The following is a 288,358-nucleotide window of genomic DNA, read 5'->3' as shown; positions in this document are numbered from 1 at the left end:
CTCAAAAATGCACTTTGTTTTAGTCCACATTTTTTTAATCATTACGTAACAAGTGATGGATCCTCTGGTATAACTTAAAAATATGGTAAGCCATGTTACCAGTTAATAGAGCAGTTATGGCAAAAGGTTTCTTATTCTAGAGCACAGAGAACTGTTCTGGAGTATCCGTAATGTTTTAAACATGTTCTTCCTTGTCCTTAACTCAAAATAAACATTTATCCAAGTCCTTACATAGCAGAACGTCTGGACCACAGAGAAGCCTAGAAAAGACTATATCAGAAGATGATGCTAGGATACTGTGTATCTGTAAACTTCACACCACAGCAATAAAAATGTGTACTTCAGCCTTGCTTTTCAACTATGATTCATGTCTGAATAAAAAGCCTGTGAAAAAGAGCATGCCTTCACAGACTCTTGAAAAAAATCACAACACTTAAAAATTCCATATAAGAAACCCAAAAGGTTCTTCTGTAGTTCACAGGAGCTATGAGGAAGTTCAGGATGGGTATGCTTATTTGTATAAGCAAGTAATTAAAATTATTTACCTAAGAGATACTCCTTACCGCATACAGTCTGGCGGTTTCACAGTATCACCACATTACATTATGTAATGAGGAATTTTATTAGTATTATTTGGCTATGGTTTTCTCTGCAGAAAGTGGTAAAAGACTCATTTTGGGAGCACGGTGGAAGACATCAAAGTATCAGTGTAAATCAGATTCCAAGATGAATGACTGACATTCCACTCATTTTCCAAGTGGGGAAACTGAGGGAAAAGACAGATGATTTGGTTTGCTCTTGGACATAAAAGTCAGCAGCATGCCATTAATAGATTCTGATCTGAAGTATTAAATAGCTGTTTTTCTCATTAGCTGGGTTTCTTTCTTACATATCTCTGCACAAAGCAACAGAGCTAGGTAGCTTGTGGTATACAAGCAGATTTCAAATCACTGAAATTTGGGCACTTTAAATAATCCTACACTCAAAATACCATTACATTCCTTCAAAATACCCAAGCTGCAACAATCAAACACATTTCCAAGTACTAGAATACAGCTGACCTAATTTAAGAGACACTGAGATGACAATGGTAAAAATTGACTTTATGACTTCTGCTGGTAAAACCAAAACCACCATGGAAAAAAAACGAGCTAGTGAGTCTTTCTTTCACTGTCTGTTCCTGTTTACCCCCCCAAAAAAAGGGTTAACTGTGTGAAGATAAGTGCAGAAATAATAGAATGGCAGCCACTGAGAGACATCTACGTGACATACTATTGTAGTAGCTATTATGTTGTAGGAAAGCACAGCACTACTTGCTTGTCTGCATACACACAGAAACCAATCAGCAGTGAGGAAAAGAAAACATAGGTAAAACATTATGTCACAAAAAATGGTGTCTCCACCACTTCACCAGCTGATTTAAACTCAGAGCTTCTCACCCTCAACTGAATAAAATGTCCAGTTTTGCTCAGTTACTAGTCAGACAAGGTCTTACTGAAGCCAATGGATTTATTTCTTGTGTAAAGACTGAATAAAGGCATCAACATTACAAAGAGAAATTCAAACACTTCATTGGTACTTTAACCCAAAGGACTGCATTAAGAAGTAGCATTTATACATTGATTTTTCACAGTATCATTTTAATCTCTCTTGCATTCAATAGAACTAGTAAGCTTGCTGAATGAAGCTAGTGTTATTGTCTGATAATCATCTTAAAATGTTCTTAATAGCACCAAATCAAATATAGTCAAAATACATTATCTTTAGCCATGCTCAGCCCTTTGCTAGGTAGAAAAACATGACCCAGAAAAGGCATTATGGTGTCCTTAAGAAATATAATCTAAGAGCCTTCTACAGCCCATCCTTCTCTTGAAGGCTTTATAAGCAATGTAACTCATAGCATAACAGACCATACCACTTTTCACACATCTGTAGTCCAGCTTGAGAGCTTAGCCCATAAAGGGGAAAATACACTGGAAGTACATCTCCCAAGCAGAGGAAAATTTTCCTAATCATACTTTTTTAAATTTAATAAAAGAAGTTAAATGTTTACTTAAAGAGCTGACAATTCTTGTGAAAGTGAAGTTTACCTGAAAGTTTAATTTTTACGAAAATAAAAAATATAAGCAGAAATGGAGTTTTACTGGAAATATTTATCCCTGTTTGTTTACTCCTATGTACCAGCTCCACTAAAGATGGGTTTTGAATGGTCTGTGCATTACTTTCCCATGGATGTCACTAAGCCTGCTTTAGGACAAAAAAAAAGCCCACAACCACACCAAAAAACAAAACAAAACAAACCTACAATCCTTATCCAACTGTTGAAAAAAAATAAATTAATCCACCTTTCTTGGATGAAGTTGTTTATGTCCGGACAAGAGACACATACCAAGCTCCATGATCATTATGTATTCTTATCAAGTAAAGAATGCCAGCTACCATCACACTAGAAAGCAGAGGACTGTATTAGTGTGAAGTGACAAGATCATATGGGTCTTCCTCTTCTAAATTCTCCTTCAGTTATGCTTTTAACTAAAGTGAAAATCAACTCAGAATCAAAGAAAATGAGAAAGAGAAACACCTTTGAGGCCCTGATTCATACACAAACTGGAAATTAAATAGGACCATGAAAGAGTAAGACTTTAGAAGTCATCACTAACTGATAAGCGATTGACATAAGATCCATGCAGTTCCTGTCATAAAACATAATCTCAAAATGAAGCTGCACTGAGAAATCTAGAAAGGAGATTGACCAGTGGGAATAATCCTTTCAGGAAATTAACATGCAAGAGCTTGGGAAAACTACAAAAGCCATTCAGAAGGAAAGTTGTTTTAAATTGCATATATCTCTTTCGATAGCTGGATAGAAGTTTTGGGTATACATACGGTATGTTTCACAGACTCACAAATAAACTACAAAAATAGTGTTACTACCTTTCTAAGTCTAGAAAGCATGTAAAATTATTTCTAAAATGCACACTTCCCTGTGTTCCCCAAAATCTATGTTTTAATTTAAAAACAAATCACAGTGAATGTTACTAGTGTCTTTCCATTTTGATAGGAGCTGACACAGAGAACCAGAGAGGCAATGGCATCTTTAAGATGTCAGTTTTACAGGAACTTTGTGTTTGGCTAGCCACAGAGTTTTCAAAGTTTATCCCTCCTTTTATTCAGAAATAAGCGTCAATTTTTGAAGCATAGCTTTGCATATACTTTGCTAAAGGTTGAGAAATACTGACCAGTATGTCCTAAAAAAACCCCAAATACAAACAAACAAACCCAAAACAAAACAAACAAACAAACAACCCCCCCACACACACACACAAAAACCACAAAAAAAAACCCTGACGCAGAAATCCATGAAGATGACACGTAAAGAAAAGGTCTCAAGATTAGTGACATAATCATAACACATCAGAATTAGAAGTCAGTTGAATCAACTTTATATATTTGGCCCAGATCATCAGACTGCAAATGAATTTTTCCAGTACTGTTAGGCACATATCAGAGTTTTACAATTTCCTATTCACTGGCACGGATAATCTCCAGGAAGCTTCTGACGAACACATGCTTATTCCAGAAGCTGCAGCAGTTAAATAACAAGCTAAGACAGCTGGGTTCAATTTAGGTTGTGGATTACTCATTCACTCAAAAAGATAACCACTGTTAGGCCGATGAAAGCTAGCATTGCTGCTATTACTGAACCCAGCTGCTACGTCCGGCTCTTTTCTATTTAGGACAGTAAGGATGTATTTCTAAAAGGCTACTTTTTTCCAGAACAAAAAAAAAAAAAAAAAAAAGACACAAATTTAACTTCTAAACAATGACAATTCTTTCCCATAAATAATTACTATTCTTAAGACCCCAGATTCTTATAAATTAAAGAGATTAAAAGCACAGGAATTTGACATTTTCAACTTTTTAAATAACATTTTGCATACATCTCCTGTATTTTACCTTGTGACTGATTTGCCATTTTCTGCCTTAAATCTCTGCACACAGAGGAAAGACTTTTGGAAGGGACTATTGTTATAGATAATGGTGTATTTCTTCCTAATTTAGCTCATAAATGCATTATAGTAGGAAATAGCATGGTTACTTCAGGGTGGGTATAGAATCTCAATCTACATTTAATTTTCCAGCTGTCTCAACTTCTATCTACCCCTTTACTGTCAGAAATTTCAGTTAGATATACACTGACTTGCACAAAGGCACTCAAAGATTCTCTGCTGTATTTTCCATGGGCTATTTAAAGAAATCTTTATTCAAAGTACAAATTCTAGAGTTTGATATGATATGATTCCATATAGGCTAAAAATCAAAATCTCTATCTAGCTTTTAGTACAAAGTAATCACTTGCCAATTTCTGATTTTAGTAATTTTGTTTGTTTGTTTTTCCAGCTGAATATAGTAAACAGGATACCAGATTCTGCTGAAATACTTAAGACAGGTTATGGTGAAATATGTTCATCAATTATTCACATTTAGCTCCAAGTGTTTCCCACGTGCCTAGCATATAACTTCACTAGACATTTTAATTTATCGAGAAGCTATTTCATCCTATCAAAGGCAACTCCCAGGAACTCTTGACAAGGCAAAGAGAGGGAAATGATACTGTTTGCAATACTGTTGCAAGAGTATCCAACTGTTTTATCGCAGTTTGATTTATGCAGAATGTATTAACAATTTTGGAGTGACTGACTAGAACTGTTCCATGGCTAAAGTACCAGTTCCACACAAATACGGGGCACCTGCCCCCTAGTATATTTTTGACTGAGACCTGAATCATGCTTGTAAAATTTCCTTGCATGAGCAAAGCCTAATGGCATCTTTCCTTATTTTTTGTGACACTTTCAGCTTCTTCTTTAAGAGTTTTCACATCTTCATTACTTACTCGTCTTTTATTTCTTCAGGCAATCATGATAGTTACTTTTGGAATATCTTACCTGTAAACCATGTTATGTCTCTGCTTGCAGACTGATGACTTGTATTCAAAGCATCAATTAGTAGGTCAATATCTTAAGAATCAGAGTGCCATCAGCCCATTCATGACAAGTTACAATAACACTTCAGTGCAACTGTGACTTGCAAAGTTTCTGTATATTCAGAAATTGAAACAGATAATCTTTCCGGTATTAACTGGTTTCTGGGACTGAATCTGAGAATCAGTTAAATTACAGTATGATAATGATTTTTTTACCATACATTCTTATTTTTCATGGTTAAGTTCTAATGGCATTTCTCTAGAAACACAATGTGTTTAACAGCATCTGCATAACAGAAGCTTCTCAACACAGCGACATCCTCTTTCATACAGAAACATATTCATGACATAAATAAGCAGCTAAATTCACACCAGTGCAAGCTCACAGGTAAGCATTAAAAGATAAGTAATCCACATGCATTTAAATACTGTGCTTTCCCAATGCACATTAGTATTACAGCCATCAGAAGTTCATCTGTCAAAACATGATGAAAAGAATTTCTACAAGACCTGAACGCTTTTGAAACCTTATTAACCAGTAGTTACAGGAAGGCCATGGCTCCATCCTTGCTTACGACTGCAATGGAAATAATCCTGGGAGAAAGTAACGTTTGCTGTACACTGGTAAATTGCTGACTACTGGTTAACTGGTTGTATTAAAGTAATATAATCTCAGATTCCTTGATCTTTCACAATATTCACACTGGTATTACAATCCATCTCTGAAGCACCATTTTCTGGTAGATTGGGAACCAAGAGAAATGACTCAAGGGAATAGCAAGAGCTCACAGATTCAAAGGGACATTGTCAAGGCTGATAATCTCAAACATAATTCCTCGCTTTGTACTGTCATTACAGTACTCCTATGTCATAAGACACTGCAATTGTGAGAAGTGTACTTCAGGAACACAGTGTTTTGCAAGTAGGTCTAAATCATAACCCAGAGAATACCAAGTTGGAGAAAAAAATATACAGAAAAAAAAGTTTCCATATACAATCTTCTTGCAGAAAAAATGTCTTTAAACAGCCTCCAAGCAGCATAGTATCCCCCAGTAAGAATCTTTCAATTCCTATTGTCCTCATTCTCTCAATTAAGAGCAAAATTATTGTAAGCAGCCTTTAAACACTTTAAAGACATACTGAAGTTGCCTCAAAAAAACAGTGCTTCATAAAGGAAATAAGATACATGAATTGCAGAAGAGATACAACATTCACAAATACCTGCAGCGCTACCTGATTTAAGGTCACTATCATTAAAATGACTTTTAAAACACCAGATAGCAGTGCTCATAAAGCATAAAGGAAAAAGTTCAAAAATCCTTTCAGTTTTAAATTTTAATGATGATCTTTAAGTCAAACATCCAAGAATTCAGGGGTCTTTATTACTGGAATATCATGCCAGCTTTTGGTAACAACAATGCTCTTAAATATTTTTAAATTATAATAGAAATTATTAATATTTATTATTTAAGCAAACAGAACTGGAGGCATTTCAGGCAAAATCCAGGTCTCATCAAGAATCATGAAAATTTAGAAATGGTAGAACACTGACAACAATTATTTCACGATATCACCGTGGTAACTAAATTCGAGACAGTGGAAATTTTCCATGTATGCAGCACTGTAAAAAAACAAATAAATAAATAAATAATGGGAAAAAAAGGACTTTATTCTAGATGCCTTGGCTTCTTAGGACTTGTCCTTAACATCTTTTATAAAAGATCATATGAAGTGGAAGAGCCGTTTCTAAATAAACGGATAAATACAGGCCACAACAATACTGCCACAGCACAAGCCCAGCACAGCCAGCTCAAGACCAGCTGAGTCCCCAGACTGTGTTTGTGGGACATTACGCAACCTACGGATAAGCCATATACAGCTTACCATACCCCGTGACTAAATACAGTCTTACTTCCTATCAGGCAGATCGAGAGAATAAAAGTAGCTTGTACCTCTTTATGAGCTGGCAACAAACCAGTTCAGGAGGGTAGGGGGCAAGACTGTCAGACAAGGGCTCATAAGCCGTAATGTCCCTGATCGTGCAACCTCCGGCAGGCGACCTGCTGCCCGTGCCTCCTGGGACACTGCAACAGGGGCATTATCTAAGCCCTGTAATGCTCTTACATCAACTAGAGAAGGCCAGGCACGGGGTAAAACGCAGCTCCCTTGTCCCCTCTCCTCCCTCAGAGCTTATAATTGATGGTCACTGAAATTTGTTAAGTGAGTGCCTAACTCGATGCCGTGCTGAAGGCACTAAGCATCTCCCAGCTCCCCGCCCAGGTCTCAGGGTCCGACCCCGACAGCTCCCACAGCGCAGTGTTCTCCATGGGGGGATGCAGCACTGCTCCCCAACAATCGGCCCCCGGCCCCAAGCCACCCCACATGACACCAAACACAGGCAAAAGGGGTGCTCACAGTGCAACACACAAGACATAAACTGCACAGGCACAGGCATTACAGGCATCAAAGGTGCCATATTTGAAATTCTCCTAACAACTGCTGAAACTCTTCTGCTGATGTACTGTTCCACACTCTAAAAATAGACAGATGCAAACAACTAATGCAGTTATTTGAAGAATGAGCTACAAGAGTTCAGACTAGTTCCTTTAAGTCCTAGCAGGAGAGAATGTGTTAATTAATGCTACTGACACAGCCTCAACAGCATATTTGACTATTTAGAGATGAAGACAGTGACAAACCCTCTACAGCAAAGACATGTTCCAAGTACAGCTCATTGGGAATTGAATGAATTGTGTCTCTCAGAAAAACAATGGAGAATTTTTTTTGCTGTCACTGTCCTAGGGTTTATCCCTTTTTGAGGCAACCACCCATAAAAAGCGTACAACTTTTTTTGAAGGGATGGACAGAATGATTCAGCTCTGATCCACTAATGACAGCTCCTTCCTATCCTCTAACCCTGCAGCATGTAAACCGGCCATAACCCCAGACAGGGAGCCCTCTGGATCCAAGATTAACCTGAACCATCCTGTACTTTTAGTCATGGATATTCCTCATTTAGCACCCAACAGTCAGCCACAATAGCAATCACCATTTAAGCGGGAGCCAGAGCCAAGGTCTCTGGCTGAGACTACAATTCTTCCTCTGTTTATATGCATATAAAAATTAATTGCTTACTTTACACTAAAAAAGGGAAGTTTTCATCTCTAGAGGTAGGCTTGAATGTGAAGTTCATTCATTTATAGCCAGAAGTGCAGACAGGCAAAGTATTGCAGAGATCTTTTTCCTTGGTGAATCCTTGCAGAAACCAGTGTTTATCTGACTGCAAAGTCACAAGTGCTTCTGCTTCCAAGCTATTAATAGTGAGAAAGTGAAGGAACAGCAAGCATAAGAAATTGTAACTGTGTTCTCTGTACCTTAAAAATGCAATGTCCAAACAGCAAAGTGTTAGTAACTTTTTATTCCTTTGCAAGAGCGTCAGGTTTAAATGGAAAATAAAATTGAACACACTTACACTGATGATATTACAGTTTCCCTCAGGGCAATCTCAATTCACATCACTATTCAAAGCACTAACCAGTCTTTTAGTCAGCACAGAGAATACACAAAATATTAGGACACATTTTTTAATGTAATAAAATGCCAGTTAAATAACTTTGTCCCTAAGCCATCTTCCAGCTACCAGTGGATATTCAGATTCCCACAGCGTGTGTCTGTGCCACCAGGCTCTCACGTCACAATAGCATGAGACGCCTGAGGAAGTTGGTAACAAAATAAAAAATGCCTTCATTTCTAACCAGTCTATGCTCAGACTAAGACTGATCTCGCCATCACTGAAGACAACTCTAATGTTCCCTACCACTTTCAATTACAGAAGGGATCCAGGCCTACGTGACAGTAAAAAAGCCTTTTCCATTTCCTGGCTCTTGTGACAAGCAAGAAGTCAACTGATGATTCCAGATTATTCTGTTCTAAGAATGTACTGCAATGACAGTGGACGTATTGCTGATGTCTTGAACAAAGACTTTGCAGCCTGAGAGCTCTAAGTCTTTCAGAATCACAGCCCAAGCTTAACTCTGAATTAGCCTAAGCTACCATACATGATCATACTGAGCTGAGTGAACATCTTTCTAGGGGCTACGTACAAAAACCTGTTTGGTACCTTCCACAGTCTGTATGAATACAGGACTTCCACAAATAAGAAATTCTCACGCTGTCTCCTACCACTTCAACCCATCCACAGTCTAAAATTCATTTCAGCAGCATAAGACTCCTGGTTATGAATTTTTTATAGGCTCTAATGACAACTTATCTCTGTCAAAGAGATTTAGCAGAATCTAGAATGATAGGGGCACTCTTACCACTGAGATCACCCAACTTGCCTTTAACATCCCCGCAGACTTTCAGCAAAGAAATCCTGGGATAAGTGTCCAAGGCATCACTGCTTCCAGCTCACCCATAAGCCATCTGCCACGAGGTGGCAAGGCAGAGAACAGGCTGTTGTGAGTCCTTCAATTCCCTTTGAACTACTGTCAACAGTCTGCACTGATAACTAAGTGAAGAAGGATGGTATATATAACATAAACACTCAGAACAGCCTCTTCCCTTTTCTATTACATCAGAGTTTTACCTCTTTCCTAGTGAAAGATGATGCTAAAAGCTAAACCACACTGCTGATAGTAGAAGTGTGCCAGGCTTTTGGTCTGCCTATGACAATGCTATTCCCAGCTTCCACATCTCCCTGTGGTTGCCTTCCCAACAAGAAAAAAACTAAGGACAAATAATTAAGCAAATTTCTGTTTCATTTTTTTCCCCCTTCTAGTCTGCCAAAGTAAAAATTGATAAAAATTAAACCCACAAGTACTTGGCTGAAGCTCTAGATTTCCCCACTGAAACAAGTGTTTGTCATCATTGAAAATACAGATAATTTTGTTCACCTAGTAGGCAACCGATGGTGCTATTTTTAAAAAAGAAATCGCTTCATGGAAAAAAATAGAAAATAAACCTTTTACCTCCTGCTGAAAATGGTGGCTATTTTCCACCAGCTCAACAGTACAAATTGGCTAAGTTCTTTTTTTTGTTGTTAAAAGTAAACTATTCCTCTGTGTACTTGTGTACTTGAGAAACTTAGATGATTCCATCAAAAACGAAAATGAACTCTACAGAAGGTACTAGAATAAGATTAAAGGACCAAACAGTGAATGCTGCATTGACAGAAGGAATTCAATTTCCTATTAAATTTCATTGGACTTCACCACCATGGCAAGAATTAATCTTAAATGATAAAACTACTATTACACACTATTACGATGGCCAGCTTATTTCAACAGGGGTACTATTACATGTTAGAGAAAAGCAGATGTTATAGATAATGCTGTGTGAATGCTCTGTATTTTCGTGTATGCTTGTGTGTTTATATGCCATAAAACAAGATACATGAACAGTAGTATTGGATTTGTGTCCAACCAGCCTATTGCAACATGATTATGCTAAGGTGGACTTCTCAAAAAATCTGACCTTCTTTTATTCTCTTAGCATGTGTTAATTGCTGCAAATTAGTGATTTCTTCAATGCCTCTTCAAGACCAACATCAGGAGAGTTCAAAGGAAAGACAGACACAGAAATACATTATCTCCTTCAGTCTTCCTCCTGCAGTGGACATTTAAAATATTTCTGAATGGAAAAGGGATGTAACCCAAGTAGTGTTCTGCTAGAAGAAAGGTAGAAGTAGACTACAGTCCAGCTTCTTCACAGACAGCTTTTTCTTAGGCTGAAATAAAGCAAAAGCATGAACTGAGAGTAAGTACAGCTTCCCTTTAAGAAGAGGTCACAGGGGAGCAATATGCTCTGGGCCACCAACACATAACACTCTATGCTGGAAATCACAGACTTGACTGAAAGTGCTCCCAGCCGAAAAAGGCATCACTATTCCAAAACGTCACTGATCTCTGTGCAAGTAAGCACAAAGGAAAGAACAGTGGAAGACTCAATTTTCAAATCAGCGGTGTTCTGGGGAAGCCTAGAAAGAATGTGACCTTGTAATGTCCCCCAGACAGGCTCCATTAATATAATGATGCAAATTTCAGGTGAGTACTGGCTTTTCAGCTGAATATCTTCTGTGATTCCTGAATTGCCAAAGCTCAAAATAAATATATTTATGTAGTCTCATCCATAAAGCCAACAAATCAATGCACTTACTTTTACTGTCTCATTTGAAAACTCTCTTGAGTAGTGGAGTAATCTTTTTTTTATTTTCCTCTACCTATGGACTGCAATAAATCAGCACTTATTTAATCCTTATTTCACTGTTAGTTCATCTACCTGGCATAGCAAGTACCTAAATCTGAAGCACACATACTGAGATTTGGGTATTTTGAATATGACCGAAATGTCAAATGGACCTTCCTATATAAAGTCAAATTACAAAGTTATTATTTTATTGATGCTGTTGAACTTCCAAAATACCCTGGAAATCATTTCCCTTTCTGTCTTAATCAGATAGATTATTCCTACAAAACACAATTATCTTGAATCTTCCATACAGATCCACTTTCTTTAGATTCCTTACGTAGGCCTCCACATAGTCTAGGGGGGACAAAAGCAGAGAAAAAGATAATAAGCTTAAAAGTCTTGAACAATGAATAATCCCTTTGACAGTGCTGGATTCTGCAGAGGTTAGTGCTCAAAAGCACTTTAAAATTATTTAGTAAATAAAGCTGAATTTGTGCTTGCTGCCGACTGAACGCATGCAGTACAACAGCTACCATGACTTAGCGGTGCTGTGGCACTTTGATAGTGAGCATCACTGAATGTGTCATAGCCTGAAATGTGTCAGAACTTAAACCATCGTCACATCACAAAGATGCTCTCATCGCACAAAACAAGACTGAAAGACCAACTGACATTGGTATAATTTGGACTATACAGTCAAAAGTATTTGTATGTTACCATACATGAGTCCTTTCCATACTAATTGTTTACCATCATTTCCTAAAGTTACTTGTGCGAACATGAAGGGGATTACTGTGGTGTGTCAGCATATCCAGAAAGACTGCATCACCATCTGGAAATGCATCAGCATTTTTCACCCCTCAAACCAACTCTAAAAATGTGTATTTAACCCCAGCATTTATGTTTTGAATGCTTGTGTTTCTCCCCTTTAGACAGCTTGTAATGGAAACTGAAATTTTCAAGGGGTCTTTTTTTCTGTTCCTATGGAAAAGCCATTATTTATATGAAAGGACTTACTCTACATCCCTTTTTTTTAGGAAAATTAAATCCCTAGTTCTCATATTTGCATAACTAGAGAGCTTCCACATGAGGTCCTGAGAAGGACAACAAATACTATTATATTTGTTTTTAAATGTCAGTGAAGCTGCATCTACCAATTTCAGTCACTAGTCCTCATTGTTGTGCTCATCCTCAACCTGCTTTTGTCTCCTGAATAGTGTTTTCCAGACTGAAGCCTTCTACTATTTTTTCCCCAACATAATTCTGCTACCACTTGCATCCCTGGTGCTAAGGGGTCCCTCACTTAGCCGTCTGAATCAAAATTGACTTTGCTGACTGAAGCAGCATCAGCACTTCAGGGACAGGCCCAGAGGATGTGGTCCTCTCTGCTACGATGTAAGGAGGGACTGAAATCCTCACGAGGTAAGCTCCCTTGCTTTTACAAAGCTATACCCTACTTGCTCACAACTAGGCTGTGGTTTGCAGTGTCACTAGGTGTCCTTCTTGCTTTCAGAGCCTTTCACTTCTAAATAACCTATTCTACTCTACAAAACTGAAGCCGCTTAAGAAAGAGCAGCAGACAATCAATAAAACCCTGGCTTAAAAGATGCTTGCAAATGCAAACTGAAACTTCTGTGCCCCAATCAAATGCTTGGAAGGGCTTTCTGTCTACATTCTCTACATCCCACAGATGAATGTTGCAGCCTACCAACACTTGACAAAAATTTTGTGAAAATGTGTAGTTCTCTGCAAAAATTGCTCCATTCTGTAGCTGGTGTTAAAGCATTACTCCTGTATCACATGTTTACACATGTCCACAGGACAAATCAGCCAGTGGCCTCACCAGCAAAAAGAAGAAACATTGGATTTGGAACTTATTGGTGAGGATCGGGGGGGGAAATCAGTGAGAGAGGAGTGTCCTGCAAGTTACAAAGCCACATGTATCTACTTATAATTCATTTAGTCATATAGAGAATAGTTATCCCCAAGCACATATCTGTGCTTTAAATACATCATAAGCCTAATTGAGCTTTAACTGTTGTTCAATTATTGTTTTCTAGGGAAAGAAGATGTCATAACGCTCTCAGTTTGGCTTACCTCTTACCACAGAATCACAGACAGCTGTTCCTACTACCACCACACTAGCTGGCATCATCACTGGATATATTATTTCATATCTTCAATAAACGTTTAAAGTATTTCTGTTTTGAATATTCTTCAACACATCAGAAGTAGTTCAAGGAAGAACCTCTTACTTGAGAATCGAAGTTCAAAGAAAATCACTGGGCAGAACCTGAAGTGGAAAAATAATCCATTTTCTTTCCCAAAATATGCAGAACAAAATTCTCTAATATACTCCAATAAAGTAATAATAAACACTAGGATTTTAAGAGCTGAAAAATTTCCATGCATCTTCTGTAGTTGGAAGGAATTAAGCTACAGAAATTACCTATACGAAAATGTTTGATATGTTATGTATAAATACCTACCTCACAAGCTCCTGTTTTCCTCAACGTATCAAAAATCTGTCTTCCTAGCCTTAAATCAAAACCTTAAGCCTAGATGAAGAATTTGAAAGCCTAACTGAGTAGTTCAGGAAGCAGGGTATTTTCATCGCCTGCACAGTGCCTGAAGACCAGATCCTGCGTCCTTTAAGAATCTGGAGATCTGAGTCGATCTCCAAGACATACATAGACACTGTAACCCCAAGCAACCTTCTGCGGCTTGGTCTATCCCTCAGGCTAGCCAAAACTCATCATTTCTTTGGGCTCTTTGACCGGCGTGAGTGACACTACATGACCACCCTCCTGTCCCTCCTTTTCAACACCCACCGCTTAAGGCAGATCTACACAGCATACAACTGATACAACTAAGTGTTGACTTCCAACCTCCACGCTTCTGCCAAAAGAAACCATTTGCACAGAAGCAGCAAAGCAATTATTTTTCTTCTATAGTTTGTTTTAGTTGTACGGGCTTCACAGTGGCTTTAATCACAATGGTATTGTTAATACAGCAATCAGATGTACTTCCCAAGGTCATATACTAATAATATTTCCATATTAGTACAGTGATTCCTGTTTAGCTAGAGCGTTCCTTTCCCGCTGCCACCAAACAACACCCTAGAAGCAGTCTCTCTGACATGCAGAGATCATTCTGTTAAATTCATCTGGACTTGACTCCCTCTACTCAGTACAGAACAGAGTTGCAATCCTGCAGTTTTTATAAAACTACTCCACTGGCGTCAAGATATCACCCAGCACAGGTGAGTCATCTCTGCAGTTTTATATTTGGGAAAACAATTCACAAAGTAGAACCGGAGGAGGTGAGATTTAAAGCAAACTTTATAGAGGAATCAAGAATAATTTTCTTGACAGTTTCAAACACTGGTTAAAGAAGTTTCATGCTCTGCTATTGTGAACATAAATAGTTAAAAATATATTATGCAATAGAGAGGATATGTAGTACTTAATTAAAGCATCCATTGTGCATTATTTTAATACTGTCTCTCACAGTATCTTTCTGGACAAAATGTCCAGCACACAGCTAGACAAATCCATAATATGTCGGGTGAGCAACTGGCTGATGGGTTGGGCTCAAAGAGTTATAGTAAATGGGGTCACATCAGGCTGGCGGACAGTCACCAGTGGGATTCCCCAGGGCTCAATTTTAGGGCCAGTGCTCTTTAATGTTTTTATAGATTATTTGGACACAGTAATCGAATGCACATTAAGTAAGTTTGATGATGATACTAAATTAGGAGGAGCTGTGAACTCTCTCGAGGGCAGAGAGGTCTTACAGAGAGATCTGGATAGAGAAGAGAGCTGGGTGATCACCAACCATATGAAATTTAACAAGACCAAGGGCAAGATTCTGCATCTGGGTCAGAGTAATCATGGTTATACATACAAACTGCAGACAAGAGGCTAGAGAGCAGCCCTTCGGAAAGAGATCTGGGGGGCTTGGGCTGATGGCAAATTGAATATGTGTTAACAGTGTGCCCTGCCAGCCAAAAGGGTCAACTGTGTCCTGAGGTACACCAAGCACAGCATAGCTGGCTGGTCACGAGAGGTGACTGTCCCACTCTACACCGCACTGGTGCGGCCCCACCTCAAGTACTGTGCTCCAGAACTTGGAGGCCAATGATTAATTGCAAATGTCTGCTTCATGGACTTCTAAAGTAAGCATTTGGCCCCTGCACTTGTTGGAGGTTTTGGAAACATCCAAAGCTTCAAATCAAATACAATACAAAACCAGTCCAGAAGTACTTTTTTTAAGACTTATGCTTTTAATCCATCCTCTCATGAGCCCATCTCATGATTTTCAAATGTTCACAGCTGACTATGCTATATATCAAAATAGTACTGCTTGTCTCATTAAACCACCATAATTTGCAACTTGGATATGCAACATAAAACATTAATCACCACTTCAGAAGCCACTTTCATCCCTTAATTTGTAACAGGATAATGCTCTGCCTTACGACTGCTTGTGAATGTCTTTTCTGCTAGTATCCACATTTTGCCCTTTTGTTTGTGTTTGCAGCAGACATATAAAACAGAAGCATCATTTTCAGATATTTTGCACTGGTCAGATGGTAGCAGTAGCTTGTCATTTTCTTTGACCTTCCACTTCATCCTAAAATCTGTTCAAAGAGGTGCCTCAGATTACCAGAGGTAGGATGTATAACGTGAAAAAAATGGAGACATACACAAAAGCACGTATCTCCTTTGTCTGAGTATAATCTGCACATCCTAATGGCTGGAAGTGCTTGATACATAATCATACACAGATCTGTGAATAGGGGATGCTTTGCAGTAATTTCACTGCTAGTTCCACAAGGACAAGTAAAGCAGAGGAACATGAAATGAAAAAGGCTTGCATGTCTACGGGGAGACTCTAATTGGATTCAAGAATTTTAAATCCACCTCCAAATGCAGAGAAGCAGAGAGTGACTCACAGGCCTTTCCACAGAGCATGCGGAGGTGAAATTAGCAGGGAAGATGAGGGTTATGTGGGCAGAAGAACTGCTACAAAAACAAACACATTTGTAGTGTAAAAAAGTAAATATAAGTAATGTATTTATATGGCTCCTAAGAGCTTCATAGTTCCTGAGAGAGGACCAGGCCCAGAACGGAGGATGAGTAATTGCCACATACAGCATCAACCCGAAAACAGCAAACTGCCAAGGCATCTGAAAATAGGCAAAGCTGGGTTAGTCTCCGTGGCACAGCTACTTTTCATGATGTCACTGAAGCAATAGAGCTGTAAAACTCTGCATACCAAGTTAGTGTTGTATACGCTTAGGAAGTGTCTGGGAAAGTGTATAAAGGAAGTGTCTGTCACACTCTGATTTTGTCTGGTTTTGTCCTCACAGCAGCAGGACATAAGAAGAGGACTGGGTGCATATGTAGAATGCCACTGGGATACACCTATCCTTAAAGTTATTTGCAGCATCAGCTATAGCAGTCTGAGGGCAAAACAATCTCTGGGTTGTTTCCTAGACACATGCTCTCCTGGACCTCTGCTGTGTGCAGGTCCCTCCACTGAAAAAATACAACGCAGGTTATTCAGGTTGAGGTCCACTGTTTAGACAATTCTTTGCAAGTGATTAGTTCATATTAAAGAACCAAGATCACTTGCAATGCTGCTCAGCAATGCCATTAACTCTTATGTGCAGAAAAGCATAATAACCCTGGACAACACAAGTAAGCAGAAGGAACAGAGCTCTCATGAAAGCTATTTGCATAAGTACAGATAAGTATCCCTTCTGCAGCATGACAGTAAAGTACATCACAAAGCTGACATCTGATTTAGAAGATTTAAAGAAAAAAAATAAATCTATCCACTTTACATGAATGCATTCTGTAATAAAAAGGGCTTTCTGAAAACTTCAAAGATCCACACAGCCTTGAAAATTTTGACATCCACATGCCTCTACCAAGCAAGACTAAAGAATCACAATGACACTATAGAACCAGAAAGACATATAATAAGATATATATAGTAAACAGTGTATTTGCTGCAGTTATTCCTATACACTGTATCATCTTATTACAAGAATACAGACGTCCCATCACATAAAGAAAAGGAATTAGAGCATTGTTAATGTTTTTTTTTCACCCCTTTCATCAATATGTTCAGGCTTCAATGCACACTGAGCTCTGGGAGTCAATGTCATCACAAGCAAATACAGACTAAACTAAACACAAGATACCTAACTGATCCACAGAAAGTATTAGATATCCATGTATTTTATTAGCGTGACCATATCACTCTATTCTCGTGTCTCAATGAAAACACAAAAGCCACACAATTAAAATCTGTCATATCTGCACAGCTATGAAAGATAACAGAACAGGAAAACAGCACAGCTCTAACACTATTCAGGGAATTGGCAGTAGGAGTGCCTCTTAATCCTTTTGGGGAAGTGTAGCAAACTATTATTGGGTTTTAATTTTTTTTTTCCCTTTAACTTCTTCTGTAGTGTTGAATGCTGATGGTGTGTTAAAAAAAAAGAAAAAGCAATGATTGTTTTTTCTCCTGAATTTTAGGTTTTTTTGTTTGTTCTCAAAATTATTTGTAGGGTAACACTTAGACCTTGGAAGCATTAGAAGTTCTGACATTAAAATCATTTGATCTTCTTCATATTTGTAACTCAATTCATGATCAAAAAAGAAAAGGCTCCCAAAAATTGCATCCCAAAAACAACACAATACTAATTTTACGCAAACTGCTCTCTCACCAGTAATCTTTCAAACCTTTTGAAACCCACAACTCCAGCTCAAAGATAAGGAACAATATACTTGTGATCAGGGACAATGGTAAAAATTGCATAGACTGGCACTGCTTCACTTAAGTATAAGCAATAGGACTTCTGCGCTTGAACTGCTACAGCCAGCACAGACATAGAAGAAATATTCCATAGTCTTCCCGCAACTCCATTTCTGTGAGTGGTCACAGTCCTCATGATAGCGCAGGGCAAGATGGGCACAAAAGGGTACATACCAAGGAATGATGTCTTCCTTTCACTGTAGCAAAGTCTGTAAATCACAGCCTGACTACATGGGGCTTCTCCAAGCCCCACAGCTGGCAGACACACCCAGGGGTGCTCTGAGGCATCTCCCACTTTTTCACGAAGAACAAACTTTTGCATGCTAGCTGACATGTAGCTTTTGCATGGATAAAATAGAAGACACCCTAAAGTGCTCTTTTTCTCTGTTTTTAAACCTAAAAGTTACTTTTGTACATCTCAGGGCCAAGTCTGCTCCACCTGGATGTCTAGCAAGTTAAGAAAGTCCACACAGAAAAGCAAATTCAGGGAGTGCCCCTGTGGAAAAACCTTTAACTTCCATGTCTCAGGCAAATCTATGATTAAATAGGAGGTACACAAATCTGTTTAAAGAGAGAATGGATCTCACCATATACATCAACAAAACCATAAATTCCTTCATGGATTAAAGTATTACTCATGAGAAGCGGTGTTTATAGCAATTTGTCAAGCTTTTCTGAGACCTTTGGGAAAGCATAGCCAGACTGCCCAAATTTTAAAACGGTGATGAATTACAATCAACTCATCCTCAATACAGAAAATTTACCACTCCAAATAAACTCTCTTCATCTAAATCTTCAACTCTACAAAGAAATTAAATATAAGGATTTAAAATAACATAAATGTACAGGATGTCCCCATCTTTCTCCTACCACACACAAACAAATTAGCTGCAGTGCAAATGAAGGATGGGAAGTGTTCTGGTTTGAGGTAAGGGGCTAAGGAGGAGTTGCGCCAATCCCCGACGCGGAATGGTCGAGGTTCTGGAAAAGGGCCCCAGGGATTGCGTAGTCCACCTGCAGTCGGAGTGCACCAGGTTGCTTTGGTGGGGGAGAGCATCTGCAGTTTGTTTCAGTGGCCAGTCAGGCCCAAACCACAACAGGAAGATAATTAAAACTTATGCCATATGTGTCTGATGAAGTGCGTTGCTTGACTGGAAGTATCTGGAAAGATTAAGCCTCCAGAGGCCAGGAGCCATCATGCTCTTGACTCTTTAGAGGGCTGCAGAGTTCTGGGACTTTCTATACTCACCTAAGATGTGCCAGTTCTTACAAGGAGCTTTCCCTATTGAGCATATATTCAGCCCTTCTGAATACTCGATCAATCACAAAATCTCAGCTGGCATCTCATGGAGAAATAGTAGGCCTATCTCTTGCTGAAAAGTGTAGTTGTAAAACAACATATTTCAAAGCACTGACAAGACAGGTATGGCAGCACCATTAGTCACCAGCACTCTCCACTTGGGCAATTTAGCAAGTCAGGAATTACACAGCACACCTGCAGCAAGACCAGCATAAGGCAAGACCATACTCCATTCTACTCACTGGACTCTGGTTACATGAGAGCAAAGGCTCCCATCAAAGATAAACAAGGAGATATGTAACAGCAATAAAAACCAGCATAAGTAGACATTTGCCTTCAGGGCCACATTTACAATAGCCATCCTTCTTGGCATACCAAGAGATCAAGAACTCACAGAGTTTCCTTGCTAGTTTGCAATTTTTTTTTCAGTGTCACGGGGAGAGAAATTCACAGCAAAGCTTGCACTGCCAGTGGGGATCCCTTAGTTACTAGGAATATCTATGGTCCAGCTTTTATCTGGGTGCACAGAAAAGGAGTGGCAAAGGATCCTTTACTTATGCCAACTAAGGCAGATATCAGAGCACACAACAGAGTACAGAAGTGGTTCCTCACCAGCCTCCTGGGTTTCACAGAATCCTAGAATGATAAGGGTTGGAAGGGACCTCTGGAGATCATCTACTCCAACCCCCCTGCCAAAGCAAGTCCACCTACAGCTGGTTGCACAGGATGGCATCCGGGCGGGTTTTGAATGTCTCCAGAGACAGAGACTCCACCACATCCCTGGGCAGTTCCAGTGCTCTGCCACCCCCAAAGTAAAGAAGTTCCTCTTCATGTTTCAATGGAATTTCCTACGTTCAAGTTTGTGCCTGTTACCTCTTGCCCTGTCACTGGGCACCACTGAAAAAAGACCGGCCCCATCCTCCTGGCACCCATCTTTTAAGTATTTATAAGCATTGATCAGATCCCCCCTCAGCCTTCTCTTCCATAGACTAAAAAGACCCAAGTCCCTCAGCCTTTCCTCATAAGAGGGATGTTCTAGTCCCCAAATCATGTTTGTAGCCCTTTGCTGTACCCCCGCCAGCAGTTCCCTGTCCTTCTTGAACTGGGGAGCCCAGAACTGGACACAGTACTCTAGATGGGGCCTCACCAGGGCAGAGTAGATTTTGCATGATCCAAGCCTCGAAGATCTGAACATCAGTGCTGCAGTGTGGCACCCAGTACCTCAGCTTTGCTGAGGAGCATACTCCTCAAAGGCAAAACAACAGTGTTATCCAGAGCATCAGAGACCACAGTGAGGCACGCTGCTTTTCAGGAGTCAATGGCCACTTAGTATTTCATGGCTCTGTAACAGTCCCCATGTAGGTCTGTGCCTCAGAAGACACAATCCAGTTCTTTAAAATGCGCTCAAGGTAAAGAAACCCGCTCTGCCACATCTGTTCACTATTACGCCGTTTCTTAAAATACAGCCCTCGCTGTCCATAAATTTCTATGATTTCTTTTCCCTGTGGATGATGTTACTTTTCTTCTTTTACCTACCTACATCCTTGCTTGCAAAGGAAGTTAGTAGTAGTCAAGCAATTTACTAAATTTAAAACTCAAGTCAACCCATCAGCTGAACCGAGAGCTTTTCAGAGCTGTGTGAAAACAAGACTTTAAATATTCACATGACATAGAAAAGCCCTCCTGGACTTGAATTATTTCCTGCAGTTTTCACATGAATTTGGCTTGTGAATGTATTTTAAGTAGTGCAAATAAATTGAAAAGATAAATGTTTAGCAACTACGAAGTACTTTTTCCAGATTCCAAGTGCACTAGCATTTCAGTGCAAATCAGGAGTTAACTTATTAAAATAAATCTCATGGTTATCTCCACTTATTCCACTATGATTTAGACTGCAGAGCAGTCTTGTAGCATGTGAATTGGATTCCTTTTGAATAAAACTGAAGCAGAAATTTCTCTCCAAGAGCTCATCTGACGTGCTACAAACGCAGCAGCCATTCAGTCCACAGAATCAGACTACGGTTGGTCCAAAATCAAACTATAAATAAATCATAAACCTCCACTGGGGGACACTGCATCCTCCGCAGAGACTGTTTTGTTGTGCGGATATATGGCTTTTGCACTGTGCAACTTTCCAACATAGATGTAGCCTCAGAAATTCAGATTAGCTGAAAGAGCTCAACCTGGAAGAACACAAGAGGGAGGGGCAGAAGCATACACCCGTCAAAGATCTGGCACACATTTTAAACTGGAACAGCTCCCAAAGGAGGTAAATTGCAAGGAGACAAAATGGCTCAGAAGAATTATTGTCAGGTCTTTGCAATGGCTGTGATCTGTCTCCTGCTATGTGTTGTTTTATAATTATATGGTTATAAGAAAATATTAGCTTTTACCCTTAAAAGAACAGAAAATTTAAAACCTGAAGTCAACACAATTCAGAAAAGAAGAAAAAGGAGACGGCATTATTAGTTTTTAAAACAGCTTGATCTGTAATGTTTTCTTAATGTTTAGGATAATATGCTGCAAAAACACTTGATTTAATTTAAAAAAAAAAAAAGGTTTGTTATTCATTTGCAACAAGTCTCAGAAGAACACAAAATTCTGCAAATTTTTTTTGAAGTCTTGGTTATGCATTGCTTGCTTGTAAGACCTTTGATATTGCAATAATACATTCTGGTCTTGTGAAAAGATTTATCTACCTTTTAAATATTATGTTTAAGAATTAAGAGCCATAGTTCACTGTTTTATAATGTAAAGTATGTCACACTAATGACAGACAGCACCCTGGGTGTTTAGGAATAAATAAGGTATCAGAACAAACACCTACCTTTCCAGCCTTCAGACCAAACACATTATTTCACTAGAGCCAAGGAGTCACAATCACAGTCACAATGAACTAATTTCTTAAGTCACAGATCCTTGGTGACATTGAGATGGCACAGAGGAAACTAGGTCCACAAACCCTCCCAGAAATTCCTCAGATGTCAAAGGATGGCACAGAAAAAGAGGGAAAAGTTGCCTTTTCCTTCCTCCTTGTCATTTTGTGGCAGAGATGTGGGAAGAGAAACGGTTGCAAAAGAGCACAGTGCAGAGTCTTCCCTCTTGGCACAGGCTGGAGAGGGTTGTGGCAGGAAACAAAGTTGCTGCAACTATGCTTTGATCCCTTTTTTTCTTCTCCCCGCCCCATCCCTGGGCTTTTTTGTCAGGGAGGTAGGTTTATCTATGATAGGATAGGACTGAGTCCCTATATCTTTCCCTCAAGGCTTCCCCATAGCTGAGCATAGGGCATCCAGAAATGGCTGTTACTTCCTTCTTCAATGTACAGAAGGCGGCAAGCAAAATGTACCTGCAGGGCAAGCAAAAATGGGGCAACAACATTTCAAAGGATTCTCAGCTCTCACCTGGGAATACTAAGGAGCAAGCTGGCATTAGCTCATCCATACTTATTCGCGCTACTGAGTTTCAACATTGCACATCTAAAATGTATAACCACAAACCCAGTCACTCTGAGGAGCAACAGCGGAGACTGTAAGACACAAAAAGGTCACCCCAACCTGCTGCTGACTTCTGACAGTGATACACTCACAGTGTGCTGTCCTACCATGACTACTTGAATGATGTTGCATTAGAGAATAGAAAAAAAAAAAAAAAAACACAACCAAAAAACAATAAAAGAGTCATAATCTTCCCCATATGCTTTTCTGTTAAGCCCTCAGTGTAGTGCTAATAAAATTCCCAAAACACAGCATGCAAAGTCAACACCTGGTCCCACTCTTCCCTCTTGCTGGCTCTCACTCCTTCACATGCTCTCAAAAGCCCTAAGATTCAAGCATGTTTCACCTCTAGCTCAGCTGTCCACAGAACTGGTTACTCATACTCCTGATCTGGTCTTCATTCTTTAACAAAAAGTTCACTTGATACCCATGGCTTCTCCTCCAGCTGCTTAATTTACCTTCCCAAATTTAATTTTATTGCAAGAAAATATTTTACAAAGGATTGAAAGAAATATCAGCAGGAAATCAGGAAAAAAAAGTCTACAGCAGTGAATCTGTTTAAGTTCTTGTAGATGAAGACGTTTCCCTGGACACAAGTGTAGTTAATCTGCAAACACAAATGAAAAAAATATGGAACTAGAATATTCTGTTTTATTGCAGCTTCATTAAATTTTCAAATCTCTCTTGCTAAAATGTGCTGTGCAAGGAGAGAAAAGGTCCTTCACAGAATGCCAGCGAACAAGATATAACAGCACCATGTCTGCATGTCTCTGGAGTACTTTCCAAATCTGCTTGGGAAGACTGCCTGCTTTTTATAAAAGTTGCTAGAAATCCCATATAGCTGATTTTAATGTATGATTTGGAAAGTGGTCTTGTTCTCAAGATGAGAGTAGTAAACCAGCAATTACCTTACCAGAGCCAAAATTACAGCAACAGAAATGAGAGTTAAGCCATCCCTTGGACATCACTGAATTTTCTCCTATAGTCTGGCAGGTATTTTCAAATTTAAGTCCATCCACATTCTATTTGTTTTTATCTCAGGAACTTATTTTATTCTTAAAATGGATTGTGCAGTGATACCAGTAGGCCCCAGTCAGAAACTCAACCCAAGCATGCTCAGCTGCTGTCTTGGACAATATATCCTGGATGTGCATCAAGAAACACAACAGCCAAAAGCCCAACTCCTGGAGCTGAGGCTTTCTAGACCTTAAGCACCACAAATACACATATGCCCAGACGTTAACATTGATATGGGGAAGGAAGATATATAAGCTAAGCACTAAGGAGCAGACCAGAGGACAGCTCCTTTTCTAAAGATATACTAAAACTCTTACCTGCACCGGTACTTTCTCATATTAAAGTAACAGTCTTCCCCCTACACCAGAGTTATGGAGAAGGAAGACAAACTGTGACAATCTTGCCTACAGTCATGAAAAGCCATACATCTGTATAGCTAGTAAATCTTTCACCGCATTTTGCCTTTGCAACCTAGCCAGGTGCTTTCAGTCACTGATACCACCTCAGGCCCCAGCACAGATGTCACGGCACTGCAGAGAGCCCCAGGAATACGCTAGCACAGAGCTCAGCCTCTGACCAGGACAGTTTTGAGCTTCACTGGACCGTTTGAATAAGTCAACAATTTGAAGCAGGCACCTTGCTGATCAAAACGTAGCAGAACCTTTGGCAGTCAGTCCTGGGGAAACTTTTCCTGTGCAAAACATAAAGACTCTGCCAGCCAGCTCAGGACAGCAAACTCTCCCCAGGGGAAGGAACAAGCACCCGAGTCATGGAGACCTTATTTTCCAGTGACTGTCCAGCAGTTTCGTTAAAAGGCTATTCCCAAATCAGAGCAGTGGACGTGTATTTCCTTTTCCTTATTCTTTCTCCCCAGGAGACAGGAAATCTGCAACAGATGGGGTCGTCATCTTAGAAGCAATGTTGGCTTTTCTCCTCTTCAGTTGCATTTTATTCCATTTATACTGACGGACACCATTAAATCTGCACTGACCTCTTTGACCCACTGGTGTTATTTAGGTTGTATGTGTTTTGGGAATACTGGTCATCCTTTCTTCCTGGGCTGGAACAATACACAGTATCGCAGCATCCAGATCAGGAACTGAGGATCCTGGATACAGTAGGTTAACGAAGCAGGAAATAGCAAGTACTAACTTCATTCATCAATGCCTGCCATTTCTTCTGCCTCTACTCAAGAGTTATCCATACATACTAGAGCACAGTGTTTGCCTCTGCTCAGTTTTCCAGGATTCCTGTTGAGGACCTCCCCACTCTTTCATCCTCAGTACCTTTTGGGTATCTTATTCCCACCCATATTTACAGTTTAATAAAAGCCACAATACTCCCCAGAGAACACTGAAAGCTCTACAGTTTATTTCAAGCCTTACAGTTTTTTTTCGTTATCAAAATGCAGGCATTCTGAAATCCAGACCTTTGAGGAGGGATGTGATGTCTGTGAAAATTATAGGTCCCAAATCACCCCAAGCAAAATTATTTTGAATTACAACAATGGAAGACAAAGAAAAGAAATTATGTATCTTTTGATATCAGGTATTTGTGGCTTTTACATTAGTAAAATAATCCCATTCCTACCATGCAAAGCTTAACTTTTGCTACCGTGTGCCCTTTTTGTAGCAGTTTACGTAGGTGAAACAAAACAGACAAAACTGAGAGAAGAAAATGTATTTTTCTGCATAAAAAAAGTTAAAGATCTACATTATTTATCTAAGCTTGCTTCTGCTTTCAGCAATTAAGTCTTCTTCACCTCCAGAAATTCACATTTTACCTGTCTAGACTTCAGACAGGCCAGATGTATGGCATATTATGCCTACCGCCTGCAACAGTCATATCCACTTCTGACAGTGGTGGATTTGCCTCATATATGGCAAGATGCATTTAAGCGCTTTTGCGGAAAAGGAAGGCGATTTCCCTGCCAGCCTCAGAGCAATATTGTCATATTTTAAAAACCAAATCTAGACCATGAAAAAACAGATGTACCGTAAGATCCAGCCATCCTTCCTGAAAGACAAACTTCCATTTGTTAACACTAGTGGAAAGTTCCTTGGATGATGGAGTCTAATCAGTAAACCATGTGCATGCTTGGTTATTCTGCAGGTCAAGGCACACTTCCACATTCAAATGTTTTGGTTGCTAAAAATATTTGCATGTTGTTGAACCTTCCTCATGCATCAGCTCTGTTTAAAGTTCTCATTTCCTTACACAACAGTAGAAAGTAAAATCAAATTCCATCCATTCCTGGCCAATGCAAGAAATGGGATGAAGCAACCAACAGAAAACTAGGATCTGCTCCTAAGTACCGAAACCTCCTCACCTGGGGAGGAAGAACACCAGGCACCGATATAGGTTAGGGGTGGATCTTCTGGAAAGCACTACTGAGGAGAAGGATCTGGGGGTCCTGGTGGATAGCAAACTTTCCATGAGCCAGCAATGTGCCCTTTTTGCCAAGAGGGCCATTGGAATCCTGGGCTGCATAGGGAAGAGTGTGGCCAGTAGGTTGACGGAGATCATTCTCCCCCTCTACTCTGCACTGGTGAGGCCACAACTGGAATATTGTGTCCAGTTCTGGGCTCCCCAGTTCAAGAGAGACAGGGAACTACTGGAGAGAGTCCAACATAGGGCAACTAAGATGATTAAGGGATTAGAGCACCTCCCTTATGAGGAAAGGCTGAGAGAGCTGGGACTCTTTAGCCTGGAGAAGAGAAGGCTGAGGGGAGACCTTATCTATGTTTACAAATACCTAAAGGGTGGGTTGAAGGATGATGGAGCCGGACTCTTTTCAGTGGTTTCCAGTGATAGGACGAAGGGCAACGGGCGCAAGCTGGAACATAGGAAGTTCCACTCAAATATGAGGAAAAACTTCTTTACGGTGAGGGTGACAGAGCACTGGAACAGGTTGCCCAGGGAGGTTGTGGAGTCCCCTTCTCTGGAGATTTTCAAGACCCACCTGGATGCAGTCCTGAGTAACGTGCTCTGGGCAATCCTGCTTTGGCAGGGGAGTTGGACTAGATGATCTCTAGAGGTCCCTTCCAACTCTGACAATTCTGTGATTCCGTGATTTCACGTCAACTGCAGCAAGACCTAGGTTTAACTAATTCTTTTTCAATACCAAAGATAGCATTCCTAGAGAAACACAAATTCAACTGGTAAATTGGTTAGAAAAATACACTAACTGGTCATCTCTAATGCCTTGGCCAGTTCTGTGCGAACACTCTCATTCGAATGGAAGGATGGGTCTTACTCTGCTGTCCTCAGATCCCCTCCCAAATAAAATCAATTAAGTTGAAACACGCTTCAACTGGCAGAAAGAAATCCATATAAGCTATACTTGTAAAATTGCAGCACTTCAAATTCAGTCCTTAGATTACGATGCCATAACTTTCCAAGACAGACAAGCTCTAAGTGACTCATCTGGAAAGACAAACACTATTTTTGACATTTATACCTTATGAATTATTAACTCATTTGCTGCATCTAGATTGATTTTGCTTGAAAAGGAATTTTTGGCATACACCTTGAAGACTGAAAATTGTACAGACTGGAAAAGAACTCAGCAAAAATATTTAATTGGCTAAGAAAAAAAGGAAGTCCTGTTAGTCTACTGAAGGTCATAAAGGATGAAATCAAGAACAATTTTCAGGAGAATTCTCTCACTAGGGAAAAAAACCTAAACCTTCATCTCTTTTGGAACATGTGCTGTTATCACCCTCTTTTGTTGTGGTGGCACTCCTGCCCACAGAAGCAGAACAGATGTGATGCCCAGTGCTCGAGGATACTTTAAAATGGAAAATAAATTGTGTCCTCAGTGTTACTGCACAACACTAACGGAATTTCTAACACAATGGTGAAAAAATAAAAAAAGCCCTATTTCAAAATGTTTACATAAATCGTTTTCACATTTAAAGACCTTTGGCAGCCAATAAGGACTGGAATTAAGGCAATAAAAAATACATAAATAAATAAAAACCAAAAATTATTTAAAAAAAATCAAACTGAAATCCGCAAAAACATGAAGAAGGCAGAAGAGAATGTAAACATTTTAAAAGTGTAAAGTGTTTTTCTGCCACCAGATAGGGGAAAAAAGGTGGGGGGAACTCAACATTTTTCTGTTTTAGAACTTCTGCTTACAAAGGACTCAGCATAGTTTGACAAAGTGATAACAAACCTAACGGACATATGACCAACACACAGCCCAATGGAAATTACATCAATATGATACCTGATGTTTTGCTGACAATAAACCTAGCTAGTGGCACCTATTTATTTTGAAATAGATGTGGATTCACTTCACCAGGCCTCCTCTGGTGACAGGCCGGTTAGTCGAACCAGTGGTTGAATTTCTTGTTGTTTCAGGAGGCCCTCTGGCATCACACCAAGCCCTCTTTACAGGCTGCCACTAGCAAGGCTACACAGCTGCTGCCTCAGCAACACCTTTGCTGGGATCAGATACCACTCCTTCTTTGGTGAGAGAATGGTGATGGGGAAAGAAGGTGAGAGCAAACTGCTGCCCCTCAATATGACCCATGCAATGCTGCAACAACTACTTCAGCCCAATTTAGTCTACCTAATAGGAAACTTTTTTTAAACATTATTTAGTTATACAGATATGTTCTTCATCATGGGCAGAAGAGCATGATCAGTATTATGTCAATTACAACTACATATCCACGGATCATTCTGTCCAGGTCTCCCACAATGGTTTCCATCCACAGACAAGTTGAAATTATGCTGAACTTCAAATGGCCTCTTCTTATTTTTTATTTTCTCCCATGCAGGTCTATAGAGCCTCCATAAAGGGAAAGCTTGTGAAACATGTTAGCACGGTAAATACGAATTTCCATCTTTTTTCTCCACTTCAGGAGAAAAAAAATAAGTTATTTTAAATCTTATCACTTCTGTGACAGGTTGGATGGATTCCTGTGACGTGCTATAACCTCAGGTTTAAAAAAAGCTACTATTTTGTCTCCAAGATTAAGTGCAGGATTAGATAAGCACTGAAGGCTAGGTAATTCTGCTGTGGCAAAGATCATCACCGTAATACCATGTTGTAGCTCAGTTTTCTTTCATCTCACACCTTCATGTATTTAAGAGAGGATCAGCACCACCATTGTCCGTCAAGGACCACTAAGCGAGAAGAAAATGAGGAGCAGAATCACTTACAGAAGTTACCAGAATGCAGCACAAAGCAAGACTTTTTCGTTTCAGGAGAGAAGGATGTTTCATCTGCCCCTGGGAGTACCACAGAATTAACTGAGAAGAGAGCCATGGGCCTGCTTCATCAGCACACTTCCCACCAAATGCCATCTATTCACAATGTCTCTTCAGATGTACTCACAGAATGGCAACAGCTCCTTGTGGCCTGCAAAGCAAAATTTCTACTCCTTCCCCCCTGTTGAGCTTTTAAAAGTCAAAGACTTCACTGGCACGTTACTAGGTCATGACAGTCAGTGTTCAAGCTCCTCGACCCTTCATACTCCACAACAAATGTATAAGAGCACCCCAGCACCTCCCTTACACTTGGACTTGACAGCTGCACAAAACCACAGAATCTTCTGCGCAGCAACCTCTGCAAAATCTGTTTTGGTTAAACCTGTTTACGCTGTTTCAGCACTTTTATGAAGCATTCTATCGATCAGTACGCTAATCACGTGGGCACATTTAAATCTTAAAGACATGAATGACCAAAAGCAGCCAGTTCTTCCTTGCTGTGTTTAATACTCCCAGTGAAGATGAAAGTCAAGATATAAAACAAAAATCTGAAGCAGGCTGTATTTTGAGCACAGCATCCACAGATATTCTTTGCCTCCACAGATCACCGGGGTAAAAATTGCAGATGGGTGTCAATCAGTGCTCCAGCTTTATATATACATACATACATACATATGTAAAAATGGAAACGGCATATATCAGGTGGAAAGATACTGCAGTGACAGATGCTTGAGAAATCCCACCCAAAAACCGGGCCATTATCTTTTTTGGACATAAAGCTGCAGTTCTTTCAATTAGATTTAGAAACAGGGTTAGAAACTGGAGCAGGCTGTTTAAGCCATCAACAATTCAGAAGGGTTACACAGTCTCCAACTAAAGATTAAGGTCAATTTTTCACCCTTTCAATTATGTAATATCAATAAAAGGACACATGGGAATGGTGCCAAATGTGAATGCTGTATCTGGCAATCAAGCTAGAGTGCACAAACAGAAGGAATTTCCCTACCTGCTGTGGAAATAATCCCCTCCACAGCTAAGTATTTTTTTCTAAAAATAGTCTTTATTCCCAGATCACAAATTTGCTCCCTTTCCTTAATCTCAAAATGTTCCACTCTACACAGACAGAAACCAACAGACTGATGGTGGTACATGGCTCTTGAAGAGATGTTTCTGGGAGCCAGTTTGGCCACAATCCTCAGAGCCACACCACCTTGCAAATGGCTTTTTCCTCTTTCCTCCACCTGCTCACAAGCTTCCACACCAGCTCACAAGTTTCCACAACACTGGAGGAGGTTTTAAGTCCAACACAAGCAACACCCAGTATAGCAGCCACACTAGGAAAAATACATCGCTGTCCAGCTTCACAGACCAGCTCACATACATATCTTTACATACATGGGAACTGACCATAATTTAGTATGTAAGGCTGAGAGGAACATGGAAGGAGATAGGCAGATCCAGTGTGAGCCCAGCTTCAACCACAGTCAGCTGGAAAAGACAGCTGAGGCGCTTTCACTGGAAAAGCCTAGTAGGCAGCACACACAAGTCCCATTCAGCACTGTGGGGCAGTCAGAAAATATTATGAATATGGAGCTTAATGGGGATTTAGGAAAATACTGATATTCTCTATCAGTATGAAAGGAACGCTAACAATTGGTTAGCTGCAGTTTCAGAGTTAGCAAGTGTAGAGAACACGTTGTGTATAAAGCAGGATTGCCTCACCCATTCCAGTGAAAACTATTTTACCTACTTCTGACCAAGGAATTTAAAAAATATTCAGCTAGATGAATCACAACACAAAAATCATTTGAAAAGGAGATTAATTTCCAGAATACTCACATTCCAAACAATTTCAATGGAACTGTTCACAAGTTTATGATGATGTACACACTCAGAAAGGTTTGCTGGATCCATGCTAATAGGCAGACACTCTTCCAGAACACTTTCAAAACAGATTGCCAATGCTTTCCAACTCTGCCTCAACTCTAATGTGCTCTTTTTTGCAAATGAACCTATGTAAACAGATTTGAATCAATGCAGAAACCCTATGAAGCCCACATGGTGTTGTGCTATGTGGGTAATCGCATAGGAGGTAATCATAATATAGGTAATCGTAATATAAATAGTAGGTAATCGCGGAAGTCTCATTTGCTTCTTATTAAACACTAACAACAATCACACAACGTGCACTTCACAGGCTGCTCTGTTAAAGAAGGAAGCATGGTACTTTCCACCTAAAAGTCAGGGCATGTAACAAGCTACTGACAACCATGAGTGGAGTGGAAGTTGTTTCTTCAGCTATTTCTTTCAGTAATAAATCTCTGTATAACTGGTGTATATACTGTATAAACTGGTGACTTCTGTCTTGGTGTTAGGACAAACTAAATCGTGTTGTATCAGAAAAGCAGAATATAGTGACAGAAAATAAATCGTATTACATGTCTTTTGGTCCAAATCACCACATTCAGACTGCTATTTAAATGTCAGTCACATTTATTCAGTGATTCCCAGGGGAACATCAGGTGTGGTCATTCCCTCCATTTTTTGTTCATTTCTCTCCCTATGAAATTATTACTTTCTGAAAGCTTAGTTTTGACTGTGCCTTACAAGAGCCATATTATGCAATGAATGCAGCCATGTGGAAACAAAGCTCACGCTATTTTAAAACAACCCTGTTCAAATGTCCCAAACTGTCAAATCTGTATCACCCAAAATTATTCTGGTGGTGGTTAAGCTACACAAACCTGCAGGAAGCAATAGTCTCTCGATCACACCGAGATAGCAGAGGATAGCAGAGGAGTTTGCATGCCTAAATAAAAAGGGACCATTTGGTGGCACAGCACTTAGTTGCCCATTTCTGGAAAAACACTCTTTGGCGCAATCTTCTTAGCTCCAGGATGTCGGACAGATTTGCAGTAGCACATTTAACATTCAAATGGGGTTACTTCTCCTTCCTAGATGCTCTGTGGGTAATAGCAGTAAATGAATAATCTAACCTGCTCCATACTCGTCAATCTAACATCTTGTAATTCTGCACGAATGTCATGACTTCCAGACTCACCCTCCTTTTCCTAACTCAGGAATACTTCTCCTAAACTTTATGATGCTGCATAGAGGTGCAAACATTAATTTTTTTCTGAAAGGCAAAAAGGGTGAACACTCCATTCATTCTAGAAGGAGCAAAGTTTCCTCCTGCTTTTCAGTAACTCACTGCTGTTGCAGTTGGTGCGTGGAATTTGACAGGCATTAGGTTCTTCAGCATGGCTTCCAGTAAAAAACAGAATGGCAGTATTTCATGCAGGTTAGTTTGACATTTTACAAGTCAAAAAACGAGGAATGAAAACAACATGATTACATTGTATAAAACAATCCAGACATGGAAGTCACATAATTTGAAATTGTGCACTACATAAAGCAGACGACTTCTGGATGAAAGAAAAAAAATGTTATAACATTTTAAATTGTGCCACAAATCTTTATACTTCTAACTGGAACTCCATTTTGTATTAATAATATTGTATGGTTGTAATCATAAATTCTCTGTGTATAAGAGGTACTAATGTTAAAACAAGCAGAACAGCATTAAAGATTGAAAGAAACTAAATCAGAGACTTCAAGACTTGACAATGCTAAACTGGGTTAAAGGACACAGAAGCCTGAGAAATAACTTGAAATTGTTCCTGGTATGATTTAGGTATGACAGCACATCATACAAGTTATTACATGAATAAGAACCAAAGGAATAATTCAGAATTTTTAAAACTTCCAATTCACTTGGTCCTATATGGGAAGCTTCTTTCATACTGGCAATGTCAATCCATATTTCACCTGGGGATTAATCCCTAGTCAAAAGAATTACTCCCTAGAGTAAGGTCAGCACGACTAAGTCCTGGATTTCTCACTCATACTGAAAACAAGCCAATAAACAGATCAGTCTTGCAACCTACTTGTGAGTCATTCTCATACATGAATGTGCCTTCGTGGCCTGCATACAATCTGTGAAAGTCACGGCTGGGCCCAAAACTCCCTGGGTCATCTGATGTCAGGCTGCTAAATCTGGCACCAGAAACTTAGTATTTTGGTTCCAGCCAGCTAAAACTTTTCCTTCCTTCTAAATGACAGTATTGCTGACAGTGTGAGAGTGTCATCTGAAGGACAGAACAGCATGCACAGGCCTTTCACACCGTGCTCCCTCCAAAAAGATGTTTACCTCTGCTGCTGTGGAGGCATACTCATTAACTTACAATAACAGAGAAGCGAGACTTCTATTATTAAACAGTGAACTTCAGCTTTCCTGCTTCTTAAATGTGGATACGACACAGACACTGTAATTCTTATTTTCAGTACCAGAACTCGGTGCAGCAATGATGATTCCTGGGCACTGTAGATAGCAGAGAGAGAAATAACCAAGTAGCAGCAGCAGCAGCAAGTAGGCGGTGCAGGATGGGCTCCGGCACCCTTAACTGCCCCTTGCCACATCTGTCATGAGTACAGCTGGGCTCTTGTGAAGCTTATTTTACCGATGATGCAGCACAACCTGGTATGAAAGGTGAGACACAATGTCACCCGATGCCTGCATGGGCCCATGCGGGACTTGACGTATCTCATTGCATTCAGAGTCGTAACGAGTACTGGCGCAACTGCAAGGCACCGAGAATCAGAATTTGAGCCGATTCTTGTATTAGGGATCATTCTTTCAGGAACACTTCCCCACAGTGCAATAAGAGACAAGGTGAAAGAGATGGGATGGATGAGGAAGGGAAAAAAACACAGGCGTTGAAAAGCAGAACGGCTGCCGTACCTTGCGTGCCTGCACCTACAGACTGCTTACAGTGACCAGGACTGTTACCTGAAGACGCCTGCAATGGCGATTAGTAGCAAATAAACCAGGGATTTTGTATTTAGTTGCAAACAAACAAATAAACAAACAAACAAAAAAGGCACGTTACACTGGTCCTGGTCTCAAATCTCTAAATCCAAAGAAATTCCCCTGACTTCTATGAAACCATTTTCGATTTATCCCCAGAGCACGCCGAGTCAGAACCTGATTCAGAAATTGTACCCTCACGGACTGCAACACACAGATTTTGTATTACGAAACAACTTGAAGCCTGGTGAAACATCCACCCTGACCTTCCCGCAGTATCACACCATGCCTAAAGCAACAGGACCAACCCTTCATTATGCAGGTTTCAGCTGTACTCGGGAGCCAGAAAACAAACCAAAAAAAAAAAAACCAAAACAAACCAAACCAAAACAACAACAACAAAAAAAAAAGGTCATATTTATTGCCGATTTACAAAGTCAGGCTAAGCAAACACCCACGGAAACACGGTGCGCAGCCCTCGGTGAAGAAGGTCCGAGTCCCACGGAGGATATTTGCCCAAGCGGCCCCCTCCGTGCCCACGCTCTTGCCGCGGGGGCAGCCCAGGACCCGCTCCCGCACCCCGGGAGCCCCTGCCCGCCTGCCGCAGCGCGGCCGGAGCCGCGGGTGGGGGGGGGAGATGCGGACAGACGGCAAGCCCTGGCCCTACCCACGCGCGCACCGTGCAGCCCATGCAGTACCGCAAACCCGGGGACACCCGTGCAGGGCCACCCACAGCTGTGCACATTCACGCACGTTCGCGCAAGCCTGAGAAGCACTCGTGCATCGCGCACAGCCGTGGATCGTGAACACCCGCGTGGACACTCACACATCACGCACAACACCCGTGGGAGCCCACCTCCCACCACCACCCCCCCTTGCACGCCGGTGCACAAGGATGAAAACCCACGCACAACACACGCCCGCGCAGCACACGCGGGCATACCCACGCAGCCCGCGGCACTACGCGCACCCCTGCGTGCCCAGGCGCGGGGGGAACACAGTCCCGCACCGCGCAACCGGGCGTGGGCCCCGCGCACGCACGCACGCGCAGACACACACACACACACACACACACACTGACACACACACCCCCTCGCCGCGCGGGTGATGCAGGGGGCGGTGGTGGTACCTGGGTGGCTTTGTGGAACTGCTTCTTCAACCCGGCCACCGACATGGCGAGGGCGGCGCGCTGCAGCCGAGCGGAGCCGAGCCGAGCCGAGCGGAGCCGAGGGAAGCCGCCGAGCGATATGCGGTGGGTCCCGCCGCCTGCCCGCGCCTCTCGCGCTGCCCGCACCCGCGCGCCCGGCAGAGGCTGTCAGGCGACGGCGGCGGCCAGTTGCGGGGGCGCCGTGACGTCAGGGGGGGACGCGCCGCCTCCCCCTGCGCCCCGGCCTGGCCCACCGCCTCCCCCGCCCCTGCCGGGCCCACCTCCCCCGCGCGTGCACCCTAACGGTCGGCCAGCGTCCCAACGGTCGGTCGCCCCAGACCCCGGAGTGCGCGATCCTGCTGTAGCGCCCCCCCCGCCGACCCGGGTGTCCATCCCCGCTCCCCCGCGGCCCACGGCCGTGGGGTTCCCCGGCCTCCCCGCGCTCCCTGCGCGGAGCTCGGCCTCGCCCCATCAGCAAGGAGCGGGGCGCCTGTCCCCGCAGGACATAATCCGCCGAAACGAGCCCGAAGGGAAGGAATTAGCGGAGCGGGAAGGAGGAAAGCAGTCGCAGAGGGAATATCAACGTGGCCCAGGTACCTGAAGACACGTTTGTCGCCGTACTGGCTTCTTTGGGCCTAATTTACCTCAGAGCACAGACGGAAGTCAAACCCTGGCTAATTGGGATCCCCTCAACAGGTGCTTATTTGTTCACCCATCACAGTGTCACTGATGCGTACAGAAGCAAATCTAAAGCTTGCCCTTTCTAACCTGCTGGTGTGACTGTTGGCTTGAAGGTTAAAGCCTAGAACCCAGCTAAAAGTCGTGTGCTTTAGCAGTTCAGTGTCATAAACACGAGCAGAACAGTAATTAACAGTTATTAGGCTCTGCCAGCAAAAGACCAAACAACGTGAGCAATGTGATCCAAACATAATTATCCTTCTCTGCAGGCTGGACCAGTCATTGCATATGTGCACTGCAAATTAGCACAACCAAGATGCAGTCGCACAAAGCTCTTATCGGTTGAAGGAAGCCATGCTATGTTGACTTTCTAATTCCATCACAACAAACAGAAGCTAGTTAAACAGGAAGGCATAATTTTCAGAAGTACCTAAATCTGTTTCTAAACTCTGTGTGGCCTCGCCGTGGTGCACCACACAGGCTTGGTGCACCTATCCAAGCTGTGCTGCCACGCTCTTCAGACCCACACGTCTCAGCTCTGTGAGGTATGGAGGAAGCAACTTGACCACATACCTGGCCATCCTGAAGCAGAGCAATGCCTCCAGATCACCAAGTTTTCCGAACTACAGTTCTTGGAAGCGACTTGCAATGAGGGAAAGGATCTTCGATGTGAGTCACGTCAGTGGTCCCGGAAGAATTACCAGTATTACCAAAGTCATTCATCGTGAAGAATGGCAAACCAAGACTGTCCCTCTGCTCACGGTAGAGTGGGGAGATTATAACAGCCTTGTCCTGAGCACAAAAGGAAGCACCACTTTCTGGCCCAGTCCCAAGTCCACATAGAAATGCTTCCATCCCCTTTAGTATTAATATTATTTTAAAGGATGAAAAATGAGACCATATGGAGATTCCAGGCAAGGAGTGCGAGTTTCTTGTGCTAGCCATTGTGCTTTTGACAGAAAACTCCCATTATACTGTACCTAGTACTTGGGAAAGGGCTATAAAGTCTGCAAACACAGAGAGAGCTGGAGAGTAGACCTATGAAAATTATAAATGTTTAAATTTTAATTAATTATATAAAATGAAGTATATCTTTCTATGTTACTAAATAACTGGAATGGTTAAATTTCAGGATCTGGCATTTGCTGGCTGTTTCAGAAGAGTACATTGCTGTCTGCTACAAATTCTATGTGAAAATTGTATGAATAAAAGAATAAATAAGACACAACACAGGCATAGAAAAGTCCACCAAATTCTGTTTCTAGGTGATCGGCTCGTGATACAAGGCCTCATTTTCAAGGGTATTATGCTCCTGCAGCTCCCACTGCATGTTGATGGAAATTACAAGCATGCTGCCTGGCTATAAATCAGCCCAAATAGTAGCAGAATGCCCTGACTCACCTTATATTATGGGCTGTGCATACTTGTAGTCTCACAGCTGAATCTAATCCTTTCACTTGTGCACACACTTTTTTTTTTCCTAGAACATCTATATTCCTGGAAGCAGGAAGTCTTATCTTTATTAAAACACAATTTATGTGTCTCGGTGTCAATGAACTTAAAACTACTTTGAGTAAATTAAATAGTGACACTCGTCGGCCAAAGAGAACTTAATTTAGCGTCTGCTCTTCAGTATATCATGTCATTTGTGGCTTCTTCTGGAGCAATCTATGTGACTAACTCTTTGAAATCAGCTTCAGTGAGATGACTTCTGTTTTTAATTAACTGTAGTGAACAATAACAAATGATGTTTCCCTATAATGTATCACATTTCATTTTAAAGTATTTATGAGATCTGTGTGTATATATTTGTATCTCTATATATTCCAACTCCAAATCCAATTTTAAGATGAATAAATAAGATGAATAAATGTAATAGGCTAAGCACTTCTTTCTATTCCATATGATAAAATAAAATTCTAACAATAAAAAAATAAATTAAGAAAATGTCGTTGTTGCATATCTAAGTAATAACTAAATGCAGTAAGTGCTTTTGTAGGTGCAACCCTGATCCTGTCTTTCATCGACACTGTTACAACCTTAGGTTGTTAATCACTATCATTCTTGCATAACACATAGTTGATTCTGCAAATTTAGAACTGCATGCTACTTCTAGCAATATTTGTTTGCGTTATCTGATGATTTTAAGAGCAAAAATCTTTGCTTACTTAAACCTGTCATGCAAGTACAATAGGGAGTAATACATAGGAAATAACCCGTCTGTCACAGAAAGAATTGCATTTTTGACTACTAAAGAGTTGTAGTGTGACCTTGTAAATACTCATAGTCTGGTAAAGATTATACAAGAAATGCTTTTATCAACCTACATGATAATACCATTCCAAGGAATTCAGAAGAACAAGATTCTTCTCTTTTCTGCCAGTTGACCAGTTGTGAGCTCTTTGGTTTTTTTAAAGAAGGTGAAGAAGAAAACAGGCCTAAAAAAACCCAAACAGAAAAAAAAAAAGCCCAACAAAAAAAATATCTTGTACTTCATGTTCAAAGGAGCAACTATTTTGAGGTAGTTCATATGTTAAGTTCCTGATTCCAGATATCTGCTTTTCAGAACCTCTGACAAGAAAACATTGTCAGAGTTACTGGGACAGAACATTTCTGAAAACCCTACCATGGCTTTCTCTTTTTGAAAATGTAAGTCATCTGACCTGTGTTACTCAGCAAAACATGGTGTGAAAATCTTTTATGGCTATCTAGGTTGTAAATAAATTCCTTATGAATGTCATTGTAGAAATTTGCAGCTCACTACAGTGTTAAGCCTAATGGCAGAACAAATTTTCCATTAATTTTTTGCAACATTAGAATGTTGGCTATAATCAATATCTTCTTTAACACACAGTCGAAGCCTTGTTCCCATTCACTTTGCACCTGATCTCAGTCTTATGTTTCTGTTACTTCACTTGGGCATAGAGAAACTAAACATGCCCAATTTTTCCTCAAAATCCTCCTTTCATTCTTTTACAGGGATGTTTCGCTCCTATTGCCTGGCCAACCTTAGATCAATTCTCAAGTTCACCCTCATATTTTCCTCCAAGGAACTTACATCTGTTTACAGACAGAGAGTAAAGGGGCAACTCACCTAGATCATTTGGAGTGATTTGGAGGTTGGTCTACTGTCCATGGTCAGGAGATGAAGATGCATAGCAGAGCTCCAGATGACTTCAGCCTCTACAGATACAGCTAGGGTCTTTGCAAACAGGTAGAGGTAGAAATATTGGAACCTTCCAGCAGTGGCATGAGACAGAATAGCCCCCCACACTGCCATAACTCCTTTCATAAGTATTTAAAGGTTGCATTTAAAGGTGCAACTCTGCTGCACATAACTGAGCCCTGAAGCCAGTGAGAACAGAATCTGCAGCAGCATGCACTAACTCATAGTGGAGACTTTTAGTCAAAAGGAAGATCGGCACCATTGTCTCCAGAGTTTGCTTTCTAAATCTCACATCCAAATTCTGAGCAAGTTAAATATCTCTTTTAGAAACTATATGTTGCTACTATGCAAGGTAGTACTGCTATTCTCATTCTGAAAGTTATTTTGTGAAATAAGTGGAAAAATTCATTTCAGTAGATCCTGAAGAATTTGATCCATACAGTTTTTTGATACAAGTTCCTTTTTAGAATTTTCTTTTCCTTAAAAGTCAGTTAGCAAATATTTCAACACAGAAGGATGTAAAGCATAATGAAATCCCTTGGTAAGTTGCCTACCAAAATAAAATAAAAAGCTAAAAATACAAATAAAACATTAGGAAAAAGTACTTGAGCCAGAGAAGTCAAAAAACTGATTCCAGAGAAGATGGTGTGGCTGCATACTCTAGGCCCTTGTGGAATGTGCAGCAGAAGCAAATTATTCTGTTCAGCACTTAGATAATAAAAGCACATTGAAAAACCAAAGGTCAATGTAATCAAACAAGAAAGAAACCATCAGGCATTATGAATACAAGTTTTTCAAAGTATGTAACACAGAAATACCAAAATTTACTTAGAGTGTTCACTCATATTTCACTGGGAATATTTATAAAGTTACTTATACACACACACACATATATATACTTATATATATTTCACTTGGATATTTATGAAGTTACTTATGGTGCTCTGTCACTGATTTTACACCAAATCTTTGTTGATATTATCATCACAATGCTTGCGCAAGACAGAAAGATATAAACCAACTTTACAAATGGAAATTCAAGGCTTTGGGGAAGGCTTAGTCAATCACCCACAATTGCTCAGGAACAGTGTAGCTCAGTCAGAAATTAGGCCAGAAACTAAAATTTATGTATCAGAATCCTCATCTGAGACCTAATCTGAGCTACTCTGCTGCAGGTCAGCTAGCAAAGATGGGTGAATTCAAGGAATGTAAATCAGCAAGCACCGAATAATGATATGAACATTAAGACAATGCTTAATTTAAAAAAGGTGAAACATCATGGCCGTACAAGTGTGAGTCATAAAGGAAACAGACAAAAAAAATCTGTCATTGCATTATCTCTTAAAAAAATTATAATTCCTCCATTGTTTAGGAAATATCTTGGCAGCTTCTGAAGGTAAGAAGGTACACAAGACACAAGCTGTAAGTTCCAAGAAAGGGAAGGTGGAAACATCTAGCAAAGAAAGAAGCAGGACAGCAAAACATCCATAACCCCCACATTCTTGTTTGAATTACAGGAGCCATTTCATTTCACTTCACACAAACCAGTAAAATTAAGCAGGATTAACAGCATTGTTCCTAGCAATTGTTATTGTTCTTCCAAACACAGTAGTTTACAAATTAAATCCTTGAATTTTTATGTTTGTTTCAAGCATATCACAGAATCATAGAATGGTTAGAGTTGGAAGGAACCTTAAAGATGATCTTGTTCCAACCCCCCTTCCATGGGCAGGGACACCTCCTACCAGAGCAGGTTGCTCAAAGCCCCATCCAGCCTGGTCTTGAACACTTCCAGGGATGGGGCATCCACAACTTCTCTGGGCAACATGTTCCAGTGTCTCACCACCCTCACAGTAAAGAATTTCTTCCTGATAACTAATCTAAATCTCCCCTTTTTCAGTTTAAAAACATTACCCCTTGTCCTGTAGCTCCTCTTCCTGACAGTCCCTCTCCAGCTCTCCTGTAGGCTCCGTTCAGATACTGGAAGGCTGCAATAAGGTCTGTCCGGAGCCTTCTCTTCTCCAGGCTGAACAACTCCAACTCTCTCAGCCTGTCTTCATAGTAGAGGTGCTCCAGCCCTCTGATCATCTTCGTGGCCCTCCGCTAGACCCGTTCCGATGGGTCCATGTCTTTCCTGTGTTGAGGACTCCAAAGCTGGACACAGTACTCCAAGTGGGGTCTTACAAGAGCAGAGTAGAGGGGTAGAATTGCCTCCCGCGACCTGCTGGCCACACGTCTCTTGATTACATGGATTATCCAGGTTCAGTCATGACAGGTTTACCTTCCAAATCACCCATCTCCAGTCTCATGGATTTACAACTTCAGTTTTCTTTCTTGATAGATGATTGGCAGATAAGGTTTCCTATAAAGTCCAGGAGTTCTTCCTTATAAAAGTGCACAAAGCTTAATTGGACAAAGTACCAACACTCGGGTAGTATACTTCCTCAACATGCGTTTATTAAAGCACTGCAGGTTTTTTGCCACCATGCTTAACAGAAAACAAGGTCTGTCATCTTTCCATATTACCTAGTTAGCAAGAAATTTTTGTTTGCCTCAGCTGTTGAGAGCCTGTCCTGACAGTACGTTTTTGATGAGACTGTTGCTGAGCACTGTCCTGTCTGTTCCCAAAGACAGTTATGTAGTTCCCTTCCACGTTGAAGGAGGTCTGTTCTTAATACTGCTGTTCTGCACGTATGTCTTGCCTTGTTCATTTTAATTCCATATTTGAAAAACGCAGGCCAATGCAATCATGAATCTTGTCATTGTGGTTTACCACCAGTGGTAAACTAGTAAGTTCCTGTGGGATACTCCACTGGTTATGAAGAGATAACAGGGATTGGTTCTCTTAAGGCTTCAAGTTGCGTTTAACTTCAGCTTTGCCAGTAATTAAATAAGTAGTTAGATCCTTCATTACCTGGGTGCTGGCTAGTCTGGATAATAAATAGATCTTTAAAATATGCAAATAAAATTAATTTTCAGCCACCTTCACTTTTTTTTTACTAGGAGTTTTTATCTATGTTTTGCAGCGGCAGCCAGCTCATCATAACAACTAAGGAATATCAGAAAAATGCCTGCAGACTAGAGATAGGCCTTTGGCCAGTAGAGCTAGCACCAGATTTTACCTGGGGCGGCTAGCAGCACAGAATAACCTAGCTCAATTTCAGAGACGCTGGAGCATCTTACACTGCTGGTCTGCTTACATACTTGCCGCAATCTCTAGATATTGGTGTCTTAGTAGGCCAGAAGTCCTGAGGGTGGATTTTGGATGCCTTCAGGTTCCTTGTTGTGCAGACAAGGGGCATGCACACACATGCATGTATTTGTGTGTGTGCAGTAGAATAAGAAACGTGCCCTAGGTGTGCAGCTAGCTTAGGATTTTGAATTGAAAATTTAATCAGCAGAAGGGTCAGGCTTAATTGCTCATATTCTGTCACTTGCCTATTTGCAGCAGACTACCAGCTACTAAACTGCACAGATGTCAGCTTGGCCACATCCCCAAATCCCAGAGGGCAAAGCACAGCAAAAAGGTAAGCATCATTGGTTCTTGATGAAATTAATGTGTACTCCTTGCGATCTCCGTGTTGCTGAGCCGTCCCTCGCAGTACTGTATCAGAAAGACTGTCAGAAATAAAGCACTGCAACAAGCATAGTCTTATTTCAGATGACAATCTAATGTATGCATAGTGATTTATTTCATCTGTTTGGTTCACTACAGCTTATGTTACATATAGATAAATAATGTTCAGGTAGAGACTGTGCAGTGAGAACTCATCACAATTGTTTGGATGGATTAATATATATACACATTTTGCAGAATTCTTTCTCAGATTTTCATTTCTGTGCTATAATTCCAGTTGTGCCTAAGTGACCATTTTATATTTGCTTTTATTTGTAGTCCACTGGAGATGGTTTAAAGTATTTTAAACTTTAGAAACTTTTAGCCTGTTATCTTTGTGTCATTGTGATGCACATGCAGCTTATACAAACTGATGTAGACCTTCTAAAGAAGCTTTGGGCTCTTGAGACTATAGGTCCTAAGAATCAATGACTGGCCAGTTTTTCCAGACTTTCTGCTCACCTTTCAAATTTCTTTTCTTTTGTGGAAGCATAGGTTGGTTAATAGAGGACAAAACATTCGAGACAGGTGGGAGAGAATTACAGATATTAGATGCAATTGGGGAAACCTCCAACGTACTCTTTTTTTTATGGACATTATTAAGGTGAAAATATCTTCACAGATTCAAATTACCAATGCAGTCAGCATGAAACAACCAAAGTTTCATAGGAAATTATACTGGAATATGAGTTTTAAAGAACAAACAGCTCTTCCAGCTCTGCAGCAATAACTGAACCAGAGAATTCTCGTTCAGTGATGTGCCATTAACTCTTAACCTCCGTCAGAACAAAATGCACAATCTCTTGCCCACATATCTGTGTTTCACAGTATTATCGCAAATCTGTCTGAGGTTTTGGGCACTGACAGATCCTTCTGTACTGCTGAATGTCTGATAATAACTGTAATCAGAAAGCATTAAAATCATATTGTGTCCAATTGTTCATATTGTTTTCCACAGGTCCAGAGGCTATCCTTTCTGTGCCTATTTGATATACTGAGAATAATTCTCTGCTACCCTTGACACAGATTAGTAATAAAGTTCACAGATGTTATGACCTATTCCCAGAGGTCCTTAATGCAAGAATGATGTTAAGACATTAATGCAAGCATATGGTTCCACAAGCTTGAAAATTAACATTAGTTTGATGTAATTGCAGAAATATTGTTTCTGAGATTTTTGTCTGGATCAAATAGGCCAGATGAGGGACAACAGAAGCAGCAAAAGAGTGACTGGTATACTCAAAGGCTTCAGCAGAAACATGATAGTCCTGGAACAGCTTGACTTTAACCTGCTGCTTTGGATATTTAGTAGTGTGAATGAAACACCCAGATCGCTCTCCCTCCTTTCCAAGCTTTTTTTGGTTGTTTGTTTGTTCGTTTTTTTCCTGCTTTTTTTTAAAATTTCTTTCCACTAGGTAGGTAAGGATTACCAGTTCCAGTAAAAACCTTTCAGTAATTATCATCTAAGAATGCTATATACTGTACCATGTAACAGATCCCAACTAAGTACTGAACCAGGGACCTCAATCACAAACACATGTGCCTTGAGTTCTCTAGCCTTGATATTTAAGCTGGAAAGGAAGAGGCCTCTGCTATGCAGCCTACATCATGCCCCCATTAACAGTCACTTGGTTTGGTACTGTAAAAACACCCATCTTAATATGAGCCTAGGATGCGCCAGATTCTCAGTCCTGTGTTACCCTCCCCTTAGTGAACAAACTCACACAGATCACTGGGTAAGAGGAGGAGAGCACCCAAACCAGAGCTTGGCATCACCCACACAGCTTTCACTTTATAGATTCCTTTCTGTTAATTAAGTAACGAGTACACTTCTCTCAGCTACCAAGATGATTAATATTCCCTCTTTTCCCTGCACAAGAGGAGCTTCCAGAATTCTAGTAGAGGAGGTTTTGTCCCATTTATATGATCGAAGTCAAGTTATAACAGAGTTTATACAGAAAGTGAAGAATTGACCACCAATGCATCTCCAGTGGCTACAGTGAAGTCATACTATGAATGAAATTGGCTTATATAATTGATTAGGAATCACAGTTTGGACTAACCTCAAGGCTTAAACTGGAGAGAAAAAGAAAAAGGAATATGTTTTGCTGCTTCTACAAAAGCAAGATAGATAATAAACTAGTCCCCCACCTCGACTGACTACAAAAACCAAGAAACAGTTCTGGTCTTATGCTGTAGAAACAAAGATTACTTCTCTCTTCCCTACAGTGTCTGATCCTTTACTGCAGGGCTTCTCAGGCATTTTTCCCAAAAATGCAACAGGGTAACTCACAAAAATGTCATGGGATTATCAAGGTGTACTTTCCCATAACCTTTTCTATACCTGCATGAGGGAATCAACGCAACCTGAGCAGGCAGGGTGCAAGAGGCGGAACACCTCTTCTGATCTTGCACTGCATTGTAGAGGAGACAGAGCCTCATAGAAGCAGACAGCAGACTCCTGCTTTTTTAGAAAGGCTCCAGTATTTAGACTTCATTAACTCCAGAAGTGCAATAATGTAGACAGCAGTGCAAGTGTTCAGTATTCCATAAAAATAAATGTAAATGCCCCATGAGAGGTGGGAGCAGAAAGTCAATGGGAAAAGAGTGAATCTTGAGCACTGTGTAAACTTCCAAACCCATCCTTTACTGAGCAACCTAAAGAGGTCATGACTGTTGCCTAGCCTATGTTTTATAATATAACATCATCTCTGGGATTCTGTGATATATGGTCTGTTTGAAGCACTGGCTAGCTCATTTCATTCCTTCCTGTCTGGATTCCTGTCTCAGAGCAGCCCCGAGGAGAAGAACTTGGGGGTATGGGTGGATGAGAAGCTCAACATGGACTGGCAGTGTGCGCTGGCAGCCCAGAAAGCCGACAGCATCCTGGGCTGCATCAAAAGAATCATAGAATGATTCAGGTTGGAAGGAACCTTAAAAATCATCAAGTTCCAACTGCCCTGCCATAGGCAGGGACACCTCCTACCAGAGCAGGTTGCTCAAAGCCCCATCCAGCCTGGTCTTGAACACTTCCAGGGATGGGGCATCCACAACTTCTCTGGGCAACATGTTCCAGTGTCTCACCACCCTCACAGTAAAGAATTTCTTCCTAATCTAGATCTCTCCTCTTTTGGTTTAAAACCATTATCCCTTGTCCTATCACTCTACTTCCTGATAAAAGAGTCCCAGCCCATCTTTCCTGTAGGCCCCCTTCAGGTACTAGAAGGCTGCTATAAGGTCTTCTGGGAGCCTTCTCTTCTCCAGGCTGAACAACTCCAACTCTCTCGGCCTGTCTTCATAGGAGAGGTGCTGCAGCTCTTTGATCATCTTCACGGCCCTCCTCTGGAACGACTCCAACAGGCCCATGTCCTTCTTAAGCTGGGGGCCCTAGAGCTGAATGAACGCAATACTCCAGGTGGAGTTTCACAAGGGTGGAGTAGAGGGGAGAATCACCTCCCTCAACCTGCTGGCCACACTTTTGGTGCAGCCCAGGATGCTGTTGGCTTTCTGGGCTGTGAGCACACATTGCTCATATTGACATATTGACTTCTAGAGCAGAAGTTACCTGATTTATCTGTCTTATTTCAGATGACATGAATTGCCTTCCAGATAAGCCTTTTCTCTCAATGGACTCTGAAAGATAACTAGATGAACAGCATACATGTAGACTTTTTACAAAGCAGATGTCTAAACTTAGGTGGCAATAACATTGCTAGGGACAGAGGAGAGGAGAAGATGGTATAGGTGGAGGGGGAAAAGTACATTTGTTTATTGTATTAAAACTACAAAGGATACACAGAAGACATTACAATGGTACAGATGTAAACAGAGATGATTTCACTTATTGCTAACTGGAGGTTGTATGATTAAACTGGTTGCTGACACTCACATATGAGACAATGTTAGAGTCTCAAAATAGAGAATTCAGACAGGGTTTCACAACACAATGCAATTCCTTCCTTAGAGAGACTGCAAACTACTATGAAGAGATTATTTAATTCATTACAGAAATAATCATAAAACCTTATAATGATGGAAGGGGAAAGGAGGGACTGAAGAGCTAATCAGAGAAATTATTAGAGACAGAAGCTTTTTAATTTATGCTGCCTATTTTATAGTATTTGGGGAAACCTTGTAATCTGAAAGTTCTTCCTGGTTTTTTATTATTTTTTTTTTAAGTTTGTAGCTATTTCAGATACTCTTCAGTCTAATTTACCATTTGAAGACTGCAGCTACTTTTTAAAAAACTCACTTGTTTGGTTTTTTTTTTAAACATATAAATGACTATATTTCCGGTCCAATAGCAAGTTTAAAGAGGCAAGTCTTGAACTGAAGGCTGCTTACATCATAACAGGAAAAAAAGTTCTTGAGATAAGAAATCAATAACTTAAAAATGTATGGTACCTTTGAAAGCAAAAATCTCTTTCTAATCATGCCTTTTCCTCATGGCTTGAAAGAAATGTCATTTGTGGGTTTGTACTCAGTGCAACGTGTCTGTGCTCTTTGTCAGTGATTCCACATTCACTACTGATCAGTAAATTTGGCTTTTATAAATAGCACTGATTTATAGTGAAATTATTCTACACTGCCAAAACAATACCTCAAAATCAATAAAAACTATGCTGTTATAAATATTCAACATTTGAAATAATGTTTTTGCTGGAGAGTGTTTCACTTTCTAAGGGAAATATTAGGTGGGAGGGAGGAAAAAAGATCAGAAGCTGATGGGCGGATGAACTAATAAAAAGATCTGGTTAACATGTTAGCAAAGGGATAGTGTCTCCCCTCCCAGTTAAGCAAACGTAGGTATGCTTTGCTGAAGTCCCAGTGAGACTTCCATAAGAGAAAGACACTATATGCAAACAGCGATAGTGAGCTGTATTTAATGGAGTATGCATGATATTTTTTTGAAATGCACACAAAGCATATTTTATAGTAGGTTGTTAGACCAGAGGATATAGTTGGGAAAATCAGGCAGGGTTTTGGTACATTTAGAAGCCTCATTGACTGTACAGAAGACTTCTTTTTCCAAGTATGCCAGTCTGGATGTCTAATAAAAGGGAGTGCCTCTTTCTGCATACTTGAGGAACCTCCTAAAAGATGGTTTTAAAAGATGGTTTTAAACTTTCAGGGGTGCAGTCCTTGCTCAGAACATTAAATAAAACAGAATACCAACATTCTTCCCTGAACTCTGTTTCTGTTACTTCTTGGTCTATGCTTCTTAAGTTAAATGTCCATTTTAAAAGGAAAACTCATTTTAAGAATCCTTATTTTTGTGCACACTTTCCTTCGCAAACTAAATTTTAAGCCTATTGATAAAGTCAGGTCTGCTGTAAAGGAGATGGAAGCAGTGGAGAAACAGTGTCTTCCTCCAAGATTGCATTTGGTTAAAATAAAAAAAAAAAGAAAAAAAGAAAAGAAAAAAGAAAAAAAAAGAGGAAGATTTTGCCATTAACCAATCCAAGCATTAAAAACTACTTAAGTTTCTTCTTCTGAAGAACAATGACTTGCCTTAGGTCTTCTCTGAAGAGAAATGCTTTAGATGCTCCTTTCCATCTATTGTTTCATCTTTCAGACCCCATTAGTGTCTCAAGAACTGCTCAAAGTACTGCTCTGCGCTTGCCTCTTCCATAATGCTTTAAAATTGGAAACTGACCTTGGATCATGGGTCATGTAGCACAGTGCTGTCATCAGGCCATTCCTACTAATGTCATTTTAAATACTCTATCAACATACAAGATAAAATAGGCCAGCTGCTCCCAAATATTGATGGAATGCCAAGAGTCCAACCTGATAGTCGGAAACAAACAATAGAAGGAAGCACTTACTACTTTCCCATTCAACATCCAAGACTTCAAGCAGTGCCAAACTATAAATATCTTCAGCTCAAGCTGCTTAAGGTCAGCAGATTAGCATTAACTGCAAACAATCGTTACTGCATTAAACTCTCACATCATCACAATTAGTGGACCTGCTTAGAAAGCAAAAAAGTATAGAGTAACTGCCACTGAGGAATTAAATCCTTCAACTCTATATTGTGATACTTTGCTCAAAGAATATTAGACTAAAATTTTTGCAGCTTTGTTCTTGCAGCTCTTAACAGGTTCTTATTTTAGATCACTTCCAAAATCTCAGCATCATGCTTTCTGGAGTTATTCATAGACTGTGGGGAAGGGCCAAGCACAATTGTTATTCTAATGAGTACTTACAAAAAGCCCCAAATCCAAATCTTCAATTCCTATTCAGTGTGATTTCTCCATTATGTTGCTTTTAAAATTACATTTATCATGTGTTTAGATAGTTCCAGTTACACCACTATAGAAAGTGTAGTATATCAGAAAAAGTACCCAACTTCTATTAATCATCCAAAGAGCAGTCTTTCACATAAATTTTCAAAGCAGTCATTGACAAACTCACAGCCATGAGAGCTGTCTTTCACTGTATGTTTCCTCCTGACCCTCATTCACTAAACAATTTTCTTACTGTCTTTTTCTTTTTCTTGTTTCATAATCATTCTTTCCCTGCATATTTTATCTTTTGGGTGCCGTGTTATACTTTTATCATGATTCTTCTTGACAGCTCTTGAGAGCTTTTTGCTCTCCAATTCACATCAGATTTGACTGCATCTGTATGCCATCTTTGTCCTTTGATCTTCCCGTTTCTTTTCCTTCAATCACAAGGATCTGGTAGGAAGTTACCTGCATCTGGTGGGAGGAGACCATTCTTACTCATGACGGAGAGAAAGAAAACTAGAAAAATTAATGTCCAAATCTTCACACAAACTTGCTTAAAAATAATGGTCTGTGCTTATGTGTTCCTGTGCTGGTTTTGGTGGGGTTAGAGTTAATTTTCTTCATAGTAGCTAGTATAGGGCTATGTTTTGGATTTGTGCTGAAAACAGTGCTGATAATACAGGGATGTTTTCATTATTGCTGAGCAGTGCTTACAGAGTCAAGCCCTTTTCTGCTCCTCACATCTCCCCACCAGAGAGGAGGCTGGGGTGCACAAGAAGCTGGGAGGGGACACAGCTGGGACAGCCAAGCCCAACTGACCAGAGGGATATCCCATAACATATGACTTCATGCTCAGCATATAAAGCTGGAAGAAGAAGAAGGAAGCAAGGAGGGTATTCGGAGTTATGGCATTTTGTCTTCCCACGTAACCATTAGGTGTGATGAAGCCCTGTTTTCCTGGAGATGGCTGAACCCCTGCCTGCTGATGGGAAGCAGTGAATGAATTCCTTGTTTTGCTTTGCTTACATGTGAGGCTTTGGCTTTACCCATTAAACTGTCTTTATCTCAACCCACAAGTTTTCACACTTTTACCCTTCTGATTCTCTCCTCCATCCCACTGGGAGGGGTGTGGGTGTGAGCGAGCAGCTGCATGGAGCTTAACTGCTGGCTGGGGTTAAACCCTGGCAGTTCCTTCAGAGGTAAAGCTGGGGGATTAGTGACTCCAAATACATTATCATCTTAAAGAAGTTGATTACTGTTGTGTCTGGTCTCATTCTGATTCTCATTCAACCCAGGAGTAAGATTTTGTGTGTATACTTCTATCAGATAATTGTTAGCAACATATTTTTAACTGGAAATATAAAAGCCACTGTATGGAGAGGTCTCAGATAGAAATTTACACATTGCCTTACTTAGTAGATGAAAGGAAGATTAGTGAGAGATTTTTGATTACTGCAAAATGATTCCTCAAATACAAGAAATAGCATATCGTGTGTGCAAAAGTGACAGTCATTTCCAAAGGGAAGGCAGAATTATAGGATGATTTACAAAGCTGTCTCCTCTTTGATGAGTGCAGTGATCTTAATCTGAATGAAGTTTCTAAAGAGAAAATTGAGCACAAAAGAAGAATAGTTTGCCCAACTTTGAATCCATTATGATCTAGTTACCAGTGGATAAGTTCCTATGCTTTTCAGCTGGAAATAAAGAAAAAGAAAGAAGACCTTTGGATTTGCCTAATAAAACAAATATATGAAACATTGTTTACATTTATTTCTACTCCCTGTATCTTTACAAACTTTGTAGCAGTGTCCTGTGTTTAGACTTCAAATTTAAAACACCTGGTTTGAGTTAAGAGCAATTTCAACATCACTAGCTAACCTCAAGGCACTCTCTTTTACAATCTTTACAATGGGGGCTCTGACTGTTCATACAGACCCTGACACTCTAGTATCTTTCTCCAAGAAAAAAAAGACCAACACCAAACAACAAACTGGTGTGCTGTTATTTAGGTGTTTTGAGAACTGGTCTGAAAGGAAGAAAAGCTTTTCAGACACAATTTTCATTTACCATCGTACAGTAAAACATGTTGAAACTCTGTGTCATAAAGTAGCTGGGAACATTGCTGTAACAAGTTTGTTTGTTTGTTTTTTAAATGAGACTGGGCTCTCACTATTTTAATGCCTACAATGCCATTAGTATTTACTGAAACTGGGCTTTGTGTGCTGCTTAATCCAAAGTTTCCTGGAGCCAAGTATTTTTCTATTCAATTTAAGACTAACTTGTTCCTTTGTGACTATTTCTGTCAGTATTTAGGACCTCATAGGGCATTTCTACAGGAGGGTAAATTTGCAGGAGGCACCTGAAATCTCCATGGTGCACTTGCTAAGCTGTTTCTCTTACACTGCTGTGAGGTGACCTTCCAAATCTGCAGTGTAGGCATATCCACAAGGTCGGAATCAGAGTTGAAACCATCTGTATACCCAAAGGTGAAACTGAGGGCTATGTTCATAAAGCTCAGTATTTTAACAGTGCAGCTGTCCTGCTTGCCCATACTACTTTGTCCATAGTATATAAAAGCTATATAGTTTTCTACAGGTTCCAATCAATTCTGCTTTTGGGATCTTCTCCAGCCTTAGCACTCTAAAGATGCTTAATGAATTGAAAGATATGTTTAGCAGGCATCAACCAACAAGGATTACTTTGATTTCTGACTTCCTCAAAGTGAAATCTTTATTCTATTTAAATCAAAGGGAGATCTTACATCTGATGCCAAAAGAATTTGACCCGTACCTTCATTCTTGCCACATAGGAGAACCTGAATTTAGAAACTCAGTATTACATCTGCTTCTGGACAGGACACCTTGTTATACAAGGGCTGTTGCAGGTGAACACAAAGTAAGTAGATCTCCCATAGGAAGACATGAGGATAAAGTTCCTGCCACTTCTTCCTCCTCCTTAAGCTTATGTTTTTTTCTGCCCCACCCCCCGCTTCCCTCCTCCTCCACAATGACTGGCTGGATTTCTGCATCTCTACAACAAGCTGGGTCAGGAAACTGACACAGCTGAAAAGTAAGCAAAGTAAAGGAAAAAAGGTTCAGTTTGCGCTTACCTACATAGCTGCTAGCACTACCCCAAAGGACATGCAGCCAAAGCGGGGAGTGATGGAGAGATCATCGCTTTTAATGGTAGCTAGCTTTTCTCTTGGCTTAGGGTGACTGTCAAACTAGAACCTGAGCAACGACTGGTCACCACCTAGAGAGGAAAGAAACCCTAATGGGGAAGATGCAGCAGTTAAAAGCCCCACTATAGCTTAAAGTCTGTGCAGATGGCTACAGAATTTGGGTCTGTAGAGAAAAGCACTGGAAAAGTTTAAATAAAAGTTCACTTTGCAAGCAGAAAAGAAGACAGTAGTTGTTTTTGAAGTACGTGGTAAATTACTTGCCTTTTAGTTAAGCTGTGCAATGGCAACTGAATTCTATGAAACCAGGGACAATGGCACTCCAAACAAAACTGAAATGTAAGAAAGTAGTTCTATTTTAAACAAAGAGCAAAAAGATCATGCGGCTAACCTCATTTAAAAAAAATAAAATAGTCTTATGATTTTGAAGGGCTGAACACCTACTGAGAGAGCAGATCAGGAGCAGATTCTGGGACAAGAAGCTCAGAGACGTCATGAAGGTTGGGCGGGGAGGGGGGAACACCATGAATTCCTGACAGAATAATAAGACTTTGTCAAGGACAGGAAGTCAGAGTCTGTAATGAAGATAAGTGAGGGTTCACAGCACTCTGTTACTGAGCATCCAATACTACAAGAAACAGTATCTGAGGAAGACAGGCATTACAGTTTATTCCCAGTAGGCAGCTGAGCACCACACAGCAGCTTGCTCACTGCCCTCTGGTGGGATGGGGGAAGAGAATCAGAAAGGTAAAATTGCAAAAACTCGTGGGTTGAGATAAAGATGGTGTAATGGGTAAAGCCAAAGCCGTGCAAATAGGCAAAGCAAAACAAGGAATTTACCCACTGCCTTCCGTCGGCAGGCAGGGGTTCAGCCGTCCTCAGGAAAGCAGGGCTCCATCACACCTAGCGGTTACGTGGGAGGACAAAATGCCATGATTCTGAATGTCGCCTGCTTCCTTCTTCTTCCCCCAGCTTTATATTGCTCAGCACGACATCATATGATGTGGGATATCCCTTTGGGGTCAGCTGTCCTGGCTGTGTCCCCTCCCAAACTCTGTGCACCCTCAGCCCATGGGTCAGGAGGACAGCTTGAGAAACAGAGAAGGCCTTCATGCTGTGCAAGCACTGCTCAGCAATAGCTAAAATGCTGGTGTGTTATCAACACTCTTTTAGTCACAAATCTGAAACACAGCACCATATAAGCTGCTGTGAAGTAAAATTAACTCTATTTCAGCCAAAACAAGTACAAAAGGGTTAGATGGGTAAAAGTCACATACAATAAGAAAAAGTAGAGATGTAGAATCATAGAATCACAGAATGGTTAGAGCTGGAAGGGACCTTAAAGATCATCTAGTTCCAACCCCCCCTGCCATGGGCAGGGACACCTCCTTTGAGCAGGTTGCTCAAAGCTCCGTCCAGCCTGGCCTTAAACACTTCCAAGGATGGGGCATCCACAACTTCCCTGGGCAACCTGTTCCAGTGCCTCACCACCCTCACAGTAAAGAATTTCTTCCTAATATCTCATCTAAATCTCCCCTCTTCCAATTTAAAACCATTACCCCTTGTCCTGTCATTACATTTCCTGACAAAGAGTCCCTCTCCGGCTCTCCTGTAGGCTCCCTTCCGATATTGGAAGGCTGCTATGAGGTCTCCCTGGAGCCTTCTCTTCTCCAGGCTGAACAACCCTGGCTTTCTCAGCCTGTCTTCATAGGGGAGGTGCTCCATCCCTCTGATCATCACATATATATGGTCAAGTCAATTCTTAATATACAAGAAGTATATATATACGCAGTCCTGAGTAGCATTCTCTAAGCAATCCTGCTTCAGCAGGGGAGTTGGACTAGATGATCTATATGGTCCCTTCCAACTCTAAAAAAATTCAGCGAAATTCAGTGAAGAAAAGCAACCAAGAAATAAAATTCAGAAGTTTATAAACATCAGCAAAGTACATTCACGGTACAAAGATGACATCAGCCATGAGCTCAGATAAGTTCTTCTGGGAATAGAATAAGGCTGGACAATTGTGGCACTTATGCATCAGACACTGGAGGCAAAAACAGTGACAGAACAAAGCAGAAAGTATGCTAGAGGAGGTGAATAAGATTCAGAGTGATAAGCTTATCCTGATCTAGCAATACTATCAGAATTTAAAGAAATTAATTCTGTTCTATGCACTTTACCCTTCAGCTACCACTAGTATCAAAACCACAGTCTAAATCAACCTCATTCATGGGTTAACCAACCAACAAGATATCCTAGACTGCTACTCTTTGGTCATAAATTGTTGCCTGAATTCAAAGATCTAGTGTTATCCCATTCCCAGAGTGAACTTCATCATTTATCCTGTGACTTGAGTTTGATTAGGAATCAATACCTGAAGTATAGTCCTCTTCTTCATTAAAAACTATCAATTATTCCTGATTGTCTGCTTGGTTTTATGGTGGGTTATAAAAAATTAATATAAATATTAATAATTAATAATTAATAAGCTGAGCAGAATAATTATGGCAAATAATTTTCTCTAAGAAAATGTCTTTTCATAAATGACACCTGATATTTTTTCATAAGCAGAATTAGGACATATAGCTGGCTAAAGCCTAGAACATCTAACACCTAGAATATATTTAATATCAAGTTTAACTCACAGCAGTTATCAAATGGATTATATTTTTTCTTCTGCTTTAAGGTGGTTGCTATGGCAAATGAAGGCTACAAAAAGATGAGCTCATTAGGAAGAGTCAAGGGCAACAAGGGAGAACATACACATGTATATTTCATTAAGCCAATAAAAATGATATATAAACCACTGGAATGTCAGAAGCAATTTACTGCTACTCAGGGTTGAACTCTACTGAAAATTTCATGAGCATCGATCAGGATTATTTTGTGGGACCATCTATAGACATGTTACAATTGATTTATTTTCCTCTCTCTATTTTGATAGACTGCTGTGTAACCCCTGTAAAGTAAGTGCCATTGGATATTTCACAAGAAGGGAGGCTTGTTTTCCTATCCGCTCACACGTCCTCTTAGACCAAGTCATTGATTGCTTGGGTGCATCAGCAACTGATGAAAAGGTGAGACACTTTTCATTCACTTGTGGAAAGTCACTGTATTTTTAGCAGTGTTTTAGGATTTGTGACTCCAACCTACAGCCGTAACAAGAGGCATATTCTTTGTGGTCTGTGTAACATTTCACACATTATCAACAAATATTATGCAGTAAAGAAACACACGCAAGAACGAGTCACTACCCTTTTTCAGTCAACAGGTTTCAGAGGAATAGATCTTAGAAGTGAATAGCCACTATTTGTGCCTGTCACAAAACCTTCTTAAAAATTGGGAGGGAATAAGGAGTGAAGGAGTGAGTCACTGATGTAAGATTTTATTACTGGATAATGTAAAAGTTGTGTTAGAATCATGATCGGTTTGCATCTCAGTTTATGAATGAATAAAATATGTTTTAAAACCATAGCCTATATTAGCGTGCTTTTTTTTTTTCTTGGAAGTGTTTGTAAGAGACATAATCTAACAGTTAAAGAGTGCTTCTCAGGTCATCTCCTTGTTGCAGAGTTTTCCCATCCTTATCAGAGTATCTGCACAGGCTTCCAGTTCTTTGAGTACAGACGTAAAACAGAATCACTAGTCATTTCGGTTTAGGTATCTGAAGTACAACCTACCTGCACAGGACACTGTGGCACAGGAGCAGGTCAGGAGAAGTAAAACGTAGCAAAAGTAGTGTGGGTGCACATCTCAGCTAAAAGAAACGTGAACTCCACAGGCTGTCATATCTGATTACTAACTGTGGTCTACATGGTGCGGCACTGGAAAACAGAGTTGTTTATTATGCCTGACTTGGACTATGACTGATTCATTCTGTATCTCTGGATAGACACAGTAGACTTGTCCCCAGATTTCAGTGTCTTAGCTGTAAAGTATTATTTATGTACGGTAACACTAGATAGCTCATATCTGTGTGTTGGCTTTTATTACTGAGTTTGAATATTAATTACCAGCCAGATGCTGCTGCTACTTTGGTTCCAGATGCTGCCATGTGCCAGTCTCCATCATACAGCTCTGTAGATAAAAACTTACGGATCTCAATAGTTTGTGGACAAAGGTACTTCTCAGATTGAGGGTGTCAGAATTACGCTTTGATTAGCTTATACCTGCAACACCGAACATCCTCCACTTCAAAGTCATAACTAAGAAGGTGTTTTCAAGGCCACTGGAAAGCTGTTAAAGAATAAACTTTGCATATACAGGAAGCTAGGAGACTTCACTCAGGTAATGACTGCAACAAAAATTATAATATTAAAATTATTACTAGGCTATGTTTACTGTTCAAGAAAAGTGATTTTGTGAAGAAACTGAGCAGTCTCTGGTACTTCATCTATCTCTGGCTAGATACAGGATCATATTCCAAGCTACTGCAAGGATCAAAATTAATAGCATACATTCAAGAACAAGAGCAGAAAAAGTCATTATGGTTTGGAAAAGAACAATGAATCAAGGAAAATACTACTTCAGAAAAAAAGAAAAACAAACAAAAAACCAGTCATATGAAGGAATTAGACCACCTCTTGCAAATAGTCTCTGTGTCATAGCGAACAAGTGACTTGACAAGGTCTTAGACATGTTCAGAACAGGAGGGATCCAGCCATTTCATTGCTCTGCTAAACACAAGACATGCCAAGACCCAGATAGCTCTAAAAGTAACAGAAATGCAAAACGTTAAATACAGGAAAGACAACTTCTTCAAAATCACAACAAAATGGATTGAGACTTTCCTTCTGTAGAATACACAGCAGATGCAGATATGAGAAGGCAGGAAGGAGGCTTTGCCACTCCTCTGGTGCTTGCATTGCATCATCGTTCTTCGTTCTTATCACATCACAGTCAGCACCGATTCAAGAGGCTGTTGAATACCCAGGGGACTTGTAGTGTGCTTAAAATTCAGTACATGCTCAGTTCCCCTCCTCATCTGTGTTACACCACTGCAAAATCTGCATAACGATGAATACTGAAATCTCCCTTTTAAATAGAGGGCATATATTCACCTCTCAACCGACTGCATAATGTCAGTCAGTAGGTAAGCCAGGGTCATATGAAACCAGACAGAAAGTTAGTCTGCATGGTATCAGGATGGAGTTTGTACTCTGCCTTGAGTCTCAAGGCAGATTCTGAAGTCTCAGTCTAAATTATTAAATCGTCACTATGCCAAGTGTCTGCTGAGTTTCCGTCATAATGCCAGGATTAATTGTGAATCAGACTTCACAGATGACTTGTAAATCCTCTTTGCATAGCACCTTAAATACGGATGCTATTCTGGGGGAGGTTAATACCAGGAAAACCCCTTATCCAGTTAATTCCATGCAAAAAGAAGCCTTGTAATGGAACTTAGCCACTTCCTGTACCCTACTTGGCTTCATAGCATGTACTTCAGTGCCATCCAGTGTTAGACATAAGGTCATTTAGCTAAAAAAAGTAATCTCTGCCACTTTAATACTTCAGGTCCTGATTTACCTCTCCAAGTCTCCAGTACATATGTCCAATATCCACCCACTTACTAAAATCTTTTAGAATCTTTTAAAATCTTTTAGAAAAATTCAATTTTTAATTCAACTACAGAATTTCAAATGCTAAGCATAGAAAAGGAAGACAATCACAGTTATCTGAGAAATTCTGTGTCCTGAAAAAATAAAAGATCCCTTGAATCCTTTTTGTTTTAGTGCCAGTTCAGATCAATTGAAAACAATGTGCTCCCTGTTCATTCATTGTTTGGAGGGAAGGTCTATATTATCTGGAGAACATCGCAGTTTTAGTCTTAAAAGACTGAGAACTTATCACGTAACCACTTCCTCCCATAAGAAGCCCCCTAAAGTCTTCCTCTGAGGGAGAGTATTTTATTGACAGAATGTTTTAAAAAAATTATCACTGCTAGTCTGTTAGTCTCCGAACTAACAGACAGAAGAGACCGTGGCATTTCATTTCATTTTGCTGTCTCTAAAAGATGATGATCTTCAGTTAGTGCTAAGCTGATGCACTAGATTTTTTTTTAATGAGCTCTAGTAGTTCAGACATGCTTCAGAGGCATTCTTATCTAGCATGCATTACTTCTAAAATAATATATGAAGACAACAACAACTAGATCAATGACATGAACATTGATTAACGTCACAGCCATGTGATCCTACCTGTGAAGGCTTGGACAGCCGGTTCAGGACCAGAGCAGGAGTAAAGAAAGAGAAAAGAATCAGAGCTAGGAGAGGAGAAACGCAAGGGAGCCTGATGGGCTGACGTGGGAATTGAACTGTGTTCTGTGGAAAGAGGGCTGTCAGAACCATGAGGCTCCTCCATGAGCCTTCACTCAGCACCCCCAGCCCCTCAGTTCAGAAGCCCACCTGAGCCTGGGCTCGTGCACCAGTCCTGTGCTGAGCTGTGCTGTAGGAGTGCCCATCTCCAGTCCTGTCTCCTGCTGCCGCTGAATTGTTTGGCTTTCCTGGACGGACCTTGGACATGAGTCATCGCTTCACTTTGCCTGATGACCGCAGGCCTATCACTCAACTGGTGGCTGTCAGCACCCTGCTCTCACAGCTGTCTGGCTTGCACTATGGGAACCACAGTGCTCATGTCTTGGACTGGGTGCTGGACAAGACTGGGCTTCTGGAGTAAGCACATGGCAGGGCGCAGGGAAGTCAGTGGGGTGGAGCCCTAGCTCACAGTATCTTTGGGTTTTCAGAGCATTAAGCTGGTCTGTTCTGTCTGAAGGAGATCACAGATCCCTGGGTCTAGCTCCTGTTTTGCTTGTGCCAGCTAGTAGCCTCACTTGCTTTTTGGTGCTGGGAAAACATGCATGACAATAAGAGAAATTGACAAGAGAAATTCCTGGCTTGAGCGAGATGCTCAAGGGTAGGCTGTATGGAGAACACAGCAATGTACTCCTAAATCAGTAAATTTCTTATGTATATGATATTCTGGTAGTACAAACAGTTTTCATTTTTAATGTATTATTTTTCTTCAGAAGTTAAAAATTTAATTTTGAAAAACAAGTGCAAAATCAGCAGCTTCACTACATGAATACCTGAAATTAAATTTAATAGAGATATTAAGTTATATAAATAAGAATTTAACTAACCATTCACCCTAGCTTTTCTATAAGGTCAATATTATTCTCCCATTTACACTTGTAAAAGGTACACTGTAGAGAAAATTTGTATTTTTAGAGTAAAATCATTGCATTTTCAATTGACACCTGTTAACCCTGATTTTCACATTGGTAAGCTATAGGTAGAGCTCCTGTTGACTACAGTTATTTCTGAGGTGTGGTCATAAACAGAAGAAAAAAGACCCTGGCCATACTTCCAGTATGAGGGTTGATTCCTTGAAATAACCAGTTCAACACGAGTTCCTAATGCAAAGTTGTACCTAAGAGGGTAAATGTGATCCTTGCATATTTAACTAAAGAAAGATCAAATAGAACAGGAAAATAGCACTATCTTTTGAATAATAATCATGTAGCGAGACCATTACTTGGCACATATTTTAAACAGTTTTCCTGCAGTATGAGCAACGAGTAAAGATGTAGCAAAGATGCATTGCAATGCTTGTGGTCCACTCATGCCTCTCCTCCCCACATGCACACCACGACTTAAAGTTCTGTCAAAGCTCACAGCCTTGATTACCTGTGTGGGGGCATTTGTTTGATAGTTATAAATGCCAGGCTTTGAAACTGAATCCAGACAATTTCAATGGGAAATCTTGAGTTGTGAGAGTTATTGATCGTAGGGTGATCATAGGGTTACTGTACTGGATTCTCCAACACATCAATTCTTCAGCTCAGGTTGAGTACCTTTCTAAATACAAATTGTAACATTTTATGCTGCAAGTTCTATTTTGCTCAACATCAACCATAAAGGAAATCTGACCGTCATCCTTCAAAATCTAGGATTGGTTGAATTTCAGATAATGATGTGCCATTCCTCTATCAAGGGAGTAACCTTCTTTCAGGATGATGTCAAATCTGTGCTCTGCAACAGGTTCTATAGGTTGGCGTCACTTGAATCTCCTCTCTAAAGCATCTGATATAGATATCAAATAAGCTGTTAGTTTGGTAAGGTAATTCTTTCACAAAGACATGAGCCTTAAATTTCCTCAGCCAGTTAAATATGCTGTAAAATAGTCCTCATAGAAAGCTGCACTTTTGTACAGCTGACCAAGATGCAAATACTAATCCACTTATCTCAGAACGGCTGTTATCTCAACCTACAAAAATCATGACATCAAGCCAATATCCTCAACAAGCCAGAGCTTTTGCTTATCCAGCTCCAGACCTGTTCAGAGACATTCCTTTCACATACTACTTTCATATCCAGTGTTAATCATGCCAAGCAACCCAACGGTGATGCATAAACTGTGTACAATGGCACAAAACTACTGAAATTAGCTCCCTTTCCTTGTTCTGATATTCAGCTCATAATTTAGCTAAATATTAGTTCAGTTAAGGTGAAACAGAAAAGGCAATCAGCCTAGCTGAAGGAATGACAGCCAGAATTAAAATATAGACCTTCCTGACCCCGTAGCCTCACTGCATTCCTGAAGATAACAACAAAAACTTAAGATATCTAGCAACACAACTGCATTGATTGCTAAATATGTGATTACAGCAGAAGTCAGGGAGTGTTCTTAGCTCTCTCAACCATTCATTACACCACAAGAAATTTCAAATAATTATACCTTGGGAATTCTCAATTCTTAAATCAGGAAATCTCAAAAATAGGCAGTTGTTTTATCTATGAGAATAGCGCATAATGAAACATAGCAAAGCATGGAAGTAAATGAACTGAGTTCAAGGACTTGTAGACCTAGAATAGTATTGTATTCTACTGGATGTAATGTATCTTACTTCAAGGAACTACAGAGAAAAAATAAGGGTGTAAATAGTTTTCTTCTTCTTTTCCAAGAATACAAAGAGTGAGACACTGCATGATGGCTACATGAACACTTTGACATGTTCTTGATTTTGCCCTGAACTACTCTTTGTTGTGAACGTCAAGTCATACCATATAACTACACTTACCAGCTGGAGTCTCATTCAGAATACCTAGCCTTAAAAATTGGACTCCAGAAGATAAACAGATTATCCAGACGAGGAAGTGCTGAGGTACATGGGGCTATACACGCAGTGCTCTCTCTAATGGAGAATCCTCAGGACAGAAGCAGATGGATCTCATTTGTAATAAGAGATCTAGATTTTGGAAAACTCATGTCTTTTGATTCCTATCAAGGTAAATGAGGATTTGTGTGGGTTAAACAGATGGCACTACAGAAACACAGTGTGAGAAGATATTATTGACAGATGCTGTCTTTAATTTTGACATTTTAGAGTACATAATGAAGATTTTTGAAAGGGTTAGAATATTCAAACAACTTGGAAGCTCTGCAGAAGTCTGAAGATTTCATATTTGTATATGTACATACACATATGCATAAGCATGTACACACACATATATGTGCACATATCTCTATTAAAAACTTGTTACATTTTAGGGACTTATCCCTGTGACACTGTACATAGTGGTTGTAAATAGACAATATATTTCACATGTTGAGATATCAGCTACTGCTGCCCGAGTGACAGGTCTGTCTGACACAGTATTTCAGAGCTTGCAGGGATCAAAGGATGACCCCACACAGGCTGCCGTCAGAAGCCAGTCCTGAACCCATTTTTTGTGAAAGTTTGCCATCTAGAGGCCACATCAGGAAGCACCAGGACATAAAACTGCTGCCTTAATGAAGGAAAAACAAATTAAGTGCATTTTCTGGATGTTTGTAGGTATAGTTAGTTCAAAACAGCACTGTATTTAAAATCTTTTATGTTTAGCTTTTTTGGCAATATTAACTTGACGGTGTCGAGCTGATACTTCTCCAGTAGATTTGTTACATGCATGTGCAATCTGAGCCTGGTTCCAGTGAAAAGGGTTTTTTAAAATATTCCTAAAACATAATCAAGGTAAGTACTTTTAATCCTTTTACAGTAAGAAAGATTGTTTCAGAAGCCCCCTCCTCTTCCACTGGTGCAGCAAAGATTAAATAAGCAGTAAAAACAAATATGTTCATTGCAGAGACAGAATTCAAACATTTGTGATGAGGTAAAAATTTGTTTTCTTTAGAATGTTAGCCTTTTTATTCTCCATATAAAAATATCTCAAACAAGATTAAATTTTTTTTCATTTCGATCAGTATTGACTGATACTTCAATTTTTTTATATCAAATTAGAAAAGTTGAATGGAAATACCTTTAAAATACATTTAAAAGATTAAGAAACCTCTTCAATGATATTTGGCAGCCTTTCCAGCAAAGTTTGCAGAAAGACTAGCAGTGCTATAATTCCAGGAGCACCTGTCAAGTGGTTACAGTTCTTTTATTTCTTCCTCTTCATCAGAAAATCTAATTTATGGTTTGGGGTTTTTTTTCCCCACTTTTTCTCATTAGGGTGCTTAGGTTCCATTTTCACCCCCCCAAAAATATACGAAAAATCTGTGTCCTTCTAAAATGCAGGAAATTGTACCTACCACCATGTAAAATGTAAGAAGGAAGAAAATCTTTACCAGAGTACGCCTGATAATTTTAGGAGAGTAATGAGGTATTCAGCAGAGACATTGGTTCATCTGAAGTGATAACCACCCTCCTCCCATCCTGGCCTAGTCACTCCAGAGGCTTTTATAGGGACAAACTGATACATGACAATGCATGTACTCTTTGTCTGGAAACACTTTTGTTGGTACCCTGTTCAGTACAACGTACAAAGAGGAACAGACTACTTACTGTTGAATTTTGTAAGTGGAAGATGACTGGCGTTTCATGATCTTTAAAGACTGGGGAGGTGACTGCTTCCTCTACTGGTTTGCTACTGCAGCCCATGTCTTGCTGCAACGGGTGCTGTGGCATCGCCTACAGGCAGGTGTTGGAGGTTCAAGGCCAGAGCTGGAGCTGTTTCACTGGTGCCCAGGCTCTGCCTTTCCCGCAGGGAAGCCCCCCCCTGAAGCACAACAAGGAAGACACCAAGCTCCCAGGCTCTAGGCTGAGCCTATACCCAAGTGGGCTGATCCAGCATTTTCATTGCACAATGGAGACAGCAAATTATAATCTGAGCATTGCTCCCCCTGCTTGATGCTCTTGGAAGCTGGAAGCTGGCTTGTAAGGTAAAGGACACACCACTGACCCAAGAAAGTGATAAGTGCAAAGGAAGAAATTTTTACCAAACACACCAGAATCCAAGGGGAGACATCCCTAGTCTGCGTGCTCCTATGTTCAAAATGTTTTCTTTGTGTAATTCAGAGAGGCCAAAGTAAAATGATACTAGTGCTGGGGATGGGGTTTTAAATAAACATTTCTTAAAATGCACAATTTAAGTTAATCCTCTCTGCATCAGAAGGAACAAAATGGTGTAGGAAATAAAGCATAGTGAGGGATTTCTTCTGCCTCTCTCCACACGTTTGCATTAAGAGAGACAGCACTAGCCAGAAACAGGCTGCTTGAGGGACTGAAGAAACAGACCTGGCAACCGTTCATTTTGCATTTTTGCTGGTTCACAAGGTTTGTGTGCACCAGCTTCTCTGAGCAGAATGGTAGGAATAGTAGAAACAGACCATATTTTGTAATTCTAAATTTAGAAACCAAAAAGGCAACGCTACAGCAGCCATGATTTATTTTGAGAATGCATTTCAGTCAGCTACTGGATTAGCAAACAAGCTAGCAAGCACTAAGACCTGTGACCAAAAAAAGTAGCCATCTCTCCACGGCAATTCTCTGAGGACTGCTTGCTAGAGCAGACCAAAGACCGCCACTTCTCTCAAAATCCTGAAGTAGCGGTTGGCGATGCAATGCCATGCAGACTTAACCACGTGCTTCCTCGGTATAAACTTGAGACCTTTCTTTTTAAGTTTGTCTAGTGGTAAGGCTTCCAGGTTAACACGCAGGCAGGAGGGACGGAGCATCCACTTACAAGTGCACTGGGCACAGCTGGCAGATGTTGGTGGCAGCTGCAGGCAACCTGTGTGGGAGCAGGTCTGGCACTGCCCTAAGCCCCTAGTTACTTGCTTGCTTTCTCAATACCTGAATCAGTAATTAAAAGCTTTTTAACTGCCAAAAAATTAATTTGATGGAAATTTCTTTACATGAAGCTGGTTTATTGCCCCTGACAACAAGATAGGTCAAAAGCCCTTTAAGTGATCTTTTCTGAAGGCTTTTTGCTGGACTGAATGAGGAAGTCTCTTTCTTCATTGGAAAGCTATGTTCCCATGTAGCTGGCTTGTTGCTCACTTGATCAAGGCTGTGTGCTGCTGCCATCAGTGACTCACTCACTTTCCCAGAGTGAGCTGTCATCTGCCTCTTCCACGGAGCACAAGTGCTGATAGCAGCTCTGCAAGCTCCCTCATTAGCAAGTGAACATTTACCTGAAGGAGCTTAAGTCTCATCACAGAAATGGCAGACAACTGCAGAAGACTCGGATGAAGGGAAAGAGATGTATCTGTACTGTTGTATGTCCTGCAGAAATTGTTTTGGTAGAGTCCAAATATGATGGTTTGGCCAAGTAAGCTTATCAGGCTTATTGACCCTAATAATTTTCAAAAGGCGGCAAAAATTAATCCCCCCTCAAGGCCTAGGCCAAAGAGATTTATGGAGAATTAACTTTCTTTGTAGAGCATTGTTGGGTCTCTTGTGACATGATGCACAAGTTACGAGAAAAAGGTACTAGTTTGGTAAATTGTCTCAAAAGGTTGTTTGGTTTCCATGTGAATTACCTGGTGTTCCTGGCTCTTTCACTAAGACAAAAGATCAGCAAGCACTAAGATCAGCACCATGATCAGACTTGCACCAGCAGGTTTTGCAGAGCATGGAAATGAAGACAAAGGGGCTAATCTTCACTGACCTTTAGCCTCATGAAGTTCTTTCCACCGCCCAGCAACAGACATTATGTTGAAATTATTTTCAAATACATTTTGCTGGAATTACTGAAAATCATATGAACATGGTTTCCAGGTATTTTGATGGATTTATCTTCCATAATTTTTATTGGCATTGATTTTATTGGCATTGCAGCCCATGTAAATTTTTAGCTTCAGTAAAACCCAGAGGCAAATAGATCCACAGCTCCATTCCCTTTGCATGGGAGTGGCTTCCTTTTGCTTGCTTTGAGTATGTCACTTGATGGTTTCACATGATGTCCCTTATTTCTTGCCTTGGAAAAGGTGGTGGTCAACCATTCCTAAAGATGTGTTTCTTTTTTCACATGCGGATAGTTCCAGGTCTTAATTTACAGGTGGAGGTGGAATATGTTTGCATGATTTTCAGTAATTTCCATAAAAACCCTCTCAAGCCCCTGTTGTCACCAAGTGTAACTGAAGTTCAGTGACCTCTTCCCTTCCTCATCTTTTTCTTAGAGACACCAAATAGTAAACTCCGTAAATTAAAAGCAGCACACTGACATCCTAGGTAAAGCACTGGACTGATATGCAGAAAACTTTTCTGTTTCATGCTTGTGTTGACTGATCTTAGGCCAAATAGATCTTGCTTCTGATTCCCCACCCAATATGAATAATGATGGTGATATCTGTTGTAAAACAGCTTGATATCCATTGATGAAGAGCCAAATACAAGAGCTAAATGTTACCAGAAACCTGGGTCTTTCATTTGATCAGGTGGGTTGGTCCAGCAGAATACAAACTCTTAAGATCAAAGATGTGAAGAAGCAGTAATTATTTGTTAGTACTGCCAGAGAAATCTTGGTGGAAACAACTGACTAAAACTCTATACCATTTTCCCAAGGAAAGTGAGGGCTTGCAGCTTGGTGTTAGCCGAGAAAGAACTGGGACTACTACTGAAAAAATCCACTGGAAAAAACCTCATTGTGTTTAATTTTTTTAATTCAATTAAATGCATTGTACACAATACATTCCAACTCAGAAGAAAACACAGCTTTTCCCGGGAGTATTACTCTACATTGAATACTTTTTTTCTACAATCATTCGTTTTCTCATTTTTTCCAACATAAAGAAAGCATATCATTTTATGCTTCTTATATCATAAAGCTGGGATTCACAAAAAGGCTAAAAGAAATTAGGTATTCAAAATCTCAATGATATTCCCGGTTCCTTTTAAATCCTACTTCTACTGTTCTGGCTAGTACAAGCAGGAGTTACTTAGCTGCTTTTTTTACTTTCTGAATTGTACAGATGTGTATTGATCGTATCAAAAACATCCTCTCACTACAAAGCCTGCATTGGTGTTCACTGCTAATGCATTTAAAGGAAAATCATTTTTAACTCGGCATTGATTTGCAGCAATTTTTGTCTTCAGGAATCAAACACCACACTCCTTTCTAAATAGGAACGTAATTAATTCCTCTTGTTCAACAATTAATTAGTACACAGTTTCTACTTATGTATTGAACATGCATATTGACAGTTCTTTATGTGAAGAGGAAAGACAGGAGGAAACAGCACACGTATTTTATTCACACTTTGCAAAGATAGGTCTTACCAATATCACACAGTGTGTTTCATGAGAGAACTGTACTCTTCTACCAGTTTCTTCTTCTCATTTAATTTTTCCAGTATGGCATCCATTAAGGGTGATGCAAAAGGAAACTGGAAAAGAAACATAGTAAGAAAAATTATCATTGAACTTTTATTTCCTTCATGTGAAAAACGTTTATTAAATATCTTTAAGCCATTAGATTTCACTTAGTTCTGACAACTACCACGCATACACACATCTGATCTTTAAAGTTCACCTGCCTGGTTAGTGTCTGAAAATTTGCTCTCTATCATAAAAATGATAAAAGAACAGAGTAAAATGAAAAAAGATAAACGCCTTATTGAACAATTCATGCTTTACTGACCATGTTAATGATGCAAACTGCAGTACCAGCATCTCTGTCATTTATCTTCAATCAGCTGATCAATAAAAGGTTACAGTCATCTCTAGGGCAGAAATGGTAGTGTGTGTTCACTACTCTCAAGAGGATGAGACAGAACTACCAGTACAGATCTCAATGCTGTGGCAACTGCCTTAAACTCACAAGTGAAAACTTGTAAATAAAAAAACCCAAAGCAAAACAAAACCCAAAACTCCAAAAGCTTTAATTGGATCGAGCTGCTCCTCAAAAACATGATATAAAAAATTGTATTTACATATTTATAGAGAAAAGTGAAAACCTCTTTTATATCTCCTCCAATATAAAATATGTATTTGCACAGTCAATGTTTTCAGTGATTTGGTATATTTTTCAATTTGATTGCTTTAATGCTTAAAGAGGTTTTCTTCCACAGTCCTGGTTAATCGGGTCACTGTATGCTGGGGAGTACTTTTGGAGGTGGTACAAAACACTAGTTCCAGCTCCACCCAGAGAGTGGTCAGTGCTGCACAGAAGGAGTGCAGAGCAGTTTTCCATCAACCTTTGGAAAGTCTCTGTCAGCTTCACAGAGCTCTGTCAGCTTTCTTGAACTCCTGGTGAGACCTGTGGGTGACCAAGGGGTCAGTCCCACATGAAAAATAACAGGTGACGCTCATATCAGAAGGAGAGAAAATTTTACCTTAATAAGGCCACCAAAAATAAATTAGATAAAATATAGCAGTTGATTGAGCAGGCCAATCACCAGCTTCCTCTGCTTTCCCCAACTGTAGTTCAAAGCAATACTTTTGCATCTAGAACCACTCTCTATTTCCACATTTGAGTGTCATTACTCTGATTCTATTTTTTTCACCTCCCTATTCCATCTTAAAGACAAAACTGTATGGTACTTCCACCAGATAAAGTACTGCCTATTTCCTGGTATATGAAACAAAAATTATAAAACAAACAAAAAAAACCTCAGACGTGAAAGTAAATCTAATACAAATGCAGGTCTAATGTCTGAACTGATATACAGATATCAATCTATATACTGATATTTATTATTACTAACAAGTCAGAAAAAAATAATCTGAAATGGTAGCAAGTAAAATCTTGTTAATAGCAAGCACCTGTCATGAAGTGACTGTAACGGCAATCCTACATGTTCAACAGTCACTTTGTAGTCACAGAAAAAGGATGATAGTATGCCTTATTTCCCTTTTTTAAAGGAAAGGCGGTTTTGAAGGGCTGGTACTTGCTGGCCAGACATGTCTCCATCTGTCACAAATAACTTCTGTCTATGGTAAGAGTTTTCTAGTAGTCATCTACACCTGTCAGCTTTCTCCCATACGCTGTTGTGATGACTTTTTGGGGAATAGAGTGATCCAATTCACTGAGCACAAATCTATTCAGAGAAATAGAAGACATAATTTATTTGAAATTCTGTGACACTTACTTGCTACTGTGCTTTAAAAACACTGACTCCAGCATCCTGTTCACTCTAATTGCTCTCCCTCCTTGTTTAAATATGTTTTTTATGAGAACACTATACCATTAGCTAAGCCTTTAATTTTTCTTGCCTAGCCTGACTACATTCACTTCTGATACATTTTACCTCCTTAATGTTGTGCCTGAGATGAATGGTTTCTTATTGATGTCTCTGGCTCATATCATTCTAGCTACATTTTACTTGCTGCTCTGTACTTTCTGTGCCTTCCATGTCATAGCAAAGTGATCTTTCAAGAACTCTTTCTATTTAAATCATTCATTTAAATCAAGAGCATTTGAAAGTTGAATGTTATGTCATTCTTTCACCATTTGTCGGTTTCAGAGAAAGTGCTGTATGTTTTTATCTGCTTTTCTTTCCATGCAGACACCCAGAACTGGATGATCTCTACAGTCTTCATCTTTAATAGAAGCCTGTCAGATTTACTTTTAATGATGGCTCTGTAACTATCCTGGGAAGCTTCACTCTACATATCTCCCCAGAACTTCACAACCGTTGAAGATGTCTCTACTCCAAACTATTCATCCCAGCTTCCAAACCTGCCATATGCTTGGGGAAAGCTTTGGGAGTTCAGTGAGTGCTAAGTGCACACCTAAGGAGTGAAAGCTTGTTTATACCACTGATGATTATATATTTTCATACAGAATGATACTTCATTCAAATGTTTTCCAGTTATCTGTGCCACAACCAATTTATCTGAACGCTAAGCATGAACAATCATAGCGATCCTAAATCAGTATATTATGTTACACTTTAAGAGAAGCACTACTTAACTGATTTGTATGAATTCAGAAAATTTGAGAGTGCAAACTACTTGTGGATTTAAAGATTTTCGTTTATTTATTTATCTTTACCAGAATTGTAGATTTCTTCTTTGATACTAGAAAGCCATATGAATGAAATGGCGTATTTCTTACACAACTTATGAGATGGATATCTTGCTGTATGAGTAACTGTAAGGTAATAAGATCCTAAAGAGTCAGGAATGCTGATAGTTATTTCTGTTTCCCTCACTTCTTCTGGAGATTATATATATATATATATATATATATATATATATATATACACATATACATACTTCTTCTGGATATACTTCTTCTGGAGATCGCTTCCGTGAAAAATAAACTAGTAATATTTAGCATCCTTACACCACACGACTGAGTCTCAGTCAGCACAAGTACATAAATATACACTGATCTGCCAGTAAAGACTCATAAGGAATGCAAGGTTATGTTGTTATTCTAATGAGACATAGTGTCTCCATTCACAGATCACAGCGCTACTTGGCCTCTGCTTCACACAGTCTAAAATGTGTTAACATGGAAATAAAAGTATTTAATTTCTGGAATACACAAATTAGTGGTTACACCTATTTTATATATCCCCATATGGATCAGTATAATACATTTGCCCAGCAAAACTACCCAAACACACTGCAGAGCTGCCTCAAATTGAATTAAGTGAACCACAAAGAATAACCTGAAACAACCCTGAGAAACTCAGATTATAGCAACCAAAACCTCCTAATTTCACTATAAAGTCAAAGTCAAAGTTTACAAAAAAAAATACACCACCACTTCACTATTGTTCTTTGTCCATTCTGCTTTGTGACTGGCTGTATATACATGATTATATTATATATATATATATATATTTGTGCCTGTCTGTAGTCTCATTACAATCTGTCCTTGTTTTCAGTTCAGGACAATGATGTAATCTGGTTTTGTTTGTATGCATGACACAAAACACAGATTTTTATATCATAATGGCTTGTCAATGCACAGGACTGAGCTCTTATTCTCATAAAGACGAGAAAACAATGGTTACTTTCTGATGGTCTGACACCAATGTTAACGGTGCCCGGGATATGGTTCAGACTGCACTGGTGCTGCTTTTGAAGGTGCAGGTACTTGAAACACCTGGTGATGTTGGCAGTGGTGAGTGTGCGCAGGTGTGTTTGTGCATGGGTGAATAACTATGTGTGCTTGTGAGCAGGGGACAGGCAATGAGTAAAGAGAAGGAGAAGACAGACAGGAGCTGGAGAGAGACTACTGAAAGCAAAGCAGGAGAGCTCCAATCCAAGAAATTTGAAAGGAAACAATCATAGCTGTCAGTGCACATTCCCAGATGATACCAGAGGAAATCTAAATTTAGAAGCCAGTGCAAATCCTAAAAAGGGGTTGGGGAAAATCCCTACTGATGAAGAGTGAATATTCTGTCACAAACACTGTTCTAGGGATGGATTACACACATACCTACAGAGCACCCACAGAACAGAGGGGAAGGTTTTTTTCTGGAAGTTGTTACCATTGAAATATGATTTATAGATTCATAATGAGGTCATGAGAGGAAACATTTTATTAGTCAACTTTGTTTATGTGAGATGTGATATCTTGAGGAGCACATGAGGACGGAGGGAAGGCAAGTGTTACTGTTTATCTAATAAGGGACATGCTAAATCAATGCTGTCATTTGGTTCAATGCCTGGAAGTGTTAGGCAAACGATTTGTATTTTATTAACAAATAGTTCTTGGAGACTTCAGGTCGTAAACTGGATTGGGCTAACATGCTGTATTCAGATACAAAATTATTAATGGATTGTTCAAAGATGTTGTTCCTTACTATCAGTCACAATGAACAAAAACCTTGGGTGGTACGAGAAATCTTGTCTAAGTTATGTGAAAAGAAGTCATCCTCTTAGTTTGTCTATATAAGATTCCTATGATGGGAAAAAGCTAGAGAAGGTTGCTGGTTTGTTTGGTGGTTTTGGGGGGTTTTTTTATGATTATAAAAGAGAGTGCTACTATACTGTGCCAGTTTCAGATAATAAGACATACACACTCAGATGTTAGGGATAAAGTAGGTAGATGCCTCATCAGTTGCCATGCAAGCTGTAAGCACACATACATACTGAGATAACCATACTTGTTCCCTCCTATCCCAAATACCATGAACTGCTAAAAACTCAGTGGACTACAACGCGATACCTCTCCCAGCTTCTTTCTCCCACGCCAATCACTAATGCACAATCAGTCTGATGTCTCTATACGTGACGCAGATACCCCTGTGCAGGTAGCAGATACCTGCATGCGCTCCTGTGAAGCCTCTACACATACAGGTTCTTCATAGGCAAGAGAACCTTTTACCTTAATGTCAGTTATTAAGATGTTTGATTCTTATACTTTAGTGAGAACACTCTAGTCATTGAGTGTTAATGTACAAATACAAATAGACAACTGAAAAAACACTTCCTGGCCATTCAAGACATAGGTTTAGACAATAAGTGACTTCTACTAGCTTGGTAGAATTCAGAACATGACTGTACTTTTTGATTACATGATTCTTATTTACATAATAACGTCCTGATGCAGAGGTGTCTCTATCAAATTGTAAGCTTCTTAGCAGTGATGTAGCTTCTCCACATGTGTTTCTATAGTAGTTGATAAAACAAAGACACAAACTCTGACTGGGGTCTGCGAGCCTCAGGAATGCAAAAATATCTATCACTTAAATATTACAATTCTTGTAAAGCTGACAGAAATTAGACTTTTTCAAGTCATAAGAGTACAGAGAATAAAGGTACAGATGAAGTGTAAAACAGAGGTGTACTACTCTTTTATCATTACACTTTAGGGGAATCTATAAAATGACAGTAAAAAGCAACTAGTGCTTCCCTCAGTTCCCTCCCCCCCAAAATTCTAATGCAGCAGTAAAATGGCGTATGTCAGTAATAAAAATAAAATGTCTATGACATTTTAAATGTTATCATACTGTCACAGTGGAATAAAATTAGCTTGAAGAATGATCTAAAGGGATATGATGCAGTTCATTATGTATAACAGCAACAGCAGCAGTTTCCCAGTGTTCATAAAGGTTTCTCCATTAAATTTACCTCCAGTCAATAATTAGGAGTCCACAAATAAACCTAGGCAATTAAATCAATACTGCTGGGCAATTATGTTCCCAAGTCCTGGCTCAATGGCACAAAAAGGCACTATATCAAACTGCAATATTAAGTGATCTGATGCAATTTTCAACCGAACATTTTCTCAGAATAACAGAACAGGGCAAGCCTGCATCTCTGTTCAAGATGCAAATGGGTACACAGTTTGCCAACCTGTAACGCTAAGTAAGCAGCCTGTAATGAGCAAAGTCTCGACAGAAAGCTTTCATTTTACCGTGAGCTTTAGTTTTCTGATCAGAAATATAACTGATGCCTACTAAAGGAAACCACAGGCAAACCATCTACAAGATATGAATTAAGCATTTTAAAGGGCATAGAGCTCTTCCGTGAGCTGCTCCCAAATACAGAGACCAAAAATCTTAGCAATTTCCATTTGTGTGACTTAGCTTGGGCAGGAATGAAAAGCATAGCTGGCTGCTCCCAAAAAATACTAATCCCCTTGCAGTTCTAAAGACGGTCAGCTTACCAAGAATTGCTTTTACTCTCAGAGCTCCTCCTGAGGAACCCCACAAGATGGAGCAAAAACCACTGAAAAGCACTATTAACTTGTACACAAACTTGTACAGCTAAGAGCAATGAGCTCCTCTATCCCTAGCTAACATTTGCAATCCTAATACAGTTGGTTACATAGTCAACAAACCCCTCACTCTCCATGCTCTGTTTTTTCCTGTCGGTCTATATCAGGCAAAGAGAAGTGATAAAATTCTGCTTAGGATTTTTTAATGATTTACCAAAGAATGACAAAAAAAAAAAGAATAAGAATTCTTCATCATATTCCATGAGTCCGATTCCTATTTTGAGTCCATAATATGGATGGAACCTTGAAATTTATAAATTTTTTAAAATACTTAAAATAAAGGCAATTTAGTGAATAAAAATATTTGTGCTTTTACTGCAGAGTTCCATGTAACACTATGAGGTTAAATTTAAATGCCAGTATTTCTGACAGAGCCAGTAAAAGCAAACAGATATTTCCAAATCCTCCACTGCAGCAATTAAGCAGCCTTAATGGTAGTAAGTTCTGATAATGAAGGAGGGAAGAAAGAGGGAAAAACTGTCATTCCTTAAAAATCTGGCCATAGGACACAATCTAGACGCAAAAGCTATTAATGATAAAATATGTAAATCTGAATGTGAGTGTTCCCTTGAAATAGCTTTCAAAATATTTTCAGTCATTCACATTCTTAACTGAAATGAACTACATCGTTAATGGACCCATGCTAGTGAATATGCATTAGGAACACTGGATTTATAAATCGAATTTTATTTCTTTTCAGACATCAGCTACCCGTCATCTGAATAAAGGAGACAACTAAAATATAATGGAAAAGTTTCAGGAGTCAGTGTATGTTGTCAGTGATGTCCAAACAAAAGCTGACTGTGGCTAGAAAAGCAGGGCTCTCACCTGCCAATAAACTGCCCTTGATCACTTACAAGAGGGGAGCATCCCAGCAGACTCTGTGTGTATTAAAAAAAAGACTTGAAAGAGAAGAAAAAGTATCACACAGGTCACAGCGGCAGTCTCAATGGACCCCTCAGGGATTTCTGCTAGTCTCAGCCTTGTCATCCTCTATGCAGCTCTCCTCTCTGCCCAGAAAATGTCGATAGGAAAATGTTTGAGGGGCCTCTGGTGGAAATTTTTTCATTCTTTCTGCATTGACAGGATGCCAAATCAATATTTACTTCCCACTAACAAGCTGCTCAAGGTCTCAGTAGAAAATATTGTAGAGAATGCGAGAAGACACGATAATAAACAGCTGTCTGGCTATGAGGAAAACATGAATTGACTGGAAACAGGTCCACAGTAAAAGGTCACTGAAACCCATGAACTCCTCAGGTGTCCATATCAACTACTAACTTTAAAGGCACATAATAAAAAATCTCTTTTTCCTAAGAGGTATGAGAGAATGGATCCTTTTCACTCTAGCAAGCATTACACACTGTTTAAATAATTCAATTAACACATTTGCCAAGATCTGTGCTTGTTTTCTCCAGCATTGTTTCAGCTGTTAAGTTAGCGATCACAAATCCTTGGTTAACATATCTTCAATTTTATCCAGTGACTCTTATTTTAAGAGAAATAAAAAGGAAATGCTGCAAAACAAGGATTTTACATTGCCTTATCACAGTATAGTTTGGGACCATCAATAGCAACATAATTAGAAATGCAACCAATTAATTACAACCTAAAAACACTTAGCCACTCAGAACAGAAAGTTGTAATTAATTAAGGGAAGATAAAATTTAGCACCTGTGTTTCAAGAAGTTTCTGTATATACTGCAGCCATTCTTTGTCTTTTTCAAACTCCATTTTTGTCTTTGCTGTTTCCTAAAAATAGAAAAATATAACAGAGACACAATATTTTGACACCACCTGAGAAGAACATAATGAACAATAAAGGAAATGGGTAACTGAATATACATTAAATAAACAGCATGTGGAAGTGGGAACTATGCATGCAAAACTAGTTATCTGAAGCATATCCACCAAGTATGAGGGCTCTGTTAAATTTATAAACCTATCCTTGTTAGTGTATGACCCTAGAAGCATGCACGCATGTTCTTTTCACATGAAAATACAGGTGTACATGTGATCTATGTGTAAATTTTACGAGTTTTAAAGGTCCTGAGTCTACAAACTGATAAACGGATTATATATTTAAAATTTGTGCAGTATAAATTCGTCACCTCTATTTTAAATTTGTTTTCTATTTATAGTTAAGTATGTTTGTGTTTTACACGTATATTCACAAGAGTGATTACAAGAAAAAAACCAGAATGTAGAAATTACTTTGAGAATGAGATAAGCATAGAACAATTCTGTCAAAATGAATCACTCTACAGAGGTGTATAAATGTCAGTAAACAGGGCAGATGTGGGTCCATTTTATTTGTATTCATGTATGTAATCCATATCAGTGCATACATATACAATGCGCCCTCATTTAACCACTGTGAAAACTCTCTTTTGTGAATTCTGTAATATAAAGCTCCAACAAGGCTAAACCTAAGTCATCACCAGAATACTTTTACAACCCCATAATGGTCAACTCCCAGACACTCTTATTAAAGTAAGTGTACAGGCTTTTTTCTGTATTATTTGATCAGGCCAAAATAAAACTGGATAAGAGATCTTATTACTCTGTCTATTTAATAGAGAGTGATTTGATGAAACATTATCAAATATTTCACAGTAAAATGCATGACAATCAACAAAAAAAGGCAATGGATTCCCCCAGAAACCATATGTCTACTAGGAATACCTTTAATAGATACCACAATTCAGGAAAGGAAGCATCAATGGAATCCATCTGGCACAGCAAGACACATTCTAATCTTGTTTTCATTAATGTAGAAGTCTATTTAAAATGTATAATCTGCCAAATAGTCTCACAAAAGGAAACTACTAGGGATTTTCAAATAATGTCTCTACATCTCCATGTTCAAAACAGTATACTTATATTTTATTATTCATGCCCGAAGTCTTGCCACCTTATGAGTCTCTAACCTGACCTTTTTATTTAAATCCAACTGTTCTCTTCTTTGTGTGCTGGATGCTGCACAATGAAATTCCAGTCTTTACCTGGAAATCCTTTTCCTCCGGAACAGAAATATACAGCATCTTCTGATCTAGCCCCTTTTTACTGAAGAGTCCTTAAAATAACTTACCTCATCATCTTCTACTTCTAATATCTCCTCAAGATCAGTTGTTGAAACATTAAGGATAGACGCTGCCAACTGAACAGACTCTTGGGAAAGACCCTTTTTGCATGCTCTCACTTCTTCCATTTTTTTTGCCTGTTTGATTTTTGTTCTCAGCTCTCGCACGCTTTGCTGTAACTCTCTGGTTAAAGCCTGGAAGACGCAAGCAAAACAATACTCCGTCGCAATTTTTCTTAAAGTGCAAACACTATGGAAAAAACATTATCATTTAGACTAAGCTCCTTTACGTGGGAATTATCTTCATTCTGTGTTATTGGTTCAATAGGATATGTGCTGTAATATTAAGTAACACGGTGTTTAGAACTCAAAATATGAATTAATACATTAAACCAGAAAATGTTCTTAAATACAGGTACAAATTTTATTTATTTTTATGACCTTAGAAAAATAACTGTATTCAAATACCATCAGTAGTAAGACAAAGCATGTTCCACAGAATCAATTAAAAATCCTTTCCTGATCCAGTCCACCAGAAATGTTCTTGAAATAACAACAGAAGTGTCAGGGTTTACTGTGGTCAGATATCTTTTTAAAGCTTATTCATACCTCACTACCTGAAGAAACACCAGTATGCCTCTTCATTCAAATCTTGAAATAAAGACAGGGTAATTCAAAACTGTCCTAGCCAGCTACCGATTATTCCCAATGTAATTTCTACAACCTAAACCCTCACAGTAGCAGTTATCCATTGTTGATAAGCAGCACACCCTTGGGGCACACAAGTCCACCCTATTATTATTCAAGGGTTGCATAGGAAAGGTTATATTCTCTGTGCAGCTGGTCCATAGAGAAGGCCTGCCTAGGCCAGGCAGTTTCTTTGCAAGGGTGCTCTTAGAAGGTAGTAGATGTTTCAAACAGATACCAGCCCAGGTGGTGGGAGGAAGATCAGGTGCCAGACCAGAACTACTGCAATTATTCTTTAATCCTGGTTTTGAAAAGGTCTGAAGCAGGGGTGCCAAGAGAAGCCTCAATTTTATATCCCATTTCTGCTGTTGAAGTCTTTTAGTTAGTTTTAAGCAAGAACTAGAGCTTGATAGGATGTCTAATGCTGCTAACACTGCATAAATTAAACTGTCTTTATTATCATTACTACTATTACTAGTGACTAATAAAGACAATAATAATAAAGGACAATTTTTCTATTACCATTTCTGAAATGTGGTATACATTGCTAAGCCAGAAAGACATTCTCAGCCTAAAAAAAAATCCAGAAAAAAACAGAAGAATACTCTTAAAATAAAACTGTTTGAAAGGTTTAAAAAATAGGAAAGTAGACCCGATTTCTGGAGTGGAAAAAAGGGATTACTGGGATTTAGTAAAACTGATGTAAAAACCTAGGAAAAGTAAAACAAAGCAAGATGACTACACAAAAATTTTTATTTGTTAATGGAAAAGAGAAAACCAGGAAGGCTGAGGCCACTCTTCCTTTATTTAAAGCTAGAAAAAAGAAACAGTATGAAATATCCTGCTGAAAAGACTTTGTTGACCTGAATGAAAGCTGACTGGAATCCAAACCTGATTTTGGTTTTTGTTCCTGAACACTACACTAATACTGAGCTTGAATAATACCTTCCACAGCTGAACATGAGCCAAACTGCACAACAAAGAATTGATGGTTCAAGTTCCTACCTCTCCTATTCCTGAAGTTCTCTGGTTCAGTGAAATAACGCTTAGCATTAGTATAAATCATCGGTTGTATAACTGAAGTTATTTTGTTTCAATATTTATGGAACAAAAATGTTTTGTCAAAAGAATAGCAAGACAATTTTATTTCAAAATTGCTGGCTGAGAGACAGCAGCAGTAACTCATTGTCAGAAGATCCTCCTAGTGTATTCAACTTCCATGACTCAAGCAGAACTGTGATTTTCAACACAGACACCCTGGCTCAGTTCAAAATGAGAGAATAAGGTTTTCTTTTGATCGTCATATCTGGGGCTCATCTTATTAAACTATCTCACCAATAGCTGATTAATTCCTGAAAATTCTTTTTCTGCAGAATGCCTTCATCTCATAGAAACTGACTGCAGAATTATGAAGCCTGTTCATTGGCATTTGGGGTAAAGTACTCTACATCCTCTTGTGTATTCAAAATACGGTCATTAGAGAGCACTTGCTGATATATGTCAAAGAAAGCACAACAGATTCATCTGATTCCAAGATTTGTTTGTTTTTCTACCATTTCCCAAATTAACGTTTTTCTGTATTTAGCTAAAATGTAATTATTAAAAACAAAATTACCCTCCCAAAAATTTGGGGAGAAGAGGTATACTGAAATTTGTCCCATTTTCTGATTCAAGTGTGGGTCCCTTCATCCACAGTATTTCCAACAAAATACCTTGCACATAGACCTATCTGCAAGTACAGAGCTGAGAGGAATGAAGAAACTTGAAAGGTTATAGGCAGGGAACTAGGGCAAGAGAGGAGAGAACTCCAATTAGAAAAGCACACAGTATTAAAAAAAAAAAAAAATAGTACCAAAAAGAGCCTGAATAGCAGCAGTTTATGAAAAAGAGAAAAGGGGGGAAAAAGAAAAAGGAAGTTAAAACAAAAATCAAGGAAAGAGAAAATTACAACTAATAGATTTTTATATGCAAGCATACACATTATATATAATCACTGTAGATTACGTATGTAGAGGACTTGCACTTCAATTCCATTTTTTCCCTTAGCAGTTCTAATACACTAAAGTATATGTGAAAAATAAGGCTACTTTATGAACTTTCAAATCGGACTCTCAGAGACCAGCTATTTTCGAACCTGCCTTCTTCACATCATTAAGTTGTAATAATAATGTTTTAATATACATTTTTCACATTTCATTAAAAATGAACCCACCCCCCCCAACTTTATGTTGTTTTTTCTGTTGATATATCCTCATCCATCATATATTAATGTATTCATGTGCTAAAGTGTTTACTTATTAGTGATTTCATTTATATGTCAGTTCATGCTTTACTACAGAAATGTTCAATGTCAAAACCACACAGGTCTTTAATCGAGTTAGGAAGAACCATTTCCAAACTGAAATTGACAAAAAACTAAGAATTAACCAACACAGGTTTTGTTGGTGGGTGTACTGAAGTCCGTATGATATTGTTCTTTGATTAATAAATTGATCTAACACATTCTGGAGCCAAGTGCAGGGTTTTAAACATTTACCACTCTGTAATTCAGAATTGCTTGTTTTTAAACTTAGAAGCACTCAGAGATGATGCAAACTGCCTGCAATGAAATCAATGCAGAATACGACTTCAGTACGATATTGATGTATGATAACAATGCCTTTAATAGTACTAGTAATATTAGGATTTGGTCTTTTCTCTTTGGGTTTTTTTGTTTTTTTTTTTTTTTTTTTTTTGGTGTCAAATCTAGGGGATGTTTTGTTAGTAAAGCCATTTTCCCAACTTAGGTGTTATTGTCAGAGTTATTCCTGTGGGACACACTTAGCTGCTTCCAGCCAACTAGAAGAGGAATCCCTATTTAATTCTTGAAAACACATCTTGTAAGACCAGTGCAATTGCTACTGGTCTGACTAGAAAAAAACCAAAAAGTTTAAAATTCTAACAACATGAGCTTAAAGTACCCAGCTCTTTTTAATCGGTAGCAATCATTGCATTATCTACCAATTCCACATGGTTATATAGTATGTATTATATCTACTGGGTTGCATACAGTTCTAAAATATTTCCCTTATAAGCCTTTTTACTTTATTTACTTTATATTAATTCTTAAAATAATAATTCTTGATTTTGGTCTCAGCATGCAAACAGTGTTTAACATTAGATCCTTTGCCACATTTTAGGTTTATAAAAACAAAGGTCTACTTTCATTTAAAAGGTCATATTTAATTAAACATTCAAAGAAGCTGTGGTGATACACTGACCCTGACAATACACTATTAATAAGGTCTTTACATCCCAAAACGCTCTGACACAAATTAATCAATGGCCCCAAGTAATGTCATATGACCAAGTCAATGCCTAAAATTATTCTTGTAATTACCATGTTAATTTACACACTCTTATTGTTATAGTTTGTAGTATAATAAAACTTAATTATAATATATTGTATTTAAATATATTGTATGTATTTAAATATATTACTGTATTTAAATATAAATATATTGTTCAGCCTGGAGAAGAGAAGGCTCCAGGGAGACCTTATAGCAGCCTTCCAATATCTGAAGGGAGCCTACAGGAGAGCTGGAGAGGGACTCTTTGTCAGGAAATGTAGTGACAGGACAAGGGGTAATGGTTTTAAATTGGAAGAGGGGAGATTTAGGTTAGATATAAGGAGGAAATTCTTTACTGTGAGGGTGGTGAGGCACTGGAACAGGTTGCCCAGGGAAGTTGTGGATGCCCCATCCCTGGAAGTGTTTAAGGCCAGGCTGGATGGGGCTTTGAGCAACCTGCTCAAAGGAGGTGTCCCTGCCCATGGCAGGGGGGGTTGGAACTAGATGATCTTTAAGGTCCCTTCCAACTCTAACCATTCTATGATTTTATGATTCTATGATTCTAAATGGCCCCAAAACAAACCAAAGTCTGATGCTAGCACTACATATAAATAGATTTCAGTCTTGCACCGTTGCAGATCTCGTGGCAGAAGCCATGGCTCACATTAGTTACGGAAAATTTTAAGCTTTACTGTGTTTTGTACAACAGTAATAATGTTGTGCTGAGTCTGGTTGGGCTGGAGCTAACTGTTGTCCAGCTGCTCCTATGGTGCAGTGTTTTGGATTTGTGACTGAACCAGTGTTGATAACACACCAGCTATTGCTGAAAAGTGCTTGCACAGCTACAAGGACTTCTGTTTCCCACCCTACTCCCTTGGTAAGTAGGCTGGGGTGGCAGGGGACACAGCTGGGACAGATGACCTGAATTGACCAAAGGGACATTTCATACCATATAATGTCTTGCTCAACAATAAAAACTGAGGGGGACGGGGGACTGGTCTGGCAGGTAGCCACTGCTCAGAGACTGGCTGGGTGTTGATCTACATCCCTTGGGCTTTTTTTCCCCTTTTTCCTTCACTTATAAAACTGTCCTTGCCTCAACACATGAGTTTTCTTGCTTTTGCTCTTCCCAGTCTCTCCCCAGTCTTGGTGGGGGAAGGGAGTGAGCAAGCACAACTATGTGGTGTTTAGCTGCCGGCCAGGGTCAACCAACCATAAATGTATAGAACAGTATAATATACAGAACAATTCTACAGAACCCAATATTTTGTGTGTAGTTCAACATGAAAGTGTCTTTAGATACAAGTAATGTGTTAGAAATTCACTTGTTTTGCAGACAGGGATGGTGTAAGGATGTCACCCAGAGCATTACACCAAAAATGAAATGGAAAATCTTTGTGAAGATGTTGCAGCTGTCTGTAGAAAACAAGATCTGCATTTCTCAGAACTGAATGCTGAGGTTAAAGAACTTCTCTACTTTTGTGGTAGAACAATTACTGTTGGCCTAAGGTTAGGACAGATCCTAGCACCGTAAAAGGCCGGGAAAGCATTACCACCCCAAATTGCTCACAATCAACAAGACAAAACAGAATGAATGGACAAAGTGAAATAAAGAGATGATGACATGCACTGTTTCAAGCAGCTGAAACAAGCACTCAAGTTTCTTAAGTGAAAGTACCGTATTTGGTTCTTACTGCATCTCTAAAAATGACTTGCAAAATACTTTCAGAAATAACATTTAAACACCTCACAGCATGATTACTGTATGTCAGAGAAAAGATAAACTCTTCTAAAGTAATTTCTTTTCACATATATATATTTATAAATTTAAGTTGCCTCAGCTAGCTCCTTCACTTGAACAAATATACCTTCTAGGCATAAGTTTTTTTCAATCAGAAAAGGGACAAGAGTGTAGACAAGAAATAAAGACAAGACAGACCACTGCAATACATTTGTCTGGCCAAGGGCTATAACATGTAGCATTCTGACCCATGGGAATGAGCCAGCCTCAGGAGGTTAACTTAATTCTTATGATCCCCAGAGATCACATGTGATTTCAGAGACTCCAGCAGATGCCCTGAAAGTAAAAGGTAAAGGTGTAGAGGAGATGTAGACCCGTCCTATCTTCCTCCACCAATTTCCGTATTCAGTACCAACCAACAATGCTATTGCCAAATATTAAAGTAGTAGTAACATTATTTTACCAATGTCACACAGGTCACATCTGTAATGTGGTGCGTTGGTTTTATTTACCTGTCTTCAGTCACAGTTTCTGCTTTATCTCTAAAATTTCTGAATGTATATGTCCAAGCTACGTGCCTAAGCTCTGTACTTGTACATATTTATGGGAATTAACACAGGTTTTTTATTACCTTTTCCACTAAGAATAAAATCAAGCTGTAGAATGCATTAAAACCCAAGCAAAACAGAAAGATACATTCAAGGGAATATCAGAGTGACAAGGTATGTAAAAGCTAGCAAAGCTGCAAATCTTCAAAGGCTAATTCAATATAGAACTGAAAGGGAGAAATATATCTGTTTCTGGATAGGGAGGTATCAGATTGATAGATATTGCTTAAAATAAACAATCTTATGTTGAATGGCACTGAGAATAGTGCTCACAACTTCACAGAGAGCAGTGGAAGATGAAAGCACACATTGCCTGGAAGAAATGCCTCACCTGATGACCTGTAAGAATCGCATTTTACATAAAGACTGAGAAATTGCAGTAGGTACATACAAAATAATGTGATACTGCAGTCACATGTATAACATGATTTTCCACATCCATTAACACAAGCAAATCTGAACACACGAGCACAGCTAAGGATCTAACAGACAAGATCTGAAAAATTAATTGAAGTAATTTAAAATATTACCATCCTCTTCCACCCCTGTGGAAAAAAGCTGTCTCCAGTTTTCAGTCCAACATGCCAGCCCAACCCTGCCTTCTTCATGGCTCTGAGCTACGGATGACAGGCTGCGAACTGGAAAAAGTGAATTCAGTAATAGCCCAAACCCAACTACAGTAAGAACATCTGGAAAAGCGTAGGCAGATTTGCACAGTATTGTTTTTCAACTACTAAAGCTAAATTCACCATGGCTTTCCTGACAAGGTCTTTGAGTCACACAGTATAAAAGGGGCCTCAGGATTTCAGTATTTGAGCACAAAACTCTAGTTACTGGCACTTGAACTGCAGACCCCAAAACCGGTTAAAATGCAGTAAGAAAGAAGAATGTTAAGGTACAACTACAGAAATAATAAATTGTGTTGCCTAAAATTTGATAAACTGATTCTTATCACCAGTAAGATTTGAATTTGTACAACTATGTTTAAGTTGTGTTATTCCTTCTTGCCATTATGAGAACAGAGGGGAGAAAGTCTCACTTGGCTGGCAACTATTTAAATACTGTATTTCTCCACATTTCTCCAAAATACCTTTGCTACCAATCTCATCCTACATTCTCTACCAAAATGCCATTCCTTCTTGATTCAAAACTATTGAAAACAAATGATTTCTTTAGAGCCATTTATTTTCAAGGACAAAATTGAGAATGTTCTTTTGATTGCGTTTTCTTAACCAGCTCCAGGTGCGGAAAACCATATGGAAGAACATTGAAAATACTTCAACACATATTTTTAAGAAAGAAAATTGAATACACTGTGCTATGTCCTAAAAGATAGTTTAGTGTGGTTCAGTTTATTTACAAATTGATAGAAAAGTTACTTAAGTCACAGCCAGTTTTTAATTTTAGATTGTTTTCAAAACAAAACATATTTAAACAAAGATGCAGCAGTGGAGTTATTCTGGCCAATTACAATGTAGTTTATATTTCTGAAGAGAAGTACACAATATACGCTTAAAGAGTACATTTACTTTAGGTAGGATGAAGCCCCATATTGTATCAGCTGGGCACCTCATTTATAGAACATACAACAGATACTTACTGATGTGAGGGACATTTGGTCATATATAATATTACAGCTCTACAGTTATCTAATCTCTCCTGTACATTAAGCTCTAAGACTGTCAAAAACTTAAGTTGTAGACCGAAATGTTTTCTGACTGATACTTTCTTTTTAAGTATCAGCAAATGCTCCATAGTTTTCATTGTACTGTTGCTAAATTTTCACAAAATTACCATGTTTTGTGACCTAGAACAGAGAAAAAATAATAGTTTTCTTTATAGCAGAGAATGAGCTGAAATATGTATAATCAGCATAAGATGACAGGCAGAATATTTCTGTCAAAATATATTGGTTTCTAAAATTATATTTATGCGAAATGGGCAATAATAATAATTTAAAGTCCTATTTACTTCAGCATTTAAGTCCTACCTCATTTACATTAATTTTTTCCCTGCTGTAAATTCTTTGGTTTCAACAGAATTACCTCTGATTTACACAGGTGCTAGGAAAACCAGCATCATTCCTTTAAAACATCATATATTACAGTTATTTACACAGAGTAAAAAAAAAAAAAAAAAAAGAAAAAAAGAAGGCACTGACAGAGATTAGAGCTCCACACACATGTAGTAGGAGATGCCTGGGATCTCAGAGAGTTCATTATCTGAACAGTTAGGGCAGACAAAGTCAGCACAGTTATACTGGACATGGCAAACAAAGAATATTCAGGGCAGACCAAGAAATACTGAGGTGAAGCAACACTCCAAAGGTCACATAGCAGGTCAGTGACCAAGATCTGAAGAGTGCCAAGATTTCCTGAGCCTCAGTTCAGTGTTTGAGCTTATGCTATCTTTCTGCAGAAACACATGCAGAGCATAAAAACTATAAACCAGATGCCCTGCGTAAGACCACTGCACTGCTGAAACAAACTTGTTTGAAAGCTAATTTAACAGGTCAGCTCTGGCATTCCTTCTACTCTTAAAAAAAAAAAAAAGCCATAAATATTATCAAGTGTGACTTCTTAAAATACTCTCACTTGTTTTTTTATGATTCCACCCTTCTAGATCTCTTCCCACCTTTCTGCAGCTTTTTCAGCGTGTCTGTTGGCGAATCCTCTCCACTCCCTCCTGTCTAAATTACTGTGGAGACTTCACAAGGCTCTGTATACGGGTGCTTTCTGTTCTGCCTGCTTGAGCTTGCTTTCTTAGTAATCTGGTCAACATAAATTGAACAATTATTTCTACACAAACTCTTAAATAAATCATTACTGGAGACCATTCTCCTCCTTTCAAAATTTTGCTACTTTTCCTGTCATTTTGCCAAAAAGTTTTGCAACCACTTCAAGCCCAGAGCCTTTACTATATAATTTGTACTCATTAGTCCATCCCCCAAGTCTTCCAGGCATCACTTTCTCCAGTCAACATTGTTTCTTATCTTTTAGACCCTGATCTGCCCATTATCCTTAAACTAGACATCTTTCTAACTATCTCCAAATTATGCACAGGGCTGAGTATCAGCTTTAAAAAGCAGTCTCTCCAAGACATTTAAAGGAATCACAGGTGAATCTATTTCTGTTCAGGGAGTGCACTGCAGAGTCTCCCAAGTAGCTCACAGCTGAGCCTGTTGCAGCCCATTCTCTGAAAAACTTTGATTTTTTTTTTTCCTGAGGCAGAAAAGCAAGCTATTTGCAAGTTGCTGGAAATAGTTTCCCTTTCAGCTCAAGTTTGTTGGATCTATTCACACAGTATTTAAGTATTAGAGAGTCATGGTCTATGAGAATGGTTACCAGGCACTGTAAGAAAACTGAATGTAGCACTAACATCAACAAAATCAGACATACATCTAAACTTTGCAAGAGACATACATGTGCAACTACAGAAACCTGACGTGCCTTGCAAGTTGATTACATAGGTTGAATCATTTAAATCAATTCCTCTAAACTCTTAATACAGAGAGGGATATAAAAAAAAAAAATCAACATAATTTAAGCTACATCTGTTATCATCTTTACCTATTGTAGTCAAAAACCAAAGTGAAGTGCTACCCTTCTAAGCCCACAAAGCAAATAAAAAGAATAAGGAAAAGCTGTTCAAAATATTTCTATTTATTCTTCATTTTTAATAATCAAGATTTTATCCATTAAGACATCTACATTATATGCTGTTCCTGGCATACTGTATGCATCACTAACCACATGCCTTCTGTAAACTATAAGAGTTCAGCCATTCACTTCATTCATTAAAATTCACAGGGCCTATTATTCTGTTTACAGTCTAATAGATATTCACTGTCACTATTCAGGCCTCTGATTCAATTTGCCTAAATCCCAGATGCAGAGTAATCCTGATGGAGATTAGCTTAATTTATCACCAATTTCTTCTCAGAACCAAGAAAGGTTGGTATTTCATAATAAAAGCTGTGCTTCTCCCTTTTTCCTACGGCAGCAGGCATAGTGAAAAAGAAGCAATAAATGCCTGATTTTTTTTAATGGTGAGATTTTTTCACTTACACAATTTTTGCTTTGCATGTAGGACACCTTCTCTTAAAGGTGTGCATTCTGCAGATAGGAACACTGATTCTCATCAGAGTGGAACACATCCCTGTAACCAAATATTATGCTGATTCTGACTGAACACAGATTGGCAGACTCGTCGTTTACTCCATACAACACAAAATAATCACTCTGGGTATACTTTTCTAGGTAAAGTGTTGACAGTTTTGAGTGTAATAAATGAAATATACTTATCTTTTGGCTTTTAAGTGTTCCCAGTGGGGAACATTTTCTAGCAACTTGAAGTCACATTAAAGGTGCCCAATTTCAAATCAAAACTGATATTGCTGATTTACATAAGTGATACTATCTGCTGTTGCTGCAAAATATCGCAATGACCTACTACTAAAGAAACCTTTCTTTGGTCAAGCAACACTTCCAAATTGGCACAGTTCATATACAATCGTGTAAACTTTTCAAAATAAATCAGTTTTCATCTGCATAGCAAACTATAGTTTTATTTCAATAAAAAGTCCATTTTTGCCAATTATAAAATTTTACAATTACCTACTATGCTCAGCATTTTTTGATGAGGAAACAAATGATCATTCAAACGGTATCCCGCATACCATTTGGGTACCCATATAAAAAAGCATGTTTTGCACACCCTGGAAGAACTTGGAGCAGTAGTACTACCAAGGAAGCTGCATCCACAGGGTTTGAGAATACACTCACCAATGGAAACGTCCTTCAAAGAATATTTCTTACTGTCTCACCATAACTGGAGAATTCTGGGAGTCCCCTGCAAGAATTTACTTCTATCCAAAGAACTGACTGTGTAGCTGGAGGTGCAGGCAGAAGCAGTGTACTTGTATTGCTCTCTTGTTGGAAAGGAGCTGATAAAATCCACAGAATATTTCCCAAATATTTGAGACTCCCAACCCTACTACTAATTATCTCCAATTCTTATTTTTATACATATTATTATTATTTTTATTTTGAGCCAAAAAAGCAAATAGGATGTCATCTGCATATGGCCATTCTGAGAAGAACATATTTTCTGGCAATGCCCTACTTTCCCCAACACAAACACATTCCAAGAGAAAAAGACAATGATGGTAAATAACAAGAATTTGCTAAATGACAGTATTTTTTAACATGAAAGTGGTGAGTCATTAATTAGACTTATTCTTTGTAAGAGGAAGAGGTTTCATGGCACATTCTGAATTAGCTTTGCCACTAATGGGCAGACCCAGCATCTCTAGCCTGCCACCATGTAAGCCTGTCCATGCTCTGACCCTCTGTGGTACACAGAAGTTGGTGCTCTGGGTTTTCAAAAGGTTATGTGCATTTTCATAGGCTAGCTCACAATTGACCCATATAATGTTTATGATGACATTTCATAAATGGAAGAGGGAGGAAGTTTCATAGGGGCAGAAATGAGCAGTGGGGGTCGTTCAGAGGTGGAACTTTTTAACAGAACTGTTAACTTATCTTCAACTGCATATTAAACTACAGCTCAAGACAGCCGTGAGAAAATATGCCATGGTAAAATTGATGCCAGGATTCAGGTATTCTGTACAAAGGTAAGCTGGTTATTGGGATATATATATAGGGATATATAAGGTAAGCTGACAGAATGGCAAATGAGTGGCAGAACACCACTCGGCCAAGCAGAGGTGGAATAAGGCCTCTGACATATGTGGCTGCACACAGCTGTATGTCAAACAACAGAGCAAGGGGGAAATGCACCTAGCTTAAGCCCTGCTCTGAGCAGCGGAAATGAGGGCAGATATCTTAAGAGAGTTGACTGTTAGATCCCCAAGTAGATCCACTACGCTTGCCAAGTAAACTGCCATGGGTCTTGATTTTGGCAGTCAATTCTATCAGATGGTTATACTGGAGACCCATCAAGAACAGTGCCAGAACAGACCAGATGTGAACTGTGCTTCAGTGGGTATCCTCTGTGGAGGGCACGCAAGTCCCAAACCACAGAGGCATGATGGAAGTGAGAAATGCACTCAGCTGACTTTGAAGCATTCAGTCACCATCCCCTTTATTACAGCTGCAGTTGTGCCTTATCAAAACTTCAAACATCTTTCTCAAGGTCAGAAAAGCTCTCGTATTTTCATGCTCAGGCAGATGCCATCCTTGCAGATTTACTTATAAAAATGAGTTTTTCTGATGTACAAGTTGAACAGGACAGACGACACTACTGAGTCTTGAGCTTACAAGGGTCTGTAACACCAATATATGGTCAAAGTCTAGGTGAGCTTAAAAAAAAAAAAAGTACAGTAATGCAGGAAAACAGAATTCCTCCAGAATTAGGCAGTATTTTGGACAGTTTCATAGCAAACTAGTATGCTGTACCCTATTTTCAATTCAGTCAAGTAGTCTACTAGCAGTATTTTAACTTTAGCTAGTGGCATGTGTTATCAGAGGTACTACAAACACAATGAAGAGTATTTTGCTCTTGTTGCTGTGCTGCGTGTAACTGGCAAGATCCACCTGAGGATCTAATAGTGCAATGCGTGTTACAGAAAATAGTGAACAATGGTACACTATAGAAATATTTCAAAGAGAATTTATGGTGCTGATGGAAGCTGGATGGGCTGAAAAGATATAACTGTATAAAAGGCATCTAAAATACTCTCAGAGCCACCTTGTCGTTCTTACAGGTAGTTTTTGTTCTTTTGTAATAGAAATGTTTTATTCGGCCCAGCTTACATTATACTTATGGCCTTACTTTCATTATTATTTATCAGTCGTCATAAATGCCATTGACAACTTATTTCAGAATTTGATATCTAAATTTGTGAAAATATTTAATAATCAAGTTTAGCTCTGATTTTTACAGAACTCTAGAAACACTTAGACTTCATGAATTACTTTTTAGATCAACCACACAGGACATTTTAAATCCATTTAACATATTATTGATATTGCATAGCCTACATTTTTTATCTGAACATCTCAGTGTTAGGTCAGGCATCTTAAAAACCAGTTTATTAAAATGAATAATAGCCTTTATCAACTGACTTGTACTGCCTTCAGAAAAGAAATCAGATTTATTCAATGCAACTTATTTTCTATAAAGCCATTCCAGGAAGTATAACTATACTCCTATGCTTTAATACTTAAATAACTGAATTTCGTATCAGGTTTTCATTATCTTAGCTAGAACTTAGGTCAGACTAACTGATCTAAAAATATCTATCCTGGCTGCCTTTTGTGAATATCGACTCAATATTATCATTGTTTTAGACTCATGGCAGTATTATAGTATACTTACACTTACTTCGAACACTTATTCAAAATAAGAATCAGCAAGAGAAAAATTCATTAACCCTAAACCCTATAAAGTTGTAAGCTATAAAAGTTTTCAGTTTAAACATACTACTTCATAGAAATTCTTTAAAATCTCCCATTGGCTGCTAACAGACTGGGGATGTTTCATCATCTTCATATAGCATCAGCTTTCTTCCTTCCAGATACAAGCCAGAAATGTTCATACAAGACTTCTATCCTTACACAGTTACAGAGTTGTTATATCTCATAATGGGTTGTATCCGCCCCGCAATAGCTATCTTATTACTAGCAAATTTAAAATCCTGCCCCTTTACTACTGTTCTTGGCCTTGCTACTCACAGATTTCATCTTGATATCTTTTGCCTCTTCTCCATCCTCTATACTCTATTGCTGCTCCTATTTTCAGATTATTATCTATAATCCATTTTCCACTTCTTTTATATTGCCTTTTCATTTCTAAATATTGTATTATCTTTCTTATCACTGAAATAGATATTTATGAGGAGTTACCCTCTAATTATGGAACTGTGCACTTTTTGCTTACTTAATAAACTGTTACAGCACACAATTTTTATTTCTATTTTCTACTAGCCTGTATCTTCCTCATAACAGCTTTGGAGAAATGAGCTGTTCTGAATTAACCTATTTTAGGTGACCTGTTGGTTCCTATTGAATGTAATTTAGGACTAACATCTGATCTCTATATCACACTCCAACAAAAATAAGTCCAGTAATAACTTACAACATATTGGATACTGCAACTTTTGTTTGCAATTATTTCTTCCAAAATTTTTAGAAACTATTAATAGATTTTACAATCTAGCAATTTTAGTTAGTTGCATAAGTGTTCCAAACTGGGCTCCCCACAGCAATGCAATGCTTTACTGTACGTTACAAATATGTGCCTAACAAGTAATTCATCATATTCTCTAATTTGATCCAGTGGCATACATCAGAATTCTATCAGAAACCTCTCCCTCAGGTTTTGTAACTTAGTATATTGATCTAAATGGATTCAAGATCCTGTGGTTCTGAGTTACCAATAACTCTAAAGGCAAGTAACAGTGTCTGCTGTAAACAGAAAGAGCACCACTCTCTTCTCTGAAGTTCCTCTGTTGTCCTATTAATAGTTGTAGCTACTAATTAGCAACGCTGAAATTCTATAATTGTTGTATGTGAAAAAAAACACTATATAATGTCATGAGAGACATGGAAGGGCTAGAAAAAGTAACTGCATTCGATTGATTAATGACCAGATTACACTTGCACTCAGAAAAACAAGGCAGGCTTGTGAAGTGATTAGAATAGCAGACAAAGATAACAGGGTCATATAAATACGTTAAACAAGTTAAGAAAGAGGCAGTTTAAACTTCACTAAATTTGATCTCTATATAGAAAAACTTATCTGAGTTACTGAAACTTGAGGAAGAACCAAGGTCAGGGGAAAACTGACAGCTACCTGGAAGGAGAGAGTAGAAATGAGACAGACCAGACTTCAAAGGAAGAGGGGGGGGAGGAAGGAATACTGCTACGTCTTATTGCGCCACCTCAATTTTCCTATGCAGGTTATAGTATCAGATCCGTAAGAGGTATTTTAACAGGGTTTACTTGAAATACTACAAAATTCCACTGAAATGCCAAGGATTTTCAACTATATTTTTAATAGTGGTATACTGTGAATAAAATCTGATTTCAGAGAACTTTTTCCCCTAAATATTTAGTATCTAACTAAGCAAAGCAGTCTACTGAGGAATTCCCTGTTCCTCAATATTTGACTTACAGACAGCATCTTTATTTTCAAAAAAATCTTTCTGCAGCAGAACAGTAGTCAGCAAAAATGTTACTTGAAATACACACGCATATTCTTCTATCCAGGGCAGAAACTACACATTTTATTATTTATTAGCTAAATATTATTATTATTTATAGAGAAACTACATATTAACATTCTTTGCACATACAGTACAACCATGAATATTCATGGAAGCTAACAAAGAGAAGCGGTCATCTTAATCAACAATGAAGGAAGTATCACAATAGTTGCTAATAGGTGATTTTCCTCATTACAACTACTTTTGAAAACAGAAGATCTTCTACTTTCTTATGTTCTAATTTTTGACAAACTTGTCATTATGGAAGTATGTAAAGTACTGATAGTACGAACATTTGCTTATCTCGTTTGTCTATAATCGCTACTTCAGTTTATTCAATGAAGTCATTCCAATATTTATAGCATCCAGAAAGGAGACTGAATTACGTCTCTCTCATCAATGACATAGGAGTATTTAATGAAAAAAAAAAAGATAATACATTAGATTAATTCAGACTTTCCCATACTTAGCCAAAAAGAAGCAAGCAGCTGTGGACAGAACACTAATTTCTTCCTCTTTGAGGAAGCTTTCTGTATTAGAAGAAAGCACATTTTCCCCCCCGAAAAATAACAGTTTGTTCAAGAACAGGCGAGATACTCCTGAATCACAGGAGCACAGTGACCAGTTGTATTCCAATTCACCAAGTGTTATGAAACAAGGCAAATAGAAGATAGCCTTTATTTTAGTCACAAACTTAAAAAAATAAAATAACTAATTTTTTAAATAATGGGCACATTTTTTTCATGCAAGTCAATCCTCATTTTCACCTTAGATATTTTAGCTTATAAATTTCTGTGAATTTAGGATTTTAAAGGGCATTCAACATTATTCAGCCTTTTCATAATGAAGTTGATGTGAATTTTGCAACTGAAGTGAACATATGATGGTTTCAGGACAATGCCAGAGGTCTGAAAACTACCATGTAGACTGATATGTTATCTGTTGATGACAAAATGAAGGTAAAATGCACAAGTATTTAAGTTACTAAATTTCAATCCACAGTGGAATGTTATTAATGAAGAGATAACTACATATGCCTTCTTTTTACAGTGCATCAAAATACCACTGCTCCCTACTTCAGGTACTAGACTTGCTCAAACAGATCTAAAAGCAGCTCATCTCTACAGAAATTCAAGAACAGTAGAGAAGTGGATCTGTTTCATGGGTCAGTAAGATATAACCTTATCTGAAAATAGGTATATAGTAGAGACATACTAAATTCAAGATAGATACATACTGAATAGGCATTATAATTCTTAGTTACATAGGGATATTTCAGAAAAATATATAATATTTATATTTCAAATATTAAGTTGCAAAACACAGATTAGTCCATTCTGTAGAACACACTCAAGCAGTATAATGAAGCGATCTCTGTAACCACACAGCATTATTGCATGATGCACTGTAGCACATGGTTACGTATTTAACCAAAATAAGGAAAGGCTATTCTACATACTGCTTGTAAAACTGCTTGCAATTTTGCAATAGAGGGGCTTCCTTATTTAATATTTCTGCAAAAAAAACGCATGTGGAAAATAAGGTAATTCACACTAACCAACAGATATGAATTATTTTCTTAAATGTGTTGGGAAATTTTTTTCTGTAGAATAATTTACCATACAATTAAGCACTTTTTGGTGAGAACAAGTGCACTGGCAGCCATATACAAAAAGACGATAAATAAAAATTACAGAATTCTACATAAATCCAGGAAAGAGGCCAAGAGCCATTGATCCTCCCTGCTTAGACCAGTTCAGAGCTGACACCAGGCCAGTGCAGGAACTTCAAAGATTGTTCCAGAACAGGAAATAGACCGAAGATTAGGCTCCTTTAATCTTTTACATTTTGTTTTCACTCAAGAATACCTTTATTTAGGTGAACACTCAAAATAAAATCAAAACTCAAACCTTCACAAATGTCACGAACTCTTCTACTTTGTCATTGGTGAGCAGCAGCTTCTTCTGTATAGTTTCCAAAGCCTGTCCAGTCTGTTTAGCCAACCCATGTAGCTGCTGAGATGCAGTAGCCTCAAGTTCAGTCATGGCATATTCAGTCGCAATCATTTTGCTCTCTAGATCGTTAAGCTTGAGATCCTGAAATATATCCACAGACAAACAGCAGTGATATGATAAAAGCTGATAGGCAGGTATGGTAGATCACTAATGAACAAACAAACCAACCTCCCACACAACGGTAAACATCACACAACCTTCAACTTGCAACATATAAAATCTAATTGAATGGGAAAAAGTAATTTCATTTTCAGTCATTATGTCCATGATCAGCATCTAAATTTCAGACTGAAGTAAATCAGAGAAACACTTTACTACTATTCTGTTCTTTTTTACCTTTCTGTATTAAGAAAGTCTAAGCTGATGACCTTGCAACTTTTCATTTGAAAGTGAGGTATCCATTTGAAAGTGAAAGTTCCAGGACTGAGCCATCACATATACCTTTTTCTCCAACTCATCTTTAGCCTTTTGATACATCTGCTCATACTGAGACTTCTCCTTTGTAGCTACATTCAGTCTTTGTTTCAATGAGTCAATGGAACTTTTTTTGTTTGAACAGTCTTCAGCCAGTGCCTTTACCTGAAATAATGGAAGGTCAGGAGCCATTGACTATTAAGATACAAAACTTAAAAATGAAAATCAAATCAAAACTAAGCTTACCTATATTGCATAAACATCCCTGTATTATATAAACAATTTGATTAAAGTACCTTGTTCTGAAATTACAGTCTTCAGTAAAACTCCGCTGCTGATCTAGTAGAGATCAGTTTGCACAGTCTTGTTACATAAAGTCTTGAATTGTATTAAGTATAAAGAAAAGCTTTTCATTTGCAGACCTGTTTGTCTATATGTATTTTTTACTGTTATGATGTGTGCAAAAAGGCAGTAACCACAACTTCCATCCATTTCTTCTATCAGAGCTGAAAACACTAACTGAAACTCAGCTGAGAAAATGATAACTGTCTACAAGTTAATAGTCTGTAAAGCCTCTTAGATAATTATTATCATTTTACCACACAATGCAAACACTGATTTTAGGTAAAAAGAAAAAGACCAATGCTCCTAGAAAATAATTCAGCTCTCCTGACAGTATTAATTACAAAGTTTTCCTGACAATATCGAGTAACAGGGAATTTCTTTGATCTTCTGCTGAAGATAATGTAAAATTTATCAAGTTGATTTTCCACATGGAATAATCAAATTAATGTAAGGAATTTGATTCTCTGGAATCTGAGAAATGCAGTGCTTAAAATACTCGAAGAACAGTGTTAAAGTGCATACTTCTATTCTAAATCTTTTGTCTTAAAACAAAAAACAGGGTTTTCTCTCGTTTTACACTTTAGCTCCCTTGCTTACTTATGCTCTCACTCTCTGGCTGCAGATTTCTTAAAAACACCTTATCTTTGGCACGGAGGGTAAGACAGTAGCTCTCTCTAGAGCTGAAAGTGCTATATGACTGCAAGCAGAGATAATACTTGTGATATCCAGCAAGAACCTGCATTCTAGGAAAACAAAAGGAAATTGGTAAATTGTTTATTTTTATTTTGGGGTCATACACTGCATAACCTCAAGGCAATCAAATGTCATAATCTTTTTCTGGTATTAAAGGCTGAAGGGCTATACATTGGTTGGATAATATAGAAAGATGCCAAAACACATACAAGTTCTCCTAGCTTCAGTGCAATTGTCCTAGAATTTTGCAGGAGAAAATAATTTGCTATAGAAATTAAGCTCTACCTAGACAGACAGAATTACATTAAGCTAAGAACTGTGAATCATTCATAACATTGCAGTAGAAAATAGATTAACATATTAAAGCATCTAACTACTATAGCCAGGAGAGGTGCATGGACTTCATTAGCGCATGTCATGTAAAATGACACTTGTTTCAGGTCTACTGTATTTTATGAATTTACAGTGCATTTTCAGGTCTACAGTATTTTATGAATTAAATCTCACTACTTAGAGCATATCCTTGCAACTCAGTGTTCTGAATACTTTAATATTTAATTACACCTCTTATGAACATACATTAAATTATGCTGAATCCATCCAAGCTATCAACATACACTGATTTCATACAAATTATAGTGGAGGGAATTACACCCTTAGATTAACTGTATGTTGTTTGCTTAAAGCAATATATTGATTTAGTATGTATAGTGTGTTGAAATAACTTCTGTAATCCACCAGCTTTTGCTTTTCCTAAAACTATCAATAGCAAGAAAAAAGTACCTTTCTTTCAAGACTTTCCAATGTTTCATTGGAGGTTTTCTCATTTTCTTGATTTGTTTTTAAACGAGATCGTAAGTCTTCTATCAAATGTCTTTTCATACTAAGGTCTCTCTCCAATCGAGAAATCCTAGAAGGGAAGAAGTCACACTGCATGTCACTATTAAAAAATATTGTTAATATGCAACTATTTTAAACACCTAAAAAGTATAAATGCAGTAGACAAACTATCATTCCTGTAGCTTTACAATACTTTTTAAAATAAAAGCTGGTGCAATTCTTGCAATTTACCCTATTCTCAATCATTAAAATCAGTTTCAAGTCTCTTATTAAACAGACCTATCTCTAAATATTCCATTTCTTTGTGATTTGCTTTTTGCTGTGGTTTATGTTCTAAATTATCTGATCTGAAATCATAATAATTCTTCTTAAGCTATTATAAAAAAAGAAAAAAAATGTTGAATACAAAAAATTTAATTAATTAAATTTCTTCGATGTCTGAAGTGGGTATCATTCAAACACTATTTTGTACAAAATTATTTCTAAAAGAAAGTGAAAGGGGAAGTCTCCTTTCATCCAACTGAGTGATATACAGAAATACCTGAAAAATCTCCGTTCCTATAATATGTCAGATAAGATAATAATTCTTAAAAACTGTAAAACCTAGAAATAATATCAGCATTTTTCAGAAACTTCCCAAAAAAAGAAATCTATGTACTACAATATAATCTCTGTTCAATAAGAAAATTATGCTCTATACAATGCCTTCACCATTATGACACAAATATTTTAAATATAAACGTAAGCAAAACCTGAATATGTTCAGACTTCTGGATTTTTTTTTAATGAAAGCAAAATGAATGACGGTAATATGTTCAGGAATAAAAACCACGTATTAAAAAAAACCCAGGAAACCAGTGCATCTTAAAATTTCTTTCATCTCTTCCACATTTATACTATTAATGTTATTTTGGTGATTATATCTTACAGTTTATGAAAAAGCACTATTTTATAGTGCTTTTCTATTTTATAAAGGAAGCATGATAACCAGTAAGTCCATTTTAAATTTAAGTCTTAAAGTGGAAAAATTCAGGTTTATTTTGAATCAGAAAACACACAATGTACAGAATTTAACAATGTTAACAGTTATCTTTTTTTGAAATGAAATAATTTCAAATAAACAAACCGCGTTCTTTCTACAAGTGAAAAAAAATCAGAATGGCTAGAGGAGCTAAACTCTGGGACTGGGAAGAAATTCACAGTTACGCTAACAGGTTATGTTTATATAGTAATATAATTGAGGAACAGTATTATATGAGTTAAAGTAAGTAGAATAAAAATCTCAGTTGCCTACTTCACAACAATACATGTGAATTTCAAAATGAGTAGTAAACCTTAATCAATTCAGATAGAAACAAATACAACTGTCCTTTTGAACTTTTTATGAATGTAAGACTGGATATTTAATCTTGTTTAAGCATCTGAACCTTGACATGTCTCTTAGCCCCTAGGCAAAGAATTACTGTATTTGAAAGACTGTGTTTAACAGTGCTGAGGAATTCATTTAGACCTACATCAAGGATAAAATAGTCTGCTCTAGAGTCCGAGTTTTGATTTAAGGTATTCTTATTGCAGTACAGATACTGTAGCTAGCTAATCACTCATCAGTTTAAAGAAAACGCAATTTTAGCATGTATTGCTCCGGTTTCTAAAAAAAGCCCTGTAGCGGTCTGCAAGACTGCAATAAAAAGAAGAATAAAGCATTCTCTTAAAAATCTATTTATGAATGGTTAATGTTGTAGCAATTACTGAGCAGCCACTGGGTGGCACCAAACACAATGGATAGACGAGTGAACGTACTTGGCTTGCAGTTCCCGAACCCGTTCTTCTTTTTCCTGGACTTCATTTTTTAGCGACTTAATGGTGGTCGACTGCTTACTGATTTCATTATTCGAATTCTATATTGAAACATATTAAAATATAAATAAAGGAGACTGAATAATATGGCATTAAATTTGTTTGAAACAATGGGCTGTGTAAACTTTCACATGTTTTACGAACATTCTTAGAAATTAATTGGTACAAAATGAGCATTCTTACTTTCTAGCAAACCTTAAGCAAAAGTACATTCCTTGGAAAATATTATAAAAATCTGTATTTTTACATTGTTCCAATAATGTATGATTAATAGATGTTCCCCAGGACACCTGCAAGCCCAGCGCGCCTATCAGGACCACATTTTCTCTTGCATAGCATGGTCAGGTGAAAAGGTAACAGAAAAAAAGAGAAATAAAACTGGATCTTCATTTGAACTACATCCTTGAATGATGTAGTTCTACGTCACAAGGGGCCTACATCTGTGAAGCAACAATTTCCAATAATGCTTTTCATCTTCTGCATTTAGAAATACAAGGCAATCTATAGGAGGTGTTGTTTTCGTGTCCCTTGAAACTCAAAGCACAAGACAAAGACATTTCCATTTGGCCACACTAACACAAATGCTACATTTCAGTAACATAAATGTATGATCCTAAGTTTCAGGTATGTGTCATTCCAGTAAGGAGAATTATACAGTTGTTGGCATTTACAGAAGTAAAAAAAAAAAAGCCTCTCCATGCAAACACACACATAACTTACCCAAGATTTACATATAGAACTGAATAACTCTACAGAATAAAAATATGAAATTTAACTAAGTAGCCATCTTGGCAATTTGAGCATATGCATTGAATGCCATTGCTGAAAATGGCAGGTCAAACATATTGCACTTAGAGATTTCAAAACTTCAAAAGGTGTTGCCAAAAGATACATACATGTTAAGCGTATGCAAAACATATGTATGCCTAAATGCACTCAAGATTCATCGCCTGTACTAAAGCTTTTTACTTATTATGTATAAACAATAAGCAAACAGATCAGACATGCTGTGAACAAAGATACTTCAGGAGAATTTCTCTGCTCAGTGCAGACTTGTAACGCCTATTAACATTAATGGGAGTATTGTACATAACTGTGCACCTCAAGGGGAGTATATATTCTTGTGTGCATAGTTAGATGTAAAATATTGTTCTTAATAACTTGTCTAGTCTATTTACTATTATTATAATGTGAGGTATAACCAGAAAATTGTTAAAATGATGTATGCTAGCAGAATATTCCTAAATTTCCTGAGACCTGTTTGTTGAGCTTGAGCTTCATTAGCGTGAAGCACAGCACCCAGTTACATGGTTTATGCACCAGATACAAACTTGAATACTTAGGTGGGCCTCTGCACATGCTCAGAGGCAAAGATACATGCTTATGGTATTTTGCTTCCAAACTCACCACCCACACTGAACACATTTCTTCCTATTGGCAAAGATACAAGGAATCATTACATACAACATAAACAAACACTGCAAAGATAGCTCTGAAAAAAAAACCAAAAACAAAAAGCCAAAAAAATCCCACCAAACCAAAAACTTACAAAAGCAGGTACTTTGAGACTTTGAGCTGTAAGGAATGCTTACAGGAGAATAATTTTGTATCTCCTTTTAAAGGATGCTAGATAGCCTGGAACAATGGTCGACAACTTTTGCCAATTTCTTCTCTAAAAATGACTTGCAGGACTTAATTTTTTGAAAAAATACTAGGTCAAAACAAGGCTAAGAATTTCAGTAACTTAAGTGGCTTTTGAGGCCCTTATAGTCCAAACTCTCACTCAATTCAGCAACCAGTGAATTCACTCTACCTATGTGGATACGGAGTCACAGACTATGTTTACTCTAACGGTAGTTTTGCATACATGGTTTGTTTTTTACATTAAAAATGTAATACATCTTTAAGAAGTAATTAAAAGTCCAATTAGTATTTTTGACATCAGATTTACATATGCTTGCTATATGTTTCCTCTGCTGCAGAAATAAAAACTCTTTGATTTTCAGCAATGTATTTTGTAGTTCACACGTAGCAGAAAAATAAAGTAGGCTTCCAGTATAAGTGTTACTCCTAGAGTATTTTACAAAAAAAAAATAAATCTGCACTTTTTATTTTTCTTACTTTAATAGAGCAATTGACTACTAGGTTTCTGGATAATGAGGACACTCATCTAAAAAAGAACAACCCTAATTAACAGAAATTACCACTTACCAGCAACAGAAGTACATTAGTCAAACCCAAATCTAAAATCAACACTCAAGAAGTGTATAGTTTCAAGATCTCTTTCTCATAATTAAAGTAGATCAAATTATGTGCCTTTTCATGGCTACTCCCTGCTGCCCTCATCTCTTTTTCAATGTGACCTACCTTTACTAATCCTGAATTTAGATGATACGCATCCAGCGTGCTATAGCCAAGATTTGTAATACCATGATCTGTAACACCATGATTACCATCAACAGCTAAGAGGTCTGAGCACTACCCACACCTCATGTGCTAGTGTAGATAATCCATGTACTGAGAGCCAGCGCCAGCTATATCTGGCTTTTCTTCTAGTTGATCCTTCAGCAGTCAGCTTGCTAGTGTGCCACTTCTTCCAGCAGCAAGAAGCTGTAACATTTTGACCTTTTCTCTTTCCACAAATATTAAACACAAAATGATGGAAAAGAATAACTTTAAGACATGCTGTTGCACGTATATTTCCTCCAATGAGAAGCGAGGAAGCATTAATATGTTCGAGCCAGGCCACCTGGTGAGAAAGCTCTCAGATCGACACAGTCCAGCATCTACATCACCCACATATAACAGAATCACTGGAGACTGAAGAATGAAATCATCAACAAATTAGTATTTTCCTACCTGCTAATCTATAAAAATACAAATACAAAAAGAATGATGTCTCTTTGGAGACAAGAACAGTAGTGACATATAGGTAACATAACACTATTACATTATATGAGCAGCCCGATCAGCTCAAATTCTTTGCTCCCCTTTCACAGATAGCTATTGCTTACCTCTTCCTTAAAGGAAGCAAGGAATCAACACAATTCTCATTGAAGTAATTCCACAGCACTTTCCAACAAGATGCATTTAATCATTGTGTGAAAACCCAACAAGCCTCCCTGTCTGGCCTATTTGATCTGCAAAAATTGTTTTAATTGTAACTTCTAATTCTCCTGCTTATGACTGCTTTTCTACTTAACTTCAAAGGTTATCTAACACCTAAGTTGCTAGCCATTGGCTAAGATATATAAATGATATGCATATGTGAGTATACGTGTATCTACTTGACCCAGTTATGAAATACTGTGCAGATGAATTATCCTCAGCACTAGATAATCTGTTCTGTCACCTTTAGTTTGCACTGCAGCTGTTTCATCTCTAAATCACTGTTCTTTGAAGGAGCTGGTGTGGCTTCACTCTTGCCAGCAGTTTGAGACAGATGTTCTCTGAACTTCAATTTTCCTTGTAAATCTTCCTTCTCCTGTTGCCACTTGGCCAGGTTGGAGGTCAACACCTGTTTTACAAGCAGAAGAAACAATCACAGTTGCATCCTAAAAATATTTCTGCTTGATCATGAGAGATGCTTCTCTAGTTCAGAATTCAAGAGGAATGAAACAGTATATGTAGCATCTGTAATTATATTGCATAGCTGTTGGTTGAATTCTCTAGTTCACACAAACATCAAATCTGGTATGAAAGAGAAGTCAACTAACATTAAAAACAAGAAATTTTTATAAAAGGCAAGCTAATTCAATTTTGACTGTACGCTTTTCTGGTTTTACCATGACAAGCAAAAATTACCATAAAAAACTGTAACAGTAGTTACTGTTGAAACTGGTTTACCTAAAGCCTCTCTGGGATTCAGCAATTATTTCTACACAGAGCATGAAGAAATACCAAGATGTCTCAAACACCAATGTGTATTAAAGGTGGTTAAATGTCAAATCTGTTTTAATGGTGACCACTGTAAGCTCACTTGAATTGCTGTGTTGACAACTGCTATAAAACATACACCCTTCTCTTGGCTTTTGTTTTGATATTTGTAGGGCTTGTAGAGGTTAAAGCAAAGTGGACCAGCTGCACTAAATATCTTCTGGTTGGCTGGTCTTTACTCATGTTGTGTTATTTCTTCCCTTTCACATATATGCACCATAGCCAGAGAACCACATATTCCATAACCTTGACTCTAGGGCTGAGGTACTTAAGTGGTAAAAGCCAAGCTGGAGCAGGACAGGATAACAGATGTTAGTTGTTTATTCCACTGGGTAGGTCTTACCACCCTATACTGCAGCCAAAACGCTTCTCATTTAGCAACATAAATGCTAAGTCCAATTAGCAGACGAGGCTTGTTAGGGATTTAGTTCAAATAAATAACATGCAAACAAACTCTCAGTCTTGTTGCACTTGATTGACAACTGACAGGACTTAGTCAATCTTTGTAACTATATTTCACAGTTCTCCTTATAGAGGTAATTTTAAAAATAAAATATTTATTATAATTTAAATAATATTGAATGTTGTTCTGTGAAAAGGGGAACTGAAATAATCTTCGTGCTTGTGGTTAACTTTCACCACCTGAATTCAGCCCAAAGCCACCAATGCCTAACCGCTCCTTAAGAGGGTAACTATAGTGCTATCTTATTATTCCAAAAAAGAATGTAATAGGGTAGTTTAACATAAGGAACAATTACACAAAATGCTACCAAAACCTCACAAAAGGCAAAAAAAAAAATTCCTTTGTGAAGAATCCTGCTAAGAAACTGAAAAGATACTATAGGTAGAAATGACTAAATGTGTGCCAGATTATATGCCAGTACACAAAAAAACACAGGTGAGAGAAAGTTAATGATCTGTTTCAACCATTTTATTAGTTAACTCAAAATAGATTTTATACTGTTTGATGAAAGAAAAAAAAAAACAAAAAACTTTTTACAGATGTGTTTATATGCACGTGCATTTCCATATAGATCATCTGAAGATCCATATATATCCAAATAAAAGAAAACCTACTTATAGTCATGTTTATTCCCATTATGAATGACATGAGAACAGGTGTAGATTTTGCATTAGCTTAAAAAAAATCACGCCTACAAGAAAATGCATTCTGTATTTAAAGTTAAAACTCTAACAGTATTTCACACTTAAGTGCATTTATCAAAGCAAATGGGCAGTTTTCATATGTATCTGAGATAAGTGCTGTTCTTAGTAGAGGGGTTAATTTTTCCATTCTCTTCTGCATCTGCTGTCATTATTGCACAAGAGATAAATAGTGTTAATGTATTTTCTAATTGGCTATTCCTTAATCTGATATATTATTCTCACAATTAATACAGTCTGAGTAAGACAAAATGAAGGTACATGAATAAGTAAAACCAGTAGTAGTACAGAAAGATAGAAGGATTAGGTTAATTTATCCAGTATAGCCAATATTTCTACATGCAGAATCTCATGATTCAGTGTCTCTATAATAAATTATTCATAAAAAGAAAAGCAAAAAAAAAAAAAATCATAGCTAGATCAATATCTCTGATTAAAATTAGAAATGCCCCCATATCTGCCCAAGATAGCTCATGAGTCTCTGAAGTTTCTTAGGCTATTGCTGCTGCCAAAATGCATCTGGTCTAAAATGCCACGATTGCAGTGGCCACATTCCCCAAAATGATAGCAAATACATTGAAAAAGAAAAGGCTTTCATGGGACAGATGCCAAAGACTACAGTGCTACATTGGTTACAGAATTTACTTAAGTGAGGAGGTAGAAGAAAATTACTCAAGTATGAATGTACATAAATTCAGAGACAGCACCAGAACTATGGGGGTGAAGTGAAAGTAGAGTATGATATACAAGACAAACACCCCTCAACTTGCAAAAGCAGACCAAGAAAGACACACAATTGCAATCAGAGTTATCAAGCAGGTTGTCTCTTAACAGCTCTGGAGACAATGTAAATGGTGTTACAGGGTTGATAATCTTATTGCATTATTCTTCTATTTGCAGTATATTGAAAGGGTATGTGAAAATTCTATATAAATCTATGTAGAAAGTGAAAAACACACACATCCCCTCCCTCCCCCTCCCCACCCCGCCCTTTCCCAGCAAGGTATTTAAATCTATAAGATATTCCTTGCATTTACTTACTTAAGAAGCAAGTTCATTACTGTGCTGTCCCTCACCACTCGCTAAGTTTTAGGTGAGGTCTTTTGTTCTTTTGTCTTTTTTAGACACAGGGTTTTTTTGTGTGTGTGCTACCATGCACGCAAATCCTGAGTGACAGAGTAAAAAGGATTTACTCCAGGGGAAGAGGTCACCAGGATGAAAGGTAGAATCTTAAATACCAGCTAGACCAGATGTTGGTAAAGGTAGGCTACCGCTGTTCCTCCACGATGTAGCGGCCTTTGTCTGCTGCACCTCCTCCAGAGTGTTTTGGCTTAACAGATGTTTATAGATTCAATATTTTAACATCCATCTATCTTAATCTCCTTGCTTCTGGTATACTCATGACACTTTTGTTCTGCTGTACACAAAAGCGTAAGTGATGAAATCTAAGTTTCTACGTAGTCAGTGTAAAACTTCCAGTGACTCAGCAAGGCTTTTTACCATAAGCCCTCTGCTCAGAAAGACGGCTCTGTGGAAGCCCCAATGGATTAATGAAAGAAGCTCCTGGAATGGCCTATTGCTCCTTGGCATCACAACAACCCTGTGAAGAGCTTCTAGCTCAGTTCACACAGTTGCCCTCCTACTGCAGCTGGCATGTATGAAAACGACATTTCTGGTGGTGGTGGCTGACATTGCACAGCCACTGCCGTACGTGATCCCATACATTTATATTTGCAGGATTTATTATATAGAATGTGTTTCTTGGCAAAATTATAAAATAGAGTGCCAATCAGGTATTCTTGAAACACTTTGAAAGCAATAACATAACCTTATTTTACTACTTACTTTGTAATCCAATCTAAAGATCCTCAGGTGTTTAAAAAATTATATTTGCTATGAAGCTTCCCATCCTAAAATCCTGGTGTACGAAAACATTACAATGCATAGAGTGTCTGTAAGAAACCTGAAGCCAACATATTGCTTTTTTGTTTTTTCTAAGAAAGCTTGCTATAGTAGGTAATAAAATACATTCGCTATATGCATAGCTCCTCTGCAAAGTTCTACTTTAAAATCTAACATTGCTCATCTGAAGGTTTTAAATAGAATGCTATCTTTTCTCACAGCTTTAGCTTGATCATGAAAAATATACAAGATAAGCGGTACTTGTGGCACACAAACTATGAAAAAACTTTTAAAACATTTGCAGGCACTGAGTTAGGTATTTATGATTTTACACACTCATCAAATGTTATTATAATGATAAACCCATTTACAATATGAGAGGCAAAATTTACAGAGTCAATCCCACTAATCTTGACCCTGTTTTGATCTCTTGAATCAAAACCTATCTCTGCATGATGGGTCACAGAAAAAAAAAAGCTAAAATTAATAAAGATAGTATGTAGATATCTGAAAGTACAAAAAGATATACACCAGACTAAAAAGCTAACTGTGCTGCATACTTAATGTGATCATATAGAGAAAAGGCAAATAACTCCAAGTCCTCAGTGAAAGTTTTTTTCATGCAAGTGCTGTAAGTGTTTGATTACTTAGTATTCCAGACATGAAGACAAAATATGAAACCGAAGTCTTTGGTGACTTAATATCCTATCCTTAAATTGAAACAAAGACCCCCAAAGCAAAAAGAAGTTCCAAAATGTAAAAATTATTTGCCATTTGTTCTTCTGAAAATTTAGTAAAATCCACTGTATCACCAAGTTTTTTTCAGCCAAATGCAGTTATCAGCAGCTGACTGTTTCACAAAATGTCAAGTAAATGAAGGTAATATAGAGGACTTTTTGCCAGTGCTTTAGCTAGTTGTTAGACTTCAGTAGCCTTTAGAGACCATTAAGTACCCTTTGGCTAATTGGCCAATGGTAGATTAATCCTCTTCTTATGCTAGCAGCACTATTTTAACACCCTTTGCACTCTGTCAGTGTAGTATCTGAATGACAAAATAATATTGTGCATGAATAATAAGCAGAAAAGTTAAATTAACATTTCATGTTTCATATGCCATACCTATGTGTCAGGGAAAAAAACCCCTCTTTTAAAGCCACTGACATTCAACTTTTTTAAACAATCTCATGTTGACATCTTACTGAAGTGAATCTTCCTAATTACTGCTAATTGCCTATCAAGAAAAAAAATATCTTTCCTTGAAGTGCAGTTGTCTAGTCTAGATGAACACAGCTCCAATGTGCATAGTAAAGACAGGCATGACACTTGAGGTGTGCTACATTATTATGAGGTCATACTAAATATGGTTTGCAATGAGCAAAGCAGCTTTTAGGGATGTTTAAGGCACTGAAAATGTCAATCTCTCATGAAGTGTTTAAATTGGTTCCCAGCAGAGAAATACAGATATCAGCATGCATATAAGAGGTATATTTCTCAAGTATTTTACTAAAGAAAAAACACAGTTGTCGTATTGATAATGTCACTGTAACACAACTGCAGTTCAGCAGCTTTATAAAAGTAATGTTTACACTGTTATCTACAGAATGGCCTTTTCACACATACAATCTATAAATTCAGCTATCATTGGAGACACAGTTGTAATCACTAATAAAGGCTCTTATCATAGTCTTTGAATGTCTTCTTAATCATGTGCGAGCACTGATCAGAGTAATCATTGTTTAAAAAGGTTTATTTACTGTATACTACTTCATAAACAAATATTTCACTTGTAATTTTAATTCAGCTATTTTATAGCTAATTTATAGCTAAATTTATTCTATAACTTATAGAAGTCTAGTATTACAACATTTGATCTGGGTAAGGCATCTTATGAAATAATAATAGAATAAAATCAATAAAATCAGAACAGATCCATTTTAAGTTTTGTTTTGTTCTGTTGTCTTCTTTTTGCAAAGAATGATAATATCACACAGATCAAGAGCAGAACACATACATCTATTCTACAGAAACACACAAACGCTCATGTATAAATGGACTGCAGTAAGATATCCTGGGCCCGATGCTCCAAGAATTCATCTCTGTGGTAACAGACAAGCCTTAGTACAGAACTGCACATTGTGCAACCAATGATTTTTCAAATAAATTACACAAAATAAGGAAAAACTTAGTAATAATATACGTAACAATTTTTTTATTATGATGAGAATGCTTCTGAAGCATGTCATCTGTACAACACTAACCCCAATTCAAAGATAAGGGGTTTGACCTGTAGCAATTCCATTTGAACTATCACTTTCATCTCATGCCCCTGTTTGAGTAAATATTGCTGTATCCCATGCCTAATTTCTGTACATATTGAGAACACTATCTTGCTTTTGTACTAAAGCAGATGCAGCACTCCATCTGTCCTTGCAAATTTCAGAGGGATATAAGGACTATTAACTATGTATGTAACATTGCTTATATAATAGTTTCATTATGATCAATTATATAATCAGACTATGTGCTTTAATTTTTGTAAAGACTGAGTTTCCAATGCAGAGATGCAAACTGCCAGAATATATAGATATGCAAGATGGCAAGATCTTGCCTATAAGGCCTTAACACTTCCAGATAAAAATTACAGAACTTAAAAAAATTAGTATTTCTGAAAAAGAAAAATATTTAATATTACAGTATATTATACTATATGTCGCACATTTAGTTTAACTTATTTTAAGTATTAGTATCTACACAGATACAACACGGTACATTAAAAAAAGTTTTACTAAATTAAAAATGAAAATATAGCCAGAGACATTTCACAACATTTTATCCCACTTGAAAAGATCTGAATGTTATAGCAAACCAGTTATGAAGATGTGGCTGAAGTCCAAAACCAATATTTCCATGTACCCACCATTGCTATTTAAACAAATACAAGTTGACTTGGGTATTCCAATGCCTAACATGCCCGTGCACGTTAAGTATTACTATAAACAAGGAAAGACTTATACATGATGCATAAAATTTGCCCCAAGATTCCCAAGCCTTTGTACTTACTAGAGAATTTTCAATATAAGGCATGGAATCCACGCAATCTTTTATAGTTAGGTTTTCCTGCAAGAGTTTTTGCAGGGTTACACAGTATTTATCTGATTTTTTCCAAACACGATAGTTGGGGCAAACTCATAAAGCTAGAAATTTGAATTTTTCATCTAGGGTCAGGGATGGTGCTTGCCATATTCCCCCTGCTTAATCTTAACACTTCTAAGCACTGCAAATGAACTACTTGCATGAGAGCCAGTCAGGGAATTTCACAATCCCTACAACTCATTACGAATTTAACAGCAGCAATACTAAGTATTCATATGTTTCAGATAACACATACAAATATGCTGCACTAAAACTCATTGGGGGAAAAAAATAATAATGCTTCCATCTGTTTTCCGTATAGCTCACATAAAATACAGAGAAACCAAAATGAAAATGCTATTTTAAAGACTGTTTTTAAACTTTCTTTTGATTTACCCGCTTATTTCCAAAGCATATAGCTTTATATATTTAAAATTTAAAATTATTTTTTAACGAATATATAAGCAAGAAAGAAACAAACAGCTGAAAGAATGGTGAAATATTAATTTAACCTCTCTTCATTTCCATCTGTTTTAGGGAGTGAACCATTTTCTATTGAAATACTTCTGCATCTCAAATATAAGTGGGCTACTGTGCTTGTAGGGAAAGCTGCTCCATCTCCCATACTCTGGCCTCCTCTTTATATATTGTTTTAATTTGCTTAAATCTCAACTTTTAGACTGTTAGGACCATTTTCTATCAACTTACATAAAACATGTCTAAAAGATACAAAGGTTTCAGGAAGTGATATAAGTATTTTGACATAAAAATTACTAAAAAAATATGTACACCAGAGGTATTCTCAGAAGTTGGTTGCAATATTCAATGATAAAAATTCATAAAGATAGCTCTATATTTAATTTCATACAATTATTTAAACATTGTAACTGCTTCAGCTATCAATAAAAGCTGAAAAAATGTCCTTGGAAGCTTTTTTGATTTTTTTTTTTTTTTTGTAGACAGCTGTGCAAAAGCAAAACATTTTAAGTGTAGGCTGTATTAACAAATTTAATTACTGGAAAAGCTCAATGTTCTCACGGAGCAGGAGAAAAAAACAAATACACAACAAAGAGTTGGGAAAAAAAGGTAAAACCTAGAATTTTTCTAGTCAAATAAAGGTGATACTGTACAAATATTAATGTATTATTTACATTTCTATATAAGAAAATAAAGGTGTATTGCTAGCCACTTCTGAAAGGTATGATGAAGCTGACGACAGACATTGTGGGGAGGACGCAAAGATAGGGATATTTTTCAAAAGCATGAATTACATTTAAAAATTACCACTACCATGCATTGCATATAAATTAAAGTGGTAATTCATCCCTGGATTATTGTAAATGAACCCCTACAGTCTTATCTTTAATTTGTAATTTATGTTATCATTGGAACCCTTGCTAAAATTACAGGCATAAATGAACAGTTTAGGGTAAAGTACTCCTTATATTACATACTAAAAAGCTGAAGAGACCACCACAAGAAAAAGACATGTTTTCAGCTTAATGTATAAAATGAAATATACTTTCCCTTTATCATGATTATCATCAATATTATGGCTCATTTGGGCAATTAATTATTTTCACATACATGAACAGTTTGAGGACAACATTGTAGTTGTGCCTAATCCCTGCAACTCAATGTCCCAACTTGAACCAGACCTATGGCTGCTGCCTCTTAGTACTTCCCTCATTCTCTTCTGCTTGGTTCACTGAAATAAGAGTATAGAGGAAGTCACACATTTCTCTTTGGTGTACATAATACCCTAAAGACCACAGGTCCACCTTTGAATCTATGAACGAACAGAAAACTGCACAGGCAGACCAGTTCAGCCACCAAAGAGTAAATCCTTTTCCAGCGTCTGTGAATCTTGGGAGACAAGCTGCAGCTAGTCATACAGTCTCCGTTGCTGAGAAAGAAGATGAAGCTTTTGCCACATTAGGCAGCCTGGAGCAATGCAAAAATAAACCTGAACATGACAGAAAACATGGGATCAGTCCATGATTATCTCATTAATTGCCAATAAAACTTTAGGAGAGCAAATCAGATGGTGCAAAGCATTAGTAAGTAAGTGTAAAGATTCTTCTACCTCCTCTACCAGTAATTGAGTCCATGAGGTCCAGGCACTTCAGGCAAATAAACATGGCTTCAAAGCCACAAGAACTTTTCCCATAGGGTTACAAGAAGAGTAAGTGTCTGACTTGTGAAGGGATGCCAAAGAATCCTGTGAGCGAGTACTCATTGTCTGCAACAACTGGGGTTTAAGGCATAGAAACATGAGGACAATCCCAAGGAAGGAATGCTGTAGATAACCATTTTTAAAAAGGAATCTCAGGTGTAGTTCCCAGATACCTTTTTTTTTTGTCTTACAAGTATTCCTAATTGTAACACTTTCCTTTTCTGCTGTTGTTGAAGATGCCTTAGTTCTTGGCTCATAGTCCTTTATGCCTAGAAAGACCAAAAAAAATATCAAATGCAGTCTGAATTCTCATGCATCTTCCTTGGTAAAGCGATGAGAATGGCTGTACTCTTCTGGTTTGTACTCTTTGCTACAAATGTGTCTTTTGAAGTTTCTTCCTGTAGTGAAAGGTACTAGCCAGGATAACAGAGCACCAGCATTAGCTTTGAACATACAAGCTTAAACAAGGGATTGTGGGAATGAGAAAGCTGGAGTAACATGCAAGCTCTAACAAAAATGCCAATTCCCTTTGTGCAATAAACTATACAAAGAAATCTCAGTGTGAAATGTGTAAGAAAATAGGGTATAACACAGGAAATGTGTGCTTTGCAGAAAACTTAACAGTGCTGAACTGGCGAAGAAGAAGATTTTCCTTCTGAAATCAAAAGTTCAAAAGAACTCTAGGACCAATTGTGTTTCTTTCTGACACTATTCCCCCACAGACAAGATGTGGGAGCTGTTGTTACTGTCTTGCTTTCTGGTCATTGATACACCTTACTAGAAGCCAAAGAGTAATAAGTTGCATGGAGAAAAAGGAGAATTTGGTGTCCAAGGAGGACCTTGTTTGCAAGGACTAACTGCTAGCTTCATTGTTGGAACTCTTCAGTATTAAGATATTTTTCCTGTGCTAGTTAACTAAAAAAAAGTCCATCTATTTGAGAACGAGGACAAAAAAATTAAGTGCTACAAGAGAAAGACTGGTAATGATGTCAAGAATACATTAAATTTAGCATATGTGCAAAAGAGTATAAGCAGATTATTCTTGAAAATTTTGGTTTAACTACAGAGAGGATTCTCCTGGCAGCCTTCTGCAGTTCTTCAGTGCCCTCAGAGAGAAAATTTGCCTTATATCTAAATCATCTTTCTTGAAAAATTAAATTTATTCTCCTTAAAGGAGATGGAAGCACAAACTTACCGCTAGACCATTTAAATAATCTTTTACACAACAGAAGGTGGTTATTACAATGCTTCAGTCTTTACAATTGATCTATTATTTTATAGATTTCATTAATTACATTATTCAATCTTTTCTCGTTGTTAACATGTTCAAGAATTGTTGAACAATGTTGAAACTGTTGAAATATGTGTATTTTATGTGTGGTGCCTAAAACAATATACAATATTTCAGAGAGTGCCTTGACACTGCTAAGTAGCAAAATAAATGTCGTTTGTGAAATTCTCTTTAAGAAATAATGCCTGACAAGCTGGCAATGGTTGTATTATGAAGAGCAGTAGATTTGACAAGCAGGTGGCCTTCATGCTATGAAATACCATCTTCATGTTCCTGAGAAAGAGACACTGGTATTTGTCCAAACTGTGGACCTCTGCAAAATAAAAAGACATATCCACAAAAAAACCCAAAAAACCAAAAACCAAAAACCCAAACCAACCCACTGCAGTTTTGGCTATTTCCACAACTTGTGAATTTGCATCTCACATATGTCAATCTTGTAAAAGGAGGGATATCATGTAAAAATACATGCATCATGTACGCATTTTAATGTACGAATGTGGGAAAAACATTTTAAAAGTAGAGACTAGGTACATTTCATTGGCCATTCACAAGCGATATTTCATTTAAATCTTGATTTGGTCTTGTGGAAATAATCTTACAGAAATAAAAGAAAATCCTTGTTATACTTAGGGAAAAAAACAAGATAGCCAAACTCAAACCTTTAACTACAATAAAACCTGTTTCTTCTTGCCTTATCTAGTAACTGATTTTTAAATTAAATGATCTAGAGATTTTTCTAAAGATTTTAATGTTTGAAATTGAAAAATGTTGGTAAATAACACAGCAGTTATTTTTTTCCTTCATGGCTGACTTTCAAATTGCTACTGTTATAAGCATTTTAGAAACAGAAAATTAAAATTAATAATTGCAGCTTTTTGTGTTCTTTTTGACTTTGAAACAATTTTTTTTTTAATGAGAAGGTGCAACATACATTTGCTGGTAACAGAGAGTCTATTGCTGAAACAGTACTTATAAAAAGTACCCGGAAAAGTCATATTTGACCCTTTACAAATAGATAAATAGTATATGGAAGCTTTTTTTTTTATTATTTACCTTAGATGTCATTATTTTTAACATGACATGCTTTTAATACTAACCAAAATGCACAGCCTTTTTCAATCATAATTTAAAATGAAACAAAACATGTAAATATGAGTATTTTGGCAGTTTTCTGTGTAGAAACAGTCATGCACCCTTTCTGACCACTATTGCTTACTGAGATCTTAATGACTCATATATTGTCACACATCTCTAAAGGCAAAATGAAGCAAAAAGAGATAAAAAATTCTTTAGAAACTATAAGCGGTTTCCTGGTTGGAACCGTACAGGAACCATAATTTTGTTACAAACAGAACAGAAATTACAAACTTGCAATGTTTAGATCACTTTCTCTGACTTAAAATATTGTTCTCCCAACTGACCTGAAAACCTGAGTAAAACAACAGTACGACTATATTGTACAGTGCGTTCCTAGTGATAATCATACCTTCTTCAACACCTAATACAAAACACGGACATTGCTTTAACAAATACCACTTGGCTGACCTAGAAGACAGGACGAAGGAATAAGAGAGTCACGTCCAATTCCTCATGGACTCTCAGCTTGGATCCCGGTTTTTGCACAGTTTACCTTATGAACATGATCCGAGTGACATTTCACAAATTCCTGGATAAATGTTGCTACACTCTGCCAGCAGAGAGACAGGCTGTGTCACGCACAGATCAATAATAGCACTGTCTTTCATCAGCCTCAAAATCAAAAGTGCTTCATCTGGCAAAAGCCATGGCCCTTGAGGATCCGACATATATAAACTGAATACCCTACACAGGATGTCTACTGCAAAAGCTGCCAGTGTAAAGACAAGCCTAGAGATACACAGTGAGCATATGTAAATAAGAAAACATGTATTAGTGTACATTTAAAGAAGTTTTTAACTCCTTCTTATTTAAGTCTCCTATTCTTATTTAACTCTTCTATTTAACTCTTCCTTCAACTCCTCCTAAGTCCTTCTTATGAAAAGTAAGAATTAATATCATGAAGCGCAGCTGAATGGTAGAAATGAGACTATAAAATTTTACAGTTCCTGACAGAAAAATAAAAACACAGCCAAGACAATCCAATATTCATAATCTTTTGAGGAATTTATTATAAAATGCAAGTACCTTATGAATGGTACACAGTAATATGTATGACAGTGGGCTGCAACAACATGCAGTCTAAGCTATACGCAACGACTTTTTATCAAAATGACATTCGTTGCAACACAGAGCATCAGAAAACTTTTCTCTTCTTCAGCAAAACTACTCAAAGTAGACGTCTGGAGCCTGTAAATCATCAGACCTGTAGTTTCAGGCTGCAATACAGGCTTTCCTAAGGAAACAACAGAAATATATGTTTACTACTCTAGCTCATGGCTATCTTAACTTTATTTTTTAGTGACAAAGCTTGTAAAATTTACCTTCAAGTAAGTGCAGCACCTGTAGTTTTTTAACTGAAATTACTATCAGAATGCCTTTCCTTCATTTGTTTCTCATAGTAAATTTAGTTTTCTTTTTTTTTCTGTTGAAGTTTTTATTGCAAACAATAATTTGAAAACTAAGTATATTTATTCTTTGGAAGGCTATTTATTCTTTCTTCTTACTTCTTTAATAAAGTAACTCAACTTGAGTCCTTTGTCAAAATTTTGACTCCAAAAAGATTGATCTGTCTCTATGCTCCCAATTAAAATGAAAAGCTTTGTCCTTTAAGTATTTCATAACTTCCTCACTAAAAAACTATTTCTTTACACTCAACCCTACAGGTAGACAAAAGAATATGAAAGAAAAACTAAAAAATGGTTATTTATCGTTTTCTTTTCTGAACGTTCCTTACCAAGCCATGCACTACTTAAATGAACGAGCTTTAGTCTTCTTTCAACTCTGCAATCAGCAACTCTAAAGGGTTGTACCAGACCAATGTAATCCTAAATTCTGCGTACTTTACACCACAAAAGCTACTTTTGCTTCTCTTTGCATTTCTTCTGCTAAAGACTAATTCTCTTTAAATGTTCCTGTTGCACACTGTGGAACATTCATTTCCTTTGGGTAACTCCCTTTGTTTCGTTATCCATTTTCCCTGTGCCATGACTCTATACTTGTATGTCTTAAGCGGTGATGGCTTCCTCCTCTGCCTCAGAATTTCTTCCCTTTATAATATAATGTTTGAAAAGCATTATAACACTCCTCCTTGGCTTCAGTTAGACACTTATAAAACATTGGTTTGACTTTTCTTAAATTTATTATCCATGTTTACATCTCTTCTCCACGGCACTATTAAATGCATTCTGGGTTTCATCACAAAAGCAGTGTTGCCCAGCTGTGCTCTATGAAGTACGCACATTTCTTCCATTAGTTCTTCAGATAAATGAACAGCGTTACTGTAGTTGAGAACATATCTCCTTGTTTGCACTTTTCATTAATTCAGCTCACATCATTAAATGTATGCACACTCTTTCTGTCTCTATTATTTTCATACTTCCTATAGAACTGACATTTTTTATTCCCTTCAGAAAGACTCTGCCCACTGATAATCACAAGCAGTTGATTTCTCTCTAATTCTTCCTTTTTAGATTAATTGTCCAATATGACTGCAGTTCTCTCACTCCACTTGGCAATGGTCAATTACAGTCACATAAAAATTACAGACCTCATAACTGGTATGGTTCTATCTTTTTTTAGTTCTGTGTCCTTGAATCTTTTTTTCAATCTTCCTTTGCTAGACTGAAGACTCTAGAAGTAAATTTCTTTTTCTTAGATATTTAAACTTGAGTTACCTTTTAATCTCCTCTCTAAAAACCTCAAATTGTTCTCTGGAATGGTATATTTTCAAATCCTTCTCATAAGTTTTCTTCAATTTTTTTTTACTTCCATAAGTCTCTGTCTTGGATTCTAGGTATTAGAGCTACGTTGAGTATTCTAGGAGCAGTCAAATCATGCCAAGTGAAAGAAAACACATTCTCTCTGCTCCTATTGTATAGCCTCCAGTTTATACATTCAAGAACCGCACTAGTGTTTTTCACAATGGCAATGGAGTTCATGCTCAGCTCATTACCTACTAGGACTCTCATTTTTCTTCAGAGTCCCTGGTTCCCAGGAGACAACCATTCAGCCTCGCTCAACATGAACTTGAGCAATGTATTGGTTTTCATTATGATGAAATGATTTCCTCATTAAAAACACAGTGAGGTCATAATGATCTATACTTTCAATCAGCCTCTGGTGGATGATTGAAAGCTTAGAATAGCTGTCAATGACTGAAGATATCCTCTTGCACTGGCTTGGACTTTTTACATTGCCACTAATTTTTAAAAAATGATTGAAAGATTTTACCTTTAAAACAAACAGCAAAAAGACTGTCATATATTTCATAGTATATCCAAATAGAATAGATGTGTAAGGAGTAAACCATTATCTTGGGGAAAAAAATATTGTTATCATTCATGTGAGGGATCAACTGAAAAATTAATTTCATGGTACGTGAGATTCTGAGCTAGTGAGAATGATTAAGTGGTACTTATATGCACCAATTTAACCTTAAGGCATGAATTGAGACACTGAGTCTACACTGTGTTCCATGTGCCAGTGCTTAGCTCCAATTCAAATACTAAGTAAAACCAATCATGAAGATAATTTTTGGAATTTAATCTCCTATGTACATTTTAATACAAAAAAATCACTGTTGCACAGGGGCACACAACAAAAATGAATGAATGTGCTTATAAGAATTCTAGGTACTTTCAGGTCATAGAACCATTTTTGCAATCCCATGACCTTGTTCTTTCAACTTCTTAGGAAATCCAACTCCTCAAATAAGGAACAAAATTGTCTCTTACCGATTCACCCATTACTTGCATCTACCTTGCTAACCATACTGAGCACCCTCCTCCACCAGTCTTATGTTCCCTAACTTCACAATGCAGGAAATTTATTCAACAGATTAGGATAGGAGCAAAGGGAAGTAAGGTAAAAGGATGCATTAGGAGAGTGTAGGAGATTTAACTCACTTAACATTCACGATATAAAGAAATGTAAAAGTATTTCATCAATTCCCACGACTCTTGAAAACTTTTCATAAGAACATAATCAGGAAAACCTTTACTTAGGCCAGGAATGAGAGATAAAAGAGACTGTTAGGTAAAAATCCACCATGAAACAGTCAATTGCAAACACAGAGAGCGAATTCAAACTTCCAAGGTAGAATATATGGCTGACAGAAACCCAAGGCATCTATTTCTTGCCTTTTAGGAGCATCTATATAGAATGGTACACAGAGGTGTTATTGCATAGTCTATCACAATACTAAGTCATACAATATTAAAAAAAATATGCAGCTACATCCTCTATTGTAATTCCTCCCCTGCGAGTTCAAAACACAAAAGAACCTTTCACCATAGAGAGGTCTATATTCAAGGCTAGAGCAAATAAAACTTCTTTTTACCACCATACCCAGGAGGTCTTGAAATTTCATTTAATTCAGTGGAAATAAGCATATGCATAAAGTAGTTAATAAATCAGTTTAATAGTTAATACTGGTAGTTAATAATAATGAATAATGAATGGACCACTGCAGTGAACAAGCCTAAGAGTACTGATCCAATTGAAACCCAAACTGTTTTTCTATGACAATCAATGAAAAATCAGATTGCCAGAGCTGAAATGTAATCTCTTGTTTACATATGAATAATTATTCTCAAATCAATGGATTTTTTGGGGTGATATCTGAGAGTGAAAATATTATCTGACAAAACCATGTATTATGCACAGAACTTTATGTAGTAGAGAAGGTTTGAGAGTCCAGTCTAGATTTATTTTTAGCTTTAATTAAATAAGATCACACTGAATTCAATGAAGACATTCCTGTGAGCACAAAAGGAAATCCTACCACGACAGTATTTGTTGAGCTTTTCCAGGTCTCAAATAATATCTTATTCAGGAAATTTTTGAGGAAAAAAACCCGCAAACTGAGTTCTACTTTTTATCTAATAATAAGATTCAGCAAGGAAAGTTCTGATCAAATCACAGGGAAAGTGAAGAAAAATAAGCTACATATCATATGAAATACATCAAGTAAAAATTACAGGATGATATCTTCCAGTGTTCACTGTAATATATACAAGTATATTCTTTACCTGTATTATACTGTGAGATACAGATATATTAGATATGCTTATAGATATGTGTACTATCTCTATTTGTCACATTAAAAGAATATGATAATCCTTGTGATACAGGTTCTTTCTTTTAATATAGAAGTAAAGTTTTTTTGGATTTCTACATAATACAACAATATAAATCGTATTGATTGTAAGTATATTTTATGAACTTCATGTACTCTCCATAATTTTTTCTTTATAATGTATTTTTCCAGAATTTACCTATCTCTAAGTTATTTCATTTTGACAGCAATATAATACAACTCTCATAGTTCTAGTACATGCCAACTGTTCTCTTTAATTTATGAATGAGACTCATTTCCTACATGCAATGTACTTCAACTGTTGTTCATCAATAATTCAACAGGTCTATTGTAATTTTTCTTCAGAGATCAATATAAATGTAAAAGGTATTTTGCTTTATTTTTGTTTTGTAATGACAGCACAGTTTCACAATAAATATATTTTACAGTGTAGTTCTGTTAATGGAACTTACTTTAGGATGCTCTAAGTTTTCAATGCAGCAAACTATAAAAATAAATAAAACAATAAAAAATTTTTTTGAGTAGATGCAATTTAAAAAGGCAGTTACTTTCATGTTTAGCATTTGGCAATTCTTCATTTTATTTCCAAGTCAATTTCTCTGACAGAGTAGAAAATAGAAATTTGAGAACTCTTTTATATCAGCAGAAATGCTGAACCAGTAGTAGTTTACCAGAGGAAAAATTATATAGAGATTTCCCCATTTAGTAACCAAAAAGTTTGAACAAACATGTTTAACTATCTGATCGTGTTTCATTCCAGGCAGAATTTTGGACTATAACTCGAAAGAGGTGAATTCTAGTCTCACAGAGTCACAGAGCATTGTCTGCCTCTGTTTCTGGCCTTTATATGGGTGACATCATAGCCTGATTTTCAATTTATTAAGCTCAGCAATGCTCTAATAAAACTAGAATGTATCAGGACCTATTCTTCTCAATATTGTCAATTCAAAGCCTTCAAAAACTACACGTAGGGCCCAGAAATGGAACTTAAATTCCATAAAATTTAAGTTTGAAATAGATTACAGACAATTTTTCCTACATCTTCTTGCTGTTCAGGTCTGGAACACTGTGGTGAGTCAAGGAAGAATGGCTTTTTCTCAAGAATACGTAGATTGGGGGTGCCTTTTGAGTTTTGAATTATCTACTGTGCCCGCAAAGAGGTCTCTTCAAGGCATGCATACACAATGATAACGGCACTATGACCTCAGAAGAAAAAAACCAGAATTTACACTCAATCAAATTTTGAGAAGACATCAGTCTCATACCAGCACATAGTTTAGTCCAATTATTAGATAAACCTCTGCTGTCTTAGATTGTATTTGCAAACTCTGGAAAGGTCAAGCAGTATATCCTGCTTTATCACACTTTTTATCTCTTCTGGTTTACCTTTTCACTCCTGCTGCATTTTAAGAAAAAGTAGAATAGAAATTTGCTGGTAGTTTGATCTTTAAATACTTTTGAGAAACTGTCTTTACTTCTATATGAATATTGTGCCCAAAGATTATAGTTCCTCCAAAGTAACCAAGACTACTCTTATCCAAAGCAGTTAGGAAAGGATTATCTGTATGCTTCTAAAGAAGCAGGGGGAGGAGATCACATTTCTCCTGATGTTTTTGGAAACAGACTTTTCCTAAACACCTTCACAGAATTCTTCAATTGTGTCATTACACTCTGTGCCAACAGTGGATGGTTGCAGAAACTATTTTGCACTGAGTTTGGCAAAAGTGTTAATAGGGTGTATTTAGCCATTTTTTTTTTTTTTTTAAGATAGATACAAGTAAGATGGTCCAGATTTAAGTGTGCACTGTAAGAATGGAAAAGGACATTGCTAAGCAGACAAGAAACAAATTGAATTCTTGTTAGATTACTTTTTATCTAATAAAATATAAGGTCATTACAGCAGCTCTGTTTTTAATTTATTATTTTTTACTATTTCTATATATGAAAGTCAGATTTCCTGCACATACTATTGATGTAGTAACAACTCCTTGCATAGTTTATCTGTAAAAATTACCATTTATACTTAACAAAGTCTTCCAAATTGTAATCCTTCTAGAACTTTTAATAAAATTTTATCATTCAGATATTCTGTAGCTATGATTAGTATTATCTGATGTATGTAATTAAAGATCTTTTCAGGCTATGGGAGGAAAAAAAACCCTACATTTAATTTAGAAAAGATGACACTGAACGTAGAAGCTTTCTTATGAATTTAATAAAAAAAGTCAAAATGCTCTGGAGTATTTCCATGAAAGAGGAGTCAAAAAGATAAAAACAGGACACATGTAAAAGTGTTCTGGGACAAAACAATTGGATGTGTCTATGAGAATGTTTACCTGGACAAAGTTTATGCAGAAAGCCCTCAAAAACTGTCAAAACAATTACACATTTGCTGTAATGAACAAAAGGAAGGAAGTTCCAAAAGCAGTTTTAGCTTACTGCAGGGTAATTATAAATAGCATTCAGTTTCTAATTTCAAGCTTATTCCTAAAATTTACTTTAAGGAAACCATAGACATACAAAAATTGTTGCGTAAATAATAATACATCTTTAATGAGTGAAAAATGCCTTCAAGAAAAACAGAGTCAAAGTGAGACCTTTGCATAAATAATAGTTAAGTCATTATTTAAAATGCATCTAAGTTCATCAATCAGCTGCTTCTTTGTTTCAGTGTAATTGAATAATGCTAAATTAGTTGGCTTACTCAGATTTGGATACCATAAGAGTGAAGCTGTGGTGCTGAATTTGCAGATGTAACTGAATTCTAACCCATTCTCTGACAGACTGGGCAGTAAAAAAGAGTCAAGAGAATATGTAGAGAAAGTCACAAACAAATTTTAAAGAATCAAAAGCCTTCTCTAGCCCTTCACTCTTTTGCTTTTCATGCTCATGCCTTTCTATGTTTGAGATAATCCATTATATAAACAAACTTTTGGCAAGAAAATTGTATTCTAAAAGCACAGTATGAACTCAGAAAAAAAAAATCCCTTAAAAGTCAAAGAAAATTGAAAATCAAATGACTAAAATAAAGTTTGGAGTGACTTTTAAAATGTTATCAGAAAAAAATATCCTAGGGTCAGTTACAGCTAAAATGTGCAGAGGCTTAAAAAAAAATCGTAGTTATAGTCTGCAGGAATGCATGTGAAAAACTTTACTTAAATCTTCACATTATCCTCTCCAAAGGATCTGTCAGTATTTGACTAGTTCATTTGTTCCTACTCTCTGCAATTCAGGTTTCCTGACGAAGTAGATTTACACAGGCACTTTGCAAATGCCTATGGCATTCCATTAAGAAACGCAGCTTTTCTTGTGACATCACCTGAGAAACACTGGAAAATTGATGCGAAAGATCCTACGGTACTTTTCAGCAGTAGACCAGTGAGTAGCTTTGACATGAGTAAGATAAGCACTTAAGCTGTTTATGATTTTAGTTTTTCTTATTCAATATACTTTGAACTTTTGCAACATGAATGACAACTACTGCATCAAACTAATTATAATTACCGTGCTGTATGTAATATATACAATCTGCTTATAAGCAGTCACTTAGTGATATAAATGAGAGGGGAATAAATCTTCGGAAAAAAAAAATCCTGTTTTTTTCCAACAATTATTTTCAGACATTTTTCTAAGAAACTAAGGAAATGCTAAATCACTTCGCTTCTACAGGTCCAGCTGTTATTTCTATACACTGACAGCAAAATCTAACTACTGGACTTCTGTACAGTCGGTCTGGACTCGGTGTTCCTTGTGTGAATCCTTGGAGAATGCAAGCTTTGATTCTCACATATGCAGTCACTTTATAGTCATTTTTTTCAGAAATACGCAAAGAATTGCTTTTGCAGAAACAAAACAGAGCAAGAAATTACTGCAATTACATTACTGCAGAGTTTATAAGGTCAAACAAAAAAAGGACTTGAACCCAGCATTCTGAACCCCTACAAGCAGGCAAATACATTCATACACACGTCTGTGTGGATCTTAAAGAAAAATACATAAAACCATACATGTACATGCATTCTGAAAAGCAACAGATGCCAGACAGTCCTTAGGTTGTATGAACTGTAAAATCGGTATCAAAATAAACATCTGGAACATTTAAATCTTAAATCCAAAGTTGATCTTCTAGCACTAGATTCTAGCACTAGATTCCTTGGGGATTATAATGAAGGACTAACTGCACAAACATCTGCCCTTGTCTACTAATGAATTTATTTTCTTAGTTAAATTCAGGTAACATGGCATCTCTTCCAAGCTATGATGCTAACGAGCACAGTTGCTAGAATGCTATAGTTACTCCAGCATCACAAGTTCACTGTTAATATACAGTAAACTTTATATACGTTCTGAGTATATGAATAGACTGAGAACTTTATGATTACATACGGAAGCTTATTTTCAGATATTAGTAATTTTGACACTCTTGAAGTATTTAAGAGACTCCCTTAATCCAGAGAGAGCCTTAATCTTTTAGTTCTTCATGATTTATTGGCTTGTTTTTTACCTTCTACGTGTGCAAGAAAATTCTAAAATATAAAGTAACGGAAGCATTAAGAAGAAACTATGACCATAGCATTCTTGCTAGTGAAAAAAACATTTTTAAGAAATGTCATTTCCCTTACAATATCTTAAAACTCACTTCAATATACTATTTCTTATAAAAAATACCACCCCACCCCCCCCCCAAATGAGTTCTTTACTACCATTTGATCTGTCTGAATCATGGTTCTCTAAAACATGCATGTACCCTGCAGTGATTGCACAGGTTCTTTACCTCCTTAATTTTCACTTGGCAAGTAGCCCAAGCCTCTGCTTTAAATTTCCCACTTGGTAGCACTAGTATGGCACCTGAAGAGTAATTAGTTGTAAGAAAGGGAATTTGAATTCGTTGCTGAGAAGGAAAATATGCCTAATAAAGATTTTTCCTTGAGTACCTGCAACACCATTTATTTATTTTTGCTTAGGATGCACCATCCTTTAAATAGACCAGTGACCTTTTTTTTTTTTTTTTAAAAGCCTTCCAGAACAACTGAGTGAAAGAAAACTGGTTTGGTTTTAAGACCATGCTATTTTACTCTCAGTCAGTCTTTTACGTTACAGCAGCACTTATCTTGACAGAAATTTGCTCTTTTTTTTTTTTTCTTTAAGTTTCCTGATAATGGCCTTTTTTACTTTATTTCTCACATTGCTCTCCTATGGACACCTAAGGTGTAGTCATCTAGGAAGGCAAACCATGAAGATGTCTGAGCAGGCAGAATATTTTACCTAAATTACATATATAACTCTTTGTGAAGTTTATACTGTCCATGAAACTTTACATTATGATACTGTTTGTGAGATGGGCAGATCTCCATTGGTTCCAATGACTGTGGAAACTCTTTTTGAACAATTCATTACATATATATAGTTATGCAAAATGAGTAACAGAAATGAGGTTTTCCCTCCTCTAGAAATTAGCAGTTCCCCAGCCCTAAGAAAGAGAAAAGTGCTGCTCTTGAAACTGCTTCTGCCTTCTGTGCAAAGATAGAAATACAGAGAAGTTTGAGGGGGAGGGGATTTGATTTCTTTTTTAATGTCTGCCTCCTTCCAGCAAGTCCATCTGTTGTAGCACTATAATTCTGGAAGCAGGATGTGTGTGTGACCAACAGGAGACAATTACTGCAAAAGTGTTTGTTGATTCAGCTCTATAAAGGGCAGACCAATCACTACAGTATGAATAGAAAAGAATTCCAGCTGAGGAGCTGCATATAGATTAACACAAAATACATATATATAAATGAGAATGGGGAAAACCAGAAAGGAGTAATAGTATGGGAAAGGATTAAGTAGGAATGAAGACTGAAGTAGAGAAGAAAGCTGGCATTTTGGGGCTGTTAACCAAATAGTTTGCTAGTCCCTAATTTTCATAAATCTTGCTCTCTAGCTTTCCACCCTCACAGAGAGAGATGGGATTAAATAGATATTGAACTGGGTTTAGCCCACTTTGGAAGAGAGCTCCAGTTGCCTTTAGCACTTCACTCCTGGGGCATGTGAAGACAGTTGGTTTTTCTAAAAATGCCTGTTCTTCACAAAGGAATGGGTGCTAGTTCATGTGGACTGACCAGATTCAGGAAAGTTCTCAGACCTCAGGCTAAAAGTGAAACTTCCCTCACACATTTGAATGCAGGTAACATGTCAGCATGAAGACCACTTCTTTTTCAGGACTAATGAATTGGGTTGATACAACAGTGAATCAGGCCTCCGTATCATTTGTACATAATAACTGATTCAGAATTTCATATAAAGCATGCTAATATATAACATTTCATAATTGCGATCATATCAAATTAAGAGACAAAAATCAATGTTATCAAAATTTCACAGAATTACAATAGAATTAAGCTGAATATTGTAAGACACCATAATGAAAAGTACTTTACCTCTATGGTCAATTTACTAGATTGAAGTCTCTGATCAGCCAAATGTAGCTGAGTTGTTAGTTTCTCATTGGTTTCTTTAAATCCCTTCACAGAAGACACTGCTGTCATTTTTTCATTCTGTAAAACAGCTATTTGCTGCTGCAACGACTTGATTCTTTCTTGCAGTAGAGTAACAGAGCAGCCTGGTTTCTGGACAATATTTCTCCTTTTTGTTCTGTTCACTAAACATAAAATGGCATGTTACTAAACTGAGAGATCATCAAAATAAAATGATTTCTGTTTTTTCTCTGGCCCTTCAAAACACTGTTCTAGCCTCCAAAATATTTCTCAGTAAGTAAACCACTAAACTAATTCAATTAAGCTATAAATGCTCTATGTTGCTCTTTTTCTGAAGTGCCAACACTGCAAGCTCAACAAAGACTTTGAAGTTAAATGTGGCTGATCAGTATTACCAGAAATAAAGGCTTCAGTGTCGTTAGCCCTTTTTTTTTTTTAAGGTCTAAGCCAAAATACAGTTAATTTTGTTTCATTAGCTGTGTTGGCTACAAGGGACAAATAAGAACAAAAGGTAGTGAAAAGCCTTATTTTAGTCAGTAGATTCAACAGGTAGGACTTAATAAAGATGGAGTATATTTTAGCTGTGCAAAAAGATGCTGTTTGACAGTAACTTTTTATACAACAATTTCACTTTAAAATAAAGAGCTAGATCTTTGAAAATATACTCATGTGAATTTAAACAAGAAAATCCTGCAACAGCATGTAAGTAGGATTGTGTAATATAGAAGATGTTTTGGATTATCAGGCAGGAGTGCTTTGTCAATCTTACTTATGAAGTTGCCAAAAAGATGTAATATTTCTACCTTTGCTTGTAACTGATGGATAAGATGTTATGAGACAGCAGATCTTCTTCCTCTTGGAATGTAACTTTTCTAGGTCTTTATTCTGTGAACGGCCCTAAATAAAAAACAGAAGGACAAATGTAGCAACTCTTCATTATGGAACACCACTCACAATACTCCAGTTTGAACTGAAACAACAAAAATTACTTCAAGTAACACACAAAATTCTAATTCATTTTAGTTTGAAAATCAATCTTACAACATCAGCCAGTGGAAAGTACAAATTTCTGCCTTGTAGAAGAAATATTGAACTGTTAATAGGTAAATCATAGCCCTTTCCAAAGCATCCCAGAGAAAAATTAAGTGTCTGTTAATGCTACGCTATTTTTTTTAGATAAGATATGAACTTACTTGTAGGGAAAAAAGATAGTGTGCATTACTTGAAAACCAACAATATATTATTTTTTGAGATATTGAAGTGAAAATAAAAGGGAATAGCAGTGAGTTCAAAAGGAAGAAGATCAGATTAAACACTGAGCTGTATGAATATATATATGTGAACATGCATATACAATCCATGTGTTTTTACAGGGTTTAACAAAAGTCAGGTGCTTGCCTTTCAAATATCTGATTTGAAAAGTCAGCTCTTTCCAGAACCTATCAAATGTTCAATGACAGAAGCAGAGGCTGAAGAAGAATGCTGCTTGCAATATGTATAATGAGAATGGTCAGCACGGCTTACTCCAAAATCAAAGTACTATTTCCCTGGCTCCTAAGTGCTCAGTGCATTTTGAAATACTTTTGTTCTGGAATTCTGCAACATTTATCCAATTTCTGAAGTCTTCAGTTTGCAATTTCTATGTGATATCATGCAAGATATTTCTGGAAATATTCATATATAAAATAGCTGTTCATCAAATTTAAAAGAGTAAGTAGCAATGGATTACCTATTAACTGCACTGAACAAATTACTGACATTATAGGATAGCTCAGCCATGAATTCTAGATTTGTACAATCACCACACAATTTGAAGAGCAGGGAAATAGGATATGGTAGTAAAAAAGAAAATAAATATAAGTGCCAACTTTTCAGACTAAAACCAAAGGAAAACAAGGGAGGTCAAGCTCTTGTAGGTCTGTGTCCTTCAAGCAGTCTCTTAACTATTTCATCCCATGCCTCAAAGACCCCAATGGACAGTACTAAGTCCCCATCAGTATAACCGGAGGATGTTACAACCACTGAAGACATGTAATTGGGTGACCGATGCTAGTCTGAAATAGTGATTATATGTTACAGAGAACTGAGCAGATGATGAGCAAATGATCCATGCCTGCGGTGGAAAGATGGAGATCTCCACTCTAGGCCACAGCTCTGACAAATGTATGAGTTGTAAGACAGTGCCAATAACTCTCCTGATACTGCACAGGGTATTATATATTTATACCACATGGGGCAAAACTGAGAAAGTCCTTGTGTCATAAATGATCTCATCTTCAATCCCAGGCATAGTTCAGGACTTAGGAGATTTCTCTAGGCTCTCTTTATATGAGAATAACATGACCCAGCTGGAGTGTCCTTAAATCCTCAGGAGGGATTTAAGATTTCTGTTAAAATTGGTGTTCCCAATTGTCAATAGTAAATGTTTTTGCAATGCTATCTTATGTACTCACAAACCATGCTTTCAAGTGCTTTTCCTGCAGCAGGAGACTTCTGCTGAAGCATATTTACCTGCTTAGGGCTCTTGTGTATGCTCCAAATCCACCAGACTGTTACACACTCTATCTGTGTTTGTCTTTTCCAGCAGCAACAGAAAGTAAATGCCATATAGGCAAAAAAGAGAGGTACTGTCTGTGTCTACACTACCAAGAAGAGAGACCAGAGACTCTTGGATTGCCCACCTTGTATATCCTCACTTAGGAGCAGTAGGAGATAATAGCGGTGCACTCTGTCAGATTTTCACATATATCACTTGCACATCCTCATATTGTGTATTATATACCAGCAGATGGTTGCAGAAGAATTCTGCAGTTTTTCTGCCGGAAAAGCAGGCCTTTTGATGGAAACACACAATCAAGAATATATAACAAAACCAGAGAGTTTGCGTTTGCTTTAAAATGTTGGAGACTAAGAAAATATACTCTGTTTTCAAACTCTTTATATATCAGCATAAATAACAGAATTTCAAACTAGTTTTATAACAGCAGCAAGTTATTCAGTGTTTCAGTATTCTGTTTCTTGAACTAAGAAACGACAATATCTGCTTGTGTTTTAAATTCCACGAAGTGATTTATTTGGGCAAACACAGAAGGAAAAAGTATTAGGCACTGTTCAAAAGTCAAAGAATGAGTCATCTGTTACAGATTGTATGGAGCCTCTAAAGACCTAGGAAACAACCAGCTGGCCCTCTTCTGTGAGAAAACAGCATACAGATATAAGGAATGAGACAAGTTCAAATTCCAGACAGTGAATGTAAATGGGCTAAGAAGAAGCTAAAAGCACACTTTTCTCTAGATAGAATCTCCTGGACAGAGATAGAGCCAAAAGCTTCTTTCCAAGATGGAGACAACTCTTTCTGCACACACCAAATGAATGGAGAGATGCTCATGCTTGATTAGTCAGCACATCGTTTTGCAGGAGGGGAGGAGAGGATGTTGCTGTTTCCTTGTTATGAGTTATGTCACCCTGTTCTGTATGGCTTTTCTTGTTGAGACAGAGTTTAATGGGACATCTGCACATTCTTTGTCTGTACTGTGAGACAGCAGGACTAGCTTACAGCAGCTTTACAGTCTTTTAGTCAGCTTTTGCATTCCTGACACTCCCTCCAAATACTTTTGCAGACTAATTGTTTAGAAAATATTCTAAATGATAATGAAACTTCCCATTGAATATCCTGAAGCAGATTTTCTTTTCAGTTTACAGCAAGAGTCAAATTAATTAAGAGGGGAACAGCAATGATAAAGGTATTAAACCTCAACACTTTGCACAGGAGAACAAAATAAGTTCTATTATGTACCTTTTTATTAATCTGCTGGTTTTTGCCTTCTAAATGAACAATGTTGCAAGGCTTTTGACAATCTTGTATTTGATTTTTTCCCTGTTGTTTACTTCTGTCTGGCAGCGGATCAATGTTTTGCACTGTCTTCATAATCACTGCTTCCAAACTTTCAGAAGTTGGTATTTCAGAGTCACTAAAACAGCACATTCAGGAAAACAAAAAACAACAAAAAAGCTAAATATTAAAAGTTCCAAATAGTCAATGCTTAAGTGCATAGAAAACAACACATGCAAGAAAGACGAGAAACTACTGTAAAATCCAAACAGTACTACGTTGACTTATTCAAAAGATGGTTACAAATATGATAAATATTCAAGAAATCTCTGAAATTGCCTTATCAAGTTCTACTCTGTCAATTGGAATCTCACTCTACAATGCATGGAGGTTTTAGACTTTAACTGTTTCTTAAAGGACAGCTTTTGTTACAGTCTACAAAAGTGACACAGATGCAAAACTACTTGATAGTACTCCTATTCTGTGAATGGCTCACAAGATCAAAGGTTCCATCCAACCAAAAATATTCTGTGATTCTGTGATTCTGATACACTATGTTTCTATATATTTTCACTTTTGATAATAAAATAAACAGATGTGCAATACTTCACTCAATAACATTTTGTTTCAATTGAACTTTATTTGTAGTGTTGACTGAGACAAACTCAGAAATTACACTTCAGTGAAATCTCTGTCCAGCACCCCTGTAGAGTGCTTTTAAATTCTGTAAGCTTGGTAGTCCTTCTACTGAAATTGCCTGCCATGCAGAGAAACTGGACTTGAAACTTTCATTCTACTTCAAAATTGTCCTTAAACTTGCATACAATGTGCTCTTAATTTCCAGTTTTTCACTGCCTTGCCCCAGATTATAATATTCAGTGAGGTCTATCTTAAAATATTAAGTCTTGGATATACCATTTTCGATACAATCAGTGGCTATTCATCATCATTTGTGCAAACAGATTTGTGAAGGAATCCCTTGAGAGAAGTAATTTTGGTTTGTTACTTTTTAAACCAAGACATTTAAAAAGAGACAACTGAGTTCAAATTAAGTTGCATCATCACAAAATCCTGTCCTGACACATTGGTATGTCTTATTGACTGATAAGAGCAGAAATTAATGTAGTAGTTTGAAGGTGCTGCAGGAGCACAGTATTCTTTACCATATACACGTTTCCCTCCAGTGAATCACTATCCTATGACAAGAATTCCCTAACCCAATACTTGTACAATTATCGGAAGCTGTATTTATGGCTAGCCATGACAACTGAAGCCAAACAATTACTTTCCACTTCATTTCAAACTCAAATTGCAATGACAATTTGTTTGCTCAATTTTGTTCTTAAAAAGCAAAACATAGTAAATTAAATAAAAAGCTCACTAATTGCAACAGAAAAACACGTATGTTTTCTGAACATCAGATCTGCAATATTAAATTAAACAGAAAAACAAACAAGCTTTACATTAATGACAGCACGTGACAAATTACATGGTCCTTAATTTGTTTTTTCTTTCACGATACTGTGTTCAGGAGCCCTCTATTTTGCATGAGGAGAAGCAGCAGAAGGGCTTCATTTGCCACTGTTCATTTGCTCCACATGACATTTAAAAGCCAACATGAAGCCTAAGAAGATGATTATGTTTTCTTTACTCTTTTGCTACCTTCTCAATATTTTGGGTAAACACAGGCTTGAAAAATTTTTTTGCCTGTCTCTTAGGACAAAGTATTGAAAGACAAGGTATGATACCCAGTTACCTAGTGGCTTACTGCTGCTTCCCCAAGTATGCGTGGACAAATAGAAGCAGAAGCAAGAATTCTAAATGCTTATGAAGCTTGCCAGTGCAATTTTCTGAGGACCGTGTGACTTATGACTGGGACTTTATGCAGTAACAATTACCTTTAAAGAACTGATTTTTAACCATCATTCAATTAAAGTTAGTACAATGACTGTGCATAAAACATACATGAAATAATTAGTGTGGATGGTTCTTAATTTAAAGGATGTTAAACAGCTTGTAGACATCTGCTAGCAAGCTGAAATGGGTCATTCAAAATTTATCTAACTAAATTAAGGGGAAAAAATGTTTCTCCTCCCGGGTCGGCATGTCACAAGATAACTAAACCGACTTAGTAGGCTTGCCTGGGAATCCTTAGCTGTCAGTGGTGAATATGCAAAGGGCCAGCAAATTAAATCAACCTGCCAAACTGTCAATTTCAAGCCTCATGACTGCATGAAAATAGCATCACTGGAAGAAATCAAGCATTGCCTTCTTTTGGGTTTCCTGGCACCTATTCAAATACTCATGCAGTTGTGGCTAATTTTGCATGCAAATTTCAGTCAATAAGCTCAGAACAAGACCTCCCAAGATATTTCAAAGGATCTGACAGTATTTTTTTTGAATACCAAATCAACAGTAGTTGAAATTCAATCTCCATTTGCTAGTGCTTTACATATGCACAGTGTCCCCTCTACAGGGCTAAGTTAATGAGAGCCGTACCTGCTTTCACTCACATCCTCCCAGCCGTCCTTACTGAAGTTCTCAAATACATTACTCATAACCTTGATGGACTGTTTGAGAAAAGCTCCATGATGTCCCAAAGAGCTCTTTTTCTTGGCTGTTTTTAATTTAACCTTGGCGCCTGTTATCTTGCAATTACATTGCCCAGAGGTTGCCACTGCTTTGGCTCCTTCCAGCAAACACTTCAGCTTCTGCACTTGACTCAGCAAATCTTCATTTTCATTTCTCAACCTGTTAGCTTCTGCCACTTGCTTCTTCAAAGAGGTAGCTTCTTTTTCCTGCTCATCAATCACTAATTGAAGTTCTGCTTTGTCTTTTTTTGTTTCACAAATCCTCTTAAGTAGTGTTTCCAGCTCTCTCTCTCTCGTGTCTGCATCTTCCTTTTGCACTTTCAAAGACGCTTTCAAATAATTTTTCTCTTTTAATAACTCTTTATTTACTTCTTTCTGTTTCTTTAATTCCCCTTCAATAACTTTGAATCTTCTTTCTAGTTGTTGTACCTAAGAAAAGCAATTTTAGGTATTATAATATTTGAGCTTATCCAGTAGAAAAAAACCCTGTGTTCTCAAACGTATTTAGTATATGACAATAATATTACATTAAGCACAAGGACAAAAGCAATCAATAGTCCTTAATTTAAGAATAATTCTAATATAGTACAGATGAAAACATTTTAGCTGCAATAATACAGCTGTTGAACAAAGGTCAGATGGCAAATGAAGTTAAAATTCCAGGCAAAATGACACAGAAGTTTAAGTATGCTAATGAACCAACCTGATGCATCTTGAGCTCATTACTGATTTGGTTATACATACTAATTTAATTTTAAGAAACATTTTCAAAAGAAAAACTATTTCGAAATACAGACAATTTTGCACTAGCTATCTAAATCAACAAGTTATTTCAAGTGTTGTAAATACACAAATTAAATATTAATTTGATCTTCCAAAAACCCCCAAACAAATCATAGCAAGAGATATCAGAAGCTTAGCACCTAAACAAGATGAAGGCTGAAAGGCATTTTTTATTCACAGAAAGGGAAAATCTATCCTATTCCAATGAAGTCACTTTATAAGCTTCTCATATATATTTTGAAGAAACACATTCTACCAAAATAGGATGTGTAAGTTTCAAACTTCATATATAATTGTGAATTTGATATTGAATTTGTGAGTTTGATAGCAAACCTTTAATATGTATGCCTATGCATTACTAAGGTCCTTTATGGAAATTCATAGCACTCCCACAATGAACAGAGATTGCCTTATAGCTATATAAATTTATTGGGTGAATTTAGAAACAAAAGGGATTCTTCCAAATGTTTCAATGAAAACAAGGTTTATGATTAAAATCATAATTTGTACTTTCCTCTCCAATGACTAGAAGTTAGATCAGTACCTTTCTTCAACCACCTTCCTAAACTGAGGTTCTGCTATCATTTTCTCGGTTCTTTAAAGCAACCTCTTGCACTCACTAGCACTTAAAGTCATGTATGACAGCTGGAAAGAAACAAACAATGAATAGCTTCTATACCTATCCCTAAGGTAGCATCATAACTCTATATATCCATAGAGATAAAAATTATGTAGTACCTGGCAAACAAAATTATAGTTCTGAAATGTAGATGATAAGCAAGCATAAACTGTGTGACATTTCAGATGGTAGTATTCATATTATTTCAATTATTCACTCTACCTTAAGATAAATGAATGTGAGCACTTCCTATTCTGTGTGTTATTATTCTAACACGATGTTTGTCATTCAGTAATAACGAGATGACAGCCTTCATTGCCTGACCATATGGCAAGTGTTACAAGTATATGAAATCACATCATCTGCTGTAAATTACCATACTTCCTACAAGTTAATTCACAAATAAAAAATAAATAGGCATACTCGAACTGACATTCAAAGTTACAGATTTTTGTTTATTCAATTTAAGCATGCTTTTAAAGATTTATAAGTAATTAAACAAATATAGTTTTGCAAAATGACAAACAAAAAGCATGATACTGTTTGAAGGATATCTTGTCTTTGCAGCAAACAAAACATATGGTAAAATACAAGTGAGCCCTCTTAAGTGAACACCTGTTAACATACTAAACTACTTGTGTATATTACAAATATCAATACAAATAGCAACTAGTTAAGAACATCTTGTTACTGTATGAGGTAAAACACGTAGAATGTTGAGCAGTAAAGATTAAATACTCATCACATTTGCTAAGCCAAAGAACACTAAATGTTTACAGTACTATCTTGTGAAGAGAGTGACAAACCCACATATGTAAAAAATATTTGCATATGTAATGTTGTGCTAAAATTTAAATATAACAAAATGTGGATTTATCACTATTATGCATCAATTTTATTCTGTAGCAAGAGCTCTATGGAGATTAACACCTTATATCATGTAAGGTTAAATACTCAGCAAAAGAAATGAAGGTTTCTGAACTTAAAAGTGGTAAAATACTAAACATATGTTACTTCCAATTTAGATAATTTGTTAGTTTTTAACATTATACCTCTAAACAGTCTTTTCCATTTCTCTGACATTAACCATTCACTAGAATTAATTTCTGAAACAATTTTGGAAATCCATATTTTTGAATTAGGAGAGGAAATTCATGCCCTAAACTGATGAGTATTGGCATATATTTATATGATTCTTCTATTAAAATTTAGGTCTGTTTGCTGGGGTTCGTATCTTACCTTCTGTAATGTCTGATGTGAAACTTCTTTCATATTCCTCTTTGGAGTACTGTTCTTGACACCATCATCTTCACTAAGTTTAAAAAGCGGTTCTATTGGAAAATAAATAATACATCTATATCAGAGAATAAATAAAATACATTGTGACATCTAACATTTCCCTAAAACAATACCTAGACATTTTAAGGACCGGCTTTCTTTACTTCTGCAATTATTTATAATGTGGTCTATTTTCTTGATGAGCCTTTTGGTCAGTTTCTGAAGAGTGACCCCTTTTCAAAGTGTTCTGTCACATAATTATGAATCTTTGTAGCATCACAGAATGTTTTTTTCAGAGTACAAGCTTTTCAAAGGTACAATAGATCCGCAGGTTAAAGATGCTGTACTTTCATTCTGATTTTTATTCTTTTATAGACTATTCCCTCTATGCCTTAAAAGCAGAAATCATTGCCTTTTTATCTACACAGTCACTACCAGTTTTGTTCTCTAGGTCTTGTCCCCTGCTAGGAGGATCAGAGTGATTGGTGAACAAAGCAAACAGTAACAGAATTAGGATGGATGAAAACTTTAAACCCCTTTTTTTGTTAAGTGAAAGATCATGTACTTCACCAGATAAATCACACAAATCATTCCACTGTAATACTGTGAATTCATAACAATTAGAAATTGATACAACTAATGAGAGTGAATATAACTCTAAGCATCACTCTCAGAGACAGCTCTAGGTATATAGGCACTTTAGGTACTAAAAATCCCACAAAAACAGACAAGTTAAAAATAAGATCTGTTCACAGAGAAAAATGCTAAGAAAAAGTTTAGAAGTGATAATTTGTACGGTAAGTCAGAAGTAAAAGACATACTGTTTAGATTTCAACCAAGACCTTAGCATTCACAAATTGCCCACTGCTCACAGAAAGTAATAATTATACCTCAGAAGGACTTTCTCTTAGAATATGAAATATTACATTAAAGAACAAAAAATCCCAACACTGTAAAAATACCACAATATTCACACTTCTTTTCTTTCCCTTCTTCCCCCCAAATTAACTTAAAGAACTAATCTTAAGGGATAAATAACTGTGCTACGTCGTGGAGGTCTGCTTTAGAAGTATCATTTCAAACTACAAGCAGACACTGCAGGTCACTTAAAAACTTTTGATTTATAAACAAAGCAAGTGTAGAAGAAAACAGTGTTACTCTCTGTAGATTCACAATCCTCTTGATATAAACAGTGACTAACAAGTTTGTTAGAGTGAATTAGACCTTTCTTTTGTCTTTGGAACATGTCATGGCCAATTAATACTTCTGTATTCATGAAATAAATGGAACACTATTCTAAAGATAATAAAAGCTGAAAAAGGTAAAACTATGCATCTAGGGAATATGTACCTTTACCTTGATATTAATATGTTAGTTCCCATGTTGTTTCAGACTACAGTCCCCCAGCACAGTGGTACTGCATACATTTACAACATTCTTTAAGTAACACACAAAAGATAATATGAACATGCTTTTCATCTTTTTCTAAATATGCACTCATTTGAATGTCTGCTGTAGCTTTTATATCAGCATTTACTGTACTCCACTGAAAAGGAAAATGATTTCCCATAGTCAAAGAAACTGATCAAAGCACACAAGGTGTTATGTTTATGTGGATGTATTAAAATACAATTTAAAACTCTATCTATAAATAAACATGTTCTATGCAAAGAATAAAGAATACTACTTCAAAATAGATAGAAAAGACTATACATGTTCAGTATTATCACAGAAGTCACAAGCAACATAATTTAAAGAAAAGCCAAAGGTCATTGATGCATAACCCTTTCTATTGAGCAGAAAATAAATGGCCTCTTCAGCCCTCTTCTCACCTCCTCCCTTCTAATTGTTATGTAATTGTTCACAGGAATTGGTTAGGGAGGCAATGAAACAGCGTTGCCTATAACTGTCTGTCTGTCTATGATAGCAGAAAGATTCATCATATCAGTCTACTCAGCAAGACATATGCTCTACCCATTATACTCCTACATAAAAAAACCAAACAAGTTCTCCCTCAAGGAACAGACCCACAAGTCATAAACCCCACTATCTTCTGTCATCCAATTACCATGGTCTTACAGAATTATAGTTAAGTCTGGCTGAGAAAACATAGTTAACTGCCAGCTTTAGAAAGTAACACTTAATTCCTAATTAATAGTCACCAAATTTGATGACAAGTTAGTTCAACACTGCTGCCGAGATGGTACTTGAACTATGACACTACAGGTCACTATTAGTATTTGCAGACAGCCTTCTTACAGAAAGAAAAAAAAAAATCAGTTTCAAAAAAACAGCCCAGAGCTGTGTATTAGTCATTCTTAGAGTATCTACATGAACCATCAAAAGAATGAGATTTTTGCCTCCGGTATGCACCCCGTGAAGGATTCCCCTGACAGACAGGAGGTGCCGTGTTGCAGAAAGCCACTGTGTTACTGATGGCAGTGGTAGCCACCCATGCTCCTAAAGATGTGCTAAGTCTAAAACAGCCAGTGAGGAAAAAGCACTGTGAAGACCAGAAGGGAATGCCATTCTCACACATGAGCTGGGGACATCATAGATTCATGAGGAGTCTCAACGAAAGAAGCCTTCAAACTGCCTCCTTGAAGACATGGGGGGCCAACAGTTTACCTTCTTTTAATAAGGCACTTGCTATTTTTCTGAATAGGATTAGATGGACCCGCTTTCCCGCTTGTGGAGGAAATGGTATGAGTATATGCCAACACATTCTTTACATTCACATACAAATAATGCCACGAATAGCATGAATAGTGAATTTGTATTTGATGACTACTGCCAAATAATTGGCAATGGTGAAAGAGAGACCTTGGTGTCCTGGGTCTGGCGGTGATAGGGTTAATTCTCCCCAGGACCTAGCAGGGACACAGGTATTCCATCCCATGTGAGCCATGCCCAGGGGGTAACAGGAGCTGGCCGGGGATGGGGAGGGGCAGGAAGTCATCCCCCAGGGGAGCGGAGCAGTCCGGGGGGGGGGGGGGGGGGGGGGGGGGGGGGGGGGGGGCGTCCCGGGTGCGGTCGGCAAGCGGTGATATCGTACTCGTGGCTGTGTATTCCTCTGTCGGTGTTATTATTGTTGTTGTTTCTTGCTCCCCTTGCTGTTCTGTTAAATTGCCTTTGTCTCAACCCACGAGTTTTTTGCCTTTTTCTTCCGATTCTCCCCTCCCGGCCGCGCTGGCGGGGGCGGGGGCCCATCTGAGCGAGCGGCTGCCGCCTGGTCGCCATCTGAGGCCAAACCACGACAGTGCTTTTTGGCGCCCAACGTGGGGCAACTCGGAGGGTTGAGATAAAAACAGATCTGACCAGAGCGTGCTAAAAGGAATTGGTTATCGGTATTTATTGTATTATTTGCTGGGCACAATGTTGCTTCGTTTGTTTTCATGGCTGTGTTATGTAAACTCTTACATGCTCTATGTACTCCCCGTGATGATGTTTGTCACTTCTGGGAGAGGGCTCAGGATTATAATTTTACTATCCTGTGCGATATCAATTTATGATATGATAGCATCACTGTTCAGATGGTTATGTTGGGGCGTTTATTTGGCACTGCTTTCCTGCCCATATCTCGGGGAATTTATTAATAAACACACTGAGTCTATGGGGGAAGCAGGGGGCGATGCTTTTCCCAGCTCTTTCACCTCCCTTTTCTCTTTCGTGCTGGATATGCCAGTTTTTGAGAATTTTGAATACTCTTGGGACACGCAGACCAGCTTGGTCCTATTACTAGGTCTCCTGAATGTTTTTCAGTTTTTGTTTAGGGTTAAGCAACTATTTAAGACTACCACCCCGAGATCTGCCCCAAGGCTGGAGAGTCATGGGTGGCATGGCATGTGGGAGAACATGGGCAGGTATCTAGAGAGTTTTTCACCTCCAATGGTCTGGGATTTCATCACCGAACAATTACAGAACCCCGATAAAGTGATAGAATATTTGAAAGAAAAATGCTGTGGCTATTCCAGAGAGGCACAACTCACTGCATTGTGCTGGGCCCTGGCCAGTATCTACCAAGCATTGCTCAATGGTGCGCAGCATCCTCAGGAGGAAGAGATGGAAACCAGGCCGACAGGCAGTGTGGCTGCTCTGGCCCCTGCGGCAGGCGCGGTGGCTGCTCCAGCCCCAGTGGCAGGCACTGCAACTGAACCAGAAAACCAACCTGTGCCCATATCAGTTGCCCCTATCCAGAAGAAGAAATACACCAAGAAATCAGTTCGCTCAGCGAAGGATGACGATGATCCAGGGTTGTCACGAGAACAAGAGGAAGAGGCAGAACTGGAGATAATCACTCGATCCCTGTCCCTGAGTGAGCTGCGGGACATGCGAAAAGATTTCAGCCGACTTCCAGGCAAGCACATTGTCACCTCGCTGCTCTGGTGCTGGGACAACGGAGCTGGTAGCTTGGAATTGGAGAGTAGGGAAGCCAGGCAGCTGGGATCTCTGTCTAGAGAGGGGGGCATTGACAAGGCAATTGGGAAAAGGACACAAGCTCTCAGCCTCTGGAGGCGACTCCTGTCAGGCGTGAGGGAAAGGTATCCCTTCAGTGAACATGTTGTATGTCATCCGAGCAAGTGGACCACCATGGAAAGAGGTATTCAGTACCTGAGAGAATTAGCCGTGCGGGAGATGATTTATTATGACCTGGACAATGCCCAGTTTCCCACAGATCCTGATGAGATCCAATGCACAAGGTCCATGTGGCGGAAGTTTGTGCGGAGCGCACCATCATCATATGCCAACTCATTAGCAGTGATGGAATGGAAAGGAGAAGAGGGACCAACAGTGGATGAGGTGGCTGCCCGACTTTGGCAATATGAAGAAAATCTCTCTTCTCCCCTCGTCTCAGCTGTGGAGAAACTGTCCCGGAAGGTCCAGCAACTTGAAGAGAATATGTCCTCCCCACCTGTACGAGCCAGTATCTCAGCTGTTAGGAACAGACGTTTCTCCACTCAAGATAGAGAATACAGGGAGTACACCCCACGAAGCACCCTGTGGTTCTGCCTGCGTGACCACGGAGAGGACATGAGGAAGTGGGATGGACAACCTACTTCAATCCTACGGGCACGGGTACAGGAATTGCAAGGAAAAACAACCACAAAAGCAGATCTCCCCAGGAAAAGTGCTGCCCCAGTTTCCAATGTGCAGTTCCCCAGACAGAATAGAAGGCCTGAGCCTACTTCTGATCCCCTTGAAGGAACCTCCAGAGCATTTCTGCAAGAGGCGAGTAACGGGTACTATGACCAGTATTAGGGGGGCCCTGCCTCCAGCCAGGTGGGGGAAAGGGACAACCGAGTTTATTGGACAGTGTGGATTCGATAGCCTGGCACATCAGAGCCACAGGAGTATAGAGCTTTAGTGGACACAGGTGCGCAGTGTACCCTAATACCATCAAGCTATAGAGGGACAGAACCCATTTGTATTTCTGGAGTGACAGGGGGATCCCAAGAATTGACTGTACTGGAGGCTGAAGTGAGCCTAACAGGGAATGAGTGGCAAAAGCATCCCATTGTGACTGGTCCAGAAGCTCCATGCATCCTTGGTATAGATCATCTCAGGAGAGGGTATTTTAAGGACCCAAAAGGGTACCGGTGGGCTTTTGGCATAGCTGCCTTGGAGGCGGAAGACGTTAAACAGTTGTCTACCTTGCCTGGTCTCTCAGAGGACCCTTCTGTTGTGGGGTTGTTGAGGGTCGAAGAACAACAGGTGCCAGTCGCTACCACAACAGTTCATCGGTGGCGGTAGCGAACTAACCGAGATTCTCTGATCCCCATCCACAAGCTGATTCGTCAACTAGAGATTCAAGGAGTGATCAGCAAGACTCGCTCGCCCTTTAACAGTCCCATATGGCCGGTGCGGAAATCTAATGGAGAGTGGAGGCTAACTGTGGACTATCGTGGCCTTAATGAAGTTACTCCACCGCTGAGTGCTGCCGTGCCGGACATGTTAGAACTTCAATACGAACTGGAGTCCAAGGCGGCCAAATGGTATGCCACAATTGATATCGCTAATGCATTTTTCTCAATCCCTCTGGCAGCAGAGTGCAGATCACAGTTCGCTTTCACTTGGAGAGGTGTCCAGTACACCTGGAACCGGCTGCCCCAGGGGTGGAAACATAGCCCCACCATTTGCCATGGACTGATCCAGACTGCACTGGAACAGGGTGAAGCTCCGGAACATCTGCAGTACATTGACGACATCATTGTATGGGGCAACACAGCAGAAGAAGTTTTTGAGAAGGGGAATAAAATAATTCAAATCCTTCTGAAAGCCGGTTTTGCCATAAGACGAAGTAAGGTCAAGGGACCTGCACAGGAGATCCATTTTTTAGGAGTAAAATGGCAAGATGGACGCCATCAGATCCCAATGGATGTGATCAATAAAATCGCAGCTATGTCTCCACCAACTAGTAAAAAGGAAGCACAAGCTTTCCTGGGCATTGTGGGTTTTTGGAGGATGCATATCCCAGATTACAGTCTGATTGTGAGCCCTCTGTATCAAGTAACTCGGAAGAAGAACGATTTTAAATGGGGTCCTGAGCAGCGACAAGCTTTTGAACAAATTAAACAGGAAATAGTCCATGCAGTAGCTCTGGGGCCAGTCCGGGCAGGACAAGATGTTAAAAACGTGCTCTACACCACAGCTGGGGAGAACGGCCCTACTTGGAGCCTCTGGCAGAAAGCACCAGGGGAGACACGCGGTCGACCCCTAGGGTTTTGGAGTCGGGCCTACAGAGGATCTGAAGCCCGCTATACTCCAACAGAAAAGGAGATACTGGCAGCATACGAAGGGGTTTGAGCTGCTTCGGAAGTGGTTGGTACGGAAGCACAGCTCCTCTTGGCACCTCGGCTGCCGGTGCTGGGTTGGATGTTCAAAGAAAGGGTCCCTGCTACACATCATGCAACGGATGCTACATGGAGTAAGTGGATTGCATTGATCACGCAGCGAATTCGAATGGGAAACCCCAGTCGCCCAGGAATTCTAGAGGTGATTATGGACTGGCCAGAAGGCAAGGATTTTGGAATGTCACCGGAGGAGGAGTTGATGCGTGCAGAAGAGGCTCCACCGTATAATGAACTACCAGGAAATGAGAAGAGATATGCCGTGTTCACTGATGGGTCCTGCCGGATTGTGGGAAAGCATAGAAAGTGGAAGGCTGCCGTGTGGAGTCCTACAAGACGAGTTGCAGAAGCCACTGAAGGACAAGGTGAATCAAGCCAGTTTGCAGAGGTGAAAGCAATTCAGCTGGCTCTGGACATTGCCGAGCGGGAAAAATGGCCAGTACTTTATCTCTACACCGATTCATGGATGGTGGCAAATGCCTTGTGGGGGTGGTTACGGCAGTGGAAGCAGAGCAATTGGCAGCGCAGAGGCAAACCTATCTGGGCTGCTGAATTGTGGCAGGATATTGCTGCCCAGGTAGAGAATCTGGTTGTGAAAGTACGTCATGTAGATGCCCATGTACCCAAGAGCCGGGCCACTGAGGAACATCAGAACAACCAGCAAGTGGATCAGGCTGCTAAGATTGAAGTGGCCGAGGTGGATCTGGACTGGCAACATAAGGGTGAATTATTCATAGCTCGATGGGCCCATGACTCCTCAGGCCATCAAGGAAGAGACGCTACATATAGATGGGCTCGTGACCGAGGGGTGGATTTGACCATGGACACTATTGCACAGGTCATCCACGAATGTGAGACATCGCTGCAATCAAGCAAGCCAAGCGATTAAAGCCTCTTTGGTATGGAGGATGATGGCTGAAATACAAATATGGGGAGGCCTGGCAGATCGATTATATTACACTCCCACAAACCTGTTAAGGCAAGCGCCATGTGCTCACAATGGTGGAAGCAACCACTGGATGGTTGGAAACATATCCTGTGCCCCATGCCACCGCCCGGAACACCATCCTGGGCCTTGAAAAACAAGTCCTGTGGCGACATGGCACCCCAGAGAGAATTGAGTGGGACAACGGGACTCATTTCCAAAACAGCCTCATTGACACCTGGGCCAAAGAGCATGGTATTGAATGGGTCTATCACATCCCTTATCATGCACCAGCCTCTGGGAAGATAGAACGGTACAATGGACTGTTAAAAACTGCACTGAGAGCAATGGGTGGTGGAACTTTAAAAAATTGGGATACAGGTTTAGCAAAGGCTACCTGGCTAGTTAACACCAGGGGGTCTACCAACCGAGCTGGCCCTGCCCAATCAAAACCTCCACGCACTGTGGAGGGAGATAAAGTCCCCGTAGTGCACATGAAGAATATGTTAGGGAAGACAGTCTGGGTTAGTCCTGCCTCAGGCAAAGGCAAACCCATCCGTGGAATTGCCTTTGCTCAAGGACCTGGGTGCACTTGGTGGGTGATGCGGAAGGATGGGGAAGTTCGATGTGTACCACACGGGGACCTGATTTTGGGCGAGAATAGCCAGTGAATGAAACTGTATGATGTTAATTGCTAAATGACCCTGCCACTGTACATCTCATTTCTGTAACTGCTATTGGTTGTACTATAGTAAGAATCACCCAAACTAATGACAAATGGACTCTGATGAAAAACCAAGTAAAGTGCAGCAGTGAAGGGACCAGAACTGACCTCAGCAGCTGGCACCCAGCAACTTAATTGAGATCAACATCTTCAACCCATGGACCATGGACATGAGCCGCACCAGATACATCAGCCACAAGCCCCAAGAATACAGCATGCGACAGTCCAGCTCCACACACACTATCTTGCATGCCCTGAGGGACTGTTCCAACAGATGGAGCTCGAAGTCATGGACTATATGAACTCAACGGACATTTTAGAGTGATGGCGCACAGACTAAGGACATTACGCCTGTATGGAGATACACATATGTGTATATATATATATGTATGTCAGGGGAAACTGATAGTATTTAATTGGAAACTGTAAGATCTGGGCATGGCATGAAATGGTATGGAATAAGGGGTGGATGATGTCCTGGGTCTGGCGGGGATAGGGTTAATTCTCCCCAGGACCTAGCAGGGACACAGGTATTCCATCCCATGTGAGCCATGCCCAGGGGGCAGCAGGAGCTGGCCGGGGAAGGGGAGGGGCAGGAAGTCATCCCCCAGGGGAGCGGAGCAGTCGGGGGTGGGGGGGGGGCGCGTCCCGGGTGCGATAGGCAAGGGGTGGTATCGTACTCGTGGCTGTGTATTCCTCTGTCGGTGTTATTATTGTTGTTGTTTCTTGCTCTCCTTGCTGTTCTGTTAAATTGCCTTTGTCTCAACCCACGAGTTTTTGCCTTTTTCTTCTGATTCTCCCCTCCCGGCCGCGCTGGCGGGGGGAGGGCCCCATCTGATCGAGCGGCTGCCGCCTGGTCCTTTGTTGCCGTCTGAGGCTAAACCACGACACTTGGACAACTGAATCAGAATGGAAAGAAATTGGGAATGGCTGGAGCAGAATTTCCCTTTCCCCTGACCTACTTCATCTTTGACTAGGAGGGTTTGAAAAATGATATGGAAAAGCAACAAAGTTGTCCAGTACTTCCTCCTGACAAACACAACTGGTATCCAAGCAAGCAAGCAAGATAGAGCCTATCTTTTTTAATCCAGGGAAGCTCAGCTACTTTTTTTCAGAATTTATCCCTTGATGTTAGAATGCCTGATGGAAACAGGTACCTGATAAGATGAAAGTGAATTTCAACATTATTGATACACTAAGTAAATTCTTGTCAGGTTTCCTTTTAGAAAAGAAAACATACTTGCTAAGACTGTGAACAAAGCGTATTTAGACTGCATCAAGTTTGGACTCAGGAGGCCGTTCTTTATTTGGGAAGAGGAAGGCATTTAATACCCAATTTTAGGGCAGAGGGCATAGTCACTTTAGCATGTGGGCAAGTATTGCTCATATACTTTCATTTATGCTCAAAGATGGACATACAGCTTCTGTCGTTATGGTGGAGTCTTCTAGAAAATACCAACCAATGGATAAAAGTGTCTACGACCCTACAATACCCTACTGTTTGCGAGGGGAACAACAAGGAATTTACTTTTTATGGAGTGGATGAGCAACTATTTTTTTATACTTCAACTGGTAAGTTTGGAAATAGCTGGAGGAAGCTCATTTTATGTGCTAACAAAAAGTGTTGCTGAACAGATATCTTTGGATTTGATTTTGTATCTTATAAGAAATTTCCTGTTCATCTAAATGATACCAATAACAACAAATGCTGGAAAAGGTAAATAAAATGTACCTAACGCACTTCATTAGTAGTTTAACCCTTTTTCTCAGTCTCAAAAGAACCATCAACAACAATCACCGTACTAATAACCATACCAGAAGCGTGTATCCACCCACACACTTTTTAAAAAAGAATATGTTTTAATCTGAAAGATAATGAAAAAAGAAGGAATAAAAGACTAATTGTTAAAGCACTAAACATGTCAAGAATTGGCAGTTTCAGGGTTTTGACTGTTTTTTGGAAATGCATGGTTATTGCTCAGCAGGCCCTCAACTCCTTCTCACTGCTGGTTGCCTTTCCACTTCTCTCTGTACAAAGACTGACTAAATTGGCAAAAACAAAGAAGTGATTTTTAAAGTCAGTATTTGAAACCTTTACTAGTTCCCTTCAGCTCTGTCTGGGGCTATGAAAGCAACAGATAAGAAAACAGCAACTCAGTCTTCAGCAGCTGGATATTCCCACTTAGTTTATAGCTACTGCACCAAAAAAAAAAAAAAAAGGGATTTTTTTTTTTTAATTTTTTCTTTCAACTGGCCAACATTATCACAAAAAAAAGAAAACTGCCAATAGAAGAAAATTGGGATAAAGAATGGTAAGGCTTTATTGCTAGGCACATGCAAAGTACTTCTCCAAGTCTCCCTCTCCCTTCTTTGCACAATACTGTGCCTAAAGAATTCACCACAGATGAACTGTGACTGTGAACTGTGACACCCAGCTGGACTGTACCTATGCACTCTTGAATACTTCGCCCAGACCACTAACGAACAGCAAATAATAGAAAGAATCAGAGGAATGATGGAGAGGCAATGGTAACGTACTACCTGACTGACAAAGACCCATCTTCACAGAATCATCAACTACTGTAAACATATAAAATATTAATGATCAATTCTTTTAAGAGTTACACCATTTTTATTTACTTTCAAATTCACATACTTTGCTAGTACTAAAAGAGAATTCTGAATAAGACTGAAATTTCTGTATCACTATATTTCAATACTGCAAAAAACATTTCAGATTCTGGAGAAAGCTTCATAAACACATAAACATGTCTTAGATTTTACACATGCATATTTATATAGTTACACATAGATATTTTAAACATAATTAATTTTGTATGTAGGATATACACATAAGTTGCAAACATGTATTAGTGTATATCGATATGTAAAAATTGTCATTGATTTAATAGGCATGTGGAGAACTTAAGGGCGAATATACTTTGAAATAAGAACATGTATGGCCTTAAACTTATAAAATACACATTCAACAAAAAGAAATCAACCTTTGGAGAGAAAATAGCCTTAAAATTAATATTTCTAGTAGACTACAAACACATGTATAAAATACTATACCTTCCCTTTTTTGTTGTAAACATAGTTAAACTCCTGTATTGTGAACTTACCTACAGATCGGTGTACTTTCATCTGATCCAATTCTTCTTCAAGATTCAGTCTACAAAAAAGGAAATAAAAAAGTAAGAAGCACAGAACAATCACATAGATGCCACTAAAAACATTAAAAAAATTAAACCAAAAAACATATCAATACATTAGTGGGGAAAAAATTGTCAACATCCAGGTTTCAGTTCTAATTTGACAACACTTAGCATACTTCAAATATTTGTCATTTGTACAACATGTCATTTGTACAAGTCGATTAAAATTTATAAACCTGAATTTACAAAATTCAGATATAATGTTGATTGTAACATACACAATTTCAGCTGGTTCTTTTTAGTAAGAAAACACCTGAAATGAAAAGCAAACCACTAGGAGGTGGAATCCTGTAAAGAGGGGAATAAGTATTCAGTCTCAGGGGAAACGACCAGCCAGCCTTTGTGCAGATATGTCTTACCATTCCTATTTTCCCAGTGACTATTTGAGAAACTTATTAACAAAATCTCTTCTCCCCTTTTCTATCTCTGATTTGTTACTATATTACTACTATAGTTTATTCTGTAATATCAACCAGCTAAGGTCTATAGAACAAGATAACTGAATTACTGTTTTTCATTTTATTAAAATTTTATACAAATAATACAGGATACCAATACTAAAGTTTCAAAGTCAGATTGGGAAATGCTAGAATGAAAGACATTAATTTAAATGGTTCATTTATACTTCTGTTTTCTGACACAATCTTTCATTGCATAGTTGTGCACTATTTTAGCAATAAGATCCCCACCTACTTTAGCCCAGGATCCTACAGCACATAGAACAGAGAGCAGTCATTTAATATCCAGATTTTGCTTAAAATATAACCTCATATCCTATGCAAATACACATTACTTTAGCTCTGTTCTGAATGCTGGATTGATAATTTCCTCACAGCCTTTTCTGCTGTACTCTGAACAGCAGCACCTAACTGCTTCAAATTTATTTGCCAACTGCCAAAATATTTGCTAACTTAAGGAAAGGGTATTAGAAAAATGGTCTTTCAGTATATACAGTATTTTAAAGCACATAATATGTTTAATGTATCTCTGACTCAGCTGTAACTCTACATATTGCAATTGACATCCCACAGTCTCACATGAAGTACAAAGGAAATGAGAAACATAAAAAGTTAAAGTAACTTGCTTTGCATGACATGTAAGACTCCAACTATTTTCAGGATCACTCAGCTGCCTTCCCAAGGTTCACTTTCTTTGCTCTTTCATTCTCCATGCCTCAGTCATCATCAATTTCTGTAACACAGACTACAGTAGCCTTTACCTCCACGCTGGCCTAACTCCTCATAACATGTTCACTTTTTGCACAGAATGGCAAAATGCTTCCTTGAAAAAACATTATCTGTTTACGCAGTTAAAGACTGCATTCAGCATTACATGAATACAGGGGAGTGAGTTAAGGATATTTTAGAATCCTTCCTGCTTGAACATCTATCTTCTGAACATGTTATTTTTCAACTTGAAAAATATTATTTGAATGAACACACATTTATGTGCACATATATATATGCACATTCATACTGCCTCCCTACACACTAAGTGACAAGCATACAACGATAATTGTACAAGATTTTTAAAAAGAGTTAACTTTTACATAAAGGCTTTTTTAGGGTGATGAAAGACATGCAGAAGTAAATGAATGATATGAAATAAATAAAAGGCTTATAGTCTGAGTATCTGAAACACTTCAAATAAGTTCTTTTATCTGTGAAATAGTCTCCAAATGAAGTTATATCATAACTAAGCTGGAAATATTTTAGGCAAGCCTAGACAAGAAATTACAAAGTGTAATACTCGATCCAACCCATACAAGTCAATGACTGGCTTGCATGAATGCCAGAAATGCCAACCGGGTTAGACGAGCCCTGGGTCCATCCCTCACCAGTGCTCTGTCTCCAGCAGGGGCAAAAGCAGATGCTACTCAGGAGAGAGCACAAGCCTAACGTTTCAGCAGCCTGATTCCAACTTTCCATCCTGAAAGCAGCATGTAAGCACTACCTTTTGTTTCCTCTGCTTGAACTGGCTCCCTGTTGCTAAAAGGACCTTTCCTTCAATCCCGCAGGAATGGAAGTTCTTTATAACCTTTCATGTGGAGTCTTGTCAAAGGCAATTGGAAAATACAGGTCAGATTTATCCACGTGGTTACTGTCACCCTTCTGCAATTCCAGCAGGTTAATGAAGCAGGATTTCCCTCTACAGGAGCCACAGCAACGCTTCCCCAACAAAACTGTGCTGATCTGTGTTCAGTGATCTCTCTACCCCGCTGTTCTGCTTGTTGGTTTTTTTTTTTCTTTTTTTCCCCCTCTTTTTCCTAAAGCCAGACTGTCATCTTCCCAGGTGTGGAAGCAGTCAGGCTCACTGGTCTGCAGCTCCCTCCACAGCCCATCTTGCAGATGGGAGTTACAGTGGCAACCTGCCAGTCAACTGGCACAGCGGCTGTTTACAATGAGGTTACAGTTCAGTAATTTCATACTTCAGTTTCTTCACACCCCTCAGGCTGTGAAGATATTAACAACAAAATATTAACAAGAAACTTATCTACTTGACCTCATAATTGCTTTACAGTTACTTCAAACAGATCTAAAACCTTTGATCTATCTGCTATAAAGAGTACATGAGTTGTTGGCACCTCTTAGCATCTTCAGTAGGGAAGACTGATGCAAAGATTCACTGAGCTGTTCTTTTATGGCCTTGTAAACCCCATGCATCCTTTTACACTGTTATGATTAAGCAAACCTACAAATTTCCTAATTGGTTTCTTTTTCACTTTATTTAAGCAAAATTTTACTGTTGCAGCTTAAGCATCTTTGAAAACCACTCTTCAAGAGCTTTTAAGCCTTCTCAACTTTCCACCCACATTTATCCTGCCATTGTTTATTGGCCTACCTCCTCTCACCCAATGTAAGCTTCTCTGTGAGGGCCACAAAAATTTCACAACTGAATCTTTAGAGAGTTTCTTAAGACTTTTTTGTGGTGAGGGTTGATTTGATTTTTTTTCAATTTCATTTTTTAAATTGTAGCACCTACTTCAACTGAGTTTTAGCTACACTACCTTTCTTAACAGTCTCCAACTGTTCATAGGCTTTCTGCAATGCTTGTTCTAGTGCCTAGGGGGGGTTGGATGCTTTTTGGGTAGTTGTTTCATTTTTACATAGTTCCCTTTCTGGAAAATGAACACCCTGAGGCCAATTCATTTGGTCCACTCTCTTCTGCTAATATTTAAATACAATTTAAAAAAAAAGAAGAGAGAAAAGAGGCAAACATCACCATCTTCATAATGGATGACATGGGGGAACACAGACCTCATCTCTTTCCCTAGAAAAGTTACAGAGCAAATCATCCTGGAAATCATGTTGAGCCAACTAATGGACAAGACGGTAATTGGAAACAGCTAGCATGGACTTACCAAGATGGCAGTGACTGTATGAAATGACAGGCTGTATGAATAAAAGAGCAGGCAACGGCATATACCTTGAGTTTGTCAAGACATTTGAGACAATCTCCCACCTTCTTACTGCCAAATAGTTGAGATCTGAACTGAAAAGTAGATAAGGTGGCTGGGAACTTGGCTGGACTGTTAGACTCAAAGGGTGATGATCTGTGGAGTCCAACTGGCAGCTAGCTATTAAAAGTGTCCCTCAGGGATCCATCCTAGAGCCAGTACTGCTTAATGTCTTTATTAACAACATCAAAGATGGGTTAGAGTGCCTCTCAGCAAGTTCACAGATGATATTAAACTGAGGGGAGAAACCCATGCACTCCCTAGAGGGCTGGACCGCTCTTCAGAAAGACCTCATAGGCAGAAAAAATGGGCTGATGGGAACTTCATGAAGTTCACCAAAGGCAAAGTCCTGCCAGAATAACACCTCACAACAGGACGTTCTAGAAGACCAACTTGCTAGAGAGCAGCTTTGCAGAAAAAGTGGAGTCCTGAGCAACGAGCAGAACATTAGGTAGTGACATGCCTTTGTGCCAAAGGCTAACAACTTACCAGCTGTATAGGCAACAGTATAATCAGTTGGTCTACAAAATTCATGCTATTCAGCACTTCTGAGACTGCATGTGTGCTGCATCTAGTTTGGGGCTTCTCCAGGAAAGACATTGACCTACTAGATTTAATCTAGCAAGGGGTACCACAATGGTCAGGGGTTGGGTACATGATTTATGATGATAGGGTGAAAGGTGTGTGATTGTTCAGCCCTAGGAGAAGGGAAGATTTTACTTCTGTCTACTTAATGCAAGGGTGTTGAAAAGATGGAGTTTGACTTTTCCTAGAGCAGCACAGTAGACAGTATGAAAGCCAATGGACACAAGTTAGAATACATCAAATTCCAACTAGGTATAAAAAGAAATTGCTCATTAGGCTGGTCAGCCCCTGAAAGAGTTGTCCAGAAAGGTTCTGACATCTGCATCCTTGGTCTCCAACTCCTCAATCCTTTGTCAAAACTACCACTGCTCTGAGCAGCAGCTTGGACAAGACTCCAGAGCTTCCAGAGGCTCCTTCCAAGCTACACAATTCTGTGCTTCTCATTGCACTGAGGTAACTATTACAGAGACGCTTTGTTTCTAATGCTTTCTGAACTAAGTTCTGTAAAAACCAGAACAGTATTTTTCCTTTTGGTTTCTAAGGCTGATTTTCTAGAAAAGTTACTTATTCCATGCAAAATTTGTAACTCCACATCTTGCCTTGGCAAGATAGTGATGCAGGCTCCACGTGGATAGTTGAAACCTTTCATGATTACAGTCTCTCCTTCACAACTCATCGAATCTCGCTTCACATTTCTGCATCACTGTCAGCATCTTGATGAAAGGATCAGCAGTACAATCGCAGAATCACAGAATCACATGGGGTTGGAAGGGACCTCTGGAGGTCATCTAGTCCAACCCCCCTGCCAAAGCAGGTCCACCTAGAGCAGGTTGCACAGGAACTTGTCCAGGCAGGTTTTGAATGTCTCCAGAGAAGGAGACTCCACCACCTCCCTGGGCAGCCTGTTCCAGTGCTCTGCCACCCTCAAAGTGAAGAAGTTCCTCCTCATGTTTAGGTGGAACTTCTTATATTCAAGTTTATGCCCATTTCCTCTTGTCCTGTCCCTAGGCACCACTGAAAAAAGACCGGCCCCATCCTCTTGACACCCACCCTTTAAGTATTTATAAGCATTGATCAGATCCCCCCTCAGTTTTCTCTTCTTAGACTAAAAAGACCCAAGTCCCTCAGCCTCTCCTCGTAAGGGGGGTTCCAGGCCCCTAATCATCTTTGTAGCCATCTGCTGTACCCTCTCCAGCAGTTCCCTGTCCTTCTTGAACTGAGGAGCCCAGAACTGCACACAGTACTCCAGATGGGGCCTCACCAGGGCAGAGTACAGGGGCAGGGTAACCTCTCTAGACCTGCTGGTCACACTCTTCCTGAGGCACCCCAGGATGCCATTGGCCTTCTTGGCCACAAGGGTACACTATCATCTCATGGTCATTCTATAGTCCACAAGGACTTCTAGGTCTTTCTCCTCAGAGGTGCTCTCCAGCAAGTCAGCCCCCAACCTGTACTGCTGCATGGGGTTATTTCTCCCCAGGTGCAGCACCCTACACTTGCCTTTATTGAAGTACAACTGGTTCCTCTCTCCCCAACTCTCCAGCCTGTCCAGGACTCGCTGTATGGCAGCACAGCCCTCCAGCTTGTGAACGACCCCTCCCAGTTTTGTATCGTCCCAGCTTTGTATCGTCAGCAAACTTGCTGAGGGTACACTCCATCCCCTCATCCAGGTCATTGATGAATATATTGAAGAGGACTGGACCCAGTACTGACCCCTGGGGGACTCCACTTGTTACAGACCTCCAACTAGATTCTGTGCCCCTAATAACAACCCTCTGAGCTCTGTCTTTCAGCCAGTTTTCAATCCACCTCACTGTCCATTCCTCTAATCCACACTTCCTAAGCTTACCTATGAGAATGCTGTGGGAGACTCTGTCAAAAGCCTTGCTGAAGTCAAGGTAGACAAGATCCGCCGCCCTCCCCTCATCTATCCAACCAGTCATGCCATCATAGAAGGCTATCAGGTTAGTCGGACATGACTTCCCCATGGTGAATCCGTGTTGACTACTTCGGATAGCTTTCTTTTCCTCCATATCCTTTGAGATAATGCCCAGAATAAGTCGTTCCATCATTTTCCCAGGGATGGAGGTGAGGCTGACCGGCCTGTAGTTTCCCGGGTCCTCCTTCTTGCCCTTTTTGAAGACTGGAATGACATTGGCTTTCCTCCAGTCCTCAGGCACCTCGCATGTTTTCCAGGACCTTTCGAAAATTATGGAGATCGGCTCAGCAATGACTTCTGCCAGCTCCCTCAGCACTCGCGGGTGCATCCCAACCTCCTGCTTCCCTTGCCTGTTTTCTTGCTCTTAGGGATGCACTGATCCTGAGCTTGGAGAAAGCGATGTTCGAATATCAGCCAGCTCTTGTGAGCCCTCCTACCTTCCAGAGCCTTATCCCACGGGATTTCTCCTAGCAGTTTCTTGAAAAGGTCAAAGTTAGCCCTCCTGAAATCTAAGGTTTCGGTCCTATCCTTGGTTTCGGTCCTACCTATGGTTTGTGCGTACTGCCCACGATCCTGAACTCTATCTTTCCATGGTCACTGCAACCAAGGTTGCCCCCAACCTTCACGTCCTCCACCAGTCCCTCTTTGTTTGTCAGCACTAGGTCCAGTAGTGCTTCTCTCCTCATTGGTTCCTCCACCAGCTGAGTTAAGAAGTTATCATCAATACACTGGAGGAACCTCCTGGACTGTAGATGCTTGGCTGTGTAGCCTTTGCAGCAGATATCAGGGTGGTTGAAGTCCCCTACGAGAACAAAAGCCTGCAACTGCGAGGCTACTTTGAGCTGATTGTAAAAGGCTTCATCAACTTCCCCATCCCGATCAGGTGGCCTGTAATAAACACCCACTACAGTGTCCCTCACATTGTCCTGCCCCTTAATCCTCTCCCACAAGCTCTCAACTATCTCTTCATCTGACCCAGGGAGGGCTCTGGGGACATCTCCTCACTGCTACTTCTTTATTATTGAAATATAGGCCTTCTATGCAAAAGCATTACACAGTGCTCCCTTTTTCTGTAATAGCTGTCCAATATTACACTTAAATAATCCATTTCATACAGCGCTGCTCTCTCACCAGGTCATCCTACTCTGTCATTCTTGCAAAGGCAGTACCTGGGCAACACTGTACCTCACAGATAACCCTCCCTCCTCCAGGTCATTGAGATGCCTAGTGTGTCAGGATTGTCATCTGACGCCACGTAGCCCAGCTCCACATCTTAGTTTTTGGGTTTCTAGCACACAAGTACTTGTTAGTTATTTCCTCATTCTGTTGCTGAATAGGCCAGTGAAGTACTGTGACAGTAAAAAACAGCTTTCCTTATCTTTTGAGACCTCCCACTACCAAGACCCACTTCCTCTTATCCTCAAAAAGAGTCCCTTTACTGCAGGAGAATTCTTAGTGCAAGAGGCCATTGTCACATCAGCTAAACAGCAGGTCTCATCTCATTCATTGTCTCATCTAAGATGAGATTCCTTCTTGCAAACAGGATGTTCTCCTTTCCCAAGATTTACGCTCTTTGTAGCAGCATATATTAACATGTACTTGGTTTCTTGGTTTCTTTCATTTTTTCAAATCTCTGAATACTAACAATCTTAGGTTCACAAAATCAAAAGATGAAAAAAGAATATACAAGTAATTGTGGGTTTTTATCATGACTGTGTGCAGTCAAGTGTGGTTTTACTGTCACCTGTAAGTCTTTTTCATTTCAAGGTAAAAAATAGACCAAAATTGCAATGCAAAACCAAATACAGAAGCAAGTTGCTCTTCCTTCTTGTCTATTTGTTTCCAACTCAGAAGTAAAATGTTTTCCAATACATTTTAATATTTTTGACATGCTACTCTAGCTAGAACTTGTAAAGAAAACAAAAACAACCTGCAAATACATTATAAAAAAAACCCCAAATCTAGTTCAGTTCTTTAAAATTCACCACAAAAGTACTGCAGCCTGCATATTTTGTTACAAGAGTGCAACTCAACAGAAAGGAGAAAAGGGTGCAATGTGGTCTTCTTGAAGAGTACAATTCTTTGCTGAGACTGTATGTTTGCTCCTTTCCACAAGAACAAGAGATGATCAGTTGGAACAAGCATAAAAGGGTCAAGTAAGAAACTTCTAAGGAGCAAGAAGGGACTCCAAGGAATTCAAGAGAACTGAAGAAGTCACAGAAAACTGCTGAAGGATAATGCAACGCTGAAAGAAATGACTCAACCTGAAAGAACACAGTGGCAAAAAGAAGGGGTGGGGGAGATATTTGCTTGCCAGCCTTTCACCTACACCATTATCTGCCTCAGTGTCCCACCACACAGGTGTGCCAACCTAATAGGTAAGAACTGATTTATCTTTATGAAACTCTCCCTCCCTCTCCAAAAAATATTTCAAGTGGGTCTGAAGGTAAACATCTCTGTGTTTTTTCCCCACAAGGGGAATTGCCTTCAGCAGACTACATCTGCCCCACCAGTCTTTTAAATGATCCATGTTGAACTCCTCTACGAAGAAGATTAGGTACTTGAAGAGACCTGTGATCCCGTTGCATGGATTCTAGTGACATGAGATGCTTCTCTCACTTACTGGGTGTGAAAGAAGGATTGCCTCTGCAATCCTTCAACTCAAAGGATCAAAAATAAGCTCTGTGTGTGGTAATGCAGAATGCTAATCTAGTGGAACTAGAGAGTCAGAACAGCAGTGTCAAAGTTCAGATACTGTGAATAAGAGCTTCTAACATTATTTTAGCAGATGAAGCTAATATTTGCGTAATTTTCTTAGGCATATGCTCACTAGATTTACTGCATCGGTTTTTGCACCGTTCAGTTTCAATTAACACATCAAACAATGGAAAGAAGAAATGCACCAGGTTTTGATCCTAAATGAAAGGGGATTTCTATGTGAATTGAAAAACTTGTGTTTGATTTAGCAAGTGCTGAGCAAAGGGCATCATGTTTATGTCATCTGAAAAGACCCAAGACACAAACTGAAGTTGAGAGACAGAATCTTTGAAGATATTTCTACAGTGGCAAGGTAGTTTCTCTGTAAAGTGTTTCTAGCTGATTGTAGTCTTGAGGCATGGATATTGAAAAGAAATCTTTGAACATGAGTACTTGCCTCCTCCATCTTTTGGAAGTAGAAACACTGGGAGCTGAAGATATTTCAAGAGTAGGCAATTTTGAGGATGATGTATATTTTAGAAGCTTATGTTAATCTCCATTTAACTGCACTTCTAGCAATTTTTTTTAGGACTGCTCCACAAAATTCACATTTTACAAGTACATACAACTACAAGCTTGACTTAAAAAGAAAAGAAAAAACCAGCATGTTTTAAACTTTATGTATCTGGTATCAAATTACTTTTCTCCTGATAAATCCAGAAGCTACTAAATAAAGTGAAAGAGATTATAAATTTATATTGAGGATTAGGTTAACTACCTTTCCTATTTCAGATTCTACAACGGAGTGGCACAAGTATTTGAGCACAACTCTTTCCCCAGTAGGAAAATTCAGCAATGAGAGTATTTAGGAACTACAGGAGAGGAACAAATTTACAAAAATCTGGAAACAGTCAACAATCTACTTTGTAAATCAGTAACACAGAGAATGGAGGATGCTTTCAGTTTACCGTCTCACAGGTCTCCTAATGAGACAAGCAGGGTGCTTTCTAGTTCTCTTTTTCACACCATCTATGTTTTTGCTTGAGCAAGCAAATAATATCTAGCGCATATGAAATTTATGAATCAGCATTTTTCAAGGAAAAATTATTTTCTGCCTTTTAAAAATTGAATTTTTTTAATTCTGTGGCTGTATTTAAGTTTGCCTGTTATTTCAGTCAGCATCTCATAAACATGATCTCATTATTATGCCTATTACACAATTATAAAACCTCAATCTTCTAAGCGTTTTGCAAGAAACAGATTTTAAGCTCCATTTGTACAGGGAAGAGCTAGAACCTGAAGTTCATTTGGAGATGATATCCCAGTACAAAATGACGAGTATGATGTATGTAGGTACCAAAGTGCTGCTAAGCAAACCATACACATCAACAAATGAAAAAAACAAACAAGTAAGGAATGAACAAGAACAAACTATGCTGTCCTGCAGTAAAGGTTGATGAACCAGGAAAAAAAAAAATAATGAAGAGGCCCATGGAAAAACATAATTTAGACAACAGAAGTGATTACGGTTCTAAATTGAATATGTACAGCAATGTAGAACTCAAAAGAAAGACTATAATAAGAAACCAAAAAACTTTTCACTGGAAAAAAAGGGTTTACTCTACAGACTCAGAGAAGATATACCTTTGAACCATAATTCAAGAACAAATGATAGGATTTAAACACAATGTAAATATACAGGTCAAGAGGAACGACAAACAAACCTGAGTGTCAGTATAAAAACGATCACTTCCACCTCATGATAAAGTCACATCTTCACACCTTTTATCTTGACAAAGTCAAAGGCTACTACTGCATTTTACAGTCTCTGTCAAAATCATGTGGTGTATTCATTCTATTATTTAACTTTTAAAAAGGGAAGTTTCTAGGATATAATTTAAAACAATAGAGAGATACCAAACATGACTTTTGTGAAAATGTTTATCAAATACTGTGAAGTATTCTGGAAATCTACACAATCTTTTATGTGGGGGAAGTGAAATCTTGCAGGGTGTTGCAGCTCCAGAATTCTGTAAATTCTGTCAACAACCATTAAGAAATTGAAGAAAAAACTACAAGTAGAAATAAAACCTAAATAAATTTCAATGTGTTTTAAAAGCAATAAAAAAACCTTCTCAGAACTGTCTCTGAAAATTTGCATAAAACATGTTCTAGCTGTATACATTAATAACCTTAGGCAAAGGAGATTCATTACTAGGAATACCTATCAGCAATCCAGATGAAAAGAAAATAAGTAACCACTCAGTTAACTTTATTAAGTTTCATTAAACTCAAAGTCTAAACTCATATCTGCAATGGTAATGCTAACAAACACACTTCTAAAATCTTGCAATGTTGAAATTACAATTATCACTTGGCCTGTACCTAGATGCATTCTTTACAGAGGTTTCATTTCAGTCAGTTTGGTTTGGGGTTGTTTTTAAGATGAAAAGTTATAAAACGTTTTCAAAATATGGCAAAACTCTTTTCTGATGGCACTGGGAAAGTCTTTTCAGTCCTGGCTAGTTTACAGTCAAGGTTTCTAGAGTCCTAAAGAAGACTGTACAACTGAAAAATGCACTCTGAAAATTTACAGTACCACCATACCAAATTTGCCAATGATAAAGTTTACGTAACTATGAGTGACTTACATGACTGCTACTTCTAATTTTAAAAACAAATACACTGATCCTATATCTATTAGACGAACTGAAAATTTTATTTAAAATATGTATTCAGCTCCCCCCCACACTTTTCTGCTCAGGATCATTTTTTAAAGAGTGAAGGAAAAAGACTGGGTTTGCAATGTGCTTGAAAGAGTAATAAAACTAGTGGACTGTAAAAAATCCAGAATTTATGACTCCTTCCAGAAAAAATGTTTGGCTCTTATTTATACTCAAATGTTGCATTTTCTAGCAGCTTTGCTAGGTTCAAATAGCCCATCAGATGGGAGAGAAGTGACTTAAAGCCATACAAAGCCTAGAAACTGGTGTACTGCTTTTCACCTTTATTCAGACCGAAATTGCCTCTTGGCCTTGAGCTTTCTGCATAGAGAGGTTATGCTGCTTTTACGTATATCTGGTAGAATTTGACTCTATTTCTTTAGTAATTCTTTCTCAACAGTAAGCATTTTCTTATCTGGTTCCAAAACAAGTCAAAAACCCAAAGAGACCTTCTGACAATATAACCTACTCCAAAAGACTTTTAAAGTTTACTTAGTTAACAAGAAACGGTCCAGGCCCGCAGCAGTCTTAGATGCTGTAGATTACACGGTCGGAGAGCAACTTCCTACTCCTTCCTAGCCAAGGAGAAGCGACTGAGCTCTTGAATTAACAGGAATCTACACCCTAAATTAGCAAGAATCCAATGGCACTTCCTAGAAGACTGTCAGTATCTTCTAATATGGCAGATCAGAAGCAGAATCATGCCTTTGTTTCCACATGCTAAGAACAATCTCAAAAGAGTTTTGTTTACTATCAATAACTTCATTAAAGTCATTCTTCTTGCTTGTAACATATGTATATACCAAAGGCACCAAGAGGATCAGGAAAGCACACAGCATCCTGTTTTATGTACCAATGTTTAATTTCTATCCTCCAACTATGATTGCCACAGTCTCACCTGGCAATATTAAAACAAGGATAGTAAGAAATCAAGAGAGATCAAATTTATCCAGCTAATAGCTTATGCTGGTATTGCATACATTTTTGAAGATACTGGCCTTGACTCACAATTACAGTATCTGCTCTTTCCAGTATTATACAATATTCTGAATTCTATTTTATGGCAATATAATACTTTTGAATACTCCTTCATTATTTATTTATGTTTTTAGTACTCACCCATTTGGAATATAGGAAGAGGTAGCATAATAAAACTGTGCTATAGAATCAGTTTTGCCAAAGGAATTACTTCTGATTTCTTTTGCATTATAGCTAGGCATCAGCAAGAAATTCTCTGTAACAGTTGCTTACTTATCAAGTTACTAGAACAGGCGAAATGCTCGTACCATCTGCATATAAGCAGAGCTTCTGCAAAATATACCTTCTTGCTAGAACAAAATTTCCTAGTACTCATCATTTTTAATTGTCAGCAGTTCTAAAGATACCATCAGGAGCCCTCACAGAGCTCCAAATCTAAAGTACATATATGCATGCGCACTTTCTCAATGCATTAAAGAAAAGGTAATTTAGAAAGACAACCTGAACTATAGCATAAACTTTCTCTCTGCGCTTACCAGTTTAAAGGGCTCCTTCCCTCAAGAGCTGTCGACCTTAGGTTAACCCATTGCCAGAGGACTCTAGTTAGTCCTCTAGCAAACCACTGCCTCCTGAGTAATACGCATCCCATAAGTCAGCCATTGCTCATCAGCAGCTTTCAGCATTCACAGGTAGGGCCAGCAGGAGACTCCTACGCTCCTCTGCATACAGATAAAAGGAATTAAGAGAGCAGGCTCATGGCAGTCTAAAATAAACATCCAAACAAACAATAAGACTTTTTTTTCTGTTTGTCCCAGGGAATTTTATCTGGAAAATAAAACCAAGCAGAGAATCTCATTTCTAATAGAGCTGAATACATATGAAGGAATAACCCACTGAGGAAACCGACTCCTTCCCAAGGATTACATGTTGTAAGACTGCAGCAGGATGACTCTTTGGAGAAATAAGCAGAACCAACCACAATCTCCTAATGCATACTGTTGCTGGTGTGGACAGATATCAGGGGGCTAGTCCAGGAGCTGCTGCAGTCAGGGAAGCCTTCCTCCGGGTCCATGAGGTTAACTATTGCCTTTTCAAATGTTTTTCTCCAGAGTCATGGAAGATTGTTAAAGACTGGAAAGCCAAATTAAGAATAAAATCAGACAGAGAAAGACTGCTAAGCAAACTTTGCATGCTTTTTATCAGGGTCCTAAAAAAGGGACAGTAGGGTTGCTTATTACAGTAACCAAAATAAGTAAGTTTTAAAGACACTGGGTCAAAGTAGTGCCAGGCAATTTTTTCTTATCCAAATCTTAAGCTAAATAGCCTAATAATCCTGACAAGGAAAATGGAACAGCAGAAGCAGCTCCATTTTCTTCCCCTCAGAAAAGAAAGGAGCTTGGGAAGAAAGACAACTGAGGTCTTCTAGGTAAGCAAAACTGAATTGTATTTTCTGTTCATGAGTCTTCAAAAGGGTAAAAATTGTACTCTGTAAAACCAGAGTAGAATGCATAAAGACATGCATATTATGTATACTTTTGTAAAAAGCCCATACAGAAAATACAGGAAGATGCTGTCATAAATGATGAGTTATCTGATACATCATAATGCAAACACTGATTTTAATTTTCTACTACTCAAAAATTGTTTATAGACATGAGACCCAAGCTTGGCAGAAACTTTACCCAACTTTTACATGTGAAATACTACTCTGACATAAATTCTTCATTTTGTTCCTACAGCATGATTCAAGAACATTTGCCTGCAGTAAAGGCAAAATATGCTCTTTTCATGGGTCTGTATATTTATGTGTCAACTGACAGCCCTGGGAGGTGAGAGTAAACCTGGGAGCAGGTGTTTGATCTAGGCTGTGCGAGAGAGCAAAAACCATTACATATGTCTGGGGATAATGCTGCCAAAAGAAGAGTAAAGCAAAAAGTACTAGCATTACTTACATTCTGTGAACATTCAAACTAGTCAGAATGATTTACTGGAATTCCTTTACAGGAAGAAAATTGTAAACTTACAGTTTACACAAAGAAACCTGTAGTCTTAATTAACCAAGGAAATGGAATATTTGACTATACAGTCATTGAGCTATCTATCTTACTTTGTCCATTCACTTCCCAGAAATATGTCTTTATCATTCCTGTTTCCCAATTCAGTCACTTACAGGATGGATGAAAATTGCAGGAAGCGATATCTGTTGGTGCTAAGTAAAGTCTCTCTGATTTACAACCCACATTCAGGAGCAAAAAGGATAAAAGCAACTCCCCCCACCAATCCAATGTCTGTTCACATAACAAAAAAGTGAACAGTGTCATAGTTGTCAAGAATGAGGTTTGAGATATATTTCAAATTAATAGTCAGTCAAAAACCAAAGATGCGCTAGTGACTAGAGACTAAAATAGTTTCATCACGCAGCAAACCCGTTAGCTTGCAAAAGGATGGCAGAAACTCATGCCTAAAATTTTATCTTCCATTTACTAATCTTTTATTTGTTTTACTGTAGCACAAAACCCAGCTGATTGACCAGAAGGTGTTTAAAAAAAATAAATCTTACATTGTGTGAATTGTGCTCAAGACCATCAGAACAGCCTCATAAACAGTGTTTACCTGTAGTTAGTTCAGAAAGGATGCAACCTGAAGGGCCATGACTGGGGTAACTCAGAGAAGCACATACAATGTGGACTCCATTGCACGCATATCAAGAGTTATATTGTACCATCAGTGCTTTTAACCTTTATATAACCTCAGATGACAAACACACCAAAGCCTCTACAGCCTGGTTTTAGTACGGAGCTGGCTTCCAATATTGCAAAGTAAGGATACAAATCAATTTCTCAAAGTAGTTCTTACACTGAAAGATTAGAGTTTTAAGAAAATTTGGAAGATGACATGTTTTTTCTCATGTGACTGTGTTTGAAAAAAGCAAATACAGCGATACTTATTAGAAGACACATTCTGAATTCTTTACAAATTAGAAAAAAATCCAAAAACATTAGGATAGGTTAAACTTTTATATATATATTCATATTCTGCCTCATGCAGCAAAAGAGGGAAGTAATTCATCACAATGATCATGCTGAGCCCCAATAAAGGTCCACTTAGCTCCACATCTGACTTACTGAAATTCCAGGACTGTACACTTTAGGAAAGAGTTCAAGAGATAGGGCAAGAACACATAAACGTTGCTTAAAAATTTTCATTGTAAAATATTATTTCAGTCTTGGAAGAAACTTAAATGTCTCTGCTTCTTTGCAAAATTCAGTTCTTGAAGTTCCACATGCTATTGGTAAAGCTGAGATGTACCTAAACCTGAAAATCAGTACCATGCAAGGAAAATGGAAAAACAGCCTTCTATGCTAAATTCATCTGTTGCCAGATAGCACCAAGTAGTTCTGCCCTTAGCAGAATTCCCAGGATATTTGTAGGTGGTGGTGGAGATGCATCTATATTCATTACTCCCTCATTACTCTATTAATATAGCAGCCTGACCACTTATGTCACTAGCACTGGTGTGCTTTGGTGTTATAGGCTGTAGGTTCCCAGGCTTCTTACCATGAACATTCCGTACAGTTTAACAAGTCATACTTAGTATTTCTTAATTTTTGTACATACATACATATCTGTAGGCTGACAAATCAGACATTTCTATCAAAATGCTGAAGAACTTTTGTCTAGGCAATAGAGAGAAGAAAAAGACAGCACTCTCACAGGCAGCGTGCTTTCCGACAGTACAAGATCTCACTTCTGAAACGTTCAAATAATCTACAGAAATTACCGTGATTCAACAGCAAGACAGGCAATACTTCTGTATAAACAATACAAACGGAAGCTAACTTAGAGTCCCTACTTTTCTCCAACAATCTCTCTGCTGTTTTTGTCCCTGACAATGCCCAAATTTCATCACGAATGCAACTAATTCTGCCTTTCCCTGCTTATGTATTGTGGAAGAATGTTTAATGGCATGACTGCATGTTTTCTGTATGACACAGTCTCAGTATGTAAGAAAAGGCAGAAAAGTATTACAGGCTGATTGCGGAGATTGCATAATACTACTTGGATTTTGAACAAATACCTACAGACAAGAAATGTCTGATTAAATGTGGAAGAACAAAGGGAAAACACCTATGCACCTGATTTCCAAAAACACAGTAAAGGCCCCAAATTTGTTAACTAGGATGCAGGAAATTACAAGATCTGGTGGATGCAGGTAAGAAAAGTTCTAAAGACAAGCTTAACAATTAAAGATCATTAATCTCATCATCCCTGACAGATCTCTCTCACTGGAAAATAACAATTTATTTGTTTCACTTAGCTGACACTGTCCCTTGTGAAAATGTAACTGGAAGCTTACTCGAAAAGAGTAAATAATTCTCTTCATAAAAGGGGCCATGTAAATTAATTATGCAAAAGCCCCTAAATGACTTCATGTGGCATTTAACTTTGGTCCTTTAAAAACATCTTTTAAAAACTGCACCCTGTAGCACAACTAATGCTGCTGTTTTCTTACATTTTAAATTATTTGCAGTGCTTTTAGCCATCAACTGCACTGTTTCAACTTCTCACACTTGAGCCTGACTGTCATTTCAACTGAGCAACATTCAGTCTAGTCAGTAAGCATGCATGTTTGCCAGAACCCCCTAAACACCAGCTGCGGAATCAAGGCTCTAACTGTTTTTAGCATAACAAAAGGTGGTATTTTAGATTTAGCACTCTTTTTATCCACCCAAAACCTAAAGAAATACATATACATCATTATTTTAACTATATTTGGCTTTGAAGTATAGAATTACTAACTGGAGTTAAAAGTAAACAAGAGCCCTGAGCTATCAGATTTAAGTATTTTGCAGTAAGAAACCTGCTACATCTCAGCACTCCTAAAACTGAAGAACAGAAAGATTACTTTACGGAGGTAGTACATACATCAGAAGGGATGTACTCTGTAAGTGACAATTTTAACAATGATGTAGTGTGAATGCACTTTGTTCGAAATTAATGATGTACCAATGTAGCTATCAATTTGAACAAAGAAAAAAACTAATACTGTATTTGGACATGGCAGACAACAATGAAGGTTTAAAAAATAAAAGTTTCTGATGACCAGATATTTCCTGTTTAGCCAAAGAGACTGTCAAGGTGGTCAAAACTGCATTTGTGTTTCTTACTGCAACCATTCCAGAACAGTAAATTTAGCTTTCCTCCACCAAATCTATTCTGATAATTGGAAAAGGCAAGAGGTATCACATGCGGTTTCTCGTCCCAAGTTAGGTTCCTGCCAACTGGCTGGTCAGATACCAGTACACAGGCTTTAGAACAGTTGCTATCACTCTACAAAGAATAAGGAAAACAAAAATCATGAGGGCTTGTTTTCCTAAAAAGGCAAAGCTAATAAGAAACCTTTATGAAATAGCTGCTATAGCAGACTAAGGGTGCTACTGAGCTTGCAGCGATTCCACATACTTCAATGATCCAGAGCACACTTCCTACATGGAGGACGTGCACAGCTACCCAGGCACTCAGAGGAAATAATGACTGCCAAAGTTTTTTTGAATGATATGGCTATCTCTTTCACTTTATAAATGTTTCCTCCTTATCACTAGCTGCATATGACCATTCCAGTTAGTTGTGAAGATGACTTATGTAATGAAGTCTTATGTCGAAGAATGTACCATGTCAACTAAAAAGTCCCCCAAAAAGTTGCTCATATCAGTTACAAAATCATGTACAAAGTAATCCAAAATAAAAGATGTAAAATTGTAAAGCTTCCACAATAGTTCATATACAGTCAACTAACTATACCTTTCCAAAATCTGTACATAAAGATGGGATATCCCTATACTCCAGCAAACAAGAATTTAATATGAAAATGCCAAAGTAGTTTAAATTAGCTAGCTTGCAATCAAGTAGCAGTTCAATTGGACATGCCACATACTAATTTATCCTGAATTTCAGCAAAATCCAAATAATAAAGATACAAAGATTAATCTGACTAATGTGTGAAAAAAAATGTCAAACAACCTATCTGTCAATACAATTCCATAGAAAGTAAGACATCAAGCACTTAATAGCCAAGATTAAAAATCAACCTAAAAATCTGAGAATTACACTAGATTTATATATATACATTTATGTTTATAGATATATAAAAATGTATCTATCTGTAATACGATCTGCCTATTTTCATTGAAGATATTCTAGTTCCATGCAGCTGCATGATGCTGAATCTGAAAGCACTCGTGTTGCACAGCTGAATAATATTTTATGTTACTAGATCTTTCTCTTGCAAGTTTTCAGTAGCAGCTTAAATAAAAATATTGTATTTATACAAGCATGGATCACTCTCCTCCTCAGGTAAGTGTTAACTACTGTTTTTATACTAGTATGTTTTTCTGTTTGCTTAATGGGGAGAAAAAGTCATCAAATTCTATCTTTTTCTTAACACAGAACATGAATAGCAATATAATATCTGCTTCTGTAGCCTGCAATAACAAGAAATGACTGCAGCATAACACAGGTATTGCATACTTCATAGGGAAAATGACCCATGTGAGAAGACCAAAATGGGACATCCTAGCAGAGCTGTGGAATTGTTTTCACCTGGCCATTAGCATTAATAAACACTTCAAAGAATACTTAGGGCATTTATTTCAGCTATCTCTTTTTGTTCCTGTTTGTAACTCCTCAATTTTGGTATGAGTTTAGCTGGTAGCTGATATAGGATTTCTTAACACAATGAGTTATGAGGGCTTAAAAGTTAGAATATTTTCTCACATACTGGTTCAGATCTCAAAGTGAACTTAAATTTTGGACTGTTTTGTTTTAATAATAAAGAGTTTTTAAAATGAGATTTTGTAACTCATAAAATTAAAAATGCACCTTTCAATCCACATCATATATACATGGTGGAATATAATCTGATATTCTTTGTGAAAGAGTAAAAAGTGTGGAAGAAGGCTTAATAAAGAAGTCAGATAAAACTATTACTGAAAACAGTTTCTATAAAGTTAGAGAATAATTATTCTGTAATGCACTGTATAAAGATAAAACATTAATAGAAAAAAAATAATCTTCCCAGGGACTGTTGGGAAATTAAAGATAAATATACGCGTAAAGCATTGAGCACACACTGAATAATCAGAACTTATTGTTTATTATATTTTACTAATCTAGTATGGGATTGTAACAATACAGAGATACTTTCTTTTATATGCACAAACAGCTCAAATTTATACATCATTAATCATGGAAAGGATACAGCCCATGGCTCTGAAATATATTTCATTATAATTGTAAAGTAACAGAACATGCACATACTATTCTTTACTCATCAAAAAGTAAAAACATGGTAGTAACAATGCCACACATTCTGCATCAACAGTCTCCAAAAAATAACTCTGACTTTAGGCATTCTGAACTTCATGAAAATAGAAAACTTCATCTATTTTAAAAAGGAGGTGTTTAAATTTAAGTCCTAAACCCTGTATTTGTTTGTGGGTTAGTGTCCAGCTTGAAAGCCGCATAGTGTTTAATAGCTTAAATATAAGTCAAAACAATCTCTGCTTGTGATGAGAAGAAAAGTTTATAAAAGACAGGACCTAAAAGAAAGTAGTAGCTGACACAAAGTCTTTCCACCAACTTTAACAGGATTTGGAATTAGGCACCACCAGAAATACTGACTTCCCAAATAACTTCAGTTTTTCCTGACATAAAACAGATTTCCTAAGTTACAAACTGTTTACAGTGTGCTAATATTGGTAATGACTGCATTTTGGAGCCTGGGACATGCATCAATGGACTTTCTTTGGGTTTAGCCTGTACCTTATTTACTATCCATCTATTTTCAGAGCAACGTACATGCAAGTTAAAGACATTTTACACCATCATCTACCCCCAGAAAGGAGGAGGAGGGAGGGAGAGATGGAAGGAGAGAGACAGAGAGGGGAGAAAGAAAAATCTTCTTTACAGGTAAAACAAACAAATCAACAAAAAATAATCCTGTTTTCCTAACATTCACACTCTGGCCTAGTCAGAGACAGAAATTACACATATTTAAAGTTAAAACACTTAAACCAAGATGAAATCCCTACACAGACGATCTTCTTTAAGCAATGCTGCATTGGATTTGGCTTTATGCATGTTCTAAATCAACTTATGCTAACAATCAAGAGGGTCTAACAAATTAAGTGTGTTCACAAAAACTATGGGCTAACCTGATTTATTTACACTGCTTGTAAAATCACACATATAATTAATGGGTACAACTCTATAGATCATGTCCTTTATCCACAGAGCTTAAGAAAGAATATATGCAATATAAAGAATCCCTACCTACAGATCTAAAAAGTACACCAAATTTAGTATTTCTAGCCATTATTAGAGACAGATGTTGAAGACATATAAAAAAACACAGGAGTTATATATTCATTAATTCCTTACTTCAACTAAGAATAAACTACATTGCCCATAAGGAGTAAAAAGCACCTAAACCCAACAAAAGGTGTTCACCTTAATGACTACAATGGTGCACCGGCTTCTTACTCTATAGTATGCAGAATCCTAAGAACTCATTTTTACTTAAAAGTTCAATATTTCAAAGAGCTCAACTGTTTGCTCATGCCACTTCACCACAATCTAGTCAAGGCCACTGATGTGCAACGTACCAGATGTAAGCATTCCCCATAAAGGTGACTGCACAGGAGCTTTAGAAAAACAGTCCAACTGTACCAACCTTCAGGGTGTACACAATGCATAAGCAATCTCTCTTTCATGGCTGTGTGTGAAAAGGAGAGGCTCATGTTATTGCTCCTGAGTTACTGTTGCCTGTGGTGCATGTGTTGATTAGTGATGGAAGGAGAATTACAATTGCAATTACATGTATAGCAAGAAAGTGCTTTTTCCTGCATAAAAATCAAAATAAACAGAAGTAGTACATGTGGTAATTTGTTGTGATAGTTTCAAAACAGCAAACAAAGATGTGACAATGAAGTAGAAGAACAGGCACATAATTGTAACTGGTAGATATAAGAATACCTCATGCAACACAGCTACTGGCAATAATACACTAAACCTGCTTATGGGCAACACAAGGACTTACATTCTACAAAACAATTTGCTGCTCTTGAAATTCTGTGATAGCAGCCTTCATGGTATCTCCACAAAATCAGTTTACATTGTGACCCATTGGGAAAACACAATTTCTTTAATGCTGACAAAAACAAAGTCTGAATAAAAGTTTCTATGATGTCTTGATTCTTAAATAAAAAAAAAAAAATCAACTTGACTTACAGAAAGTGTTAAATAGCAGCAAAGGGCTAATTATACCATACCAACTTCCTTTTGTCTAGTATAAAAGGACATTTTCTTACTTTGCCTGGCTGAGTATAATAGCCTATGAATTATGAGATCAAAGCAGCAAACTGTATGTTTTCTAAAGTAAGAGTTTCCTTCACCAAGTTTTACACTTACTACAGCTAAAAGAGCTGTGTGAAGGGATCAGCACTAAACCCAAAGGACAGGCTGTGCACGGCAAGAAAGAGAGCAACTCCCTCGTGCTTTTTGCAGGTCACTACCAAGGACCATGTTAGCAGATCCACACCAGACCCTTAACAGGCAGCTCTGCTGCTACCAGTAATTAGCTTGGACAGCTCTGGCTCCAGGAGTAGCAGCAAGGCTACACCATAATGAGCTCAGCTGGGATTAGCAGGACAGGGCAGGGAACCAAGAGAGCTGAGGCATTCTGCATTGCGTATGTATCACAGAGATCAAACAAGGATGGCTGGCTAGGTTATCCCCTCACCACCTCATTCCAAAAATGAAGCACGGCAGTGTGTAAAATACAGGCTAATGAAGAGCGACACCTCCAACAGATGAGAGCCACATTAATTAACACAATCCCTAGATCATGGAATACAGTTTCTGTTAGTGCTAGCAAACTTGTAACTTGTCACTGATTTAAGAGGGAAAGAAAAAAAAAGGGAAAAAAAAAAAAAGAGCTGATGTTTTCCTTTTCTGCTTTTGGTAGAAGATGGTTTTATCTTGGAATTTTACAAGGAATTCCTCTTATGTGGCTTGCAAAGCACTGCCATCAGAAAAAACAGCAGACTGTTTCTTTATATAAACACCATTTAAGAAAAGAACTCACTTTTCAATCAACAGCTTTTTGTGTTCCCTTTTGAAAAAAGCCAGTTCGTTCCACACAGCATCAGAATATTCTTGATAAAGCTGACAGGGGTCTGCATGCTGGTATCTGCTTTTACTGCTTTCAATCCTGTTTACGAGTAAAAAGAGGTTGTTCGATTTCAAGTATCTACGTGTCTTAGGACCACAAGAATAAAAGCATCCTTGCTTTCAGAAAATACAAATTTTAAACTGCGGCATCTACTGCACATAAATCTCCTATGATGTAAATATTCTGTGAGACATGAAACTTTATATGTGGTATTATAGAGAAGTTCAATTATGTAGTTTCAGACAGATACCGTGCTAGAATGGCACCATGACTCTCAACCGACACGTGGCAGAGCAGTGTCACCCACAGTCATTCTGTCAACATTCCTTACAATACTGGTATAAGAAAGCAGAAGGTGAAACCATCACACAATCTCTTGCAAAAAAATGGGAGAGTCATCAGTTCCCCTAATGCCCCTGCAAACCAATCTGGAAGTTGCACTAACGCCCGCTCTAAATCAAACTGTTGATCTACAGTCTCATGAAAGAATAAGCTATCTATGGATGAGGCATCAAGAAAAAGCATACTGAATTTAGAAGAACAGAAAAAGAAAATTAAAGTATTTCACAGATTTTTTTCATTACAATTTTTTTATGTATTTTAATAATACAAAAGATAAAAAATGTATTAAAAAAATCCTTCACAAAATGAATTTAAAACTCTCTGCAATCTAAATTCCTACTGGGCAGAGACATAAGCTCTCAGAGAATGTGGTAGCCTCAGAAGGCTCCCATCATCTTTGCAGTCACGTATGTCAGTGGAAGTTGTATGTACACTGACAGGTGGATTAGGTCCCATCAGCTGCTATCTCGATAACAGATTCTAGTCTATTAAGAATAAGAAAGAATAGGGTCCTCCATCACTTAAAGAGGATCAGAAGTGCCATGTAAGTACCTGATCCTGAGTTCTTAATGTACAATTTGGATTACACCAGCAATATAAAGCTTTTTGAGATATCAAAATAACACTAAGGTATAAGCATTTACAGACTGTTTTTATTTGTGTCTTGGCTACTTTCCTTTGTTTAAGTATATTAAAAGGAAAAACAAAGCTCTTTTAGTATGACGGCTTCATACAATTCTGTTCTGATGACAAAAATTACCAAATCCCTGTCACTTTCAGCTCATCTTAATTGAAGATGAAAAGATCAGCTAAACAAATGAAGATTTAGTATTAAATTTTCCCCAATACCTACCTTTCTCAAATACATTCCTGTCAGGACACAAGTTGATCTCATTTATTTTAAACAGGAACAGAAAGTTGCTTTTGTCTCTCTCTTCTTTTCTTCCTTTTTTTTTTTTAACTCAGTGCTTCACCATATTATCAAGTTTGATTTTACTGTCTCTATCTAGGTTGAATGTTTGTATCTTTTCAGCCTTGGTTTCTCAGTGGACCATGAATGCCTACTTAGCTTTAGACACAGAATCAAAAAATTTCATTGCATAAAGTTACTATCATCCAGTAGGTTTCATTTCCAGCTTGCACTGAATTTAAAACGGTGAGGTAGAAGATAAAATCATCCATGTTTTTCCTAAATAAGGAAAACCTTACCATTCTAATTTAAACAAATCTATTCATTATTTATACTTTGATATTTCCAAAAAATCTTTCTGTGCTACCAATGCCTGTAGCAGATTTGTACTTTACCATTATTTTCATCCATACATTTTTTTCTTTTTAAAAGATAAACCACTCTTAAGTAAATGCCATAGTATTATAAAGCAATGCTAATCTACTCAGATAGACCAAAGCATTACTTATATATGAGGGACAGTTCATCATCCACAGTAGGACACTTTATGTCACCCTGGGCTCTATGAACGGCTACCAGTTTTGTAGCAATATCTGTGACTCCCTTTTCAGTCACAGCAAGTTACAGAATTTCTGTCAAGCACTGCGTTCTGGTCAGTATTGCTCCAGTTACAAAGCAATTATTTTTAGTAAAACACATCTGTGTTCATTAAGCTGTAGGGGCATGCTGAAGTTCTTCTAAAGCCACCAGGACGTAAGGACTTGCTCAAATTACTTTCTTGAAAAAGTAATTTGTAAAAGTAATTACTTTCTTGAAAAAGCACGGGTTCTGAAAACCCATACATCAGCAGTGTCTGATAACTGAAGTGATAAGAAATGTCTTCATAGCTTGAAATGTGTCTGTTTACCAAAAATTCTAACTTTCTGCTAAAGAATTTTAAAAAAAATAGATTTCTGCATAAAATTTTCACTGTTCTTTATAGAATTTAAGGGAGAATTATATGTAGAATATCCACTGTTGAAATTTTGATGTAGTAGAGTCTTTCTTCTTTCCATTAATAAAGATATATTGCCACAACATTTCTATAGAATGATCAGAAATAATTGATTTTACAATCATTTAACAGATGAAAACCACCCTGCTCTTCATGCTCATACACTTTTTTTTTCCCTACTAAGAATGGGATTTTAGGATTAGCTTCAGTTAATGTTTGAATCATTAAATGTTAGAGGGGCCGTTATTTCTATATTTTTAATGAATAAAATTATTTTTAAAAACTATTTGAAACATAAGGAGCAATTGTTCTATAATAGAAAATTAAAAACGTACACAGTCAACAAATTAATCGACTGGGGAATTAGACAAGCATAAATAAGCAGCCCTAGCAGACCTTTGTCCAGTACTCAGGCTCACAATGAGATCCTAAATAAAATAGGTCAAGGTGTCAGCTCAATACATTTTACTCTTGGTTTCAACTGTAATTTTTCTCATACAGACATGTGCCGTGAATTCTGCTTTAACAAAGGATAAAGTCTTGATCACCACATAGTAGCTTCTTCCTTCAAATCAAATTCTCTTTTGAATGCCTATATACCTATCTAATACTTCTGTTCAGATTACTTGTGTAAGGGAAGTGTTTTTAATGAGCTATGTAACTTACCTGCTATCACCCTCTTCCCACAGCTTTAATTGCTCTTTTAGTGCTCTGTAGTTGGTCTGTAACATCTGCAGCCTCTCTTCACGTTTTTCATGGGCTGCTCTTAGCTCATCAGTTTCTCGAGTCTATATAGCACCAGAAAAACAAAATTTGTTTTTTGAGTTGGGCAAAATGTTAGACTTTCACACAGAACACACGAAACAAAAGTTCTGTTTAAGTAACTATTAAGAGCCTCAGAAATCTAAATGGAAGGATTAGGAATAACAATCCCTGAGGTCAAATTTTTCTTATTGCTACTTTAGCAAAATTTGCAAATTTGGCAAAATTTGCTTAAATATATTTTTCATGCTGCTGAGAACTTTTAAGAAATTTACTATCAAAATGTCAGTTTTCATCTTGTGAATGCATTGGCCTACTACACCTAAAATTACATAGACTGAAAAAGGATTATTGGCACTGACTTTTTCTCCAAAGGATATGTTTTGGGGTTTTCTCCCCCATGGAAAACCAATCTATGTATTTTCTAGGGAAACCATGGTCACACTGAAGTCCACATAAAAAAAATGTAAATTTAAATGGCTTCATGATTTCCTCGTATGTTGATTTATTTCTGCAAATATATATAAACCTGCAGCACCCAGGCTTTGTCCTCTAGTTATGTAAGAAACAAGAAATAAAAACAAATTTTGCAATAGTTTTTATATAACCAATACCAAAAAATGTACTCTCTTATAACAGAATGAAAAGAAATACCTTGATTTATACTACTTGCATGATAACATCATGCACTTTCAAAAATATTTTTCTAAGTGACAATACTGTGCTCTGAAAAAAATGAACATTAAGAAGGAGTCATTCCACAGTACAAAGCAAGTCAAATTCTGGCACGGAGAAGTAAAGAATTCACCAGACATTATCCTGTAGTAAAATTTGCCCTGAGTGCTTCATTTCCAGTTCAATAGGAGGTCTGCTTGTAGAGCAACTACAGAGCACGTTCCTTAATCTCTAAGCAAAACACAAGACTTTATTTGCATGTATTTACTCCTTATATGCAAGGAGAGCTTTTCAGCATTAGTCAATAAATAAGATACACCAATAGTCGGAGCTTCAAGCAATGAAAATGAAATCCCACTACAGAAACATGGCAAGGGTTTCTACAGTAGTGCTAACTACAAAGTACCTAGACTAAGTTTGGCTTCTAAAACGTAGCCCAGCTTTCATAAACATGTTGCATAAACATATCTGGAAGATACCAGCTAAAACTTCAGATGCTACTATATATATAAAATTCCAGAAGTCTTCTGGAAGTGAAACAAAAAAGCAGGTTTAGGAATAGAAGCAGGTACCAAAGTGATCTTACCATTAAAAACTTTCCCAAAGCGTTGTTGGGTTTTTTTCTGAAACAATCTCTAAACCTGATACGTTTATAAAATTAGAACTGCTTAAAAAGTACTTTTGACTGGTTTTAAGTGGCTTATATAAATACTACAATGATATTAAAAACAATCACACAAATAGCAAGATAAATTAATGATAAAGGATATAGAGACTATTACCAAGCTTTGCTTGACACTACAACAGGAAATTTTTATAAGAATCCAATGATAGATGCTTTGTTTTCAAGAGAATTTAATGAAATCATTGTTCGGAGATTGTTTGATATTGCTAGCGAAAACTGATCACGTCTGGCAAGGTACTGGAAAATACCTTCAGCATAAATCCTCAGAAGTTTATTAGTGTAAATGCTCTTTCAGGAATGCAACCAAGGGTAGAATTTGGCCTTTCCTATTTATGAATCTACGTTTTTCATTATTGCTTATCTGTTCCATTATCCATCCCGTTACAGTTATTCCCTTATCAGTTGCTCTGCTCTCACAGAAATAGAAATTAGACAATTAACTGTCCTAATCACTCTTTTATTGAATTATTAAGCACTTCAGAACTTTGAATTTACACTGTCATTTCCATATCTCAGTTAGTTCCATCTCTGATTGAATTACGTTATATTTTTTAATAACCAAGATATCTTGTATACAGTTTTCTGTATATTGGCAGAAATGGGACAGAACAACCACCTCTAGCAGTGCTGGATCTCCAGGTTATTCTCCAGCTCTTCACTGTCATTCTATAGTACTTTCCATGTGACAACAAAAGACAAAAAAGCCAAAGTCCAACCTGCAAGAGGAAGAACCCAACTGCCTGTGAAAAAACTATTTTATTATTTGCAGGCAGCTCAGACAAGACAGAATATTCTAATCACTACTTCAAAATTTTGTTGAAATTTACCTGTAACCACTACTGTTACAGTAAAAATTGAACTAAAATGAAATTAAAAAAATATACTCATTCCATTCTTTGACTACTCAGGTTGACAAGAAGTGAGGAACCTGACCATTACAAAAATAGTTTTTTCCATGAGTAGATATGTGGAAAAGACAAAATATTAATATATTTTTGGCACCTGAACACTGTACATGGAACAGGACCATATATAAAATCTAACCTAAATACATCAGTCACATAAATAATTACTAAGGTGGCCCTAAAGGCTGATCTAGGTATTCAAGTTCTAATTCTCTTCAAACAAAAAGGATGAGAAAAATCAACTGAAAGATCTATTGGTTTTGAAAACTTTCCAGTTACAGCCAGGAATACCTCCTCCAGGATACAGCAGGGATCACCATTCTGGAAACATAATATGGGAGAAATGAACATATCCCTAGTTTGTACCAAGTATCTAACTCTTGGCAAGCAAACTCCTACCCACTTCTTAAAGACCAACAGTAGACTGATGTACTTATGCTTTGGACCATTCTACCTACCAGTTTGATAACTTGTTATTCAAAGTTATTTGGTATTCAAAGTTTGAACAAGGATTTCTTATTTACTTTGACATTCTCTTCTTTAAGCCCAGGTGCAATCAGGCATGCTCTATTACTTTTTCGTATGTCCTGGAGTGCAGAAATTAAGCCGATTCTGTACCAAAACTATTGACACACTGAATTTACATGATTACGCTACTGATATTAGCAATAAAGACAAGTTAGACCCAGTTAGACAAAGTAAGACCCAACTTTCCTTGGACAGAAGTGAGTCAGCTGAGGAGAACTGGAAAATCCTATGAATGGGACCTTGCCCTTTTGTGTTCCTTTGTAATACTGCCAAGGGCATCAAATACTCGTGTTCCTGAAAACCCCATAAATAAAGCTGTTCATCTTTTTTTTAAATTGTTATCAATTTTTTAGAAGGACTGATGGATAAAGTCACAACTTCATCTTCAGGATATGTATCATCAATATGTTTATTGACAGAGCAAGCATTTTTTCTGAGCAAGTATATTTCAAGTAATCATATAGTCAACACTTTGCTTGAGGAGACAATAATGCAAGTGTCAGTTTCAAAAATCTTGATCACATGCATTATTCTTTGTTGGAAGCAATGCCTGAGAGGAGTTTAATATCAAGAAATCATAGAATAACAACAGAATTATTCTGATGTTAATGTTATGACAGCTGATTTCCCTGTCATGCTGGCAATAGCCTCATTGAATTCTGACTGTAGCACCACAACACTGTTTTAATACCTTGACCTAGGCCTCTACAGCTTCCTTTCAACCAATTAAAGCATTCTGCTAAAGAAGCCAAGTAGGTTTCCTAGAGAAAATGCAAGGAGTTCATATATTCAGTTTCAAGGGGAGATACAAGACTTAGCCCCTAAAGACCTCATGGATGAACAGCTGTGATAAATAGAGATCCCACACTTGCAACATAATAAAGCTGCACAGATCCCTAAATTATGCTTAAAGATGAAACAGAAGAAACTACAAGGGCAGTATGGAGAATGGTAAATATTATGTTATGAGGTCATGTGGAGGGAGTAACAGTCCCCTCTCTTCTGTATCTTCTTAGAAAAACAGAGTGCTTCTCTTCACTCCTCTTTCCTGAAGAAAACACAAAGAATTGTGGAACGTCCTACCATTTAAGACGACAACCACACAGAGATGTGTGAGCTTTGCTGCCAAGGGCGGAGCAGCTGCAGTTCACAATGCCAGAATAATCTGTAGCATCAGTGACAGGCCAACTAAGAGTAATAAACAGGAGGCCTGACAAAAGCCAGTTCTCAGGTAGAGCTGGTAGGATATACCCTAGATTTCTCAACATAGAGAAAAAAACAAAACAAAATTAATCTTCTGACTCCCAGGAAAAAGGAGCCAGATGGCCTGTAAGACTGAATTTGAAGTTTAAACCATCTTTCCTGCCCATATGATCTACGTGTGTTAAAGCACTACATTAAAATCTCTTAAGTATACAGGGCGATGAACTTTTGCATTTGTGCTAAAATAGAATTCCCATACAAGTTTTTTCTAAAATTGACCTATCATGCGTGAGCGTCCTTTTGCATGAGGTAGGAGCTCAGGATTATGTTTGCAGGGGTCCCCAAATTTTTTCACTTACCCGACATTTATCACAGCATGTTCTATATAACCAGTTCTGCTTTAGGCTACATATACTGAAAATATCTTTCAAATTCCGTAACTCTCAAGAAACGTAAGAAAGATAAAGAAAGGAGAGAGGAACACGGGAAGGAGAAGAGCAGAGTACAAAATGTAACTGTTTAAGAAAATATGACTCAGGGGTTGAGCTTTGCATTCTGAGGTGCAATTCAAAATCAATAGGTCATTCAAAAGGTACTATTTTTGAAGTAAAAAAACAAACCACAAAACCCCCCAACAAAAATCTATAAAATGGAAATAAAATGGGAAATTGTAATACATGCTCAATTAAGCTTTTATACCAAGGTTTGGGGAGGTTGGGGGGGAGGGCTGGGTGTTAGGGTTTTTTTTTACAGTATTTGTTAGAACAACAACAACTTCTGAGCCATAACTTCTACGAGTACAAGGGGTAAATCTGTTCCAAGTAATTGACTTCAGCAATTGAAAATACCGGCTTCACTGTACAAAAAAATTTTCTTTGTATTTTCTGCTTCACTTTATTTCTATATGAACACATTAATTTCTTGAAATATATATTCTTGGACACAAATTTTGAGAATGTATTTAACAACCATGTATTACTGATGACAGATCAAATTAGGCTTCCGTAGGACTGCAGGAGTACCACTAGATTCCTAGCAGTAAAGGAAAAAGGCAAACTAATAGAGACTGCTCTCTTATGCTAACACGCTTACAGTACATAACGATATGTGCATTTCGCATTTTTAAAATGTCTGTTTATTTTGGTATATCTTTATCTATGCAAGCTTATAGCTACAGGATTTTTATTTTTTTTTAATGTTCACCTTTAGCTGTAGTGTCTTCTCTAAGTTTTCAATCTTCCTTTCAGCTATTTTAAGCTTCCTTAGCTCCTCTGACTCTCTAAAAGAGCTCTTTGGGGACAGAGACCTTGAACGTTTCACAGGTGGTTCCTGGAGAATAAAACAAGGACATGGTTGAACTAGTTGGAACACCGGATTATGAAAGACATGCAGAATTAAAGAAGAAGTAATTTTGAATACTAATAATGAATTATAAAAAAAAAAAATCTGCATGGAATACCAGAGAAATAACAAGCAGAATTACCACAGCGCTACCACTAAAGGTTTCTCTGTGACTCGTTAATGAGAATATTCATTTACATTTACATTGTTTCTTTCAGAATAATGATGTCCCATTAGGGAAGACTAAAGGGTTATAGACTCAGAAATGCAAGAAACCTCATTACAAAGGAGGGGATAGAGGCTGGTCTAATTGCTCTATAAGGGTCCAAGGTTACACTTGATAGGACAACCAGAAACAAGAGGGAAAGGATTTTTTTCCCTTTGAAATAGTTTAACACACTGTGAAGTTGAAGGAACAATATGCTTGAGGAATATAAATACAACAGACAGTAGATCTTATACCATAATGACCATATGGTCATTAACTATAATGTGACTAACTAGAGACAAGAATATGTGTTTATATTATGTACAGCTTCATATAGCAATCTGGAGAAAGAATATGCAAAAGTAACACTTAAACTGGGCAGCTTTCTTGTTCATTCTATGTCATATGTCCTTATGGCAAAGAAAGAAAGACCTCATCAAATTAGACTTTCTGATTTTCTGAATAACTTTGTATAAGGACAGACAAATATTAACACACACTTAATACCCAAAAGGTAAAATACTATTACATAAATACATAAAGTCAAACAAAAACTTAAGATCAATTGTGATTATTGTTGTTGCATGCTGCCATTTTCACTGTAAAATATCTGATTTACAACAAAAAGAAATCAGGATAAAGTCTTTTTGAGTACTACATATTTCAACATTTTTATTATTCCATTAAATTAATTTAATCTTAAAGACAATCTTAATTAGCAACTGGCATTATTTTCTTTGACCATTACCTTCCAGTATAAAATGTTTACAAGACACTGAATACCACACTTTTACTTGAAATTGTCTGGGTTTCCAAAACTGACAAAAAAAAAAAAAAAATCACATATTTAAGAATTTAAATATTGCCAAGGTGTTCTTGTCATTTGATTTTAGTTTTCTTTTGCTTCTGAAATGTACCTGAATAAGATTAAAAAAAACCCACACAAAAACTAAAACCAAACCAAACACAAGAAACCCACCCCTGCCCCCCAAAACAAAACTAACATCTGGAAAGAATTTCAGTATATTTAAAATCTGAATGCCAAATGGACATATTTTTATGTTCCAGACAGTTCCTTTATATAACAGAATATAAGAAAGTTTTAATGAACATTGAAAATAGTATTTCCAAATGTATGGGTTTGTATTATCAGTGTAACATTGTAATGATTAGAGTAGATCTCTCTGAAATAATATGATTACTGATTCAAATTTTTTTTCCTAATAATTCTGGTAGAGATATCCAAAAGTTTACTTCAGTTAATAGATGCTGATATTAATCAGTAAAGATTTTAACATTGCACAAAACCAATTTGATCCCTTTCAGGTGTCTGCAGCAGAACATCCCAAGACCAACATATGAAAAAAATATATTCATCTTCAAAATCTCAGATTTCTTGAATAAAACCAAGAACTTAAGCAAACCCCCAATCTTCCAAATTTTCTAATTACTGCATACCCATACTATTTTTCCTAAAAATCCAGAATGCATCATTTTTCAAGAAATTAAGTTAAACTTCATGTTTGTATAGAGAACACATGGAGAATACCTGATTTCTCTGAAATCAGGAATAAAAGGTTAAAGCACTGCATTTGTTGCCAAAGAGAAGGACAACAAGGGAAAAAAAGTGGACCAACCAGCACCAGACTGCTAAGAATAACTAAGTAGGGAGACTCTATGGAGGAATGAAGAAAAAAAAAAAAAAAAAAGAACGACAGAAAAATATATGCTGCTTTAATCAAAGGTGAGCAGATAGAATGAGTACACAACAGGTTTTAGATATATATACACACAAATATATATACATGTATTTATACACACACACAGAGTCTTTATATATAGCTACCTGGGATTGTGAATCTTTTTGACAGGGACAAGGTATGGAAAAAATTAAGAGAAAAATTCTAGCTACTCATCAACATGGAAATAATTCCCTGTGAGAAGTGGTGGTATTAGTGATATGCATTGAGAAACATTTTATTGTTTGAATATGTTTTTACCCATTTAGTGATCAGACTAGAGGTCTTTGGAGAGAAGGAGCTGAGTCTGGGCTTTAGAGCTGCACATAGGTAGTTTGAAGGCAATCTCTGCTAAGAAGGCAAACAGTTTAATTTTCCTACCAAGACAGAAGAGACTGTCTAGTAAAATACACTGTCATTTGATTGTCTGGAGCTGCTGCAAAAGTCAATTTTGAAGATGGCATCTGTAATACTGTTCTCACAACTGCAAACTTTGGTGCTGCTTCTGCCAGGTTTAAGCATTTAATTTTTAATTCAGTCCTCAAATTCTACAGTAAATTTAGACATACCTGTATTAAATATATACACAAATTGTAATGTTTTAAATGTTTCCTAAATGTTTAGGAGTAAGAAAAAGTCCTAAGCAAAAATCCAAGTCAGTAAAGGGTAACAACAGAAGATTTTTCATCAAATGGCCCTAAAATATGTTTGCAAAAGACTAAACCAAGTAGCGGAAAACCAGAAATAATCAAGCTTTGTAATATTAATAGATATGAAACTTTGTGACAGAAGATTTAATGTAAAGAAGTAGCTGTTAAGTGGGTGGGACACACATTAACTGTTAACAGAGGTACAGGAACAGAAAGAAAGAAAAGATGCCTCTTTTGAAGCAACCTTCTGTTACCTGTCTGCAGCATGAAAGACACCATGTGAAAAAGCTGGAAATAGTCATGTTCTTGAATTTAACAGGTTTTGAGTTGAAGAGAGTCCCAAAACAAGTCAAAAAACACAAGGGAAACAAGGGAAGCCGGGAGTCTTACTGAAATGTCTTGGAGAACTTTTCTTTACACACAAATCAGATCTACATCTGCCATGATACAGCACTGAAGACAGAGGGCAGAAATCTTAGTGCTTTTTATCAGTTGAAGAAACAGAAACAGGTGGGGTTTTTTGGAGAGGAAAACCGGCAAATTCTGATTCACTATGTTTCCACAGGAACTTTATCAGTACTGCAAGTTAACTCATGCCTTTTAATATCTTGACATCATAGACTTAGAAGAATGCTATAGAATGTATATCAATAAAAGCCAAGTATAACTCCCATGCATCATGCAATGGGAACATTTAGCTATAGAAAAAAAAAAAGGGCTGTGCTACTGCGCTACAGCAGACATACAGATGGCAGTTTAACTAGGTAACAGAAGTCATACATAGCTCACAAACTTACAAAGGTTAAGCTCCAAAAAGAGCTCTAGGAAGATCAAACAACTGAATTAATACAAAACAGCACTCAGTTATACCACTTTCCACAGAGACTAGACTATGAGTTGCATCTAAGTACAGTTAAAAAAATCAAGAAAAATGATACCACGCACGCACATTTAACAAAGCTTTTAACCACCACATCATCTGTCTTGCAGAATAAGTTGTTTGTATTACTCTGTATTCCTGTAGGCAATGGATTTGAATTTCTGCAATTCACAAAAACAACACTAGCCTATAGGTATATTTATATCATTGGATTCTGCATAACCAAACATAAATGGAACCATACAGTCATGTTGCCACACATCCCAATTCACACTAGTGGCAAGTTTCTGTTTTGTCTCAGGCCCTTCTTTTTAACACCTTCCCAGTTATTTCTTCTTTCAAAATCATCACCTTTTTAGAGCAGAAAGTCATCAAGGCAGTGTCATTCTGATCAGAAGTGATCCCATACTTATTCATTCCTCGTACCTTGGGAATGCATATAAGTAGGGATGAAGGGTTAACACAACAAAGTCTTTGTGAAGCCAAAAGGATCACCACTGTAAAACAAGAATTGTATATCCAAGATATTCTTCCTGTCAAATCACGTGCTAATAACTTCTGTCATTAATACCTTTGCATAAAAGACTGAATAACACAGTAACGGGAAGATATTTCTTTGCAAGGGGAGAATCAGTAAAGACAGCAGGACTACTGTTTCTATTTTATATGCATATTTTGTGATTCTGAAGTTGGAATGTTTCTACAATTTTCCTTACCGTCTTTCCTAAATACAAAGGATTTGCCAAAAGCCAGTGTCACTCCAGTCTTCAAAAAAGGCAAGGAGGGCGATGCAGGAAACAACAGACCAGTCAGTCTCACTTTCAACCCTGGTAAAGTGATGGAACAGCTCATCCTGAATGTCATCTCTAAGCATGTAGAGGAAAAGGAATATATTGGGAGGGGTCAACATGGATTCACCAAGGGGAAATCATCCTTGGCAAATCTGATAGCCTTCTATGATGACATCACTGGCTGTGTAAATGAAAGGAGAGCAGTGGACATTGTCTACCTTGACTTCAGCAAGGCTTCTGACACTGTCTCCCACAAAATCCTTACAGGTAAGCTTAGGAAATGTGGGTTAGATGAGTGAACAATGAGGTGGATTGAGAACTGGCTGAATGGCAGAGCTCAGAGGGTTGCAATCAGTGGTGCACAGTTCAGGTGGAGGCCTGTAACTAGTGATGCTCCCCAGGAGTCAGTACTGGGTTCGGTCTTGTTCAACATATTCATCCAATAACCTGGATGAGGGGACTGAGTATACCCTCAGCAAGTTTGCTGATGATACAAAACTGGGAGGAGTGGATGACACACCAGAAGGCTGTGCAGCCATACAGCGAGACCTGGACAGGCTAGAGCGTTGGGTGGAGAGGAACCTAATGAAGTTCAACAAGAGCAAGTGTAGGGTCCTGCAGCTAGGAAAGAATAACCCCATGCCACCAGTACAGGTTAGAGGTTGACCTGTTGGAAATCAGCTCTGCAGGGACCTGGGAGTCCTAGTGGACAAGCTGACCAAGAGTCATCAATGTACCCTTGTGGCCAAGAAGGCCAATGCTATCCTGGGTCATTAAAAAGAGCATGGCCAACAGGTCAAGGGAGATCATTATACCCCTCTAGTCTGCCCAGATGAACCCCATCTGGAGTATTGTGTCCAGTTCTGGGCTCCCCAGTTCAAGAAAGACAAGAAACTACTGGAGAGAGCCCAGCAGAGGGCTACAAAGATGATCAAGGGAATAGAGCATCTCTCTTATGAGGAAAGGCTGAGAGACTTGCGTCTGTTTAGCCTGAAGAAGACTGAGAGGGGATCTCATCAATGCTTATAAATATCTAAAGGGCTAGCATCAAGACGATGAGGCCAAACTTTCGGTGGTGTCCAGTGACAGGACAAAAGGCAATAGGCATACAGGAAATTCCAAGTGAACATAAGGAAAAACTTATTTACTTTGAGGGTGCCAGAGCACTGGGACAGGCTGCCCAGACAGCTTGTAGAGTCTCCTTCTCTGGAGACATTCAAAACCTGCCTGGATGCATTCTTGTCCAACCTGCTCTAGTTGAACCTGCTTTGGCAGAGGGGTTGGACTAGTTGATCTCCAAAGGTCCCATCCAACCCCTACCATTCTGCGTGATTCTGTGATTTGTAGCCTGTCAATTTAGTTCCCAGAAGTTTCTATTTTAAAAAGTGTAGTGCGTGAACACGTGAAAAAGTGCACATATCAAACAACCCTGAGTATGGAAAAATCATGACTAGGATCTACATATCAAAAGAGGAAAATACTCTCTCCAACAGGATTTAAAAATTTGTATTTAGTTTTACTAAAGGAAGTGTAGTTGCCTTATTCCTAATGCAGTGATCAGTTCATGACAAACACAATACTCTCATTCACATTACTCTGAGTAAATAAGATTGGTAAATATTGTGGTGGGTTAACGTTGGCAAAGGATCAAAGACCCACCCAACTGCTCACTCCCTCTCTTTCTTCACCAAAACAGGGATAGGAACAAAGAGCTCATGGGCTGAGATAAAGAAATGGAAACTGCGTATCATTCACCATCATGGGCAGGCTCAAGTTAGGGCAAAATATTTAAATTATTGCCACTTAAGATACATTTGGGTAGTAAGAAATACAGAAAATATTAAACTAAAACCTTCTCCCCTACTCTGCTTCCCAGGCTCGACTTCATCACTCTTGACTCCTCTAACTCCTGCTGAGCAGTGTAAGGAGATAGGGGGTTTTACAGTCAGTCCATAACAGCTCCTCTCAGTCCCTCTTTCCTTCCCACACTTTTTCCCCTGCTCCAGCGTGGGACCTCTAAGCAGGATGGATTCCTTCAGGATAAAACTGCTCTAGAGTCACAGTTCCTGTCAGAAGAACACTGTTAGAAGAACCTGTTCCAGCATGGACTCTTTTCCACATACTGCAGGTTCCATGAAGGAATATTCATGTGCTTTGGTGTAGTGTGGCTCCTCCACAAGCTGTACTGTGGACATCTGCTCCATGGTGGTCCTCTCCATGCGCTGCAGGGAAATACCTACTCTGGCACTTGAAGCACCTTCTTCCTCTCCGTTTTCTCTGACCTTGGTGTTTGCAGGACTGTTTCTCACCTTCTGTTCTTCACTCTACACTGCCTGTGCAACATTTTGTCCTTCCGTATTTCATTTTCACAAAGGCACCACCACATGTTCTTAAACAAATGTTCTAAAATATGTCTTTTCTCCAAAATAGCATACAGCGCACAATAACGAGAAAGAACAAGCCATACAGTTTTCAATGGAAATGTTAAGAGATACCAAATGTGGAAAAAAAAGGAGATTTCCAAGGAAGGAAAACCAAGGATAGGCCACCTTTGTAGACTATTTATACCGCACAGAAGCATGTTCCTATCTTCTTCCTTGCTACGAAAATCTTCCATGTTTCCCATATTCTATACTACCACAAGAAAAAAAATAATTTTAGATGAGGAAGAGGCTGAATACACTGAAAAACATCATGACTTTGGCTAATTACAAAAATCAATTTAAGCCATAGAATTATTTATGGATCTACTTCATTAGCTATAGTTCATAGCTGTTAACGGTTAGCCGGTGCCCAAATTTAACAGCAAGTCATCATGAAAGAGGCAGTCCAGCACTACACGGAGTAATGAAAAGTTGAAATCATAAACTTCAAAAGGAAATTGTTGTCATTTGTCATAGAAAAATTACTACATCATACCTTAAATATCAAGAATTTGAAAAAAAAATCTTTTTCATTTATAAAATCATAGTAACAACCATTTATATTCTTCTCATTTTCCTTCCAGGGAAAGATGGTCATCCCGATAAACACCACAAAAGACGTGATAAATATTCATTTTAACAAACCTACGAAGAATTTATTCTTCAATATTTCATTTAATTAAGAATCCCTTATTCAGTATTTAATAAGGTAAAACCTTCTACTCCCAACAGCTATTTTAACAAGTCTTTGGCAGATAAAAACAAGAACCATTCAAACAAGCTTCCAGAATTATAAGCAGCATCAACAGATATTAAAATTATTATCTGGACCCTTGAGCAAAATGTTTGGCTTTACCAGCCTGACTTAGACACAAATACACAAGACAGTAAAGCTACCCTACCTCGTGCTTTCTTCCAGTCATTATACTGTTGCTTTCCAGAGTAGCGTACATATTATGCTCTATGTTAAGACTTGCTTTTTTCAATTTTTCCTGTAAAAGCTCGATTTCAGATTTTTGCATCGTAATAAGACACTCCAGCTCACTTAAAGAAGGCTGTTGAAATACCTAGAAAATGATAGTACAGGTAAATTACATTAGTAACAAAAAATCAGAAACATAACAGACCATTTAGATAAAAATGTCTAAAGAAACACATTACCAATATCATAGGAATGTGTGATAGGTGTAAATAATTCTGCTTCTGTAAATGACTCATGAATGCATAATCAAAACCAGACCCCAAAGTGTTCACTAAACATTTTCACAACACCACCACCATATTTTCCAAATCCAAATTTATAGTCTTAACAATGGTTGTTTTATACAGATGTTTCTTCTGCAGCAAGTATGGCATATTTTCTCTCCCATGCTGTCAAAATTTCTTGACAAAATATTTTACAGACATCCTCCACAGTGTTTAAAGGCTGGGGACAGACATTCACCTTGCAACAGCTGTGCCAGACAAAGATAACATAATTCCCAGATGTTCAATGCATCCAGAGGTTAGAGTGCTAGAGGTTAGCATCCCACACTATTCCTGAAAGAAGGGATGGCACAAAGCTCCTCCCCTCCCTAATCCATTGCATAAATAAAAGGGCAGGTTAGTTTAAAAAGTCCATGCAAGTGGTGTGAGCTGACCCAGCTGACTTTGTATTGCACTGATTAGGGAAAACTCATGAAACCCGTATTGCCAGCAGTGCTCTGACAGCAATGACAAGCAGCTAGGAAACAGTAAAGTCTTCAATCAACAAAGTCTGATCCAGGAGACAACTTTTTCAAGACTGACTAGAAGTTTTATTTTACACGTACTTTTCTGACAATGTTACTTCCTTGCAACTGTTTGAGCATATCCTTAAGACAAATACTCATTTCAATAGAGAGGAAAGAATTTGGTACAATTATCACTTGTTCCTACTCTCTCAATTACTGGGATGCCCCAAGTAAAACAAATCAGTATACCGACAAAAATCAGAAAAGATAGTGTAAAAAAGGTTAAGCAAACCAAAAACATCTCCAAATTAATGCCAATCAAGAAATGAGATGGTCCCAAGTTGATTAAAATCAATCAAGCAAACACTCTAGTAAACTTAGTATTTGACAGGAACAGATTAATGGGCATAGCCATTTTATCTTTTTCTATGCAGAATATGAAGCTTTTCAGAAAGTGTATTATAAGCTCACACCTTCTACAAATAAATCCCAAATTAGAAATACCAAGTGCAACTCCTTATACAGCAGACAAGTACAGGAAAGTTGTCAAAGTTGCCCATGCTTTTGCTGACTCTTCCTTAAATAATTTGTTACTCATTTTGCATACTTTAGGCCATATGTAGTTGCAAACAGATGTCATTTCCATCTATGATCAGCAAAAGGCCAATTTATAACTAAAAGAAAACTCTACACAGAGGAAAACAAAAAAAGAAAATAGAAAAAAGAGTAGTAGACAAGCCCATGAATTGAAAAGAACATTTAAAAGAGAGCTGGGCTTTTTGTTCATTAGACCAAAATCTTAGCACTACATAAAAAGGAAAAAAAAAATCCAACAAAATTTAGAAGACAGAAACAGTGCCAGTAGATAAGGGAGCTGCAGTTAAAATTTTTTTTAAATTTATACTTAAATTTAAAAAAAAAATTACTTTTTTTTACTTGACCTTTATTCTTTTTTATTAAGAAAGTGAACCCCACCTACCAACTTCTCCCATTCCATTGATTTCTCAGCTGTATGCAAAAAAAGACTGCTACGTGTAACATAAATTGTACAATTACATTAGTAACTAAAAAAAAGAATCAACAGCTTCAATCTGTTACAATCATTTTAATTCATATTATCGCTACTTTAAAAAAGTCTACAAGTGTTAAATGTTGCTGACTTTTAAACCATGAGAATTACATAAAATTTAGCTAACAATTAGCTTCTTACTGTATCACTACTTTTTAATTTCTTCTTTCAAAAATGAAGTGCAGAGTGTTTTGAAATGTAAATACATTTAAGAGTCACAGATCATATCAAATCCTTGCTCTTTTATGTCAATGAAGTTCTGCTAATGACTTTAATAGGACCAATATATGAACAGTGTTCTTCATTTGTTTGGGTTTTTTTTTCCCTATTCTTTTCTCCCAAAAGAGATCTCTAGAAATTACTGCCATGCAGTGATACTTACTTCAAATTAAAATTCTGCAAAAGCATATTTTCCAATAAAACTCTTACAACAGTCTTTGTGCATACGCATACACATGTATTTCTTGGAAAACTAAACCAAACAAAACAAGTCTTAGTTCTTAACTTATATCTGCAAAATGCCTATATTTTTACCCTCAAAATATTCAGCAGATCACTGTTACCATTACAGACCTTGTTATATAATTTGGGTCTACAGTATCCTCAAAACCTGCTCAGTTTTTTAAGTAAGAGTGTGGAGTTTATCACTTTCACGAATTCTAAGAACCCAGATTTAACCTGAAGAGATCCCTTTAAAAATTGAAGTTTTGCCTATCAATGGGCTCCAGTTTAAGAAGTGGTGAGTATATTGTTCTGATATTTTAACATATTCTTCACTATTTGGTAAATATTATTCTACATTTCCTAGCCTAGAAGACTTTGTTTACTCAACTATCAAGCTAGTTTTTAAACATCAATTTTTAAGACAAGAAAAGAGATCTTCCAAACACAGAGAGCTGGATGAAATCTCTTTCTGGTCTTTTTTTTCAGATTCATGTCTATTTAACTTTATATTACTACACTTTTATGTTCCAGGTATCCTTGGTTAAGAGCAAAAAAATCACCAAAACCGAACTATTTAGTGAAAAGATTTGGCTGTTATGAGAACTCAATTCCTTCTGTAAAAAAATATGACTCTCTGAAAAACCTAGAGTTCCAAGATTTATGCATGAAGAAGGAAGTGCAATTTTATCAGATCCTCAGAAAGAAATGTAAACTTTTCTTGGCTTTTCACTTTCTAGCTTTACATCTGAACTATTATTTCTAATCTAAGAACCGAGGGAAATATTACAATTAATAGGGCCAAAATGGCAAATAATTTGGACTGTAATGGAGCTCTGATTTAAAAATCCTACATCAGAAAAAAAAAGCACAATATTGTATTTCAAGACTTCAGAAAACATTCAATATTCAAGCTCTGTATGAAGAATGTAGGCAAGTTTCATACTAATGATCAGAAATCTGCAATCCAGAAAAATAAAAGGTGTTACATGCTAAGAGGCAGCACCAGGTTCTTCCACAGCTTCTGTCTCAGAATTGTCATCACAGATTTTTGATTTTATGAACTGAAATAGTAACCCACCTCAACAAAAACTTCCATAAAGGTTCACTACCTAAAGTGTATTCTGAATCCTATGTCTAAAGCCAACATTCCCATGAGATGATCGTTTCAATGTACACATAACATTGACATTCCTCATGGTCTATCTACCTACACATTAAGTGCAGCAAACGAAGGCTTTCTCTCAGGTTTAAGCATCTTGGATTAGATTCCACCTGCATTACTAAGTCTAGCTTAACAGGATAATGTTTTCCTTCTTCCACTTAGCAAAAGCAGCTTATATCATATGCTACTTTATCACAACAGATACATTATTTTTTCATACTAAAACTCAATTTAACATGCAAAACATATTCCAAATAAACGTCAGAGGCTTATTTATGTTTTAAACAACAAATACAATGTAGAAAATATTTATTTCTACCAAGCAGATCACTCTCTCCTCTTATGCTTACATGTCTTTTCAAAGTAAGACACAGCTGATGTTTTCTGGATGCATTAATCAAGATGAAGCATAAGTACCATCTTTGCCACAAAGCTGTACCACTAGGGGAACCATCCACACTGTACTTCGAGAAGGAAATTCAATGCCACTTTTTCAATGTCACTGTTGTCAGAGATCACAAACAGTACCAAACAATATGGAGAAAATACAGCTGTGCTCCACCATACTTCTATTCTGCATGACTTTCCTAAACTGACAAAAGAGAGCAGGTATCAAGGGAATAGGTATCTAAGAGCTTCAGAACTAATAACACAGCCTTATGTGTACTCCTGCTTCCCCCTCAGCTTCCTCAGGACAAAGCTGTGCTAACACTAACTGCACAGTACCAAAATCACCACCTAGGAGGAGACAGAAAAAGCTCACCCAGCTTCAACCACAAACGGGCTAATAGGAACACAGTTGCTAAAATATCTTTTCTCTCAGCAACACAACAAAGTTTGCACACACAGCTCAGACTAGAGAAAACATGTACACCTTTAGCAGAATATCTGAGTTAGGAAACAGCATTTGTGCCCTATAGCAACCAACTGGCCCATGACCCATACCCCAAAGTTTTCTTCCTGTCATACTCCAGGAATCCAGTGCCATATGCCATACAAAGCCATGATGCAGGAAACATCCAGAAGCAGTTTATATAGGAGAAGTAAAAATCACTTCCCAGGTTTCCTCTTATTCTGTTACTGAGTCAGATAGCTGAGCAGCTAAGCCAGAACCAATGCTCACCTCAGCATCCTTTACAAGCTGCTTCTTTTTACGGCTTGGAAATCTGATTGTCACAGCCTTGTCTCTATTTACTGTACATACTTCTAGGATGGCCACCAGTAACTAACTGTCGCAGAGCAACTTACCCAGCCTGGACCTTGATCTCATGTGTTCTCATGAGTTCCCAAAAGGGGCTAAAAGCCAGTAAAAGGTTTTCTACCACCCAAGCACTCTTGTAACATTTATGTTTGGCATCCTCCAAAATACACGATTTATATCATATGAAAAAAAGCACTCTGGTCATCTAATAGAGAAGAGGAGGGAGGAGACAGAACAATGCAATCCCTTTATGAAGACCATGCAGCCACCACACTAGAAAGGTTCTCCAAACCAGGTAACCAGGTATGAATGATTTATTTTATTCATGAGGGTAACTAGACTTCCTGTTATAAAATTAATGTTCCAAATTATTGGGAAAAATATGTAATTATAAGATAAGAAAAAATTTTTGTGGTTTAGAAGAATCATCACAGAAAGTCTCAAGCTAAGGCTGAATTTCATTAAGCCTTTTTTGTTAAACTCATTTCCCCATGCATTTGTTGGAGCAGTGACTTTTTAGTTGCAAGTACACACTAAACTAGGCGGTTTTTTCATAAAATTGGTAAGAACAGCAGCAAAGATCCAGGAAAGTTGAAAACATCGGTACTATGTGCTCTAATGCATTGCAATTAATAAACATTAGAAATAGAATGTAACACTACAGAAGCCCAAGTAATTGCTGGTTCAAATATTTTGTACCTTTAAACTCTTGGAAGCAATACTTTACAACTGTCACTTAAAAGTTGCAAGTATAATGGCTTTTTTTTTTTTTTTTAAGAACTTTTCGGGCATCTTATTAGGGTATTTTAGTTTTTAAAAAGCTCATTAATTAGTTACTGGAAGGTTTTACTTGGCTAACTACACCAAATGTAGACAGTATTTCTTCAAAGATTTTAAGATATTTTAAAACATATACTGGCATACTGGAAGTGAGTAGATAGGTTTAAAAAAGCATATTTTTCTGTGTTACAGATTCAGTACTTGAAAGCAAAAAACATAAACCTGCATCTGATGGTGAGACTGCTCCAAAAAAAGCAACTTTGCTGTCTGCTGAACTATTACACTATTATCACAAGTAAAAATCAAACCTGTGCACTAATGGTGTAAACTAGGGACTGTGCTTGTTATGCATTATCATCTCTGTACATTAGAACCTCAATCATACTCAAACAAATTCACTAAAGTGTGGTTTTCAATCTGCTAACTATGCATTCCATAATAGCCTGTAATTATTAAAAACTGACAAGAAAGCTACGCCACCTGTGTTTATGTGAAGCCAGGTAATGAAAAAAACAACAACGCTGTCATCACCTCTCAATTCCTGATTGCATTATCAAAACTGTAGCCGAGTTTGGCATCTGGGTGTGACCTTGTTAACTGCTAGGGTAATTAAATTTATTCTATTGGGAAAAGGGATGATAAATTATTAGCAAGAAGATTTTGTTCACATTTTATTAAATTGGCCTGTCAAAGGGTCGGCCAAATTATCAAGGGCCTCATTTATTGGAGGCCAGCCATATTGCCACATCTGTTACAATTATTTATAATTTCAGCAGTTGAAAACCAACTGAGTTAGGCATCCGCCATGTAAAGTAATTTACAAATTATCTGATGAGGGAGTGTTTTAGCTTCTCCCTCATTTCTAGCCAGCAGAAAGCCGCGCTGTAATTACAGAACACGATTAGGTTCTTTGGGGAACTTATCTTGCACTCATAGCCATAGTAAGATGCAGCAAGAACATATGGAGGAGCTTGTGCTTCTACTCCCTGAAGCTCGTGACCCGCCTGCCGCTGAGCCCTTGAGTTGAATTTGAATGAGAGTGCCATGGCTAATGTTCTACACATGCACCATTTATGCCACAAAACAAATCGGATCACTGTTAATTATGAAGCAGCTATAATCAGGCCTTCACATCTGTGTAATGTGAAGCGCAGTAGGCTGTATTCCAATAATGTATGACTACCTTTGGGTCGCAAATTGCGAGCCATATTGCCTCAGTAGTAGTTACTGAATTCAAAGTAAGTCCTTTGATAAAAGCCCATCACAAAGATATTTTTATCCATTTTTTTTAAACACAAGGCTTTCTTTATCAGCTATTGACCAGAACAGTTAAAGCATATGGCACAAGTTCATTAATGAACAGTAGCACACAGCACTCTAATTTAATGAAACCACTTGAGCCATAAAAATCAGATTTAGTTAATTCCCCCTTTCCCTTTTTTTTTTTTTTCCTTTTCTGCATCTAGCCTATACCCTGGACTCCAACATAATGTCATGGGTGATCTTGCTGTAAAATATAATTATTTTCTCGAACATTTATAAACAGATTTTATATTTTAAGAGCCTGTGCATTTTGTAACATGGAATGGGGGGGCAGAGGGGAGACAAATGGAAAGAAATTGAAAACTGAAAGAAATGTCCAAGCAGTTTCCTCCACATAACCCAAAATTTAACCTGATAACAATTAATAGTCCATATATCATTTCTATTTTAGAAATTACTGTCTCGCAGCTGTCTTCTAACAAAAAAATATTCTTTATTCAGTGAAAAATCTTTCTGTGAGAAAGCAGCTAAACAAGCAGCACCCAGATGGCAAACCAGCTACAGTTTAATTAATCCACTAAAAGCCATTCAGTTTTCAGTAAGGGTAATGTAATTTTGAATAATTGTAGGGAAAAAAATCTCTAAACGTTCTTAAGTTTTATTATAGCGGCATGAATAGTGCCGCTATAGAGTAGTTAAAGTTGAGTTGCTCTTTCCATTTTAAACCACACATTTCCAGTACCTTGGTCCTTTTTTATTATTGCACATTGGAAACAGATAAATGGAATGTCAAACTAAACTAAATGAAAATTAAACTATTCTTCAAAACTGGATCCAGTTTTCACTTTCTGTCCTTTTAACGCTGTAGAACAGGATGTAGATTAGTTTTCAAAAGTTATGCTTCCTAAAGTACAGTGCATTTCTTTCCTTTTTTAAAAAAAGTAATTTCAGAAGCTGCACAAGACCACTATTCCTTGTTTCACAGAAACACATGCCTGCATCCTGGCACACTTACAGCATTGCAGGTGGAGTCCCAAATTGTCACAGTAAAACACACCCAACTGTAACTGACATTGCATTTTATGGTGATCAAGCGGTAGTATACTGTGATCCCAATAGCGACAATGACTTCACAGCCTCTGTTAAGACAGTCAAAACACCACACAGCTTTGCTATGGACAAGGGTATGGCTTGAACCACCAGGTACAAACTCCTTTGTATGTGTCTATATTATCCCAGAATTATTCACTTCAAATACAAAGACCTTCTAGAAAAATAATAATACTGCTTCAAAAAAGACCTGTATTTTCTCCTTTCCACCTTGTTTAAAAGACACATATACAGGACGTTTTAAGTGCAGTTTCACAATACATTGGTATAAAAAAAAATGTTTGGAAACTAAAAATCACTACTGCTTCTTTGACCAAGAATCAGAGACATGCTTATACTAGTTTTTAAAAAAGTGTTTAGCTGTAAGCTACCATATTAAATTTGCTATTAAAAAATAAAAAGATGATTGACATCATTATTAATGAAGATCACGTGTCTAAAATTTAAAGTTTAAGTTATATTTATATATGTATTGCAAACACTAGAAAATACTGGTACTTTTCTATTACAAACATATTTAAATATGGTGCAAATTTAAAGCTACAATATATACCTGCTTTTATTTTAAGGGTAATAATCTCCAAATAATAGATAGTTCACAGCTTAAGGGAATACAACCATTTGAAAATGTTGTAATTATTTATTCAGTAAGCAGTGCTGCCTAAATTGGTCAATTTCAGTTCCCCTGTACTTTCTTCAAGCCCAAGCCTTCAAGCAAGCAGTGATAAAGTCTTTTGCCTTCCACAGTGTGCTGCAGTATTACATCGTTCTAAATGTTCACTATGATTTCATGTCATCTTGTCCTATACAAATACCTTTTCACTACAGTATTTGTTAGTTGCTTAAATTACATTTTGAGATCTTTGTCATCAATTTTAATGCTTTTTAATGAATTGAATATTTCTAAAAACTGGAAGATATTTGTGGCAAGCTTTGACCCATAGGGGGTGCAAGACGGAAAAACTTTTAATGTAAATAAATTAAATGAGTAATTTTTCTAACAGTAAAGTCTAAATAAGTATAATATAAAAAGGATTTTGTTAGGAATTAGTTTCAGTCACTGAAATGATCCCAATCTATAAAACAAAATTTACAACACCACACTTTGAACAGGATATCTGCCTCTTGTTATGCTGTATTATTAACAAGAAATAGAAAATTAGTCCTCAGAAGTGGACTATAAATATTCACATTACAATACTAAGTATACAGGATGAAATATAAAACCACTAAAATAAAGGAGAGTTACTCTCTCCAACTAATTTTTTACCATTTATATTTCAAAGAAAACCAGTGTTTTAAAGACTGTACTATAGAAGCATAATAAACTGAAATGACTAAAATACTGATGTTAGAAAACCAGTAAGACACACTCTGATAAGACCAGGAGAATTTTTGCATGCCAACAACAGACGCATTTTTTCTTGAAATTTTTTATTTATGTATTTCTCATATAAATATTTCTAAAATATTTTTTTTTGTTTTAGTTATAAATCACCATTTTCTTCTAATAAGCTTAAGTTACATCTGTGTACAATATTTACTTTTATTGTTTTATTAGTATTTTCTATTCTGACTTCTTTTAAAAACTTCATAATGAGAAATGAAGATACTATTATAACAGTGCAATTGAATTCTCTATTAGGTAGACTGCACATACCTGTCAGATGCTACAGTTACAAAAATAAAACCTTTAAATGTCTGTTCCTTGATCAAGTATCATCTCTTAATACTGTCTTTAATGTCTTCACGCATATGAAAAGTAGGAGTCAAGACAGAAATGACTGCTTCCACTCAGTAAATATATTTAAATATTTACTAATCACATGGGTAATAGTTATGGTATACTAACCATATGACTAAATGTATGGTATACATCTCAGAACTAAAAATGAACACCAATAATGAAACTGAACCAAACCAGCAATTACCTGAGATGAAATTAATCAAACCCCACAGGCTTATGTTTTGAAAACTATTTAAAATGTTTTTGTTCTTTTCTTTTTTACTGTGTAGCATGATCATAGATCTAACTAAACAGACTTCCAAACTCAGAGATGCTTAATCTCTCTGATCAGAGAAAAGGTATGCGAGAGCTGCTGAATGCACGCATATCAAAATGTAAATAGAATTTTACTTTAAAGAAGATTCAAATTCATCAAACACATTACCAGAATAGCCAAAATAAAATCAATCAAAAGTTTGCCCTCACTAACACAAGTGCCATACTGACTAGAATAAGATTACAACATTAAAAAAGGCATACTTTACCCGTAATGAAAGAAAACGGAGGCATTGTTGCCAATAAAGCAAATAAAATAAAACTCTTGTAACATGATGTCATTTCTACAGCAAGAAAAGCTCAAATCCAGGAAAACGCGTGTGCTAACATATGCAACACAGATGTATAATCTTCCTGGCTAGTGAAAGTCTGAAGATACATTAGTGCTGTCAACAGGCTGTTAGCATGTCCCACAGGATGGACTTTCAGCAAGGCATGGATCTGAACATGTTCAAGAAATCAGTCCTTTACAGCAGAAATACAATTGTCATTTAAATCAACTTCTTTTTTTAGGAAGGACCGTTTTAAAAAATGGTAACAGGAAAACTAATAGATGCCTACATTGCATGGTGTCCTGTTAATTAAGACTCAATTCCAAATCCATCCTGTTTAACTGATGTTGCAGTCAAGAGACAGCAGAATGACTTAGGAGGTTCTCTTAATCACGTTTAACTTCAGAACTTCGCAAACAACCAGTATTCTGGTTATCTAACAGGTCACAAAAGTAATGATAGGTAATCACTTTTGTTTCCCTGCAGAAACCTCAGGTGTGTAACCACACAATAATTATTATCTTTCTAATATTTATACAAGATAGTAAAGTTGGTAATGGGAAATTTGGCTGTCATCAGAACGCAGCCAACAATGAGCATTGTGATACATTCCCAAAAGGCATACTCCAGCCTTTCACCTAGAGCAAGACTTCATGTCAACAAAATTTGGGATATTTGCTATAGCAGAATGGAAAAAGTTAGTCAAAAGAAAATACTAGCTTGTTAAGCACATACTGCTTAACATCTTCGTTCTCCTACAAGCCTAGTAACTATGGATGCTACCTATACACATTTCTTCCCTGAGGCTGCTTCAGTAACACTAATCATTTGTCCCATCCCATCCGGGTTTAAGACTAATTTACTGCAAAATAAAGGTTCATACACTGCATTTAGCTTACTACATTACATTCATTATGATAAGTTGTCTGCTTTTGCTTCCTACCATATCTTTTCCGCTATCTTTCGTAATTATCTGACTGAGCTCATGACAGATCACATAATGTTCAACTGATATATTTCTGCAGAAGGTCAGACTGAACCTACATTCACTAACAAAACAGCAAATTCTTTGAAGAATCACAAGTATCTTTGAAGAATCACTCCTCCAAATAATTATTTGCACCCATGTTTGCCATTAAGTAACTTAGGACTGCTTCACATTTGGATCCTAATTTACATGGAGCATACTGGTTAACGTTCTTCAAGTTCAGGTAGCACTAGAAGGAGACACAGAATAAATCAACAAAAGAAATAGCAACAATTCACCCACACTGGATGTGATTAATTTAAGACATCCAAAGGAACTCAGGTATAAAGTTGAATCACCAATTGTATATTGCCAGTAGCTTCTAAATTAGTGTTACTTATAATGTGAGAAATTTCCTGAAGTTCTTTTAAGAAATAAAAAAATTGATCCGAGTGAAATTGTCTACTTGGATTTGAAATGGATTTCAGTAAAGCTTCATATTAGGACCTCTTAAAGAAACAGCACTGATGTATTTTAAGGGAAGTAAAAATCTTACAGTTAAAGAATTGCTTTAATTATGAGAAATAAGTAATAGCAATAAATGCTTAGTTTACTCAGTGGGAAAGAGTCACCTGTGGTGTCCCACATGTTCAAGAAATATAGAAAGGTAGGAGAGTAGTGTAGTATCAAAATTTCCTAATACTACTAAGCTATTCAGGATAATAAAGACAAAAGCCAATGCCAAATATTTTTATCAAGTCCACATGGGATATGGCGTAACTGTGTAATCAACTGTCACACAATATTCAGGTTAGACAATATAGGTATTGTACATGGAGTAAAGCATTCTAACATCACTTCACAAAGACAACAAAGGCCTCCTTAACCTCAGGAAACATAATCCAGAGACATAATAAAAGCTTTTATGATAAAAAAAAAAAAACACATAGTCTGACAAAATCAACTGCAAAAAACTCCTCAGAACAATATAATGAAAGCAGAATAAGGTATTCGGAAATACAGTTTGAGCATTCAAAAACCATGATCCAAAGCTGTGTTTCGAGCAGAAACAACTTGAGACTAATTTTATATTTATAATGTTGCCAAAAATCCACCAAAATCTTCTGAAAGAAAAAACTCAATTATTTCTAAGATTCAGAAAAAGGTCAAGAATGTATCAAGACGATAACACGACTTAAAAGAATGTATTTTATAATTTGTGACAGAAAATTATCAAATCATTAGATTAAGGGAAACTGTAAAAATACAAAATATGGGTTAAGAATCCTGTGATAAACACTTAAATCAATACTCTGGATAAAGTTAGAACATTAACTTGGGAATGACCATCATTAATACAACCAGGAGATACTGCATTCTGTGATTTTTCTGTTTTGAGGAATCAAACACTGTGATTTTTTTAATAGTCAAACTCGTTTGGGCTCATGAATAGAAGCCCTGGTTACAGATCTACCTTACCCACCCAATATTAAGTGAAGTTTTGGATTTAATGGGCATTATAACCTTAACTATTTTCCCTTCTCTGCTTAATCAAGGGAAAGAGTGCTAGTAAAACTGAAATGCACAACTCCATCTTATTGACAAATCCATGGAAGAAACTCAGCAACAGAGTCTACAAAACCATTGTGAGTAGGTAATTTCAAAGCCTTTGAAACTCACTTTAAGTCATAAATTGGACTTTGGAAAATGTCAGGGGTGTACATGTAAGATCTGGCACACTTGTAAAGCTGGAGGCCCGTTAGTCAAAGTGACGGATTTATTATAACAGTTCCAAATAGCACATTAAGGCTAAAAAATTTTTAGACAAATATTTCTCCCCACCATAATACTTTCTCTAATCTATGATCTAAAGTTTACTTGGCCGGTCAAGGAGCAATGAAACTAACCAGGACCATTAAATTTTATTTTCACAGAGGAAATGCAGAAACTACACCATTTCTGCTAGGAATTTGTTTTCAGGAACAAAATCACCTTGGTCTTGTTTTTATTTTCGGTGTCTGTGCTACAGAATATAAATAAGTGTCATCTTAAATACTGAAAAAGTTACTCACATTTTTTCCCAGGACATATTTAATTGTGAAGCACCTTCTATTAGCAACAGCAGAAATAGCAGAAAAACACTACAGCAGCAGCGTAGTTGCATAGTTTTTCTTAAAAAAAAAAAAACAACCTGCGATTTCCCTTAAAACTATCTGGTACAGAAGCTTAATTCAAAACAAGAGGAAACAACTTTTATTATTTTAGAAGTGGACTCACTTGTACTTCACATTTTGGACAAGAATCCTGATTTAAAGCATCACGAGCCTGCTGAAGTTGCTCTTGTAATTGACAAATCTTTTGATCTTTTCCAAGTAACTGATCCTGAAGAGAGGCACAGTTTTGCTGCAGTTGAATTTCACTTGTTTTAACAGTTTCAAAACATGAAGTCAATTCGTTATAAAGCTATGAGAGGAGAAAGAGAAATAACAGGGTTAAAAATAACTTCAATGTAGACAGACATATAAATACAGGAAAGAAAGTATAATTAAATAACTTATCCACAAAGATTACCCTCTTTTAAGTTTTGACAATTCTTTCATACTTCTTCATCCTCCTGCCTCCTGTCATGCACTACACATTTGAAAACAGTGATTGCAAAAATCACTGAAATTTTAAGTTTGAAAGAAGTTTTTCCAGAAAAAATACAACTTACATTAGAATATTATCGGTTTCAGTTGCTTCCTTATGGCATTTATGAATAAAAAGGGACACCTAAAAATCAGAATTTATTTTACTTCTTCAATAGTTTATATAAAATACAGAAAATACAAAAGAAAGAAAATCCCCTAATATTAGGCAAAAAATGGAAACATCTGTCCTGGGAATGAAATTAAAGGAGCAAGAATACCAAATACCATCCTTGTCTTTTGTAGAGTAGCTCAATCTTTTAAAACTAACATTTTTAATATAGCTTGGATAGCAATACAGTGAATCCACAATTGCCTACTGCATATGTATGAAGTGTAAAATGGTTGTTTAAATAATTATTCTGTGGGAATTTTTTTGACATTAACTATAAAACCCAGAGATGATATTAGAAGTTTTTATCCCTCGCTGTTGCTCAACTTTTCTTGCTGAAACCAGAATGTTGCATATATTCTGCAACCACTTTACAAGACATTACACACACATGTGAAGAATTTCTAGAACTATATCTAAGTATTAATTAGCAGTACATATCATCTGACAAAAAGAAGTTATTTCATAAGAATAAGAGAACAACCACCCCATCCCTCTATTTTTACCCTTCTTTTTCAATAGAAACATCTGAAAACTGTTTAAAATAAAATCTGCTTTTTATTAAAAAAATATAAAAACCAGTGTAAAAAATAAATAGTTGAAAATACTCTAGCTGAATAAACAAAAGTACAGACTCTGAAGGAAATACGTGACTCTACAGCTTTACTACTTAAGCATACATTCCTCTCTCTATTTTAGTCCTTCATTCCTTTGACTGTCCTTTTTTCTCAAAATATATAATATTCTCTCTGACTATGGCTACTACCATAAAATAATCTGTAGAAGGCAGCTGGCAGTTTTATCTGGAAAATTTATTTCTGCCATTCCACCCACAAGAAACTAATTAAATATCAAAATCAGAATTTCCAAATCTATCAATAATATTTATAAGTGCAAGGAACTGACACAAGTCATTTTACTTGTGAAAACATTATTTTACTGTTAATTTTAATCTTTGTCAGCTTTACTTAAATGATATATTTCCTTCTCCTTTTCACCTGTTTACATTGCTTAGAAGTTAAAGCCTTTGAAAGTAAAAGCCTAGATTTTGAAATGGTTTACCTAACACTTTGTGAGAAATTTGCAAACAATTATCTACCTTCTTTTCCTTCTTCTTATCATTTTCTACTCCCATCAGCTCTCAAAATCCACCCTGGACAAAGTAAATTACTTCTTGCCTACTTCCAAAGGAGATGAGAGATCATGTCTCTCAGGCACAATTAACTCAAAGTCCACATAGATTGATATTTCAAATTACTCCGAGTCTTAAAAATTAAACTTTTGCATTAAAATTTCTGTGCCTACTGAATCTTTTCTTATATATTTTAAAAAGCTTAAATCATCACTAGAAATACAAGTTCAAAATTAGCCGATTTCTTATGGAAATCAGTAAGTATCTCACAGGAAAATTAACAGTTCATTTATCAAAAACATGCATTTTTAGATAATGTCCTTCCAAATGAATGGAACATCAAGACACAGTTACTTCCAGCTATAACTATATAAGCTCATTAGCTAGATCATACTGGTATGACAATTTACTGGTTTATGACTAGCAGCACTTAAGTGGCTGTAATTATAGTATCTGAAAGGTAACATCCTAGTAAGATGAATGGAGAACATCAAAAATATGATGTTTTTTTCTAGCTGGCAGCCACGTCCCCTAATGTAGCTAATGGGTATTTTTGGTAGTCAGCATTTGTCAGGACAAGACAAATAGCATGTCTTTTTACTTGCATAAACTTTTCCAACCTTTCCTGTTTGAAAACAGAGTAAAAAACCACATATATTTCAAGTGTAAAACTAGTTAAAAACTATATGCAAAAAAACGCATTCACATCATTCATCTTTTTTTCACTGAGGTTTATATTTTTTTTAAACACCACCAGTGTATTTGTTTACAGGACTCAGATTATTTTTTATTTTAAGGTACTGAACATCAAGAAATTTCAAATTTAAAATTATCTGTATGAAAAGAAATAACATATACAGTCCACAGCTTCCAAATTTAATTTATGGGCGCGTACTGTTTTGTGAATTAAATATGTACTTAATGTTTATATTAGATTATTTGAGGGGGTTCTGCTCATTTTTGACCCTGTTTTAGAAGAGACCCCATATTTAACCACACTGCAGTAAGCACATTCCAGAACATACAGAATTCCACAACATGATGAAACAGATCTACCATTAATAAAGATACAGAATGTCAGGTGTAGAGAGACAAGATCTAAAATGGAGATCAGAGGACTAGAGATGGAACACTGAGTAGAAAATCCAAAAGAGAGACAAAATTATTGTAAATTATTTATCTCAGAACTAGCAAGCATCACAGAAAAGAGGAGTGAAATCTTGACTGTACATAAGCGAGTGGTTATACTTTACCTGAATGTCAATAAGACATGAGATTTACCCAGGAAATTATTTAATCCCCAAGAAGAGATATAAAAAAAATAACTATGTTTAAAAGGTAGAAAGAAAAAGCAAAATATTTAAAATCATTCCTTATACATTTTATGAAATTTGGTAATTAGGAAAAAAAGGCAACAGACAGCAACACAAGACTGTACTCTGCAAAAACTGTTGCACTGTCTGTATTTTGATAATCTCTAATGCCTTACAGCTGTCCTTTCTCTGACAGGCAACATAGACTGTTAGAGGTGAAGGTACTTAAAAACAAATAAAAAAAGATTAAAAGTATCTGAAATCAGTACACTGTAATAAATTTAGTCTATATGACACAAGAGCATTATTTATCAGTGAGGAAGGAAGAGTAACTTAGCTGAATTACAAGAAAAAATGTATCACATATATCTCAGCTACCCTACCAATTTCCTATATTGATTTAACTGATTTTACCAGAAAACACTTTTTTGCTAGATCTTTGAAGAGTTACTTAAAACAGAAAAATTCATTAGAACAGTAGGTGTGCTAATGTCATCAAGTAACCTAAAAATGCCAGACCAAAGCTAGGACTTCCAGGAGAACCAAATAATGTGACTCTAATGCCTACTCACATGTAACAGAAAATATTTAACAGCTTGGTAATGGTGGGGTGAGGTAAAGTACGGACACACATTAAGTATGGGTGATGGCAAAATTAAGTTAGGTCAGACTAAGGAAAGACGAGGAATTCCAACAAAACCTAGTAAAACTAAATAATTAACCCATGCTATCTATTGTATTTTATCTTAGCCAGAATCACAGTTTAACTGGAAAAAAAAAATGCAGAATGGAACTGTTGACACAAGTGACAGACACTAACATTATACAAGTGTGCAGGATTTATTTTAAACTAGACTGCTCCTATGTACTGAATGCCAATTAACAGCTGGAACACGTTTTCCAGTTCCAGAATAATTCCCAGTTCCATGATCCAAAGGGCATTTAGTTAATGGTCTCATAGACTTTTCTATGATATCAACTAAAGCACAGAAAGTGGGGACATCCAGGAAATTTCCTTCAAAAGTATACCCCTGAGAGGAACTAACCTCTCAGGGTTAGTAGTTAGTACCTCAGGAAGGTAGATCCATCAGTTAAAATGCAACAGTAGCCAATTATATACACTGGGTGTAAAATAAATATTCTCCTACATTAAACATTCATCTGAATATTCACACCCCAAAAACCAGTGTATTACAGAGACCCGAGTAAATGAACCTGAACGTGCCACAATATTGAACATATACTAATGACACTAATGTCAAAAAAAGTCTAAATTAAGACACAACAAAACTACAAGGGAAACTATTACAGCACCACTACAGAAATCCATGTTACAAGATCATGCTATTTATGAGAATTTGAAAAGAACATGGGCAGAAAGCAGCTGGAGGAGCTCTAGGGTGAAACTGAAGAGGCACTCCAGACAGACTAGATACAGCACATTTACGGTGTTTAGTTTCAAAATGGAAAAGCAGAGAGAGAGGGTATTTTTGAGATGAGAGACCATGAAGCTTACCTATGATATAAGACAAAAATGTCAGACACAAGTGAGAAGTTAAGAAGAAAAACAAAAGAAGTTCAGAATGGATGTAAATAACTTGAGACAACACACAAGGAAGCATCACTAGTACAAGCTAAAAGAGAAGCCGTGCTTTCCTCAACTTTATGGTAGTATATAATTGCAAATACAGTGGTTGTTTTGGAAACCATGTAAAATGGATAACTTTAGTAATATACCTTCTCAAAAATAACAGAAGAGCATATAAAAGAAAAGGATATTTTAGTCTTTCTGATAAGAGTTGTTACTGCAAAAATGCAAACTGATAAGTCAATTATTTGAATGAATTCAGGAATACCTGTTTCCTGACTGATTTCCTCCCCTTCCCGCCCCTCCTCCCCCACCAAAATGTAGCCTTCCAGCATACATCCGTCTAATCAGTTTTGTGCAACTCCTTGTGTTGATATGGCTATTTAACAGTGAGGTTTGTGGATTGCTCCTTTGAATATGTAAAAAATTTGACACATTTCTCTCAGAAAGACTGTGTTTATCAGCAATGACTTCTCTGTGAAAAGCTACCAAATCCTTTTTCTGCATTAACTAGGACTGGTGTTCTTCACAAGCCTGCTGAGTGCTCTCTGAGAGTACACTATATAGAGAGAAGAAATCTAAATAGGGTATAGAAGAAATACATAACTAAATTAACGTACTTCCCAACAATAGAAAACAGTATAGGAGCTTGAACTAAAGTGTGAGATAATCTTTGTTAAAGATCCGAGTTTCTTACAGCTTTCACAGATGAAGTGGACTACAAATGTGATGATACACTTACTACTGATGTGGGCTTCAGCATATTTGACTGGACAGTAAGTTTCTCTCAGCTCTTATCATGTGTGAAAGAACTTACATTTTTCATTACAATTTGAGGGAGAACCTGCATAGTTACCACCGTTTACACATCTATATGGTTTTAAATTTTGTTTTGTGAATTTGTGCAATGCTGCTTACATAACAAGAAACACATTTCTGTGACTATAACTGTGCTTAAAGGTTGTTGCAGTTGAAAAGAAAGACTGGAAGTGGTAAAAAGCCAGTAACTTCACATTCTGCTTACAATTTCTCAGGCTTGAAGGAAAGCGAACTATCTCCACACACTGACATCAGGAGACGGATTAGCAAAAGCAATCATAGGCACAAAATTAGCCACAACATACGAAAACGCATCTGACACTATACTATTTTTATCTACTTTCCGGTGCACTTGATGCAGACTTCTGCAATGCCTCATAATTGAAAGCTTTTACTGTGTTTTCTAATTATGTCAAAAATCTCACTACTGAGAAATGCTCTTCTTCATCAAAGACGTGTACTGTACCACTATCCACGGTATTCTGTATCTGAGAGCTGAGTTCCAGGACATGAATTATGAGTTCCTATTTAATGACAAATAACAGAATTTCTACCTTCAGTAAAAGGGCCTTCCACTAAGAGATTTTTTTAATCAGTGTGATTAACAAGGAACCTAAAGGCCACATCAGATCAAGGGAAAGTACTGCATTATAAAAACAAAGGCCCTAAATTGTAAATTTCAGAAAACTGTGATAAGCTGGCTAAGGAGTTCAGAATCTCTTCTTGTCTTATTATCCCTAGTATTGATTGAAGTCTCTCCACCTTGAAATTGTTGGTGAGGACAAATCTATTGAGTCTCATTAAATCCAGCACAGGAATGAAGTCCCCTGAGCATTTGGGACCACTAAAACAGATGCTATACATTTTAGAAAAATATTCCCTATCCTTGACAATAAGAACTACAGCTGTAGTATGAAATAGATATTAATTTATTTCCACAAATGCTCTAACATAAAGGAGTTATTGTAGAACCCATAAAATTTGTATTTAAAGAAGAAAAAAGGTAGTAGTATGTCAAGTCAATACAACTTGATAAAGCAGATTACACATCTTCACATGCATATGGCTACCCACTACAGCTAGACTTGGAAGAGAATTTGCAGTCCTCAATGGATTTACACATAATCCAGTGCAAGTTCACGACCTTGATCTGGTTTATCAGAAATGTGGTTTTTTTTTTCTATTCAGTCTACTGTTTCATACTACACATTAACATCAGCACAAGGAGAGGCTCCTCCCAGATGAACATGGAATATGTAAGCCAACCACATTGCCTGAGCTATAGCATATACTGCCTATCTGACCACTACCAGAGAGGTCATTGATCTTGCTGTAAGGGACAATATATCATAGGATGTACACAGTGATAGGCTCAATGCCTTTCAGAACAGTAGGAAAATACTCCTTTGTGAGTATGTTTATGGAATAGCTGACACATCCTTATCTAGCTGTTACAGCCTGCATATTATTAATGCATAGAAGACAAAAAGAACACATTTGTCTGCAATAGTTTGCCTTTCTCATTCAAGGCAAAAATAGGCATTAGTATTATTTTCACAAATGCAGAGTTTTTTTAAAGGCCTGCTGTGACTTCAGTCAGACTTTGTATCTTGTGATTTGGAGCTTGCTACTTTGAAGCAATTACAGTGGGATATTTTATACAGTTATTCTGATCAGAAGTATAGAACAGGATTGTTATGATAAAGGAACTCCTTTTCGCCACTGAAGTTCTCTCAAGTCAATTTGCCACAAACATTTTTAGATCTATTCCACGCTGACTTATGGAACTTAACTTTTGTTTTTATTTTTTTTTTCTAATATATTCTTTTTTTTTTTCATATTTGCATAAAAAACAACGTTTTTTTTACAGGTGTATTAGATATTTTGATATTTTACAAAAAGACAGCCTATCAGTTCCAGAACAGTAATTTTTCAGAATCATGGAGTTGGCTTTTGCTGGTTTAAGAGGTAAACCTTACTTCTCCCTGTTGGAAAAACATTGAATTCAACACCTCCAAATCAGCAAATTTTAGGGTCATCTATGAGTTGAAGTATTTGGCAGCTAAGAAAAAAAAAAGGGCTTATCTTCAAAACCACAGTATTCTTGTTGTATGATCAGCTAAGCAAAAGTTCTTAAGTCCTGCTAAGACAGACCAAGAACTGTGAACCAGCTATCTGAAGCAATCCTGAATTTTGAGCTAAGCCCAGTTTAGAAGCAACCTGCCCCTACACCCATCAATTTTCCATAATACATAAATAACTTAGAATAGCAAAATTATTTCTCATAGGACAGGTAAAATCCTTTCCCAAAGTAAGTAAGTAATACTGTCAAAATCACTATTATGCAAGGTAAGGGGACCTTTATAAAAGAGTTTTCTCATGCTTTAAAATAGTCTCACGAAAACACAGTATTATTTTCCTTCATATGTTGCAGAACTAGTCTGGAACAACATGGTCTTGCAAACACTGATGCCGAGAGTTCATATTATCTTCACTTGTGCCATTATTTATTTTTTTCTGAGTGACTCAAAGGATCCATTTAACACCTACAGAAGCATTGAATGAAAGAAAGAGCAACTCCCAATACCTACATTCTGTATTTAAAACAACAAAAAACCCAAATCTGTAAGTTACATTGTCTTGCCCCAGATAGGTAGGGCTCCCCTTACCTTGTAGATGTTATGAACAACTTTGATAGAAGTCTACCTGTAGCTTGACTAGACTGTGTCAACTGTCTACCTGCAGTCACTGCAGTCAATGATAAACTTGTGCAGAGTTAAGTACAGAAGAATGTGCTGGGCCCTATGTGCCACAAAATGTTAACCAAACACAACTTTAGAAACCCAGTACTGATTCTGGCTTGACCTTGGCCTAGCTTCACAATTTTACCACAAACTGCATGCTCTAAGTAAGGTGATAAAGAGAAACACCTGGTCTTCGAAAAAGCAGGTACACAATTGAAGAAAACAGTTCCAAGATTGGTAAAAGTTATGGCAAAGTTGTATATACAACTTCTTCCTGGTCTTCTTCTCACTGTTTCTAAAAAGGAAGGAAAGGTATCTTCTGCATTTCTTACAAACTGAAAAATACATTGATACAATTTGTTACATTTAAAAGGAGAAGTTCTGAGTACTGCACATGTGACAGCCCTTCAGGCTTAGTGTTTTTCCTGGCATTCATCAAAAATATGAATCTGTTCTGTAAATGTAAATATAGTTATAAAATTTTGAAAGCTATTATGGCAACGATTTTTCCAGTTCATTTTGATAGAGCAGGATTTTGCATCTTAAACCAGTAAAATTGTTTGAGATTCACAAAAATACATTTACAAGTGAAAGGAATTGCTTTTCCTAAATTATCAAAAACAAATTGGAGAATTTAGTAACTGAAAGCTCTGGAAGAAGAAGAAGAAAAAAGCAAAGACAACATAAAATTACATAAAGAAATTTATATGCTTGGAAAACCACTCCTATTTTTCCTCAGATGCAACTGTATCTTAATTTTTAAGGCTCATCAGTTCAGTGTAAGGCAAAGGGCCATATACGCCAGCATGTAATTAGGCCAACAAATTCTGTTAATCTGCCAACCATATTTTGGTCACAATAAAGATCCAGAGATCTAAAGGATGCAACACTACACAGTGCTTTGATTACTCTGTCCATCGATATTGTACAGATGGATATTAAAATTAACCCTGTGATCATAAAGCAGAATGACGTACTTTTTGATACGATGTTGTTTCAGCTGTGTGAGCATCTTCTTGGTCTTTCAGTACTTTTTGCATATCAGTATTGAGAGCCTGAAGCTGCTTTATCAGCTCAGCCTGCTGGGCTGTATGTTCCATGTTTTGTCTGTAAAGATTCTGCAGCTCCTGTAACTCCTTCCTGCGCAAAACAAGCAATAAAGAGAAATTAAGAAGAACAAAAACAATGACCTCCATTAAACAATTGCATTCAAATAATTTTATTGTAGATAATGAGCTTCCTATTTTCATTTATTTTTCCGTCAATTGCCTTATAAACACTAGAAGTTACATATAAAATATTTATCACATACTTTTGTTGAAATATTTACAAAACAGTTAAGTTTCAAAATGGAATGCCTTTCAATTTCCCTCTAATGCTCTAACTGCTCTAAAATAAATGGATTTTCACTACTGCATCAACACTTTCTAATCAATATTCAGTTAACTCTTTAACAGTAAGTGTCAAAATGTAAAATATTTAGAACACATAGACAGCAAAATAAGTTTATTTTTTTTAAATAGAATCATTAGGAAAAAGCTAAAAGTTTTTCTTAATTTGCAGAGTATGTGTAAAGCAAGTGTCTTTTTTGAAATACATCTATTCCCTAGACACACAACATATGTCTGCTGATAAATTACTTTTTGTCTGCAGGTACAGCATAGTGCAACAACCATAAGCAAAGTAAGTAAACTTCAATGTGTATTGTACAACGTAACAATAAAAGCTCTATAAACACAGTAACAGGAATCCTGTTGTAATGCAACCATAAGATAGATCTACTATAATTAGTCTGCTTGAGAATTCTACTGTACTGCTGATAGATCTTATAAATTAAGGCAGAAACAAAAACCAGTAACTCTTACTTATTATAAACAATGATTAAAAACTTGGGATGTTTTCTGTAACATTAGAATTTCAGATGACTCCATTAATCCCTTTTCATATATTTTCTACTCAATTCCTTGTTTAATTCATCAGCACATTTCACACAAGTATTACATATAGATACTGAAACAAAAGTTTATCACTCCAAGTAATTTTCTTCCTTCCTTCCTCAAAGAGTTTTCTTGGTGACCTCCAACATATATGCAACTTCTCTGTGCCTAGAATTATCATTAACAATAAGAGTTATCATTACATTTTTATAATACTGCTGGATATGTCCAAGCAAAGATCAGTGTACAAAAAGGTAAGCAGCAATATCAAATTTGTGGTGTTTTCCTGAGAAACTCCAGAATGAGAAAGAAACCATTTTAAGGGTACTTTCAAAAAAACATTTCTTAAGATCCACGCCACTACTTAATATGTTGATTATTCACTAAAGGTACAACATCTGAATAATTATATAAAAATTGAAATTACATGTACCACAATAGCACAGACAACTCAATGCTGTTTAAAAAGCACTGGTTAAAAGAGCCTGTTAACAGGCCAACACAGGAGAATATTTAAGGACATGCTTACTTAACAGTATTTAAGTCCTACTCTTCTCAATGCAATGTAAAGTAGCTCCTCAAACTTAGAAAAGGTAGAGGTGTGTCAAGGTTTCTTTATGTAACAAAATCAAAGTACAACTGCAGTATGAATTTTGCACGCACTGATTTAATTCTGTTAACAAGGACAGCAACAGAAATAAGGACATAGCGATATATTAGCACTTTCCAACATCCTGTACAACAGGCTTTCAAAGAAGTGCTTGTTTCATTTCCCTGACTGTGAGAGTATAGTAGAAACTGACACATCTTTGCATGGCAGCTAAAACACAGATTATATTAATTTTGCACAGATCCTCCGATCAGATCTTCATTTTGTTGTGGAAGGGAAAAACATGGGATAACGTTGAATCCTCAGATACTCTTGGAAATGTTGGTAGTAACTGTTGCCAGGATCACTCTGCTATATTGCTGCTCTTTAATTTGTATGCAAACATCAAGGCAGTTATCTGTGTCTGTCACCTGAGAATGCACAGTATTATGTGTTCTCTAATGGTCTGCCCACAAAGTGTATTAAGGTCAATGAGAAGCTTTTTTGTTGACTTTATCAGGCTTTGAGTCATACACTAAAGGGGAAGGAATGGAGGAGGGGGAGCTAAACCTTGCAGCTACCCAAGAACTGCAGCAGTCAGAACACGTTAACATGTTTGCTCATATTAAATTAAAGGACTTTTAGATATAAGGAAACTCAATCACTATTCCATTATGCCGTATTTTAAAAATAACTTTATTTCTTCATACACATCTCCTAATTTGCTTTTTCTTTTTTGAGTAAAAAGTTATACAAACCAAAATAGTTGCAATCTGAAAAGTTCTTCAAACACAGAAATACACAACCACTGTATTTAACTTGCAGATGTACATTAGAGCTGCTTTTATCCTCTTTGATGAATTAGGTATTATTTTTACATTGTAAATCCACAAAGGGAACCTTCATTTATTTCATTTTTAAACAAGAAGAGAGAAAGTGATGTTCAACCTTACCAGGAATTATTCATCACCAATGGTGCAACACAAGTAAATTCACAGAATGAAGCCTGTCTGAAGCACCAGACAGGCCAACTTGGTGAGGGGAGCTTTAACTAGGAATGGCGCGGGACAGAGATGTTGACCAAGTGAGGGAGCTGTGACCCAGGCTGGTAAGTAAAGGGCAAAGGTTGGTGTGGACAGGAAAGACCTTGTGATGAATACAAGCCTCAGGGAGGACCACTGCAAGTGTATGCACATAAATAAGGGAGTGCTGACAGGACATCCATCAGTACGCGAGAGGGTCTTAAGAGTCTTCCTAAGAAATAAGCACAACTGTGTGCCCATCGGAAGTTGCTGTTCAAATGCACACAGCATGTTCCCATGGAGGATGACAGGAGGAATTAGAGATCTGTCTGCAGCTGCAGAGCTCATTGGAATCATGGAAACAAGGTGGGATCACTGAGACTCACATGACTGGAGTGCTGCCATGCATGGATAAAGGCTCTTTAGGAAGGACATCCTGAGATTGCAAGAAGTTGCCCTTTATTTGAAAGAGTAGTATAAACGGATTGGAGCTCTGCCTTGCGATGGGCAATGAGCCAGCTGAGAGCATGTGAGTCAGTTGCAGGCAGACCAACACAGATGACAATCTGATGGCTGCCTACTGATCCTTTCTGATCAGGAAGAAGAATGAAGTCCTCTTCAGAAAACTGGAAGATGACTCATATTTGCAGGCCCTTGTCTTCACAGGGGACTTGAATCACTCCAGTGTATGTCGGAGGGACAACACAGCAGGGCACAAGCAATCCAGGAGGCCATGAAATTCCACTTAAACATAAGAAAAATGTTTTTATCCTGTACGAGTGGTTAAACACTGGAACAAGCTACCCAAAGAGGTAGTGGAGTCCCCATGCTTGGCCATACCTGAACTCAACTGGACACCATCTTGGGCAGTCTGCTGTAGCTGATACTGCTAGAGCAGAGGGCTGGACCTCCTGGAGCAGCAGGACTACACTATCTCCAGAGGTGTCTTCCAGTCTCAACCACTCAGTGATGCTGTGCGATTCTGTCACTAATTTGCTTGCAGCATGCTCAAAGACAGTATATAAAAATCAACCCCATGATAATCAGAAAAACAGTTACATGATAAAAATGGATTTCTGATGAAAATATCTATTAATATGCTTACTCAAATCAGCAAACTACTAAGCACTCCACAAGAGACAGCCACCTGTCACTGCAGCAGGATAAGGATGTCAAGTCTTAAGTAAAGTGATACTTTCAGGAGAGCATGTAAAAGAAGAAATACTAAAAAAATTGAAAAGTGCACATAACAGGCAATGAGTGGCATTTTGTCCTCGTTTGAAGTAAAACCAAACCAATTTTCTGTTCTGTAACTTTACATCTTAGCTAGGCCTCCTCTAGCTCTCTGAAATTAACGGCATATTGTGGAGAAAACTGCTTGTTCTCAGAATGATAAGACCAATGTTTGTGCTCCATGCCAAGGAACGGTATGCAGGGAGGCCCTTGCTTATACTTATTGCCATAACAACCAAGGTCAGCCAATTTCGTTATTTGCCCCCTTAGAGGGTCGGAAACGGAAAAAACGTAGAGGGGTCACATCAGTGGGGAGGAGCGGACAGGACAGGTGACCCAAACCTGACCAACTGGGGTATTCCGTCCCATCTGCCCCATGCTCAGTATAAAAGCTGAGGGATCAAAGGGTCAGCTGCCTTCCTGCGATGGCCGACGTCCAGAGAGGACTCTGTCTGTTCATCTGCCTTTCATCCTGATCCATGTGCCCCTGACTCCAGAGCTGGAATCCAGTTCCCATCCGTCACTGAGTCCCATTTGGGACTTCCCCAATGCCTGCCGGTGACGTGACTGTCATCCTGGGAGCTTGATACGGTTTTGCATATATTGTATCTATTTCATTATTTTCTTCTTTATTTTTATTTTAATATTAATTCTTCATTAAAGTAGTTTAGTTCATTCTAAACTTCTGAATCTCCTTATCTCTTTCTCTCCTCTCTCCTCTTTTGGGGGGAGGAGGGGGGTGGAAGGGCCATCTGTCAGTCTAGTTTCGGTAAATTCGGCTGAAACCACGACACATTTAAAATATATATGCCTATATACACACCTGTATATATGTATGTATAGGTGCATCTATACGATCATACACAGATAAGCAGAAATATATACATCTACATGTAAAATATATTGATTGTATGTGGCTATGTACATGTACACACAGAAGTAGGACATATGTATAAAAATATAATACATATTGATAAAATGTTTCAACATACTGTACACTCTAAACAAACACAAATTTAAGAAAAAAAAAAGTCACCATCAGCAACACTAATCAAAAAAACAATATTCTTTCAGCTAAGCACCAAAACTGAAATACCTACTAGGTCTATTTTTTCCCTACTAGCCCCACCCTTCCCATAAACAAAAGCACCATGATAAACCGAGAGTATTTAATTTCATTTAACGTTGAAGTCATCAGATATTATTGAGGAAAAAAACACCTCTGTGTTTCTAATATAACACCTCAAGGCCAATACAATGCGAAACCAAGAAATTTACAGAAAGTGAGCTGAACTCTGCAATTCACAAGAAAGAGCCTGCTATGAAAAAAGGTCAGTTTTTTCTCAAGACAAAATAGAATAGCATAACTAAATTATTTCAGCCATGCAAGTAAGATTACAATAATCTTCATAGATTTTTGCTTTAAATAGTGCAAGGTTGACACTACATGAAGACACTACAAACTGGACTCCAGCAAGACTCTAAGATTTGACACTTTGTCCTGCCAATAACAGTATTTAAAATTCATACTATTGTTTAGGGTAGAGATAGCTCTGGTGTTCATATCTGACACGAGTGTAAACTAAAGTTTCCTCCTACTCTTAAAGGCTAACATTAAATAAAACCTTTATGCCCTGTACAGTTTAAGTGTAAACTGTGGCTTCTCAGACATGGAAATGAAATGAAAGCTGCTATCACTCCAGAAGCTATATAACTGTGCTGCAAATAGAGTTTATTTTCATCACACCTACCAGTTTAGGTGATGCTGTTGGATTTGTTTTACCACCACAGGTTTGGTATATACACTGGGATTCTGAGCAGGTCAGTTATCCCTGTTACCAAGAGAGTACGTGAAGCTTTGGGATAATTCAGGAAATCTCTAGATCCCATTACCTGTCATTTAGAAATACAACACAGTGACAGACACTATGAATTATGGCTTCTCAGGGGAATCACATAGATACTATGAAATGATCTACACTACACAGCAAAGAATAACCTGAAAATCCCAGAGCAGCAAAATTAGGGCTGAGGAGAAATCTGATTGCCTCGTAATTTACAGCATGGTGGTAAACAGCATCAGCTGGGGGGTGCAAGGAAAAAACAAACAAACAAAAAAACCAAAGAAACATAAAAAAGAAACCAAAAAAACGCACAAACTAATATACTTACAAAATAAGTGGTTGTAAAATGATCAAGGACAGTTTTGGACTAGAAACAACCAAAGAAATGAAGTCATGGCACACACATCCAGTAAGAACACGGGAAGAAATTCCAATTCCTTTTAGAATAGAGCTTACTGTATTTGCAAACAGTTTAGTATTTCCTGGATACCTGTGACAGCAAGCCTCAAGTCTCAGTGAGCCAAGCAAACCTCTCCAGTTTGATGTTCAGAGTTCAACCAGAGCTCTGTGCCAGTGAGACAGAGACCACCAAGTCCTCAGCAGTAAATACAAAGTTATAAATTCAGATATTTAGCATAACTTTAAAACAAAAATCACAGAGATGCATCAGTTGATCTTCAGAAACAAACAGCAAGATTTTCTTCATGAACATGAAAATGGAAAGGCTACCAGGGACTCTAAATAGATCCAGAAAATCTGTACTGAGTGCAAACATGAAAAATATAACAACGAAATGCATTTCACAGCTACTTTGGGAGTTTGAAATCAAACCCAGTGGGATCAAGAATGCTTTGCAAAAATAAAGCCAGTAAAGAAAGGTGGTGGCTTCTTGAAAACTTCTGGTGTGCAGGATGGATACTGTAAGCACTGTCTGTTCACTGGCCTTAGAAAATTTATCTTCCACGCCTCGGAATCATGTGACAGACTTTTGCTGACACCAGGTGGGATTTTCAAAAATACCTGCTATTCTGTAGGGCCAGAATTAGACTGTAGTACTTTGTCAAAGTTTTGGTCCCTGCTAATTTGCTGAAAAAGACTGCCCCCTAAAGAAAACAGTTCTCTTAGTATCTGCAGACATGGTTACTGTTAAACTGAAAAAACCTCTTGCTAACAAACTGACAGACGTGCAGAACAGAGCAAGAAGTTAATGAGAGCAGAAGAAACAGAGCACCAGACCAGTTTGCGTGTAGACCCTTACAGACTCTTTTCCAACTGATTTTAGCATCTACTGTAAAAAATTCAGACAGTATTACCAAGGTGTCGGCTGACGGAGTATGGATCTGGACCTTCCTACGCCACACGTGAAAGACGACACCAAATGAAGAAAGCCAATTTCCTCCCCTTCCTCCTCTAGAGCTTGTTTCTAATAATTACAACTGTGCTCCTGGTCTGTTTTCAAAAAAGTGGAGGCGGGGGGGAGGCAGGAAGGCAGCACACAGGGAGTGAGAGACACAGCAGAGGGGAGAACAGAGAGATTTGGAATCAGATTGTCTTTTTGAGCTCTAAAAGTTTGAAACTGATGACAGGAAAGTGGAGATAGTAAGGAAGTTGAGGTATTTTCCACAGTATCAGTCAAAGAATTTTCTGTCAACATCAAATGAGAACTGAACATTCAATGTGATACTTTTGTAAGACTAAGTTTTAAACAAGGGTAACTTAAAAAAAAAATCAGTTAAAAAAAAAGGAACAGTCAAATGCTTCAGCCATTAAGTCAATACAGTAGTAAGATCTTGACCTAGGATGACGATAACATGTAAAGACTTTATTTTCTCCTCAGATTTTTTCCTTTAAAAAGTTGCTTTCTTTAACTTTAGTAGGAGTTTGGCTTTCTTCTACATAGGCATACTTTTATTATTTTGGCTTTTTTTTTTCCATTAAGAACCAATAGAAAAATAGTTTTATCTATGTATGTATGTTATCTATGTATGTGGTGACACCTTGGGAAGATAAGGAGAAACTTCAGTACTCTGTACTACAAAAAATACAAAATATTTGAAATTCTTACTTTGTATTGCTAACTGCTGAAACCGCTGCCTGAAACTGTGAATTTTATATAACATAAACTATTTAGCATGTCTTCTTTTTTCATAACTGAAAAGTCAGCAAGAAACTTGTAACAAAAGACAGTTCCTTAAGAAAGATTAGCAGACATTGAATTACAATGATACTGATCAAATATATACATATATAACATGTCAAGTATAACTCGCACACTAGTGATATGGAAAAACACTATCATTCATAGCTAAGTATCTGCGAAGGAAAACATTTGAGCACACAGAAAAACATATATGATCAAGTTTGCCAAACTCTTCTCTGTAACTTTAGAAGGCCGGCTGTATGGAAAAACATACAGAAGAGGTTTGTTTTGCAGTGAATAGCAAAGAATACATTTGAAGAAAGTTCAACGATATGGCCAACAAAGTCTGCAATAACCTAAACTGCAACCAACAAGCAGCAACTTTGCAAATCTTCGTTACCTGACTTTAAAAGTGTCGTCTTTGCTGCCCCTAGTCCTCTCACACACATGTATACTTCTAAGAATAATTTAAGAATACAATAAAGCCTATTAATCCATTGATTAATTTCATAAATTCCAGTGATTGACTGTTTAAATACAATTTCACATTAAACTTGCCTATTTTTACTGCCTTTGAAAACTCAACATTAAATGCTTTAAATATGAAAATAACAAGATGTCATTATTCCTGTAAAGATTTCAACAAATACTAGGACAACAATTTAGGTTAGAAGCATCAAAAATCATATTTCTAGACTTTTCCCCAAAAGACTTAGATATTGACTCCTGAGATTAAAAATATTTATGGAATAAATATTGGAAATTTTGCTTGGAAAGCAAAGAGGAGCATCCATACCAATGATTTCCGCATCCCAACCGCTGCTTTTCAGGCATAACCACAGTTTGAGGGAATATTGAAGGGAAAATTCTATGATTGATTCTATGAATATTCTTCGTCTAACACAGTAGTGATAAACACTGGGTATGCCTTGGAAACTTGGAAGTGAAAAAAGGGCAATTTCCTGACAATCCACTTAAAGTTACCAATTGTCTTTTGCCATTACCTTCATTTTAAAGAATTCAGTAGTACTGTCAATTCATATAAATCATTCCATCCTTCATTTCTTTTCCACAACTCAAATAATGCAGCACTGATCTTACAGATTCAGTGTAAAGAAATGGTAAGAGAGACCCATGATAAAGCTACACTTTAAACCTTTAGCACAGGCCTTTGTAGACTTTTACTGACTTGGCAGATTTGACTCTAATTTAAAAGTTAAACTTAAAGCTTTTCCAAGTTTAGGGCACTTAGCCTGTCCAATTAAACACTTATGTCACTATGATACTGGCATTTCGTTACTTTCAGTGGAGATTTGTAGTTCTCAGACCCAATGCTAATTACAGATGTGTCGGTTTTAAAGTCCATCCCTACTCAAAAACTGATAACAATATAGTAGGAGTCCAAATGTATCAGAGTGAGTTTACATAAATTGTCATGTAGTGGCAGACTTCCAAAAGTTTTACATCTTGCAGAACAGAATGGTATGAAAATACACTGTTGCACAAAAATACCTCTAATGCAAAATATTGCTTGTAAGCAGAACGATATGAAACCATGAAATACTTACTTAGCTCTGATCACATCACAATCCTTTTGGGAGAGTTCTTCTTGTTTCACAGCTACCTGAGATGACAAGTTACTGCATATACTGCGCAACTCTTTCATTTGTTGTCTTGCCTCTGCTAAATCATTTTCCAAATTCTGCAAAGGAAGCATTTGAAATGTATTAAAGTTGATGTATAAGAAAGAGTTAAAACCTACTATGTGTGTTATCTACGTATACAGACATATGGACGAGCACATACATACATGCACATATTTATTGTGGTCTAAGCAAAGACATATATATACCTATATGTGCATCTGTGTGTATGAAAAATGCAAAATACCAGAAAATCTTTATTTCAAATTTTAGGTGGCCACCTATTCTTTACTGTAGGAAGTCTTCCTTAATTCATTTGCTTCATGTGGAAGGAGAATACTGAATCAAATCTTTGCAAAACAACAGCGCACTATTTAAGTGCTGAACTGATTAAACCTTGTTTTCTGTGTAGAAATCAAACAGAAAAAAACCTCCTCCTAACAAAAACCAAAAAAACACAGTCATTCTTTTAAGTTCTCCAAAAAATGCACAAAATTGCACACACGACCTAACAATCATGGATACAGATTCATTTTCGAGATTGATTGTTAAATCTGCTCTGACTTGGCACTTCTAACTCAGTGCAAGGAATAGTTTCTTCAGGGAAAGAAATAGCATACAAGAGAACTTCTGAAAATGCTCATTGAAAACAGTGTAAACAAGCAATAGTTTGCCTTTTACACTAAGCCTTACTGTAAAACTTAGTCAGCAAAGTGTTAAGGTATACCTTGGAAAAAAAGCAGCAAGGCAGCTTACTCAAGCAAGACGTCGATCTCTACATAGTGATCTTACTAGACTTCTCTAGAGGTTTAGCAGCTTAGAAAGTACTTCAGTCCTTAAGAAGCTTCATATGACTATTCTCCCAGAGTGTTTTGAGGCAAGAATGGAAATAGAAATATTACAGCAATATCTAGAGCAGAGTTTCGGAAGGTGGCAACAGCCTTAGACCTGCTTTGGTATTACACTACTCACAGGCACAATCACTTGTTCTCAGTAAGGCAAATATTCCAGGATTCATCAATAATTTAAAACAAATATCTCCCAGTAGAATAGCATCCCTAATCTACTGCCAACAGTATATTAGTTTATCTTCCATTTACATACAGACTTAGTTAAAGAAATAAAGAAATGCACATTTTTCTCTTTTAGAAAAGATGCATCAAATATTGAGGGTATCAAAACATTTTTATAACTGAAAAGCAAATAATTGTCTCTCTTTAAAATAGCATAAACATGTCTTATACATATTTGGATATATCAGAAGTGTATCAAATTCTTTGAATTCAACGTGGATTATCATGTCCTGTTAATAATGGTAATGTGAGAAAATAGCAAAATTCCATGAGTGAATGAGGTAGGAAAACTATTTATTTCATTATAAATCTCAGGCTATGTAGCTGGTGCACCCAACTAATGAGTCATCATTCAATCTCAAAGGCTATCTAGCAAAAAATATTTTTTATCAGATAATAAAAGATTTTGGAACTATGTTCATTCTATCAACACATGAAAACGTTGAAGTGCAACAAGGTATTCATAACTTGCAGCCAAATAATCTCAGGGTTTCTTCTCAGTGTTTTTTTTTTTTCCACAACAGCTAAGAAGTATTGTGTATGCGAACAAAAATGATAACAGTTCACACTTCCTGTGAATAAATCCTCTTGCCTTTCACGCCACACTATAGAGCTGCAGAGGTTTTTCATGGGAGAAATTAAAAAAATATCTGACCTTACCAGTGCTTAAGTTCCTATGATCCATTGCAGAGTACAATACAAAGAATTGGTAATAAATGATTTTGTCATAAATACAACTGTAGAAGTTATACCATGGCAGAATTTAAAAACAGGAAAAAAGTAACTTTCAGCACTTCACCCCACTTGTGACATACGCGACTTCAGATTTTAATTTCAACTAACAAATTCATCAGTTCAACCTTTTGAACTGATTTTGAAACTTTGACTTTTTTTGGAAACATTACTGAAAAAGCAAAACATGAAAATAGGGGCAAGGAGGGACTGGTTATACAAATAGCTTATATACTGAAGAAAAATATTGAGGCATTCAGTAGAGCTTTTGTACATAAGTCAGAAATCTAAGATTAGGAAATAACCTACAATCTTTGACACTCAATTTCTGAGCATCTCCATTTTTTAAAATCTTGTGGAATTATTTTGTATCTATAACCATTTTTACAATCACTTGAGAACAACAATACAATTCCATTATTGAATTTTCTCATAAATTACTTTTTAAAATCATTTCAAGGACATGTTATATTGGGGTGTATATATTAGAACATCATCTGCAGCCCAATATCATGTAGTGTGATAATGTAGTATTTGCCCTTTGTGGATAAGGCAATTATTATTCTTTATTGTTTATAAGCATCCTGTTAAGAACCAATCTGGCATCCATATTGAATCTTGAGTGTTGAGAAATAGAAATGGAGAATGTCAGGAAGGGAGGGAAAAATTAATTCAAATTGAAACTTAAATTTTCAAGCAAATATTTACAGGAAGAGCCTATGTAGAAACAGTGAACTACAATAATAACTTTGTGTGGTTTGACAAATTATTATTTTACAAAATAATGATAAAAAACTGAAGCAACATATTACAACTTCCTAGAGGTCAAATATTACATTTCCCTCTTGCAGACAGTAGTTTTAATATGCTTCTCAATCCTTGCAATAGTTTTGTGAGATAATCAACTTCACCTAACTCTGTCCACTAGCAAAGGTATATAATCAGTTGTCTAACATCACAGAAGGGAAAGGGGGGTGGGAGGGGGAAAGGAGGCAGAAGGTGAAGCATCAGACCTATGGACACATGGAGGCTGGTGGGGACCTGGGGAGACCTCCAGTCACAGCCTCTGCCTAAGGCAAATTCAGCCAGGAGGTCCAACTAGGCTGCTCAGGGTTGAAATCTCCTTAGGATGGAGATGACCTGACCTCCATGGGCCCCAGCCCCACCCCTGGGTTGTCCTCCTGCAGTAAAGGCTTCTCCTTATCTCCAGCCTCAGCTTTTCCTGTTTCAGCGTGTGCTGCCTCTCACCCAGCTGTGAACAGCCCAACTGTTTCTCCTCCATCCCCTCCTGTTTGTGAGGACACATTACTGGATGGCCCCAGCGCCAGAGCTATCCCTTTTCCTCACTGAACCAGCCTGTTCCACAGCCTTTCCTTGCAAGGCAAGATTTATAGCCCCCGTCTCACCTTCAGCCAATTTACTGGTATCTTTCTTGTACTGCACCCAAAAATGGGTGCAGAATCTAGAGTACTAGGCAGAGGGGGTCGATTCCTCCTCTGGCTCTTGGGGCCATGACCTGCCCATGTCTCTCTAGGCACTGCTCAGTGCTGCCTACGCACCCTCAATGCTGCCTGGGTGCACAGGGCTGACCACAATACAGCTTGCTGCCTGCCAGTGCCCAGGGCTGTCCCTGAGAGCTGATCCACCAGTCCCTGTATGGCTGCAGGGCTCTGCCTTCCCAGGGCAAGACTCAACATTTGTCCTGGTTAAGGCTCCTGTTGGCCCATTTCTGTCAACGTCCATCTGGATGGCAGCAGAGCCCTCAAGCACAACCACTTCCCCCCAGTCTGGTGTCATCTGCAAACCTGACAAACGTGCCTCTGTCCACTCTTCCAGGTTACTGAGACAGATTTTAAACAAGAAAGGTCCAGGATGGATCCTGCAGTACACCACTTATTACCAGCCTACAGACTGAGTACAACCCATTAACCGCAGCTCTCTAAACCCAAACATCCAAATAGTTCTTTTAAACATGCTGTTGTCCACCTATCCAGCTGTAACATCCTATCCTGGGTACAATAATACAGCAAGACAGTGTCAAAAATCTTGCTAAAGTTAATGTAAATCACATCCAAGCTCTCCTCTTTTCCACAGACGCAATCATTTCATCAGGAAAGACAATGAGGTTGCTCAGAAAAAATTCAACCCTGGTAAATCGATGATTGTTTCTAGTGACTTTCTCAATTATGTGCCCAGAAATTACTTCCAAGACAACTTTCTTTGTCATTTTCCCAGGGACTGAAGTGAGGCCAACCAACCTTTGGTCTTGGATTATCCTATTCATCAGGGACATCCCCTGATCTCTACTACTTTTGAAAGACGATAGGCAGCAGCCTACACCAGCCAACTCTCTCTCCACCTTTATATGCAGTTCAGCTGGTCCAATGGATGTGTACTTATCAAGTTCTCTCCGGTACCTCCCAGCTCATGCACTCTCATTACTTCTCCTTGAACTCTGTCTCTAGGCACAAATGCTTGGGGGAATCTTGTTGGAGAAGACTGAGGCAAAGACAACATTCGGTACCTCTGCTGTATCTGTTAGCTGCTGTCACTAATTCATCATTCCCTTTAAGCAACAGACACCCACTTTCCTTGTTCAGCCTTTTACTATTAAAATAGTGCAAGAAACTCGTTATACCTGTCATCACTTGCAACTGATACAGTAGGTATGATACTCTAGGCACCTGTAGGTAGGTTAACACCATCCTTCAGTGCCCAATGTTTCTGAACTCCTCCTTTGTAGCTTTCACTGTTTCCACCTCCTGAATACTGCTCTCCACCCCGGCCCTACACTGGAGTTTGGTGATTACTTGCATTTAGCCAAGCTGGTCTCCTGATACATCCAGTTGTTTTCCTGAACATCAGGGTGGACCATATTCGGGGTTGGAGGAAGCTGTCTTTAAAGACTTGATAATATTCCCAAGCTCTTTTATCCTTTGTTTGCGCACAGCATATCTAGCTACGTGTCACTCCTGGTTGGTTCAGGTAATACCCATCTCAAGAATTTACCTCGGTCACACTCTAGACACCACCTTGACCTGGAAACACCAACACTACTTATTGCCTGGAATCATATGGCTGTGACGCTCCTTTCTCTCTTCAGCGCACCTCATCAGCCAGGAAGACAGATACACAAAAAATTATTCTGACTGTTTTCATTGAAACTGTGGGTAACAATGATTTTCAAGAATTTATCCAATATTACAAGCTCTACTTTTGACAACTTGAAAATTATTAAATCAGTTTAGTACACACTAGATTTTTCTCCTCTGAGTATCAACAGAGCATTGGCCGTCCTGGGAATCCTATAATCCTTTCATCATAACCAGTCCAAAGGCCTTAACTTACAAGAACTTTATTTCCCGTGTTAACAGATCTGAATTAAGCTCTTCACAAAGAGTTTCCATCAGCACAACAATCAAAAGTGTCACCAAAACCACTGAATTGCTAGTGGAGGAAAAAAGATGTTCCTGGGCAAGATGTCATTAGATGTTTACTACACTGAACATACCAGAAGGTCATGTACTTTGATAGAGTGAAAGAGCACAACATTGTAAGTGCTCATTAGCCATGTAAATAAAAAGAATTCACTAACTAGATATGTATATAAGCAGCCATCAAACACTTTGATACCATGTTTGTGACTTATTTCTTACAGGAATTTAAAAAGAACTTCCCAATTTTCACCAGCAAACAAGACAAACTATCATTTAAATAAAAGACACAATATTTTGTACATTGTATTAAACTGTTTTGTTTTTCATTTTATCATAACAGTGAAAATAACTTCTTAATATATTTTATGCAAAAATAAGGCCTCTCACAGAGTGGAGCCCTCTGGAGGCTAGGACACAATTTATCCGAAACTGTAGCTAAAGTTTTAAAGTGTTCTTCAAAACAACAAATATCAAGACTACTGCAACCAAATTACAGGTAAGTAAATTACACATTCAGAAAAAAAAAAACACCTGTGAATGATAATACTTTTAAGCTTTTATTATTTCATATATATATGTTTTATCTTAAAATACAGTATCTTTTATTTTTTAATGATTACATTTTAAGATGGCTATTTGAAGTCAGATTCCTGCTTTGCAACATCAATTTTTAAAAAGCTGTGGGTCTTAAGTGAAGGAATGTAAATGAATGCAAGTCCCCACTGGTAGATTTGAATATATAACTTGTTATTTAAAGAAAATAACTTGTAGTGCAAATGTCTGGAGAAGTTAATTCTGAAATAACATCCAAAAGTCCACTCCATTTCATACCTTTATTCTGGCATCATTGCCAGATTTTTCTGTCTCCCATTGTGCCTCCTGCTTCCTCAGTTTCTCCAGGTCATTTAGCAGGTCAGCACAGCATGTATTTAATCCCTTATTTTCCTCCTCCAGGTGTTTTATAACCAGTCTGTTTTGCTCTTCCTTCTTCTGTGCACACTCCTCAGTGTCCTGTAGAACAGTACCACAAGGGCCGATAAACAAAAAAAGTGAGAACTAATCAGCAAATATAAACTGTGCAGTTTTACCCTCACAGCAGCTTCTTCTATATTTGATGGCCAAGGTCACCTGTGTACTTTTATTGGCCTCTTTCATGCAGGTGGAAGGGTCATATTTTTTAGCTGGATGACAGCTTTGATGAGTACACATTTGCAAAGAGCCCATTAATTGATCAAGCTGCCTTTGATGCTGTCCCCAGCTATTTTTGAGACCCACACAGACATATCCTCCCAGACCTCGGCTTTATCAATTAATAATGCCAGTCCCATCAGAATCTAATTACAAGAAGCCACATCTTCACACTCCTACTTTCTTTGCTCCATTTCCATCATTAACTATTTATCTGAAAGTTATAAAGCTTGGATTCTTGGCTTTAAAGCATCTTCCTCAGAGTTGGTATGTGAGAAAACAGTAAGGTATAGCAAGGCCTAAGGCAATTTTTTCTCCAAGCTTGTCACTTTCTGTGCCACAAAGGCTGACATTGCTTAAAGAACTACTTCAAAGCTATAGTCTTATGAAACTATGTACAAGTCAATATACCTTAAGTTCTTGGCTTTTATCTTTAAATTTCTGGTTCAAGTTACAAAATTCATTCTTCAAACAGGCATTTTCCTCATCCACAGCATTTTTTCTCTGTATTAAGTTGTTTATCTCCTGCCGCTGTCCTGTGAGTCTCTATTTAAAAAATAAATAAATAAAAATCTGTTAATAGACAAAAAGCAATTGTAAAAGAACATGCATGCACTGGATTTTAGATCTGTGCATTTTAGACCTATGAAACATAACAATCTGATATATGTAGTTTTATAGCATTATTTTCATTACATTAGTACTTCAATCATACTCAAAACTGCATGACTATACGACACAGTAACGTAAATGAGGAACTGAATAGCTTGCTGCTACTACACAAAAGAGCCCATAAAGGCAGAACTGAATGAAAATTATTCGGTCAAGCTTAGACAAAGCCAGTCACTTGCAGAAGTTATATTTGTGTTTATGGATTAAGAATACATTGGAGTACTACTTCACTTACACTTTTAGCATACTAAAAATCAAATCAAAAAGTGGAGTTCAAAATCCTCCAAAATTTGTGAAGATAATAAGAAATAAATATTAAGTGAGGCAACCAAAAAGATTATCACACAAAATAGTTGTAAAAAGGGAATTAAGTCTAACTGAATTTGTAGCTCAAGGAAAATAGTATCACTTTCTTGAATACAGACAACATTTTAGTATACCCACACATAGTAAAATCTCGATGCCACCAAAAGAAAACAACTTCAACTTTCTCTGTAAGATACTTGCATTCTATTCTTACGATGCTGTCATGGTTTGGCCTCAGACGGCAACAAAGGACCAGGCGGCAGCCGCTCGATCAGATCGCCCCCCCCCCCCCCCCCCCCAGCGCGGCCGGGAGGGGAGAATCGAAGAAAAAGGGAAAAACTCGTGGGTTGAGACAAAGGCAACTTAACAGAACAACAAAGGGAGCAAGAAACAACAATAATAACACAGACAGAAGAATATACAACCACGAGTACGATACCACCGCTTGCCTATCGCACCCGGGACGCCCCCCACCCCCCACCCCCGACTGCTCCGCTCCCCTGGGGGATGACTTCCTGCCCCTCCCCTTCCCCGGCCAGCTCCTGCTGCCCCCTGGGCATGGCTCACATGGGATGGAATACCTGTGTCCCTGCTAGGTCCTGGGGAGAATTAACCCTATCCCCGCCAGACCCAGGACATCATCCACCCCTTATTCCATACCATTTCATGCCATGCCCAGATCCTACAGTTTCCAATTAAATACTATCAGTTTCCCCTGACATATATATGTATATCTCCATACAGGTATAATGTCCTTAGTCTGTGGGCCATCACTCTACAATATCCGTTGAGTTAATTTAATCCATGACTTCGAGCTCCATCTGTTAGAACAGTCCCTCAGGGCATGCAAGATGGCATGTGTGGAGCTGGACTGTCGCATGCTGTATTCTTGGGGCTTGTGGCTGATGTATCCGGTGCAGCCCATGTCCATGGTCCATGGGTTGAAGATGTTGATCTCAATTAAGTTGCTGGACGCCAGCTGCTGAGGTCAGTTCTGGTCCCTTCGCTGCTGCATTTTACTTGGTTTTTCATCAGAGTCCATTTGTCATTAGTTTGGGTGATTCTTACTATAGTACAACCAATAGCAGTTACAGAAATGAGATGTACAGTGGCAGGGTCATTTAGCAATTAACATCATACAGTTTCATTCACTGGCTATTCTCGCCCAAAATCAGGTCCCCGTGTGGTAAACATCGAACTTCCCCATCCTTCCGCATCACCCACCAAGTGCACCCAGGTCCTTGAGCAAAGGCAATCCCACGGATGGGTTTGCCTTTGCCTGAGGCAGGACTGACCCAGACTGTCTTCCCTAACATATTCTTCATGTGCACTACGGGGACTTTATCTCCCTCCACAGTGCGTGGAGGTTTTGATTGGGCAGGGCCAGCTCGGTTGGTAGACCCCCTGGTGTTAACTAGCCAGGTAGCCTTTGCTAAACCTGTATCCCAATTTTTTAAAGTTCCACCACCCATTGCTCTCAGTGCAGTTTTTAACAGTCCATTGTACCGTTCTATCTTCCCAGAGGCTGGTGCATGATAAGGGATGTGATAGACCCATTCAATACCATGCTCTTTGGCCCAGGTGTCAATGAGGCTGTTTTGGAAATGAGTCCCGTTGTCCCACTCAATTCTCTCTGGGGTGCCATGTCACCACAGGATGTGTTTTTCAAGGCCCAGGATTGTGTTCCGGGCGGTGGCATGGGGCACAGGACATGTTTCCAGCCATCCAGTGGTTGCTTCCACCATTGTGAGCACATGGCGCTTGCCTTAACAGGTTTGTGGGAGTGTAATATAATCGATCTGCCAGGCCTCCCCATATTTGTATTTTAGCCATCATTCTCCATACCAAAGAGGCTTTAATCGCTTGGCTTGCTTGATTGCAGCACATGTCTCACATTCATGGATGACCTGTGCAATAGTGTCCATGGTCAAATCCACCCCTCGGTCACGAGCCCATCTATATGTAGCGTCTCTTCCTTGATGGCCTGAGGAGTCATGGGCCCATCGAGCTATGAATAATTCACCCTTATGTTGCCAGTCCAGATCCACCTCGGCCACTTCAATCTTAGCAGCCTGATCCACTTGCTGGTTGTTCTGATGTTCCTCAGTGGCCCGGCTCTTGGGTACATGGGCATCTACATGACGTACTTTCACAACCAGATTCTCTACCTGGGCAGCAATATCTTGCCACAATTCAGCAGCCCAGATAGGTTTGCCTCTGCGCTGCCAATTGCTCTGCTTACACTGCCGTAACCACCCCCACAAGGCATTTGCCACCATCCATGAATCGGTGTAGAGATAAAGTACTGGCCATTTTTCCCGCTCGGCAATGTCCAGAGCCAGCTGAATTGCTTTCACCTCTGCAAACTGGCTTGATTCACCTTGTCCTTCAGTGGCTTCTGCAACTCGTCTTGTAGGACTCCACACGGCAGCCTTCCACTTTCTATGCTTTCCCACAATCCGGCAGGACCCATCAGTGAACACGGCATATCTCTTCTCATTTCCTGGTAGTTCATTATACGGTGGAGCCTCTTCTGCACGCATCACCTCCTCCAGTGACATTCCAAAATCCTTGCCTTCTGGCCAGTCCATAATCACCTCTAGAATTTCTGGGCGACTGGGGTTTCCCCACTCGAATTCGCTGCGTGATCAATGCAATCCACTTACTCCATGTAGCACCCGTTGCATGATGTGTAGCAGGGACCCTTTCTTTGAACATCCAACCCAGCACCGGCAGCCGAGGTGCCAAGAGGAGCTGTGCTTCCGTACCAACCACTTCCGAAGCAGCTCAAACCCCTTCATATGCTGCCAGTATCTCCTTTTCTGTTGGAGTATAGCGGGCTTCGGATCCTCTGTATGCCCGACTCCAAAACCCTAGGGGTCGACCGCGTGTCTCCCCTGGTGCTTTCTGCCAGAGGCTCCAAGTAGGGCCGTTCTCCCCAGCTGCGGTGTAGAGCACGTTTTTAACATCTTGTCCTGCCCGGACTGGCCCCAGAGCTACTGCATGGACTATGTCCTGTTTAATTTGTTCAAAAGCTTGTCGCTGCTCAGGACCCCATTTAAAATCGTTCTTCTTCCGGGTTACTTGATACAGAGGGCTCACAATCAGACTGTAATCTGGGATATGCATCCTCCAAAAACCCACAATGCCCAGGAAAGCTTGTGCTTCCTTTTTACTAGTTGGTGGAGACATAGCTGCGATTTTATTGATCACGTCCATTGGGATCTGATGGTGTCCACATTGCCATTTTACTCCTAAAAACTGGATCTCCTGTGCAGGTCCCTTGACCTTATTTCGTCTTATGGCAAAACCGGCTTTCAGAAGGATTTGAATTATTTTATTCCCCTTCTCAAAAAATTCTTCTGCTGTGTTGCCCCATACGATGATGTCGTCAATGTACTGCAGATGTTTCGGAGCTTCACCCTGTTCCAGTGCAGTCTGGATCAGTCCATGGCAAATGGTGGGGCTATGTTTCCACCCCTGGGGCAGCCGGTTCCAGGTGTACTGGACACCTCTCCAAGTGAAAGCGAACTGTGATCTGCACTCTGCTGCCAGAGGGATTGAGAAAAATGCATTAGCGATATCAATTGTGGCATACCATTTGGCCACCTTGGACTCCAGTTCGTATTGAAGTTCTAACATGTCCGGCATGGCAGCACTCAGCGGTGGAGTGACTTCATTAAGGCCACGATAGTCCACAGTTAGCCTCCACTCTCCATTAGATTTCCGCACCGGCCATATGGGACTGTTAAAGGGCGAACGAGTCTTGCTGATCACTCCTTGAATCTCTAGTTGGCGAATCAGCTTGTGGATGGGGATCAGAGAATCTCGGTTAGTTCGCTACCGCCACCGATGAACTGTTGTGGTAGCGACTGGCACCTGTTGTTCTTCGACCCTCAACAACCCCACAACAGAAGGATCCTCTGAGAGACCAGGCAAGGTAGACAACTGTTTAACTTCTTCTGCCTCCAAGGCAGCTATGCCAAAAGCCCACCGGTACCCTTTTGGGTCCTTAAAATACCCTCTCCTGAGATGATCTATACCAAGGATGCATGGAGCATCTGGACCAGTCACAATGGGATGCTTTTGCCACTCATTCCCAGTTAGGCTCACTTCATCTTCCAGTACAGTCAACTCTTGGAATCCCCCTGTCACTCCAGAAATACAAATGGGTTCTGTCCCTCTATAGCTTGATGGTATTAGGGTACACTGTGCACCTGTGTCCACTAAGCTCTATACTCCTGTGGCTCTGATGTGCCAGGCCATCGAATCCACACTGTCCAATAAACCCGGTTGTCCCTTTCCCCCACCTGGCTGGAGGCAGGGCCCCTCTAATACTGGTCATAGTATCCGTTACTCACCTCGTGCAGAAATGATCTGGAAGTTCCTTCAAGGGGATCAGAAGTAGGCTCAGGTCTTCTATTCTGTCTGGGGAACTCCACATTGGAAACCGGGGCAGCACTTTTCCTGGGGAGATCTGCTTTTGTGGTTGTTTTTCCTTGCAATTCCTGTACCCGTGCCCGTAGGATTGAAGTAGGTTGTCCATCCCACTTCCTCATGTCCTCTCCGTGGTCACGCAGGCAGAACCACAGGGTGCTTCGTGGGGTGTACTCCCTGTATTCTCTATCTTGAGTGGAAAAACGTCTGTTCCTAACAGCTGAGGTACTGGCTCGTACAGGTGGGGAGGACATATTCTCTTCAAGTTGCTGGACCTTCCGGGACAGTTTCTCCACAGCTGAGACGAGGGGAGAAGAGAGATTTTCTTCATATTGCCAAAGTCGGGCAGCCACCTCATCCACTGTTGGTCCCTCTTCGCCTTTCCATTCCATCACTGCTAATGAGTTGGCATATGACGATGGTGCGCTCCATACAAACTTCCACCACATGGACCTTGTGCATTGGATCTCATCAGGATCTGTGGGAAACTGCATTGTCCAGGTCATAATAAATCATCTCCCACACGGCTAATTCTCTCAGGTACTGAATACCTCTTTCCATGGTGGTCCACTTGCTCGGATGACGTACAACATGTTCACTGAAGGGATACCTTTCCCTCACGCCTGACAGGAGTTGCCTCCAGAGGCTGAGGGCTTGTGTCCTTTTCCCAATTGCCTTGTCAATGCCCCCCTCTCTAGACAGAGATCCCAGCTGCCTGGCTTCCCTACCCTCCAATTCCAAGCTACCGGCTCTGTTATCCCAGCACCAGAGCAGCGAGGTGACAATGTGCTTGCCTGGAAGTCGGCTGAAATCTTTTCGCATGTTCCGCAGCTCACTCAGGGACAGGGATCGAGTGATTATCTCCAGTTCTGCCTCTTCCTCTTGTTCTCATGACAACCCCGGATCATCGTCATCCTTCACTAAGCGAACTGATTTCTTGGTGTATTCTTCTTCTGGATAGGGGCAACTGATACGGGCACAGGTTGGTTTTCTGGTTCAGTTGCAGTGCCTGCCGCTGGGGTTGGAGTAGCCGCAGCGCCTGCTGCAGGGGTGGGAGTAGCTGCAGTGTCTGTCGCAGGGGTGGCAGTAGCCACACTGCCTGTCCGCCTGGTTTCCATCCCTTCCTCCTGAGGATGCTGCACAACATTGAGCAATGCTTGGTAGATACTGGCCAGGGCCCAGCACAATGCTGTGAGTTGTGCCTCTCTGGAATAGCCACAGCATTTTTCTTTCAAATATTCTATCACTTTATCAGGGTACTGTAATTGTTCGGTGGTGAAATCCCAGACCATTGGAGGTGAAAAACTCTCTAGATACCTGCCCATGTTCTCCCACAAGCCATGCCACCCATGACTCTCCAGCCTTGGGGCAGATCTTGGGGTGGTAGTCTTAAATAGTCGCTTAACCTTAAACAAAAACTGGAATACATTCAGGAGACCTAGCAATAGGACCAAACTGGTTTGCGTGTCCCAAGAGTATTCAGAATTCTCAAAAACTGGCATACCCAGCACGAAAGAGAAAAGGGAGGTGAAAGAGCTGGGAAAAGCATCGCCCCCTGCTTCCCCCCCCGACTCAGTGTGTTTATTAATAAATTCCCCGAGATATGGGCAGGAAAACAGTACCAAATAAACACCCCAACATAACCGTCTGAACAGTGATACTATCATATCATAAGTTGATATCACACAGGACAGCAAAATTATAATCCTGAGCCCTCTCCCAGAAGTGATAAACATCATCATGGGGAGTACATAGAGCACGTAAGAGTTTACATAACACAGCCATGAAAAGAAACGAAGCAACATTGTGCCCAGCAAATAATACAATAAATACCGATAACAAATTCCTTTTAGCACGCTCTGGTCAGATCTGTCTTTACCTCAACCCTCCGAGTGCCCCACGTTGGGCGCCAAAAAGCACTGTCTTGGTTTGGCCTCAGACGGCAACAAAGGACCAGGCGGCAGCCGCTCGATCAGATCGCGCCCCCCCCACCCCCAGCGCGGCCGGGAGGGGAGAATCGGAAGAAAAAGGGAAAAACTCGTGGGTTGAGACAAAGGCAACTTAACAGAACAACAAAGGGAGCAAGAAACAACAACAATAATAACACCGACAGAGGAATATACAACCACAAGTACGATACCACCGCTTGCCGACCGCACCCGGGATGCCGCCCCCCCCCCCCCCCGCGACTGCTCCGCTCCCCTGGGGGATGACTTCCTGCCCCTCCCCTTCCCCGGCCAGCTCCTGCTGCCCCCTGGGCATGGCTCACATGGGATGGAATACCTGTGTCCCTGCTAGGTCCTGGGGAGAATTAAACCTATCCCCGCCAGCCCCAGGACAAATGCGTATTAGAACTCCGTATTTTTCTTCAGGTGTCTGTTTTAATTCCGTGTTTTGTCCCTTCCCTTCCTAAATCAAAATGCCATTCCTCTAAAGCATTTTCCTAGCATTAACACTATACCTGTAGCAAGAAACAAATGAAATTTTTATCTCAGGACAAAAATGCAACTGCTTTGCTTTTAAAATACAAGGTAAATGAAACCTGTTGAGGAACATAAAAATTTATCAACGAGGATATACCTTTAGATTATCATTCTACAGTACTGCTGATAACATGCATAAGGGTTTTCAGCCTCCATATGGTTAAATCTAGTTCACATATATGTCAGACATGAAAACGAATGAAAACGTGCTGTGAAAAAACATAAAACAATACATTTGAAGCCATAGTCAACAACCATTGATTTTAAACCTACAGGTAACAATAAGGGCAAAAAAAGTAATTATGCCACCACTGAACGGGAAGTAACTCACTCACAAGAAGAAAACAGCAGCCCTGCATAGGAAGCCAGCTGTGCAGGGGGGGTAAGCAGGGCTTGCACGGCATGTCAAATAATGTCAGCGCGTTGGCATCCAGAGCACCCACACTGCACAAGGAAACTGCCCGCAAAGTGATAACCACAGAGGGATGCGGCAATTTTGAGAGCCTAAGTAACAGTCTGAGTACCAGCTCCTCCTCAAGATACATACGCTCCTCTCCTTACTGTGCACAAACAATTACTGAGCACAAAGTAAATCTTCTCTGCCCTTTCTGCTGCACTATGTTGTAACATTTGACAACTAGCTTAATAACCAATAAATTATCTTTTTCAGTATTACCGGAGTTAAGTCACATAAAAAGCGTTAATTTCACATATCTGATTATAAGACTAAGGTTGGCAGAAATCATTTCTTTATGAATTATCATCTAAATCACTAGTGAGCTACCGCAACAGTAAGGCATGCAAGAAGTATGTTTGAAGATATGCAGTGAAATTAATCTATGTATTTTGCAAATATCTCAGTCATTAAAAATATACATGACTATTTCTTCCTGTAGATTGTATCTTTCCCTCCTTGTTTGTTTCATTTTTTACTTTTTAACAGAGAACTTTGTTACATCTTTTTCCAAATTACTTTGAATGTCTGCCTCTCCTCTGTAGACTTCTTCACTTTTTCTACACATCACATTCCCACCTTCCTTGCAAATATTTTTATTGTTCTATTTCTTCTCCCCCTACCATTTCCAAATCTTTTCTGTATATTGTTCCTCCATATTTAGTAAATTTATTTTATCCCTCTGACCACTGCTGCTATCTACACACTGTTACAAATATGGTAACATTTCTTACAAAATTAAAAAAAACACCATACCACACTACATAGCAGAAAATATGTCCAAGCAAGAACAAATCCTGCAACCAGTTCAACATATGAGAAAGGTAATGTAATACAGCTAAACTGTGTACCAAATACTGAAAACAAACAACCATGAACAGATAACGTGTAGTAAATAGTGTAGGGAGGCATGAAAGGTGTTTTTTCCTCACACTAAAAATTTCACTTTATCAAAAAAAAAAAAAAATTATCTTTGTTGGACCTTATACTCATTAGCAGTCACAGTAGAACATACAAAGAACATACAAAATTTGGTACTTTCTAACAGTGGTCTGAAAAAAAAGGAAAAGAAAGTGAATGTGAAGAGAACGGAAAAATGACAACAAAAATAGAGAGAAGTGAAAGAAAATAGAGAAATCGCATATTCTTTTATATTGGATTTTTGCCTCAGATGTCATTAATTCCAACCAACCAAGCAGACAAAAAAAAAAAAAAAATCAGAACTAGTCTGTATTTAGAACAGTGTTCAATTGGTAATTTCATCTCAAACCTAGAGTGTACTTTTTTATTTTTGATAATATAACTAACTCCCCTACAGAGACTCATTCTACAGCACTGGCACTTTTAATAGATTCCAGTCAAATATCGCCTAAGATTATAGATTCATAATCATTCTTATATTTCCTCCAAAGAAAAAATTAACCTGATTTTCAGATTCAGAAATTTATAAGAAATTTTTCTGAGACATAACCCAGTGCATAAACCCTCTCAGCCTAGTTTGTTATCAGCAGACATTAAGGAAGGGATAATGAAATTAAGAAACCTCCTCCTAACGTAGGACTCCCCTCTCATATTTTGAACCTACAAGACACCAGGCTCAATTTTCACTATTCAAAAAGCAAAATATTTGCTCTTCAGAGATATTATTATGGTTACGGGAACAAATTGTTGCTGGCAGAGATGATTTAGTTGCATCTTTAAAAAGGTATGAATCCACATTACCAGGAAAGCATCAGTTATTTTGTTTGCCTCCCTCCCACTCTGCAGGTCCTCATAGAATTTGAGTAAGCAGGTCCTTTGAGTCTTTCTACCAGCTCATTACTACTTGTTTAACATTTATCAAGACAAAGTCTGTATTTGAAGAACATCCTTAGAAATTCTACCTACCTGGAAGAGTCTACTGGCTCTAACAAAGTTAAAAATTCACAAAAACAAGCTCTCACAAAATCTCAAAGGGCAGCTGCAGCTCTTTAAGGCATCTAATTTTTGAATACACAAGCTACATCACGTTACTACTTAGTTTCATTATACACTGAGCAGAAACTGGTAAGCATATGTGTATTTGTGAAGTGAAATCAAAGATCTTTGTGTCCTGTTTGGAGCGGGGAGTTTTCCAGCAATTTGGAGGATGAATGGAGACATGAAGGTACAAAAATGCAACTAGCTATTTCCAATGTTTGTTCTATATTGCTGAGATGAAATTTTAAAATCAAATAAGATAGTTACTTTGCATACTTTCCAGGATAATCAGACAGATTATCCTGAATCAGACTTGCACACTAATTACTTATTCCCAAAACTAACCCACTTAAGGCTCTAAATCAATCAAAAGGCAAATATGCCACATCAATCACTGAGCAGCAAACTCACCTGAGTAGTCTACAAAGTCATCTGCTGCAGCAGTAGTGAAATGTTCTTTAGGTAACTTATACCTGCATGGAAAAAATCCTGCTGTGTATCAAAGCATTTTTCTTTGTATGTTCTTATCTTTTCCTCTAAATGAATTGAACTTTTACTCTCATATCTGCTCATTTCACATGCTTATAAAGTAGGGAAAAAAACCAGAAGTATTACTCAGGAGCCATGACTGGGTAGAAATAAGGGTAATAAAGAAGAATTTCTGAGATACAGACAATTAAGTAAATTATCATCTGCCTTTGCCTGTGCAGCTGTTTTTGCACTTTGGTTCCTCAACCTATGAATTACATTGTATTATAGGAGGAAGACAGTAAAGACTGATTCTTACAGCAGAGAATATAAGCAGTGTTCCTAGAAGACTACCCTACTCTGGTAGGCAAATGTAACAGCAGAAAAAAAACCCCATACCTGATCAACACATGGGGCAATCTCCCACATGAGGCTATTTTGACAGACTTCACCACATAAAAATCACTTAGCAGGAATCTATCCATTCCCACAGTATCTGCTGGTTTTGTCTAGAAACCATAAAAGACAGGCTAACGCTACACAAGAACAATCTCAACTTATATTTTGCATTGAGTGCAGTTGTACTTATTTGAATACAACAGGACAAAAGCAACATTCAATGGGCTTTTGACAGCTTGGTACTCAAGAACTATTAAAAAACTCATAACTAAAACAGCTAGAGTACAGTTCCAAAGATTTTTCCATAGACAAACTGCCAAATACAAGAGAAAAAAATGTATTCTAGAAGTGAATTTGCTCTAATGAAAACCAAAGGAATCTGATTTTACTCTTTTGTTTAGCTGGGAAAAATCAAAGACTATCCCTTGTATACTGCTGGAGCCCGGAATGCTCCAGGCAACAGTATGTACAAAGAAAGAAACACTGTGACCTGGTGAAGCAGGTCTTTTGATGCTAAAGAGGACTGTCATTCCAGAATTCATTTTTATCCTTTCCCATGGCATCTCTTTAGCTACAACACTTTTTTTTTTTTTTTTTTACTTCCCTAATAATGTCAAATTTTTTGCTGGCAAACACTACTTTTTAAAATACCTTGAAATCAATCTGCAGAGGAAGCAAAATCACTTGCTAATTTGAACAAGAAAATGAGCTACAAAAACTACATATCAAAACTGAAGGGGGAAAATGGTCCTTTTTTGTCTTAGCTCTTAATACCTCAGAGTCTTTTCGTGGTAGTAGGATGTTATAATTATCTGTCAATATTTCATGTGACTAGATATACAAAAAGTTTTTAATTCAACTTCATTTTTACCCAGTGTGATTTTTAGATAGTATACAACTGTATGGAGACAGTGAAAGTGGCAAGAAAAAACTAACTCTTTAATGCTAGGATTCTGTTTCCAAAAAGAGAATGAGTTGGGATACAACTACCAGGAGCTGTATACTGTTTGATGTTGCAGACATCAACGCTGAACTTCCAGTCTTCAGTGCAAGATTTTTTTAACCTGTTACATAAAACAGCATGCAGAAAGGAATATGAAGCAAAAGTTTTCCTAAGTGTTGGATTAAGTGTTCACCAGATTCTTACATTTTTGGAGTGGAGAGGTAAAGAAAAAAAAAAAACCAAAACCACTCTGCAGTGGGTTCTGCAATTTGAAATTTGATCAGACTGCATTACTGAATTACTATTGCATATCTGCCTCTATACAGGTTCATAAAATGTAGATAAAAGCTGGTTTTATTTCATGTCAAGAAGTTAACACTCAAATACCTACTGAGAGTTTATCAAAATATCCCTAAAAATCATTCTAGCAGAAACACACAGCTGAGACGTATATTCGTCATTGCTGCTGCTAACAATACTGAAATGCAACAACTCACCTCGTTTCTGTCATTGGCTGCTGAAGCACTTCACAAAAAAACCTCAAGTCTCTGCAGCACAATATCAAAGGTGTCCATCTATTACTGTAGTGAAGGGACATGCATTCAATTTCCACTACCAAAAGGATCAGGATAACAAATAAACATTATATTCTCTGCTTTCTTCATCACGTTCTTTACCAAAAGCTTTCACCATGCAGCAGTACGCTTATATACCACATAAAAAAAAAAAAATTAATACAAAATATTGTATACTGGAACTGATAAAAAAATCAAAGTATTTTCCCCAAAGCAGTGACTTTTAATGGAATCCGGACATCTTAAGCAGAAAGAAAAATAATTTATTAATGAAATTATTTTATTACAACTTAAATGTGTAAATATCGTTCTTTTTTTTCATACTTTTTTCCTCAAAATTTCTTCTTCAACATTTACATATTTATTCTCGCCCTGTCATCATCTCATTTTCCCCACAAAGTAGTTGAGGTTGACTTACCACACTCCTAACTTTGTCCCCTCCTGTCCAACCTTCCTTTTTTTCTATCAGGAACTGAACAATAAGCAGACACCACTAAAGATGTGCATTTCATAGCTTTCCTTGATTTAGCTTTCTCAAATTTCTCTTTAGATTTTTTTCAACTTTATTAATCCTCATGGTTCTAAACCTGAACACTTATACATGTTTAACAAATAACATTCCCAGTCATATTCTCATATTTCTCCCAAATAAAGAAAAACACAAAAGAGAAAAAAATTAAAACGAACAAAAGAAATCCGCTCTCTTTCATCTCATGACTATTCATTAGATTCTTTAATTATTTTCAGATGTAGGATGAACAGAAGTTCTATGTAAATAATTCATGAAAAGGTAACCATATGTCGTAGAAGTCATCTGCTGCATTTTGCAGACTGTATGGTGTCCTTTCATAGTCAAAATGACACTAGCTGGCTACGATATAAAACACAAGTTATCCTTAAATCCAAATTGCTTCAAAAAGAAAATGCCAACAGTGCTACCTGATTCTATAGTATCCTTCCAAAGGATGCCTGTATTCACAGTTAACTATTCAACTTAGAACTGGACTCCTAACAAGGTGAAAAAACAACTGACATACAATGGATTAAAATGTAACTGACACAACAATATTACGAGTTCATATCCTATTATTAATTCCTATTTTTCACACCTGTCCTTATCCTGTAACAAATGTAAATAAATAAAAAACAGCAAGCACAAAGAGAGGGGAATTGAAGTGGGGGATCTCACTTGATTTTCATACTACCAGAAAGTTTTTTTTTGTTATTCCTTATCCCATCCCATGCTTTCCAGGACTCCTTGAGATTAAACAATTTAAAGAATTGTTTCTGAGAAAAAGAAGTATGAAGCTCCAAGCAGGCATCTGCAAGTCCATTCCCAGAATTAATGAAAACTTTTGAACACCTATTTCTATCAATAACAGATGTGAAATAAAACATGGTAACTTTAAGATGTATAGAAGGAAAAACAGTCTTAGAACACTGTCCATTCAAATGTGCTTACTATTTATGTGCTGCATAAAAAGGGCAGGTATTTTTTTGCAGGAGAAATAAAAGAAAATTAAGATACTTTAAAGCTCTTTTTTTAAGAGGATCAAGTAAAATGGTTCTACAGAGAAGCAAACCAGAAATATGAGCAGCTGACTTCATCCTGCAGGTAGAGAATATGTATTTACCCCTCTAATAGTAGTTGGTCTTGCTCCTCAATTCTCACCTGACCCATAGATCAAGGAAGGGTCAAACAGTATAATCTACGATAAACACCATGTTCCCTATTGCCCTCTTTGGACTTGTCTGATGTGATTAATTTGGTGTCTTCAGCAAAGTTTGCTGTCTTAATCGAACCACCTGACAGAATTTCTTAGTATTTGAACATGTGGTGGAAATAAACTGTGACTTTATGTAGCGTACCAGTCAGTCTTACAACTCCAGTACCTCACTTTCATTAGCAGCAAAGGAACCAGACTGTGAAGTAGGTCACATCACTGACAAAACTTGTTTAGGATGTGCACCATTTCATTCCTCTCAAGCTGCTCCTCACAACTACGCTGCAGCACATTCCTTCTCTCATCCACTAAAAACAAAGCTTTACTGTTCTTTTCACTTCTTACAATATCCTACAACCCTTTATATCTCTTTCTGCTGGTTCCTTCTGCTTCACAGGCATAGTGCAAGCTTGTGTTGCCAGCAGCTGCATTTTTGCATTGACAAGGGAGCCAAATGCTGCTTCTGGCACATGCGCAATAGGTTTGCCATGTCCGAAACAAGGAATACAGAAGCTCCTTGTCCTGCAATGGGGCAATACTTCGAGGCAGCTTTTCACAAAAACACACCTCTGATTTGGAAATAAGACAGCACTGCCAAAACAGAAAAGCTGTAGCATCATAATAAACGCAGCACTTCTCCCAGCATAGCCTGTATTGCAGTAATGCACCTGCTAGATTTAGAGATTAACTGTCCCTTTTCCTCTAATGAGGATACGACAGCTCTCAGGATAACTACAGTGAACACTGCCAATATAACCTGACAATCTTGCCACAGCTCTAACATCACCTTAACCATCAGCTTCTCTAAATAAATCCAATAAATCCCCTTTCCTCTTTTGTCCAGTGATTCTCTGCAGCAGGACATACCGGATTGGCCATAGGACCTACACAGCGCTGTAAAGCGGCACTATCCAATACATTGACACTTTCTCCACTCCTTCCTCTCTTCTTAGCAGCTACATTTTGAAACTATGGAACAGAGCAGCCCAGCCCTCTAGGTCAGGCATCAGAAAATCCAAAATATCTTCTCACCCCTATTCTATCTACTACTTCCAAATCCAAACCAACAATCTGATAAAAAATGAGTTTTTCTTTTCTGTTCACTGAAGAGGACAATCTTGATGGAACTAGGGGTTGGGTTCTTTCCTATGCTTTCCTCCTCAGCAACGCCTATACAAGGCCCTCAGAGTGAGTTAGCCCATGTCTCTGGAAGTGTATATGACTATGTGAGATCTGCAGGAAATGATACCTACTAGCATCTACTCCTGACTCAGCAATATTTCATTACACTCACATACATCAACGCTGCCAGATCAGGTGTAGTAAATAATGAACAGCTATTGCTATGATCAACTTTTCTGACAAGCTCCTTCCTAAGTGTGGTCAGCAGATTCATAGGGGCAGAACCTAATCTCAAAGGGCACTGCAATGCTTCTTTTCTGCTACCTGGTCCCTAAGGAACAACAGTTTTCTTGAACTTGAGAAATTCAAGTAAGAAGCCATGATATATGAAAAGATTCCTCATCAGCAATGTCCTTAAAGGGGGAATAAAATCCAGCTTCGCCCTCTTAAAACCATACTCACTTTACTATTAAAAAACTATGTCACTACATCAACCAGATAATATACTGAACATAGTTAAGAAGTTAATCTTTTCTGCAGTAAAAACAGTTTCCAACAACTTTAGAAACCATCTACGTCTCAAGAAAAAAAGCTTATCCTATTGTAACACTAATTGGCTACATGATAACTATTCTTCCCTGGATTGAAAATTTCCCAAACTACACCCCAGCTCCCCAGAGGATAAATGAGATCATAAAGATGACCTCCCTCTTCTTGCCAGGCTTGAATATTGAGCTCTGCTAACATAAATATCGAGCATTTCAAACCAGTGGAATAGGCAGAGGACAACAAACATCACATTTCTTTACTGCACTTTTCCCTGTCTTATCCAAGTGCAGCTGCTATTCCAGGCTATCTTTGTAGAAACGCCACTGAGAATGCAAAGGCTGAGTAATACAGATCCAGAAGCTTTAGGCAACTTCAGGCGTGGTTACACAGGCAAAATAAAGAAAAGGTGAATCATGGATTTACAGCACATCTGTGTGAACACCCAATATAGATTTCTTTTGTGGATTAAGTAGGAAAACTCCTTCCTCAAAATGGAGTAAGCTACCTCACAGAAATACATTTTCAACTTGTAGAGAAAGTATTCCTACTGGGAATTCACACAAAAGTTCTAATGAGCTGTAAAGGTACACTATAATTTACAGTTTATTAATTTCTTCAGAGAAACAAGCCCACAGGTGTTAGCCATAGTCATCATAACACTTACCTCAGGTAGTCTTCTATCAATAAACCGGAATCAGCAACTTTCAGCTATTTGACAAATAAATATATTTTCCTCCCCATCTTTCTGACTCATACCAGCTCCTTAACAAGATTTCTTTCTCTTAACTTTATGAGAAAACTAACTAGAAAATGGCAAGCAGAAAGGGCAAAGACGTGATAATTCACCAATGTAGTTCAAAGGGGCTACACAAAACAGACAGGTTTCACTACTGAAGGCTGACCCCTCTTCCAAGGTACAACTTGAGTAAAATGATCTTTTTAAAGAAAAAAAATGTCCTCAGATACTCTTCACTTGCAGTATCTATAAATCTCATTCACTGGAGAAACTTTTTTTTGCAAAGAGTTTATAAACTTCACATAATCTCATCACTACTGACACATTCATCCAAACACCCTATTACCGAAATTATCCTCATGTCCCTCATTACACAAGAATAATCAAGGTTATATGCTACTGGAAATAAAGAGTTTAGATGGCAATAATGTGTGCGTAATTTGTCTTAATTTAATAACAGCATTTTATTACAAAGAAAAATACAATCAGATGAAGGTACAAAAGTTAAGAAAAATTTATTAGTGTTAATTAATGCTTGAAGGTAGAATTATGCTTCTTTCAATTGGACCCATTAAAGGGGCTTTAATATAGATTTGCACAGCAAGCTGAAGATTTTCAAGTGCGGATAATGAGGCAAGCTAGTACTATTTTAACCCCTCTGGAGTATAATCAGTTGATAAGGTTTCGAAACGTTACAAGGTCTAGGACAAAAAGATTAGCTTTAGTTCCCCCAGATCAAAATTGAAACCCAATTAATTACACAATGTTATAGAAGACAGAAAAGGTTTACTGCTACTTTTACACATCTTTAATTTCATCTTTTAAGGAAAACAGGTGAAGATATTTTAATTTATCTACTGCATGAATGGCAGAAGACTGAGTTCCCTATTCCGACATTACCCTCTAAACTAATTGTTACAATTTCAAAATTTTAATGCATTTTTCCAAAAGCCTCACCTTATTTTAAAAGAAAAAAAAAAAAACCCACTAGTGATCTGAGACACACACAAACGTTATAAACTAAATACACCAGGTGGGAAATGTTTCTAAAGAAAAGGGAGAACAAAAAAAGGTACCTGCAGCAGTCAGCCTTCAGAAGAGTAATTAAAATTCTAGGACAGTGAGTTATCCATTTAAAGGCAGCAGTTAGAAATGCTTTTCCTTGAAACACACAGAGAAATTACATATATATGGCAAGGATACATCACTACTGAGAAAACAGTTTTGAGCCACTGTGTAAAACAAAAGTGACAGTAGTAAGATCAGTACAGCAATATAGCCACCAGCCTCAATGGAGTAAGATTTTTACCACATAGCATTTAGAATAAATATGTGTATGCCAGATGAAGCACAGCTGTGACTATCAAGACCAAAAGTTTCCAGTCAACCAATAAAAAAAAATAGGAATTTAAAAAAAAGAAGAAACAAAGGGAAAAATACAATTAAAATCTCTAATACAATATATTTTGTACTGAATTTATGCGCAATAATAGATGAAAAAAAAAAAATTAAGTGCTTTAATAAATACCATATTTATTTGAACCTTTGAACAGTATATTTTGAAATGCTCCACAATTCCTATTTAAAATGTTTAACACAATATGCAGTTATGCAATAAACTCATGGCAAGAAGAAAAGGTCTTACACATTTATCTAAAACTGAAGATTACACCATTGTAATGAAGTCACACTAAAGCACATAAAAGCTAAATGCATGCACTCTGTTCCAAAAATATTAGACAGCCGAAGTTTTACAAACCTATGATTTACACTGATTTTTACCCTTAAAGCCACAGATCCCATTCTCACAAACATTTCAGCACTTTTTTCCCCCCATTTAGGATATACAAAAGTGAATAAAGACCATATTACTTCTCAGTTCTACATTTCTAAATTAATTATTTTAGTGGATTTTCAGTAATGTCTATTAAAATGGAAACCCTTCAAACAGTTGAAATCTTTCATTACAAATAAAACTAATTTAGCTGTCAGTATTAAATAACTATATGTATCTCACCTAGGAGGAGAAATATGCTTTCTTACTTACAGCAATTTTAAAAGGGCTCTTAAGAAAGTCAAGACAAAGTCTAAGCAGAATACAAGAGAACAAAGATTATCTCATGTTCTCCTCTAAGGTTTTGTTGTTGTTTCTGGCAGCAATATCAGCTTACAAACATGTCGAAGTATGAGATATGTCATTTATTTGCCTTTTTTCCTTACTTAGCATGGATGCATACAATCAGCTGTTCTGTGGCCACACAGAAATTCCTAGTAAATATATACCATATGACAAATGATGTTGCTGCAACTGATGCATCTGTATGATGTGTGAATGGGTAGGGAAAACTGACTGGATAATCTCACCTTTCTAGAAGTAAGAGACTAGTAGACTGCAATAAACAGCCTTGAAGTCTTACTGTCTATACTTTAGAGAAAAGAACATTCATTTTCATTACTGCCAGAACTCAGTTTCATAAGCAACCTATTTATCCGTAAAATTACACAAATAATGTATTTTTGTCCTTACATCAACAAAGAAAGGACAAATCCAGAAAAACAAAATAAATGAGAATGCTCCTTACTACACAGTTCTCTACGCCAGCTCCCGTCTCTGATTACCAAATCATCAAAACCACTCCAAAAACTCAGAAAATGATCCCCTGCTTGTTTCAGTCCTGTGGCATCCCAGCTAATGAATGAGGCAAGAAGGTCAGAGTGACACCACCTTCACATACAGCTTTTATATGCAGGACTGGCCATTGGCACCATCTGGTGCCCTTCACACACACCCCACCCCCCCAAGTCAATGATACTCTAAGGGAAGCTATTTGAAAGCGCTGTATTACAACATGCATTGAAGTTGTGACGATCATCAAAAAAGCAGCTTCTGTCCTCCTCAACTGTTAATTCCTCCCATTTCGTTGCCAAGCATTTGCTCTTTTCCGGGCTGCCACTTCTCCTTGGTTCTAGTTACATTTTCAGCCTCTCTCCACTTCCAGATGGTAACTGTACCACACCACCAATTTCAGATTTCTGATCAATTTCAATTTCAGCTTCTGAAATTGATCTGACACCACAGAGAGCAATCTCATGGAGATGCACGCTACAGGTTCAGAGGCTGTCACAGCAGGCAGCATTTCTTAAAAGCATACTACTGCACACCAATTCTTATAAATTTCTTACACAGGTATTTTCTCTTTCAGTAAAGATAAGATACAAACACAGAAATAATAATGCATTGCTGACTTATAAAAATTGGTGTGCACGAATGCACCAGACACATTACAAATCACACCTACTGCCACGAGGCCACGACACACAAAAACAGGACATACAAAAACTCCAGCCACTGCTCTAATACAAAAGGATGAATAACCTCATTTCAATGGTGTTTCTCATCAGGCAGCAAGTGCATCGGGTATAGTTTGAACAAACCAAAAGTATGCAAGCTCTGGAAATCTGAGTTTACACCACAGGCTACACAACTTACCTTAATTCAAGCATAATAGCCTCAGTAAAGGCCATCAGAAATGTGAGGAAATTCACTAATGATCTGCATGATGGGGCAATGCACACCCTCACCAAGTTTGCTGATGACACAAAACTGGGAGGAGTGGCTGATACACCAGAGGGTCATGCTGCCATTTAGCAGCTGGACAGACTGAAGAAATGAGGTGAAAGGAACCTCAGAAAATTCAACAATGAGAAACAAAGAGTTCCTGCACCCCAGGAGGAACAACCCCATGAGACCTTGTATACTGGGGTCTATGCACCAATATACACTGGAGGTTGCCCAGCTGGAAAGCAGCTTGACAGAAAAGGAGCTGGGGGTCCTGGCAGACAACAGGTTGACTATAAGCCAGCAAAGTACCACTGTGATAAAGACAGCAAATGGTATCCTGTGCTGCATTAGGCAAAGTATTGCTAGCAGGTTGAGGGAGGAGATCCTTCCTCTCTACTCAGCACTAGTGAGGCCACACCTGGAGTCCTGTGTCCAGTTCGGTGCTCAATAGGACAAGAGATATTTGGAGCTACTGGAAAGAGTCCATCAAAGGGCCACGAAGATGATTTAGATGCTGAAGCATCTCTCCTATAAGGAAAGGCTGAGAGAATGGGGACTTTTCAGCCAGGAGAAGAAAAGGCTCAGGGGGAATCTCATCAATGTACATAAATACCTGAAAGGAGGATGCAAAGAAGACAGAGCCAGGCTCTTTTCAGTGGTGCCCAGCAACAGGACCAGAGACAATGGGCACAAACTGAAACACAGGAGGTTCCCTCTGAACATCAGGAAACACTTTTCCACTGTGCAGGAGATTGATCACTGGCACAGGTTGCTCGGGAGGTTGTAAAGTCTCCCTGCTTGGAGATATTCAGAAGCTGTCTGGACGTGGTCCTGGGCAACTGGCTATAGGTGACTCTGCTTGAGCAGGGGTGGTGGACCAGATGACCTCCAACTTCAACCATTCTGTGATTCTATGAAAAACTATGTATCAGGCAGTGTTTTATCCCCAGGAACTGAAGGATTTAGACATCTGAAAGCACATTCTTGACCTTTGTCTATGTTTTTGCTATCAACTTTATTATCTGTGAAGTAATTCTAACTCTTTTTCTCTCCTTCCATATCACTCTTGGTCTGATTATGACTTTCTTCTTATTAACATTTTTAATAATATGGAAAAGCATATTCTGTTCTCCCCAGTCTTGAGAAGGTAGTCATTCAAGTTTTATGGAGAAAAGGAAAGTGCAATGTTTATTGTTTTCTTGTGTTTATTTAGTATTTGTTAGTGCTGGATTTCATTTCAGATACTATGAAGGGTTCAAAAGCTTCAATAACTTTTCATATAATTACTCTGATTTTTAGAAAATGTGCCTATATTTCCCAATTTCACCAATGGTTTGGCTCAATACATGGGTTTCAGTTTATTTTTTTACTGATACACAACACTCAGTTTTGAGTGAACAGTTCAACAGAGAATACACTTGACATGAGACTTATGTATGACATTTTGGATTTGTCAGTATTGTTGTATAGTTTATGCTAATAGTCAACTTAATACTGTTATAGGCTAGTAACACTAAAATACATAGCTGTACTGCTTTTAGGATAATACATGTTTAGTCCTCATTACTTGAGAAATGTTTTATTTCTGTATTTGTCAGGATGGCAAGTCTTTCCAAACCATGGGCACATTGAAAACATAGAAGAGTTCTGAACATGTTTACATTAAACAAGTTTAGGTTAGCCCCTTAGGCAAAATAAGGAAATGAGGTGATGAAATTTTTCAGAAAAAGTTCCATCTAAAAACATAGGAACGTTTTAGATCAACTGTTTGAACAATTCAGAAGAGTTTAATTAATACTTTATCAGAAGGCTATAATTTCTGAATCACCTGCAACTTTCACGTTAAGACACAACAGTAAACTATTTTCACATCTTCAGAAATATAAATTTGACGTCAATGATAGAAATTTTCTTAACTGTTCTATTTAAACATAATACGAACCTGTTCTAGGGTTTCTATTTTGCTGTCCTTGGCTTGCAAAATCTCTAAAACCCTTCTGTCCTTGACTTCAGCTTTCTGCTTTTCTCTGGAAACAAACAAAAAAAATAGACACTTTATTAGTCATAATTTGCAGTTAATCATTTGAATTTTTCATGTCCTGATAATGAATGTCATTTTAAAGCATAGAAAATTAAATTATCTGAAGCTGACAGGCCTTGCAGAATTAATCAGGGAGCATATGGCAAGTGACAGCAAATTAGATCTGTAAACAGCCAACACAACTTTGTTCAAAAAGAAACAGAAGCAAGAGGTCTCAAAAATACATTTTTAAGCAGCTGAAACTATCTGTCTCATTCTTTCCCAAATGCAGAAAGTGTACTTGTCCATAGATTGAGCAAAATGATTATTTCCCTTCTTGGCAACATAGAGCCCCTAAGCTGCTTGGGTTTGTGAAGTTGTTCTCTCAGCTACATGCCATTCCTATGTCTGAAACAACAGTTTTGAACATCATAGGTAACTATTTTACTATCTTCCACTTGGACAAAAACAGAACAGCTCAGAAGCTGGGGTAACGGGGACAAGCAGAGCCTCTCTATGTGGTTATTAAGTGCAGGGCTATAATCATCTCTGCACAACTTCATAGAAAACCTGCTGATTAGTCATTAACACTTTTTTTAACAAACAACCTCATCTCATTGCTAGCCTATTTCTTGACTGAGTTTTAAATGTTGATGTCCTCACAGGCTTCTGGTTTAGGCAAAAAGAAAAAAAATGGGATAGTAAGGATATACACAGATTTGTTAGCACAAGACAGAGTTCCTATCATATATATCTGCAACAAGACATCTGAGAAACATATATTCCCCCAAAATTGCCAAATACTTTAGGTGTCCCCAGCATCACAGGTGACAGAAGCAGAAACTCATTCAGATTATCCCTGCTCTCACAATACAGTGAACTTCCATATTGGTTGGATATAAGGATCCCTTAGAAGCCAGAGAACCCTACTTGCACAACTTGTGCTCTACCAAAACAGGAATGTTTCAGAAGTGGAAGGGAACAGTGGAGTGGTACCCATGAGTCTCTAAACTGGATCAGAAGAGGATGAGAATACCTGGCTGTGCACAAAAGGCTTCATCTGCATTTTGTAACAGAGATCAACAAGGATAGTAGATATATGGACAATTATTTTTCTCCACTATTACGTATTCCTGCATATTCTACTGTTATTGGCGATTTCAAAGGCTAAACTACACTGTCCCCACAGGCCATCCAATATCATGGGTTTCTTTTAAATAAAGTTCTATGACTGCTGCAATATCTAGTCTGATCTTGAGTAAATAAAGAACTAAATGGTATGGAATTTGAAGCAAGGCTTTTGGAAAGAGAGGTCTCAAGGCATCATAACTGTAAGTGGCACTCTCCTACTGCAAATATAGCAGCAATGATGTGTTGCAACCCTGGAAGAAAACTAAGAAAAACCTAGGTGAAAAAAATATGTATTTAAATTACATTTAGGTATGAAAAACAAAAATATATGGGATCTTAAGCAGTTGTATGGCATTAAAAAAAATCTAGTTCCATAAAGAAAATAATTCAGGAGCTGTAATGAGCAGAGAAAAGTGAAACCATGAATATTCAACAAGTATTCCAAAACATATTTCACGTCTGAAAGGTATTTAACATTTTAACTGCGACAGAAACTTAACAGAAAAATGCACACCAGATTCTGACCTCAAAGCATCTGATCACTTGTAATCAGAAGCATCAAGGAATTGCCATGATAGGTTCCTAGGAAGGCATGAGGAGTGAAATACATAGTACAGCCAGTCTTTCATAGTTTCTTTTTGAACATATACTAAAACTGAACTAAGTAGAGACTGCAACTACAGAGATCCATGCAAATACGAAGTTATGTGGTGTATTCCAAAGGTTACACTCTGATGTCCTTTGGAAAAAAAATTAAGGACAAAAAAAGGAGCACAAGAGAGAAAAGAATGAACAGGTTTCATAACACATGACAGTTAATGAAACTGACCCACCCTGCTTATAATTCATCAGCAGTTTACAGAAATCACATTCTCAGTCAGGTTTTAAAAAATGGAAAAAGACTTTTTGATAAGCTTATAAAACTTTGCACTAAAACATATTGGGCAACTTTAAAAATTAGGAATTAGTAAGGAAAAATGTTTGTGAATAGATTACTTGCATAATACTTACCACAGAAGTTTGTGCATGTTCCTGAAACAGGCATACCGTTCATGATAGGTACCATACATTATTCCACAACTTAAACGTACAATGAAATACACACATACGTAAGCCCCATGAACCACTGACCAGCATTGCCTCCAGCCCTTAAAAATACCCTGACTGTACTGGCTTACATGTCCTATCCATTCTTTGCTCCCACAGTGATTATTTCCTTCTCCATGTAAATTCAGCTTTTTTTAATTTTATATTTCTACTTAAACCATTGCTCTAACCACTTATTCTATATGGCATTCCTCAGGGGTCGGTACTGGGACCAGCGCTGTTCAACACCTTTATTGGTGACATGGACTGTGGGATTGAGTGCACCCTCAGCAAGTTTGCTGATGACACCAAGCTGTGTGGCGCACTCAACACGCTGGAGGGAAGGGATACTATCCAGAGGGACCTGAATAGCCTTGAGCAGTGGGCCCATGTGAACTTCACCAAGTTCAACATGGACGAGTGCAAGGTTCTGTGTGTGGGTTGGGGCTATCCCAGATACAGGGTGGGCAGAGAATGGATTGACAGTAATGGGAGAAGTACTTGGGGGTGTTGATTGATGCAAAACTGAATATGAGCCAGCAATGTGTGCTCACAGCCCAGACTGCACCAAGAGAAGCGTGGCCAGCAGGTTGAGGGAGGTGATTCTACCCCTCTGCTCTGTTCTGATGAGACCCCACCTCGAGCACTGGAGTTCAGCTCTGGAATTTTCAGCACAAGAAGGACATGGACCTGAACCTGTCCGAGCAAGTCCAGAGGAGGGCCACAAAGATGATCAGAGGGCTGGAGCACCTCTCTTGTGAAAGCAGGCTGAGAGAGTTGGGGTTGTTAGGCCTGGAGAAGAGAAGGCTCTGGGGAGGCCTTATAGCAGCCTTTCAATACCTAAAGGGGACCAACAAGAAAGCTGGAGTGGGATTTTTTAGCAGGGCCTGTCATCATAGGACAAGGGGTATTGGCTTCAAACTGAAAGAGGGTAGATTTAGGTTAGTATCAGGAAGAAATTTTTCACTCTGGGTGTGGTGAGGCACTGGAACAGGTTGCCCAGAGAAGAACCAAGCAAAAGAACAAACTGCTCTGGAGAACTGAAAAATAGTATGCACAGCTAATTCTGGTGTATTATTGGTAGTCAAGAATTTATGAAGCCCTGTGACTTTATAAAGGACAAGGGTCCACAAAAAAACAGACCTCTCTTAAAGCAAAAAATGTGCCTGTGACAGCGGCACACACTAGCCAATGATTCAAAGCGCATTTCTAGTTAAATGCAGTATTTTCCCTGTTTGTCCAATGCTTGGTCAAACAGTCCTTTGAATACAGCTGTCAATGAATGAAGATTATAAATACGTATCTATTGTCATCATAATGAGCGGGAAAAGTCTAAAGTAAATTCAAGTGGTTTTGGCTTTCTGAGGTTTTCTTTCAGACTGTCTGGATACCACAGCCTGTAATAATGCCCCCCAAAATAGTTTCACCAGTTACCACCCACAGCTAAAGAAAAAATCCTAATGATCAGAATTTAAGCACACAGTGGCTGTTGTCAGAAGCCTAAAGCATACATTGAAACCTCATATGGAACCTTATCAGCAGCCTCTCTTGGTGGCATCAGACAGCTTCCAATCCTCGTGACACAACAGACACTCAAGGTAGTATGACTGACTGGAACATACATATCATATTTGGATCTGCTGTTGTGCCTTGAAAGGAGACTTGATAAGAATTGCAGCAATCACCTCCTCTTTTTTAGAAGCGTAACTAATACTAAGAAAAGTCCTTAGCTGACTTTATCAATTGAGTTGTTATGCATTTACAATATATTTTTAAAAGTCCACTGGAATATAGAGAAAAAAATTCAGGCACTGTCAAGAAGCTGATGATGATCAATGACTGAGACAAACTCCTGTTTAGCTAATTAGAACCACTGATGAGCAATAATGATGTGAGCTAAGAATATCTGCAGACTTCTTTAGGATGAAAAATGGAGTGAAGAGAGGCTGTCAATTTGTACAAGTTTTAAGCTCCAATCAGTTTTCCCATGAGTACTACCTATTTTAAATGTTTAACACAGATGTATTTAGCCACAAAGATTATCAAGATTTAGCTTCCCACAAAAATGAAGAAACTGAGAAAGCAGCTTAACACTTTTTCTGTTATGATTTTTTTTTCCTGTGTTATGATATACTCTACACACCAGGGCAGGTAATATTTTTGAGTTTTGGCACATTTTTAATGGTTTGTCAAAAATGGAACAGTAGGCTATGAGGAAACATTTAACAATGAATGAGGTATGAGAACAGATTATCCTCTACAAAAATCTTAAGATTTTAAAAAACAGAAGTCTGTTGAAGTTTATAATACACCATGCTTCCTAAAATCTTCAGCAAAAGCAGTCTGGTAAAAGAGCTATCTCATATTCTACCACAGGTCTTAATCAGTCAAGCAATTAATAAATTGTCAAGAAAAAGTAGTTCAGAGTTGTATATAATTATATCGTTTTTACATCAATTAAATGAAAATAATTTCACGTAATAAATTGAATTTGCCGTCAACATGTTTCATGGAAGATGTCCTTTCAGTTTTACAAACAGCAGGATTTTTTTAATTAAAAAAAAAAGCACATCTACAAATTTAGCCTTAAATAGCTAAGAAAGTTAAGGCTGCAATGCAAACTTTGGGCTGTGGACAAAGGCTGTATTTTAAGAGTATACCTATATAACTTAAAATAAACTGCTTCTAGAAATATTGTTACTTCTGAAAGATACTTCTTTGAATCTAAAGGGCTGCAGAACCAGAAAGGCTACAAAATATCAGCTTGTGTGATGCAACATTTAATTTCATTATAATCTCTCCCAGTGTTCGAACAATTTTACAGATAGACCTACACAAGGGCATACATTCAATGTTGGTATTAAATAGACAGTGAATCACCCTGTTTAAAGTGAAGTTGTAGAGCACAGACTGTTAATGTAACTGTAAATATGGCATCAATATTGTAATTTACTGTGTACAGCCACATCCCTGCGGTTGCACAGTCAGTGGTTAGCAGAAACAGAGTTTATGCCTTAAGCTTCCAACCAGAAACCTTACTGTGTTTCCAAGTACCTATTAAGATACAACAAAATAGAACTAAATAGTTTTTATTTAATAGAGAGTTTATTTTCATCTCAGATTCTAGAAGATCTTTATACTTCACAATGAATTATAATTGAGGCACACTAGAAATGTTTTTCTTTTAGTTCTTACAAATAGTAATACTTTTTAAAGATTTTGACAGCATGGAGCAAAAAAGAACTTAAATTGATACCACACATTTTGCACTTTTCTAAGACAGCAGTTATTTTGTACAGCAAAATTGCATACACCTATTTTTGTTTCTTTACAAAAATAATTTAAGCTCTAATTAAAGAACAATTGTAAAATGAAATTATTTCCTTAGTAAATTATTTATAGAGCCAGTTCTATGTTCCATGATATGTATCAAAATGGAAAAGCATCATTACAGAAATGTAATTTTTCCTGCATCTCTAACTTGATTGATTTAATTCATTAGATGATTTATTATGGCCTCTTATTTTAAGCAATGCACATAAAACACAAAACATTTTTATACTAGAGTAGCAAAGAAAATAGTGACATTTTTCCCCTAATAATTTTGCAAACATTTTTCATCTAAAATACGCAATTCTCTCACAGTGTTCAAAGTATCAGCACTTCAGAACAGACTGCTTTAACATCTGCACATCACCAGGGTTTCCCCCAAGGATTTTTAAATGATGCCTGCCTGTGCTGAATAAAGTGCTAACTTGCACCTTGCATTTCAAACTGTGTCCTGAGCAGCCATCCAGTTGGTACAACACCAGCTGAATTCCCAGAGGCCACTGTTCAATCAGGCTTGACTGCAATTATCATGTCAATATTTTGTGCTCCGATATGCAGATATGCACACATGCAAGCTGCATAATACCTTCTTCTCCATGGAATGTTGACTTATGTTCAATGTTCTGAGAATTTTTAATGAAACAGGATATTAAACTTTCATCAACTGTAGAAAATCACAATTATTTGACCTTCCATAGAAAGGTTGTACTCTTATGCTCCATTATTCTGTCCACTTTATTGAGTGATAATAACTAGGGAGTCCACTTTATTTTAAATTCAGAGTGACAAAACGGTAATGGCCTTTAAAAATGTGTTAGATCTTGTTTACTTCCTCATTCTTCTGTCGTTCTGTTTCCTGTTAATTCACACAAGAGTAAAATGGTAAGTGGTTTAAGAAACCTTCTGCAAGCTATCTATCGTCCCTTCAAAAGATGCAAGATACAGGTTTTTTAATTCTTTTTCAATTAACATCGGTAGCCTATATTGCTCATTCTTACAGCAGATTCACTTAGCCTTTTACATAAGAAGTACTTGTCATTTTTAGTACATACGCATGTCATCAGTCAGTGAGGAATTTATGTCAACCTGTTTCATGTTTCTTCCACAATTTCCTTTTCACAGGATGCAGCAAACTATAGTGTAATTTCCTGTGATTGTCTTTCCAAAAGTTCTGTGGTTATTTCTGGTCGCTTGCTCTTCTGCCTTATTTTCATCCATTTGTACACCTTCAGACAGATGTAACTCCCCAGGAAGAACAACAAAACTCTCTATTAATCACTGGCACCGACATTCAGGTTGCCACCATTTCCTTGAGTGGCCTGAAATGATAAAACCATTCTTGCTCTTTGTTGAGATACAAACAAGACAAGCAAGATACAACACACTTGGAATTTAGTGTGGAAAAACATTTATGTAAGGCAAGCTTGCCAAATGTAACTATCTGCAAGGGTATCATCTAACATAATCGAATCCCCATTTACATCTACCAAGTCTTGTATCGCTGCCACAGTTTAATCATTAATGGATCCTGCTACATCTCCATTCCAGAAGAAAGGAAAGGAGTCAGCTAGAAGCCCTAGAGGAAAATTACATTCAGTTGACCTGTCAAGATTTCATGTCTTGTAAAAGTCAAGTCTTAAAGGAGAGCTCTCAAAATTTACAAAAATATTTCAAAACCTTTGATACTCTCATCTGAACCCCAACTCCATTTGAGATTACACATGCATTTACCTGTAAAAGATACTGTCTAGCACTTTTTTTTTTTTTCAACTCATCATCAAAAAAACCCAACAATGTTTCAAAAGGCAGTAAACTAGAAATAGCATGCTCTTTACATAATACCGAGATCAATAGTATTTAAAGTAGCTGGAAAGTATACTAACTTGAGTAGTACTTTTACAATGGCTTGTTTGAAAATACCTGGAGGCTTTTACATATCCCAAAGGCATTTCTCATTTGCACAGTAAAGATAATTTTTTGTTTATATCTGAATATTAAAATGGGAATGTAGTTACAGCTATGCAGCAAGAACTGCAAAGACTGCTGAAAAGTAAAATATCATTGGTGTATTACAGGAATCAACAGCACAGCCATAAAAAGGTACCAGCTACATTTTTACAATTTTAGGGCAGGCAAACTTCTATTTTGGGACCATGAAAGCACTTCAGAATAGCAGACAAATAATGGAAACCTACTATTAATTCCCCCTATTTCCACCAAATTATGCCTTTTACATTTTCCTCGTTTGAGGAAAAGATACTATAAGGAATTGTCTAATGCTACAAATATAAATTAATCCTACAAATATAAATTACCTGACTGTATGGCTAGTACTGCTCACTGAATTTCTCCCAATACTTCTTTTTTCTTCGTCACACATTTGTGGTGTACAAGGCTGTAAGTGAACGTTTTATCCTTCCTTTTTATTCCTGCATCTTTTTATTCCTGTCACCGTAATCTCCTGAAGAAACTCTGGCTGTTGCTTTCCTCAATTTAAAGACTGTTGTTTGTTATATATATAATCTAGGATACACATGTCTATGCTTTCTTAGATTCTGTCTGCTTCCATTAGGTAGCTGGCTTCTGGCCTTAAGCGGTCTGTAAGAAAGAACCAGTGGGCACTGAAAGTTTCTTGGTTATGGAATTTTTGGTGGAAAGAGCACACTGAAAAATGAAGCTATGCAAACATGGGTGGAATCCATGTCACAAGCAAAAAAACAATAAAAGGTTTAAATCCATTTCATTCTGTTTGTATCTACCTCAAAATTGCCTAGTAAGCCAGAGCAAGATGGAAAACGTTATCAACTTGTATACAACTGGGTGAACGTTGTTCCTAATATAGATGAGAAGGGAAAAAAAGTCTCCAAGAATCAAGCTTGTTTTTATCAGATTTCAATGCAAATTTTCAATTTCCAACTCTTGTCTGATACATCTGTGTAAAATATAGAAAAATAGGCTGTGAGCAGCACAGATCTGCCAAGTGCTGTGCTTCAGGAAGTATTTTGCCTATAACTGTTACTTGGTAATCCTATCTCTTTACCCTTTAAATCCACATGTTTTTCCTAGATTAACTAAGCCAAAAAATCACTTACCCTGTAATTTTCTGGACAGCAGCAGTGCTAGATAGCAGATTCCCTGGAAATCTAATCAACGTATTGGAACCAAGATAAAACAACACTGTAGCAATATGAAAAAAAAGTAAAATTACTGCTATAAGGTAGGGAATAAGACAAGAACTTTTCTGAAAGGACGGGAGTGTGAAGAGGTACAGTCATGAAACAGAAGGTACTTAGGAAAAGATTATAGAAAGTTATGGCTGGAAAAGTTAGGCAAGAATATATGGGGATGTAGTTTGGCTGTGCAGAAGATTCACAGGTAAAGCTGGGCTAGAAATTATTTCCAAAGCAACAATTAGATCATTCTCAGGCGAAAGAGATGAAGCTACATCAATTAAAGAGAATAATACACACTATTGCTCCATCTGTCAAATCAAAGCATCCACAAAGTTCAAAGTCGTGATTAATAAAATTCCCATATACTAATGGGTTTTATCCAAACCTGTTCCAGGATTCTCTGGGGTAATGATAACACCTAAAAAGATGCTGTGAAAGCAATTTTTTCTTTCTTAATTCCGTAACTCTGAGAAGCACAAGAAAAGCCTATACATCTATATCATACCTGAGTTCACAAGAAGTGTTCTAAAGTATTAGCGTTTTTCTGAAAGAAGAGAGGGCATAAAGATCTAGACAAGCACCTTAATAGAAGTATGTTTTCATGCTTTCACATAGAAGTACCAATCATCAGCCTCTACACAAAGTGCAAAGCACATACACAGAATATATCTTTACCTTTGTATATAATAATAGATTTATTACACATCAGATTTCTGTAGTAAATCTTCTAATAGACTGAACACAAACATTTCCTACCATTGTAAAAAAAAAAAAATAAAATCATTATCATATTTGTGGACATCAAGGTGGTCAAGAGCCCCATGTCTATTGTATCAATCAGGATAATGCACACACAATTACCAATTTCTGTTCTAAATAAAGTATAAAATAATTTAAAGCCAGGGATAACTACCAAGCATAAAAACATTCCTAGACTTGAAGAGGATAAACAAAGACAACAGACTGTATCTTATATAGAGAAACAACTCAAGAACTCCAAATAATTCACCATTATTTAAATGCATGCTTCCTAACATCTCTATGCTTCAATTTATCCTAATATCCTGATTACCTTCTATATGCAACATGAATCAAAAATGTTAATAACCCTGAACAACTCTGTTTCTACCTTGTTAAGCTTCATGTAAAAGAACTAAGGTTTTCTATATTGTTCAGTTACCGATGTGATTAAGGTAAGTGAATTTTTTTATATTTTCAATATATTGGTCCTTATATACATGTAACATATGTTAACATATATTAAATACTATATTTATATATTTTTAAGCAGTTCTTGCAATTTTTTATGTTTGAAGAAGGAAGATTGACACTACCATCACTGTCCTCATGAAAACATGACTAAATTTTATCATGAAACAAGTCAGCAAGAATCTACATTTCAATATAAATGAAGGATGCTGGAAATCTGTTCCTAAGTCTTCCTCATGTATTAAAATCACTTCCCAAATCAAAACATGCAAGCAATGTGAAAACAGTACACTGTCCTAACAGCCAAGCTACTACTCTCTGCAGGTAAATATACATAACCAGAAATTATTTGACATCATTGTTGGTGACCACATGTGAACTTTCATGTGTCTTAGCTGCATGTGCTTACGTTGTCAATTCCTTCCTCTGGATATTAATAATATAGAATATTAGCTCTAGTTATGTGATCACACCATATTTTTGGACAAAATTTTCATTGCTTTATGCAATGCAGAAGACGGGACAACACTATGGTGAATGCACTCCCAGCTAAAGAACTTAATGCTGTATTTTCAGAAGTGGAAGAACGTTTACTGATCAAGTCCAGAAAGAAAAGATGTGAAGAAACAAAACATGCCTTTTGAGATCAAAGCACTGAACAGGAACCCAAAAGAGCTAGGACCCCTCCTGGGTCTATGACAAGCTTTCCAAGTAATGTTGGCAAGCCATTTAAAAAAGTTAAAATCCATTTCTTCTTCTTTAAAAAAATCCACTTTTTCATTTTAAAAGGGGGGACCCATGGCACCCTGAAAGACAGAACTGACAAATCTTTTGACCATAATAAAATGAAGTGTTTGAGTTCTGACAGTGACATTAACAACTTACATTCTCCTTCTCTTTGGCCTACAAAAATTCTGAATTTGTAAATATTAGTGTTCTGAAACAATCACATACTGTGATGATTAACTAACATTTACAGCAATCAGATAATATCTAAGTACCTTGAGGAAACTGTCATCATTAATATCCTCAGCAGAGTAATAATTAAGCTGCATAGTCATCTCTTCTGTTAACATGTCTTAGCCTTTCGCTTCTTTAAGAATGCGAATAAATGTAACTTCTATATGTAACTGTTATTCAACCACTTATGACACCAGAAAATGTCATTTGCCTCCTCTTGCTCTTTCAACAGAAAAACATAATATGCAGTACATTTATAATTTAAAAATTGAATTCAAGTGCAGCACAACAACCTCAGTGAAAACAGATTTTGAAGTATACTTTAACTTACAACATATTCTAGGTACTCAACAAAATTTAACAATGGAATTTTTGTAACACGCTTCTAAAATCCTATATAATTCTCAATTAAAAAGATGAAGAATATAGTATCAGCAAGGGTTTTTTGTTTATTTTTTGTTTTATTATCATGTTAAATATCTAAACTCACCTTTCCACTACCAAGCTGACAGCTTGAGTAAGATCTGGACTAGACACTTGGAGACGTTTCCACAGACACCACACAAATTCTTTATCAGCCTTAGAAACAGAAAAAAAAGGAAAAAATACTTTAAATGTATGCTATACTTTTTATAGACTAAAAAGTTATACTGTGCATATTAAAAAGACAATTGCAAAAAAAACCTTTAGTCTAGTGAGAATTCTCTGCAAGTTACTCACTGTCTCATGCATTAAAAAAATCACGGCAGTTCTCTTGAATAAACCAAGTTATAACAATACAGAATCCTGAAGGAAGACAAAGACCTACAATCAACAATAAAAGAGCACACAATGTGGCAATAAGGCAGGAGAAATCAACATTATTCAAAAAAGGCTGCCTTTTGCTATATCTATTATTGGTACCTTCTAGCAGCAGGAACAATTTCTATTAATAAACATTAAGCCTGGAATACATGCTGCAACATTAAGTTTTACCGTATGCAGCTCTTAGATTTTATTTCAAAATAGACAGTAAATCAGTCTTCTAACATACATTCGGCTAACCTGTGTTATATAAAACCCTCTAAAAAAATTCTCACGAGAGAGTAAGAAAACAATGTTCTTGAAAAACACACTTAAAGTTTGTGAAAACTAGATGTCACCTAAAAGCTTTTCCAGATTTATATTTTCTAATTCGTTGTTACTTTGCATTGATGTACTTTTATCCAATACAGTTTTATTACTGGAAGCACCAATACTGATGTAGCTATGTTACAAACTAAAACCATATTGTGTTAATTATATAGAAATGTTAGGGGAAAAAAAAAAATCAGCAAAAGATGAAGACAAGAACAAGAATCACAGAATCATCTTGGTTGGAAGGGACCTTTGAGATCATCAAGTCCAACCAACAAAAAAAAACCCCAAAAACCAACCAAACAAAAACAAACAAGCAAAAAACCCAACACAACACCAAACACCAAAACAAAACAAACACCCACAACCCCACACCACACCCACCCACAAACAGACGCAACCCAACAATCTCGGGCACTAGAGCATGCCCTGAAGTGCCATGTCTACACATTTCTTAAATACCTCCAGGGATGGCGACTCCACCACCTCCCTGGGCAGGCTGTTCAGTGCCTGACCACTCTCTCACTAAAGGAATTCTTCCTAATATCTAATCTAAACCTCCCCTGCCACAACTTCAGACCATTTCCTCTGGTCCTGTCATTATTCCCTTGGGAGAAGAGGCCAACACCCACCTCTCTACACCCTCCTTTCAGGTAGTTGTAGAGGGCAATGAGGTCCCCCCTCAGCCTCCTCTTCTCCAAACTAAACATGCCCACTTCCCTCAGCCTCTCCTCATACATGACTTGTTCTCTAGACCCCTCACCAGCTTGGTGGCTCTCCTCTGGACATGCTCCAGCACTTCAATGTCCTTCCTCTAGTGAGGGGCCCAGAACTGAACACAGTACTCGAGGTGAGGCCTCACCAGTGCCGAGTACAGAGGCACGATCACTTCCCTAGTCCTGCTGGCCACGCTATTCCTGATACAAGCCAGGATGCTGTTGGCCTTCTTGGCCACCTGGGCACACTGCTGGCTCATGTTAAACCGGCTGTCCACCAATATCCCCAGGTCCCTTTCTGCTAGGCAGCTTTCCAGCCACTCTTCCCCAAGCCTGTAGCGTTGCCTGGGGTTGTTGTGACCGAAATGCAGGACCCGGCACTTGGCCTTTTTAAACCTCATCCCATTGGCCTTGGCCCATTGATCCAACCTGTCCAGGTCCCTCCGTAGAGCCTGCCAACCCTCAAGCAGATCAACACTCCCACCTAGTTTGGTGTCATCTGCAAACTTACTGAGGGTGCGCTCAATCCCCTTATTCAGATCATCAATAAAGATATTAAACAAGACCGGCCCCAAAACTGAGCCCTGAGGGACACCACTGGGCTGGCGGGTGACCCGCCACCAACTGGATTTCACCCCATTAATTACAACTCTCTGGGCACGGCCATCGAGCCAGTTTTTTACCCAGTGAAGAGTACACTTGTCTATGCCGTGATTTGCCATCTTCTCCAGGAGACGCTGTGGGGGACGGTCTCAGAGGCCTTACCAAAGTCCAGGTAGACAACGTCCACAGCCTTCCCTGCATCGAGAAGGCGGGTCACATGGTCATAGAAAGAGATCAAGTTGGTTAAGCAGGACCCCTCTTTCATAAACCCGTGCTGGCTGGCCCTGATCCCTCGGCTGCCCTGCACTTGCCATGAGAGCTCACTCAAGATGATCCTCTCCATGATCTTTCCCGGTACCGAGGTCAGGCTGACAGGCCTATAGTTTCCAGATCCTCCTTCCGGCCCTTCTTGTAGATGGGCATCACATTGGCCACCCTCCAGTCATCTGGTACCTCTCCTGTTGACCAGGATTGTTGATAGATAACAGAGAGAGGCTTGGTGAGCTCTCCCGCCAGCTCTCTGAGTACCCTTGGGTGAATAAGAAAGCATTTATACATAAACCATGGACTGAACTAAGACCAAACCTGCTAAGAACAGCCTAACAATATTTGAAATGAATAAGACAAGACCATCACATTAGTAGCTAGGTCTATTCAACAGGTAAAAATCACAAGAGTGCAGCTTAGTCTACCTTCTACGAGTTTTTGAATTAAAAGAGAAATAAAATTTGCATGAGAACAATACATGACCTAAAAGGCAAGCCAACACTATTACAACTATCCATTTCCCTGCTTCATTCATCTCCCAAGCTTCTGGAACCTAATCTACTACAATATCACAGGTATCATTAGTTAACCAGAACCTCACTAAAATCAGCTAAACACAGTAATTCATCTCTGCACAACTCTATCTTATATCAAATGAAACAGAAGACCCAAGCTCCTATCTTCACCTCCACTGTTTGGTTTCTTCAAAAGGTTTCCCACTTAATTCCTTCTTTCCCTGATTTCTCATTTTTTATGAATAAGAACAGATCGCACCTTTGGTCCCAGTACTGTGAGCCCATGACTTAAAACAGCTAAAAGCGAAGGTCATCTAAGACACAAAGCAGCTGAACAGAACTAAAAGTTTGACAGGCCTCACAAGAGTCAATAAAGACCACATACTGTATGATTAGAGCACATTTCAGGAGCTGAAACTGATTTTTCTATTTTTGCTGTCTTTTCATTTGCTCCCTATCAGTTTTGCATTATAGGAAGCAGGCTTGAACTTTACAAGCAGTATCAGATTCAGTACATGACAATCAAGGTTTCTCCTTCTTCAGAACAAGACAACAACTATCTTCAATATGAAATAAAAAAATCTCTCTAAAGCTAGCAGACTTTCATCAAGATTTATCAGTGTATTGAACCTAAGTTATTTTACCAAGATTAAAACCACAACAGCCAAATACATTGAATCATGGATTTAACAAACTTTAACATTGATTACAGAAGAAATATGAGAGATAGTTGTACTTATTTTCTCCATGATTGATGAGGAAAGCCTCAGAGATTTTTTTTAAAGTTCTGATGTGTCTTTCCTTCAAATTTAGAAATGCACATATTTTGAATTTCAAAATTGCATGAAGTGAGGCAACGTTGAACTTCTGAGAAAACATTAAGAAAAATGCTGAGGAAGTGAGAAGTATTTTATGATTGTTGTTTTAAAAAAATATCTTCCTCTCAACTATTGCAATTTCTAGTCTACAGTTATTTAAATCTTTAAATGCTATCAACTTCTTCAACCAAGCAGGAAGAAAACTTTATAGAGATTTGATGCCTTATGAAGGTATTGCTGTAAACCCAGAAAAATTCACCCACCTACAGTAAGAATGCACACCACTAACAAATCCGACTAGCTTACTGATTGAGTTAGAGAGTAAATAAAACAAAGACTCTGGCCACAAAGATCTTCTCATTCAAGACTATTATCAGCTTATGCAAATTTGATTACAGCAGAAAAAGTTTGTCTTTTATAAAACCAGAGACATTTCATCCAACTGCCTTTGTAGGCTGTATACAACTTTTAAAGTGTTGACAGGGAGACTTTATTTCTGGTATTTCCAAACAAAACTAAAAAATTAACAAAAAACTGTGTAAAAGAAATGAAGCACAAAATGTTATGTAAAAACACTAGAAAGGAACATCCCCTTTCTTTAATTGAATTGGGATAGTAGTGTAACGTATCTTCAAAACTGAATGACCGCTGCATGCAAGCAAGCGGATAATAACTAACTGGCTTATGGTGCACTATGATACATGGCCACAGTCACTTCTTGAAGAAACAGAATACCAAAACTAAGCCATACATCATATAAATAAGAACTGAAATAACTTCACATCAGTATCCAAGACTTTATTCAGTAGAAATGCTAAATGTAAGTTCACTTTCTGCTAGGAATTAAGTTAAAAGACATATAGTAAGCATCATATTAATTAAGGTTGATCAGACCAATTGGGTACTACATACAGGGCTACAGCTTGATATATCCTCACTAGATATATCCATCTCTTTGATTAAAAAAAAAATAAATACAACCTCTCATTGCATACTATCACCTTATGCCACTTAATAACCTGGATTTCTATGTATCTAGTCTGAAAGACTATACAAAAAGTGTGCACTTTTTTCATGTGTCCTCAAAAAAGCCACCATCTCCTTAAAAAATGCCTTACCATGCCATCTGAAAAGTCACAGTGTGTGTACACAGTGAACCATGCATGACCTACTGCTTCTTCTGAGGTAGAAGCAGAATGAAAAATAAAAATATTTTTCAGATTTGGAAAAGTTGCTGCAGGCTTCCAAAAAGCATTGAAATCTATACAGAACACAGATTCTGAGTATTTTAACACCTAAAAGTATCATTTATTTATGCTGGGAGCCTAACAAAGAAAAAAACTCAAAGCCAAACAAAAACTCACTAATAGTAATTGTAAATGTGATTTCTTTTCAGTTATGTAGGACAGAAAGCAGTAATTCTTACTCTCTAAATGACACCACTTTGAGTATAAAGAAATCCTTGAACCATAATGGAGAAATAAACCATTGTATCTTATAAACTATGTCTAACTAATTTTAAAATCATTTCAATTCAAATCTATCAGTTAATCAGCAACATGGAGAGCAGAACTGAACTGATAATAGTGCCTGGATATTTTTTATATCTTTAATATCTTTTTATACATTACACTTTAATATCTTTAATACACAATTCACTGCGTATTTTTACACTAAACTACTTAAAAACCCTTACAAATTAGACTAAGAGTCATGAAGTCATTACAGCACAGAGGCTCAAATATAACAAAGTACCAACAGTATTCCACCTGCAAACGCTCAGAAATCTTGAGTCAAACAATCAAAGTTTCTGATCCTGATTTATAAGCTCACAAGCTTTGTTCAGTTGAGTTTTGTTTGCCTGTTTAAAGATTGGGATTTGCTTACCATCACGCTTCCTTAGCTTTTCCCTTTACTGCCCAGTATGCAAGACCACAGAAGTAGCTGTTGGGTTTTCTGTTTATTTATTTATTAGAAGAGCTGAGACACTTGGGCTTCTGCATGACTACAAAAAGCCCTATCAGATATCATGAGACTCACTACAAGCAGCAGCAGCTGCCCATTGTCCTACCCTGCAGATTCCTACACACTCCAGGTTGCAGCTGGAGAACAGCACAAGGCATGACAAGACAACAGAATAGCATTCAACTTTCAGACACATACTTCCAAGCACAATGTTCCTCCATAACAAAAAGGGAAAACTACAGTAATATATACTGAATGGTGCCTAATGAACCAATATGTACACTACATATATATATGTATGATACAACAAGAGGGAAACATTCACATACGTCCTGTGATTTTTGCTGAGTATCCAACATGTATTGAGCCTCTGGCAATCTAGTTTCTACCTAAACTGCACCAAGCCTCCCAGAAAGTGACCTTTTGATAATATCTAAAACATGAAGTTTCAGTGAATGTTGTCTTCCTAATGAGAACACATTCACTCAGGTACAAATGATCTTTCTTAATTGCATAAGGAGTTCAGGTTAACCTCAGAGCACCTATAACGATTTCATAGACTACTTTCAAGAGTTGTCCAAGGGAGAGTGAAATCAACTCCAAGATGTACTTACGTCAGAGAAGTTGCCACTCCTTATACAATTAAGTTCTGCAACATTTCTTTCTGTGCTGAAAGAACAGTAGATGAAGTAGGAATTAAAAAGCCATCCTAACTTAAAACTAAAAAGCTTGCTTGCAGGAAGGAATATTGCATGCGAACCGTGTGCACTAAATAAACCTCAAAGAAACAGCTAAACAGAACAGGCTAGGTAGTGCCCATTTAAAAAAAAAAAAAAAAGAAAAAAAAAAGAAAAATACCTAACAAAAATCTTCCGAAGTCATTTGGAAATAAGTGAAAAATCACTGGAATTTCCAGAACCACAAAACAATGCCATTTCAATAAATGCTGTTTCATTTTTATGATGGCAGGAACTGGGATTTAAAGTTACTACTACAACCTATGAATAAGTACACACAGAACTATAAAGCAATGCTGTAATTATATCTACAGATATTATAATGTAAATCAATAAATGCCTTTCACTACTTATTTGTATTTCTGTAAATGCACACAAAAAGAAGCAGTGTCCTGCCTAAGTGGACTTCTGCCAAAAGAATAAGGACACAAATGTATCTTCAAATATGCGTTACCAGTAAAAAAAAACAAAACAAAACCAAAAACAAACAAAAAGGTCATTTGCAGTCAAAAGTCTGTGAACTTTATTACATAAGAACAAAGTTTACATGGAAATGTACAAAATTTGTCATTATGACAATATAACATTAAACAATGAATGGTAAGTTATCATAAAATGTAACTTTGTCTTTAACATGCCAAACTTCTTAATCGCTAAAACCTTTTCATTTAAATCCATAAGTAATCAAGCATTTTGTATAACAGAATATTAGCCAGAAATTATTACAGTTTTTAAGATGAAAAGAAGTTTGAACAGCCTTTTTAAGCTCTTGGCACAATTAATGGGCTTACTAAGGCTGTTCCCTGAATGGTCTTGGGAGCCAAACAATTTCTTCCGAAAAAGGGCTGCTTAGCTTGCCTGAAGTTGGCACAGAAAACCACTGCAGCTGTCAGGGCCTGGGATGTATCAATCTTCAGCATACCCAAGGAACATTCTGCCTACTCAAGTGTATGTTAACAGCTCAAGAGGTCAGCAAGAGCGTACCTTGAACAGCTGAGAACTTACATATACAAGGCAGAATACAGATGTCATTTGAAAGATAGTGAAAATTACTCATTAAAACTAAGATTACTCACAATACATTTAATGTCAGATAAAGACGTTTATGCTGTGATCAAGTTTTCACATCAGAACTGAAGAATTATGAAAGAAAGAGAGCACACTCTGTATCCCCTGAAAAGTGGGATTTTCTCTCAGGCTACAGTGAAATTGTAGTTCATCATCATACTGAAAGACATACAGAAATGAAGAGTACCTTAGGCCTTGAACATGTTCTTTGCAAGCAAAATGGATTTTTCTCACTGATTTTTAACAGCAGCAAGCTCAAAAACAGGGACAAACATAAGATGAGCCACTGACAAAGGTTATATGGCATGACTAGCTACAGCAAAAGTATTTGCTTGCAAGTGAAGTTGAGAATTTATTAAACATTAGTCTAAGTCACAAAATAAAGAATCTCTCTGGCTTATAACCAGGGAAAGACAAATATTTCAATTGAAACAATTTGTTTTCCTTTTGTAAGAGAAATCCAAGCATAAACACTGCTTTGGACATTAGATATCAAAAGTATGTAAAACTGTATCTATATGGCATATGCTTATTTATCTAAAGTGATCTAAACATAGAATGTATTGAGTATTTTTACACTGCTTTATCAAGGGCAATTAACTGGCATTCTTTTAAAGTAATGCTACTGAATTGCTATAGGAAAAACTTAAATTAGCAGTGAGAGGAGTGCCAAAAGCAGCCTTTTTTTTTTTTGTTCACAGGAACTATACATCCTTGACAGTGTGGGTATTAAATTTACAGGTGGTTTTCATTTTTGTTTATGTGTCTGTCACACACTGTGTTGAGAACAAGGATAAAGTGAACAACCTCCTCCTTTAGTATAAATTCATGCAACAAGCATCTCAGTTACCTACAGTTTGAAATCAGAACTCTTTTTGATGTTTCACTGTATTTATTTCAAAGCATGTTAACTATTAGTAATGTTCATATCATGTCTTAAATTTTTATAGCATTACAAATTATTACTTACTATTTAGGAAGAACCATCTTCTGAAACCTGGAAGAGAATACCCTCAGAACAGGAAAAAACACCCACAAATCCCAAGAAACCAACCTCTTTCCCATCTACCCTACCCCCCACCCCTCCCACCCCAATAATTCTAGAAAAGCACAGGACACAAATTCTCATTTTAGATTTTTTTAATTAGCAGATGCCCCAAAAAGGCAAAATGAAACAGTTGTGAGGACAGAGGGAGCATTGGTTTACTGGTAATTTTTAGTAAGAACTCTACAATAATCAGATACTGAAAATTTTCTGTATTATGAAGTGAAGATTTCAATACAAAGTGAAATACTCATGACTGTCAGCCTGGAAGAGTTTGTATGCAAATTCAAAACACAATATGGAATGGAGGAAAAGCATGAAATAAAATGGCTGGTTTAAGCATAGAAACACCTGCAAGAAAATTGTTAACATGGATTGTTTTGGACTCCCTTAACATCTAACTATACTTCTGACTGAAGAGCTCAAGCCTTTAATCAAGCTGACATATACACTTTACATGCAAGTGGCAGACTTGCTTCTTGATGTCCCATAAGAATTTTAAACCTACACTGTTGTACGCTTCCAGTGCAGACTTCAATCCTGCTGTGCCAGTGTGTCTTTGCGATTTCCAGTCATGTATTATATTCCTAAGTAAGTGGAATTCTTTCTACAACCTACCCAGTCCTACTGAGTGGTCACAGTACAGAATGCTCTTAGACTTCACAGAACATATCTTTGAGGTGCTACGCTTTTCAACAATCTAAAGAGTCACTGAAAGACTGATCAGTAACTCACAAGAAAACTTAGTGTCTTATAAAGACCAGGTTTTAAAATGCTTTCCCATTTACTCCCCAATTGCTTAATGTTGCAGTATAAGAGGTATGCAACCAACATGTAATTTTATGATACTAGGAAAATAGTTTAATGTATCTTCCAGCTGTAATTTTCTATTTATAGAATTTCCTGTTATCCTGTTGGTAGTTTTGGCCACAAAAATACCTTTGAATCAAAAATGGAAAAAGACAGTATACTGCTTTACTTACACATATATGTAGAATACAAAAAAATCATGTGTGGATAAGCATATACACATACCCCCCAAGTGATTACAGCCTCACTCAGACCTCTGTTAAAAGCAGACACCACAAAAATAATACGTTACCATGTTACAATGTTGACGCACTAACAGTGGTCTAAGCAAAAATACTGCATCACTGATACTAAAAGATGCTGTCATTACGCACCATGTCATAAACAGACTCTCAGATTAGTCCATCAGTGTGACAAAAAGAGAGCAATGCACTTAACTGAATAATTTTATGATACATTCTTCATTGACATAAATAATTAACTCATTGTGGCATAAACGGACAAGAAATACAAGATATTCCCTGGCCTGTCATGACATAGTCAATAAATTAACATCACAGATCAGTACCATTACAGGAGGACAGGACAGAAACAAACATGTGTTAAACAGCAGAAAGAAGTTATGACACAGAAATGGACCTACGACAAACAATGCCACTCTCACTGAGTAACTAAAAGTAAATTACTTCCTCTGCTCTTTGGTAAACACACGGTCAGAATGCTTTGCATGCCTTCATTCACTGGTACAGCCATTACACTGACAATTGCTTTTTTCTAAGTATCTAACATTGAAAACTTAACACTTGGTTGATGTAAGACTTGTTTTAGAGGGGAGGATATGAGAAAGCAAAGAGTTCAGTTCCAGAGGTAAGGGTTTGCTTTAATCACTTTATAGATGAAGGATAAGATACATCTGTGAGCTTTCATTTCTATCTATAAGTATCTAAACTACTTCAATTAAAACTAACCATAGTCATTGAAATAATTTGGATGGAAGATGCACAGAAAGGAACAGGACATGAATTTTCTAAGTTACACAGCTGCTTTCTGGAAGTGCTACAATTCTGAGAGTTCTTTTAAGACTCCAGTCACTTATTTGAGAGCACAGGATAATCTCAGTGGTTCAGCACAAACCCCAGAGTTAGCTTTTGTTTAAATATAATGCTCTGATTAATATAATCATAACTCATTTGTGATTTTCAATGCATCCAAGAATACAGGAATGCACAAATAGTTCTATTTTACAGACAACATAACCATACGCATACATTCAGGTACATTCACCCTGAATTACCACTACTAATCAAGTAGAATTTGGGTCCATTGCATCAACTCTGCCTGAAATGACTTTGTAGTACTTTCAAAATCCTGCAAAATTGCAGACAAATAAGGGAATTTTGCATATCTAAGTCACGAGCTAAATAGTACCTGAAATAGTTGAAACAGTGCACACTTAAAAATAACAAAGAAAAACAAGATTATCTGAAGTCATTCTCTAAGAACAGCAAACCTCCTCCTGAATCAAAATACAGTTTGACAGGAAAACCAGACCTGCTGCAGCCATTCTCTTCCAGGCTGAATATGTAACTACAGGGTAAATATAGACATCTTAGTGTGTTCTCATGGCAGTCAGATGAAATCCCCAGTGACTGGAGGAAAGACAATATCATACCCTTTTTTATAAAGGGTAAAAGGATGACCCTGGGAACTACTGACCAATCAGCAACACTGCAGTGCCCAGTAAAATCATGGAACAGATCCTTCTGGAAGCTATGTCAAGGCATATGGATGACAAGGAGGTAATTAGAGACAGACAACATGGCTTCAGCAAGGGCAAATAGCAGTTGACTAACGCCCTTATACAACGGAGTGACTGCATCAGTGGCCATATGAAGTGCTAAGGATGTCATCTACCTAGAACTTCTATAAAGCTTTTGATACAGTCCCCCACAACATTCTTTCCATTTCATTGGAGAGATATGGATTTGATGGATGGACGGACTGTTAGGCTGATAAGGAATTGGCTGGATAGCTCTGTCCAGAGAGTTACAGTTAACAGATCAATCTCCAGATAGAAACCAGTAACAAGTGGTCCATACCATCACCAATACTGTTTTAATACCTTCATAAATGACAGAGACAGTGGGATTGAAGGAATGCACCCTCAGCAAGTTTGCAGCTGAGTGGTGCAGTTTCTATACCAGAGGAAGAGATGCCATCCAGAGGGAAATAGACAGGTTTGAGTGGGCCCATGTGAACCTCATGAAATTCAACAAGGCCAAGTGCAGGGTCCTGCACCTGGGTCAGGACAACTCCCAGTATCAATACAGGCTGGAGGATGAGATGATTGAGAGGAGTCCTGCAAGGAAAGACTATGGTATATAGAGAAATGTATACTGGTGGATGAAAAACTGGATATGAGCCCGCAATGTGTGCTTAGAGGCCAGGTGGCCAACTGTATCCTGAACTGCATCAAAAAAAGTGTGGCCAGCAGGTCAAGGGAGATGATTCTCCCTCTCTACTCTGCTCTCATGAGACCCCACCTGGAATACTGCATCCAGCTACAGGGACCCTAGCACCAGAAAGACATGGACCCATCAGGGCAGGTCCATAGTAGGGCCACAAAAATGATCAGAGGGCTGGAACACCCCTCCTGAAGAAAGGCTGAGAGTTGTGGTTTTTCAAACTGGAAAAGAAAAGGCTCCTGAGGGACCTGACTGCAGCCTAAAGGAGGCTTCTAAGAAAGAGACAGAGACATTTTACCAAGGCCTGTAGTGACAGAAGGGACAACAGTTTTAAACTGAAAAAGGCTAGATTTAGACTTGACATAAGGAAGATATTTTTTACAACAAGGCTAGTGGGGCACGGGAATGGGCTTGTGGATGCCCCATCATTGGAAGTGTTCAAAGTCAGGCTGGACGGGGCTTTAAGCAACCTGATCTACTGAAAGATGTCTCTGCCCATGGCAGGGAGGTTGGACTAGATGGTCGGGAAAGGTCCTTTCCAACACAAATCACTTTGAGTCCGTGATCTCTATACCAAATTTTAGATTCCCAATGACATGATGGGGACCAATTTGAAATATTTGCACATAGACATACTGTCAAAAGGTACCTACTTTTATGAAGTGCAAAAATAGTCTTTTTTTTTTTTGTAAATTTCAATCTCAGTTCCTTTTCAGTTTTATCCAAATATTCCAAACAAGTATTTTTCAGAAGGAAAGATATGCAAAAATTCATTCTATTTAGTTTTAATTTATCACAAGTAAAAAAGCAAAAGAAATTAAACAAACTTAGCTATTCAACAACAATACTTCTGTCTATAATACATAAAGAATATAGCCTTTATTAACAACACCTGTACTAATCACTCATGTGATTTAGACTCCTTATGGCAAAATATAAGAGTATAAAATAACAAAAAAATCCACCCAAAGCACTAAACAGCTGGCATCCCTTGGCACCAATAAATATGTGGTCTTGGCTTAATCACTAATAAAAGAAATTACTATTTAATGAATGGGAGCATTAAACACTTCGCCCCATTTTGAAAGGACAGTATGGATATCAACAATTCAACCAAAAGAAATACCAACGCATTCAAATTCTCACACTGGTAGTTCACAAACATTTAAATTTTGATCACAAAGTCAGAAGAGTAACATCACTAAGGAAGAACTATGGCTTTTTAAATTGAATATTAGTTTCAATGCTCAGCTATTGATTTAAAAACATATCTTGTATGTACTGTCAACATGCATGTCAAATAGCTATTTACATATCATGAAACAATATAACTTTTTTTTGTTATTTAATATATTTTTAATATTTACTTGTAAATAAAGCGAGGGAGTTAAAACGACTTATAAGTCAATGTTATCATGGCTACATTAGATTTTCAGTGGGTGTCCTGGATATTAAATTGGTCCAGAATGAAAGAATGCATCTGTTTTTCCAGCTAATGAAATATTTTTCATATGAAGAGTTTGTTATAGCAATCCTATTTGTTATCAATGCTAGTGATACCAAATAGAGTATTTTACATTGCTCCCTGATCCACAAAGTGGTCAAAACAAGACAGTCCAGCTGTCCACAAAGTACTGTTCTTTTCCTGCAAACACAGTATAAAATAAGACATGAAGACCAGAACAGGTCTATGCACAGCTTTTCACAGTAACCAGGAAACATAAAACACGAAACAAAGCCAGCAGTAGGCGAAGCCCCTATCACTCCACTTTCCACAAAGAAACAGCCCACCTTCCTTTTTCCTCTTCTACCCAAAAATACTTACGGACACACATAGTCCCATAAATTCCTAACATAGCAAAGGAACAGGCATTATAGCCATCACTGACAGGAAAAGCTTGTGTGCTAGAGAAGAAAACACCAACAAGAGCACCCTAAAAACAGTGCATGTAACTGCAGGGAAAAAAACAAAAAGCAGGGTACTCTTACTTTTTGCTGAACCATAAAGTTAGAAAGGAAGCCCTCAATTAGGAAAATACCACCCTTTTTTAGCAGCAAGGGATGCCATGTTACCTCTGAAATGAAAGCTGCAATGAAAAAAATGAAGCCTGTTGGTGTTTTTTTTTTTTTTTAAACTAATAATGGGTAAATTGTTAAAACACTTGTTTGAACAGAAAACAGAACTTTTGGCAAATAGAGGAAGTGATCCTAGGCTTCAAAATATGAAATGAAGCTAATCAAACCAAAGTCACTTTGTGAATTATCACCAATAGCATAAGGAAAAACAGAGGACATGCTTCTTCCAACTCTCCGTATCTCCAGCAACATAAGACACTCAACTAGATGTGGAAAAGAGTCTTAAATCACACTGTTTTGTTCCAAGTGAGGCTTCCATGAAGTTTTCCACCACACGATACTTTAAAGAACCTTTCCTATCTTTTTAGTTACAGAATAGGAAGCAAAAGCACCTGTAGTTCAGCACTTAAGCGACTGAGCGCTAGGAGACCAAATACGTATCTTCTGCTTTAGGAATGCACATTATTTTGCACCAAATGAAGTACTTCCACCAACGAAAAGGAGTGCAAGAAACCAACTACAGAATATGCTATAAATGAATTCTTAAAATATAGTTACCAAGTGGTTTAAATAAACAAAATTAAAAAGAAAGCACCTGAAAGCTAAAGAACAATACTCTTGGCCCAGAAACTCTACTCACAGAATGAGCTTCCAGAGATACAGCAAATCTTACAAAATAAAAAAAAAAAAAAAAAAAAACAAAAAAACACAAACCACACACATAAAACACAAAAACCAAAACCAACCCCAAACAACAGAAATAAACAAACCACTCTGATTTCCTTCACCAGGAGCAACTATGCTCACAAAAGCAGCACCTCCATCTGCCCCCAAAAAATAAGAATCACAGGAGACAATGAGATGGGAGTAAAACACACACCAGATCAGCAAGTAATAAGAACATAGGCATCGAAGATTTTCCATGGAAGGGTCTTGAGATACTAAGATGGTAGGCAGCAGCGTAAAACCTTAAAATAGAATGCAGCAGTTGAAGCAAGTAACAGAGACCAGATACTGTTTGACCTTTGCCTTTCCACTGCCCCCCAACAATGTTAAGCCAGTCACAGAAATGGAACAACAAGGTCCCAAAGGAAACACAAATTAAAAAAAAAATAATCCATGTTTCCTTTGCAGTTGTTTTCAGGACAATTACTCAACTTATCAACTAATTCTCAAGTAAAATTAGAAAAGGAACACTCAAATTAAAAGTTGTTTATTAAGTGATTATCAAAATAATTATACAATGCTCTACTGCAGACGCAATAATAATTTTCCCAAAACAGTATAATACAGAGGCAAACATTCTTCAGATTGTTTATGGAGGAGACTTGTACAAAGCTGAGAAAGTAAAAAAAAAAAAGAAAAATCAATCTGGGAGCTCTGGACTATCTTCTTAATTTGGCTTTCTCATTTTTGCAAATTCCATCACAGAATTACAAGATAACATGAGTTTTTGTACAGTGACTGCAACAAAATTGTTGTGCTTTTAACAGGCCCCCCTCCAAGATCTTCCTTTTTATGATTCAAGCTCCCACAATGTTTTTAAGGAGTCTTAAGGAAAATACCAAACACTGCAAACCTAAGCTGCAGAAGTCAATACTTACCAGCAGAATCTTAGCTTTAGAAGAATGGAGAGAAAAAAAAGGAAATCTTCAAGATATATTTGACTCTCTAGACACCTTTACATGGTGGAAAGTGTTACCTTAAATGACAGAAGAAATGCGAAGAAGAAAAAGAACATAGGTTTGAACATAAAGGCCACCATCCCAGATGAGAAAAATGTCAGCTCCAGGATCCTGTTGCAGAAAAGAGACAATAGCCAAAAGCAGATGCCTGGAATACCTGTGGTTAGAGCAAAGCTATCATGCACAATACTTCCACTAAGACTGAGGAGCTTCATTAGCCAGAGAAGGCTTCCACATATTTAGCCAATGGACACCACATCATCAACAGATTCCAGCTCCCACTGGAAAGACTTCATTTCAGAAGTTCAGTTTATATGACAGTGAATAGAATAGCCCAAGTAGGTCTGGAGAAGTAGAAAAAAACCTTGGCATGTTTTATTCAGGTGCTAGATAACTGTTGGATATATACATCTATTTCCATAACCTCATTCAGTGTTCCTTAGAACCAACTGAAACTTTCAGCCTCAATCATTTGATAAATGTTTTTGGTTTTTTTTTCTTTGATTAAGGCTAATCCTTTAGTTCTAGTACACTGTTAAACTAGGTTTCAGTTGGGAAGTCTGTTTTGGAAGTACAGTTTATATGCCTGTGAACGTAATTCTCCAAAGAAAAAAACCAATAAATAAAGCCAACCTTAGGCAATTTTATCCAATTTCTGGATTAAAAGCTAACATACTCTCACTAATGTCTTTAAACACATAACATTTCTATCCCAAGTGCCTGCTAAAGTAGTCTCCAGAAGAGATAACCCTACCCAACAGAATAGAACATAAGAGCATAAGATAAGGAAAGTCTTAATAGCAGCTCAAACACTTGTACTGTGAAGGACTTCACAAACTGGCAGTGGTTGCCCTGAGGAGCTGCAGCGCCCTGCCACAGAAATACTCAAAACTTGACTAGACACCATCCTAGGCAACCTGCTCTAGGGTGGGGTGGAATAAATGTTCTCAAGAGGTCACTTCCAACTTAAATAGTTTCATGATTCTGATTAACAAGACCCACAAATGTTAGATGACAATTTAAGACAAGAACCAAATCCAAATGAAACTAAGGAAATCACAGCAGATTAAATATAATTCCAGTAAAGGAATTAGTTGGTCTATAAAAACTTTATATCTTAACTGTGAAGAAATTAGAAAAGCATTACGCTAACATTGCCCATATATATTTATGTTTTCAAGTGGCCTGTCTTTGCACAAAGTTTTCATATGAAATATGAATTTAAAATGGATTAACCATCCCTGAATAATTTTATCAGTTGACCTTTAAACCAGCTGAAGAAGCTTAGTGAAGCCTATTTTAGTTCCTATCCAAATTCAGAGTAACTTCACAAACCTTCAAAACAGGTTAATTATTTTAGATAAATCCTACTTTTGAAAAACTGCATAATTGACTAGGTTATCACCTCTTTTACTCACTAAAATATGCTTTCCCTCTTCTTTGCGTAACATACATTCTTAAATATGTCTCTTTACATTTAATGATGGATTAGTAAAATGATGAAGTATGTAGATGTCTACAACACTGCTTTCAGAAAAGAATCCCCGCTTGTAGATTACTGCTTCAATTCCCTTTGTTTTATTAAAAACCTGAAATAAACCCTGAAGACATGCATCTCCTGTTAGAAGGACAGTATGTATTAGATTCTAGATACCCAGAGCTGGAGAAATTACTGCAGAACACAGACTGAGTTCTGTTTTCAAATACAGGAACTACTTACTTCCATGTTCTTTTTCACTAGTTTCCCTCCCAGGAAGCTACTTGATATGATACGAGACAAAAATATAGGAATGGCAAGATACTATGCATAAGACATAAATATATTTAGAAGTATTTTCTGATTGTTGACTTCAAAATGATTGGAATGGGTTGATCAAGGAACAAGTAGAAATGCACACGTAATTGAATGAATCTAAAGGGGAAATCAGATACTTAACAACAATTTGTGTACATCAAGTTATATTATCAAAGTGAATAGAAATTCAGATTTGTACTGTTTACTTCAAAGTTTCTATTATTTATAATGCTCTTCAAAAATACTTCATGCTAGTACGTTTTAGTAATATATAATTTATGTTCAACGAGCAAATGAGCAGAGCACAGGGCCTTCCTTCTGCCTCCACCAAATTTTGTCTGATACTGCACATCTGCATATCGAAAAGAGGTAACTAGATTATCACTATAAAGAGTTTCCTAAACTTCTCCCACAAGAAAGTTAAAATATCCTCAAACCATTCACTGTTTAGTATTTCTAAAAAGGATTTTTATTGACAGTTCCCTCTCCCTGTAGTTCTCCTTTGCAACGAGTTTCTGTAAGAAATCTGGATTCTGCCCACAGCAGAAATCCAGTTCCAGTTGCCAGGTGTACCAATGCTGCTTTAGCAACAAACCACTACTAACTCTAACATGGACACTATTTTCTGTTCATGATTACATCAGCCCAGCCCTTTGTGGATTTAACCAGACCACGACCCACACGAAAATACTGGTTTGGCCACCAGGAAGCAAGTGAGAAAGCAACCACAGCATTAGATGTCACCTTCTTCTCTGCCGCATCCCTGAGGTGTAATCCACTTGTTTGGTAGAGAATTAGTGTAGATTTCTATGACAAGACCTCATATTGTCCACATTTCGTTATTTTCATTAAATGTACCTAAAAATAAGCCATGAAGGACCAATTGGAAAAATGAGGGAAGTGCACCTGTGAAGGGAGGTGACAGGGTGACAATCTGGGGGAACTTTTGAAAGTACAACCGTAATAACTCATAAAGCCCTCCCTCCCAGGGACAGCTTGGGCATACTTAGTCCTGCTGCAAGGTAGGGAAAGAAATTAAATGACCTCTAAAAGTTCCTTCCAGACCTACATTTCTGTAAAATCCCTCCGTTCATTCATTTTTCCAGGAGTTGCGCAAGGCAGCACCTCAGTACTCTTGCCATCACACATCAAGCAAGTAAATGGTGTCTTCTTGTGGAATGGGGAGAAAGAAAAAGCTTCCAGGCCAAGTGTTTGCTTTAAAGCCAGAGAAAGAGCCCGGGGCCGTTAAATTCACCTCACGCAACTGCTCTCCCACTGCCACCGCGGCTGCGGAGGCGCCATGCTGGACCCGGGGTCCGCCGCCGCCCAACAGGTGGGCGCCGCACCCCCCTCGGCGCCGTGGGGCGCCCGCCAAAGGTGTGATGGATGCTGAGGCGAATCCCCGCGGCAGCCACCCGGTCCTCCTGCCCCACACGGGGCAGCCCAGGGCTCTGCTCCCACCTCTTGCCCTCCGCGTCCGCCAGAACCGGAATGCGAACTCGCGGTACTTCGGAGCTGTGGGCAGGAGAGGGTTCCCGCAGAAGGCGGGGGGACGGACGTGCGCGCCCGACCCCAGCCGCGCCGCTTCGGGCTGCCTCTCACCGCCGCGCCCGGAGGGAAGGGCCCCGTCTCTCCCGTACCTGGCAGCGGCTCAGCTCCTCCGTCAGGCTCCGCAGCTCTTCCTCCAGCTCTGCCACCCGCGCTGCCGCCGCCTCTGCGCGCCCCGAAGCCATCGCTGCCGTCTTGGTGAGAGCCCCTCACCCCCTCTGCGGAGGCGGCGAGGAGAGACGAGGGTTCCGCGCCCGGTGGAGAGGGCGCGGAAAGCCCCCGCCTGCCCGCCCGCTCCTGAGGGAAAGGGGAGAGAACCGGTGCCGTCAACCGCACAAATGAAAACTTTCCCCCCCTCTCAGCTGCACTTACCGCGCGGGCGAGCGCCGGAAACCGCAGACAAGAAGGACGCGGTGCAATGACGTCAGAGCAACGGCTGCCCCGAGAAAGAGTAGGGGCGAGAGGCAGGTTTGAATTTGCCCGCCCGAGTGGCAGGGCCGCGCATGCGCCCTGGCCCGAGGTACCGGCCGGCCGGCCCACCGACCGCCTGCCGCGCGCGCGGAGGCGGCTAGTTGGTCGTAGCGGCCGTTAACGGCTCGTCTTCGTGTCGCGGGGTACCGCAGACAGGGCCGGCTGGGCGCTCGGTGTCGGTGCGGGGGATGTAAGGGTGATACACCCCTCAGCGGCAGGGGCTCGCACCTCGGAAGCGCGGGCGGTATGTGGCACCTGCCCAGGGTGGGGTGGGAGCCTGCCGTTTTCCTCACGAACCGGGAGCAGCTGCGCTCTAGCTACGGTGCTGAGCGCAGGACTTTGCAAATGCCTGGGAATCCAGCAGGTTTCTGCCCTTCCCGAGCCGTCGTCCTAACTCCTAGAGTTAGTTGTCTCACACCTCTCTTGGTGATACTGGAGATTTGCATATGAACGGTGCAGATATTCCTGGGTGTTCTGCTGTGGGTGCTGAGGCTCCAGCCTGGTTTAGTTTGCTAAAATGTAGCATGCCTCTTCGGAATTATTTTTCTTTTCTCTGAATTAGGTACTAACATTTGTGGATAGAGCAGCCTGGTCTAGTGGGACATGTCCCTGCCCATGGCTGGGGGCTTGGAAGTAGGTTACCTTCAAGATCCCTTCCAACATAAACCATTCTAAGAGTCAGGAGCCTGGTTTTAGAGTAGTTCTTGATAGCACTTGAGGATGCACAAGCACCAAAACTGTCTTTCTGCACAGGAAGATTATTCAGATTTATTGTTGAGTTGGATTTGAGAGCCTACAACTGAAAGTTAAGAAAGGCATGGAAGTTCTGTTATCGTACATTAAATATTTGGGCTGCTATGTAAATGTACTGGATTTAAGATTGTGATATGCAGAGTATTTGGCTTTGGAAAAAAGGGTTAAACGATGTTGCCAAAGCAAATCTTTGCATGTTTCCTGTAGCCTACGTGGGAAGCGAAATACTCATAAAAAAACTAGAATTTTCTGAAACAAAGAAAGAAGTTGAAACATGAGGTGAGGATATTTTTTTAGCCTGGAAATAAGCACCAGCTGAATTGCATTTCACCAATGTCAGGGGCTTGTAGGAATATCATATGTGTTTTCACGCAGAAGTATGTTTTCCCCGCCGTTGTAACTTTTGCACAGATTTCAGAAAACTTGCCCTGAATGTGCCACTATGGCAAGAAATAGAATTCTTACTGTGTGTGCATGCAGAGGAGATTTATATACCATGCGAATTATATATTAAAATGTCCAACCTTTCCACCCATGGCTCTGACAGAAAGATTCCAGCGTCCTCAGTTATGGATGAAACCCATACAAGTTGTTTTTTGCAGCACATTGTGCTCTGGAGTCCCTTCTCAGAAGAAGAAAGTGACTATGCTACTCAGGGCCAAACTATCTATTTTTATATAAAAGTATTTTTATTATGACTGCAATTGTTATCTGCACAATTATGAATGCAAATTTTAAGGTGAGAGACCACATTTGAGTACTCTGTCCAGTTATATGAGGATGTAAGGAGATTCCATCTGTACAGGATTCCATCTGTAAGGAGAATCATCTGATCAATACTGTGTCTCTCCTTGGAACATCCTTTATAATATTTATTGTTGTTCATCACTCCTTGTATATTAAATCATTCTTATATTCATGATCTTACACTTTCAATTATTTATCTTTGTGTGTTATTAGGTGTTCATTTAACCATAATGACCACCCTATAATAATTCTAACATGTTTACATTTTTACCTTTTTCTTTGCTTTGAGGGATTTTTGCTTCTTTTTTCCGTTAAACTATCCAGTCACTTTTCCCCCCTTCACTGCCTTTTAATAACCATCTTTTTTACTTTTCATCTGTTTCCTAATATTTTTATCATTGTCCCCTTGACCGTTTGTTCCCTATTACACGTGGGCAACAAGAAGCTTACTTTACTTAAAAACAATATACTTGGATTAACTGCTAAACAACTGTAATGACTAAATGGGATTTAAAAACATTTTCCAAGTACAAGGTCGTTCAAAGTTTAGCTGAAAATATTGAGTTATTACAGGGGCTAGGTTCACAGCTTGACACAATACAAAACAAAAGGCCACAATCCCTATAACTTTACAACTTAAAAGAGAAATCTGTGCATTTGCTATTAGTGTAGGCACAACATGTTATCACAATAAGCACACAAGCAACACTTCCCCATAGCCAGATACTTATTTTATGGGTGCCATATTTTTGTCTACAGTTTTGTCTACATTTCTTTTCCTGCCATTTCATAAATTGGCTCTCTATTATTAACCGAAACAGCTTTCATGATATTTCTTAGCATATTTTAGAAAACCTAAAACATGCAGTTAGTTGGCAAGTTTTGATGAATTGAGAGACCTTGCCTTGTCTTGGAGAATTTTGTACATCACCGTTCTCCCAAATTTCTGCATTTTGGAACACCTGCATTTACAGCTACCAAATGTATGAGACTGTTAGGCAGAATTCTTCCAAGCCTAAACATTTTCCTTTGGATTTCACTTTTTTTTTTTTTCAAATGAAACAACATTCTGTTCAAATTAGGTCAACAGAAGAAATTTTCCTAATATGCAACTGTTGAGTAACCATGCAATTTTTTGTGGCTTTTCCACTTGTAAGAGGTCTATTAAAAATACATTACACAACTGAAATCTAGTTGCTATGGCTTTTGTCACTTACAGTGTCTACGAAAGTTACACAAATAAAAGTGCTCCCTAAGTTGCCTCAGTGGCAGCAAACATAAACGGTTTTGTTTGATTTTGAGTTGGGAATTTCCACATATTTCTTTGAAACATGTCCATATATGTTGCAGTTAATCCTGATCACATAATTTCTTTTTCCTGTTTCTCTGTTTCCTCTCCTTATCTAAATGTTAAAACATTACTCCATCTATTGTGGCAACCCACAGTACTGCATTATTAGAAGACAAGAAACATAAGTACATAATAGAGCATTCTCATTTTCTTTTAAACAAAAGATGTCATTGCTATTCTGATTTTAATTAGAAGTTTAACATTTTCTACTAGTGAATTTGCGTATCTCCTGTTGATTGTTCTTGTTCGTCGCCAGTAATTTGCTAGGAAAGTCCATCATCAGACAGGTACTTTCTGGAAGATGCTTTTTAGCAACAGCTGGTGCCAAAATTGCTGAAATTATTTGTAGCAGGTTTTGGCAATGTCTTCAATATTTTAGTAATGTATTATAACCCTAGAAATATGTTAGATCTTGTTCAGACAAATAATTCAAAACATGCTCGCTTCCAGCCAAGGTTTCTGGAGGTTTTGTGATGTGGGTTTGTTTTGGGGTTTTTTTGTAACTGACTAACTATAAGGTAGTTTATCTATGCATTCAGGGCTGCGAGGGACATTCTTTTCAGTTTTGTGACAGCTGTTAATAATAACATGATTATAGTTGTAGGAAGAATAGTTTTGGGATATAAAAGTGGCAAGGTCTGTAGCATCTCATAACTGAGATAACTGTCATAACTGAGAGACTGTTTAGATGGAACAAATTGGTGAAAAGTGTACTCGACCAAAACTACCAATTTTTTCCAACTGCATCTAATAAAAGACCCCATTCCTACCATTATAATGCATCCAACTGAATTTGCACAGTTAAAAAAAGCAGAGCGGGAAATAGTTGGCATGATAGATTCACTGACACAGGGACTTGGAGTTCCACTGCTAGCGTGACTCACTTTTCACACAGGGACAAGAAAGTGTCATTTTCATGTCACGAACCGAGATGAAGGTAGTGAAGGTCTGATGTGCCCCTGAAAAGACAAGAGCTGGAACCAAATAGCAACCTAAAATTTATCAAAATGACTCGGACACCGCTAATATAAATTTGGGCATGTCAACGGAACAAAGGCCGGAGGAAGGAGGTAGTTAACAGTGTCCTGGTTATGGGGATGGTGTTTACCCCACCCCATAGCACCTGCCAGCAACATGAGGCCTAGAGGGAGGGTCCAACAGCTGGAGGCAATTAAGAGGAGGAAGCAGATTCCAGAGTTTGGCTGTCCTGGCAGAGGGAGATTAGGTTTGTGTTGCAGTAAAATGAGGGAGATGGGTTTAGCTGAGCCTTGGGAGTTGATTGTTTCATTGTTCATTTGTTTCTTAGTGAAATTAAAGCCTAGAAAGGAGCTGAGCTTTGACCCTGCATGTGGTGTGTAGCTTGTGTCATAGACTAACTGGGAGAGTCACCTGGTTATGGAAGGGTTGCACGGAAAATGGAGAGCTGAGTTTCATCACTCTGAAAGAGGGTGTGAAGAGTACGTGGCCACCCAGACTCAGTGAAAAGACATGATACCCTTCTTAACCCAAGGAGTGGTTGCTGGAAGGGGCAACACGGTCCACGACCACCCAAATTTTGTAGAGTATGCAGAGGACACAGATGAGACTCTCCCTAACCCTAGGGATAGCAGCTGAGAATATACACCTACACATCCCCACTCCTACCAGACCATTATGTTCATGCACATGTATACAACACGAAAGCCACAAACATATGCAAGTGCAATATATATTGCAAACATATGCAATCTACCCATTTTTAATATTAGATATCACTTTTGTGACAGTTTGTGTGTTTTAGTGTTGTACACTGTTTAGCAACGCACTGGAACGTACTAATTTTCTGGCTGTGAACAGATTAAAAGAGTAAGTACTGGAATTAATAAGAATTTCAGCTTTAAGGCTAGTAGGTCGAGGGAAGTCATTCTCCCCCTCTACTCTGCACTGGTGAGGCCACAACTGGAATACTGCATCCAGTTCTGGGCTCCCCAATTCAAGATGGATAGGGAACTACTGGCAAGAGTCCAGCGAAGGGCAACGAGGATGACTCAAGGATTGGAGCATCTCCCTTATGAAGAAAGGCTGAGAGAGCTGGGACTCTTAAGTCTGGAGAAGAGAAGGCTGAGGGGAGACCTTATCAATGCTTATAAGTATCTGAAGGGTGGGTTGAAGGAGGAGGGAGCCAGACTCTTTTCAGTGGTTGCCAGTGAGAGGACAAGTGGCAACGGGCACAAGCTGGAACATAGGAGGTTCCACCCAAATATGAGGAAGAAACTTCTTTACGGTGAGGGTGACAGAGCCCTGGAACAGGCTGCCCAGGGAGGTTGTGGAGTCCCCTTCTTTGGAGATTTTCAAGACCCACCTGGATGCAGTCCTGAGTAACATGCTCTGACATGCTCTGGGCAATCCTGCTTCGGCAGGGGAGTTGGACTAGATGATCTTTATGGTCCCTTCCAACTCTAAAAATTCAGTGAAATTCAGTGAAATTTAAAAAAATGCTACATTTTAAGCTTCTTTTATTTAGAAATAATAGGATTTTGAACGGAAGTTTTAATTTTAATATCTCGGGCAAACTGCAAAATTCATTTAAGTGTAACTTACCTCCTTTTACATGGTGGAGGGATTAAGGTGTAGTCAGGTTAATTCACAGCAGAGTGCACAGCAGTAGCCTTGATAAAGCTACAGTTATTAAACAGGGCATAAATCAGAACCCAGCAATGTTTTTGCTCAGAACACAGCCAAGGCATATGATTTTCAGGTCTTTGTTTTACAATTCATACTGTCTTTAAAAAAAAAAAAAAAAGAACTTAGGAAAACAAACAAATTGAAACAAAATATAAGCACTGGTAGTTTAGTCAAAAAACATTTGCAGCAATTAAAACACTCTAGTTTTGTCAATGTACTTACATTACTGTTATGTATTATTTTACAGGCGCTAGCTTTTTAAGAAGAAAAGGTGCTTGCTCCCACTCTAAGAGGGTTTTGACATCTTGGTATAATATCCATTTTGCCTCAATTAACTTGCTGAATTTTTTTACTTGAAATTCTAAGCTAGATGGCTTTGTGTTTGTCACAGTTGACTATCAGATTTAAGTTACAGTTATTTGCAATCACTTAAATTGACAACTCAGAAGCTACTTCAGATGAACAAGCAAGATTCTATTTTTATTATGTGTGTGTGCTGTGGCAGTAGCTAAGAGTTACTGGGAGGCCACTTCGTGCAGCAGTATTTCAGTTGCTAACGCTGTTCCCAAAAGCAGTGTTTGCTATAAATTCCCAGCCCAAGGGAATACAAAACAGATACTGCACATTGCATTCTAGGGTGGTACTGCAGAGTCAGCCCAACATGAACTCTTCTTGCAGCCTGAACTCCATCATCACAGTGGGACTCGACTGACTCAATCCAGTGAGATAGGGCTCGTGTACTTTGGCAGCAATGCAAAGTTGTAACTTTGAACTTTCCTTTCCTACTGTGGCTGAGTTTAGAGTAACAAAGTGAGACTCTGTGTCTGTTGATTTAAGTTTTTAGACTCACTTTTTACTCAACAGAACTGCTTCCTCTAGAGATAGAAAACATACAAGAATAAATACTACATAAACGTCTGTATCTTCCAATAAACAGAAATATTATAAATATAATGCAGACTGCAAGTAAAATTATCTGGAATAAATTCAAGAACAAAAGATATTTTCGCAGAAATGAAAATCTATTTAATACTGAATTTCGATAAATGTGTTTGCTTCTGTTAATTTCTTCAGCAGTTGTATCCTAGTAATGGTACAAAACAAGCATTGATTTAAGCATGTAAAAGTAGTTTATTAAGTTCTGAAGTCAGACAGTGAGGGTTCAGAAGAAAGCTTTCATGCTTACCCATTTGTGGAGTGGACAGGCAGTTGTCAGATCATATTCAGTTTCATATTCACAAAACAGCATAGGAAAAGAATTCTTTCTACAGTTTATTTTAAATTCTAGTAGAAAAGAAAATAAATAAAATTCTATTAGAGTGGTTTGCCAAGAATTATTACATTCCTTTTTTTTTTTTTGTCACAAAAATAAAATTTAATTATTGCCAGCTCTCAGAATTTTATTGCAAGCTCCCTGTTATTGTTATTTTCCTTAAACCCCTTCTGGAGTTGTTTGATTGCATAAGAATTTCTAGGTTGTTTCTTCCTCTGCTTTTAGCACTTCTATCCCTCACAGCAGTATAGAAATATGACCCAAATGTGATCTAAGAACTCAAAAACTGAAAATAAAATAAAAATAGCTATTAGAAATCACTATTTTATTTCCATTCTGACCTTTATTTTTTGGACACTTAGTATAGGTAACACTAGCTATCTCTTGTAAACAACAGCAAAAAAAAAGCTAATTTGATTTCACTACCCAAGCAATGGTAGGAATATGCCAATGAAGACTAGAAACAAAGAGCAAAAAATTGATAACGATATTTTTCACTGCTTTGGTTGTCTGAACTTACTACAATGTGATGTATTGAGGCTGTGAAAAATTTAAAGGAAATATATTGCTGAGGCAGCAATTACATTAGATCATGTGTTGATTTGCCTTCACTTTATTCAGGTCATGAAGTATAGATACAAATAGAAGAATACGTGTAGTCTCATGTTGCAGCTACCTCAGCCTTTTCCTTATTCTCGGGTTAGGCTTTGTGATCCTACTGAGTGTCAGGTTGTCATCTGTGTCCTCTGACCAATCCTGCATACTGACCACATGGCTCCTGACCATGTATTCCATTTTAGAAGTATGCTCAAAATTATCTGATCCCTGAGTTGCTCTGATCTTCTGCATGTGCTCTCTGGCAGTATTTCATGATTTAGAAAATCTTCTGTGGTGTTCAGTCTTTTGTCTTCACTGAGGTGTCATTTCTGAGAATCCAAGTTACCAGTGAACCAAGTTAATTTAGATGGTATGGCTTTGACAAAAAACTTCTGGATAATCCAGCACCAGTTGCAAATATGATCTTAATCATCTCTGGCTCCCTGCGGGTGGACAAATCTTACATAGAAGCTTTTAGACAAGGAGCAGAGCAAGCAACAGAGGACAGTAGCTTCTTAAAACGTTTTAGCTTTATGGGCTAGATTATAATAGTTGTATGCCCTCCAGGAATACTCAAGAATAGAACTTGGACTCTCTGAATTCTTATTATCTATGTGTATAATCCTGGTTTTGTCTACTATAAATGGGGTATACTCATCTGGCATATTTGAAGAATCTCTCATATATAGTACTAACAGGATCATTATCTTGTATTTTGTGGTACATTGTAAATTTTGGAAGCGGGGTGCTAATGTCTCAGCTACACCTTGCTCAGACACCACTTTGAATATTTTTGTTGGTCCTAATCAGACATAAGCCTGCCAAGTCAAGGAGACCTGCTTCATTCTGAAACCTCTTGATGTCAGAGTGCACAGAGGAAATGTAACCTAACACGAGGACCAATAGCTCTCTATAAGTACTTACCCGATTGCACAATATTTATTAGGGGGTAGTTCTGACCTCATGCTTCACAAAAAAACCTACTCTATTATTCTTGCAACATTCATCGTAGGGGAAATAGCTATTATATTGATTTATATTATAGATGAAATGTTATTTGTGGGACCAAGGTCGCGCTTGTGCTCCCCTGACTGACTTCAGCAAGCAGACATTCTCAGTCATTGTCCTTTTTCCCTATCCCACCATTGTGTAGTGAGTGGCTTGACCTTTCTATTTGGAAATATTTTACAAGATAGTAAATACACATTGGAAACAATCTGAAATAGTAGGAGAAATTAGAAGGCCTATGTTTGGGCAAATCATGAAGTCACACTGGAGAGGCACAAAATAACGATGCTTGAATGCCTGGAGGACATCAATGGAAAAAATATTATATCTAAAAGACAATACTTATGCAAGGAAAGTTCAGCAAAACCCAGTAATTTCTCCCAGTAGATAAACAAAATGTGACTACGTGAAGATAGGTCTCTGCCCTTAAATAGGATTCTTATTTTTTAAACATAAAAAATAAATCACCATGAGAGTGCCAAAAGATATACTGTGCCTGGATACAGCAGAAGATTTAGTATTCCAGTATCCCAGACTAAATCAATAACTGGCATCCTATCTGGTCCAGTTATTGAGAGAACATGATTTGCTTTTTCTTTGCATCACTTTAATGGATTTCTTTTCCTACTGAATAATACCTCTGTTCAAATACTGTTTTAAAGTTTATTTAGGTGAAAATTCCCTTTGTACAGATTATACACTTATGTAGGATTATATACAGTGGAGTGCTGCTTACAGAAGTGCTGTTACTTGTTTCTTTTATATTGTAGTAACCCAAGTAATAAAAAACAATGTGTTTCACACATTGGTTCAGATAAATATGCAGTGCCTGACTCATTTAACAAATGGAAATTCTGGATATATTCATCCTTATCAGCATTCAGGGTAGCAGAAAAGTTAGAAACATATAACAGAATGTAAAAGAATATAAATGTGCTGATTTTTAAATAATTTTATTCATTCAGGTACTATCGGTTACATTGATAAGGAGTTGTCCCAGAAATTATGGCTTACAGAACCAAAGTTACAGCAGGTTGGTGTGCATGCATGTTATTAATTCGTTAATTTTTTCCCCCCTTATCTAACAGTGTTTGTGGAACTGGAACAGTAGTTGTTTGCCACTTTCTTCAGCCCCAATAGGTGTAGTGCCCTTGCCCCTAGCAACTGCATTATCTATAATGAAAGCTGAGAGTACTTTTCTTGAATCCTGGGCCCACGTTTAGACAATATTAAGTTGCAGTTCTACTGAACAGCAGGCCCACTGCTTTCTTTCACACTCTTTTTCTTTATATGGCTAACAAAACTTCAGCTATGTGTTTCAGATCCTTGGAACTGTATAATTTTATTTAGAAACTTGTCAATTGTCATGTTATCCCTGCCCTTGATACCTCTTCTGCTCATCAGTCCCTTTTACTCTGAGCAAAGGAAACACAATACTGTCTATTTACTTTTAAAACCCCTCAGAAGTAAATGTGTGTGTGTGTGTGTGTTGCAAAGATCTCCATCCATAATAACCCTGTCCTGATGACTAGGGGACATTAGACTCCAAGTGAAAGGTCCCACCATTCTCTATTTCCTTCATTCTGGCACATTCAAACATACTCTTTGACAATCTCCTTGATTTTTACTTTCCTTTCTTGAAAAATGCATGCTGTTCTACACATTAGAAATGTGCTGTCTCTAATCCCAGTTCTTCCTTATTACCACCTTTGGCTTGTTTCTCATCTTGATCATCAGTGCAGGTTACATGCCCCTGTGTTTCTTCTTCTTCAGCCAGGTCCTTCTTCTGACATCCCTGTGGTTATGTTGTTTAATGGGCCATCCTTTTCTAGGAGTTGGCCCTTCATGTCCTGTTATTTAGCAGTATTGACAAATACTTAGGTAATCTGGCAGCTTGCTGTCTTCCATCCTCCTCTAGGCCTTTTAACCTACACTGTAGACTGTCTTATCTCCATCTTCTCTGTTCTTCAGACTGTCTTCCAAACAGTCTGTCAGTGTCTGCACACAGTCACCTTTGTTTGGCAGTCACTATGTGGCCTTGCCAGTCATCCTACTGGCTATTGCCTGTTCCTTACTTTGGAAGTACTTTTTCATCCAGCATACACCAGTGGTCTCCTTCTGTTCAGTTTGATGAGCTATCATGAATTTCTGCAACTCTATAGTCCGTCTTAGAATTTTTGTTGCCTTCTGATCTCTTGAATGGAGTTAAAATAGGAGTTAAAACAGAACCGTAGAATAGTGGCTACTAATGAAGAGCAGTATTGTGGGAAGTACTGAAATTTTGTCCTTCTCCAGGCCTTCCTGCTCAACCACATGGTTGTTTTATTCAGTCTGAGGCAATCCTTGTATAGACTGTACATAAAATTTATTTGGGACTTTAGAGGGCACATGCTGTCTGTTCAAAGCCTTTCATACACAATATTTCTCATACATTTCATTTCACTAAATGGCATGTATAGAGGAGCCAGGGTCTTCCCATGCAGTAGCGCTCACCCACACATACTCACCAGTATCATCTGTTTGCTGGAAATAGGACCATCCCTGCCAACTACTTCTTCCCCTGTGCCTCCTCTTCTTCAGCGGTCATGTGGAGATACGGTGCCACGTATCCTCCCAGGAGTCTTTCTGTGGGCTTCACAGACAGAAACCTGGGCAGAACACACAGAGCTAAGCACATAGAGCTCAATACAACAGGAAAGTGGATGATATCTTTTAGGAAGAAGGGGAACATAGTAGAAGTACCATCTGCTTTGAACAAAATGCCCAACAAGAACAGCTCACCAGAAAGACAGCGAAGCTGTCTCCTTTACTACTACCATCTTGGCCAGCTTTTCTAATTTGTTTTTATCTATGATGGTGCAATGATAATGACCTGGCTAATAGATGACTGTTGTGCTGATACAGTTCTAAGAATTGAATTTTCCTTCAAATCCAGATGGCAGAAGACCATAACCAAATGCATTTTTTAGCCAATTCATACTGGCTAGGAGCCTATGCTGAAGGCTTGTGCAAAGACCCAACACAAAAGCTAGATATAATATACATACAGTCAACAGGGGTTGCCTTAGCATATTCTGTAATGTTGACTGCTATTGTTCAGTAAGAATAAAATTAAAACTTTTGGGCACTCCTCACAAAAAGTGAAAGACACATAGAAAGGAGCCAGCAACTGCCAGTGTGAGGTAGTCAAAATAGGTCAATTACAAATTGCCTTTTGTGGTTGGGTTTTTTTTTGTTGTTTTTGGTTTTTTTGGAGTTTTTTTTGGGGGGAGGAAGCCTTTTTTCTTGTCATCTTGAGTAATCTTAGGTATTCAGAGCATATCCCAAAGAGGCTTTCCTCTATGAATTAGCAGTGTTGGAAGAAAACAGGTGTGTCCTGGATCCTTTCATTTATTGGCAAGAAACAGTGTAACTAATTTCAACAAAAAACATCTGTGAAAGAGCATGGATCCGAATCATATATTGTACTGTTTAATGTGGCAATGCCAACTGTTTCTATTACACAAACCTGTTACTATTTTTACATCCTTTGTTCCTTTACATCTCATAACATACTGTGATTTCCTTTGATAGTACAGAGTTCTTGCGCTATGTTTAGGGCTTAGGTGATCTCACCTCTGTCCAGTTTTTTTAAGAAATTACTGTCAGGCCTTATTAAGGGACCTTAGTATAGCAACTGCTACTACAGCCCTGTATGTGCACAGCAAATCCAGTTTGTCAAACACAAACCCGTCCATGCTACATTGCAGTCCAAGTAGGGCAAACATTACGTGCACTGTAAAGTTGGTCTGAACGTGCTTGTGTGACCTGAACATTAAATGTGCATTAGATGTGAAGCATCAAGCATCAAAGCCCCAGAGTGAATCTCAGGGCCTCCTTCGAACTGGTATTCCAAGATCTCTAGACAGCACTAATAGGCAGCATAGCATAACATAAACAGACAGATTGTTTTTCAGTCTCTCAAGTAATGGGATTTTCCTTTCTATTCAACTAAAAATATAAAAAATAATAAATTTTACTCAACACTATTATCACCAAATCATCAGGATATCTGAAATTTTCACAGAAACTCCACCATATTTTTTCTCTGAGGGAAATAAACTGAGATTATAAAAGACAACTGAAAAACAACCATCCAATTGTAAGAAATAAACAGAAGTCTAGTAACTTAGCAGATGTAAGATCTCAGTTTATTTAAATGATTTTATACCTCTTACCAAACACTACAAAAAGCAAGAGAGACAAAGGAGTACTGGGCATTCCAAATGGAAAGCCTGAAAACAACATACTATTAAGCAACTAAAGGTTAATTAAAACTTTGATTGCTGTTTCATAAATGTCTATAAAACTGTCACCACCAAAGCTCACTCATTGTTAGCCAATATGTTTAAAGATCACAATGGGCTTTCAGCTATAAATAGATTCTTTCTTGTTATTAGTGTATTCCATAAATATTCTGATTTCCAGAAAGGATAAGCAGCCAAAATAACATGCATCTGACAAGAACACAAGAGTTTAATAATAACATTAAGGTTCTTGCAATGATATTCTTGTACAATTTCTTAACTATTATGCTGTCCCTGAAACAAGCTGTATTTATCAATAGCAGTTGGCATATACAGACAATTTAGTACAGACAATTAAAATAACCTAACAGGACAGAGCTATATGAACCATCTGTAAGGTAACAAAGCATTGAGTGGTTCTGCCCCGAAATACACCACAGATGCTGAAATTTTATCATTTAAGGCCAAATAAAATTGGCAAAAATGCAGATTTGATTTACAAATTTGGAAGAGTACATATGTAATAGTAATAGTAGTAATACTACGTTTATCAGTATCAGAAGTAGTATCAGTATTGTTAGTAGCAGCAGCAGTATTAGTATTACTACTTCCTTGAAAATTGATGGGCAGGAAGAAAAAATAGGAAAAAAAATTGTGTTATGGTAAATAACAAACACACACATTCAACAGTCAAAGAAGGTAGAGGGCTATTAAAGACAATAAAACCTTTATTTACTTTTCATTTCAGCTTCTGAGGTGTTTTTTTTCAGAAACTTGTTCAGTATTGTTTCTTTTCTGTTGCCTAGAGTACATTATGAGTCACAACATAATGGGAAAAGGAGCAATGTTCAAACAACAGACACTTTCCAAATCAGAATGATGCTCCAATCAAAGGTTGGACTTTTCCTTTGCCTTG

The 288,358-nt window shown here is 37.9% G+C and overlaps 1 protein-coding gene across 1 annotated transcript; it reads right to left on the bottom strand.

The window, feature by feature from the left end:
- Positions 1–65,851: 65,851 nt before the first annotated feature.
- CNTLN (centlein) lies at positions 65,852–274,669 on the bottom strand. Its single transcript, XM_074166843.1, has 26 exons — positions 274,385–274,669; positions 255,554–255,642; positions 244,097–244,181; positions 222,177–222,311; positions 221,409–221,588; positions 215,261–215,394; positions 205,905–206,067; positions 196,810–196,995; positions 183,393–183,557; positions 175,662–175,787; positions 170,367–170,488; positions 167,368–167,493; positions 144,752–144,801; positions 133,091–133,182; positions 130,358–130,878; positions 127,823–127,997; positions 124,830–124,923; positions 123,970–124,190; positions 101,064–101,228; positions 97,655–97,752; positions 95,798–95,924; positions 94,004–94,141; positions 93,458–93,643; positions 75,963–76,148; positions 74,546–74,623; positions 65,852–66,575 (listed from the first exon to the last, which is right to left on the bottom strand). The coding sequence occupies exons 1-26, from the start codon at positions 274,475–274,477 to the stop codon at positions 66,474–66,476; spliced, it is 3,837 nt and encodes a 1,278-aa protein (XP_074022944.1). The 5' UTR covers positions 274,478–274,669; the 3' UTR covers positions 65,852–66,473.
- Positions 274,670–288,358: the final 13,689 nt, after the last annotated feature.

Source organism: Numenius arquata, chromosome Z (genome assembly GCF_964106895.1).
Source record: "Numenius arquata chromosome Z, bNumArq3.hap1.1, whole genome shotgun sequence".
Lineage (NCBI taxonomy): Eukaryota > Metazoa > Chordata > Aves > Charadriiformes > Scolopacidae > Numenius > Numenius arquata.
The sequence above is the reverse complement of the archived record's forward strand: the minus strand, read 5'-3'. Positions and strand labels throughout refer to the sequence as shown.

Excerpts from the sequence above, each read along its gene's own strand:
- CNTLN (XM_074166843.1), bottom strand. The coding sequence starts at position 274,477 with ATGGCTTCGGGGCGCGCAGAGGCGGCGGCAGCGCGGGTGGCAGAGCTG. Across the intron at positions 101,229-123,969 it reads CTAGTAAATTGACCATAGAG|GTGTTGACCTCCAACCTGGC; the intron begins GTAAAGTACTTT and ends CTTGTAAAACAG. Across the intron at positions 66,576-74,545 it reads AGAAACTTCTTGAAACACAG|TTTCCTTTTGCATCACCCTT; the intron begins GTGCTAAATTTT and ends TTTCTTTTCCAG.